A 216,511-nucleotide genomic window follows, 5' to 3' on the forward strand; every position below is an offset into this window, starting at 1 on the left:
TGTCTCATTAAGGACAACAGCAGAGTAGATGCATAAATAACTATCAAGTTACTTTGAAAAATAAAAAGTAACTAGCAAGTTACTTTGTTATAAGTTTGTGTTTGATAAGCACTTAATTCAGAAGTGTATGGGAGAGGGAGTCATTGCAAGAAAATTCTTTGAAATATAAAAAGTAACTAGCAATTCACTTTGCTATATAAAAAGTAACTAGTAAGTTACTTTGATGTATACAAGCATTAAAAGATCTGTGGCCTATACTAAATAAGCACTAAATTCAGAAGTGTATGGGAGAGGGAGTCATTGCAAAAAAATTCTTTACTTTGTTTAAAAAATAAAAAGTAACTAGTGAGCTACTTCGAAAAATAACAAGTAACTATTAAGTTACTTAAAAAAAATAAAAAGTAACTACTGAGTTACTTTGAAAATAAAAAGTAATTAGTGAGTTACTTTGAAAAATAAAAAGTAACTATCAAGTTACTTAGACATTTAAAACGTAACTAACAAGTTACTTTGATGTATATTAGCATTAAAATAACTTTGGCCAATGTTAAATAAGCACCAAATTCAGAAGTGTATGGGAGAGGGAGTCATTGCAAAAAAATACTTTGTTTGAAATATAAAAAGTAACTAGCAATTTACTTTTCTATATAAAAAGTAACTAGCAAATGCTTATTTCTGTTGTTATTTTAGCTTTTTATTTGCTTTGCTAATTTGGTTGTGGTGTGCACTTCTCGTCACAGCACCTTTGATATATAAAAAGTACCTAACAAGGTACTAACAATTTACTTTGATATATTAAGTATATCTAACAATTTACTTTGCTAATTTTACTTTGCTCTCCAGGTTCGGACTCAGTAATACAGGGCTGATGAACACGTGTCTTTTCCTTTTTCCTGTAGTGCTTCACATTTGATTTAAAGATGGCCTTGCATGACTTCATGATGTGTTTTGTGATGGTTAATCCCAGCTCTTCAGACTTGCTACACTATATTTACGTCTCAAGCTAATTTGAACAGGCATAGAACTCTCGCAATGTCTCATTAAGGACAACAGCAGAGTAGACGCATAAATAACTATGAAGTTACTTTGAAAAATAAAAAGTAACTAGCAAGTTACTTTGTTGTAAATTTGTGTTTGATAAGCACTTAATTCAGAAGTGTATGGGAGAGGAGTCATTGCAAGAAAATTCTTTACTTTGTTTGAAAAATAAAAAGTAACTAGTGAGTTACTTCGAAAAATAAATAGTAACTAGCAAGTTACTTGGACATTTAAAAAGTAACTACCAAGTTACTTTGGAAAATAACAAGTAACTATTACGTTACTTTGAAAATAAAAAGTAACTAGCAAGTTACTTTGTTTTAAGTTTGTGTTTGATAAGCACTTAATTCAGAAGTGTGTGGGAGAGGGAGTCATTGCAAGAAAATTCTTTACTTTGAAATATAAAAAGTAACTAGCAATTCACTTTGCTATATAAAAAGTAACTAGTAAGTTACTTTGCTTTATTCAAAGTAACTAACAAGTTACTTTGATGTATACAAGCATATACTAAATAAGCACTAAATTCAGAAGTGTATGGGAGAGGGAGTCATTGCAAGAAAATTCTTTACTTTGTTTAAAAAATAAAAGTAACTAGTGAGCTACTTCGAAAAATAAAAAGTAACTAGCAAGTTACTTGGACATTTAAAAAGTAACTAAGAAGTTACTTTGCTGTATAAAAAGTAACTAGTAAGTTACTTTGCTTTATTAAAAGTAACTAACAAGTTACTTTGATGTATACAAGCATTAAAAGATCTTGGCCTATACTAAATAAGCACTAAATTCAGAAGTGTATGGGAGAGGGAGTCATTGCAAGAAAATTCTTTACTTTGTTTAAAAAATAAAAAGTAACTCGTAAGTTACTTTGGAAAATAAAAAGTAACTACTGAGTTACTTTGAAAAATAAAAAGTAACTAGTGAGTTACTTCGAAAAATAACAAGTAACTATTAAGTTACTTTGGAAAATAAAAAGTAACTATTAAGTTACTTTGAAAAATAAAATTAACTAGTGAGTTACTTTGGAAAATAAGTAACTATTAAGTTACTTTGAAAAATAAAAAGTAACTATCAAGTTACTTAGACATTTAAAACATAACTAACAAGTTACTTTGATGTATACTAGTATTAAAATAACTTTGGCCAATGTTAAATAAGCACCAAATTCAGAAGTGTATGGGAGAGGGAGTCATTGCAAAAAAATACTTTGTTTGAAATATAAAAAGTAACTAGCAATTTACTTTGCTATATAAAAAGTAACTAGCATGTGCTTATTTCTGTTGTTATTTTAGTTTTTTATTTGCTTTGCTAATTTGGTTGTGGTGTGCACTTCTCGTCACAGCACCTTTGATATATAAAAAGTACCTAACAAGGTACTAACAATTTACTTTGATATATTAAGTATAACTATCAATTTATTTTGCTAATTTTACTTTGCTCTCCAGGTTCGGACTCAGTAATACAGGGCTGATGAACACTGGTGTCTTTTCCGTTTTTCCTGTAGTGCTTCACATTTGATTTAAAGATGGCCTTGCATGACTTCATGATGTGTTTTGTGATGGTTAATCCCAGCTCTTCAGACTTGCTACACTATATTTGCGTCTCAAGCTAATTTGAACAGGCATAGAACTCTCGCAATGTCTCATTAAGGACAACAGCAGAGTAGATGCATAAACATCAAACAGTTAATAAAACTGACTGGAACTACCTGTGCATTAAATGGTTTTAACACTTACATTCCAGCCAATCAGAATTGAGTATTAAAAAATGTTGATGTACACTATCAAGTTACTTTGATATATAAAAACTAAGAAGTTACTATTTTCTTTGATATATAAAATAAACTAACAAGTTACTTTGATGTATACTGGTAAGTTACTTTGATATGTAAAAATAAACTAGAAAATTACTTTGATATTAAAAAATAAAATAACAAGTTACTAACAATGTACTTTGATATATTAAAAGTAACCATTTGCTTTGTGTGTGTGTGTGTATATATATATATATATATATTTATATACACACACACAGTAACTAACAAGATACTTTGATATAAAAAAGTAACTAACAAGAACCATCTGACGCAAAACAAAGTTCATTCAAATCATTTAACACACAACTCGCCATGGATTATCTTGCTTATACCATGGTCTTTAGCCAACATTGATTAGTTAAAGCTGCCATTGATTTTTGCAGTGCAAATTTAAACTGGAACAATAAAATGGTTAATAAAATGGTTAACTTTATCTATGGGTCGTTAGAACTAGAGTTCTACCTGTTCTAAATCAAACGCAAAGATCAAGTAGTAACATAAGATTACTTTTATTTGACTGAATTAAACATCCCCATTTCCGTTGGGAAAGTATGGAAAACGCTAATAAAAACAAAAAGCAGTGCTTTATAAATTCTATTCACCATGTGCTATATTGAAAGCACTACAACAACACATTATCTGATGTTTTACACAATTGTTTTATTTTTGAAAATATACAATATAAACTAATTTCTAATCAGATGATTGCAACACACTCCCAAAGAAACTGGGACAGTCGAGTGCTTACCACTGTGTATCACCATTTCTTCTAATAACACTTAAGCATTTGGGCACTGAAGACACAAGTTTAAGTTTTGCAAGCGGATTTTCCACCATTATGCAGGCCAGAAGCACGATTGTATGGGGCTTTCAGTGTCATATATTGCACTTCATAATGTGGCACACATTCTCAATTGGAGACAGGTCAGAACTGCATGCAGGTCAATCAAGCACCCGCACTCTCTGCAGGCGTTGTCCTGCTGGAAAATGCAGGGAAGTCCCCAGTAAAGACAGCGTCTGAATGGCAGTATATGTTGCTCCAACATTTTTACATATCTTTCTGCATTAATGGTGCCCTAATAGATGCGCAAGTTATCAATGCCATGGACACTGACACACCCCCATACCATGACAGACACTGGCTTTTGGACCTGAAGCTGAAAACAGCTTGGATGGTCCTTTTCCTCTTTGGTCTAGAGAACACAAAAGATAATGATATCCTCATTATCACCACCCACCACACTGGCCCATACCAAAAAAAAAAACAAAAAAAAAAACTGCCACAAATAATATACATTCTTTTTAATGTCATTCATTTCAGATCATGAGGCATAATTAAGAAATTACATTTACAATGTATCCAAATCCAGTAAACAGTGTTATATCCAAAGGACAAAGTGGAACAGAACAGCAAAATACTGTTTGAACAATTCAGTTCATAATTAAGCCTCATATGACAGCGGCATAATGCATAGCTCAAAACATGTACAAACACATCTCCAATATGACTTTTCGCAACATGATATTAAACTCTCCATATATTCCTGTAAACCTTGTTGATTTGATTATCGTAAACCTGCTAATATCACACTATTAAGATTCAGTCCTTTCAAATTTACAAAAAGACCTGAGAAAAGTGTGACCGAGCTGTAACCCTCCATTACGATAAACCTCATAAGAGGCAGTTTCATTGAGTACGAATTTAAAAAATATATATGCCAAGGGTGGAAACACCTGTTGGAGAAACATGTAAACATGTTAACATGCTGGTGATACAAGTAGTGAGGGAATATTCAAAACACGTAAGTGCTGCTGTTCGTCAACTTGTTCAACAAAAATGCGAACAGAAAATAGGTAAAGACTATGGAGACACTTTCAAAATAAAAGCTTGCAGACATGGCAACACAGTGGGCTGAAGAAAATATTAGTGTAAAAAACACCTCTGAGGTTTAGCATTTTGTTGCTACACCTCCTTGGTACAGGTGTGAAGAACAGAGAAACTATACTGGAGTGGAGCTTGAGGAGAGAGAGAGAGAAAGAGAGAGAGCAGCCAATTATACTGCAAAGACTCTCTCCAATACTGCTGCTGTTTGGACAGCATCTAAAAATACAAGGATGACAAAAGAAATTGAGAGATAAATGTTTAGGTAAATACAGAGATAAACACGGTTTACTACAGTTTAGGATATTCCCTATTGCACATGTCTAATAAGCAGAATGTTCCAATCACACAAAAAAAGGACATTTGAGCCATTGGCCAGTGTTGAGTGGGCGGGGCTCTTGGAACGTCCCTTGTGAGAGAAGCAGTTATTCCTACCAGATATAATAAAAAAGCACAGCTGTACTCGTTATTCACAAACCTTATTCATCTGCTGCAGACATTCCTTTTACTGGATCCTTCTCTCGCATCTATTGATATAACAAAGGAAAGAAGTTTAAATCACCTTTATTCATACAATCAACACCATTGATTTTCAAACATTTTAAATCCTCATAAAAAAATCTGCAATAATAACGGCACATCAAGTGTAACGTTAAAATAAAAAACATACTACATACACTTTTATTCGTAATCTTAAAAATATAAATGATAAATTAAACATTTAAAATAAGCTCTTCTTCATAAATACAACATAATACTTCTCCAAAACCTCAATTTTCTTAAAATGTTGTCAAATCTCCAACCAATTCATAATTCAATTCTCAGTCTATTTGCAAAGAATCCCCTCAACATAGTCTCTGCATCTACTCCACCCGTTCCCAGTTCTTTTTCTCTTAGTTTTCCAGGTTGCTAGTTTAGGTGTACCCAAAAAATAATTCAGCAGACAAAGTATAGCCTTTTTTGAAGCTCTATATTTTTCCCCTCCAATAAAAATACTTTCAGAAAACTCTTCACTGAGACCCTCAAACCACCTTGTCAATAACTTAAAAAGCTCTTCTAATCATGCACATTCCACTGTCTCCTCCTGGTCTCATTTATGAAACACGAACACAATGAATTTTGTTAATCCTTCATAAAACAAAGCAAAAATCAATGTAAGAATATATATTGTACACAAATTCGTTCTGCATGCCTGTGAATCGGTCTCCATCATGGGATTTCAAAGTGTCTAAAAGGACTTGTTTCTTGTTTTACTCACCCATTTTCAATATTTAATGGGGTTTTATTGTGCAAATGTTATCCGTCCTATTTATTGTATCTATTGGTGTTTTAACTCTCTCATTTTAACTCATTCTTTTGGATTTATTCAAAGATTTTCTATTTAAGAATGGGTTAATTTGATTTAAATAATGGTATGTTCCTATCAAAAAAGGCGGGAAAATTTCCCTATTTAACCCAGCCGCCACTAGGGGAGAGGAAGAAAAGTTAGACAATGAATGTTTGGAGCACATGGACAAGGTTGCTAGCACTGCTTGAGCCCACTATACTCCGGCCTCCATAGTTTAGGGAGGGGAGTTGGTACTGCTCTTAGTACCAAAAACAGGGCTAGTTTTTAGAGTAGTTTCTTTTTTTTCATGTAACCTTGTTTTTATGATTGCTTTTAAACACTATTTATTTGCCCATTTTGCACCTCTAATGGATTAAACATCTTTTTGGAATGCCAATGCTTCTCTCTGGTGTGATTCTCCTTGTGACTGTCTTGGTCCCCATCACAATGCCTTTCATGAATGAGGCCCATTGAACGAACTGTACCTCCGTCCCTTACAGCCTCATTTTTGTTCATCAAATTAAAAAACGGTACTCTGACTAAAATCTAATAGTATCATTAACAAGGATTTGTATATACTGTACTGCATAAACCTGATCATAAATGATTGTGGTGAACACTAGAGGTCTACCGATGTGGATTTTGCAGATACAGTTAATTAAGATGGTGGAAAAGACAGGCGGTTTTAAAAATCGATTTTTTATAGAATGTTAAATAAATGTCTCAGTCTTTCTTTACTATACCGGGCACAGACATAGACGCTACAAGCGGCCAAATGAATAAAATCCCAGATGCAGTTTATTGTTCAACCAAAATCCCAATAAACCAGAAACAATTCAGATTTGGTGCATATTACAGGACTTTTAACTATAAACGAGCCCGAAACACACTGAGGACTCTTGGCTCAATAACCATGATCTATTTAGTTAGGCTATTTACCAAATTAAGCTTTTTGCAGCCTATATATTCACCAGATGAAGGGTTTTGTATATGAACGGGGTAAAACAAAAAAAAAAAAAACAGGGCCACTATGTTTGATTGCTCATATCTTAAAAAATGCATAAAGGTGTTTTTGGCGTACTTCTATGACTTTTTGTAAACAACAAATTATGTCACTGTGACGTTATCGTGAGCAACCACTTACTACAAATAAATAAGCAAATCATTTAGCCAAGTTTTCAATGGCAGCAAATTTAGATGCTCTTTCGCCATGTGGCCCCATTTTTTGGGGGGAGCCAAACGATTTATTTATTTGAACAAGTTGTTACTCACAATGACGTCATTACACTGTTGACAAAAATTTGTAGAAGTATGGCAAAAATCGTGCAAATGCCTTTATACATTTTTAAGATATGAGCAATCAAACATAGTGGCCCTGGTTTTTTTTGGGGCCAACCTGTATATGTACACTATATATATATATATATATATATACACTGGTGGCCAAAAGTTTGGAATAATGTACAGATTATGCTGTTTTGGAAGGAAATTGGTACTTTAATTCACCAAAGTGGCATTCAACTGATCACAAAGTATAGTCAGGACATTACTGATGTAAAAAACAGCACCATCACTATTTGAAAAGTCATTTTTGACCAAATCTAGACAGACCCCATTTCCAGCAGCCATCACTCCAAGAAAATCGGTACTAGAAAATCACTTGCCATTATATCAAACACAGTTGAAAGCTATTTGGTTCGTTAAATGAAGCTTAACATTGTCTTTGTGTTTATATTTGAGTTGCCACAGTATGCAATAGACTGGCATGTCTTAAGGTCAATATTAGGTCAAAAATGGCAAAAAAGAAACAGCTTTCTCTAGAAACTCGTCAGTCAATCATTGTTTAGGAATGAAGGATATACAATGCTTGAAATTGCCAAAAAACTGAAGATGTCATACAAAGGTGTACACTACAGTCTTCAAAGGACAACTGTCTCTAACAAGGACAGAAAGAGATGTGGAAGGCCAGATGTACAACTAAACAAGAGGATGAGTACATCAGAGTCTCTAGTTTGAGAAATAGCTCACATGTCCTCACCTGACAGCTTCATTGAATTCTACCTGCTCAACACCAGTTTCATGTGCAAGAGTAAAGAGAAGACTCAGGGGTGCAGGCCTTATGGGAAGAATTGCAAAGAAAAAGCCACTTTTGAAACAGAAAAACAAAAAGAAAATGTTAGAGTGGGCAAAGAAACACAGACATTGGACAACAGATAATTGGAAAAGAGTGTAATGGATCTTAACCCCATTGAGCTTTTGCGGGATCAGCTAGACTGTAAGGTGCATGAGAAGTGCCTGACAAGACAGCCACATCTATGGCAAGTGCTACAGCAAGCGTGGGGTGAAATGTCACCTGAGTATCTGGACAAACTGACAGCTAGAATGCCAAGGATCTGCAAAGCTGTCATTGCTGCTCGTGGATGATTTTTTTATGAGAACTCTTTGAAGTAGTTGAAATTGTTTTTCAAATTGTAATAGTAATTTTTCATGTTATTAATGTCCTGACTATATATTGTGATCAATTGAATGCCACTTTGATGAAAAAGTACCAATTTCTTTCCATAAGAGCAAAATCTGTACATTATTCGAAACTTTTGGCCACCAGTGTATATATATATATATATAAAAAACAAATGGTTTAATGGGATATAAGTTTTATTATCATCCACAAGATATGAAGTTAAGACACAATGTGTGGTGATTAGTCACTTTTTTTCTTTTTTTTTTTTTTGCGCATGCCCTCGCTTCAATTAAGAACACTTGATTATCTAATCGAAATAACAAATACGCATTGAAGGGAGTATAAAAACATATATGAATATTGTCAATCGCCAGCCACTTAGGAACACAGAGAAATAATAATAATTTAAAAAAAACATATCAGCAACTATTAGTGTCAATGTTTGCTAACCATTAGCTCCAAAAAGCAACTATCAGCACTGATTAATCTGTAAAACCAATATTTCAGTCTACCTCTAGTAAACAATGCTGGCATTACTACATGTAACAATTTAAAAAACAATGAGTATTAAAAAAGTATTTCAATGACTTAAGTACCAAAAGTGCTAAAATAACTCACATTATCAAGTTCTTTCTGTGTCTCCTCCTCCATACGACGAATGTCCTCCATTGTCAGACCTATCCATTTGTCTAACCAGCAGAAGAGTTGCCTGTGGAAGTTGGTGAACAGTCGCTTCTCTTGCTGAAGTAAAAACCAAAACAAACAATGTTTCAGGAGTCACATGGACGTCTTTTTTAAACCAACATTACAAATAGAACCATTAATGGAGCGCCACTGAAACAGCTGCACAAAAGCCACGCCCTGCAATAAAATGAACAAACACTAACTGTTTATCTTTCTACACTACTCCTCTGTGCAATATCACAGACACTCTGTTGACACAAAATTGAGTCAAACTAAACACAGCATTGAATACATCACATAGTTTTATACCTTCTGGATGAATCCTTCCACCTTGTTCTGCAAGCCAAACCATTTGAATTTGACAGTGACTAGTTTATAGGCACACATATGAGGGCAATCTGTCTTCTGAGGAAGCTCTTTCTGCAATACAGACACAAAACAGTCAACAATCATCTCCAAGACTACAGAAATGTAGCTATAAATCTAGAAGAACAAACAGTAAAACAAACCATATACACACCTTCCAGTCAGATCCTAATGGCCCTCTTCCAGTCTTCTGTGATTTAAACGTGGCTGGATCTTCATCTGGTTTGTAGTCCTGTTAAGGTAGTTCAAAAGTGGGTCAAAAGTGTCAGTGGGTCTCAAAGTAGAACAAAAACATAAATCTGTTTCCTAAATGTCTTTTTGTGATGCATCTAAAGTAAAAACTCTATATTTCTTACTTTAGTCTCCACCTGAGACCTGTCGGCAATGTCAATGTGTACTACCTCCACCTTCTTCCACTGCTCTGGGTCAAGTTTATGAACCTTCGAAACAAACAAATCAAAGAGAAAGAATAAGCACTAAGTAATCAAAACATATTGTTTTTTTGCATATGACAATGCAGTGTAGTGTAATTGTTTCCTACATTATCATGGTTAAAGGGATTGTTCACCCAAAAATGAAAATTCTCTCACCATTTACTCACCCTCACGCCATCCCAGATGTGTATGGCTTTCTTTCTTCAGTAGCACACAAGCGAAGATTTTTAGAAAAATATCTCCGCTTTGTTGGTCCATACAATGCAAATGAATGGTGATCACATAAAGGAAACATAAAAAGTAATCCATATGACTCCCGTGTTTAAATCCATATTTTTAGAAGCAATATAACAGGTGTAGGTTAGAAAATTAATATTTAAGTGATTTTTTACTCTAAATCTCCACTTTAACTTCACTTTCAGATGTGAAAGTGAAAATAAACAGGCACCACATGTGACTCTTAAATGTAAAAGTGAAAGTGGAGATTTACAGTAAAAAAAAAAAAAAAGGACTTAAATTTGTATCTGTTTCTTACCTACACCTATTATATCACTTCTGAAGATATGGATTTAACTATTGGAGCCTTATGGATTACTTTTATGTTTCATTTATGTGACTTTTGGAGCTGCAAAGGTCTGGTCACAATTCACTTGCATTGTGAGAACATACAGAGCTGAAATATTCTTCTAAAAATCTTTGTTCTGCTGAAGAAAGAAAGTCATACACATCTGGGATGACATGAGGGTGAGTAAATGGTGAATTTTCATTTTTGGGTGAACTATCCCTTTATTCAGAGTTTAATGACATTATGTCTGCTGGATACTCACATTTTCCTGTTCACCGAGGTCAGGCTTGTGCCACGTCTCAATCATGACTAGAAAATTGTCCTTCATGTACTCATTCTACAAGCAAGACACACACACACAATGTATGTTACTTGTACAGTTACTTGTAACTTCTACAGTACAAATTCACACAATTCTGGGATTTTTCATAATGAACTCCCACTAGATTGCAGGGCCATTCACACTCTGTGCTGTGTTTCTAATTGATTTTCTATGTAAACATGCGCTAGAAGGACACCTTTGACTGTTGTGCGGCATCTTGTTTTGATTTTCAGTGCCTTGGACACTGTGTCAAGTTAAAAGAACATCCTGCATTCTGTTCCATTTGTTGCGCTGCATCTAACTTTTTGTAGCATAATAATGCGTTTGGTCTGGATGGCCCCTAAAACAACAACATCTGCAACTAGCACACTGTCCTCAACAAGCCCCATACCACAAACAATCCCTAACCTCAAGAATGAATAATAGTAAGGGTGATGCTGATGATTAACTAGTGACTTACAGTAAGTCTCATATACTGTAGTTACACATAATAGTCACATAGACTCACCGTAAGAACTGGAATGATGAATGATGACGTATGACGTTGACAACACATGGAAAAGACAAAATACATAGTTTTGAGTTTTAGCTTATCTATGAGTTCTGTATTTAACAGACAGTTTGTGCTTAATACATGTGACAGTGAAGCGTGTCAATGTGTGTTACTTTCAGGTAAACAGTACTACTGTGGCCAGTACCTGTGCGACAGTAAGGGTAAGCATTCCAGGCTTTCTCATGGATTCTCATGGCAGATGATGGGGCCAACAACCGTACAAAAGTTGGAACTTTACTGCATGAGACAGAGACAGAGAATGTCAGAAGCACAGACAGAAACGGTATTTGAAATGAAAGATCATCATCTCTATTAAGCAAAATGCATGTATGTATGTGTATTAAAGGGATAATTCACCCAAAAATAAAATTGTCTCATTTACGCACCGTCATGCCATCCCAGATGTGTGACTTTTTTTCTTCTGCAGAACCCAAATTAAGATTTTTAGAAGGATATCTCAGCTCTGTAGGTTCATACAATGCATGTGAATGGTGACCAAAACTTTAAATCTCCAAAAATCACAAAATCAGCATAAAAATAATCCATAAGACTCCAGTGGTTTAATCCATGTCTTCAGAAGTGATATCTTAGTAGTAGATGAGAAACAGATCAATATTTAAGTCATTTTTTTACTATAAATCTCCATTTTCTCTTTCACATTCTTTTTGTTTTTTGGCTATTCGCATTCTTCCTGCATATCGCCACCTACTTGTTGGGGCGGGTCAAAGGTGGAGATTTAAAGTAAAAAAGGACTTAAATATTGATCTGTTTCTCACCCACACCTATGATATCTCTTCTGAAGACATGGATTTAAGCGCTGCCGTCGTTTGGATTACTTTAATGCTGCCTTTATGTGCTTTTTGTAGCTTCAAAGTTCTGACCATCATTCACCTGCATTGTACAGAACTGAAACATTTTCTAAAGCTCTTTGATGGTGTTCTACAGAAGACAACACACACATCTGGGATGACATGAGGGTGAGAAAATGATGAGAGAATTTTCATTTTTGGGTGAACTATCCCTTTAATAATGTTGCTTGAGATGAAAAGTTTCTCATACCTCTGCAAGTGGTAGATTTTATGCGTATACTGTCCCTTCTCGCCATCCTCTTTCTCATAGGGCTCATTTTTCAGGACCTCCACCCCTTCTCCACCTCCTGTCTCATTCTTACTGGCTTCTGCTACTGAGTACAGCTGGCCAACCTGATACTGTGGATGAAAGAACACACAGTAATGTTGACTTTACATGGCCATATGCACATTTACAGCCTAACAATCTAGAATAAAGACAGAAACAAAAACATAATGACAGTAAATGTATTATCTCATTGCATTTGCATTCCACGGCTGAGTGTAGTGCTGGTAGAAAATACAAAAACTCCATAGATCAATAGCTATATATAGGATGGCCTGTCATAAATAAACAACCACAATTATAAAGGAAGTACTCAAACCCTATAATCTGGAGACAGACAAGAGAAGGAAACTGGGTTTGTGTCTAATGTTTTAAGCAGATACATGTGCTCCCAGCACCTCTAGCAGTGACATGCTTCTGCCTGGGGCTCTAACTGAAAGGGTGCCATGACTTTGCCGGTTTTGAGAGGATATGAAAGAAACAAATGTCAAATATCTGGCCACTGAATGCCTGACCCAGAGCCTTTCTAAAAATTGTTTTAGAAAGTAACTTAAAAGTAATTAGTAATGTGATTACTTTTTCAATGAAGTAATCAGTAGTCAGTATCTGATAACAATTTTAGAGAAGATTACTAATTTGCAGTGAATTATTTATTTTGAGTAACTTACCCAACACTGTCACGAAGACATGTGATGTACTTTCACGACTAGAAAATAGCCAGCTTACAAGGATGATGACCAAGTGAACAGACTTGCTTCAAAAAGACTGTGATATTTCATTTTTATTTGGAAGTAGACATGGTTCGGGAACCATGGATCTTGGTTCCGGAAGTAAATTTCCCATTTATTTATTTTTTATAGGGATTTATAACAATTAAATCTGTTATAAAAGAGTTCTTAAGCCATGAACCAAACCAGCCAGCTCTGAGGTGATTCACATAACAAACTTTGATTTGAAGCAAAAACACATTTTAAAAAATTGGATGAAAAGACAATGGTAAAAGACCGTGTTTTTCATGAGGCAATGAACTACAATCCCATGAAGCATTGCAAATAACAATGAAACACTGCAATAAATAAATAAATAAAACTACTGATTTAAACTTGTTGATTACCATAGAAACACATTTTAAGTTTTTTGCAAAATATTCAGAAATATTCAAATATAGGCCTAGAAGCTGTTTGAGTGTGTTGGGAAAATGACTAATTGTGTCATTCACAGTGCATCATGGGAGTGAGCGTTAGAGGTCTGCAACCCGACCTGGGCCCGATGGGACCAGAGAAGATGTCGGGTTCAGGTCAGTAATTAATGAAAAAATAAACATGACAATAAATATATATGACAATATTTATGCGCTCTCTTTCACAGACATGCATTAACGGACGAGTTAGGGTCCGTTCAAACCTCTACTCTGTTTTTCCAAACATGTGCTGGACAGACTTCTTTGACTGTTGCACCACATCTCACTGTTTCGTCATTCTGGCTGCAAAGGGGATTTCAAGTGACTGTTATACTTGTAACACATGATTCCAGATTGTTCTGCAACAAGCAAAGTTTCAGTGCATGATAAACATTAAACCAATGTCTTTCTCCCTTCTGCTCTAGTGTGCTGAGGGTCCGCCATGCCTTGTTAAAGGATAGTTAACCCAAAAAATGAAAATTCTCTTATCACTTATCATCCTCATGCCATCCCAGATGTGTATGACTTTCTTTTTTCAGCAGAACACAAATGAAGATTTTTAGAAAAATATCTCAGCTCTGTAGGTCCATACAATGCAAGTGAATGGTGATCAAACCTTTGTAGCTCCAAAAATCACATAAATTCCACATAAAAGTAATTCATATGACTCCAGTGTTTATATTCATATCTTCAGAAGCAATATAATAGGTGTAGGTGAGAAACAGAACAATATTTAAGTCCTTTTTTACTCTAAATCTCCACTTTAACTTTTACTTTCAGATGTGAAAGTGAAACTAAACAGGGACCACTTGTGACTTTCAGTGGAGATTTAGGGTATGTTTACACGACAACGATGTACTAAAACGGAAACGTTTTTCCTTTGCGTTTTTGAAAAGTTTCGCGTACAGACGACAACGTTGTCAAAATGATCCGTGTTCACGGATTCGCGAAAACGACTAAAAGCGCTGTATTATGCATGCCAGGCCAGTAGTTGGCGATGTCACTTTGTAAAGAAACACTATGCGCCTGCGCACATAAGCATTCTTCCATAGAGCGGTAAATACAAAAAATGAAGATGGCGAAAGCAGAGCAATTTTGTCTGGACAAAATCTTAAGCAGCACAGACACAGTCCTGTAGTCCTCCATTGTAGTATTGAATGTCTCGCGCGTTGTTTTGAAGTACTCGCGAGCATGCTTATAGACTGAAGACGTAATATGCGTGCGCATGACGTCGTCATTTTCACAAATTCGCATTTTTTGTATGTTTACACGGAGACGAAAACGGCATCGTTTTCAAAAACTTGCACTTTGAAACCCGTTTTCAAAAGTTTGCGTTTTCAGGCCCAAAAACGCTGTTGTCGTGTAAACGAACAGCCAAAACGCATAAAAAGTTTTCCATTTTTAGTTGAAAACATTGTCGTGTAGACGGCCCCTTAGATTACAAAAAGGACTTACATTTTTATCCGTTTCTCACCCGCACCTATCATATAGCTTCTGAAGATATGGATTTAACCACTGGAGTCTTATGACTTACTTCAATGTTTCTTTTATGTGATTTTTGGAGCTACAAATGTCTGATCACCATTTACTTGCATTGTATGGACCTACAGAGCTGAGAAATTCTTCTAAAAATCTTAATTTGTGTTCTGCACATCTGGGATGACATGACGGTGAGTAAATGATGAGAGAATTTTCATTTTTGGGTGAACTATCCCTTTGAAACTGTGTATGTTTACTGTTACAATACTGTTACGAATGTTGCCTACGATGCTTCCATAAAATACATCCTATTGCAACAATACTTGCTTGGAAAAGAAATTCTAAAGACAGTGAGCGATTTTGGGTTCGGGTCAGGTTCAGGGTTAAAATATGACAGGTTACACGGTCTCGGGTATGGGCTGGGTTTGAGTTTCATTTAAGGCCTGTGCAGACCTCTAATGGGCGGTGACTACAGAGCCCGTTTAGCACGCCTTGTTGGCTGCAATTATTAATGTGCATTATAAGATGAAGATCTGCTGTAACAGAGGTGGACAATGATAGGAGTTACATGTCCATTATGTTCTTTTCTTATTTGGTGTGGCATTAAAACTTGCTTGTCGTCTTGTCCCCTAAAAGGCTAAATATAAATAGATAAAGCCCTGTCTTTACAGTGAAGAGTGTGAGGCCTTTCCAATGTGTTCTATGTTTAAAAAATATACAGTATTAAAAACTTCCCATTAAAAGTTAAAGCACAATGTACACAATTTGTTCACTTTTGAATGCAAATCTGCGGTGTGTTAGACTGGAAATGCCAGAGTAATAAGATTTGTGAGGTAAAGTTAAGATTGCAGTTTACCATAATATTGCTTTAAAAGTACAATATTGTGCATAATGTGAACTTCCACGCACACTGTCACCTCTGAAACATACCGACATCTACCTGAAATAAACTTACTCCGAAGCAGGTTATGTTCAGAGAGTAAGTTGCCATGGCTACTAACATACCCTGAAAGTTACCTCAGTTTTTGGAACCAAAAGCTTATCCACTTACTCGGTGTAAACGTACCCAGGTAAATCGCTTAACCTGCTTTGCGTATTTGCATAATACCCCTCAGGAGTAAAGAAGCTCTCTCATTCATATAGATGGGATCATCACATACGTTTTTAAAACTGTGACTAAATTATACCAGAAAACAACAAAAAAACATTGTACTGATGTACTGGTGGGCGTGTGTAGGCTACTCGTCGGTCACACATCAGACTCGCTGGCATATGGAGATGAATCATAAATAAAATATCTTTAAATGTCCGCGAAAGTTCAATTTGCCAATATTTGTGCTGTCTTCGGACCTGTATGAACTTTTCCAGCGTAACGTATGCCTGCAAAATCAACTTCCACAATATAGCATCCCCTGCAAGTTTCCTTTTTCAGTTGGCAGGGTTGAGTAGATGAATTTGTCATCAATCTTGTGAATATTACACAGCCATTTGTGTAGGTGAATAGAATGGAATGGAACTGCACATGCAAAACTTGTATGCGTTCTCACTGCTGTTTAGACAAGAGCATCTTCATTGATTTCTTTTACAAACACCATGGTTACAACAAAGATGGTGGCAAGTCATTAAGGTATCCAGGGTTGGGACATACTTGCCTATACCAACAAATACTACAACCAGATATGACAAAGCTAAGTCAAATTCAACCTTTGCTTGGTAAGCTGTAGCAGAGAAGGTACACTTGATAAAGTCTGATAAGCTCAGTATCGGGTTACAAATAGTTGTGCTCTGCCCATACACAGGCATGCTGCTGAGTAAAGCTAGGCTGCTTTCTAACAAACCTCAGATTGTTTGTTTCAATTCATCATTCTGAATGCCTAAATACGCATGTGCACAAAAAAACTAGGCGTAGCCTGGAAAACTGGAGTTTATTCAAAGTTTGACCGGTTAGAAGTAGTAAACAAATGCAAAACTGAATTAGAAGCAGATTTTAAAGAACATAAAAGAAGCACTTGTGAGAGCTGAAGACAAAAGACAAAAAAACAGTGCATACCTCTTCAACAGAAATGGGCAGGACGATTCGGCTGAAAGACAGAAGAGAGAGGCCAAATATTAATCATGGAGTCAGCAAACATGTGTGGTGACCTTTAAACTGTTCTGATTCAGTCAACCACATTTTTAAATTGCTTTGACACCTTCGTATTCTGGGAGTGACAACAAGACCTTTCAATACTGTTGAAAACAAGGCGATCCATGTATAATATCCTATAAATAAGAGCATTCATGCTAATAAGCATTGTTACTTGATGCAGCGACTTGACCCCTCTCATGCCACTAACAGCCAGGTTCTGATAAAGTAGTTTCTAAGACAGTGAGTTTTACTGCATGAGGTGGTTATGAATGAGTTTTATATGGCTGAGATATCAGGTTCATAAACAAATGCTAACCTATAGGCCTACACAGTGCATTAGGATTATAGTTTAACACTCTTGAATAAGTGCATACTAATTATTTAGAATTAAAATAGATCTTAACGTAAGAGTATATTCAGTTTAAACGAATAAAGGTATCATAAAGTCATCCTGACAGCAATGGCATCACAATGTCATTATGACGTCACCGTAATGACGTCATTGTGACTAATGTCTTTTCACAGACATTTTATAGGAATTTTACAGAGCAGTGTGCGTGTTATGTGAACCCTATTGATAAAGTATAGTTAGAGGACATTATAATGCATACATATGCCATTTATACACTGTACAATTACTTTATGGTCTATATTTGGTCTGGAAGTTTCAAAGTGCACTATGACCTGTAAACCGGTGCATTATGACGCGTGACCGGCATGTGATAATCACATTCATATTACCTAGTTTTTAAAAAGTAAAAAAAAAAAATAAATAAAAAAAAGAAAGAGAGAGTTGAGCACTTTTTACTTCTTTGCAAAGCAAAACAGTGAAATCTTTGGGACTCTAATCTGACAGCACTATTTATTACTAAAGACCACTTGGTAAAACGTATAACTGCTGTGTGATAGTAAACTGATTCGCGCCGAATTAACACATAACATTGAAACAATCATAAAACAACATCAATACTTTATTCATTTATTAAAATCTATTTAAATCCAATTCATTAGTCAGCAGCCGGCGAAAGTTACCAAATACGCTTTCCAGATTCAAGTTCAAGCCATTTCACTCCTCTGCGGTCACAAAAGTTTATACTATTATACAATATTACTTACAATTCCTTTATTAACATGTTATCTCCTTCGTGTCCGCGTGAACAACATTCAAAAAGTTTATTGGCAGTTGATTCTCTTCGGTCCTGCCCGCCGCGACTCGTTTCTGTTCGAGTTCCTGGATTTCTCGTTTATTTAAATTCATTTCCTGAAAGATGTCGCCAGCCACACCCACTGGCATGGAAACCGGGGCTGGAGCGAATCTGATTGGTCAAGAGGGAGACACATAGAACTCTGTTTTTTGGCGCCACACCCTGTCTTGATATTTAACTCACGCAAACACTTCACTGGACTAGAGAACGTTAACTCAGGTGCAGTGGTGAAAAAAACTTGTGCGGGTGACAATGTGCCCATGTGGATGCCAGCTTGATGTTCTTGTTCCGCTGGTTTAAAATTTAGGAGCTTAACAGAAGAGTTTTGGGCGTGAGTGTGTTTTTGGATTTGAATCTAAAGCCGGTCCTGAACCAGACCTGACTTTCCAGTCAATCATTGACTAAGTAGTATTTCTCCATTCCACATGAATTTGGGTTCAGCACTTGTTCTACAGCACAATTCTGTGTAGGATACAACAGGACTAAAGGCACACCTTTAGCTTTTTCTTGTCACAAAATGTATCAAGATCGAAAAAAATAGAGTATTTTTGTTGAATATTGATCGAGCAAGATAATTTGTGTGAAAGGAAATAATAACAGAAGGTTGTTTTGATTCAAATTATTTAAATATATATATGTGTGTGTGTGTGTGTGTGTATGTGTGTATATATATATATATATATATATATATAAGATGGAGAGTGGGCCCTTTACAACACACTTGGGGTAAAAAGCCCCTTGGGGGTTTATAATGATATTGTGTAAAATGTAGGTGCAATAGTTGCAAAATATGTCAACTTAGGCAAATAATTTTGAGACAGAAGATGCTTTTTTGAGCAATAAATTAAGATAATGCGTATTCAAAATAATTTAAGAAAAGTATTAAAGGAACCCTTATGGAAAATCCAGTTTAAGCTGGTAGCTGTGTTTTGGAACATAATAGCTAGCTTCTAGCTGGTCCAAGCTTAGACCAGCTACCAGCTTATCATGCCAGCTAAAGGTGGTCAAGCTGGTTTTTGGAACATGGTAGCAGGTCGACCAGTTACCATGTTCCAAAACACAGCTACCAGCTTAAGCTGTATTTTCCAGCAGTGAATAGTAACCAAAAAAGTTAAATTCTCTTATCATTTACTCACCCTCATGCCATCCCAGATGTGTATGACTTTCTTTCATCTGCTGAACTCAAATGAAGATTTTTAGAAGAATTTCTCAACTCTTTTGGTCCATACAATCCAAGTGAATGGATGCCAACATTTTGAAGCCCCAAAAATCACATAAATCAGCATTAAAGTAATCCATACAACTCTAGTGGTTAAATCAATGTCCTCAGAAGCGATATATTACATGTTGGTGAGAAACAGATTCATATTTAAGTCCTTTTTTTACAATAAATTCCCCTCCCTGCTCAGTCAGTCTACACTTTAACTTTCACATTCTTCTTCTTGTGTTTTTGGTGATTCACATTCTTCATGCATATCGTCCCCTACTGGGCAGGGAGGAGAATTTCTATCAAAAAAAGGACTTAAATATTGGTTTTTCTCACCCACACCTATCAAATCACATCTGAAGATATGGAATGAAATAGTGGAGTCGTTTGGATTTATTTTATACTCCCATCATGTGCTTTTTAAAGTGTCAAATTGTAATTTTAATTTTTACCCCAAATACTATAGTTTCACTTATTTGTCAGTTGTTGAAAAACCTTTGATTTAATTGAACAAAACTGAAAATAATAAATAAGTATTTTGTCTCAAAATAACTGTGATTATTTTAGGGATTTTCATTAGCTACATACATTTGCAACATATTAAAATTGTTAAGTATTAGATCAAATGACCTAATATTAAATTATTGCAGTGTATAGTGACAAACAGGTGTTTAGGAAAGTCCTTTGGTAGTTGTTGTTGCTATTTAGGGTTTTGGGGGAAAATCAAATCAAATGTGCCTTTTACCCTGGGGGGCCTTTATCTCAGGAATGTCGTTCTTTTACTACTATTATTTCATTTTATTTATATCAATTTAGTTCTAGATTATAGTTTTTATTTGTTTTTATCGAATGCATATCTCCTGACTTTTGTTCACTTAAAACCTTTATCCGCAGATGAAGTCAACCCAGTGATTTGAGTCTTTTGATCTGTATAATTCTATTTAGGTTTTCACACGGAATCCTCCCTGCAATGTTCTGGGAAAATTTGTTTATATTTATAATAAATAAATAAAATAGAACCTAAAGAGAACATACTGTACCTAGAACATTAGGAACTGGTTCCCAAAAATAACCAAATGAAAACCAGGTGCTCACATTAGGGGAACGTTCTGTTTGCTGAGGAATCCATTCACCTAAAAGATTCATTCTGATTCGTTCAGTGACCATTTCTGCAAATCACACATTTAAAGCTATTTATTTTTTTATTTTTTTATTTTTTAGTCATTTAATGTGTTTTGTTCCTGAATGAATCCTTTAAGTAAACAAACAATTTTCATTCACTTCCATCATAGACTATTTAGCAATGAGGCAGAGCCTTGGCATTAAAATGAATGGGAGAACTTTGGAAAGGCCAATATGACGGATGTAGAAAAGGAAGTCCCGCCTTACAGGTAAAAGAGCCATCCACCTTTTAGATACAGACATCGCCTTTCAGTTGTGTCGACAACACGCAGGCGTAATAGCTGGACCAGCCTGAAAAATAACATTTTTATTCAGGACGAACAGGTGCAGCATTTTATGTCCCAGAATTTAAGATTGGAAACTTTGGGAGATTAACGGATGGGACATCAGTGTACACTGCAGAGTTAGTCGCTATTCAGATGGCACTTGGTTGGGTTGAGGAAGTGTTGCCAGATAAGGTTGTAATCTGCTTGGATTCAATGGCATCATTCTTAGGCCTTCAAACATTTCAATCATGTCGAAGTGATATCTTGACAGAAATATTGGTTATTTTATATAGATTAAGGTAGATTGGAAATTTGGTACACTTCATGTGGGTGCCAGCACATGTGGGACTACAAGGAAACGAAAAAGCAGATAAAATGGCCAAGGAAGCACTTAAATTGTATAACATAAATGTAAAAGTCAATTTAAGCAGGGCAGAAGGAGAACATTTGATTCAAGAAACTTGCTATAATAAATGGCAAAAGTATTGGGACACATGTCAGAATGGCAGACATTTCCATAAAATACAATGTAAGACAAAGTAAAATCAACCATAACTTAAATAGAGAGGATCATATTATATTCACAAGATTAAGAATGGTTCATACTAAACTTAATGCAACAATTCACATCATGGGCAAACAAAACACAGGTCTATGTGAAATGTGTCAGGTAATGGAAACTGTGGAACATGTTTTAAGTATACCAAGTATGAACAGGACAGAATAGAATTTATAAGAGAATTACAAGCTTCAGGATGCACAGAATTAACTTTATGCAATATCTGAAATATCAGATTAGAAACTGGCAGAATAATAAAAGCGATAAGATTCTTGAGAAACAATAGTCTGAAACATAGAATATAGGTAATCTTCTCCCCCCCCCCCCCATCTTCGTCACACTCCAGCGGTATGCATCTTTGTAGTTGGTTTGCAATCCGCCAGAAAATCCAAAGAAGAAGAAAATGGCATTTCTCTGAGTGATGTGAGCTACAGACGCACAATTATAACACCGTTGTTGTCAGATTTTACTGCTGATTTGAAATGTGATCTCTAATCGTAATCTTGACCAACCAATTTGGAGATTTCTGTTTTTCCCCATTCAAGTAGATAGGAGCTGGAGGACTTTTATGCCACTTGTATCCATAAAAATAGCCGCTCAGGAGCGTTCCAAAAATGGCCGCTGAGTGGACGGACTTGTCTTAAAAAAAACTTTGCTTCAATGCACTGTCTCATATTTCTCGTTCACTGAAGTCTCCTTTTTGAAGTCAATGCGCTCTAGTTTGAAGCTTGTGAAGACTGACAACAGCTGATTTTATGTTTTGTATAGTACTACTAGTGCATTTTGTATAGCTGGAACAAAAAAAGGTTCGCTCTTGAACAGCTGGTTCCAATTACTCACTCAAAACAGATAATACATGTTAATTTGTCGCTAACTATTGGTGTAAAGAGTAATTTGCTGAAATGGTCAGTGAAGGAATCGTTTTGGTGAACGGATTCAAGAGACTCAAGACACTGGGATAAATCCAAATGAAATCAGTCCCACCAATTAAAGTCACACTGCCATCTGCTGTAAAGTTTATACTGTAATAATCCATCTTAAAAATTCTACATTCAAAGCAGGCGAAATTTTGCAACAGAAATGAACAATTTCATTACGCGTTATCAGGAAAACAGTCATCTTGATTTCTAAAGCATATTGCCATTTGCCAGCACGACTAATTTTCACAAACCAGAAATGAGCAAACATTTGTTACAAATTAAACTCAGTTCTATTTATTTTTCACATATCTGATATTTTGTTTGGACAATTATTCAAAAAAGTCATCATTTGCCATATAGCGATAGAATGAAGTGACCCAAAACCCAAATACAGTACATAAACACCCACACAAAAGTAGAAAAACAGTGTACACTTACTGTACATAAAACAGAAATCATCAACAAAGAAGAAAATTAAAATAATGAACAACTGAATCCTTTAAAAGATAAAATACAATACAGGGAGAAAACATAGGCTTTCCAGCCAATCTATTCCGCTTTTCACCTTTAAGATCTCCGTGTATGGGCAGCTTGCTCACTCATACATGTACAATGGAATGAAAAATATATATAATAAATCAATATATAAAACCAAAGAAACATTTGACTCTAACTGTATTGGGAAAAGAATGAAAATTTAAGGTATGGCAGTGAAAAAAGTGCTACTTCTTTCGTTCTGAGAGCAAATGCTTTTCCTCTCACATTCATTATGCTTAGTACAGTACTGCATTAGAGTGGTATTCACTTGCACTATTTAGGCATGTTCAAGCCAAATGCAGTCCATCCAGGACACACTTCTAGCCTCGATCATGTTGAATATTCATATGAAGTGTGACAGACAAAAAGTGGATGGATTTGGGTGGATCTGACCCATTTTTACTGACAGTAACATAAGGGGCCGGCCATAAAAATCAGGTCACATTTACAGACAACCCATTCAATCCATGATTAAAATGACCCTGGAAATGTTAACAACTTGAAACTATGGGCATATGAAACAGGTTAGATTAAAAGGTGCCAGCGTGGTCTTTTCAGATACTCTAAGGTTATATATTATGAAAATACTGTTTAAAAAGAACTTCAACATCTTCCAATCAGTCTTTGCAGATCAATATTTTAGTGATCTATACAATACTGGCTTGCAAATACCCATTAGTAGCTACAAGAATGAGGGTTTTCCAAAGGACCTGTTGTCAAGCATGTCTCAAAAATATCCCTTTTTATGGTTGTGAGTTAAAGGGATAGTTGACCCAAAAATGAAAATTCTCTCAACATTTATTCACCCTCATCCCAGATGTGTATGGCTCTCTTTGTTCTGCAGAACACAAATGAAGACTTTTAAAAGAATATCTCAGCACTTTAGGTCCATACAATGCAAGTGGATGGTGACCAAAACTTTGAAGCTCTAAAAAGCACATAAAGGCAGCATAAAAGTAATCCATACTCCAGTGGTTTAATCAATGTCAATAACAGACCAATATATAACTCCTTTTTCACTTTAAATCTTGACATAAGCAGTCTCCTTGGTAATCATGATTAGAAGCTCGATTACACTTCCTAGTGCCATCTAGCACTCAATGGCAAGATGTACAGTAAAAGAGGAGTTACATTTTGGTTTGTTCGCACCCAAAACTGACTGGATCACTTCAGATTGCATGGATTAAAGCACTGGAGGATGGATTAATTTTATGCTGCCTATATGTGCTTTTTGGAACTTCAAAGTTTTGGTCACCATTTACTTGCTTTGTATGAACCTACAAAGCTGAGATATTCTTCTAAAAATCTTTGTGTTCTGCAGAAGAAAGAAAGTCATACACATCTGGAATAGCCATAGAAGGTGAGTAAATTATGAACTATCCCTTTAAATTCAAGTTCTTGTCACCACAAGGTGTGTGTGTGTGTGTGTGTGTGTGTGTGTGTGTGTGTGTGTGTGTGTGTGTGTGTGTAGAAGTAACTAAACAGCCACTACTTGACCAATATAGAAAACAGTTCTATTCTCTCTCTCTCTCTCTCAAGCACTTTGTTAAATGATAATCAGACCAGAACATCAATCTTGTATCTTGAATGGCTAACATGTTTACGGGTATGTATCTGAGAATGGAACAGCATGCATATACTCTGTAATGGCTAAAATAAGCACCTTTGTATTTATGAGACCTTTGTTTACTGTAGTGCAAGATATTCAATATCATGACATCTTTTATTTACCCTAATCTACCCTAGTACACTGTGTATACTTTATACCATGTCTCGATTTGTACCCTTCAAAGCACCTTAATCAAGTGACTGAGCAAAGCTTGAAGGGATCATATTGCAGGTAGATAAATCTGATATGAATTATTATTATTACTTGAAATGCGAAACACCCTGAATAATTTTTTACATTTAAGTCAAAACAAACAAGTAATACGAGGAAAAAACACACTTTTTTGTGCTAACAAGTGAAGACCAACCAGTAATGCTGTATGGGTAAGTAGTATAGAGAACAGACCTTCAGATTAACTGTAAGATAAGTGTGGGATAGTATTGCTTGTGAAGATCAGTCACTCTTGAACTGAATGTGAAGCTAGTCCATAATTATCCAGTCCTCAGCCAAAACATTGTTTTAGATTTAGGCCTCTGCAACCTTCTGCATGGACTGATATGTACAAAATGAATCTAAGTTTGTGAATTGGCTTAGATGTTTTGAATGTGCATGCCAAAGCAAATTTTTCTTCAAAATTGTGCACAGATTACATTAGTCTCAATTGCTATGGTAGGAAAGTCCTTTAATATCAGCCCAGTCCAGAAAAAGCTGCAGTTTCATGCTCATGCTGTCCATAACATACTGGTACCATACTGAATAATAGCCCAGAGGAGACAATGAAAGCCACTTGTCTCTAATTGCAGAGGGTAGAACTGGGACAGATAATGTGCAGTATCTTTCTGTTTTAAAGTGGTTTTAACAACCCAGGCCATCATGGAGTTAACGACTGGGAACGTTGTCCCACTAAGGTCCTCTATGGTATAGCCATTTTCAAATTGCAATGGAGGGTTCAGGTCTTTTCTCATTCGGCTTGTCTGACTGATAAAAAAACAACAAACTGAAATAAAAATGAAAAGAGTTCTTGCATTTCAGGAGCTTTGTGGGCTTGAAAATGTAAAGTCTTCATACTGATTTAAAATCCACCATCTGAGTTTGTAAGAACTGCCTAACTAACAATGAGGAAAGTGTTTTGGCTGAGTTTGCATATGAAACGAGCTTGATTACTGGTTAAACACTAGTGAGTGATACACATTTACTGCTCTGTTGAGGAAGCATCGTAAGGACTTCTCAAATCTGAGAGAATTTCACTGACTTTGAACGGTTCGGCTTTCGTATCGCCATTGTGTGAAATGCTAAAATAAAACGATAAACACAGGAAAAGAGGGAAGGGCAGAGCGTGCCTTTCTCTTCTTTATTGTCAGGCGGCAATACATAATGTCTAGATGTTGCCCGTGTCTATTTCCAGAACAAGTGCATCATTTTTTGGGTGTATGGCCTTCTGTATTAAAGAAGAGAAGGTGAGAGCAGAGGACATGGCCTTTAGCTCTGAGACTTGCCTTTCACAGTGTTCGTTCAGTCCACTTGTTTAGGGAGTATGTAAACGTGTTTGTGTGGCACATGGTGAAACACTCTTGCTTTGGCTGTAATTGTGCCTGTTAGTGTGTCACATATGTGTTTGTGTGTGTGTGTGGTAATGCATCAATGTTTGAGTGTAGGTGCAGACTGATGGAGGGATCAGGGAGGTATTATCACTCGTCTTGTGACCTGCAATCCTCTCTCCCATTTTCTCTCCTTCCTCCTGCTCTCTCTCTCTCTCTCTTTCTGGCTGCTGTCATATGTGTGTTAACAGTTAGACAAAGGCTTCAGGGTTGGTGCTGTTGTTAATCTGAACGTAGATCTTGGGGTCTTCCTCGTGCTCCTGTTTCTGTGTGCGCAGCTGCCTGCCGTAGCACAGAAGATAGCTGGGCAGGCAGAAACCCAGCATGCTCAGGACCAGTAACCCCACGTTTACCTGCACAGGAGATGAGAATAACGACCTCGGTTTTAGTCTGTTTCTCGCATAAAGTGATCAAATGGCTTTAGAGGACTTCAAATATAGTACATGAGTTGTAATGACTAATATCATGCATGGATTAACCAAATATTGAAGACTGAGTGGACAACATTTACTTATTCCAAACCCTTATTTTTACCATGGAACACAAAAGGCAGACGGTTAGGGGCTGACAACCTCAGTCACCATTCAATTTCATTCATTAAAAAAAAATTATGCATTGAAAAAGAAAGGTGACTTCTGCCTTTTGTGTTCCACAGAATAAAGAAAGGTTTGACAAAAGTTACTGAGTGCACCTTTAACTAATGTTAATGAATGGAACCTTATTGTAAAGTGTAATCGATTAATGTTGCTTTCATAGGCCCAGTGTGTGTGTTGTGTACTCACCCAAAGTGGATCCCCCTCCAGTGGGCCCATCATGGCCATGAAGAGGGGCTGCTGCAGCAATGCAAAGAGTGCGCTAATAAGAGACTGCATTCCTGTAAGACTACCAAATTGAGAGGACGGGTACCTGCGTATGAGAGACAGAGATACACCTTTCTGTTTTTTAAGCATGGTAGACAAACAACACCATGAAATAGTCAAAACATGATAATAAAAACCACAAATGGAGAAATTATACTCACACAGCAGCATACAAACCACCAACTGCAGAGTGGATGAAGCCTCTTACAATGGTATGCAACACAAAGGACAAAATCTAGGAGGAAAACATGAAATTAGTTTGAGTTTACAGTATTCTGCAAAGTTTCCTAAAGGCATAACATACTCTTTTTATAGTAGATATTCTTTGTAATTAATAAATAATTACTAGCTAGGGTGATGTTAAAGGGATAGTTCACCCAAAAATGAAAATCCTGTCATCATTTACTCACCCCAATGTTGTTCCAAAACCATATGACTTTCTTTCTTCCATAAAATACAAAAGGAGATTTTAAGCAGAATGTGAGATCTCATTCATCATTCATTTTAATTCCACGGTTTTTCCATACACTGAAAGTCAATGGTGACCGAGGCTACTATTCTGTCTAAAATTTCCTTTTGTGTTCCATGGAGAAAAATATTTTTTATTTATTTTATTATTATTTATTATTAAATGTTTTGCAATGAACTGTCTCCCTTTAATCCTGCCTTAAAATAAGGTCGTAATCAATGCTGCCACTAAGGGGCACTGCCACGCTATTGCACGACTACACAACATTCTGCTGCAACTGCTGCAGTAACATGTGAATGGCTCTGCACCATATAGTCCCCCATTGGGTAGATAATCATTCTGCAGTGGGACAGATAGTTTTGCTCTCAGTTACCTGTAGAGGAAGGTTTGGCACCAAGCAGGTCATCCCAAAGCCGACCAGCAGCAAGTTAGTGAAGATGAATGCACGGGTGGCGTTGCTAATCTTCTGGATCTGCCTGTCACGTTTCTTTGGTTGGGCAGGATCCCTAAGAAACAGCCAAGAGTTCATTACGCAGGTGTAATGGCACATTAAGCTGGTAATCAAATAATAATTACAGGATGGGTTGTTTGGCGGTACATGCCAAAATGATGGATTAGTCCTCATGTTCGTTTGAGGTCGGAGAGACCTCAAGGCCATTTTATTAGCTTGACAAAAATACTTAAACAGTGAAGTTAGCTAAAAAATGAAAATTCTTTCATCACTTACTCACCCTAATGTTGTTCAAACCCCGTATGACTATCTCCCGTGGAACAAAAAACATTCTAACAAGCAGAATGTTAGTCTCAGTTTGACTACATTCATTCCTTACAATGAAAGTGAATGGTGATTGAGTCTGTCAATCCGTAACAAGAAAGTCATTCGGGTTTGGAACGACGTGAGGGTGAATAAAAGATGACATAATTTTCCGTCCCTTAAATTTCAAAATTAATTTTATTATTTTTTGGGTCTCTGGAACCCAAAACATTAAACAGCCTATATCAGTTATATAATATACCGTTAAGGGGTTAAGAAGCAGAAAGCTCATCACAAAACTCACTTTGCAACTTGTTTCTCATTCTCATCCTCACACTCTTTGAGCTTCCAGTCCATGATGTAACCAATCACGGGGGCCGTCAGGAGACAGAGCAACTGCAGAACCCCGAAGACAGATGTGTACATGCTCACTGAGAAAGAGATAAGTTGAGTTTTAACATTGTTTTGACAAGTTCCCAAACAGAGTAGGTGGACGGATGAATGATTAGATGGATATGATGCTGTTTACTGGCTTTACTGAGCCAATCTCTAAGCACCAAGGGTTCGCTTCATGCTTTTAAATGACAACATGAATCAATGTCAAATGAAGGTGGAAGAGGAGGTGGTGGACAGGGAAGAGGGGAATAAATGGTGGGGGTGAATCAAGGAAGCATTTCATTTTGCCTGCAGTCTTACCCATTTCCATCCTCTCCACTGAAAAAGACACCAAAGCAGCACGAAAGAGTGCAAACAAAGGACAGGAGACAGACAGCAAGGAATTAGCAAGGTGAACCTGCTGTGCCTATCCGAGTAGATATTAAACAAGTATGATTATTAGGCAGCCATTATGAAGGAAGCTGTCTGAGGAATACAGCACAATGGTGACTGGCCACTTTTTCAGCTACCTTGGTTTCTGAAAGTATTTTTCACATTCATTTTCTCTATAGGGATTTTAAAATATTCTTCAATAAAGAGTTCTGAGCCATGAACAAGTCCAACAAGCTGCGAGATGAGCTAAAACTTTGATTTCATGCAAAAAAGGTATTTGAAAATCATATAAACTGTAGAGCTCGTTGTCCATGGTTTCCGTTTCTTTGGTATCAACGATTTCTCTGATTGGTTGATCTCTGGATTATGGGTAGAGTAGTTCTTAACCAGAAATTTGACTACCGGTAATTAACTTTTTTTTATTTTTCTCCCAAAATCACACTGGCTTGTGGCTTAAATTCCTTAAAGGAATAGTTCACCCAAAAATTACAATTCTCCCATCATTTACTCACCCTCATGCCATCCCAAATGTGTAGGACTTTCTTCTGCAGAACACAAATAAAGATTTTTAGAAGAATATGTCAGCTCTGTAGGTCCATACAGTGCATGTGAATGGTGACAAACTCTACGCATGCGTCAAGCACTAGGAAGTGTAATCGAGCTTAAAATCATGATCGTGCCTAGAGACTGCAATGGCAAGATTTACAGAGAAAACAGAGTTATATTTTGGTCTGTTCTCACCCAAACCGATTGGATCACTTCAGAAGACATGGATTAAAACACTGGAGTCTTTTGGATTACTTTTATGATGCCTTTAAGTGCTTTTGGAGCTTCAAAGTTTTGGTCACCAATCACTTGCATTGTATGGACCTACAGAGCTGAGATTTTCTTCTAAAAATCTTAATTTTTGTTCTACAGAAAAAAGAAAGCCAAACACATCTGGGATGGCATGAGGGTGAGTCAATGATGGGAGAATTTTCATTTTTGGGTGAAATATTTCTTTAATCTCTAAACTCATACAGTTCTCTATGAAAAAAATAATAGGATGATTAGTTCTGGAAACCTACTGTTGCGCTCTATTCTATACAGTGGGTGACAAGTAGCATCAGAGCAACAGACACCATGCAGTATATGTTTAAGGTATTAGCATGTAGAATTAGGCTTCCTGTTTGGTAGCATTTTGCAAATATTTTCAACATACAAGATGTGTACACCATACTACACACCCACATAAACAGTCAATACACACACCTTTGTTTAGGTCTCCTTCAGCAAGGGACTCCAGTATGTTGTTCATGGCTCCCATGTAGAAGATGAGTCTGAGCTGAGTCACACACATTGTGATGAGGCTGAGCATGAATATGGGGCTGAAGATGCTCCGCATGAAGGACTGGGCTGCAGACACATAAAAAACAAAAAACACACACATTTATTACATGTGTATAAGAAAATGATCTAGATCATGGGTGTAGAACGGATTTGCAATTTGGGTGGGGTTTTGAAAAATTAGGGTGGACCTATAGGTGCATTTAATTGGCTTCTTAGTTATATTTCAAAAATATGCTCTGTGATTGGATGGGTGTGAGTGCCAACACCTTTAGTTACACAACTGTTTTGAATCCTCTTACATTATTGTGCATTGTTGCAGTGATTTAAAGGTGAAGTGTGTAATTTTTTTAGAATGTTTGCTCCTATCCCAGCTCAGTATGCAAAGATAACTTTTAATAAGCAATCTTTTTAGTCTAAGAAAGTGTAAAAACCATGGTTCTGTGGTGTTATCAAAACATTCCTCTGTTTGTTTGACCATCCCAACTGTGAAAACCACTGTGAACAAAGGTCATCTCAATCTAAAGTTAAATCCACACTGTTAAAATGTGCATGTGAGGCAATGCAACAACACATAATAGGGTCTTGTTCGAATAGAAAATTATCCTACAGGTGCTTCAGTGACCAGGCAATGTGTCAATGTCTAGCATAGTAACTCGAGGGGGGTCTGGATTTGTTAATGATCCACTAATTCTGGTGCAGTTTAATGCAAACTGCTGTCCACCGACCAGCACTGGAAGGCCTTTATGGTGGCCATCACAGCTGTGCTCTATGTTTATTACTTGGTACTTCGGAAATCTGACATAAATGCATCTGATCTGCTCTGAAATACATGCACACACACAAACAAACTACCTCATTATTCCTCCAAAAGCCATAGGCATTGCTTGACATTAAAATTAGACTGCACAAACACATACAGTACACACACACACTTTCCAGTGTGGCAGCATTGAGGCTGACATTAATTGATCGCAGTAATGGAAACATGGGGTGGTGAAGGCATTAGCGCTCTATGAATGACAGTTACAAAGGATCAGCATCAGTCTCTCTTTCTCAAACTTACCAAAACCAACAGCTTCATATCCCGCTGTGTCTCTAAAACTGGCCCTCTGTGCTATCTGCCCTCTCCCTTGCCACCTTCCCCAGCCAGTTTTAACCCCGGATATATGCCAGTGCTTCCAGGAGTGCAGTCTGAATCGATTGCACGGTCCGTTTATTTCAAAAGAGCCCAATCAAGATCCCCGCAGAGGGTTACGGAACCCTAAAGAGGGCCAGTGGGGAGCGAGGGCCCTGACATGTTATTCTGACATGTTTGAGTTGAATTTGGAATAATTGCATGGCACAGATTTGGGTTAGTAGAAGCAAAGTGCAAACAGCATGTGTGAGCTACCACACAGAGCAGGCATGGACTCCAACAGCTTCTATTGGACAAGCACAAAACCAGTGTGGTTTGGCAAACTCCAGATGTCAGAAAATGGGCATCCCTGCTGATGAAGGAATCCCCATGCACATTAACTCGTTCATTAACACACTCCCTGTCTGATTGCATATTCCTCGCATGTCCAGACGCTTAGGGTGCGCAATGAGGGGGAAGAAGTTGTGCACTGGCTAGAGTCAAGTTTCTCTTTGTTCTGTCCAGTTTGTTCTAAAATATGCATGAGTGCAGGATTATTTAAATCATTCGAATTTGAAGAGCAATGACTCTGCACAAAAACAATGTTAGTTATAAATGACTTTTGGTAATCCAATAACCACCATCCTTCCATCATAATAAACAATCAGTTAATCATCATAACAGATTACTTTAAACTACTCTGCCCTTACTTGACCAGCTCATTAAAATAGAACCTGATTGGCAATTATATAATCAAAGTCCAGCAAAATCTGGTCCTCCAGAAGAAATACAGTGTTACACAACAGCTTCTAATACAGGTATTATTCTGATTATCTTTACAACGTCAACAACTGTCTGATATAGTAACTCTGACCATACATGCAAAAATAAACTGGAATGGATCTTAAACAGAGCATATCATCATCAAAAGGAAGCCAAAAATAATTTCTGGCCTGGAGTAAAAGGGTAAATGTTTATGCAATTTGGAGATTAATTATGGTAAACTGCAATATTTACTGCAGGATCTCCCATTATTTTGCAAACAATATGAATCTATAAAAATAGCAATTTGGAGATTAATTTGGAGATCTGCAATAATGGACTACAACTCATGACGTACTTCCGCTTATTTCCACTGTAAATAATGCGACCCGCTAGTTTCCGGTTTAATGTGCCATAGTTGCCTAGTTCCCGAAACGACACTTAAAATAAATGTTTAGAAGAAGATTTTAAAGTACATTTATTTTTAGAGACAGGAGAAGAAATATTTTGAACATTACTGTGTACAGATTCTTCAAAATTCAGTGGAAGAACAGTTTTCATAGCTTCAATTCAGCCCAAGCCGATCTGAGAAAGCAATGGCTGGTATACTGTACATTCCAAGCACATTTCATCGGTTCTCCTCACATGGTGGCCTGTAGAAGACATTTAACCACAGATCAGCTTGAACCGCATATGACAGAAGGTTGAAGGAGACTTGTAAAGGGTGTCAGCACCAGCGATCTTTAAGTAAAACAACTATTCGGTTCAAACACTGCATTGCTCCATGTGTGAGGTAGGAGAGAGACCTGATGAACACATGTATCAACCATTTTTTATGAAATGTATGTTTTAATCTTTATTTTGTGTCACAGTTTTATTAATAAGTATATCGATATACGTTGAAATGTAAATGCATAAGTAGAAGAGCTGCCAAAGATAATGAGTTATAACGTTTGAAATAGATTAAATATATTGAATTTCGTTAAACATATTTTAATGTAGTTATTTATTTAATTTGAAACATTTTCTCATCATTTACTCACCCTCATGATATCCCAGGTGTGTATGACTTTCTTTCTTCACCAGAATACATTTGAAGAAAATTTGAAAAATAGCTCCCCTCAGTAGGTCCTTAAAATGCAAATGGATGGTGATCCAATTTTTGAAGCTCCAAAAATCACACACAGTCAGCATAAACGTCATCTATACGTCATCCAGCTGGAGTCCAGCTGTTAAATTAATGTCTTCTAAAGTGACACAATCGCTTTTGGTGCAAAAAAGATCAATATGCTAGTACTTTTTTAACTCTACTAATAATTGCTTCCGGTCATCAGCGGTATGCGCGTGTGACGTAATTGTGTTGGCACATGAAACGTGCGAGAACTGAGGCACGTGAGACACACATGGAAGAGCAGCTCTGTTTACAAGTGAGTAGGAGGAAAGCTGTACAGAAGCTTTGTTGGTTTTGGCTTAGATCTGTATTGATCTGTTTCTTAACTCACAATGGTGCGTTTGTGTGCTTATCCTGGATGTCTTAATCGAGAAGAGAAGGTGAGATTACATTCATAACATGGCAACGCAAATACATCACACAAGAGATCACATGATCTCCACCCTCTCGTGAAGCTTAACGGAAGCGTTGGATTATAGTTAAAAAGTACTTAAATAACCTTTTTTTGCACCAAAAGCAATTGTGTCACTTTAGAAGACATTAATTGAACCGCTTGAGTTGTATCGATGATGTTTATGCTGACTATCTGTGAATTTTGGAGCTTCAAAAGTCTAATTACCATCCACTTGCATTTTGAGGACCTAATGAGCTGAGATATTTTTCTGTTTGTCTTCAAATATGTCCTGGTAAAGAAAGAAAGTCATACACACTTGGGATATTATGGGGGTGAGTAAATAATGAGAGAATTTTCATTTTTGGGTGAACTATCCCTTTAACCAAAGAAAAGCCATTTGCAATCGTTGTAAGGTGGAATTTATCATTGAAGCTCAACAGATATGAAATATCATCAATGAATGAAACACATGTTAATAAGATGGCCAGACTGCTGCAGATTATATACGTTTCATATAATTTATTATTCAGGAGCTGAGTGTAGCTACACTGGCAGCCAAAAGATTGGAGTAATGTACAGATTTTGCGGAAATCGGAAGGAAATTGATACTTTAATTCACCAAACTTGCATTCAACTGATAAAGTATAGTCAGGACATTACTGATGTAAAATACAGCACCATCACTATTTGAAAAAAGTCATTTTTGATCAAATCTAGACAGGCCCCATTTCCAGCAGCCATCACTCCAACACCTTGAGTAATCATGCTAAATTACTAATTTGGTACTAGAAAATCACTTGCCATTATAGCAACCACAGTAGAAAGCTGTTTGGTTCATTAAATGAAGCTTAACATTGTCTTTGTGTTTGTTTTTGAGTTGCCACAGTATGCAATAGACTGGCATGTCTTAAGGTCAATATTAGGTCAAAAATGGCAAAAAAGAAACAGCAAACATCCCCAGTCTCCTGAATGACCCTTCTTCAAAGGTCGCCACCCTCCCGAGCACCACTCCTGAAATGAGGGCACTCCAGCCGACCTCCATCCCCTTAAAAGTATCTGTCTGGCGATCATGATACTGGTTAGGACCCAACTCTTTATGTGTCTATTCTCAACATCAATGACCACCCCATCACCCAAAATACAGAGACTGAGAAAAAATGATACCCGGGTGCTCAATACATCACACACAAACTCTGAACCTTCAACCAAAACTCCTAGATTTTAACACACCCCCAAAAGACATGGGTTATGTCTCCATCCTCTGATTGGCATCGCCAGCAGGTGGGTGTGTCTTTAAGACCAAGCCTATACAATCTATAGGGGGTCCAACAGAATCGATGTAAAATCTTGAATTGCATAAGGTGCACTCTTGCGTCTCTAGATGCAGACTTGATGTTTTTAGAATTCTTGCCCATACTCCCTCCTCCAATTCCAAGAGAAGATCCCAAGGGGATCCCAAAATGTTTAACCAAATTTTCAAACGATCTTAACTCTCCACTCTCATATGGGTCACCGAGTGTAGTAACCCCCCTCACAATAAACTGTGACCAGCAGAAAGTTATTATTTATATACAGAATAGTTATTAATGCATAATTTGGAGTTCAGTCATAAGCTCGTGGCAACATTTAAATAAATGTTCGAATTAAACTCTCTGGACACTTTTGTCCATACCGAGTGCAAATGTGAGATAACAAGGTGTAATTTAACTTCTCCGATTAGTTTGATAGAAAGGCTTTGCAATGTCAAAATAGGGGCAAGATCTTCATCAATACAAAACCAGGGAGGGGCTCTTTCAGGTGGAAGCGACCAATGAGCCAAATGTCTGAGACCGAATGCATAATAATAAAACAAAATCTTGGGTAGGCCTAGCCCACCTTTGTCAATCGGCCTATGCAGTTTACTGAAATGTAATCTGGGACATTTTCCATTCCAAATGAAGGACTTCGCTATGCTATCAAATTGCTTGAAATAAGAGAGGGGGAAATCTACAGGGAGAGACTGTAGCAGGTAGTTGAATTTTGGAATACAATTAATTTTAATAACATTAACCTTCCCAATCATCGCTAAATGTAATGAAGCCCACCTGCCCACATCACTCGAAAACCTTTTTATTAAAGGGTCAAAATTAACTCTAACTAAATCAGACAAATTTGCTGGGAAAAAAATACCCAAATACTTAATGCCCTGTTTGGGCTACTGAAAGGCACCCGGCTGAAAAGCCGTTATTGGGCAGCACACTGTCAGAGCCAAAGCTTCGGATTTAGACCAATTGACTCTGTATCCTGAGAATTTAGAAAAGGAATTAATAATCCTGTGGACGCAAGGCATAGATCTAGTAGGGTCGGAGACGAATAATAAAATATCATCTGCATAAACCAGAAGCTTATGTGCCATACCTCCCGCCATCACCCCTGGAAAATCATCTTATTGCGGCTGCTAATGGTTCCAGGGCAAGACAGAACAATAATGGGGAAAGAGGGCAACCCTGCCTGGTGCCCCTATCCAGAGTAAAATAATCTGAAATTAATCCATTTGTTTGTACTGCCACTACTGGGTGTCTATAAAGAACTTAATCCATCCAATGAACATACTCCCAAACCCATACATTTCCAAAATCTTAAAAAGATAATCCCATTCTACCATATCAAACGCCTTTTCGGCGTCAAGTGAGATGGCAATGACCGAGTCTGATCATTAGCCACTGACCACATGATATTGATGAAACGCTTAATGTTATCAGAAGAGCTGCGGCCCCAAATAAACCCCACCTGATCTGTATGTATAAGAAATGTCATAACTTAATCGATTAGCCAAAATCTTTGACAATATTTTAACATCCAGCTGGATCAGGGAAATTGGAGGGTAACTTTTACACTCGCTTGGATCTCTATCCTTTTTAAGTACCAGACTGATCCGGGCTTGCGTCATGGTTTGCGGAAGCTTTCCATTTTTTAATGATTCCATATAAACTTCTAACAAAATTGGAGCCAGTTCTGTAGCATACGATCTAAAAAACTCCACGGCAAAGCCATCTGGCCCCGGAGCCTTGCCTGTATGCAAGGCCTTAATTACCTAGCCAAGCTCCTCCAAGGTTATCTCAGAATCAAGATAATTTTTTTGCTCAGTCGTCAGTTTAGGGAGTACTAATATAATAAATAAATTAGAGTTCTAATAAAATTTCTAACATCTTCATCAGTAGACGAAGATGTGGAACTATAGAGATCAAGATAGAATTCTTTAAAAGCATTATTAATAATTTTTCATGTTATTAATGTCCTGACTATACATTGTGATCAGTTGAATGCCACTTTGGTGAATAAAAGTACCAATTTTGTTCCATAAGATCAAAATCTGTACATTATTCCAAACTTTTGGCTGCCAGTGTACATTTGGAAAGGAGAAAATATATTTAGAGGCAAATTTCAGAAAATTATACATTGAGATGTCACGTAAGCACCAAACGTGACATTGTTTTAATCAACTGACAGCCCTAAAAAAAAAAAAAAATTCTGCCTTCCCATGAATAAATCTCTGCATGTAGGCATGCTGAACACTGTAACCAGAAAAGCTACGTAGAACACGGAAGCAGTTGCAGTCTATTGTTGCAGGATCTTCCATTTATTTTGCACATATTTTGTCTACAATATAAATATGTGAATTCATATTGTATGAAATCAATCTATAAGGTCCATGATAGTATATGTACAGTGTAGAAAAGACACTCACATTCCTCTTCAGGCTTGCATTGGACCTCTAGATCGAGGGTGGAAAGGCAGAGTTTATTGCCATCCTGGGTGGCCAGCTGTTTTGGAGGGTTTTTCATGGAATTGCCTACACTCAGTCTCCGACCAACTGTGGTCACCTGCCTGTAGAACTGTTTGCCTGTGATCTTATGGTCAAAGCCCAGCCAGCTGAACTTGATCTTTACACTGGTGGAGAGAATTAGTGAAGATTGAGGTGCATCATAACAGAACCTTCAATAAATGGACAAAGCAAACCAAATAAATGGAATTCTACTATTATACATATTTATGACTATGATGCAAGTTCTTACTACCGGTAGTTAGGGACCAATAGATGTCAGGGCAACACATCATCTTTGGTCTCACTGACCAAAAGGTCTCAATGAACCCGGTATACAGACTGAATTACATACGTGTAATCCATGTCCTCAGGTCCTGGGAAGGGCTCGAGTGGCCAGTTGAAGAAGCAGTTGATGAAGACCAGGCCGGCACAGCTAGCCCACACCAGCAGGATGGTGATGAAGGCAACACCGAGGTCGTAGATCACCTGAACAACAGTCAACAGTCATCATTATCCAATGATTTAAGCTCGGCCTAAAAATAAGTCCAACCTGGGGTTGAGCTTTACCTTTATCCCTGGGAATGTGACAGCAGATGAGGCGTACGAGCCAATCATGAGTGCAATGAATGTAGAACGAAGATCACCAAACATGTTGGGAAGCTGAGAAAGAGATGGACAGGGGGTATCAAAAACTCACCACTTTTCAAGTGCATATTATCAAAAATATTACTGTTTACAGGGTTTCAAATGAATTGCTATACTTTTCCATGACCTATTCCAGTCATTCATGTTTACTGGAAAAGGATTTTCAAGCCAAGATGAGCATAACTAGAACATTTATATTCACTGTAGAAATTTCATTTACTTTTATAGATTTCATTAATGTTCATGCATTTTTCAGGCCTGGAAAGCACAATTTTAAAATTCCCTGCAGGTTTTCCATGACCCTGTTTATTGAGGGTCAAATTTGTGGCATTAAGCTTAAGAAGCCCACCGGCCACATTTCATGACTATAAAAAGCTAAATATTCATCCATATTTTAATCGAGATGTATGTCATACGCATCCCGTATCAGGACAACAGGTTTTAATTGAGACAAAACATGTCAGATATAGAAAAGGGTATGAATGTAAACATTACTCCAGAGTAACAGTGATATTCTCTGGAGGGAGCAACATGTAAGTGGGGTTAAATCATTTGAAAAGGCAACTGCATGCCATGAATGTTTTTAGCAGCGAGAGAAAGTGTGAGGGGCACTGGAGAAAGCTTGCATAATGCTGTTTCCTTTTAGCGAGGCAGAGGAGTTGAGTACAGGCTGTGCTTAACTGCACTGTCAGGGTAAACAATGGTCAGGAGCCACAAAGAAAACACAATGGAGGGAAGGGAACACCACGATTAGAACAGTGGAGATTATTAGAAAGACAGACAATTAGGAAAGCAAGAGATTGAGTATTCCTTATGTTCCATAGAATACAACAGATGTTTATTCACTTTTTTTAAACACTTTACAATAAGGTTCTATTCATAACTAATGCATTATGAACAAAGAATGAACATTTATTAGATATTAGATATTTAACAGCATTTTTTTAATATTAGTAAATGTTAATTTATAAATAAAGTATTGTTCTTTTTTATTTCATGTTAGTTCATAATCCATTAACTTATGTTAACATCAGCAACTTTTAATGTTAAAAATGTATAAGTATATGTTGAAATAAACATGAACCAAGATTAATAAATGCTCTACAATACTGGTCCTTGTTAGTTCATGTTAAATAATGTAGTTAAAGGAATAGTTCACCCAAAAATGAAAATTCTCTTGTCATTTACTCACCCTCATGCCATCCCAGATGTGTGTGACTTTCTTTATTTTGTAGAACACAAACAAAGATTTTTAGAATAATATCTCAGCTCTGCAGGTCATTTCAAAGCAAGTGAATGGTGGACAGATGAGCTCCAAAAAGCAGATCAAGGAATCCATGTCTTGACTCAATGTCTTCTGAAGTGATCCAGTCGGTTTTGGGTAAGAACAGACCAAAATATAACTACTTTTTCACTGTACCATTGCAATCTTTGGGCATTATCATGATTTTAAGCTCGCTTCAGAATACATTAAATAAACCACTGGAGTCATATGGATTACTTTAATGCTGCCTTTATCTGCCTTTTTGAGCTTTAAAGGTCTGGACACCATTCACTTGCATTGTATAGATCAACAGAGTTGAGATATTCTCCTAAAAATGTTCGTTTGTGTTCTGCAGAAGAGAGTCATACACATCTGAGATGGCAAGAGGGTGAGTAAATGATAGAGAGAATTTTCATTTTTGGATGAACTAACCCTTTATAAGTCTCTGAGGCAAGTGAAATTGTCTGGACAAAATCCACATCTTTGACAATATTTGGGTCAAAAAGATCAGGGGAATCCACAGAGACAAAACAGTCCTAAACTCACGGCCACTGGAACAGAGAGAACACACTATCACTCTCTATAGATATGGAAAATCATATGACGGTATTAAAACATTAACAGATACAGGCAGAGATTATCTGCGGTTAAACCTATCAGATATATAATTTTAAACAAGATCAGATCTGGCCTTTTTTTTCTTTTTTTACATTTTATCCCCTTTGTCTCCCAATTGGAATGCCCAATCTTATCTTTTGAAAAGAGGCCTTGGATCAATACTGGGAAAAGTGCTTTACAGTTGAACTGAACTGAATTGAAATGAATAGAATTGAAAAACCCTTTAGTCTTATCTGATGGCATCCATGAAGCAAATACTGTAAATAAAAGTAAGTTGAGCAAATTTGAATATTTTGGCCATTGTATCTCCCTTTATGGCGTGTTTGAGCTGCATAGAAACTTGAGATTTCGTTCTGGATCAATGTCCACTAAAGTTACTGGCTGTAAATTAATACTTGATTGATTTTTTTCAATACAAAGAAAATTTAGCTGCTGTGCACAACACTGTATGTATGTGTGGGGTTTTATGGGAAAACAAATAAATGAAGGCTTTAATGAAGAATCATAACCATAATCAATATGAATTTGTTGCTTACTCATCCCTGTTTGTGCAACATATGACCACAGAAAGCTGTCAAATCCTTTTTCCAGCTGTCTTGGTGAGGAAGGAGGGTGAGTCATTGTAAATGGGGTGGCGGAAGGGGGGATGAAGTGGCAAATTCATAGATGTTACCACAAGAGAATGACAAAGATAGAGAGGAAATTAACATAGGGAGAGAGAGAGAAGTGAAAGACAAACTATTCAAAGCAAGACTGTGAAAGCTAGTAATGGCTGGCCAGATCCTGACAAAGAGAGTCGTGGTAATGACAGGGACAAGGATAGCTGTTGCCAGTATATTCATGCTATTTAACACCCACACTATCATTATTAATTACAATTTAACTGTGTATTTCTGGGGTGCTTGGATGTTTAGTTATAAAATAAAAAGAATTACACCTCTTTGAGCCAGACTCAAACGGAATAAACCAAAATGACCTTCAAAACATACATCACAATTTCTTGGTGTGAATGGCAGGAAAAGCATATCTCTGACAATCATGGCATGTCCGCTCACAGAGTTATTTTAGGCTGGTAATGTTTTCTTAAAGGAATATTCCGGGTTCAGTTCAAGTTAAGCTCAGTCGACAGCATTTGTGGCATAATGTTGATTACTACAAAAATAAATTTAGACTCGTCCCTCCTTTTCTATAAAGTAAACAAAAATCGAGGTAACAGTGAGGCACTTATACAATGGAAGTGAATGGGGCCCATTTTTGGAGGGTTTAAAGGGTTTAGGGTGTTACGTCGTCATGAAAGGAAAGTTGTAAAATTGGATATAACTTTACGCAGACAAGATTGGTACGTGATTTTATCACACTAAAATCATGTTAACATGCATATTGTTTATAACTTGTGTGCTTTTTTGAAGGAGGGACAAGTCGAAATGATTTTTTGTGGTAATCAACATTATGGTACTAATGATAGGAATTAACATGCATTTAACTTGCAATATCCCTTTATGTCCAAACTCCATATCTGCAATAATCATCTGATTTTCTTTTTTTTCTTTTTTTTTTTAAATCGCATGACTCAGCATCCTGAAGAAATGGATTACAAATGGGTTGAAAGCACTAATGGACCAAAAAAATAGCATTAGTACTTCAATGTGCATAACTCGGAGAGTTTGAGAAATGTCTGAGTTCATTTTGAAATCACTGACTTGATTGCAGACTTTGGAATGTTTGAAAATCAGAGCTTTGAGACATTGTTGAGATCTCTTCTGAAACTCTTGAGGAGACACGTGTGGTCTTTATCTCGGGATAAAAATATGAGAATCAGTAGACATGAGTCTCCAATTCTCTCCACTTAATCTCATCACTGTCAATAAGAAACTATTAAAATATTAAAGAGATATAATTTGTCCTCCATGGCAGTGCTTGTGTACAGGTATGAGCTTAATGTTTGCTGGTATTTGTGAGAAATTTCGAGGGATGGGGTTGCGTTCGGAAAGACTTATGGAGATGATTACTTGACACAGAACCAGTAGGATGACATATATAGAGAGAGCGAGACAGAACTAAAAAAGAGAAAGGAAAAGAGCAGGAGGAATGGACAGATGAAGGATTGAGGTCAGACAATGAATCAGAGACTGGGAGGCTGGTGAAGGAGGAAGTTGGGGACAGTCCAGCCATTAGCCAGAGAGCTGAGTCAGAGTCAGTTTACTGGGAAAATATTAGAGCTGTGTTCAGAGGAAACACAAGCTCTGAAGCTCTCGCTTATTGCAGCACGTCCATAAACTGCTGAGTGCGCAGACAAAGAGAGAGAACGAGAGACAGAAAGAAGTGAGGAAAACTAACAGGTAGAATCTTGCGGCAATTTGCCAGCTTCAATGCCACATCAGTAACCCCTAGGGTATATTGTCTGTGCAAAACTTGCCGCCCCAATGCTAGAGAGTTGAGGGTGGTTGCAAGGGTATTACTATGCAGTTGCTAGTGTGTTCTGGGTGGTTGCTAGGGCATAGCTAGGGTGTTCTGGGTTGTTACTAGGCTTATTGCTTACTGGACAAAGTTAAAAAGAGTCCACCCCTAAATCTCTACAGTGACATCCCAAATCACATACATTTGGCACTATTCCATGGCATTTAGTAGTGTAAGTAGTGCAAGAAGTATGTTCAGACTAAAATCGCAATGAGAAGAAGAGTACTATGAGTACCCATATGATGTACTTCTTCAACCGAAATAAAAGAGTGTGGAACGTTGGACACTTTATGCACTCAACGGACACGGCTAGTCCTATGTAGTGAAATGGACAGGGTTAGCTGGCTGCAACGTTGGCCTGACAAAGCAATTGTAATTAATGGTTAATATGGCAACTAGAGAAACTTCCGTAAAGACAGCACCTTGCAAATGTGAATTCAATGCTTTACCATCACCCCACGCTGTGCAAATATGTACATAGGATTGGGGAGTAACGGAATACATGTAACGGGAATACGTATTTAAAATACAAAATATAAGTAACTGTATTCCACTACAGTTACAATTGAAATCATTGGTAATTAGAATACAGTTACATTCAAAAAGTATTTTAATTACCGAAGAGATTACTTTGCATTTTATTGTCATTTGTTTCATTTAATATTTAGTCCTTTCAGGTGGAAAACATTTATACACATAAATGATGCGATCCAAAGTGCATTTGAACAGCGGTGAAACACTTTCTTATGATGTGTTACATTCATACGAGCAGACAGAGAAATAGATGGAAGAAATAGAAATAATCCTTGTGTAAATTGTCAGCTTTACACTAAGCTAAAATGCTATTTTTAGCAATTTTACATGCATATTACCAGTCACGATCATATTTTTTTAATAAAAAAATTCACGTTGGATCATAATTTCTTTTTTTCTAGTAAAACCTTTGATATTTGGGCAAAAATCATATTCTTGATAATAATTTTTGTATTGTTTTCCTGTAAAAAATACCTAAAAATCCTTAAAACAACACTGCATAAGATATTTAGGTTTTTCAGAGAATGTATTTTTAACATGTGTATTTTGTCTTACTGTACTGGCAGAGTTTTTATAGTCAAAACAAGTGAAAAAAATCTACCAGTGCTGAAGAAGTAATCCAAAGTATTTAGAATACGTTACTGACCTTGAGTAATCTAACGGAATATGTTACAAATTACATTTTACAGCATGTATTCTGTAGTCTGTAGTGGAATACATTTCAAATGTAACCCTCCCAGCCCTGTATGTATGTTATTTGTGATTTAAGTATTGGACTGAAGTTGGCTAACACTAGCAGCAACACAATACATGCATTTGAAATGTCACTTCTGTCCGTTAAAAACAGCGAATGCTTCTATGTAATAAAAAGGGTAGAGATCTATTAGGGACAATATGACACTTCCTACACTAGATGGCTGAGAGGATAGTGTGTAGTGCGTCATTTGGGACACAGCTTACAGGTTTCTAGTCAAGTCTGATCATTTTGAAAAGTAATATCAGACATCTCCTCAACAAGCTGCATGATTAAAGGTATTTGAGGTATTATTTACTGTATGTCCGTAGCCAAACGATTTAGGGCGAGTTACACGCTGAAGTTGAGGATTAGTGGGGGTCTGTTCAAATGAGCAATGTTCAAATGCCCAAGCAAGAAACAATAAATCTAATAACATGTAATCTAACATCTAATAAAGCTGTTGAGTGATGCACCCAAAAAACAGATGCCAGACAGAAATAACTAAACTATGAACCCCAAGTTCAAACCTCTCACAGCAGTGTAAAACACACAGTTACAGAGAACAGCTGGGAAAAGGTTATAAGAACACAACAGCTGAGATAACAGTTCCGTACTGTTCCGCAGTGCACTTATGCATGCCAGTTCTCTCTCTCACACACTCTCTCTCTCTCTTTTTCTTAGTGTGTTTAACATATGGAGCTAGTAAACCCAGGGTTGCATTGACATGCTGAGGCATGTTGCAAAGGTAGTACATGAACCAGAGATAGATAACAACAACACAAGTTGAGGAACTGGTTGTATTAATGGCTGTGCCGGAAGCAGTGAGGTTTTGTGTGACCTCAGAGCGGCGTGCAGAAATAAGAGACAACCACCCTTCAGCTGGCAATGAGCACAGCTTCCTGTTTACTTCAATCAAGCCTGTCTAATCTCTTTTGTCTACAGTTGAAGATGTTTCACAATATGAACCCAATGAACTCCTTTCATGAACGCCTTTATCACTAATATTGTAATAATATGCAGACATAACAATTACAAACGCTCTGTACTAAAACCTAGTGAGCTGCCTGCAGATTACTGCCTAGATAGGCAGCCTTCCATGGTAGCATCCTTACTGAAATGGAACCTCATAAGTGACTGATTTGGAATGCTCTACATATGCAGCAACTCTGCACATTACAAAAACTGAGCTCCTCACGTGAGGCGCACAGGAGACTTGACTCCAATAGAGTTTGAGGTTAGCATGTTGCAAAGCTAACAAAGCAACACTCTAATAAATAATAAATATTAAAATGTATAGCACACACAAATGAAGAGTAAAACAGTAAATGTACAAACAATTCAACACTGTTTGCTAACCGTCACAACAGGAAAAAGAGCAGAAGAGACCATCTATGCACCAACCCAAAACAAAAATGGCTTCTCCTAATGCACAAGTTTTATTTTTCATTATTCCATTTATTTTGTACTTTTATAACACAAGAGATGCTTTTCAGTTTGTAGCTGATTGTGACCAAATACCTTTTGTTTTTTATCAACCCTACAAAAAACATATGGCCTATGCAAGAGTGCATTCTGTTTACTGCTTAGTGCTTAATACACTAAAGGAGGCTGTACTGTACCAACTACCTCAAGGGGGAACTAAATGCCGCTAGGTGGAACAAACTGCAATTTGCACTACTGTCTGTTCAAAATAAATGAAAAGAAACCTAGCATTTGGGATTTGTTGCCTTTTCCTGTTGTACCGAACTCTTGTCTAACCGTGACCCCAAAAACGAGGTACGTACCGAACCATGACTTCTGTGTACCGTTAAACCCCTAATATACACTAAATGTAAACCAATGATTTCAGGTTTTTTTTTACATTTTACACACTGTACTCACTTTTTTAGAAGAGGTATGTATAATTAGAATTTGAATAAATGCTTATATTGATGAATATATACTTTATTAAATGTAAAGTTAATTTGTTAAAATATAAATTATCTTGTTTTTGCACATGTTTTCAAACAATTACAGCTCAAAAAGAATTTGTTAATTTTTTGTTCTGCACACTATCTTTTTTGGAATCGAGGTTTGTATCATTAGAATTTGTATCAATAATTATATTAATTAATATAAGTATATTTTATAAAGTTAATTCGTTAAAACATTAATTATCTTGTCTTTGCAAGGTTTCCAAATAAATACATACAGGTAAAAGGTATTTAAAAATCATCAATTTCTGTTTTGAAATATACTGTAAGCATATTTTATACTAATATTATTTTATTATAATATCTTTCAATTAATATAATATTTTTCAATGAATGTGCTCAATGAGGACAAAGACATTTAAGACATTACAGACATTCCAGCATAAATGTCTGTAAAGCTGCTTTGAAACAATGTGTATTGTGAAAAGTGCTATACAAATATAAATGACTATCTGAATTAAATATATATATATATAGTTGTGCTCAAAAGTTTGCATACCCTGGCAGAAATTGTGACATTTTGGCATTGATTTTGAAAATATGACTGATCATGCAAAAAAAAACAACTGTCTTTTATTTAAGGATAGTGGTCATATGAAGCCATTTATTATCACATAGTTGTTTGGCTCCTTTTTAAATCATAATGATAACAGAAATCACCCAAATGGCCCTGATCAAAAGTTTACATACCCTTGAATGTTTGGCCTTGTTACAGACACACAAGGTGACACACACAGGTTTAAATGGCAATTAAAGGTTAATTTCCCACACCTATGACTTTTTAAATGGCAATTAGTGTCTGTGTATAAATAGTCAATGAGTTTGTTAGCTCTCAAGTAGATTCACTGAGCAGGCTAGATACTGAGCCATGGAGAGCAGAAAAGAACTGTCAAAAGACCTGCGTAACAAGGTAATGGAACTTATATAGAATAAAGATGGAAAAGGATATAAAAAGATACGCAAAGCCTTGAAAATGCCAGTCAGTACTGTTGTGGAAAATTCGGGGATCTCTTGATACCAAGCCAAGGTCAGGTAGACCAAGAAAGATTTCAGCCACAACTGCCAGAAGAATTGCTCGGGATACAAAGAAAAACCCACAGGTAACCTCAGGAGAAATACAGGCTGCTCTGGAAAAAGACGGTGTGGTTGTTTCAAGGAGCACAATACGACGATACTTTGGCGTGAAGCCTCCACACGCGCTATGTCTCCGTGGCAACGCACTCAACAAGCCACGTGATAAGATGCGTGGGTTGACGATCTCAGATGTGGAGGCAGCTGGGATTCGTCCTCCGCCACCCGGACTGAGGCGAATCACTACGTGACCACGAGGACTTAAAAGCACATTGGGAATTGGGCATTCCAAATTGGGAGAAAAAAAAAGGGGGGAAAAAAGGAACCCCACCCGACCCCAAACGAACATCCCAGTGGTCTTACCTAAGTACACACTCATACAGAGAATAAAATAATAATAATAATGAATAAAAATAAATAAATAAATAAAAATATATACACACACACACACACACACACACACACACACACACACACACACACACACACATATATATATATATATATATATATGTGTGTGTGTGTGTGTGTGTGTGTGTGTACATACACACACACATATACATATAAATACATACATACACACCCATACACATATATACATACACATAAAATAAACATACAACTATATTCCTCTCTCCACAGACCTACTCCGAGAGCCCCCCAAAAACATCAGATATTTACCCCATTTCCCATTAAAAGCATCCCATATCCCCAGCCTTCTACATACCCTTCCCATCCCCTCGGACCACTCCTGAATTGAGGGTGCTCCCACCGACTTCCAACCCCTTAAAATAATCTGCCTGCCTATCATCACACTGGTGAGGACCCAATCTTTTATGGATTTATTGCCTATGTTGATGACCGCCCCATCACCCAAGACACAGAGTCTGGGGCAAAATGAAATCCGAATGCCCAACATGTCACATATAAAAACTCTGTACCTTCAACCAAAATTCCTGAATCTCAGCGCACCACCAAAAAACATGGGCCATGTCTCCATCCTCCGATTGGCAATGCCAGAAGGTGGGTTTGTCTTTAAGACCAAGCCTATACAGTCTAGAGGGGGTCCAATAGAATCTATGTAGAATCTTGAATTGTATAAGTTGCACCCTTGCATCTCTAGATGCAGTCTTTATGTTTTTTAGAATCCCAGCCCACATTCCATCCTCCAATATCAAATTAAAATCTTTCACCCATAATCTCTTGACAGAGGTTAAAGCTCCGTCCCCCAGACTCTGAACTAGCAGGGAGTAATACACTGATGCCTCATGACCTTTTCCAAAAGCAGTAATCACCTCTCCCAAAGTATCTGCCACTTTAGGGGGATGTATGCTACTCCCAAAAATAGAACAGAGCAGGTGGCGCAACTGTAAATACCTAAAAAACTGAGATCTGGGAATCCCAAAATGTTGAGCCAAATTACCAAAGGATCACAACACTCCACTCTCATATACATCACCAAGTGTATTAACCCCTCTCGCAATCCACTTTGACCAGCAGAAAGGGGACTTATAAATACATAATTTTGGGTTCAGCCATATGCTCGAGGCAGCATTCAAATAAATGTCTGAATTAAACACTCCGAACACTTTTGTCCATACTGTGTGCAAATGCAAAATAACGGGGTGCAACTTAGCTTCTCAGGTTTGTTTGATAGAAAGGCTTTGTAATGGCGAAATAGGGGCAAGGACTTCTTGTTCAATACGAAACCAGGGAGAGGCTCTCTCAGGTGGAAGCGACCAATGAGCCAAATGCCTGAGACCGAACGCATAATAATAAAACAAAATCATGGGTTGGCCTAGCCCACCTTTCTCAGTCTGCCTATGTAACTTATTGAAATGTAACCTGGGACATTTACCATTCTAAATGAAGAACTTCGCTATGCTATCAAATTCCTTGAAATAAGAGAGGGGGACATCTACAGGGAGAGACTGTAGCAGGTAGTTGAATTTTGGAATACAATTAATTTTAATAACATTAACCTTCCCAATCATCACTAAATGTAATGAAGCCCACCTGCCCACATCGCTCGAAAACCTTTTTATTAAAGGGTCAAAATTAACTCTAACTAAATCAGACAAATTTGCTGGGAATAAAATTCCCAAATACTTGATGCCCTGTTTGGGCCACTGGAAGGCGCCCGGCTGGAAGGCCGCTACTGGACAGTACACTGTCAGAGCCAAAGTTTCGGATTAAGACCAATTAACTCTGTATCCTGAGAATTTGGAAAATGAATTAATAATTCTGTGGAGGCTAGGCATAGATCTAGTAGGGTCAGAGACAAATAATAAAATATAATCTGAGTAAAGCAGAAGTTTATGTGCCATACCTCCCACAATCACCCTTGGAAAATCATCCTCCTTTCTTATCGCGTCTGCTAATGGTTCCAGGGCAAGACAGAACAATAATGGGGAAAGAGGGCAACCCTGCCGCGTGCCCCTATTCAGAGTAAAATAATCTGAAATTAATCCATTTGTTTGTACCGCTGCTACAGGGTGTCTATAAAGTAACTTAATCCAGCCAATAAATGTACTCCCGAACCCATATATTTCCAAAATCTTAAAAAGATAATCCCATTCTACCATATCAAACGCCTTTTCGGCATCAAGTGAGATGGCAGCGACTGGAGTCTGATCATTCGCTACTGACCACATGATATCAATGAAACGCCTAATATAAACCCAATATAAACCCCTGAATAAACCCCACTTGATCAATATGTATAAGAGATGTCATAACTTTACTTAATCGGTTAGCCGATTAGCTGGATCAGGGAAATTGGACGGTAACTTTTACACTCACTTGGATCTTTGTCCTTTTTAAGAATCAGACTGATCCGGGCTTGTTTCATGGTTGGGGGAAGCTTTCCATTCTTTAATGATTCTTTATAAACTTCTAACAAAAGTGGAGCCAATTCTGTAGCATAAGATCTAAAAAATTCAGCAGCAAAGCCATCTGGCCCCGGAGCCTTGCCTGTAGGTAAGGCCATAATTACTTCGCTAAGCTCCTCCAAGGTTATCTCAGAATCAAGAGAATTTTTTTGCTCAGTCGTCAATTTAGGGAGTTCTAATGGTTCCACAAAGTTTCTAATATCTTCATCAGTAGACGAAGATGTGGAACTATAGAGATCAAGATAGAATTCTTTAAAAGCATTATTAATATCAATGGCTGAGGTAAAAATTTCACCACCAGCAGATTTTGAAAAAGACTCTCTGTTTTATATACCTAGCCAAAAGCTTCCCTGCTTTGTCCCCCAACTCAAAGTATGACTGTCTTGCCCTGAATAGCCAAAACTCCACTTTCCGTGATAAAATAGTATTATATCTGTATTTCAGTCGGGTAAATTCTCTGAGGCCATCAGACGACATATTGCGCTTCAGCACGATTCATATTCCCTTCCAACTCCACGAGTTCTCGTGCTTTAGATTTTTTGGAGAATTAAGCATACTGTATGATCCGACCCCTGAGAACTGCCTTAAGTGCCTCCCAAGCCACGCCCACAGAGGATACTGAGGACCAGTTGGTCTCCATATAAACATTGATTTCAGTCTTTGACATTTGTTGAAAATCAGGATTTTGCAAAAGGGATACATTAAAGCGCCAACTATATGATTACTTTTTCTCTCTATGTGGCAACACCTCTAAACTCACCAGGGTGTGATCTGAGACTAAAATGTTTCCAATTGAGTAATCAACAACAGATGAAATGAGGGACTTAGATATCATTTAAAAAAATCTATTCTAGAATAAATCTTATGGACTGATGAAAAAAATGTATAGTCCCTATCAGATGGGTTCAAAAGTCGCCAAATATCTGCAAGACCAAGATTTTTACACATCCTGTGAAGCGTCGATGTTGCTCTAGGGGGCTTACACACTTTTGCTTCACTATGATCAAGGACTGAGTCCATCAAAAGATTAAAGTCTCCTCCCAATATTATATCATGAGGGGTGCCAGCGGCTTGCAACATCCCTTCAAGATCTATAAAAAAGCCCTGATAATCAGCGTTAGGTGCGTAAATATTAGCCAAAATCAACCTTAGCCCTTGAATTTCTCCTAAAACAATAATGGCTCTTCCTAATTTATCTTTAGTCTGTTTGAGAAATTTTAATTGTACATGTTTATTTATCACTATAATGACTCCCCTGCTCTTACTTGGGCCAGCACTACAGAAAACATGTCTACCCCATATCTTCCCAAATTTTTCAGCTTCCTGTGGGGAGAGATGCTTTTCTTGAAGAAACAGTATATCTTATTTCTTACGTTCAAGAAAAAAAAATAACCTTCCTTCTTTTTACGGGGTGCCCCAACCCATTTACATTCCATGTGGAGAGAGATAACCTACTCATAATAACATCTGACATATTGATATAATAGAAAAAATAAACTGTGTATCAAAAATAAGATTATACAGACCACATTCCCCATTAGTGCAACAATAAAACCCAGAACAAAACAAACAGAAAAAAGAAAAACGTGCACATTAACCCCGCGCATGACAGCGCCAACCGGCGTCAATCCCTCTAAACTCAAAGAGTCCATGTACGCCTACGAGAGCCCCCATGACAACTTTGCCATCGGATTTCTCAAGTCCGGTGCTTCTGCACAGATTTTGTGAGGCACGATTACATAACAGAAAATACTTTGTAAAACAGACCCCAGCCAACAGGCAGAATAAACAGAAAGAACATGTAGATTAATTCACAGAATTGTCTTGAAGGTGTGTTCCTCCACAAAACAACTTCCAGCTGATATAAAGCCGTTCAGTTTCCTCGGACAGACAAACAATGTTCAGTGAGCCAGCTGTTATGAGTGCAGCAGATGACGTAATCATTCTAATGTCCCTTAAAAATATTCCACAAAAACAAACTCCAGCCACTAGGCGGAACAGCACGAAAAGAAACAAAATAGGCATCCCGGTTCCTCGGATGATCAAGAGTCAAATTCACTCGGAGGCCACGTAGAAAAAAACACTATGACTTACTCAGTCCGTCAACTTTATAAAGGATGTCCTTTATGTGAGCATATAGATATTTTGTGGTCCTCCATAGTGACCATTCTCAATCTTCTGTCAATACAAAGGTTTCTCGAAGGAGTCATGCCACAAATCAAACTCCAGCTGCTAGGCGGAGCCAACGCAAAAAGAAACAAAAACGGCACCCAGCTTCCTTATATAGTCGAGTCACTGAACAGCGAGTCAGTTCACTCACATAAGAAATGGCCAATGGTTTTACTCGCCCATAGATTCTATGTAGGCCAGTGCATTTTTGGGGCATAAAAATACTTTGCTTCCGTCCTTGGTGTCTATTCTCAGTTTGGCCGGAAACATCAGTGCAAAAGCGATCTTCCGTTGATGTAAGAGTTTCTTACATCCCTCAGCAGATCTGCAAGCCGGGACTCTGTGAGCTTGCTCGATTTCCAGTTTATGGCCTGTTATGTCGAGCAGACTCGGGAAGAGCTCGTCCATGAATTTCACCTTATCTCTGCCTTCTTCATGCTCAGGAATTCCAACAATCTGTATGTTATTCCTTCTGCTCATATTTTCGAGATATTCCAGTTTTTCCAAAATGTGTTGTAGGTCTATTTTGGACGCGTGCGGATTAGCGGATAATTCCCTTTCCGATGATTCCAAATAATCGATCCGTTTTTCAACATCTGTCACTCTTGTAACCAACTCAGAGAATTTTGTTTCGATCGCCATAATCGATCAATGTATTATAGCGAGATCCTCCAAATCAGCAACAACCTTCATCAGCATCACTGAGATGTTGGACAGTTGACGCTGAATATCTTCTCCTGACGTGCTGTCCAAATCGAGTCCCCGGCTTGGAGGCCCGTCAGAGGTTTCAGCTAGAGCACGTAAGTGATTTTAATGTCTCCAGAGTCTGAGGGTTTTGACTTCTTTGCCATGTTTACCTCAAAGACCAAATATGTAACTGGGTGTATCGAATCTCACTGGATTATAACATGAAAATAATTAAAAAACTAGTGAGCTTGTCACTCACACATTTGCCTCTCGCATGGCGTCATGTGACCTCAATACGACGATACTTGAACAAAATGAGCTGCATGGTCGTGTTGCCAGAAAGAAGCCTTTACTGTGCCAATGCCACAAAAAAACGGTTACAATATGCCCAACAACACCTTGACACGCCTCACAGCTTCTGGCACACTGTAATTTGGAGTGACGAGACCAAAATAGAGCTTTATAGTCACAACCATAAGCGCTATGTTTGGAAAGGGGTCAACAAGGCCTATAGGGAAAAGAATACCATCCCCACTGTGAAGCATGGTGGTGGCTCACTGATGTTTTGGGGGTGTGTGAGCTCTAAAGGCACGGGGAATCTTGTGAAAATTGATTGCAATATGAATGCAGCATGTTATCAGAAAATACTGGCAGACAGTTTGCATTCTTCTGCACAAAAGCTGCACATGGGACGCTCTTGGACTTTCCAGCATGACAATGACCCTAAGCACAAGGCCAAGTTGACCATCCAGTGGTCAGTGGTGGAAGGTTCTGGAATGGTCATCACAGTCTCCTGACCTTAATATCATCGAGCCACTCTGGGGAGATCTCAAATGTGCGGTTCATGCAAGATGACCAAAGACTTTGCATGACCTGGAAGCATTTTGCCAAGACGAATGGGCAGCTATACCACCTGCAAGAATTTGGTGCCTCATAGACAACTATTACAAAAGACTGCACGCTGTCATTGATGCTAAAGGGGGCAATACACAGTATTAAGAACTAAGGGTATGCAGACTTTTGAGCAGGGGTCATTTCATTTTTTTCTTTGTTGCCATGTTTTGTTTTATGATTGTGCCATTCTGTTATAACCTACAGTTGAATATGAATCCCATAAGAAATAAAAAAAAATTTGTTTTGCCTGCTCACTCATGTTTTCTTTAAAAATGGTTCATATATTACCAATTCTCCAAGGGTATGCAAACTTTTGAGCACAACTGTATATTTAAATACATTTAATCAAAAAAAGATATCTTATAATTATGCTGCCAACCTTTTGGTACAGCTTTTGTATTGGGCGTGTGTCTAAGATGTCTTAAAATGTTGTCTAGGTTGAAAACCACTATGTTTTGGTACAAAACTATTATTTAAATTATTGGCAAAAAAAATAAATATCTATGTCAGTATTCCTAGTATGGGCTGCTAGCACCCTTGGGAATCCAGATTAGAAAAAAATTATATTTGACAATGAATAAATGATTATGAAGCCTATTTTGGAGCAGAATTCCACTGCAAAATTCAGCTACATTGAGTTCAGTGGCAGGTGAGATTGTGCCATTGCCTTTGTGCAAAATATTGTCCTCATCCATGGAGCCTTTAACCACAGCAAATCTGATATCAGGCCTGTGATGTGAGTAAGACTTCAGCACTTACTGTGAGCGAGGTGAAGGTCATGCACATGCCTCCAAACCCATTCAGCGCCAGGGCAAAGAAGATCAGGATGGAGAGATCTGCGAAACAAACAAACATTAAAGTCAATCAAAGCAAGCTAAGGTCAGTATTAACAGCAATGGTGGACTAGGGTGAATGTGTATATATACTTCTAGGGTCACTGGCTCCATATGCAATCAGGATGCAGGAGAGGGCAAAGGAGGCACTATGAAGAGATTATTTTATTTTACTGTTATTATGCATCATGTATTGTACATTGTAACTTGTAAACAATACTATGGAACACTGGAATACATTTTGTATGCAGTGTATTCAAAAAACATCCTTCCTCCTACCTTCCAAGCAGTCGTAATTTGCGTGGGCCGTACTTGTCCATTATGATACCGAGGGGTAGTGTGATGGCACTGAGGAGGAAGGAGCCGATAGTGAAGGCCAGGTTCAGCATCTCATCTTGCGCTTTACAGATGGTCCAGCCGTTCATCTGAAGGAACTCCTCCTCACCTGAAGGGTTCGTTGTCGTACCATTGCCATTCTCTGACACATTCTGCCCTGTACTGTTACCTGGAGGAATAAAGAGAGTAGAACCCCAAATATAATCATCCACTGACCAGGTTTACAGACATGATCTAGGCCACGAATAATCAAAAGCAAATATGCTGCAAGGTACAATGACAACAGAAGAAAGTCAAAGACCTTTGAAAGTGTTTTCTTTAAAAGGCTCCACTTATCATTTTAGGTTATTTAGGGATTTTTATGAACTGTAGAATAATATGTACACAGATAATATTGAAGATTGCTAATATGAACTTGTCAACATAATTTATATGAACATTGCTGGATGTCACACTTTCACATGTAAAACCTTATGAACCAATTTGGGATCTGACTTCAAGGAAAAAAGTTATGACACTCTGGGCAGTGAAACGTTAATGGCTTTGTGAGATAGACTGACCTCCACCAGTTCTTTCTCCCAGGGTCAAATAAACAGGCAGAAAGAGACAGTAAACAACTAGCAGAAATAGCCAGTCTAATAGAGTCTATCTGACCCCCAAAAGTTCGGCCTCCTAAAACCAGCGCCTTCCTACAACCACCATCGTGAGCTGCTGAAAATAAAAGTAGCTTAAAGGTGCACTCAGTCATATTTTCCTCATCAAAAAGTTGTACTTCTTAAGAAATGAACAATAATTTTGAAACATAAGTATAAATGTCAGTAACCTTAAAAAAGCTATTTTATTCTACATGGAGAGGGTCCCCTCATGGAGGCTGCCATGTTATGAAATGACCAGCTGAATATTACCAAAGTCTCTTTCAAGGTAAGTCAGTTCACTCGATGGCCATCTTTGGAACACTCGGGCAGGCTAGGTAGCTATTTTTAAGCAAGCGGCATACAAATACAGCTCCTATCTTCTTGAATGGGGAAAGACCGAAATCTCCAAAATGGTTCGTTAATATTACGATCAAAGAATATATTTAAAATCAGCTGTAAAATCTTCTTTTCTACATCTATTGGCCATTCCAGTTTCTCTCATTTATCTTAACAGAAGTGGCCTGTCTCTGCTACATAGTCTCTGATATTACTCACTTAAACTCATTAACTGCCCTCTTATTGGATGCTTTTTCTCATGGATTAAATTAACCATGGCTGACTGTAGATAGTGAATTTCACAGAATGGAATTGGGAACTAAAAACTTTTGCATTTGAATGAGACTGCATCCACGCCACTAGGTGTCAGTGCAAGTCCAAGACGACGAACATAAAAATTTCCTACCAACCAACCTACACTGGTTTAATGGTCTTAGTTGGTCTCCAAGCCTGGTCTGGTTTGCTGGTTTTAGAGGGGGATTGGGGCACTTGTCAGCTGGCCAGGTTTGGAGACTTTGTAGACCAGCTTAAACCAGCTTTGCAAGTCTGCGAGACCAATTAAACCAGCTAAGACCAGCAACCAAGCTTAAATTGGTTTAAGATGTTTGTTTGTTTGTTTGTTTTTCTGCAGGGCAGCTAACATTTCACCCAGGGCCCCCTGGTCATTTTGATCAGGGATAATCACGCTTTGGCCGAGTAACAAGTTTCCTTCTTGATCCTTGAAAATTCAAGAAAGTTGTTTTCCGAGAGTTCCTTTGAAACCAGAAACATTTCAGTCAACAGCCTTGAAACTTGTTCTGAGCTGGTGAGATGGGGAATGGGGCTGCTTAAGGCACATGGACGAAGCAGTTAAGATGGTAACAGGGTGGGCAAGAGACAGATAGCTTTTTGTGTGAGGTTTTTGTTTTTATTTAAATGTGATCAGTAAACAAACAAATGAGTTGTGTTTGTGGAGCAGACCTGAGCAGGTGATTGAAGATGAGAAGAAATGGATTAGAGCCCATCAATAGATTATTAGAAGCCAGGTGGCTGCTGGGCTTTAGATGTTTTGAGTAATGAAGGAGGAACTGCCAATAAAGTGAACATACAGACCAGTTTCAAGGACTGCTCCAGTTAAGTCACAGACTGACACCAAATGAAGGTTTATCCTATTTTTCATACAACTAGATTTTTACATTTTCTAAAGAGTTTTGCCCATGCAAACCATGATGACAGGTTGTTGTGGGTACTCGTAAGGGTGTTGCTACACAGATGGTGTTCTGAGTGGATTTTTAACGTGTTGCTATGCAGTTGCAAGGGTGTTCTAGGTGGTTGCTTTGGTATTACTAAGTTGTTTCTAGGGTTTCCTGGGTTACTAAGTGGTCACTTACTTGCCCAAGTAAAAAGAGCCCACCACCAAGTTTCTGTTATATTCTGAGGCCGGATTCACAAAAACCATCTTAAGAAAAAAAATAAAAATAAGAATTAATAAATACAAAATTCATATGAATAAATGAGAAGTTCATAGAAAGATCCAAGTGTAGAACATTCTTCAGAATTTTTTTTAGATATACAAAGTATTGTTAACTTTGTTTCTTAAGTTATAAAAATAAAAAAGAAGATTGTAGTTAAAAAGAAATGTATTCTTAAGAATGTTTCATGAATGGCTTGGTTCCCTCCTTTAATCAATGCAAGTTTAATGATTTTTCTTACCCACCTAATATTTAGACAATCCCCTAACCCTAAGAATGTGCAATAATAAGAATGCGCAATAATAATACTGATGCTTGCCTTAGCAGCATTAATGAATGGTTGCAGAAGGTAGTTTTCTATTGAATCCAAATTTTCACAAATATCCCTGTGTCTCTTGAGATAAGAAAGGAGCTCAGAAAGGAGCTCTGTTTCAGAACCCATTGTTCCACTAGATCTAATCAGCCACAGCAACAAAACAGATACAGAAAAAGCCAGGTTTCCCATTTGCTCTGAAATATGGAGAAGTGAGAGCAGAATGGAAAGACAATTCAATATGAGACTGATGATGCACAGAAACGTCATTAACTCAGACTGTCAGATGTGCTGAGCTGAAATATTTAGCCAGACAAGCATGTTCTTGGTTGATGTTTCCTCATGCCTGCTGATTACAGAGAACCAGCCAACTGATAACGTGAGGTTGAAAGCTGAGTCCAGGGGAAATAAGTAGGACAAGAGGTGAGGAAATGGTACTCTAATCTCATATTTGCACTGAGCAAACTCTTGAGCCACATTTACATCCTCTCATCATCAGAAATGTGAAGCCCGGTGTCTAGAAACTAGAAAACAGACTATGAACGAGATGCTGACAACAGCTGAAATGAGAGAGAGAGAGAGAGAGAGAGAGAAGGGAAGTGTGAATGCACAGGATTGCTGGAGCACTTGAGTGGAAACTTTTATGACTAACTCCACTCAAAAGTAGGATAGATCTGTGTAAGGAACACATTATAAAACGTATCAACTTAATTCATGAATATTAATATAATATTATTTAATACATTTAATACATTACATACAGTATGTAAGGCTACATTTTTTTTTTTCACTGTGGCCAAGTAAAATTCAACTATAATTATTATAATGATTGTTCCAAGGAGAAGAGGACCATGCTGCTGTGTTTGGAATTGGTTTGGAATTTGGACTTCACACTTCACACCATTACGTGAACCACGAAGTCTCAAACAGCAAAAAAGTGAAGAACATCTGACGTGCCCTTTAGATCGTAGTGATACTGATTGCTTGTGGCCACTGTGCCAATATCAGATGGGTCATCTATTGCATAACTCCAAGCAAATTTGATGTATGGCCCATAGGCACACATGATTTCTATGTTTTGCTTAATGCCTAATATGTCCTATGGAAATTTCTATGGACCCGTATGGATAACATACTGACAAAAAAACAACAACAACAAAAAAACATGTGCCTTCTTCATACATGACCAGTTATCAATGTATCTGCATGACTATGATTTATGCACATCAGTACATAATTATGTTCGTTATGGATAATGGATACAGGCTGCATTAATAAATAGAGTTAAACTTTTTCTAAACAAGCTTGTAGATGCTGTTTGTTATCGTTAATGGCAACACAAGGCAAGCAGGCTTCCAAATAAGGTGCACTAACCCTCCACTAGGCTTGTGATGGGTGCCAGACTCCAAAGATGTAATGTGTATTATTTTACACTCACCAATGCAACAGCTAATTGATGAAGTGATTATAACATCTAACAACTCTGACACTTTTTAAGGTAAAAGTGCAGCCTCTATTGGGAAAGAAGTGCTGGTTTGATTAGGGCAAGGAGAGAGGGAACTGCATTCCAAGGTTCATTCAGGGCATGTTTAATCATGATTTAATTTAAAATCGAGCTGCCAAACATCTCACTTTTAAAAGCTGGGTTCTATATGAACAAAGTGAAAACAAAATTGTATTAGTTGTATGAGCAACTGGGAGCACTTTCAATACCTAAATTTAATCAAATGCTGCCTGTATAAGATTTTCTTTGATGTTCTCAAGTAATTATTTGCGGCGTACAATCTGGCTGCGATATATAGTGCATTTATTTCCTTTATAGAGATTCAAAAACCAACCTGTGTACCCATTTGCCTCCCTCTTTACCTGGCTCTCTGCAGAGGAAAGAGTAAAAGCCCTCTGATTTCAGCATAATCAGCAGTGAGCCCCATCCGAGCAGCACAGCAGAGAACAGTAGGCTTTCAATCACCGCAGTAATTGCCATCCACCAGCGCCTGGAGAATGCTGTGGCCAGTGAGGGAGCCATGGCTGAAGGGGAGGATACAGTTGCAACTGGGAATTCAGAGGAAATCCCCTTAAACTTTGGTCAGTCCTGAAAAAATTGCCATAGAGAAGATAATGGAGGGGGACGACTGTTATTTAACGTTGAATATTTAATAATAGTATTACATTATTAAAAAACATTACATATACACATATTCATGCATATACAATATTGCATTTTATATATTAGATTTTTTTATAATGCCAGTCATTACACACAACATATAAACGTATAACGTTTATTTGTTGACAGTTTGTTTTTATCCACAACCCTTGCCCAACATAATTTTAATCCAGTTCCTTTGTCTCACTAAGCTACAAAACAGCTCATAAACACAAAACAGCTGAGTTCCAAAAGAAGCATGTTGTTGACTGAAACCCCGCCCATTTATCCACCGCTAACCCCGCCTCACTATCGTCCGATTGGCTATTGAACGTTTTCGTCTCCCCTCATTGGGTGCCCGAAAAAAACAGATTCAGAGCGCAGCTCCACGTGAGACCAAGATCCAGCCGGTTCGAACCAGTGCGGCGCGAGTCGATGCTTTGTGCTATATCTTTGTGTACTATCTGACTCACCACAGACATGAGAAGTGACATTACGTCACAAAATACGATTAGATTATGTTTGTTTTCCATAAACGTTATATATTATAAATTACGCATATAGAAATATTAAAAACATATGGTTTAATACATCATATTGAATGCAGTAGCTCACAAGCGCTTCATAAAATATTTTAATCATTGTGAGAAAAAAAATGCACTCTGGTTTTACTCGTTGAATGAACTGTCCTGATTTGCACGCGCTTGTCTAATGTTAATTATCCTGGATCCTGCGGAAAACGAGCTGCCCTAAAACTGGTCTAAACTGGACATGCATCATCAGTGCCTCCGCCTGTGTGTGTGTGTGTGTGTGTGTGATATATATATATATATATATATATATATATATATATATATATATATATATATATATATGTATATGTATATATATATATATATATATATATATATATATATGTATGCCCCTCATACCCGTAGCTCCTTCCTCATGCATACAGAGCTCAGCTGTTTACAAGAGAAGCTGTATAACAGACGCGTTTACTGCACTTCCTGGTTATACGCTCCACAATATTGTTTCTACATTAGGCCATATAAATGCTCGCAGTGAAAATGCGCTCATAGTAAATAATGCCTTATATAAAGAGAGCTGAAGTACACGCAGTTCTGTCCCACCATGCATCACATAATACTGCCAAAACACACATTCTGGTGGCAATTGTAAAAAAAAAAACATAACTATGGTCCGATCAAACGTTATATTTTATGCGATAACCGTTAAATTAGATATATTTTCTTCGCTGTCGAAGCTCATCTTGTAAGTTGAATGTCATTTTGTTACAGCTCTGTTCACGGTACAGACACGGAACAAAGTTGCGGCATAAAGCTCATCCTCAGCATAATTATGCATTTCAACAAAATCTCAGTTCATATCTCCAAAAGCATGCACTGAAATGATTAAATACATTTTATTAGAATGCTGATGGAAATATGGTATAGAATTATATATAATTTTTAGTACAAAATTAAACCAACAGCCCAATCATATATATATATATATATATATATATATATATATATATATATATATATATATATATATATATATATATATATATATCCTCATATGTCAAAATGCTAAAAAAATAAAAAATAAAAAATGATTGCTTACATGAAGTAATACAAGATCAACAACCATAACACGTAAACTTACAGCAGAGCATCCTTATAATGACTCATACTTACAGTTCCAGAGACCTTCAACAAATCTTCACTTCGGCTCTCTCGAAGTACAAAAATGTATAAAACACCTTCTGATGCCAATTTCCCTCTTTGGCTTGTATGTTCATCAATGTAGTTTCCAACATCTCTTATTGCCGATTTTATATTTGAACCGCTTTGCTTCACACAAACAAGCAAACTTCCCCATTGGCTGCTTTCTGAGCTAGAGATGAGAATAGCCAATCAGAAGGCTGCTCGGAGAATTTATATAAATAATTTGACATTATATTTTCCTCCATGCAAAGACAACTCACTTGCAGAGAAGAGGTTTGAAACCTCATCGTCAGTTTACCAGGTCGTATGCTGTTATGGGTCACGCTACTAATACCATTTTACCATTTCATTCCTTTCCCGACTTATTCGAAACAAAGGAAACTTTCCTCATAGGCTACTTCATGATTTCAACATCTTTGATAGTAATGGTCAAGCTGAGAAACACCACTGGCACTAATGCAAAAACACAGACAGACTAGTGTACTAAACATGTAACATATGGTAAATGTAATTGCCAAGAATGTCTTATATCATATGACTGTATTAATGGGGGAAAAACAACAACAGTCATTTGGTGTCTGAGTATCACATTAACGCTCTTTCCAAGCTTCTGAAGTCAACTGTAACTATCAGTTTATCAAAGGTCATTCGCAATGTAGAAACAATAAAATAGTAAATATAAAAGGTAGTAGCCTGTTATTTAATAGAAAGTGAGCAAATGGACAAAGCTCTTTGTTCAGTTGTTTCTCGTCTACTCGTTACAAAGTACTCAACTGAACAGAGGAGCCGTGTCACAAAATATCGCGTCGGCATCTGGTGGTTTATATGAGTAACTGCAACTCAATTACACCGAGGGAAGTAGCCTGCTATATGGAGGTTTATTGTGATCAGATATTCCCCAGTTGCCTAGTGAAAATGTCTTGTGCTTTTCAGCACCTTTTATGTCATGCTTTCCATCCACTGTTCACATAATAGGGTGTATGATGCTTCATTATTGAGCTATTATATGCAGCAGTACAAAGTAGGCTACATACTAAATATACAGTATGTAAGCAATTTTAAAAATTCTAGTTAAACATGGCAGAATGACAGACACACACTTGAGAATAAACATGTACAGCTGGCTTTTCATATCAAGGCAGTAGGTGTGGAATCAGACGCCTGCAGCAATGCAACTTACTGTAGGAGAAATGACATATCACAGACTCCGTTGCATAACATAATGGAATCTGGAGAATACATTAAACGCAAGGGCATAGATTCCCCCCAGTATTTATACCATGATCAATGGAAACATGGGTAAATGCTTCACGCTTCACTTAAATGAGTTTACTGAACACTCATTTGTTCATTCAATTTTAGTTTAAATGATTGCTTAAAAACACTTGTACTGTGCATTGTTAGTATTGTTAAAATTAAAAAATGATAAATGATAAAACAACGCATGACTTATTTTGTTCTTTGAGCATTTTGTTACTAAACCTTTGAGCTTGCTGCAAATACAGTATCATTGCAGTTACTTCTTACTCTGGTGCTATATTTTGACATGTATAAGAAGTTATACAATAAAGACAGACGTATGTTTTGAACACTATTCTTATAGTACTATTGCCGTACAAAGCAACAACATAATAATGAATAAAGGAAATCTGTGTTCATAATGAAACGTTTTCTTTTGTTTAAACAGTCACAACACTTCATGTGATTTTAGAGAGGTTAATCACTGATATTATAGTGATTTAGTTGATTACCTTTTAAAATGTCAGCTTAAAAAGCATTGACTAACCAAAGTACAACATATGACCCTCTCTCTTTTTGTGTATTTTACACGTACATTTTTACTTCTGTTTAAGAAGCATGCAAAGTCTAGATGCAAAGTGGAGCCCTGAGGTCTGCCTGTAAACGAGCCCACAAAAATGGGCACTAAACCATAGCAGAGATTGATTGTGGCACTATAACTGGAAAACTGGAAAGAAACACTAGAGCAGAATAGATAAAGAAGTAAAAATAAATATAAAAAAAGGTAACATACATTATGTAAGCTTCAGTCAAAACCTGTAACAGATTTGCTAATGAAAAGAAAGCAATTCATCTTTTACAAAATAAATTATAGCAATCCAGTCTTTTTGGGAAGTGGTCTAAATAGTCTAAAAGGTATAAAGTGCAGGAAATACCATTGCCTGAATTATCGCAGACAGTTCTTAGTACATTACTGTTGATAAATTCCAGTGGTATGAATTCAATGTACCATTCAAAAGCGTAGCGAATTCTCCATTAAAATCCAGTAGAGGGCAGTAGTAGCCTGAGTGGTTCTGTCAAACCTGGAGAGTCTGGCTAAGTTCGGACATACCATATAAATAAGGCATAAATAGTAAAAGTAGTATGGTAGTATGCCATTCCGAACTCAGCTTCTGATTGCGTCCATTAAACATATGCATTCAAAGTAATATATCAGGACAAAGGAGCAACTGTATGAGTAGTGTATGAGTGACAGCTGTACCAGTCAACTGATGAATTGCAAGAAAAGCATGATCCTTAATATTCCTCCCTGGTTTGTTGGTTGTGAATCAGTCACAAACTTTAATGTCAAGATTAGGTCTGCTCTTTGCAAATTCTCTCAGCTTCTTGACACCCTCTTTGGAAAACTTGTTGTCAGTCATCCTGTGATGAATAAAAACAACAATTGGCACACAATCACTACTGTATACAATCATGTATAGATTAACTGAAATAAATGAGATCTAAATGGATCATACCACAGGTATTGTAATGTAGTGTTCTCTTTTAGGGCCACCATGAGGAGTTCAGCTCCTTTGTCTGTCACATGGTTGTCACGAAGTCTATAGAATGCACAATGATAAAACACAATGAATGGGCACAAATACATTGCTAGCTTCAGTGATTAATAAGAACCAATAGGAAATGTATTATATGGTTCTCTGGAATACTTGATTCTTATTGGTCAATCACTGCTGTCAAAATTTTGTATAAAGACCTCTACTGTAGCCAATTGACCATTGTCTCTGGCGACCAATGTCCTATACAGCTATGCTAGTATCACTTCTCTCTGAAAACTTTGTGGTCTCTTTGTTTCTCATATAATACAATAATTTAAAACTTGAATATTTTTATATGCAGTATAACTAGCCTGATCACCCTGTCAGGGTTTATTTTGTGATATTGCCAGCTGATTGTTAATTTTCCCCACTCCAACATCAGAGACATTAAAGCTTAATACAAGTCTCCTTCACCTGATATCTGTCAAAGTGCGATTTGTCCTCAACAATTCTGCAAGAGAGCCAGCTCCAACATCTCCAATTTTATTGATGGCCATTCTACTGAGACAATGACATTGTAGGTTACAGAAAACAACATGACATGGCCAATTATTTGTGGACATACTGTTTTACATCTGTTTTCTCATTGGTCACCTGAGGTCAGTCACAGTACGATTTTCTTTCAGTGCTTCTGCAAGAATCTTAACGCCCTCACAGCCAAGCCCTGTCGCGACCACCCTGTGTTAAACATATTGTACATAGTCAAAAGTTCACACTTTCAGCATGATTTTTCATTGGAACGTTTCTTTTAGCAATTTGTTATGGCAACTTACCACAGCCTCTGAATGCAACAGTCTGGATTTTGCAGAGCAAGGGATAGCACAGCCGCCCCCTCTGGGCCAAGAGGATTCTGTTCCACACTTTAAACAAAGACAACACAGTTAATATCACAAAGCACAATTATTCAAAGGGATAGTTCACCCAAAATTACAATTCTACTATTATTTACTTCTCATGTGGTTCAAAACTCTTATGACTTTCTTTCTTCTGGAGGAGATGTTAGGCAGAATGTTAGCCTCAGTTACCATTCACTTTCATTATATGGAAGACAAAAATTCTGCTAGTGGCAACTGTTTAGACTACAGGGGAAGCACAGCTTCCCTTAAAATGTCATTAAAATTGTGCAACAACATGTTTATCAAATTGCATATAATCTCTCTATAATTTAGACTATTGTCACAGTTCAATATTTTAAGTAACAAAACTGCAATAGCATACAACACTTTCATGATGTTTGTTCCGTTGATGTTATCTGCACCATTATGTCCGTTGGAGTTAGTGGACGCACGGCCCATAGAGCCCCACTGAAGCTGTCTAAGACAGATACGCATCCCACTGAGTTCAAGGGAGCAAAAGATCGATGTTCATTAGAAAAGAGGCTCTAAACGCATCATTTTGGGTCCTGCCTGGATGTCGTGCGTCTCTAGAAGTTTATGGGAGTTTCATGAGGGCTATTTGAATAAGGTAAATTATCTGATTTTTGATTGGACAGTGGGATTTTTAATCAGTGTATTTTTATCCCGCCTGGAAGCCTATCTCAAACATTCTGCATTCTGCCTAACATAAGTCAAATTGGTTTGGAACTACATGAGGGTGAGCAAATGATGACAGAAATTTCATTGTGGGTTGACTGTCCCTTTAAGAGTGCCATAGCAGATTTTGACCAATTATATCTTATGTTTACAGTACCTGAGTGTTGAAAAGAGAGGAAGAACTGGTAAGAGCCTGCGGAGCCCATCAGCATTGAGTGCTTGTGCATCTAGTTTTAGAAACTGCAGGTCTGGGCTCAGCTGTAACAGGAAAGCCAGCTCGCTCCAGTCTCTGTTCACAGAGCCAGACTGATTTGAGGCCTGCTCTGAAAGGACTTTCATCCAGCCTTGTAGCCGTTGTGACAAATCAGGGTCTTGAGCCTCGTAAAGACAGTGACACACATTGACCTGCCTTTCTGGGCTGAGGGTGGAGCTCTGGAGCTGGGAGTGTAACAGATGGAGGAGGAAAGGAGGAGTTGGATCTGGAGAGGGTGTGCATAAGAGAAGATGTGTCCGTGGTCCATCAGGGAAAAATCCATTTAAGATTAGGCGCGTTCTAGGGACCAACAGGCCGCATACAAACCTGTGTATGAGCGCACATTACAGGTGAGTTATGAAATGAGAAAACACAAAAACCTTAAATTATTGATAGAATCAAGCATTAAAGAAATGTTCTGGGTTTAATTAAAGTTAAAGGAATGTTCCAGGTTCAATACAAGTAAAGCTCAATCGTCAGCATTTGTGGCACAATGTCGATTACCACAAAAATGAATTTTGATTAGTCTCTCCTTTTCTGTAAAAATAAAAAAGCAAACATGGAGGTTACAGTGAGGCACTTACAATGGAAGTGAATGGTGCCAGTTTTTGGAGGGTTTAAAGGCAGAAATTTGAGGCTTATAATTTTATGAAAGCACTTACATTAATTCTTCTTTTAAAACTCGTGTTATCTGAACTGTAAAGTTGTATTAATTGTCATTTTTACAGTCATTTTAGGGTTTGTTAACATTACATCGTCATGGTAACAAAGTTGTAAAATTGGTAATAACTTTACAAAGAAAAGGTTAGTAAGTGATTTTATCACACTACAATCATGTTTACATGCATATTGTTTATGTCTTGTGGCTATTCTAACATTTAAAATATTTTAAATTTGCCCCCATTTTTGCTTTTTTTTTTTAAGAAAAGGAGGGGCAAGTCAAAATGTATTTTTGTAGTAGTGAACATTATGCCACAAATGCTGTCGATTGAGCTTAACTTGTATTGAACCCGGAATATTCCTTTAAGCTCAATCAACACATAATAATGTTAACTTGTAAATCTTTATTTAAAAAAAGAGCATCAAATTGCAGGTACAGTAAGGCACTTACAATGGATGTGTAAGGGGCGAAGTCCATAAACATTCAAATATACATTGTTTCAAAAGTATAGTCCCAAGACATATTCGCTTACTATCATTGTCTGTGTAAGATTATATTCAAAAATACAACTTTGTTGCCATGACGCCATAACGCTGGTAAACCCTGTAAGCGATTTTTTCACACTAAAATCATTTGTAACAGATTTTATCACACCAAAATAATCTTAGCATGTATAATGTTTATGTCTTGAGGCTATACTTTTAAAACAGTGTGTATTTTAATTTTTATGGACTGGCCCCATTCACTTCCACTGCAAGTGCCTAATTGCAACTGTGATTTTTGCTTTTTTATTTGAATAAACGAGGGACGAGTTGAAAATACTGTATTTTCTGTGGTAATCAACATTATGCTACATTTGCTGTCGACTGAGCTTGACTTGCACTGAACCCGGAATATTCCTTTAAAAACTGACATAGCAGGAAATGGGTGAATCTCATTAGAACATGTCCAGGTTTTTACTCTAACATCAAAAGAAAATATATTTTGCATAAAGAACCTTAAGCCTATTTTCAGGACCATTATTATTATTATTATTATTATGATTTTGCATTGTGACATCATTTTCATGACAATTAAGCACATTAAATTGTACTGTACTGTTACTGTAATGTGCACATATCTTTTACTTGTGATTTTTTTGTGTGTAATCTCCATTATTCTCATTGGTGATTATCATTACTGTAATATAGTGTTTTTACTTTATTACATAAATTAAAGGCAGTACAATCCTACCAAAACACTAACAAATTCTAATAAATAAATACTTAAAGGTGCACTAAGTGATTTTTTCAATATGTCATCTTCGACACCTAGTGTTGTGGATGCTGCATCTTTCAAAATTAATAGCTAACAGAGTAGTATTCGACTGGTCATGTGATTCTAACATGGCTGCCCCCACTGAGGGGACCCTCTCCATGTAGTATAAAACAGCTTTTTATAAGGTTACTGACATGACATATGTTTGAAAATTCATTCATTTATTTAAGAATAAAACTTTTTTAATTGAGGAGAAATTACTGAGTGCACCTTTAGCATTTTTTTTTTTTTTTTTTTTCATATTACAATAACAAGAATGGTTTGAATATGGTTAAATGTCATGAAAATAATTTCACAATGCAAAAATATTAATTGTCCTAATTAACAGACTGCATTTTCAAGCAAAATATACTTTCAATTTCTTCCTGTTGATTTTGGGGTGATATGAGACCCGGACATGTACTGTATGTACCTGCAGAACAGATCCATGTGTCCAGACTGATGTTGTTCCCCACAACGAAAAGCCTTCTTTATGCGTCTGCGGAAGAGACGGTATGGTCTGCCAAACTTATGAACAGCTGACACAATTTGCTTACACACAGACCGGAAATAGCGGCCTGTGGTTGATTTGAGGCCTGAAAATGGATCTGATCCTGAGATAGACTGAAAAACATAATACAGGGCAGCCAAGAACTCTTGCACACTGGTGTGGATGAAATGGAAGCCCTTTTCAAATGTAAGGGAGGCTCGATCCTCTTTAAGAATCTCTATGAGGAATACCTGTGAGAGCTTAGAGCTACCCAAATTAAAAGCGTTCAAATCAGAGCTGTCAAAGATGAACCGTCTCTCCAGCAGACCTTTGAAGGCCATGGCTCCCAGGCTTTTTAGAAAAGGCTGCATTTCGCCAAGGACGTGAGGGGCATGTTGGAGCCTGGTGAGATGGGAACCCTCTGTACGCCCTTGCACATGGAACAGCAAGATGGATTTGACGAAGCAACAGTAGATCTCAGTGATAGTGACTGGTTTTGAGGTCTCCTGGTACAATTTGGTGTTTGTTAACTCCTTAGGTCCCAATGAAGAGTTTCGTCGGTTTGCTTCCTCATTGCGTAATCCTCTTTTTCCTGGACTGGCACTTACAGTGTCAAGACAAAGACAGGAGCCACCATCTTGCAAAGCAGCAGACACAATCCAGCAGAATGCAGGAATGTGACACATAAGGAGAAGGGGTTTATGGGACGATACCGAGGCCCACACTGAAGCAGCAGCTTCGTGAGAACCACAGTTCTGCTCAAAGTATTGCTTCTGCTGACCTGCGGAGAAGCCCAGCAGACTGTAAAACTGACTGACCAGCACAGGAGGCACTTTGGAGACCGCGTGAGGCCGGGAGGTGAGGAATATGGACACACCTGGAAGCAGATTCCCCTTGATCAAATTCACCACAATGGCTTGTATAGGCTGCACCCGCTCAGGATCTGAGCACTTGGGAGTATGTTCGAAATTAAGATGGTAACAGAATTCGTCAAGTCCATCTAAGATGAGTAAAAACTGTGCTGGGTTTGAGGTCAGTAAATCTGTCAGAATGGGTTTCAAATGGCTGTAGTGATCTGTCAAAAGCTCCTGCAAGCTTTGCTCCTGAGTTATAAGGTTTAACTCACTAAATGACAGAGATAGGACAATCTTGGTCGAGTTGCTTTCGGCAGCCCACTCTCGCACCAGCCGTCTCACAACCGTGGTTTTCCCACTCCCAGCAATTCCGGACAGCATATTCACCCCACTTGCTATGTTAGAAAGCAAATTCTCATACACGTCCCTGAAAACACATATCTCATCTTGTCTACCAGCCTCATCCCCCTGTGTCCTGAAAGCATCACCCACTCCAGAGGCCTCATGCCGGCACTGCAAGGGTGATGCATGGCCAGTCTGTCTTGAGAATGTAATATCAGTCAAGCATCCAGTCTCAGTCTGCTCTGAATTCAGACCTCTGATGCTTAGATAGTCCACTGAACAGTGCTGTCTAGCCAGGATGTCTTTGTGCTTTTTCAGGTGGTCTTGCTTGCTGGTCTGTCCTGGTTTTGTTGCTGAGGCTGTTTCTTCCTGAACGCTTGGTAGCAAGTAGAGGAACGCCCTGCATGATTCTTCACCTCTTCCATTGAGCACATCCAGAAGAACTCGCATACACTCTCTCTCACCTTTGAGAGATGAACCTCTAATGAGGCTTAGGTCTTCCTCGGTCACTGCACCCACGTTGAACAGCACGTCCAGAAGGCGCGTCAAGTGTTCGCTGTGGTTCTCCACGAGCTCCAAGCGCCGTTGTTGAATCTCTGCGCTACATGGCCCAACAGCCATCACTGCGAACACGCTGAGAACTTACTTTACAACGCTTCTTCTATATCTAATATGTTATCGGGGATAATCAAGGACCGGAATAGTCGTTCCATAAATAATAAGGTAATAATAAACTAACTTACAGAGTCACACCCATCATTCTCAGGGGACGAACGCGTTCGCGCTGTTTTTCGATCTCAACAATGTAAGCACTTGCCTTAACCCGCATCTCGCGCAGAACACCTTGTCAGGTTAAAAGAAACGCGTCTCGAGACACCTGAGTTCTGTTATATTCGTTGCGCTGTATCTTGCTTTTTTTTTTTTTAGCGCAAAAACGCGTTCGGTCTGAACGGCCCCCGTATACCTCTGTGGAGTCTCAATTGATAGTAGTTGTTACCAACGAATGTGGAACTAGCCTTTGCGATATAGTACGCCTACTGTATCATAAACATAATGGATATCTTAGATATCACATATTGAGTATGTGTACAAACTATAGTACATTAATATACCATTAAACTAATACAAAGTGTGTTTTAAAACACGACGAAAACCGATATTCTATGCGTTCATTGCGTTGTCTTCTGTCACCTGACATTGTTAGGCAATAGTAGAATTTAAGTATCTCCGCCCAGTGATCGCACTTCTCTGAATTTACTTCTTTATTGTAATCTCGGTTGGTTTCGGTTTGTTTCTCTCTAGGCTACTCATTACTTTAAAGCCCGCATGCTCATTTTCATACACGTTTCTGCAATTATTTCAGCTCTAACCTTAAAATAGAAATAATAATAATAATAATAATAATTATATATATATATAATTTTTTTTTGTGTACAAAACTTTACATTAAAGTTCTAAACTTTCCCATTGACTTAAAAATTCAAATTGATAAAAAAAATCTAACTGCATCAATATCATAATTTATTATTATTTGTTTTTGCCAAGAAATTTAACAGTAGGCAATAGGCATATTATTTTGCTGCCATGCAAGAGCAGGTATTGCATTTATGAAGTGCCAGTATAGTTTTAATTTCTGCCCTGCTGAAAAATAAACAGTTTAAAGGAATATTCCGGGTTCAATACAATTTAAGCTCAATCGACAGCATTTGTGGCACAAAGCTGATTACCACAAAAATGTATTTAGACTCATCCATCCTTTAATTAAAAATAAATAAAAATCGAGGTTACAGTGACGCAATTACAATTAAATTAAATGGGGTCAATTTTTGGAAGGTTTAAAGGCAGATAGGTGAAGCTTATAATTTTATAAAAAAGCTCTTCTGTAACACTTGTGTATTATTTGAGCTGTGAAGTTGTTTGCGGGATTACAGTGTTTACAACGTTGTCATGGCAACACAATTTTAAAATTGAATATAACAACGGATTGGACCCATTCACTTCCATTTTAAGTGCCTCACTGTAACCCAGATTTTTGCTTCTTTTAAAAAAGAAAAAGAAAATGAGGGACGAGTCGTAATTATTGTTTGTAATAATCAACATTATGCCACAAATGCTGACGATTTAGTTTAAACTGTACAGAACCAGTTATTTTCCTTTAAACCAGCCTAAGTTGGTTTTAACTGGTCTCTCAGGCAGGCCTAGTAACATGAACAGCATAAACCAGCAAAACATCTCAGGCTGGTTTTATTTATCTTTTTATTCCAGCGAGGCACTATAGAGATAAATAATAAAGAAAAATAAGATACCAAAGAAGAGATACCAAAAGTAATGCACAGATGCCTATTATCAACAGTATGCAAGAAAAACAGAGAGCTGAGAAGTCCATGTTTTTAATCAGCTTTAATATGCTCAGATACATTGTCAGTTTGCTTCCATCCAAATGACAGATTTCTTCCAGGTACTTACATTACACAAATAGTATAAAACAAAAATCACAAAGTGTGAATTACATCTAAATGCATTAAGAAACTTGTGGGCCAACAGTTTGTGTGGAGAGTATTGGGATACTTTTTATAAATGTCAAAAAAATATTTTATTTCTAAATACATTACATGCGGCACTTATCCTTACAACAGCATTTAAATAGTATTCTTACAGGTTTTTTGTTGTTGTTTTGTTTAAAGCATATTTCCTCAGCTATGACACTAGCTATGGTAGGCACATGCTCAATATTTCACTGATGACTTAAAGGCTGATCGCTTGACATCAAGGCAACATCAAATAGTTGAGCTATGAATGGATTTTAGGTGCCTGAATAATCCTATAGTGCAAGAAGAGGGTGTGGCAAATTGTAACTTTTGCTTCAAAAAAGTACATCTCTATTTTGTTTGTGAACAGTAATATAGAAGTGCTTTGTTACATTTTATCTACATATACACAAACCTGCCTCAGTGACATAAACATACTGTAGATAACATACAACTTCCCCTATAATTAAGGCTATCAACACCTCCCAATAGTTGACTGATTTTGAAAGCCTTTCTGCTTTGCCACGAGGTTAAAGCAGTGCTAATGCAAGACATTGGCACTAATAGGAGATTATTGTGTCCAGTGTATTAGGAGGACAAAGCCTGAGTAATTCACCTCTAGTGTATGAGGAAAGACCATTCTCAAAATCAAACCTTTTGTCCATCACTGGATTTCTTCCCATTTCTACAGGAATTGCTAACACTTTTCTCATCACAGAACATCAGAGATACTCCCAAATGTGATCTACTTAAATAGTACATTTTGAGGCACAGTTTTGGGGCTTGGCAAAGAGATTTTTGCTGATCTATGTATCTCCAGTCCTGCTTGCTGCCCCTATTTAACTCTCTGTATTGGTTTATCAAATTGCAGCATTATACAGGGTAATAAATGATGAATGAATCACAATGTAAATAGATGGGGTTGGTTCACAAGCATATCTACTGTAACTGGATGCCGAGTGATCACTTTTTTCCATCTAGATCTCTTTAAGATCTCTTCAAGGAACCTACTTGTACATGACACGCTCCCTCAATGCACATGGTGTACACTCTCTAAAACTCAAACCAACTTTTACTTTCCTCTTGAACACACCAACCTATATTAATAACTTATTAGGCCTGTAAGCAATATTGTACGGAACAGATTCATACATCTTTTTGAAGTCATCTTCTCCATAGCAACAAAAAGTAAATAATACCTTTCCTATGAACTTTATTATTACACAAGTAAAAGTGTATTGGAAGTTCTGAGTAGGTTTGTATAACTTTATTCCTAGAAAAGTAATCATGGGTGAACGAAAATATAACCATAACTAATAACTACTCATTATGGACCCTGGTTTTCCTTGTAAATGTGGCTGAGGTCACCTTCTCTAATGACAAATCTATATTCTACAAATAATCTAGATAGAGACAGAGTGCAGGAAATATGCACATATATATTGTTATTTCTTGGCTTCAAAAATCTAAAAATCATAATATTCATATAACAGTATTATTCCCCAAAAACATAAATAAGTTTGCTAGACTTTCACAACTGAAAGTAGAGGCCTTTGGTGCAGCTGGCTGGCATCTGATTGGCAGAGAGAAGCTTTGCCTGTAGTCATGTGATTAATGAACTAAGGAACATATCAGAAAGATCTTGTGAGAACACAGGAAGTTCTTGGGCATGACTCGTCCATCATCTTGTGTTAAGGCGAGGGGCAGTCTGAAAAATATGATACTCTGTAAGTACACCTGTTGTTTGTGTTCTGGAACTCTAATTTGTTTCCTCCTTGAAATAATTTTAATAAATATAGTCTTTAATGTACTTCCTCAGCATGCAATATATATACAAAACTACCAACAAAAACATGCAATACTAAATAAAGACAGATAGATGGCCAGACAGACAGATAAGATAGAGAGACAGACAGACAGATATTAGGACAGACATATAGTCTGATAGACAGACAGACAGACATAGACAGTAGTTAAGTAAGATAGACTGATAGAGACATATAGACAGAAAAGGTAGAAAGATAGACAAACAGATGGTCTGACAGACAGATAGATAAAAGACAGACAGACAGAGTCTGACAGACAGATAGATAAAGATAGACAGACAGATAGATAAAGATAGACAAACACATAGTCTGACAGACAGATAGATAAAGATAGACAGACAGACTGACTGACAGATAGACTGACTGACAGACAGACATAGATAAGGTAGAAAGATAGACAGATAGTCTGACACAGACAGACAGATGGATAGACAGATAGTCTGACACAGACAGACAGATAGATAAGACAGACAGCCAAATAGTCAGTCAGTTTGACAGACAGTCAGTCAGACCGACAGACAGAAAGCGACTCACCACAGAAAGGTGTCCATTCTTAGCCTTGGCTACCACCAGATCTGAACCAGATGTAAAATCTATGATCCCTTCTTTGCCTTGTGCCACACTGAACTTTATGCTGTCCATGATACAGAGAATAAAAGTTATCTATTAGTGCATCTGTATAATGTCCAAATTGTGTTATTATTCTAATAATTGAATAAACTGCATTCTGAGATTTAGAAAAAAAAATAACGTGTTATTTTTACGGGGGTTCACAGGTACAAGCTCATATACTATATGTACCTAGTACAACTTTAGTGGCAAATGGGTAATTTTGCACCTGCAACTCACCTTCCCTGGTTAATGTTAATGCTGTTGATCTTGTCAGCACAGATAGCCACTTTGGTTAACGTCTCGATGACATGATCATTCTGAAGCACCACATCACCCTGTGAAACCAATAAAATTCACATATTCACTTTAAATCTATAATGCATGTGGGTAAAAAAATGACATGACCATCAACTTTTTATTATAATTTTACATGAAGTGGTCTTTTGATCTGACACACCAGATATTCTTCAGTTAAGGTGTCTTTGACCATGTGAACTTACCTACCTTTTATAAACGTAGTTAAATATCTTTCAAATTATAAGAGAGTTTGCATCAGTAACTCTAGAATGCATACGTGGTTCCTCTAAGACCCATATGTTTATTATGGTATACAATGCATTTAGCACTAGCATTACATTTGTAATACATTGACTGTTTTCATTTTCCATTTGTTATGTAATGTATGTTTAAAAAATTTCATGTTCATATTTATGTGTTGTATGCAAGTATAACAAGTTGTTATGTGTCAAGTGCATGACACAATACTATAACGGGGACAGTCCCCATGGAGCATCCCCATGGAGGTTAGATGCCTAGTTCACAGCACGGACACAATGGTAATAGCTCCTGGACCACTTTTTAGTGTATGTGAACATGCAACTTTTCTTTATTTAGTACGCCTCACCTCTGAACAACAAATATAGCTACATTGAGTCATATAGCAATATAGAGTACTTAAGGTTAATTTTCCTTGAAAAAACAAGTAGTTTTATAAAGAATAAGCATCTAGGTTTCACCTCAGTCTCTTCTGACCCACATACCTGTATGCATTCTAGGGGTTAAAAGCAGTCAGTTAAGTGCTTAGGGAAAGACTCTGCCCTTGAAAATGTGACAAAGTTTAGACAATAATTCAACTGATCTTTAGACTCACTTTCTGCTTATTGTCTTCAGACGCAACATGGAGAACAAATATCCCATCACTCAGAGAGCTGACAGAAATCCCTACAGATAAAGCAGAAGTGGTTATTGTGTCACTTTTTTTTTTTTTTTTTTAAGAGTCAGTGGCTCTTTCCATCCTTCCACCTCACCTTTCAGTGCGCTGTAGTCAATTTGCTGTTTCAGCTTGGCCTCTTCCACAATGATTGCACTGTTGGCCGTGAGCAAGAGCTGTCGGTTGCGAGCTTTGTATCCGTTCCTGTCATACTTTGTCACTGGAACAGCATACTGTGAGGAGGAATGGAGGATGTTTAGATTACACTAACACATAATAACACATATGTTAGTATGAAACTGCTACATTCACCATAAGGCTAATTTAAGAAATGTAACATATACATATACTGTAGAATCTTCTTTAAAGGGATAGTTCACACAAAAATGAAAATTCTCTCATCATTTACTCACCCTCATGCCATCCCAAATTTGTATGACATTCTTTTTTCTGCAGAACACAAATTATGATTTTAAGAAGAATATTTCAGCTCTGTAGGTCCATACAATTCAAGTGAATGGGTGCCAAAATTTGGATACTCCAAAAAGCACATAAAGACATCATAAAAGTAATCCATCCGACTCCAGTGTTTGAATCCATATCTTCAGAAGTGATATGATAGTTGTGGGTGAAAAACATCAATATTTAAGTCCTTTTTGCTAGAAATTCTTCTCCCTGCCCAGTAGGGGGCGATATGCACGGACAATGTGAATCACCAAAAACACAATGAAAGTGATCTGTTTCTCACCAACACCTATCATATCACTTCTGAAGACATTAATTTAACCACTGGAGTCTTATGTAATTCTTAGAACTTCAAAATTTTGGCACCCATTCACTTGCATTGTATGGACCAGATCTTCATTTGAGTTCAGCAGATGAAAAAGTCATACACAGCTGGGATGGCATAAGGGTGAGTAAATGATGAGAACATTTTCATTTTTGGGTGAACTATTTCTTTAATAATTCATGACATTTTAAACTATCTATAATAAATGTACTTAATGATCTGATAAACCTTACATAATGTAATAATGCTAGTTAAAAATTTTAAAGACAGGCATAATTAAAATGTTACAGTGTTACTTAAAATGAGGGGCCCTAGGTCAGAAAAATATTGAAAACACATTCTAGACTAAAGTTAGTTCCAGACTCATCTATACTGCTAAGCAGAATTTGATGAAGAACCCCAAATTAGAGATCTAAAAAAAGCAATTTCTTAAAGCAGCACAAAATTCAACACACCTTCATCTTCTCATTCCCCAGAGCCTGAATCACTTTGGGGTTGATGTCCTCCCCATCTTTTGAACACACACACAGAAAACAATCAGAATATACAAGGCAACAGAAAGTCAGTCTACTTACAGGAACTGAAAAAGAGACTGAAAACTCACTGAGCCTTGTGCCAACAAACAGCTTTGGCACACTTTGTGGGTAGTTATCCTTCTTGTCCTTAAAGACTTCACTTGCAACCATTTTCTGCTCCAACTGCAATAACAGACAATAAATAATTTCCAAAAACCAATCAATTAAGTGAACAGTGATTGTAAAAAGACTGTACTGGTGAGTTTCATTTAAAGGTGCAGTGTGCAATTTTTGCACCACTATTCACAGCACACTAATTGCAATCTTGTTGAGCGGCCCGACAATGCTGTTTGTTTTAGAAACCTGTTTGAAATAATCATTATTTTTGCAATTTCGTTTGGTGCCGCTAAAATTTAAAACTACACACTGCATCTATAACTGTGTTGATCATAAATATGACACCTGGTGCTTCCATTCTGGGTTGATATTCTTGCAGTACTTCCACACCATGTTCTGCATGCACAACTTGCGGAGCTGCTCTGAAGCCTGTATGTAAAAGGCAGAATTTCTTAATTCAAGTCTAACAGTATGCTTGAATGCATGACTATTCATGAATGATGTCTTACCTCAGTGAGGGCAGGAGGGGGTGTTGGCCAACTCTTATCCAGGACTGTTTTGGGCAGGCTCCTGTGCAACTTCATTAGGAACGAGTAACGAACATAGTCCAGGAAGTACTCGTTCTCTGGGCAACGAGGCTGGTGACGGTAGATGAAGCCTTTAATGAACCTGTAATGGTCGTCACAAGTGTTGTTATCATTAACAAAAACTAAATGAAAAAATAAAAAAGTAAATAACTGAAACTAAACTGACTCCAAAACTAAAACTGACAATGAATTATTTTTTTGTTTTAGATACACGGTATGCTCTAACATGCGAAACCTTTACAACATGCATTTATTAATCCTTAAAATATCATTAGATGCCACTAGCGATAACATTAGACGAACCTGAGGAATTTAACAACACTAGACATACAGTACTTAAATGATACCGGTTAAAACAAATGTTGGCAGCCCTAAAATACTGAAACTAAAATAAAAGAATTAATACACAGTAAAACTAAAACAATAAAACACTGAAAAAAAAAACCTAAAGCTAAACTTTAACAGTCATAGAGTGAAAATGAATGAAAACAAAATTAAATTGACAAATTGAAAATTACAGAGAAATCAAAGCTAAATTTAAAACTATAATAATACCACCACAGACTGCCCCAAAAACAAAAGCTACAATGAGCATAGTGTCTCTTTTACTCTAGATTTAGATCACATATTTTACTGCACTGCTTTTTATACTAGTCATGTCATGCAAACAGACCTGCGGATGGTGTCGGCAGCCTCTCTCCTGCGCTTTGCTTGCCTGCGGGCCAGAATACCTTTCCACCAGGCTTGAATCAGGATAGCTGTGGAAAAATGACAGGAACAAAAATTTCAAGCATCAATTTTTAAGATTTTTTTTTTTAGAAAAACAAAAGCACCTTTTTTTTTAAACCTTACCCGATTGTCGCATTTTAGAATATTTCGTTTTTTGACAGTAGCCCTTCCAAGATGACTGCAGTTTGGTAGCTACAAGGGCAGGAAGAAGAGTTTGAGGTGGAAGTTAGACCATCCAGTATGCCAAAATATGTAGGCTATCAAAATATGTACCAATATGTACTCGTACCAAGACTGTGTTTTCTGACTTCAAGAGCATCTTCGGTAGCAAACAAGGTTTTGGGGAAACGGATGAAGATTTTGGTCCTTAAAAAAAAAAAAAAAAAAAAAACAAACAAAAAAAAAAAAAAGACATGAAAAGTCATCTCCATCTTTTCTGGTAGCACAGAAATTAAAACTTAAACACTAAATTTAAATTGGCATTTAAAAACGGATTTTTTAACCAACCGGCCGAGTTTGTACTCCTCAGGTTTATAGCCGAGGTGCTTGACGAGCATGGACACTCCATCGACAAGACGACCATCCCAGTTTGGCCAGGTTTCTGGACACAGGGATTTATACCTGAAACAAAAGAAAATACAGTGTAACAATTAACCACATTTCAAGTTGAAGAAACAATTACTGTTTTTTTTTTCACATATAGCTTGTATCCTTTGACCTTGTTTATCACTGAAATTCACAGGAAGTGCTAAGCTTTCAAAAGAGGATTAGAAAGTACAAAATACACCAGAGTTTACAAAAATAAGCACATTTGTGCGAGAGCCCTGCTAAAACAGCTGGCGACCATCTTATATGACCAGTTCAAATCAGTTAAAAAAGTATTTCTGTTTAATAGTATTAGGTATGTTTTAGGCACTTTCATGCTGGTTGTGGAGCATGGCTTCACTGGCCAAGCTAGGTATACTTGCAACAATACCAACTTGTGCCAGTAACAGACCAGAATTGCCCATCGGAAACCAGTTAAGATCATCTTGGAATTTAAGCTGGCCCAGATGCAGTGATAGGGCTGGGCGATATGACGATAAACTGTATATCGTGGGGATGATATAAAGTGTAAAATCGATAGAGATTTTGCTATATCTTGTATATTGCGACATATAAATATCCATGTGTGCAGCACGAGCATATCTATCAGAGGGCATGCTTCACGTCAGACTGAAACCAGGCTTGAGTGGGGAATGTGGCTGGTAAAATTGGTGCGCGCTGGTTTAACACCAGATTCTCTTAAGGAATTATGCAGATCAGGCAACGACACAAACGCGCCCACAAAATTGTTGCCGATTCTTTGTAATTCTAATTTTGTGGGCCAATTCTTAGTGCTCCACCTCATGCAGCAGTCCACCATGATCTGACACACTCTGCAGGGACAGTGTCACTCAGTGATCCAGACACCTGAATCATCTCTTTAACATGACGAGGTGCGCTTGACTACATCGCACATCTGTAGTTCCCTTACGACTCAGCACACTTGACACTGCGTTTGCTAACGCATATGGGGAGTGTCCTTCCACACAACCTTGTTGAAACCTCTCTACAATAACGGCAATATTCTAATATCGGCTATGGTGTTTGAGCCCTTTTAGGCGCGAAGCTGTCCGCTATAAAAGCAGGCACGCAAACACCATTCCTCAGAATTTTCTTCCTTCAAGACAGCAATTAATCTCTCATCTAGAGGCCCTCTACTGTGTCGCAGTCGACTACACGAGTCAGCGGGTGGAATCTTTACAGCAACGAGAAGACTCTCCGCTCCCCTGCAGTGCTCCAGCAAACATCACTCCACCTTGCCGCTTCACTGGTGAACGGGCCGCTCCAGCATCCTGATTCCCCGCAGCACTTCGGCAGGAGTTGTTTCCTTATAAGCATTGAATATTGTTGCTTGTGTGTGTGTGTGTGTGTGTGTGTGTGTGTGATATATATATATATATATATATATATATATATATATATATATACACACACACACACACACACACACACACACACACACACACACACACACACACACAATAAAAGAGTTGCTTACGTGTTTGCGTCTTTTTAAAGATGTTGTTCCGTAAGTGTTGCTTGTGCAAGAAGCACATCCCGCCGTTAGATCAGCATGAGAGCTGCATTCACTGTCTGGGCTGCTCTCATGGAGACAGACTGCCCTCACTGCGAAGGCATGAGTCTCAAGACGCTTCACTCGCGAATCGCCCTCATTCTGAGAGACAATTCAGCCTCCCGCACCCTTCCACCCACTTCTTCTATGACACCCCAGGGATCACACGAGGAGGCATGGCAGTGCTGCGAGGTTGAGCAGGATGTATTTGAGGTGGACCTCGTGCTGGCACACTCCCCGAGAGCCCCTCAATCTCCACATAACATGTCTATGCCAATACAATATGTGCATGATGAGCTCCGGTCCTCTGCATGAGCGCACTGCCTCATTTGGCGGTTCTGAAGCTGGGGATGATGACGATGTCATGTCTCTTGCTGCATCAGGCGAGTGGTACCTGCTACCACCCCTTCCCCCAGCGAGGAGCGTGTACACGCCACTGACAAGGAGATGCTTCGCGTCCTTTCAAGGGCAGTCGAAGAGCTCGATATCGAGTGGTCTCCTCCAGAGGAACCTACACGATCTCGCCTTGATCAATGGTTCCTGCAGTCCGGACGCCGTCAAGCAACCGCGTCTTGTAGTTCTGCCCCGTTCTTCCCTGAAGCTCATAACAAATTGTCAAAATCCTGGCATGCACCCTATTCAGCTCGCCCGTGCAGCGATTACATCCTCTCTACTGTGGATCATGGGGAAGAAAAGGGTTATGCCCAACAACCCCCTGTAGAAATCACGCCCCATTCATCCTTCAAAGCCCTGTTGACTGATGTCCGCACTGGCTGGAAGAGCATACTCAGCAGCTGTCTGGAGTTTGGCCCTGGTCTTTCAAAAGCCACTGTCAAATCCAGAAAAGGCTATGTTCTAACCACACCCTTTAGAGCGCAGGTGGTTCACCTTCAAGCCTTCTTCCCTCCTCCATTTAATTTGGATGAGGAACAATCCTTGCATTTGTTATGCCCTGTGCGGGCGCTACACGCATACGTTGATTGCACCCGCCAGGTCAGACTGTCTGATCAGCTCTTTGTGTGCTATGGAGGACACACGAAAGGAATGTCTGTCTCCAAGCAAAGACTTTATCACTGGATCGTTGATGCGATTGCCCTGGCTTACGCAGGGTAACCCAATTGGTGTTAAAGCACACTCAACTATAGGCATGGTCTCCTCATGGGCATGGATGAACGGTGTGTCTTTATAAGACATATGTTTTTCAGCAGGATGGTTTTCTCAAAACATATTCGCAAGGTTTTACAACCTAGACGTAACGTCTTTCTCTTCACAAGTCCTCTCTGTTTAGAGCGCTTGCTATTTCAATTGCCAAACATATACTTATGCCCCACCATTTGAGTACGGGCTCCCCATCATTTTACACATTCGCCTGCATCCAGGCCGTTGTAATTTACCATAAAGTCACAACCACTTTCATTATAAATAAACTCCCTTCCTGACTGGGTTCATGAAGGGGTTAATTCATACTATATGACTATTGTTCATATATTCATTCTGAGTGTTCCCATCCTGGCCCAACATGATGGTCACTCACTTGCGGAATAATCATGTCGGTCACCGTCCCGCAGGACTGCTCTCTGGTTATGTTGTTTAGTGTGGTGTGATGGGATTCTGTTCCCCATATGCGTTAGCAAACGCAATGTCATGTGTACCGAGTCATAAGGGAACATCTCGGTTACGTACGCTGGCCGCACTTCAAGACTCAGAGTTCTTTTGAGGTGCGAGTGATGTGCTCCTTGTCCCTCAGTCAGAAAATTCTGAGGAATGGTGTATAGCAGACAGCTTCACGCCTAAATGGGCGGGGCTCAAACACCATAGCCATTATTAGAATATTGCCGTTATTGTGGAGAGGTTTCGACTAGGTCGTGTGGAAGGACACTCCTCATATGCATTAGCAAACACACTGTCTCATTCCCTTCGTCTCAGGGAACCGAGGTTACGTATGTAACCGAGACGTTCTCCATCACTTGATGAATTATTGCTGATATGATCAATAGAAAATTCAAGGGGGAGCTTGTTGTTAAAACAGGTGTGACATCTGTGGTGTAGTTTCACAAAAGCCCATGCAGATTAGAAAAATTTAATCTGCGAACTGTCGCGTGACGATAGTCACTTCTGGTTATACAAACTATCTGTTTTACCATCTCAAAATGAAGTACGCTAAAGAATATTATGAAAGCCAAAAGATGTGTTCTGCAGTAATTCAGTCCTTTTTTTTTTTTTTGCAAGATTTGTTTATAAATATATCTGAAATTTATTTCCTGCAAGACATGTTATTTTTTCCTTGTTACTTCTCTCTTGAAACTCAAGATCTTTTCAAAGCAAAGTTTATAATAATATTAGTCAACAACATATCAGACCGAAATGTAGCATATTGTGAAATTTAGTATTATGCTAAGCTTGATTTAAAACAGAGTGTTTATTTTATTTTTTAACTTTGACTGTTTGTCAAGTTCTAAATAAGCAGAAAATTATATATTATTATATTAAGAGGAAGTAGTTTTCATTTATTAAGTATTTATTTCACTGACTAGATTTTCCAAAAATAGGCATTATAATATGGTTATTTATTATGTTAATTTTTATTTGTTTTCCAGAAGAAGAAAAAAATACTACATTGCGATATATATCATTATCGTGATATAACATTTTGGTCATATCGCCCACCCCTAGAGTGATATACTAACCTCTGCAGAAATGTCTCGTAGCGACGGCGGTATGCAAAGCCAGCTCTCCTCACTCGAAGGTTCTCCATCAGACCAAGATATTTCACTTGGTGCCTGATGAGGACCTCATCAAAACGTCCTGTGGAGAGAGGTATAGATATAGTGAGTGTGACAAAGGTTACAGGGGTTAAATTGGGGCGTAACGGACCGGAACAGCGTTCTGGCACTCTCTAGGTCGGAGGAGGGAAAAAACTAAATAGAACGTGATTTGACCACCCATCTTCTGCTTAGTTTTACTTGCAGCCTGACCATATTTGCTGTCGCTGTTAATTTAAGAGCCAATCATGTTTCATCTTTGTTAGAGGGCATCCCAGTCATTACACGCCGGTAGTACCGGAGGAAGCTCAGTGTGAATCGCGAGCGTCAATGAATGCGAGAAGAAGAGCATGCATGCACAAACTCACAAATTTAAAATCTACTCAGTTAATTTTACCTCGCAAGCAAGGTAAGTTTACTGTCCACCTAACCACACTTTTTATAATAAATGCGATAATCTTATGTATGATTTACCCCCTAATGTCCAATGTCAAATTATGTTCAAATGGAGCTAGCTAGCTAGTTGGTTTGCATTGCGTAACATTAGCTTGTGTCTTGGTGATTAAGTACATTGCTGTAGCCTACGTAAGCTAGTGAATTTAATTCAGACATTTGAACAGAACATTTTAATAATAAATAAAATAATCCTATCTTTAACTTGCAAACAGTGTTATATCACACTAGCTAATTCAGACCAACTAATTGATCATTCCAACTTACTGTATCTTACAGAGATGGACAGAAGAGGAGCCAAGCGGAATTTGCTGACAGATTATTTTCAAGGGTATTTCGTCTTGATTTTTACTATACAATAACAGTGTACACAAATTAAATAAATTAATAAAAACCAAGAACGTAAAACATGTTTAAGAGATATATCAAATATACAGTATAGGCAGTGCCACAGGTCAGAGCAGCAGCAGCAGTTGTTCTTCAGCCCAGAACAGCAACAGTGCCACAGGTCAGAGAAGCAGCGCCACAGCCCAGAACAGCAACAGGTCAGAGAAGCAGCGCCACAGCCCAGAAGAGCAACAGTGCACACAGGTCAGAACTGCAGCGCTACAGCCCAGAACAGTAGCCAAAGCTCCAAAGCCACAGAGAACGGTTTGCCCAGTTGTTGGAGCATTTCTCAATATTATTACTTTAAGAAAACCTATCCTGAAATGACAGTCTGCTGATTATTTGTTATGTAGAGAAAGGAGTTACTCTGTCCAAAGCTCTTCCCATGCACCACTCTGGGAGCTGTTTTGAGGTAAGCTGTTGAACCTCCGCCCCCATTTTAGGTCAATATATATATATATATATATATATATATATATATATATATATATATATATATATATATATATATATATATATACACACACACACACATACATACACTACCGGTCAAAAGTTTTGAAACACTTGACTGAAATGTTTCTCATGATCTTACAAATCTTTTGATCTGAAGGCGTATGCTTAAATATTTTAAATTAGTTTTGTAGACAAAAATATAATTGTGCCACCATATTAATTTATTTAATTACAAAACTAAAATTGTATTTAAAAAAAAAAAAGTTTGAAATGTATGACTTGGACCAAATAATAAAGAAAAGCAGCCAATAAGTGCCCAACATAGATGGGAACTCCTTCAATACTGTTTAAAAAGCATCCCAGGGTGATACCTCAAGAAGTTGGTTGAGAAAATGTCAAGAGTATATGTCTGCAAATTCTAGGCAAAGGGTGACTACTTTGAAAGATGCTAAAATATAACACAGTTTTGATTTATTTTGGATTTTTAGTCACAACATAATTCCCATAGTTCCATTTATGTTATTCCATAGTTTTGATGACTTAACTATAATTCTAAAATGTGAAAAAAAAATAAAAATAATAAAGAATGAGTAAGTGTTTCAAAACTTTTGACTGGTAGTGTGTGTATATATATATATATATATATATATATATATATATATATATATATATATATATATATATATATATATATATATATATAAATTAATCATACTTTCTTTTTATTCCAATCCATTTATTTTTATTTTTAATTTGATCTTTTCAGTTATTTCTACTATTGGTTATAATTGAGTTTCCCTACAGTTCTAGTCTTATACAGAACTTTGGGTCACTTTATGTTGTTGTTTTTTTAATGCATTTTATAAATAACTTGAAAACAGTGCCAAAAAGTATCATGGCATTACCATGTTTTTGTGGGCATGGTAACAGGTAACATGGTAATAATACCATAAATTGTTATGTACCTTGGAGAACTAAAATACCATGGTATATGAATATGGTAATCATTTAATGCTATGATATTACCATATTATAACTTGACTGTACCATGAAAATGGTTGAAAGGAATGGGCTCACACTATAATAAAAATCCTTTCTAAGGTTAAGTTAAACACAACAAGTAATGACAAGAGCTCACAAACCTGCTTGCTTGGCATCATTAGGTTTGATGCAGCGCACGTAAGACGGCTCCTTAGACATCAGGATTTCCATCAACTTCGCCAGGCTGTTCTTGAACTGCGTCGCTGTCTGGTCACAGTGAGTCAACGGAGTGAGGAATAAGAAAGAGACAGGCAGTGAGAAATCAGCGAGAACACAAGTCCCAGTGTTCAGGTCTGGCCAGGCAGTGACAATGTGGGAGAAGGTAGCAGTCAACAATGCAAGCAAACAACTAAACAACAGCAGCCCACCCACTCTCAGCCAATGGGGTTCTGCAGAGTGGGTGTCAGGGCATTCCTCACAGTGTGGGTGACAAGCAGATTCTCAATCTCATGGACAGAGGCCAAGTTTCTTAGGTTTATGTAGAAGTACTGCTATGAATGTGGATTTGAGGTGCCTGATTCACAAAAAATCATTCTTTTGAATTGGATATGAATTGGATGATTAGGTCAAAACGATTCACAATGTTTGTAAATCACTAAACTGTAAGAGAGAACTTTGTATGAGAGTAAAAATGTGTGGTGAATGACATGTAGGGACCATAAAAAAGCACAACTGTCTGTACAGTATATCTGCTTGTCTGACCAATGGGAGAGTGCTTGGGAAACCTGTTTGAAAACAGTGACGCAGAAAATACACACGTCACCATCAACTAAAAATGTATGTTACTAGGGCAGGGTGATATCGATGATAAACTTTTGAGTCGTTTTTGATATTTAGCCTATGTTCTACATCTAGACGATCGGATCAGGTACGTGTCGCTAAAAACACAAGCAGTTCAGCAAAGTTACTATATACAGACAATTAGCTTCCTGAATCACAGTCATTAATTCAGCCGGTTAGGAAGTATTAGCTGGCTAGCCGCTACCTAGCCCTGCTGTCATGTAAACCAGTAATGAGGCTAGGTAGCTGCTAGCTAGCTAGTAAGCTATCTGGCTAATATGAAATCATTGTGCACTGAACAAGACAGTACTGACAATACAATACAGCTACCAACTGAACACAACAGCAACCCTGACATCAACACCACTGCTGTTTATTTATGTACTATTATTTAGTTAAAACATTTTTCATGATCCATAGCTTTGTCACGTTTGCTAATTTTTTGACACAGGCAAGAAAGTCTCTCAGTGGGTGTAATGACTTTTTAGGCTACAGCAATTATGTCATGTACGTGCGGGTTAATTAGCTGACACACGTCGGGCCAAAACCAGGATGAAAAACATTGTCAGAAACTTAAAAACTAAATGTATATCATGTATAACTGACTGGAAGAACCAGTTCACTAAAATGAATCAGATTTCCCAACACTAATGTGGATTGTGGTTATATATTGCAAAACATTGAGAATAAAAACACAACAGGGCTTTACCGTTTCAGGGCGCTTCTTGTCTGTAAGCTCTTCCCGGTCAAAACACTGAGTGAGGATTTTATTTTCGGAGATACACATGACCTGTACATACAGACACATATATACATATCCATTCAGGCAAACAGATTCAGGCTACTATAATAAAAGTTTGAAATTCTAACAAAGAGGAGGTGTTTATCTTATTGTATATTATTTTGTTATGGGCCTACTCCCTCACCTCCTTCAGGTTTCTGAAAAGGAGATCATTGTTCTTGTCCAGGAAGCCTAGAAGTTGGAAAATACACATTGACGTCAGTCAGCGCTCAGACTGGGAAAATGTTGTGGGCATAAGAGCCCGCTCTTGTTTAACGACTGCTTCACTCTCTCCATTTCATAATTTTTCCCCTGCCCTCTATCCAATAACTCACCGTTCACATTGTAGTTGACTTCTCCTGCGTAGTGAAGCAGCCTGAACTCTTCGCGACCCATCACTTTGCGGGTTTTTCCATCAGCCAGCTTGTGACTGTAATATAGTGCAGATACAGGTGCATAAATATCATACGTATAGCTTCTAATGTGCTCACGATATGATTAACATATAATAATAATTAGTCTGAATCATAAATACACATCTTTTCTAAAGGGATAAAGGCTTTATTCACACAAATCTGATTTGGTTTTCAAATCCGATCTTTAGCACTGACTTTCTGCAAATTGTCATTTTGCAAATTACTATAGTAATGGTGTCAGAAAAGAGGATGGAAAACTTTTATCATGACATATTGTATCTAAAACCATTGATTCATTCACTCATTTACTATTCATAAAGTGAATGTCACAAAGTCTGCTATATGCTCCGGACAATATATAGTACACTTTATATGATGTTACATATGCGTTGCAACCCTAATTATGAAAATAAACTACTTCCAATACATCCTACATCCAATCGGACCATATATGCTGTGTTCCATTGAAGTCGGATATGGGATATTCCTACTTGATATCTCAGATTTCCAACCATAAAGGCATTCCATTGCCAGATGCTTGGAAGATGACGTTTAAGGAAACAAAACTGCAACGCTCTCATTATCTTAGCAGGGGTTTGACTGTCACCAGAGACGTCTCTTAGTAACCCAATTGATAAACAATGCTGCAACCCTAGCATTTGTGCTACAGATGTATGATTAATCTACCATGTTTTATACACCTGTCTCTGCAGATGTTTGTTAAACAAGCTTTAATATCACGTAATGTAGGAGCTTTGACTCACTGATCGAATAATAAAATACAATTATTAAAAGTGAATGTTTATCAATTACTTTGTATATCTCCCTGGTGCGGACATGTTTGTGTAACGTAATGCACATGCATCTCGGCGAAATCAGAGTTGAAGATTTCCGCACAAGTTTATAAGTTGGAAATCTGACTACAAGAGGTGTTCCAATTTTCCTAGTAGGAAGATGGAAATTACGACTTTCCGAGTTGAATGGAATGAAGCATTAGACTGAGACAGATTGGATTGGATTAACACATTGATTTTAAACCACATACAGTTGGATCTAGTTTGTATTTCATGTGTTTTTTTGCTGTTCGGACTACAAAGTGGATTAGATTTGTATAAAAAAAAAAATCAGATTTTTTCTGCCTGTCTGAATAAAACCAAAGGGAAAGTGTTGTGACTGACGTTAGGAAGTGGGCGTGACCACCGACAGAATTCTCCAGCTTCTCCAGGAAGGTGATGTCACTGGCATCTCCAGGTCGCAAACACTCCTCATCCTGCAGAGAGAGAGGAGCAATTTTAAGCCTAAGACGTTTAAACTGAACTATGATGTCACTGATGAAAGTTCTAAGATAGCATTCTCACCAAGATGGAAATGATTCCTTTGAACTTCTCCTCCACAAGATCACAAATGATCTTGTTGTTAAAATATTGCACAGGCTCCCACTAGAGAACAAAAAAAACTGTGAGAATTAACATTATTGCATCTGCAATAAGTGGAAAACATTCAAGATTTGTGGTGGTATTTTTGCCATAAACATTTAAGGAATCCAAAATCAAGTGCATTCCCAGCTCACCCACATATCAAGGCCACAAACAGGCTTTAACAGTGTCAGTGTCATAATGTTTTGTTGGCACTGTCAGAAGTCAGCATTACCATATTAACTGCATAAAACAAAGCCCACAACACATGTTTGCCTATAATGTGCCCTTTGAGCTGTGGGTAAGACCCCATTCCACCACCCCGCACATGAGTCACAAATGATGAGCTGTATGTACAAGTGTGCGTGAGGGGGAATTCTTACCGTGATTCCCTCTGCTTCATACTCATCCTGCTCTGACTTCAGAGTCAGCTCAATGAAGAGCTGCTGCAGCTTCTCATTACAATAGTTGATACAAAACTGCTCGAAACTAGATAGATAGACAGATAGATAGATAGATGAAAAAAATATCAAATGTGATGTTTTTCAGATTCAAAGTTAAACAAGATGAAGACAAACACTGTAGATGCAATATTATACTGCCAACTAAATTATATGATCTGTGTATAACCAAAAACCCAAACAAAAGAAAAAAACATTCACTCTACCTGTTGTTCTGAAAGACCTCAAAACCATAGATGTCCAACAGACCGATTACTGAGGCATTTTTACTGTTGAATGAATCATCCTGTGAGAAATTAAAACCACAGAAATGTTCAACAACATGTTGTTTAGACTAAACACACACAGACTGTAACATCATATGGTGAGAATGTACTCCAATAACACCCTTTGAAAACTTAAGTAATCAGTGGTGTACCATTTGTAAGGCTTCTCCACGAGGAGGCGCCAAATATTTACATTTAGCAGTTGGCTTCTGTCAAGAGTTTTTATAAAGCCATTGGCCTGATAGTGCATCAAACAACGGAATAAGTCTGCGGCCATACCTTCAAGGCTAGCGAGTCGTTAATTTTGTTGACCAGCCAAGAAAAAGTACGTCCATATATGGCTTTAGATAAGGCATCTCGTGCTGAGGCGGCCTGCTCTTGATTCAAGGGGCTCATTAGCTGCAACACAAACAGTGGAATAGTGGGAAACATTCCAAAAAACTTGATAGATACTGTACATATTTAAAACTTTTCTACGAACCCTCTGATAGACTGACAAAATATTCAGCCTACCTAAATAACTGAGAAAAAAAAAACTTTTCTGAAGAAAATTTGAAGTCTTGCCTGAGCAAAACTCAATATCATGATGTAAAGGTGTTGTAGGTGGTTACCAAGGTATTGGTGTTCCGAGTGGCTTTTAGCATGTTGCTATGTTGTTGCCAGGGCCACTTACTGGTCCAAGTTAAAGGAATCGTTTACTCAGATATGAAAATTCTCTCATCATTTACTCACCCTCATGCCATCCCAGATGTGTCTTTCTTCTGCAGAACACAAATGAAGATTTTAAGAAGAATATCTCAGCTCTGTAGGTCCATACAATGCAAGTGAGTGGTCACAAGAACTCTGAAGCTCCAAAACGCACGTACAGGCAGCATAATAGTAATCCACATGACCCTAGTGGTTAAATCCATGTATTCAGAAGTTATATGACAGGTGTGGGTGAGAAACAGATCAATGTTTAAGTCCTTTTTTTTTTTTTTTTTTTTTAACTATAAATCACTACCGTAGACCAGCCCCGACCAGTAGGTGGCGATATGCATGAAGACCACGAATCGCCAAAAAACTAAATAAGAATGAGGAAATGAAAGTGAAAGTGGAGATTTATAGTAGAAAAGAACTTAAATACTGATCTGTTCCTCACCCACACCTATTATATCACTTCTGAAGACATTGATTTAACCACTGAAATTGTATGGATTATTTTTATGCTGCCTTTATGTGCTTTTTGGAGCTTCAAATTTCTGACCACCATTCACTTGCATTGCATGGACCTACAGAGCTGAAATATTCTTCTAAAAATCAGTTGCTTGTTTTCTGCAGAAAAAAGAAATTCATACACTTCTGACATGGCATAAGGGTGAGTAAATGAGGAATTTTTATTTTTGGGTGAACTTTCCCTTCAAAAGAGCCCACTTCCAAACTTCTGTTATAGTCTGGTCCCTAGATATAGGTTGTTTGTTTGCTTTTTAATGCTATGCCAGCTTCTATGGTTATTTTCATGGCAAAATGAAGGTAAAATATTATAATAGCTATGTTTTAAAAATCAATTTTAAAATCTCATTTTGGACTGACTTAGTTAAAAACATTTTCAAGTGTGTCATCGAAAGATATCGCTTGAGTCCCTCCTTCAATATAAGACTATGGGATATTTTTTCACTCCTTGTATAGTTCCCCAGACAAAAATCTAGTCTAATCGCTTTGAATGGTAATTGCACTCCTCTTCTTATAAAAGCCACAGGATTTAACTAAAGAAAAGAAACTAAAAACATTTTTATACTAGGGTTAGGGGTTTGTTAAAAAGGAATATTAATAGCAATGCTTGCCTTAGCGAACAATACTAATAAATATGTATTAATAATAAAGAGGAACATACCTCTTCTCCTTTGGCACTGATCTTTTTATGTGTTAGAGCCTCTTTCAGAACACTGCCATCCACACCTAACAACTGCAATATTACAAATACACACAAAAAACGCGCATAAAATAACATCACAAAAATGTCTCCAACAAATTTAAGGAAAAGGTAACAAAGTTTCATTATAGGTTTAAACACAGAGGTTTTGCACATGTTGCCATAAACCCATGATTTAAATAAACTGGCCTCATACCCTGGCTAAGTATTTAATCTGTGTTTCTGTAGTAATGTAAGAACTGCCACTGTCCTCTCCTCCATACTGGACATTTCCCAAGTGTAGTACACTGGCAATAATGTTCAAAAGCTCCTGCAGAAAAAGAAAAAAGGAAGGGCTGTAACTGAGAGTAAAGAAAATAAGTATACTGTATTTAATACAACTTGCATATTAAACTTTGTAATTCTGAAGATAAAGTGTATATTTTGTGCCACTAGTGTCACTAAATGAAAAAATAATTGTTTCAAATCACTCCCCCTGACTCCCATTGGTCATCCTAACAGATAGTCCCACCTATGCCATTGGTTGAGCCAGTTTTGCAGTGTTGGGCTGGTTGGGATGCTCTAACAAACAGAGCAATACTTCGCACCGCAGAGCCACACTGTTTACACTTTTCAGGAATATCCACCTACAAATAGCTTACTTATAGTTCATGACAACTCACTAAAAAAATTTACCTTTTTAATGTGGGTATGACATATTTATAGGATATTGGTCTTGGTGGAATAGATCTGCTATGCTGCTGCAGAGCAAGTACAGAGAGAGACTTGCTACTGCTAGAACATACACAGACATTTAATTATGTGGACTAGAAGTCGACAGATCGTGGATTTTGCCAATAGCGATTACTAAGGTAGTGGGAAAGCCCGATAACTGATTAATCGGTCGATAGTTATTAAAACTGGTTTATAGAATGTAAAAACATTTTTTTTTTTTATTATTCCTTAATACGACAGGCACAGACAAAGAGTCCTAAATAAATCATATCCCAGATGCATTTTATTGTTCAACCAAAATCCCCAAAATAACCAGAAAAATATAAGATTTGGTGCATAATGCAAGACTTTTAAATATAAATAAGCCCGAAACACACCGGGGACTCTTATTCTGAAATGATGAACTGATGAAAAAACTATCGGGAACTATCGTCATAGATTTTTGCCAATAATGAGAGTTCCAAAAAGCAACTATCGGCACCGATTAATTGGTAAAACCGATATATCGGCCGTCTTCTAATGCGGACATGCTGCTGCTGCACAACTAAACAAACACAAGACATGCTGCATCAGACATGTATGACATGCTGCTGCACAATTAGACATAAATACAATCCTCATGTAACATATCTAGACAAGTGAAGCTGGGGAGGAGGACGGTTTTAGAGAAAACTCTAACAGCGCGCAGCATTGAAACCGACTTATTTGCAAACGAAGCAAATTTAAATGTTAGGCAAAGAGAGAGTACACAAGTTGATTGGCTACCTGATTACACATCAAAGGGCCTATCAGCTTACACTATGTGGGTCGACTGGCTTGACATATTGCATGTGAGCGAGCTGCTTGGCTAGCAGATAAGTTCAAAGAACCTTTCAGCTTGCACCATGTTGAGTTTCATGCCTGAACTTTGTCATTTTTCTGGGATAGTAGAAAATATTTTAACATTGAAAAACAGACTCCACACAAGAGTTAGCAATCAGCATCTCTTTTGTGTTGTCAAGAAAAATTATCTGTCTTTCAGATAACACCATGCAAACAAACACAGTTGGATGCACATATACAGTACACACAGAAGGGCTCTGGCTCTGTGGCCAGATATAGAGGAAAAACTTTTGCTTTCTGTTAATTACAGAAGAACGTTGATTCATTCTATATAGTGTTTGTATTTGGCGATTGGTTGGTTGCTCATACCTCCACTTCATCATCAGTGAAGCCAATGATGCTCAAGGCTTTCCTCACCAACTTCCAGTCATTGCGGTCGTTTATGGAGCTCACTTTGGGACAGTTACCCTGAAAAACACACAAACAAGCTCACTCAGCAAAAGAGAGGAAACTGGGGGAGGAGGGACTCCTACTGACTTCCTCTATTAAACACCAGGGGAGCGTGAGGAAGGAACAGAGGGAGATTCCTGCATGTCTGTGGACAAGTGTACATCACAAATGGTCTACTATGAATGCATGTGCTGAACTTAACTACAAAACTACTTAATGCACATTCCTGGTCTTCTTGTTCATGTTATTCCAAGTAAAAAAAAAAAAGAAAAAAGTTTGTTTTCGTAACCTGTCATCAAAATGTAATTACTTGCTCTGCCTCTGAAACGAATTTCCTTTTCAGCCTGATCTCACAAATCACTCTTACTTTTCAACCCCTCCCCTCCAACCACTTGACTGACTTTTTATGATCCAATCATTTACTGTTGGATAAAATAAATACGTTTTTTCTTGATGAATATCGTTATACTTTGAAATAAGGTGAGTTGAAAAAAAAAGTTTCATATTGAATTTAATTAACAATTAACAATAGCTTTCATTTCATTTCTTTTTAGACATCTGCTCTTGTCATAACAAGTGTATGAGGTCTGTCTCTGACCTTCACCAGATACTGGTACTGTTGGGCATTCCTCTCCAGGCCCAGTCTCCTCAGCAGGTCTTCCTCTCCCCCCTCAATCAGCTGATAGAAGATGTGGAAGTTCCTCTCGCCGTGGCTCTGGTGCACCACACGAGACTTCTCCAGCAGGTAGTTCAGGATGTGACCGCCCACAGGAGCACCCTGCCAACGGGGACACCCGGAGCGAGAAGCAGAGGGGATAACAACGGGTTTCTGACAAGCACGTGCAAGCATGCATATTTTTCACACACACACACACACACACACGCACGCACATGCAGGTGGATGCGGCCAAATACCCAACCCAAGGAGAACATTGTAGGGGTAAAGGTGTATCAACAAAAACACATTATTGCTGGTGAACCACAACAATTGAGGCATGTGCTTTGCTTGATGCTTGATAAATTGGGTAGCTACTTGTGTAGCTGATGCATAACAGTGTACCACCATTTTTTAATCAACATCAAGATTATAAAATAACATTTACATTAACGTATAGGGGGAAGTGTATATTTTAGGTCCTGTAACTAGTCCGTTTTTTCCACCATTTTTAATCATATTTTTGCCTTCATATTAAAAGCTCCTGCAGTGTGATTTAAAAGTACATATAATAATATTCTATTCAGTCTCTCAATTAATATCATAAAAGCTGTATGCATTACAATAATATTAATTAAAATAATAATAATAATAATAAAAAGAATTAGCAAAATGCTCTTTAAAATTATAATGAAGTTTTAGATGGAGTAAAGCATGTCACACCACAGAACTTCCCAAAGTATTTCATGTCAACTACCAACTTTACCTGAGTTAAAACTCACCTTGAAATCAAACTGAACGTCCATGTATTTCCCAAAGCGGCTGGAATTGTCATTTCGTAAAGTTTTCGCATTTCCAAAGGCCTGAGAGAAGAATTGGTGAAAGGAAAGGAGAGAAAGATGGGGAAAAGGAGAAGAGAAAATGTTGGCATACAGAAAACAAGCGTTATCATGTACACAAATGTTGATTACACACACTACTAGTTACAGAAAAGCAAAACATCTGGCCGTCTGTACTGCTTCCGCTGGTCATTCTGTTTTTAGAGGCCTTCATATATGCCCCAATCTTATCACACAGATAATAACCATGCTGTACAATTACTTGAGAGGTTTTTACTGAAACCAGAACACACACTGCTCAGAATAACCTCTGTTCTTTTCCTTGGCATTGCTGACAGTAATCTGGAGTGTTTTTTGTTGTGACAGCAGTCCAGGGAAACAATTACAGCCCACAGTAGGTTGACATTTGAAGGATAGGAAGAAGACATGTTGTATTAGGTTTGTTGTGTATATGTTTACCTCCAGCACTGGGTTGGATTGTAGCAGGCGATCTTTTATGCTCTGCACATGCTCATTGGCGGGGCAGGTGAAGGCGTAGTACTGCAGAACCTTCTTGGAGGCCTCTGTCTTGCCAGCACCACTCTCACCTGAGATCAGGATACATTGGTCCCGCCTCTCAGTACGCATGGAGCGGTATGCATTATCAGCCACAGCATAACTGAACAGAGAATATATACATACCATTAATGCATAATCGTGTATTTTAACAATGTACAATAAACAAATTATTTTAACAATTTTAACAAAGCAAGATTATGTATTGTAAGTAAAGTCATTAACAAATAAAATAAATATTTGAACAGATTAAATATAAATAGATCTTAATTATTTATTTTGTATTTTAAGTACATTACTTCAAATTGCATGTATTTAAAATACATTAATCATGTGATTAATCACAATAAATCACATACTTATAGTTAATAATTGCAATAATTGAAATATATCAATCAAGCAATAAAATAATTAAAATATTTATTATTATTATTATTATTAATAGTAGTAGTAGTAGTTTTAGTAATATTAGAAGTTTTCTTATTATTGTTTAGTTATTAACAATTTTTTTATTGATTCCAATCATAAAACATACAAACACAACATAGAATATGGAATCAATTACATTTTCTTCTTCTTCTTATTATTATTCATTCACTGTAATAATTTACTCATTTTAACAAAACAAAATTATATAAAGGAAATAGTTATTAAATAATAAAAAAATAAAAACATTTATAATTTTTACATATGAAATACTAATTACATATATTAAGCAATTACTGTAATACATTTGTAATATTTAGCTATTTAATTTCATAAACTCAAATTGCAGGTATTTAATAAAAACTAAAATGAATAATATCATATTAATAATCATATTAATATTATATTATATTAAATAACAATATTATTTTAATTAATAATTTTTATAATTTAAATACATTAATTAAATAAGCAGTATAACACAAACAATTAAATATTTGAAGTAATTCATTATATTTATTATTATAATAATTTATTTCTTGTTAAAATATAGATATTTTAATTAATTAAAATAAAACCTTTTCTTCATTTCTGATAATATATCTTTGTCTTATAAAAAATTATTTTAAGATTCTTCTTCTCACAATTTTAAAATAACACATTCCTTTGGCGGAGCTTAACCTTTTCATGAGTAGGGTCTAAATTCCCCTGCAGTACCCCCTGGAGTGACTAAATTCCCCTGCAGTAGCCCCTGGAGTGACTAAATTCCCCTGCAGTAGCCCCTGGAGTGACTAAATTCCCCTGCAGTACCCCCTGGAGTGACTAAATTCCCCTGCAGTAGCCCCTGGAGTGACTAAATTCCTCTGCAGTACCCCCTGGAGTGAGTTATTGCTGCATGTGTAGAGGAGTATTTATTTTATTTTATTTTAATTTTTGATTTCTTGTCATAAAAAAATTAAATACTGTATATAATATAGCAAACATGTGAACAAATGGGTTATGTCTGCTGTACTGTATTTGTTTTATTTCATATTTATAGATGTAAAAAAACAAATTAACAAAATAATATCAGCAGCCCGGTTTGCCTATTTGCACTGTTTGACTTTTCAGACATTGTGTGTGTGTGTAGCGTTACTAATCTAAACAATTGGCAGCACGCATCGGAGGAAGATCGCGTTTGACGTACTGACTGTGCGTATTAGAGCTGTAAACTTTTTATCATGGTACTTTGGTGATGAGTTGGGCATATAAAATAAACTTATTCTGTGGTTTAAAAGACTGTATGAGTAACTGAGCGAATATAAATTACAGGCGCTTGGACCAGCGCAGCCTGTGTCAGCACGAAAGCCGATTTGAATCTGGCAGCTTGTAACGTAACTGGCTGTTGCAGAAACACATATGTGTGACGCTACTCTGTGGGGCCCAGTTATTAACCGTCACTAAAGCCCAACCGGTATGGGATTTATGAGACCGATACCGATTTTAGAGAGGGGACAATTCACAGATTACCGATATGGTGGCCAATATATTTAATTTTTGAGCTGGAATGAAAACAGACCTTTTCAATGTGGATTTTTCACCGATTTTGCACCGATATGACTATGCAGTTCTTAAACAAATATTTTTATCAAAGAATATTTGACATTATTATTATACATTGTCAACAAATTCTAGAAATGTACACTGAGAAAATAAAGAATAAATAAAAATACAATAAATAGCTTAATAAACATTAGTACTGTATGTTTAGTATAAGTCAATTGCTGACCATTTAAATAAAAAATAAATAAAAATACAATAAATAGCTAAATAAACATCAGTACTGTATGTTTAGTATCAGTCAAATGCTGACCATTAAAATAAAGAATAAATAATATAAAATATCTAAATAAACATCAGTACTGTTTAGTATCAGTCAAATGCTGACCATTAAAATAAAGAATAATTAAAAATAACAAATAGCTAAATAAACATACTAAACAGTACTGATGTTTATTTAGCTATTTGTTATTTTTAATTATTCTTTATTTTAATGGTCAGCATTTGACTGATACAAAACAGTACTGATCAGTCAAATGCTGACCATTAAAATAAAGAATAAAAATAAAATAAATAGCTAAATAAACATCAGTACTGTATGTTTAGTATCAGTCAAATGCTGTCCATTTAAATAAATAAATAAAAATAAAATAAATAGCTAAATAAACATCAGTACTGTATGTTTAGTATCAGTCAAATGCTGACCATTAAAATAAAGAATAAATAAAAATAAAACAAATAGTTAAATAAACATCAATACTGTTTAGTATCAGTCAAATGCTGACCATTAAAATAAAGAATAAAAATAAAACATATAGTTAAATAAACATCAGTACTGTTTAGTATCAGTCAAATGATGACCATTTAAATAAAGTATAAATACAAATAAATATCTAAATAAACATCAGTACTGTATGTTTAGTATCAGTCAAATGCTGACCATTAAAATAAAGAATAAAAATAAAATAAATAGCTAAATAAACATCAGTACTGTTTAGTATCAGTCAAATGCTGACCATTTAAATAAAGTTTAAATAAAAATAAAAATAAAACAAATAGTTAAATAAACATCAGTACTGTTTAGTATCAGTCAAATGCTGACCATTAAAATAAATAAAAATAAAATAAATAGCTAAATAAACATCAGTACTGTTTAGTATCAGTCAAATGCTGACCATTAAAATAAATAAAAATAAAATAAATAGCTAAATAAACATCAGTACTGTTTAGTATCAGTCAAATGCTGACTATATTAATACTGCCGAATCAAGATAAACGGCAGCAGCCGTGTTACACCGTATTCTGCTATACAAGTTCATGGGAAACTTTCAACAGTGGAAAACCAGACTTTTAAATATTACATTTTATAAATTACATGACTGGAATTGTTCGATTGAAGGGGGTACCAAACTGTGAATCCTAAACAAAACAGTTTGGTGAATACATGTTTACACATTAGCTTCACTCAGCTGACAACAATGAAAGTAGCTACGTGATTAACTAGTTAGCTATAAGCTCGTTGTCACAGAGAGTAAAAAACGGACATTGTTTATTTTACTTTCCAGCATTGTGTCTCACCAACTAGGCAATAACATAGTGTGAAATCAACACTCAGACAAAATCCACCACCGCACCATTGTCTGCTGAGCTGCAAAAAGATGCTCTTATGTTTACCTTTCAATCTGCTACATTACTGACTGCACTGCAGCAGTCATAAACAGTAAACAGACATAAGTGACATGGTTGTCAGGGACAAGGTTAACGTTATATTAGTTATATTGAAAAGGGGAAATTATGGGGTCATTGTTTATTAAGTTTCCAGTATGTATTTAACAGACTAGTTAACAACTTACCGTGATGACACCGCTGAACTCCGCCCTGTCTGCAGAGCCACCGTCAGTTCAGAGTCAGCTCTGTAAACAGTGGAGTCGGAGCGCGCTCTGCTGGACAAATTACACTATGACACCAATTCTAAAGCATTGTTTTCTGCATTATATGTTCTGAAAAAAGTTTTCATATCGGCGCATATCGGTAAAATATACGGCGATACCGATATATCGTGAAAGGCTAATATCGGCCGACTGATATATCGGTACGTATGAAAGGGTTAAATGGACTATTAGGTGTTGCACAAACAGTGGAAATGCCCAGAGCGAGGATGGAGTTGCCAATCATTTTCATGAGGAAAGAGCAGGGTGACACCAGAGAGGCCCATTATTTTTTCAGCCTGTATAAGAGCTGAGATAATGCTTTCATCACGTTTACAAGTCTGCTATCAGTGTGAGATGAGAACCGTGGTAAAGCAATGTATAGCCATCTGCCTTAAAGTTCACATCACCTCTACTTCTCTGCCTTTCCATTCCAGCAGACCGAAAAGCTCCCTCACACACACAGACAAGATTCACTGAATGTTACAACAGCAGAACTTCAGTTCATTTCACTCAACATTCTCACAGTGATTCTGAGGGAATTCCTTTCTTATTTAGCAGCTAATAATGAGAGGGCAAACGGTAAACTGCTGAGACAAGCCCCACCAGTTCCATAGAACAGTGGCCCCAAAACACATTTGGATACTTAAACCACACTTAAAAATGAATTAATTTTTTTAACATTTTTGTGATTACTTTCAACCAACTGGTCCCAAGATCACTTGAAGTCGATGTTTGTTTATCACATTAACTATGGATATGTTCCAACCAGTTAGATAACCAGAAAGAGCTGTTTTTTTCATTTCTTTTAGTGAAATGTTTAGCTTGAGAAGTGCGCTTGTGTTATCTTTCTTTAAAATAAATGGCACTTTTTTGTATCATACTTCATTATCTAATGCAATGACATTCATACAAGTGTGGCTCAGGTTTCCAAAATACTGTATTTCACAGCACATGAGACAGTGTTTTGTAGAATGGTTTTCTGACTTCTGATACACAATAGTGGATTATTATGACTTGGTGGTTGCTTACATGTGAGGTGAGACTTCATAGAAATTTACACCCCTGTATCGCTCCATGTGCTGCTTAGTGTAGATCTCCAAATCTTTGTAGGGGTTCACAGACACCAGCACTGAACCAATGTATGTCTGTGAGAGAGAAAAAGAGACACATAGGGATCATATCGATGTTAAGGTGACAAACAGAACAAAAACAGTTATTAACCCTTTTTTGCATGCATTGTACAAGCAATGTTAAAAACATGTTTGATTAAGGTTGTTTTTTGTTTTTTATAAACTTAAAAAACAGCTAAAATTAGTGGTCTAAATGAAAGATTATGTTAAATAAAAGATAATTTAATTATTTAGAAATTTTATGTACATGTAATTTACTATCAAATTAAATTGTGCGATGGCCATTTAGAAATCCAAATCGGACGATCACTACCTAAAAAAAACAAAAATTGTGAAAAATAAAATTTTGGGGGTACCTTTTATGTATTTTGCCTGTAGGCAACACTATGCCCCAAATTCGAATAAAATTAAAGACTTTCCTTGTCACAATATTTCACAATACTAAAAACTAACTGCTAGATGACAAAAACTAATAAAATGTGCTTAATTTAAGAAATGGATAATAATAATAATAATAATAATTAAAAAAATCCATTATAACAGCAATATTCTCAAAAGGGGCTGCATTCATTGCATCTATATTCACACAATGTTGCCTTCAGGCAGCCAACACATTCAAGAAATTCCTTAAAACACATAATTTATATGACTAACTGTTTTAAAATAAAGTTGATTCACTAACAAATTTGAACAACTTTACCCATCAAATAATAATAATAATAATTTTGAGGGCAGTTCTCAGGATGTAGTGTGTACTTAAAATGAGTTTGCTACGCAGAGGCAACATTGTGTAGGCTAACAGGATTCAAAACATCTTTAAAACATAAGATCAACAGCTCTTACATAAATGAGGTTCTCCTTGAAGCGTTTGCGGAGGTTTTCGATGAACGCCACCTCGCTGGTGTGGTTCTCCAGCAGGACAAAGTCCTGCACACCCACCCGGTCCCTGGCAGTCAGGGCGCTTTCCATCGTCACCCGGATTCCGTCACTGCCCACAGTCTGTAAGAAAACCAGAAGTGAGATATAGACTCGCACCTACAGCCTCCAGACACATAGCAGTGTAAGGTGATATCACCACTGCAACACACACAGAATGTCAAGGCCCTCTGAGAGACTTAAGAATAAACTCTCAACAACACTCCATCACTGCCCCTCCCATTTCATATCTGCACTGAGTTCAGCTCATTTTAAACTCATTTCATGTTTCATAAGGACTGCTTGCTCTGTGATTTTCACACCGGCAAGTCGACCACCATAGTACCATGGCAAGACACCATCTTATAATTGATCAGTGTCAAACAAATAAACTAAGTACCAAAAAGTACCTTAATATTACATTATTCCAATGTTTTTGGTGATCTAAAATGGTAATACCACATTTTTGGACATGTACCATGGTTATACCATCGTATAAGGATATGGTTATCATATAGAACCATAAATCAAAGTACCAACGTATTACCATCTAATACCATCACACCACCACAATACATTTTAATAGTGGTTCAGACTTGTGTTTTCTGTCATTAGAGAGATTGCATCACTTTTACAAGAAAACAAGAAGTTATTATCTATCAGTTTTCACACCAAAACCACATCTCTAAATACATCAATGAAAACCTATCAAGATCTCCACCCAAATTAAAACAAAAACACCATCTTACTTACATCCTTCCCTGCATCATTTTTAAAGATCAAACCCTTCTCCACGATGAAGACTTGGGTTTTCCGCATTAGATCCCCAATGTTAGACAAATCCATGGTTTTAAAACAACCTCAGCAACTGGTCCTTATCCAGAGATGCTCTATATGCATAAACAAGTAGGGCCCGCTTGTCACTTGTAAGTAAGTCAATTGTCATCTGATGTGCCTGTAATCTTGACCAGGACTATGGGTGATGCGTCCTTGCTTGAACAGAAATATCTAGATATGCTCTCACACCCACTCACTCACACACAAACACACTCTGACGAACAAATGTGTGATTATGCATTGAAATAAACACAGACACATTGTGTGAATGCACCAGCTGCCACGGCTGTTGTTTTGCTATTGACACAGCAGTTCCCGTCCCCTGGAGGGTAAGAGACAGGGAGAGGGAGAGATACAGCACACCTGAGTAAGCTCTTTATTAAGGTGATGTACAACAAGTACAACCGAGATGCAACCCAGATGCAGAGCTGAGAAGGAGGGAGACTAACGGCGGGAAAAACAAGGAGAAAGGAAAACATAACGGGCGAGTGGGAACAGTCTGCAAGTGCAGGGCCAGGAAGTGACTTCATTCCCAATCCGTCAGCCCGCTGACTGCACCAACAGATTTGCAAAGACAACTCTGCACATCTAACACAGAGTCTGTTTGCCTTTCTTGTTATTAGACTCTTCTACTTTTTGCATATCAATTTCATATTGCATTGCTGTTATGCAATCTGAACAGCAAACAACAACATGGAACAACACAGTTTTCACAAATGAGATCCAAATCACATTTGAATGCATTGTGTTATGTTTCAATCTGATCATAATTCTAATATTTATTTATTTTTCATTCTGGACCTTACGCATATTTGAAGTCATGCACAGATGGTTGCAGACGGAATGCAGTTAAAAACTAAAAAACAATGAGAATGGTTCTAAGGTGTTCAGAGTGGTTGTTAATGCATTGCTATGTGGTTGCTAGGGCATGTTAGGTGGTCCGTAGTCTTTATTATATTCTGGTCCCTAGATGTGACTTGGGTCCCTCCTTCAATTTAGGTCTAAAGGGATTTTTTTTTTTTTTTTTACCTGTTTTATCATTAGCCAAACGAAAATGTTAAGTCTGATCGCTTGGAAAAGCAGTAGCACACCACCGCTTAACAAGTCACAAGATTTGAGATATCAGCTCTACACAGAAACATTTGAACAGTTATGCTTAGTGGTTTGTACAAATCCTTAAAGGAACAGTTCACCCACAAATGAAAATTCTCTCATCATTTACTCACCCTCAGGCCATTCCAGATATGTATGACTTTTTCTTCTGCAGAACACAAATGAAGATTTTTCTTATTTTTTTTTATGCCTTTTTCCCACTACTTAGTAGGTCCTCGTGGTGATGCGGTTACTCACCTCAGTCTGGGTGGTGCCTCCACTTCTGAGACAGTCAATCTGCGCATCTTATCATGTAGCTTGCTGTGCATGACACCACGGAGACTCACAGCATGTGGAGTCTCATGCTACTCTCCGCGATCCATACACAACTTACCAAGTGCCCCACTGAGAGCGAGAACCACTAATCGCGACCACGAGGAGGTTACCCCATGTGACTCTACCCTCCCTAGCAACCAGGCCAATTTGGTTGCTTAGGAGACCTGGCTGGATTCATTCAGCACACCCTGGATTCGAACTCACGACTCCAGGGGTGGTAGTCAGCATCAATACTCGCTGAGCTACCCAGGCCCCACACAAATTAAGATTTTTAAAAGAATACCTCAGCTCTGTAGGTCCATACAATGCACTTGAATGGTGGCCATAACTTTGAAGTTCAAAAAAGCACATAAAGGCAGCATAAAAAGTAATCCATATGACTCCAGTGGATAAATCCATGTCTTTAGGAGTGATATAATAGGTGTAGGTGAGAAACAGATCAATATTTAAGTCCTTTTTACTATAAATTTCAACTTTCACTTCCACATTCTTCTTTTGTTTTATAGCAATTCACATTCTTCATGCATATCGCTACCTACTGTTTGAGGCTGGTCAAAAGTGGAGACTTATAGTAATAAAGGTCACTTCAGAAGATTTGGATTTAACCACTGCCGTTTTATAGATTACTTTTATGATGCCTTAATTGCCTTTATGTGCTTTTTGGAACTTCAAAGTTCTGGGATAGCATGAGGGTGAGTAAATTATGATTGAATTTTCATTTTTGGGTGAACTATTCCTTTAACCCTGACCCTATGTATAAGCAATAGTAATAGTGATTCTTGCCTTAGCAAGTACAACTAAATTGTTCCCACCAAATGTTTGGTTTTCAGGAACTGCATGCGACCACCAATTCCATGCCCTGGGCTGCTCCAATAACGAGACCCACAACCCCCCCCCACCCCCCAGATTTGGTCACTTGAACATAAGAGTGCGGTCAGTCAGTCCCACATTCCGTGAGAGTATTCTATAGCAGTGACACAAAACTGACAGTAAACACCAGTGATGGTGTCATATTCAAAACAAAACCTGCAAACCAGACAGACCATGACATCATTTGTTGGCCAACTCAATTATAGTGTTTGTCCGACCCTTGACAGAGCATTTCCACTGAAGCCACTAACATTAAGTCAGAGTTTTTGCAATACAGATTTGTTTTTCCTTTGTTGACATATCTGTGTATAAATACTCATTAATACCATGACATTCAGTACGGTTTGTCAATCTATGATGTTTTTGGAACTACAGAGAGTTATTGATGAGTACAGTTTGAGATAGAATAGCACTCTAATTAATAAACTGATAGTCTTTATTACACACAGGTAATCTGATGTCAAGAGACTAAATCAAAACTAATTTGGTCAATAAAACTCATGAATACCTGTACATCTGAATGTTACCTGCTTGTTGTATTCAGACCTACAAGGAACAGTTTGGTCTCTCAGAGACCTTGACTCATTTTCAACAGGCCTGTTTCAATTACATAATTATCTGCTCACTATTGTCAGTGGCAGTGGATAGCGTGCATTGTCACAATCCTCCAGGTTCAATTATTTTTCCATTTGCATAAGTCTTTATATTTTGGCCATTGCAGATTAACATACAGAGCTAATATAAAGGCATAGATTAAAACACTGATCATGAGATTTTAAGAATCGATATAGGATCAATCAAATTAAGATCATGATTAGTAGGGATGCACCGATCTGATTCCTAAAACGATATCGGCGCTGATATACTGATGTTTTTAATGGATCAGTAACGGTCTGATGAGCCCGATCCAAATCCGATATTGTGTGTTGATCGCAGTCGTTTCAGTCAAGCTCTGAAAACGGCATAAAAGAACCATAAAAGCACCATTAAAGTAGTCCATATGACTCGTGCATTTTCTTTAAAGTCTCTTGAAGACTGAAGAAAATGTTTTTTGTAATAATAAAATAATGTGTAGTTAGAGGTTTGTTTTTATTTCCATTTAAAAGAGCACCCCTAAATCAGTTCAACACAGTGAGGTATAGATATTCTAAACAGATTAAGAAAAAACAACTGTGGTTTCGGATCGGGATCGGCCGATACTGAGAGTTCAGGTACTGGAATCAGATCGGGAGAGAAAAAAATAGTATCACTGCATCCCTAGTGACTAGTCTCAGCCCACAGAGCCCAAGGTAACGCCATAGTAGATGACATGAACGAAAATGAGACTGCAAGGGATGTCTTTCAGAACTTTTTGTCCAATAAAAACAGCAGAAAGACATTTTGTTAATATTTCTGCTGAATTAAAGGGATAGTTCACCTAAAAATTTAAATTCTCTCATAATTTACTCACCCTTGTGCCATCCCAGATGTGTATGACTTTCTGTCTGCTGCAGAACACAAATTAAGATTTTTAAACGAATATCTCAGCTCTGTAGGTCCATACAATGCAAGTGAACGGTGACCAGAAATTTGAATATGCAAAAATCACATAAAGGCACTTAAGGCAGCATAAAAGTATACTGAAGCGATATGATAGGTGTGGGTGAGAAACCCAAATCAATATTTAAGTTCTTTTTTTACTATACATGTTTCGCTGCAGTTTCCTGATGAAATGAACACTAGAGACACTACAACAACTGTGTGGTTTAATCAGTCACACAAATCTCGAGTACAATTGCTGATTCTGATCTCATAAAAACGTATTTTACACTCTATTACTCACCCCCTGCTATGTTATGATATCAAAACACTTTTACTTTAACACATTATTTGAAAACAAAACATTTTAACTCTTGTATTACATACCCACCTACATATACACACTTATTCCTATATCGTTAGCTTGCTTGGTAGCTCACCTGATAGAGCGTTGGACTTTGGGCTTGACGGCCACGATTCGAGTCCAGCCATAGACATTGGAAAGTGAAAGTGGCATAGAAGTGACACGAAATTATGTTTTTTTATTTATTTATTTTTATTTTGCATTTTAAAACACTATCAGTTAGGGTTAGGTGTTGGTTAAGGTAAGGATGATTGTTTTGTAAAACTATCATTTATCTTTTCAGACACTATTGGTTAGGTTTAGGGTAAAGTTTTAGGTTAGGGAGGTACATTTTACTTATTAAAACCTCCATCTAAAATTAACCTTAAAAACCTTGTCTGATTACAACCTCATTTCACTCAGTTTTGGTGCCCCCCGCTGGACACTTCACTTTAAAACTGCAACCAAATGTGTAATGAAGCACAATTTCAGTTTTGCAAAAACCGTTGCAATGCTCACGTAAATTTCATGAGATCACGCTGCATTCTTCATGCATATTGCCACCTACTGGTCTGGGATGGTCAAAGGTGGAGATTTTTGGTAAAAAAAATTTAAAATGTTGATCCGTTTCTCACCCACACTTTTGCATATCCCTTCCAAATCATTGATTTACCCACTGAATTCCTAAAAATAATTTTTATGCTGACTTTGTGATTTTTGCAGATTCAAAGTTTTGGTCACCATTCACTTGCATTACATTAAGTATTTTAATGTTTATGGATATACCCCATTCTCTTCCATTCCATTGTAAGTGCCTCATTTTAACATTATTATTATTATTGTTATTATTTTAAATGATTGAGCTTAAATTGTCTTGAACCCAGAATATTATTGTAATTTTTCTAAGGACGGGAATAATAATACAGCCATGAGTGTAACTTTTTCGCAAAACTACTATATAACAGTAGAATGTTGTACATTTTTCCATAATTAATGAAGGCAGTGTATAAAGGGCACATTCCTAGAAATCTGTGAAGTTCCTCCCCTCCTCGTCAGAAATGAGAATGGTGGAAAAGTAAACCAAATATTGACTGCTTGCTTATGATTGAGCTTTTTGAGGTTACCAACTATTTCCATCTAGATTGAGTCATCTGGCTCACTTGTTACCTTTCCCTTCTCTTCTGTTCTTGAGAAGGAAAGTACAAGGGGTGGAGACACGTTCAGAGTATAGCCATGGCTAGATTAAAACTGAGGATAGAAGCATAAATCATAGAGGCTTCCCACAACATTAAACAGTAATGATGACACGTGTAATGAGGAACATGGGGTTGCTCTGGCTTTCTTCATTTTTTTTTTTTTTTTGTAAAGAAAAGTGAAAAAAGGTCAAATGCCTTCAGTTTATGTTTCGGCAGCTGGTCGGGGAGTAGGGGGTGGGGGGTGGTTGGTCATTTTAGCACTTTTCCAAAGCATGCTTTTTAGAGCATGTTCTTAATTTTAAACATACCATTAAGCAACTTTTACACTGTTTTGCATTTCAACAATTTAGAGCTTATTGATGGTCATGAAATTGACATTGTAGTGGGCATTTAGACTGTTTTTCTTTTTTTTCCGCAAAAAATGCTAGACAACACAACCAATAGAATAGAATGCAGGTGTCTCAAGACATTTTTTTGACACGCCATCTAAAAAACAACTGCAGACAAAAATGTCTGTCTATAACATGTTTACATAAAAAAAGGTGCAAACGTATTCAGTGTGAACAGCCCCTTAAAGGTGCAGAAAACAATGTTGAGCCATACAAAGTCAAGGAAAAAAGTCATTTCCAAGTCAAAACACTGGCATAGGCCTTAGTGCATGCTTTCCACATAAGACAAAATCTAAAATAAGATAAATCTTCCTAAGAAGATGCCTTACAATGCTCCTTTAATTACTGCTTCTCAGATGGTGAGAAATTCCATGGGTGGCATTGTAATTCACACTGGACTGCTGAGTCGATGGCTGTCCTTGTTCAAAGGGCTGTGTGTTGGTTTGGAAAGTCAGCTGGTGGGTTTCAAGCTCCAGGGGGAAAGCTGACAGACAGGTGTGACTGGCTCTGCCTAAACAGGTGAAGAGTCTTACATCATATGCTCCGGAGTACCCACCCATCCACATGCTAAACTCTTAAACTCACTTTCAAACACACTCTTTGACTTGGAGAAGATATGAAGTGACCGACTATCCTTCATTCCAGCCTGCCAGACAATGCAAGGCATTCATAACCAGAGGGCATTTGAAGAGCACAAGTCAGGACAACTGTAAACTGCTTACTGGACTCAGCAGGGCTCTCTTATACAGTTGCATTCTTACAGTATTTTCTGTCCAGTCATCACAGTCCCTAAAGGTCACAAAGTTGGGATGCTTTTTAAACAGCATTGAAAGAGTTATATGTTGGACATTTGTTGGCTGTTCTTGTTGCCGTCACTTTCCAGTCCAACTCAAAAACAACAGCTTTGTAAAGAAAGTTAAACATAGGTACAATTTATATTCATCTGCAAAACTAATTTTAAACTTTAAGCATAAGCCTTTAGGTCAAAAGGTTTTTAAGATCATGACAAACAAAATTCAGTCAAGTGTGTCCAAACTTGCCTAGCAGTGTAAAGTTAGAGCTGTCCTTATCTCCTCAGCCGTTCAGAGCAGCGTGCCACTGTGTAAACTTAATTTCCTCTGCCTGAGATCTGCATCTTCCTGCGAGGAGTGCTCTATAGCTACTTATTGGAAATTCGGGTGAAACTGCACAGAGTAACACAAAGGCATGCTGCAATCCCTCCTTACCTAATACCTGAAATCTGATGTCACACATTCATCAAACCTCAGAAGTTATTTGCTTATGAGCAAATGTTTCCCAAAGTTGATATGAAACATGATCACGACTAAACTACTACTGACCACGAGGTGTGTTGATTTGAATGTGAAATGATGCTCGACAAATGACAGCCGTAGTTTATCACAGTATGACAGCATTGAGTTAGTGAAAGGTAAAAGGCCTGAGACAACACCGGCAAAACTCAAAACTCATACACTGAGGTTCTTGTCCTGTGTAATGATTGTTGAAGTTACTGTTGACTATCAGAAGAAGGCCGAGGATGACAGAGACAGGAAGAAATGTAGATGGGCGGAATGGCTGATGACAGATGGCAGTTTCATAATTTCTCTCACTCACTCTCCAACTAGTCTGGAATTCAACAGTGACTGCTGGTTCTAATACAGAGATTGCTAAACTGTTAAACAGCACTATTGCAGAAACATAGATACTAACAGTCAGTATATTCGGGCCTGACAGGGGCTGATAAGATCAACAAACTCCCAATCCACTAATATATATTTTAATATGGAATTTACAATAACATCACTGAGGCGCTTCACTGTTTATAGCAGCTTGTCTGTTACATTTCAGAAAAGCTGCCAATGTTTGATCCTGTTTTGGCTTTGTTTGAAACTATTTTTGGTGGCAGCACACAACTAGACGAAATAATTGGCTATATTGGGTCTACAATGTAAGTGACTCAATATTAAAGGAACAGCTCACTCTAAATTAAAATTCTGTCATAATTTACTCACCCTCATGTCTTTCTAAAGCCCTTTACTCAAAACCCCTTTTTACACAATAGGTGTTAAAAACAATGCAAGTTCTCGCATGGACAAGCAAGCCACTGTAAATGAGCTTCTCTCATAGCGCTCAGAAACGTGCAAAGGACGTCAAGATTTTCACTGAAACATTACTTACTTTTCAGGTTGTTTGTCACAAGAACCTATTGTATATGCATTCAGAAGACTTGGAATATGACGCATGAGTTGCATAGACTACTGTTATGATACTTTTGGGTCCTTTTAAAACTTTATAGTAAGGCACTTTCCACTGCCTAGTCAATGGATAATGCTGATACATTTCTGCTTTTACATATAGCAACTGGTCACCACACTCTCTAGTTATTGGTATCTGTAGTTATTGGTCAACCACTAATGTATATATTCCATGTGATGTGTTCACTTGCATTCAATTCATGTTAGCCAATCATTACATAATCTAAATGCAAAAATAAATAGACAAACAGACCCCTCCCGCTCTCCCCTCTATGACTTTGCACTACAACCACATATTTCACTTACCGTAAGCCCCATACTGACACTGTAGAAATGTCCCAGCTGGTTTTGTTTAGAATGTATTGTGCTTTGGTTCTTACCATGGCTCGATACTTCATCTTTGTGTTCTTCCAAGACTGTTGCTGTAACTGTATAAATGATTTAAATTTCCAAAACAACGCCCCTCATTTGAAAAAATGTGCCACATTTGTTATTTTAACTTCTTCTGCTCCATGTGTGGGAGCGTCCCAGCTGCCATTTCTTCAGCTTTCACTTTCCTCCCTTTCTTTACCTCTCTCTCTCCTCTCTCTTCCCCCTCACTGCCTACAGAGGCACGAGTCAGTCCTCAGTACTTCTGAAAAGTGACACACTCCCCCTTCTTTGCCTCCCTCGGCTGGTTTGCAGGAGGACGGAGCAATGGGATTTACAGTGAAAGCTAAAACTCGGGCCCCCTGTAGTAGCCCTTTATGCGCCTGCCCTTAAAAACCAGCCTGTGAAAATACTAAAGGGAAAGTTCACCAAAAAAAATGTACATTTTTCCATGGAACACAAAAGACGTTTGACATAATGTTAGTTTCAGTCACTGTTCACTTTCATTGTATGGAAAAAAGATGCAGTGAATGTAAAGGGTGACTGAGACTAACACACTTCTTTTGTGTTTCACAGAAATTACGGCTTACATGTTTGGAAAAACATGAAGGTGAGTATTTTCATGAACTATCCCTTTAATGACAAAATACATACACACATTTAGACACGAGTCACACACGACCATCAAAACGAGAGGAAAAAAGTATGAAAACATGCCATCTTATGCTGACAGACTCCGGGATTCAAGGATTTGTTATTCAGATCTTTGGAAAGCTACATAATAGCGTTAAGAGTTGGATGAAATTATGAAATGCACCTAGCGATTATGCCAAGTGAATTTTCCTTCTCTTCCTGCCTTGGCCCACTACTTCTTCCCCCCACCAACCAGAGTGCAAGCTGAAGCAGATGTGAGGCAGATCTCAGATAGGGAACAGTCAAGGAGGCAAGATTGATGTGCTCTGTCTTGGCTCAGTTGCAAGAAAAAGAAAAATGGGCCATGTGCACTTCGCAGTGCACAGGTCACATTCACTTGTAATTATGGTGGTATACTTCATGAGTTTATAGCCTGATGTCATGGACATATAACTTTAACATACAGCTTTATCAATAGGTCTGATTTATAGCTATTTGCTTTGTTTGATAAACACCAATAGAAAGAGACAGAACAGATAAACAGAACAGTAAGACCAAGACTGCTGTATTTATACAGCTGAGAAGTTTCAGAGGGGCAAGAGTCTTATGAAAGATCTCTACTAATCATCAACAAGACGCTTTGAAAAACTGGCTTCTAATGCCTACTTAGAGAGAGAGAGAGAGAGAGAGAGAGAGAGAGAGAGAGCACGTCAGCAGAAAGTCATGCAGGTTTGGAACAACAAGAGGGTGAGAAACTAATGCCAGAACTTTCATTTTTGGCCGAACTATACCTTTAACCAAGGTACCTGTAGCCCACTGGTGCTAACAGCAATGCCAAGGTAATTGGTTCGATTCCAAGGGAACATGCATAGTAATAATGTAAACCTTGAATGCACTTTAAGTCACTTTGAATAAAACTGTCCTGCAATTGATGATGTAAAATGGAAACGTACAATGCAAGGTCACTACAAATGCTCATACAGAGCAGTGCCCTCTACTGGACACTCCAAATTACATAATTTTGCATAGAGATCTATGAAATGGACTACTCTCTTACAACCAGGTTTGTTAAGGCTTTCTATAATATCTGAGAACAGCAGTATGTCATGTTAAAGTTGCAGTATAGACACGGTGTTAGTCTGTTGCAACAATGAATGCTAATAAATCCTCCTATTTTCTGTCTCTACTATCAATCTCTCATTTCCGCATGCTCCTTCTCCCACTTACGTATGCCAGTTGAATCAGAGACCCCAACTGCTGGAATCGGAGTAATATTTTCCAGACAGTGTGAGCTGCTCTCTCTCTCTCTCTCTCTCTCTCTCTCTCTCTTATCTGGGAACACTGATTTTACAGTGTAACAGAAGCAGGGAACAGCTATGTCACTGAGCACTATACACTACCAGTCAAATGTTTGGATGCGCCTTTTCATTCCTTACTATTACATTTTGGATGGATGTATGGGAATTATGTAGTTACCAAAAATGTTAAACATATCAAAATATTTGAACTTCTTCCAAGTAGCCACCCTTTGCCTAAATTACAACTGTTTACACTCTGGCTTTAGCATGTTTTCTCGTCATTGAAAAAAAAAAAAAGCAGCTTTGTAAAGAAATAAATACGTTGGGACAATTTATATTTGTCTACAAAACTAATTTCAATTTTGTACATGCCCTGCTATCATTACAGTATGTGTACAATAAAACTTTATGAATTTATGATGAGCAGCTGCGGTCAATGGATTACAATGGTTGTCAGCGAAACAAGATAAACAAACAACAGTTCCAAATCATCCCATTTTTTGATCTCTCAGGTCACTTTGATCATGTCCATCTTTCAAAACATGACATATTGCATTCCTTTGATCTCTGGCAATAATGACATTTAACAGTGCTCCACCTTACTGTACATTGCTACAGAACTGAGCGAAATATGACAGTGCAAAGCTCTACTGAAAAAAAGAAGAAAAACAAAGAAACAGAACACAGACAGGAATTGTTCAGGAATCATTTAGGCCTACTCACCCAAAACCAATCTTTTATGGGCATTCTGCAAAATCTCCTTTTGTGTTCCATGGAAGAAATCATACAGGTTTGGAACAACATGAGGGTGAGTACAATGATAGAATTTTCATTTTTGAAAACTTACGGCAGTCAGACAGAGTGTCCCAGACTCTGTGGGCTCAAAGTCACCCTACAGGTCACTGGAAGAGTACATCGCACATCCTCACATGGCCTTCTTGCAGATAAACTAACACTCAGAGGTTTTGTTTGTTACGTGAGGGGTTCTGGTCTTTAGAATGGTCAAATTACATCCGTGGGAAATCACTAATGGAACTGTGGCTTATTTTCCCAGCACGCATGCCTGTCGTGTTCTCACCCTATTTGTTCTCATGTTGGCCACTTTTAGGCCTCTTTCCTTTACTTACTCTCAATAACTCAATCTGCAGAATACATACTTCTGTGTGCAGAATCTTCTTATTTGCTGCCTCCCAATTCACATACGTATACTATGCACTAAAAAGGGCTTTTCACACTACATGTAACCCCGGGTTATCTTCATTCTAAACCCCGCTTTTAACACAGGGTAAAGCAACATTTCATACTCGTAATTTCAAAAGGGGGTTAGCACCACTTTTTACCCAGTGTTAAACCCTGGTCCAGAGCAGGGTTAGCACCGCTTTGAGGGGTTAACCCCATGTTGCGATGCCAAAGGTATACAGTGTGAAACGATGCAGTGTTAGAATGTTTCAGAAAGTTTCAGACAACCAATCATATAAAGCCTCGGTACTTACCTCATTAAATATTAATGCGCTTTGTACCATCGCTGAAACTTTCAGGAGCTGTTTACGTTCTGCGTCTGAGGGAAACCGGTAAAGTGTCGAACAGTGGTAGCAAACGCGATAACTGGCGAGATGAAGAGACAGTATTCCGTGTTTTCGTGGCATATTTCAGAAGACGAAAGACACACAGAGCAGATTTGCTTGGAATTTTGGATTTCCACAGAAGAGCAGAGCATCTCCATTGACAGATGGCATGTCTGTCGCGAGCTATTTTCCTCCAATCATTGTTATTGACACCGCAAATATGCAAATAAGCACGTTACCGTTATGCTTGTTATGTGGGGAAAAAAAATCCAACAGTCAAACAGTTCAAATGTAATGTAAATTCAAGTGCTTTATAAGTCTGTAAAAATTCTCTAGCAACCACCTAGAAGTTCAGAACAGCTTAGCAGCTGTTTAGCAATTGCCAAGCAACCACTTTGAAAATCTTAGCAACTGCCCAGCAACTGCCTAGAAACCACACAGAACAGCTTATCAAGCTTCTAGCAACTGCCTAAGTGCAACATATTAGCAACCACATAGTAATGCCAACCACTCAGAATACCTTAGCAACAGATAAGCAAATGTCTAGCAACTCCCTAGCAACCACCATGAACATGCTTGTGATGTTAACCTCCAACTGTCAAACAGATCAAATGTAAACATAAAGCCTTTATCAATCTGTATCTATCAATTCTCTAGCAACCACCAGAACAGCTTAGCAACCATCTAAAACTGCCTAGCAACCACTTAGCAACACCCTAGCAGCCATCCAAATCATCTTAGAAACCGTTAAGCAATGCCCTAGAAACCATTCAGAACACCTTAGCAACTGATTAGCAACAGCCTAGCAATTACCAAGAACACCTTAGCAACAGCCTAGCAGCCCCCTGGCAACCACCCAGAACACCTTAGCAAATACATGGCTTTCAAATTTGAAATCACTCTTCAAATTGTGTTTACTAATGTAAATACTCAAGATCTAAATAACCTTTACACCTGTTGGCTTTTAAAAAAAAATAATTTATTTTTTTTACTTTCAGGCAAGGCTTTGTCGAACCAATATCAAAGTTTTTCTTCATCAACGTCACAAAAAATAATTTAGTTTTTAAAGCCCCTATTGGGGACGTCAGTGCATGCTGCTCAGCACATGCTCTCCATGCTTAACTTTTCTACTCTCCTCCTTCTGACGGCCACACAGTGGTGAGTCATAGTTCAGACACTGGACACCTCTATGTCTGCCTCCGATCTCTCATAAATGCTCTGGAAATTCAATCAAGCCAAGCACAAACAAATCAAAACAAATTTTCAATCCCTTTTGTTCCTGACCACAACCATTTTTATCTGTCCACGTGAGTTTATTTGGAATTGGATCCTCGTGAATGCCTAACAATGTGGGTGAGAGGCATTTTAATTCAAATTGTGTGTTATGAGAATTATGAAAATGTTTGGTCTTTGTACATACTCAAACCCTCCCCTTCTCTCCTTCTTTCTTCTCTATTTCTGCCCCTCCCTCCTTCTCTCCGCCTACTCTGTCACAAGCCTATTTATACTCTCACACCAGGACAGGTCTATTTGTAGAAATTGTTGTGTCGCACTGAGAATCCTACACTGAGGCAGAAGATCAAAGCTATAAACTGCCATAAGCAGCGAGTCACTCTAACAGCACAATGGATCCACTGGCCAGGGATGAGGATTAAAAGGAATAGAAAGGGAGGAGATCCAAAGTTTGATGAATGAACTTGAAACCTTGGTTCCGGCTGGGTCTAACTGGAGGAGTTCAGAGCTTGCAATACACTTCCTCTCTGTTGACCACTAACTCAATACTTCTAACAGCAGAAAAAAAATCATAAACTCTGCATCTCTAACAACATAAAGCAGGTTCTTTCACTATTGCTGTGTTTTTTTCTTTCACTTTCTTCCTTTAGTTTTTAAAGAAACAGTTGACCCTAAAATAATAATAATAAAAAAAATTAAAAAAAGGAATGATTTATTCCCTGCTTGTTTAAAGCAATTATAATGAATGTGGCAAGCAACATAAAAGTATAATAAAAGTAGTCGTATGTCTTTTGAAGCATAGAATAGAATTTGTGTGATAAACTGACCGGAATTTAAGTTATTCAGTGGCTGACTCGTATGGATACTTTTATGGTGCTTTTGCATTCTATTTAAGGCTTGAAAGCGTCAGTCCAGATTTACTGTAATTGCATGGAACAAAGTATTCCTCCTTTTGTCTTCCACGGAAAAAATAAAGTCATACAGATTTGGAACACATGAAAATGAGTAAACAATGCCTGAATTTTCATTTGGTGAACTATTCCTTTAAGACTCTCCCTGGGAATTTGGTCGCAAAGAAAATGCACAATTCATCTTTCTTTGTTTACTAATGTGTCAGGGCCTTGAGCAATGGAAGTAGTGAGAAAAGCCTGATACTGGAAAAAGCCCACAGGCATCATAGGATGGGAGTAAACGTAAGAAAAAAAAATGGAGAACGGAACAGTTTTGCAAAACAAACTGCAATGATTACATTTATAAGACCTGTGGAGGGAGGTAGTGAGGGGACTTATGGGACACCCATGAGACATGTTTGAAAGGGAGTACATGAGGGAGGGAGCGAGGGAAGTATATGATGGAGAGAAAAAAAATACAAAGGGAAAGATGAGAATGTGGAAGTGCTGTGATGTCAAAAAAGAAGAATGCAATACATGTGGGTGTTAAACAGTCAGCACAGAACTGGGACAGCAAGGATGAGAATGAGTGATTTAAAGAGTCACTGCTATGTAGTAATCAGAAGATATAACGCTTTGTTGTGATATAACTAAACAAGGTCACTGTGCTACATGCAATTCAGGAAGTTATTTGTTGACTAAGAAAGTAAAGCACACTCAGACTTGGATCATAGTTTCACATTGATTCTTTCTTCTCTCTATCTCGTTTCCTCTCATCTCTGGGCTTTTTGAGCTATCATACATCACCTCACATGGTAGTGTGAGTGTCGGTTTTACCCCACTGAACCGAACATATTTTCAGAGGACTTTGGCCAGAAACATACTTAACAAAAGACCGCAAATGCTGACACGAATGCTCGACCAATGCACGGTCCTGCTGAACATACTTCATATGACTTCTTGCAATACTGTGGTGGTATCAAACCTCAGTGCTCTAGGGGGTGATAGAATTGCCATAAAATTTTTGCACCATTAAAATGGATGGACTGTTATTCAGGTAGTTAACAAAAAATGTGTTTCTATGGCTGGGTACCGATTTGAATCGATTCCGATTCACAAGCTATAAATTTGATTCGATTATGATTCCGATTCGATATCGATTCATATGGGTATATTTCAGTTATAATGTCACTTTTTCTTACATATGAAATAAATTCTCTCCCAGCTAATTACGTGAATTATACAGGGGACTTTCTAACTAGGTACAATTTGAAAATATTATTTTTACAAATTATATTTTATTAGTTTTTCATCATTTTGATTTTAGCTTTTTAAAAATGAACAAATCAATGTATTTAATCAATAAATATATTATATAGCATATATTTTGTTACATTTCTATTGTTTAATTGCATAATTTGTACTATTTACAGGTATTTACATTTATTTGTTGAACACGTGTTAAAAACCGGTACTGTCTCTTTAAGGGAACCCTGTATTTCTGTAAACAGCGTCTTTACATAAGCACATGTTAACTAGAGAGACTCGAATGGCTTTATCTCATCTGTACTATGCCTAATTAGAATTAAATGCTTCATTTTTGTTGTTTATGATCAACAACCGACTGTAAAGAATTAAAAAGGGTATTAAAAGATACATTATTCAGAGACAAATGGGTTGAGTGAATCTCGTCTTTGGACACACAATGAACGGAACAACTTTTACTCTCAACACGCAGTGAAAGGATCTCTCTGCTGAATACTCCACCACTATATTTCACAATTAATTCACTGGTGAGTGAAATCTAAACATTTACCAGCCAATTGCCAAATATATATATATATATATATATATATATATATAAAAAATTATCATTTTTATTTTTTATTTTCTCCCCTTCTTCTCCCCAATTTGGAATGCCCAATTCCCAAAGTCCTTGTGGTGGTGTAGTGACTCGCCTCAATCCGGGTGGCGGAGGACGAATCTCAGTTGCCTCCACGTCTGAGACCGTAAATCTGCACATCTTATCACATGGCTTGTTGAGCACGTTACCACGGAGACATAGCGCGTGTGGAGGCTTCACGCTATTCTTCGCGGCATCCACGCACAACTCACCACAAGCCCCACCAAGCGCGAACCACATTATAGCGACCACAAGGAGATTACCCCATGTGACTCTACCCTCCCTAGCAACCGGGCCAATTTGGTTGCTTAGGAGACCTGGCTGGAGTCACTCAGTACGACCTGGATTCAAACTCACGACTACAGGGGTGGTAGTCAGCATCTTTACTCGCTGAGCTACCCATGCCCCCAACATATACATTTTTAGTCGCATAGCGCGAAATTTGGTTGCAAATGCAAGTGATTTCCTCTCATTGTAGTGGAGGGCTGCGCATAGAGTAAAAGATCGATCTTGGGATTTAAGAATCGATATCGAGATAGTTCAAATGAAGATCGTGATGCATCTGATATTTTTACCCACCCTTAGTAGTTTCACAAACTTTAACTTTGCTCCAAACTGTTGCTCCGCCATGACAGTAGTTGACCTGAAAAAGAAAATTGTCTGTAGAAGAAGACAGTTTACTCAAAAGCTATTGTGCCCCTTGTGGCAACACTGAGAATGCAACACCTACTTGTGTTTTGAATTGTCATCAGACACAAAAAGATTAAAATCGAGCTTGAGTACCAAAAAGTGTTTGCGTTGTACTTGCATAGAGTATGTTTCAGGTCTTAAGGCCTACTTTGGTTTTCCATGTGCTGGTACATCCTGCATGGAACCAGAGATGATCTAAACAGGCATACACATTTTCCATAAAGGTAGTTTTCCCTTTTTTTTTTTTTTTTTCTCCAAAGGCAGTGCTGTGGTCAGTTTCCTTAAAAGTTCCAAGAAGGAATACTCCTTTTCACTTCTCCAACAGAAGTGGGTTGATGTATGAGGGAAGAAATCTACAGTGAAAGAACATTAATCATACTATTCCAGCTCTCTTTTCAAGCTCTAGTGGATGGAAATGAGTTGGGTCACACCCACTTTGGCAACAGCCAATAGGTGAAGAGGGAGGTGTGGATTGAAAGGACCAGCATTACATTATTGCAGTGCCCAATTTTTTCTCACCTCTGTTGAAAAAAAGTTGCACTGAAGTATAAGCAGGCAAAACTGTACTCGTTGCAAAGGAACTCCAAATATCCTACTTACCCAGAAGCCTGGGTCCAACCCACAACCAGCCCTCCTTTTTCCAGGACTGGTCTAGGAGCACGGTACAGTACTGTGCCTCAGCAATGGGAGATCCATTAAGCGTTCATATACAGCAGCTGGGTTGGCAATGCTGAGGCCTTAGTCTCCTCCTCCATGAGTTTAGAATACCCACAATCCCTTATAAGGGCAAGTTATTTCTTTGAGCGTGGGAATTCTCTATCCAATGCTGAGCAGATGGAGGCTGGAACACTGATGACACTGCTATATCCTCCCTCCCTCTCTCCTTCTCAGACCTCTAACAAACTGTGTTTATGACTTCGGGCACCTACACACTAGAGAAATCTCTGATGGAGCGTTTGACGGATTGGAATGCGTAAGATGCGTTTTGATGGTGTGGAAAGTGCCGGGTCAGTTTGAAACCAAGCGGGAATGCAGCCAATTGGATTTCCAAAAGATAACTGTACCAGCCTCTCTGAAATTTTCATTGGTCAGCGAATGCCTACGTCAGAGTGTGTTGCAACAAAAGGCGGTGAATTACTTTTACAAACCCTTATGTTTTTCCTTGCGACACACACTCACCATTGAAATCAATGGATTTTCAGCATTCTACAAGTACTTTTTCATCAACAGGCCCAACGGGTCTGAGCATGGTGACTAATGGTTCCAGTAATATTTCCACTTGATCACGATTTGGTACAGTACAACTAAAAACCACTCCCGACCTGGATTTTTTAGCATGGTTAGCTAACCATCCACAGGACAGAGAACCATGCTGGTAGAAGGCTTGTAGTGACGTAGCAAATCATGATTGGTCACTGGCTCAATCAGTCCTTTCTAATCTCGATTTCACTGCACCATAATGTAAAAAGAAACCATAAACATGCCAACAGGCCCTGGATCTGTACAGAATGGCATGGCTCCACCACAAGAATTGTTCAGCCCGATGGTGGAAAAGTAGCTTATGACTAAGGATGTGCGCTACGACTAATTTGACTGTCGTTTAAACGGAAGTTTTGTAACCAACTAGTCGACTAGTCTAAAGAGAAACCAACCTTCAGAAAACAATTTAAAAAATTTTTATGTGACCCATTTAAAATACTTAATCTATTCCAAATCCGATGCTAAATTCCACTGAAAAGGAGCATTTATCTGCGACGTGCTCGCCTTGAATTATGATCATTGTACTTTAAATATAGAACATGACACGCATTCACTGAAACAACGTTAGCGAATATTTAACAGGCATATTTATTGAAAACAATTGAATAGTGCAGGATCAATGGAACAACCCTAAAAGCCTGTTCTAAACGAAAATCACCAAGTAAAAGTTACTTAACATATTAAAACAGTCAGGACATTGTTGAAAATAATTAACAGGTAGACTAAGCCAAACCAATGAGAGAGCAAAAAATGCGCTGAAAAGTTGCACGTATTTCTTCGGTAAAGAACGTCAACCAATAACAGTTAAAAAAAGTAGCTATAGGATAGAAAAAAATAGGCCTGTGATGTAGCCTACAATAAACCTAATGTATTCTAAACATGACGTGCACACAGAATAAAATATAGTTTAACCCGTTAAGCAGTCCGCACCTCATTGAAAATAGCCTTCTTAATCAGCAGATTAAAAAAAAAAGAAAATGGCATACCTAGCCTAAAACAGTTATTTTCTAGGCTACTTACTCAAAAGAATACATTTTTGGATGAGCAAAATTAATACGTCAACATGGTCCGGTGAAATACGGGACTTGACTCACCTGAGGCGTCTATCCTGCACTTGAAAAGCCTGCTCAGCGGAAAAATAACATCCAAGCATGCACAGATATAAAGAAGACTCAAATGTGAAAACATCCATAGGGACTTTCAAACATTTGGAAAGCCAATTCCCGCACCACCGAATTGATTTTATAACTACTTTGCTGAGTTTTCTTGTCTAGTGAGAGGACATTTTCCTGCACGCGCCGCGAGTGAGAGAGGGAAGACGCACGCGCAGCCTGAGGTGAAATTAAACTCTGTATCTGCTCCAGAAATTCTCTTTTTTAAATAATATTTGTATTATTAATTCTATTTAAAATATGTAACATTAATATGACAGTAATTTAAATGCAGCCTATGTAAAAATATAAAGCCAAACGTAAATGTGTAAAAATGATGATCAGTTTAATGGGGGGGAAATATTAACCGACTAGTAAGTCCAGTGTCGACTAGCAGCATCAGAACCGTTTAGTCGACTAGTCTCGCACATCCCTACTCATGACACAGTGCAAACTTTAGTGCGTAGGCCGCCACAGTCTTGAGTATGAGTTAATGAAGCACAAATATCCGAGATCTCTTTCTCAGGTCAAATCAAGGCTGTAGAGCTGTCAGTGTTAAATTAGAGATTTTGATATTTAACTTTCAACAACACATCCACTGGAAATGGACTGCATAACAATCCTTGAAGATGCTGCCAAAATACCCATGATGGACCATTCTGTTTGCATTGTTTTCCGCTTTTTCGGGGGTCTGCGATCATCAACAATTGGACCGTTTCTCAAAAACAAAGAACATTTGCAGATAAAGGTGACATTACTTATTTCTTATAATTTTATAATTGTGTGTAATTGTTAAGTAATTACAAAAATAGTTAACCATAGTTTTGCCATGGTTAATTGTGTGGTAACTATGGTTTAACTAAATCCCATGGTTAAACTATAGTTACTGTAGTGAAACCATGGTTACATTTTGTAAGGGTAAACAAAACAGAAGTTTAATAATTTTCTGTTTAGGCTCACAATTGTAAAAAAAAATAAATACATAAATAATAATAATAATAAATGAAGAATTATTTTAAATTATATTTTAAAATACCCATTTTATCCCAAGAACTCACAAAAAATCAATTTAATAGAAGTACCTGTATTGGTATCGTTATAGATGATATTGGACTTGAAATTATTGGTATTGGATCTAAAAGATAATAAGTGGTCCTATTCCTAGTCAACAGTCCCCTAAGAAAGTGTGACTTAAGACAATCAATCACTGCAACCAGAATTAAACAACTTTATGCATATGATGTACTGGGTCCATTTGAGCATGTAGAAATGCAGCTCTATTAATCTGTGGGATAAAATGCTTCTTGAGAGCCAACCTCTGACGAAGGGAACCAAAGCCAGGATGAAGCAAACTGCTTGGAATCACATTGTGAGAATCTTTCCCTCCCTAAGGACAACAATGAAAGGTCAAGACAATCTATTGCAACATCTCAGCTATGATAGAGAATGACACCATTATTTCAGTATCCAGCATGGCTCAAATGCAAGTCATGCGGTGAGGGTATCACTACACACAGAGACAATTTGGCATGACCAAATGCTGTGGCAACCACAACAATATCATTAACAAGGGCCAAAAAGCCACCACGCCCATTCATTCCACACATTTCAGACATAATTATGAGATACCAGCAAGTCCCTTAGGGAAAAGCAAAAGGACAAACGCCCTTCAGCCATGTAAATGCTGACATAATGGGAGCATGCATAGACACACTCAACAGAACATAGTATATAGCAGAACAATTACATCTGCTTAGTTCTTTAGACTATTATCTATTACAACAAATCAAGTTATAAAAGGCATCATAACTTCCCATCCTCTCTAATGAAATAAAATGCATATAAAGATTCTTTATTGTCTGGGAGAGCTTATGACTACATGTCTTTTAAGACACTCCAAGTCTGAAAACAACTGCCATGTCTAGGAAATGAACTGCTTTAATGAGGTGTTGTAAGTATATTAAATCTAATCGCACTTAAACATGCCAGGACTCAGTTTTGCACATACTTTCCTAATATCTGCTGCTATATTACCCACATCAATGTACAACAGCATTCCTAATATATATAAAAAATTATTATTTTTTTTATTTATTTTTTTTACAAAGGCCTTCTTTTGACCTGTGCGAAGGTTAACTATGCCAATATGCTTTCACTTTACATCAGTGCGAAACATTATGATGGCCAACTTCTATGGCCATTATAGCTGACATTTAGTGTCAAGACAACAAATAATTAGTGGACACTCTTAATGAAGAATCTGATTTATGTTAACCTAATTCTAAGATACAATTATGATACTAATACGATACCTTATTATACCTTATTGATACCAATTCTATGCCACAGCAAAATCTAGTATGAGCCAGAGCATGTGAGCAGAGCGGAGCGTTGAGCGGAGTGGTGGAATTATCACCTGAGTGGAGAGCGCCTTTTTGAAGACTCCGCTCCGCTCGCTCAGGCCGCTCAGTGCTGCTTGCTCAACCCAGAACGCGCTTCGTGATATGCTGGTTTGGAAATCTGCGAAATAAGCAATAGGCCTGAGGTTATGGAGCTCAAACATTGTTTTAGTGAAGTTGCAAACCTTATAACCTAAATAAATGCAAAGTATAAATCAAAGCTAAGAATGAGGAAATCGAAAGGGAGTGTGGACTGTGGAGAGACCATGAGAATTAGCAAATATTCCTTTTGGAATCATACGAGTCACATTGCCAGAGTGCACGAGGATGGTGTCCTTGCTAATAAGGACACATGGTGAAGGCTAAAATGTTAATTTTTGGACGTATTTGCAGTCTGTAAACCATTCACACCTGTGACACATTGATGTGCCTCTAATTACTTTTCTTTTGTCTAGTGACTAATGCTCCTATCTGTCTGCCATAGTAACACTCATATTATATATGTAAATGTATCCACCCAACACCAATCTTTGCAGTAGCAATAAATGCCTTTCTTTAATAAAACAGGTATAAAAAAAGTTTTATTTTTTTACACTATTTTTACACATTCCATCATAAAGAATGTGGACTCAAGATGGCGCCAAGTATGGCTGTTGTGTTGCGAGCACCGACACAACATTGCAGTTTTTTGTTTGTTTTGTTTACAATTCTTATGTTTTTTGTCTTGGATGTTGTCTGCCTTATTGTCTACGACAGACAAACACTTTTGGACATTGGTTCTGCAACTGCACACCATAAACCGGACTTCAAATTCATCAATGCCAAGCCGCTGTTTACAAACACGCCAGCGAAGCCCTTTGTCTGGGCAGCCCGGCCGTGGAAACGCAGAAGGATAAGGGGAAGGAGAGCCAGCGTTCTCATCAGAGTAAGACGTCGCACAAATAAACCCCCGCTACCCAGTATTCTACTGGCAAATGTTCAGTCTCTGGACAACAAGCTCTGCAAGCTGAGAGCGCGGATCTCTTTCCAATGAGAGACGAGGGACTGCTGCATTATCTGCCTTACAGAAACATGGAAGTCTGCTGAGATTCCAGATTCAGCCATCGAACCCGCAGGGTTGTCCGTGCACCGGGCGGACAGAGCGAAAGACCTCTCAGGTAAAAGCAGAGGTGGTGGTGTATGTTTTATGATCAAAGAATCCTGGTGTGATCAGAGGAACGTACAGTCTTTCTGCTCTCCTGATCTGGAATTTCTCATGCTTCTGTGTCGACCATTCTGGCTACTGAGGGAATTCACAGCGGTCATTATCACTGCTGTGAACATCCCGCCAGAAGCCGACCGATCATTGTGACCGGGGACTTTAACAAAGTCAATTTAAAATCAAATCGCACCAAAATACCACCAACACATCAGTTTAAACACATGAGGGGACCGGGTTTTGGACCACTGCTACTCTCCCTTCCGGGATGGCTACAAATCCCTCCCCCACCCCACCATTTGGCAAATCGGACTACTCTTCCATTCTGCTTCTGCCCGCTTACAGGCAGAAACTGAAACAGGAAGCACCCACTCTCAGAACGATCCAGTGCTGGACGGACCAATCAGATTCTATGCTACAAGACTGTTTTGATCACGCGGACTGGGATATGTTCCGGTCCGCCTCTGATGACGACATCAAGGTTTACGCTGATAACGTAACGTGTTTCATCAGAAAGTGCGTAGAGGATGTTATTCTGACCAAAACAATACGGATCTACCCCAACCAGAAGCCATGGATAAATAGCGATGTTCACGCGGCACTTGATGCGCGGACCTCCGCTTTTAATTCCGGGAACGCAGAGGAGCATAAACAAGCCAGTTATACCCTCCACAAAACTATCAGAGCAGCAAAAAGCCAGTACAGGGACAAGATTGAAGGACAGTTTAACACCACCAACTCTAGAAGCATGTGGCAGGGAATTAATATCATCATGGACTTTAAAGGGAATAAAAACTCCACCGTGAACACCGCTGCCTCTCTCCCGGATGAGCTAAATACTTTTTATGCTCGTTTCGAGGGAAATAACACCGCCCTCACAGAGACAGCTCTCGCGGCCGAAGCTACAGAGGTTAGTTCACTCTCCGTCTCTGTAGCGGATGTAAACCGATCCTTCCGACGGGTGAATATCTGTAAAGCCGCGGGTCCAGACGGCATTCCGGGCCGTGTCATCAGAGTGTGCACGAACCAACTGGCTGGTGTTTTTATGGACATTTTTAACCTTTCCCTCTCCTTATCAGTGGTCCCCACATGCTTTAAAACGTCCACCATTGTGCCTGTACCAAAGCAATCCAAAATCACTTGCTTAAATGACTGGCGTCCTGTTGCTCTGACCCCCATCATCAGCGAATGCTTTGAGAGACTAATCAGAGATTACATCTGCTCTGTGTTGCCTCCCTCACTGGACCCACTGCAGTTTGCTTACCGCAACAACTGCTCCACTGATAATGCCATTGCATCTACACTGCACACTGCTCTCTCCCACCTGGAAAAAAGGAACACTTATGTGAGAATGCAGTTTGTAGACTACAGCTCAGCATTCAACACCATTGTGCCCTCCAAGCTTGATGTGAAACTCCGGGCTTTGGGCTTAAACAGATCACTGTGCAGCTGGATCCTGGACTTTCTGTCAAGTGACACCAGGTGGTTAGAATGGGCAGCAACATCTCCTCATCACTGACCCTCAACACTGAAGCCCCACAGGGCTGTGTTCTCAGCCCACTCCTGTATTCCCTGTACACACATGACTGTGTGGCAACACACAGCTCCAATGCCATCATTACGTTTGCTGTTGATACGACGGTGGTAGGTCTGATCACTGACATTGATGAAACAGCCTACAGAGAGGAGGTGCACACTCTGACACGCTGGTGTAACCTCTCCCTCAACGTCAGCATGACAAAGGAGCATGTGATGGACTTCAGGAGAAAAGACAGAGAACACAGCCCCATCACCATCAATGGAGCACTGGTGGAGAGAGTCAGCAGCTTCAAGTTTCTCAGTGTCCACATCACTGAGGAACTCACATGGTCCGTCCACACTGAGGCCATTGTGAAGAAGGCTCATCAGCGCCTCTTCTTCCTGAGACGGCTGAGGAAGTTTGGAATGAACTGCCACATCCTCACACAGTTCTACACCAGCACTGTAGAGAGCATCCTGACTGGCTGCATCACTGCCTGGTACGGCAATAGCACCGCCCACAACCGCAAAGCACTGCAAAGGGTGGTGCGAACTGCCACACACATCATCAGAGGTGAGCTTCCATCCCTCCAGGACATATATACCAGGCGGTGTGTGAAAAAAGCTCGGAGGATCAGAGACTCCAGCCACCCGAGCCATGGGCTGCTCTCACTGCTACCATCAGGCAGGTGGTATCGCAGCATCAGGACCCACACCAGCCGACTCCATGACAGCTTCTTCCCCCAAGCAATCAGACTTTTGAACTCTTGATCTCTCACGATCAAAATACATCAGCACTGCACTTTATTAATCTTACACCGGACTGTCATAAATGATATTCTCTCTTAACAACACACTGGCAACTGACTATCAACCCGACAGCCTGAATGTCAATACAGTACAAAACAACCTACTGTATATTTTATATACTATATATACTATTTTTATTGTATAATGTGTATTCTATGTTGTGTATTGTATACTGTACATTGTATATTATTATATGTATATTGTGTTGTGTGTAATTATGTGTATATTAGATATGTAAATTGTGTTGTGTAAATCTGATGTTTATTGTAAATTGGTATATGTCTCATCACTATCATGAATGCTATGTTGCTCGGAACTGCACCCAAGACTTTCACCCACTATTGCACTTGTGTATATGGTTGTGTGACAATAAAAGTGATTTAATTTGATTTGAAATACAATAAAAGAGAGTAACAGATGCATACTATGGCCAAAGTCAGCATGCTAGCATTAGCGCTCTGAATGCAGGACGTAAATTATTATTATTATTTTTTATTTCTTCCAATTTGGAATGCCCAATTCCCAATGTGCTTTTAAGTCCTCATGGTCGCGTAGTGATTCACCTCAATCCAGGTGGTGGAGGACGAATCTCAGTTGCCTCCACGTCTGAGACCGTCAATCTGCGCATCTTATCACGTGGCTTTTTGAGCGCGTTACCACAGAGACATAGCGCATGTGGAGGCTTCACGCCATCCACGCTCAACTCACCACGTGCCCCACCGAGAACGAACCACATTATAGCGACCACGAGGAGGTTACCCCATATGACTCTACCCTCCCTAGCAACCGGGCCAATTTGGTTGCTTAGGAGACCTGGCTGGAGTCACTCAGCACGTCCTGGGATTCAAACTAGCGAACTCCAGGGGTGGTAGCCAGCGTCTTTTACCACTGAGCTACCCAGGCCCCCGCAGGACGTAAACTTTAAAAATTACACATTATCTAGTGCACACACAGTATCTTACCTGTAGACAACCCTTATATTTTCTTTATCATCCTTTTATTCACAACATCGTTATTATTCTCTGCACCAAAATCAATGCTTAAAGAATGTAAGAAATGCACGTGGCTGTAAAGTTTCTCATGTTGTTATGCCTATTATGTGCAGGCTTCGTGGTTCTGTGGCACACAGTGCCAAGCATTACCCAGCAATATACAGCATTTGAAGCAGGTACTGCCCAATGCTTGAGCAAAGATAACAAGAGTAAGGTCAACTACTTGTGAGCAGCAAAACTGGATATATGCTGCCATCTATTCCTTCATAATCATGTTAACATTGCTGTCCTCTATACTTCTTTATGTATCAATTATCATTGATTTTCCATTCACCTCCGCTATGACAATACATTTATCAATGGTCAACAACTCTGAAACTTTCAGGTATGATATGCATATTCCTCCCTCCCCGTTTCATTTCTGTGGTCTGGGTGCAAGGCCACACTTATCTAAATGCCAGAGAGAGCTTAGTTAAAAGTTAACCCATGCCTTCCAGACTTCAATAAGTGGTTGTAAGAAGTGAAGGGTTTGTAAATGTCAGCTCACTTCAAAGGTTTTTGATAAAGAACATTAAACTCGGTCTTGATTTATCCTGACCATTTAACAGGTTGTCTACATGTGAAGGATGGTACCATGACCATGTAGGTACAAATCTGCAGTATACATGGGTTCAGAACAAGGGTAACACCTAGACTGGCTTCCAGTCTCGTGCTTTAAAGGGCACTGTGGTTCTGTGCACAGTGTGCACAGGTCACAAAGGTCACCAGGTCTCAGAATGGAACACCAGGAAATAATGTGACTCTATGTGACACACACATTGATCATACCTGTGAAGCAGATAAGCTGGAACACAATGAATTAGAATAAATAATAAACCACTTTTCTGCACTTACAAGTATCACTAGTTATGGATGTCTTATTTAGTGATTAATCTGCCAACATTTGGTTATTTTGAGAGCCATCGGCCAATAACTGTGCCCGCTTGGCCACCTAACAGAAGTCATTTTGCTTAAGTGTCAGTTTCAAAATCTACAAGCAGCCTTCTCAATATTTATAAAAAATAAATAAATAAATAAAACATCTGTTTTCAAGTATTTTTTGTGAATTTTGAGTAAATATTGTGTATATCCAACATGATCACACAGGAAGTCGGCATGATGTATACGGGAGTTCCGGTACCCTAGGATCGGCCACATTATGCAGACTCACCAACAAGCGCCATCTCCTATCAGACATTTTTGCATCAGCTACAGTGGGTTTCCCTTCCGCTGTGGCACTATCGGAACCACAGTGCATTAGCAGCGCCGGAGACCCCGGTACGGATCCTGAGTTGAAACCAGGAAGTAATCACTTTTGCGAAATCATTGATGAGCGTGAATATTAGGTTGGATTATTCCATCTAACATAAAATTTTTACTCCATTTTAGATTACTAGTTTCAGTTTTGGGGTTTGGGTTTGGGGGTAGAGTTATTTTATAAAATATGCATTCCTCATCACTGTATTACAGCCTGTACAGCAGAAAACAGCTCACTTCACAACTCGCTTTTGGCACCCCTCCGTGGACATTTCAGGAAATGGAGCTCACACGAGCTCATATGCTCAACAATAGTTACCGCTTTGGATATTTGGGGCAGTGTTTTACATTTCGGTAAGCACAGACCGATTTCAGCTAAAGAAAAGTCAACCTACTGTTTCTGATTTCATTGTGGGATCAGACTGGTACATCTTATTTGCTAGCATTAAACTGTATCATGCAAATATGTGCATTAGCCTACATAAGTCACCCTGCTTTCTAGTTATCGGTTTCGCCATTGGAAAACCCAAATTGGTTGACAGTTAATCTAATTAGACCAACCTATTTTGCTAGTGTTTTTTTTTAATACAAAAACACACATATCCAAACCATTACATTCCATTTAATGTAAAGCCATTATAGATCTACCAATGACTCTAGGAAGTCAGAACAAAGTAAACATTAAGTTTTATCAGTCAAACAAGCATTAACAAACCAATGTGAAATATCATGAGGGCTGTTATTTCTGAGTGAAAAGATATAATCACCACTGTAATCTCATCTCTGTGCATTCCAAAAGGAATCTCTGGAAAAAGGCACGTAACCACAGCCTCAAGTTTTAATCCGTCAACTCCAGCCCAAGTGTCCACCCTTGTCAATCAGGACAAAGTATGAGCCTGGGTGAAAGGATTCCAGATGGATTAAAGAATGTCTAACACCATCAGGTTAACCAGTAGTCTGTGTATGTGTGTGAGTGTGTCAGTGAGCAAACTGAGGATCTTAAGCTTCAAAAACAACACAGTCAGCACAAAACGAGTAATGCGAGCTGGTAAACACAACCGGCAATATCAAAAGACTCAATCTATGAGAATGAGAGAAAATGTTTGACGCTGAACAAACGTGTGACTTTTCCATTCTAGTGCTAACAAAAAAGTACCCAAAAAAAAAAAAAAAAAAAAAAAAAACATGCAACTGCCTTGTTTTTTGGACAGAGCGCTATGGGAACACAATGATATTCTTTGAAGTGCCTTGGAGTACCATGTAAACACCACATTACATGAATATGGTAACTGATCAGTACCATGGTACACATGAAAGTACAGTGGTTTTACCATCTCTATTATCACCAATGGTACCAACACTTTTTGAAAGGGAGATTAAAATCAAGAATCTTGAAATTATATCTCGAAAACAAGCCATAAAGTTTAACAGCTGTAGCTAAAATTCTTCAGCCTGGCTTTGCAGTTTTTCCCTGATATGGAGCAGAATGGAGTCCAAGGGCCGGGCCCTCTATGGGAAATTTTAAGTAGAAAAGGCACAGCTAAATTAAGAAGAACAGCAGATCCTACAATGAGCTCATGACTCACCACAGGGCATGAAGACATTTACTCAAACAAGTCCACATTCTGAGAGTCTCTTATCCTCTGTAACCCTCCAGATTATAGCAAAAAATGCTTTGCTGTTCATACTGTAAACAAATATCAAGGCTAACACCACTCGTATAACCCACTGATCTCTCTGTTCCTCTGTATGCAAACATTCCAAACCCAAAAATTTAATTAAGTGATGTATCTAACTCAGTAACGTTGAGTTGAAAGGGCTGAAAAATTAGTATTTGGTAACATCAGCTGAAAAATACATTGTGAATCATTCACAATAAGACCAGGAATGTGTATTAAGTTAAGTAACATATGTAAATAGTGTCAATTTTGATTTCATGTCGACTTTAAATTAATATACTGTAATATCTTCCGCTCCAATACATTAATCCGTAGTTAATTTCTACGCCTAAAGCAGCTATGAGACCCATTTATTTTAGTGGTTTGTTAGCCCTGAGAACTTCCTGTTCTGAATATTACAGACACAGGTGTATCCCCTCTCTGGGACACATTGACAGCTGGCTGGTTGACAGCCCAGCATTGAGGGCTGGGTTTACACAGCCACAAATCCCAACAGCCCTCCCACCCTGAGCCCTAAAACCAAATATTCAGCAGCAATCTCATATCTCAACACCATAAACAGATGACGAACATAGAGTAATTGGACAATAAAGAAACAGACTAGACAAGAAGTCATAGCAGTTGATACTGCAATGGTTATTTAGTCTAAAACTGTGTACATTTCCATGCTTGGGAGTCCCATTGCTCTCAAAATATGCTCTTTTCTAAGCTCTATCCCAAGTATTTGCCTTTGACACAGCTAAAGCATTGTCATCATGTATCAGTTACAAGCCTGAGTTAATCAGTTTTGCAAACCGGATAGATCTTTGTAACCATGTAATGGCAACAGCATTTTAAAATATGAAATAATTCTTGGAAACATATACAGCACAAACAACTCTAAGTTTGACTGTTTATAGCATCATTCGCAGAGAAAGATCTGCCTTGTATAGAATCCTAATCAACTGTCAGCTCCTAATTGTTGTCAGTTGTAGTGGTTACACCACAACTCCATGTACTGTTGCACAATAAAATAGATTTGCAGCCTCCACTTGCCAGCAATCCATTTCATTTGACAAGCACATTTTCGTTAAGTTTGCAACATATGGAAACATGACAGGCACGTCAAAAACATGGGGGGAATCATGGGATGTATGGAAGGACACCTGAGGACATGACCTATCAATAACCTTAAGATGTCACCAGTGCTGTGCAGTTCAACCATATACAGGTGAAAGCAACATCCTCTTACATGCATCTTGACACATATAGTAAAGCAAACAAATGTTCTTAATGGTAGAAGCTCTGCATCTAAGGGTCATGCAGATAGCATACACCCAGTGGAATCTCTATTATGGTAGAAACAGACAGGGAGGTTAGTTTGGCATGACAGATAATTAACAGCTGGTCTCCTTCCATTCTTGCCATTCTATCTGAGTGGACAGTAAAAAATGTAGACGCCCAAATCACTCCCTAACAAATGGAGCTCAATGCAGTTTTATAAGCTTTGGAGATGGGGGTTTGTTTGTATCACCCTCATGCATTTTGAGTCAAGCCATGAAGCGGTCAGGGCAGTTTTATCTGTGAATAACCAGCAGTACAATAATAGAGGTGATATCTTTCTGAGTGCAAGTGAAAAGTAGTTTATCATATATGCACAACAGTGACTGTATCAAACAGTGAGCTTCAACGCGCCACTAATGCCCAAAAAGCTATCTAGGTAGGTAGCTCACTAGGTAGGTTCTGTGAGACAGCCACTGCCCCAAGAACAACTCAAATCAGAAAACGAAACCAATCTTAAAGTACCATTTCCGAAGAGACATTCAGCACGCTGACACACACGTGTGCATTCTAAGCTCATACGTCATGCAACGTTGTGGTTTAATTTTAAAATGGAATGAATGACGCGACAAACACTTACCTTGATCAAAGCAAGTCGACCACAACTCCCGCAATGTACGAAAAGAAAAAGTGAATTCTCGCCGGTCGGTCACTGTAATACTGCATGCACTCAAGAGAAACTCTGTAATCGTTCTCAAACGTCTGTCTCGAGCTGTAATCTGGATCTTTACCTTGTGTCTTGACCACACCGCCCCCTTATAACACTGAAAAATCTTTAAGTGTTCGCACTTACAGTAGCACACACCACTTCATTCTAAGTAGACGCAGAGAAAGTAAATACTCATGCTCATGCTCTAGTCTAGGCTGAGTAGTACCATGAGACATGTACTCAGTAATGGGTTGAAGCAAATCTCTCTCTCTCTCTCTCTCTCTCTCTCTCTCTCTCTCTCTCTCTCTCTCTCTCTCTCTCTCACACACACACACACACACACACGACAGACATTGTACCAGGAAGTTCACGACCAATAAAATGTATTTCTTGAACTTTGGCTTCATTTCAATGAAAATATGAGCGGTTTCTGTTTTTGAAAATGAAGCGGTCATTAAGCTAAATATTAGCCTGCATTTTTCATTCAGTAATGTTAACAATGTTCATAATAAAGTTTACCTTCCTCACAGAAAGAAGCAAGTGCTTTTTAAAAAACAATAACACTCGATTACGCGCGCGCGTTACTCGTATGTTGGCGTTATACCGCCCTCTACTGTCAGTATAGTTGGTATTGCACTTCAGCCCCTCTTGTCAGCACACAGCAGCACCATGAATGAATGTAGTACAATGAAATGCAAATTATCAGTCATTGCAAAATCTAATATAGATCTGCTATGATTTACTACTGAGGTTTACTGCTGGCATTATTTTGGCCTTATAAACCAGATTCACTCAGATTTGACTGCATTAATCTTGATTTTATTAACATTAAAGGGATAGTTCAGCCAATATATATATATATATATGTCATTATATACTCAACCTTGTGAACTGTAAGGGGTAATACTTTACAATAAGGCTGTATCTATTAACATTAGTTAACTACATTAGTTAACACGAGCTAACAATGAACAACACCTTTACAGCTCTTCTTAATCTTAATTTCTACATAAACTAACAAAAAAATGTAAATGTTGCAAATGATAACATTACTCTGCAAAAAATTATTTTTCTTGTTTTCCAGTAAAAAATATATAAATGTTCTTAAAACATTATTTACTTGACAAGCAAAATAACATACGATTTTAAGTCTTTTTTTCATAGAGAGAGAGAGAGAGAGAGAGAGAGAGAGAGACAGAGAAATCTAACCAAATTTATTTAGGTTTATGCTAAAACAAGAAAAAACTGTTTTCCATTGGGTTTAGAAAATAAACTTAATTCGAAGGGAAAACAAGTTTATTTTTCTTACCCCATTGGCAAACAGATTTTTCTTGTTTTAAGCCTAAAGTTCACTCAGTTTTGTCAGATTTCTCAGAAATTAAAACTTAATATCTTATGCCATTTTGCTTGTCAAGTAAATACATCTTGTTTTAAGATATTTTTACTGGAAAACAAGACAAAATACAAATTAAGAAACTTATTTTATGCAGTGCAGTTATAGTTCTGAACATTATGAACCAACATGAACTAACAATTAACAATTGTAAATTTATAGATTAACATTAACTGGGGAATGCTGGGGAAAAAATATTTTCCTTTGCTATTTCATGATATGCAATGCATTAACTAATGTTAATGAACACAACCTTACTGTAAAGTGTATTACTTTTTTCCTTCTGTGCATGGAACACAAATCTGGCAGGCAAAATTGTATCCTCAGTCACCATTCACTTTCACTGTATGGAAAAAAAGGGAACAGTGGCTGTGGCTAACATTCAGCGTAATGCCTCCTCTTGTGTTCCACAGAAGAGAGAAAGTCATAGGCGTGTGGAACAACATGAGGATTAGTAGATGATGAAAGAATTTTCATTTTTAGATGAACTATACCTTTATGTAGACAGTTAAAATAGTTAGTTAAATGTGATTTTAATGGGCATTCACTTATTCTGAAAAGGTTTTCAGTCTGCACACTTTGAACTGCATGTCCTGTGAAAAGACAGCCATGCCTAAACATTCCATTGTATCAATAAATTGCTGAAACTAAATCCCCCATGTCAATTTGACCTCGGTGCTTGATAATCCATGTGAAGTGCAGTGTGGTACTGTAGCCAGAGGGTGGAGTGATCGATTCTGCTCTTGTGCTCTTGTATGCTTTGGACCAGCCAACCCCGGACTAACATTAAGCACATTAGTACCGACCAGCTGAACAGGGAGGAAAGGTTGTTTCCTGTTGACAAAGCAATGCTGGACAGACAGGCTGTACTAAAGGGTGTGTCTATGTCATCTGTTACCGGTTGGGTGGAAATGGGCATTACGGCTATTGTTATTGATTTTATCAGTGACTTAAGAATAGTACAGTGCTAACTACTTCTTATTAAAGGAATGGTTCACCCAAAAATGAAAATTCTCTTATCATTTACTCACCCTCATGTCATCGCAAATGTGTATGATTTTCTTTCTTCTGCAGAACACAAACCAAAACTTTGAAGCTCCACAAAAAAGCACATAAAGGCAGCATAAAAGTAATGTATAATAAACTAGTGGTTTAATTCATGTCTTCTGAATCGATCTAATCGATTTTGGGTGAGAACAGACCAAAACTAATTTTTCACTATAAATCTTGACATCAGCAGTCTTGCATGCATCAAGAACTAGGAAGTATGGGGCCTGGGTAGCTCAGCGTGTATTGACAATGACTACCACCCCTGGAATCACGGGTTTGAATCCAGGGTGTGCTGGGTGACTCCAGCCAGGTCTCCTAAGCAACCAAATTGGCCCGGTTGCTAGGGAGGGTAGAGTCACATGGGTAACCTCCTCGTGGTTGCAATTAGGGGTTCTCGCTCTCAATGGGGCGCGTAGTAAGTTGTGCATGGATCGCGGAGAGTAGCATGAGCCTCCACATGTAGAGTCTCCGCGGTGTCGTGCACAGCGAGCCACGTGATAAGATGCGCGGACTGACTGTCTCAGAAGCGGAGGCAACTGAGACTTGTCCTCCGCCACCCAGATTGAGGTGAGTAACCGCGCCACGATGAGGACCTACTAAGTAGTGGGAATTGGGCATTCCAAATTGGGAGAAAAGGGGGATAAAATTAAATAAAAAATAACTAGATAGTAATAGATAGTGCTTATGTTGGCTTGACAAAGCCTTGTCTGAAAGTTTCAAATAGTTTGAAGTTTGAAGGTCTTACAGTCAGACAGACAGAAGGAGCATCATACAGATAAACAGCCAGCTGCAAAAAGTCCTATGCAACCCTACCCCTTGCTTGTTTTTCTGAATGGCAAATTGGTTGCTAGGGTAACCCCATTTGGTTGCTAGGCAGTTACAAAAGTGACACTGAAAATGCTCAAATGAATGAAACCAGAAGTCTCTATGATGTTCTAGTGCAGAGATATGTGATTTGTTACATGGTTGCTTGGCTAACCCCATCTGGTTGCTAGGCAGTTACCAAGGTGATACTCAAAAGGCTCCTTGCTACCCTGAGTCAAATGAACAAAACCAGAAGTCTCTACAATGTTCTGGTGCAGAGATATGTGATTTTTTACTTGGTTTCTAGGGTAACCCCATCTGGTTGCTAGGCAGTTACCAAGGTGATACTCAAAAGTCTCCTTGCTACCCTGAGCCAAATGAAAGAAACCCAAAGTCTCTATGATGTTCGGGTTCAGAGATATGTCATTTGTTACTTGGTATCTAGGGTAACCTATCTGGTTGCTAGGCAGTTACCAAGATGATACTCAAAAGGCTCCTTGCTAGCCTGAGTCAAATGAACAAAACCAGAAGTTTCTACGATGTTCTGGTGCAGAGATATGTGACTTGTTACTTGGTTGCTAGGGTAACCCCATATGGTTGCTAGGCAGTTACCAAGGTGATACTCAAAAGGCTCCTTGCTACCCTGAGTCAAATGATAGAAACCCAAAGTCTCTATGATGTTCTGGTGCAGAGATATGTCATTTGTTACTTGGTTGCTAGGGTAACCCCATCTGGTTGCTAGGCAGTTACCAAGGTGATATTCAAAAGGCTCTTTGCTACCCTGAGTCCAATGAACGAAACTGGAAGTGTCTACAATGTTCTGGTGCAGGGATATATGTTTTGATACTTGGTTGCTAGGGTGAGCTCATTTGGTTGCTAGGCAGTTTCCAGGGTAATACCAATAAGGCTGCTTGCTGGCCTGAGTCATTTGAGCCAACAATGAAGTCTCAATGATATTCTGATCCGGAGATATCCATCTAAGCTCATTTTAATGGAAGTCAATGGGTTTTGGTTGCTAGGGTGCACTAAATGGTTGCTAGGGTGTGGCTAAGTATTGTCCAGCATGATATTTAAAGGCTCCTTGCTGGTCTGAATCAAATAAGCCAAAGTTGAAGTCTCTACGATGTTGTGGTGCAGAGATATCTGTTTTGCAATACGGTTGCTAGGGTAAGTCCATCTGGTTGATAGGGAGCTGTCAGGGTGATCCTAAAAAGGCTGCTTGCTGGACTGAGTGTATTGAGTCAAACCTGAAGACTCTATGACATTCTGATCAGGAGATATCCATCTAAGCCATTTTGAATGGCAGTCAATGGGTTTGGTTGCTAGGGTGCACTAAATGGTTGCTAGGTTGTATGCAGTTGCTAGGGTGTTAAAGTGATGGAGTGAAAGAAAGAATAAAAAGAGTGGAGTGATAGAAAGATAGAAAAGAGAGTGATGGAGTGATAGATAGAAAGTATCAGTGGTGGAGTGATAGGAAGTAGATTGAATCCTCTAAAAGAGTTATTACAGGGAAAAGTTTTCACACCTTGAATGGGAGTCAATTTAAAATCAGTCCTGTTCGGAAGTCCGATACGGGAATACCGGAAGTCCGATCAGTTAGAAAAGAGAGAGCAACCCAAGTCAGACCAGTCTGAAGGTCTGTGGTGAGTTTGGTGTTTGTAGCTTGAAAGCTCTAGGAGGAGATACTGTTTAAATTTTGGCTCAGAAGAAGAAGAAGCTTAAATAGTAGATCAGTATGTTGGCTTTGTCAAGTGTAATCCAGTTTGAAATCATGATCGTGGCTAGAGACTGCAATGGCAAGAAGTACAGTTATAAAGGAGATACATTTTGGTCTGTTCTCACTTAAAATCGATTAGATCCCTTCAGAAGACATGGATTAAATCACTGGAGTCTTATAGATTGCTTTTATGCTGCCTTTATGTGCTTTTTGGAGCTTCAAAGTTTTGTTCACAATTCACTTGCATTGTATGGACCTACAGAGCTGAGATATTCTTTTAAAAATCTTTGTTTTTGTTCTGTAGAAGAACGAATGTCATACATATCTGGGATGGCATGAGGGTGAGTAAATGAACTATTCCTTCAACGTAAGAGTAACATCCCTCTATATTTTCCTCTTACTCTCTCTCTCTCTCTCTCTCTCTCTCACACACACACACACACAGACTCACACACACACACACACACACACACACACAGTCGTCAAGGGTGAAATGACCTTGGCAGAAAGTCAGGAAGAGTGTGCTGTTCTGGAATTCTGTGTCATTTCCTTATCCAAGTAGCATTTCATTCCATCTGCTATTAGATGGATACTAAACTCTAACTCTAACTAGCATCCCAAATTAATGTGTGATGATACATGTGCTCTTTTTCAGCAACAGCAACCAGTCAAACTATTGATTGATTTACATGACCACATGATAGTTTGAAGTGATAGTTTACCCCAAAATTTACTGTGGTGCTTCAAATACTTATAACGTCCTTTCTCCTCTGATGAGATTTTAAAGAGAATGTTATAAGGACTAAAACCTCAGTTACCATTCATTTTCATTGCATTGGGTTTGGAATGACACGATGACATTATTTATTTATTTATTTATTTATTGTGAACTAACCCTTATATTGGGCATTAATAGAACTACTCCCTGTCTTTAAAAATATGATCTTTGGTTAACAACGTATTCGCAAAACAGATTCTTACCTTATCCAGCATTACACTTGTTAAGACTATGTGAACCATGAAGTGGCAGAGTTCTTCAAACAAAAAAACTAATCATGGACAACTGGTTTCAAACACGAAAATAAAGAAAGACAGCAGCACAGAGCATGGCTGAGTTATAGGGGTGTAACACTGATAGTCTGCCAACCAGACTAGAAACATTTATGTCATCCATAAGAAACATTCAAACTACTGTTAGAGTAAATGCGAAGTTTTAGTGAACACCCCACATTCCTTGGATTGTTTCACTGTTATTTCACAGAGTAATGCAGATCCATCCCTTAAAATCTGTTTGATCACAAGCCTTAACAATGAGATAGAAATTGTTTTTATATTTTATATTTTCTATTTATTACATCACAATAATTATGCATTATGACTTCTTTATCATTTCTGAGTTCTGATATTTATGTATTCATTCAACAGGCATAAGCTTATTGTCATTAAAGAATTTGCTCCTTTTGATGTAAATACCCTACATCCTCATTACACAATCAATTGCATTGGTTGCTTATTTTATTTTTATTACGAACAACCATGTGCAATCAAGATATTGCTTACAACATGGAAAATTCGAATGAGCCTTAGTAACAGGGCATGCAAAACAGCGGCATGCTTGGTTAAGCACCACATATCGTGACAGCTGTCACAATACGAAATCTGTTAAGACAAGACCTATTGGTTCATTTGATTGCTAGTTTGTTGTTCTACTCTACTGATACTCTGAAAAAGTAGCAGAGATTCAAAACATGGTCTGTTCTTACCTTGTTGCAACTTTGGCAGTGAAACTCTCCATTTTTCCCCGGAGGCAGTATGATTTCTCCTGTAGGTACCAGCTGGATCTTCAGCTCCATCATGTTGCCTGTGTGTCCCAATGTCTCTTTGACTGTGTATGAGTGACCCTCCTCACAAGCAGCCACTATGCATGAAGCGTGCTTCAGCCCTCACCAGTGCTTCTGCTCTTTTAGATACACAGAGATGTAAATAGAGAAAGCTAAAACAAGACAGGCAGAGTGTTGTAGAATTACCTGTTGTGGGACAGAGAGTCAATGCAATTTGTTAAAAATATGTAAGATGTGTCCAGGAATCTTCCAACAGCCAGACATGCACTATAATTGATGTTTTTTGTTGCTGTGCTGCTTCCTCCAGGCTTCTAGCATCCTGTCCTTGACATTCCCGTGGTAAACACCGGAGGAGCCTACTCCATTTCCCCTGAATGTACAAGAAGCAGATGCACGTTTTTACCACATACTCTCACACTTCTATAAAAAGAATGAATTTCCTTTGAAATTTGCTGATGGCAAGTTAAAGGAAGGATAATTTTTTGTGGGGTGTGTATGCATACAGCATAAAATGATTGTGTTTGACAGACAGAAGTGAACGTCATGATATATAAAATCTACTTTATCTTTGAAATCCTTTGACATCAACATTCCTTTAGGGTCCTATACATCAGTCCTGATACTTACAGCCAATCTCTTTTTCCTTGTGTTGAGTATAGTTCTTATGAATGTGAAAAAGAAGAAAATATTAAACATTAAATGGCATTATTACATTAAAAAATATATATTTAATGGCATTGTTACATCAAGTCTTTATTGATTTTTGTACACACCCTTGAGGTCTCCCAATACCACTTAGACTCTTTAGAAGTTGTGTGTTTCTTTTATGAACAGATCTGTTTACACAATTACACATAAGGCATTGTGTGTCTTGAGACTGAGCATTGCCAGTGCTTTGAAATAGCATTGTGTGATTGTCAGTGCTGGATATGTCTGAAAAGTGCTTGTAAGAGGGGAAATGACACAGCCACACATCCTCTGACCTGTGACATTAACTGAGACATTCGTGATTTCTGGGCATCAACAGGAAAAAGTGGCCTTGGCATCTCATTGCACAACATGGTGTAAATTTGGGTAAAGAAAGACACAGCTCTCTGTCAGCACATAGTTACATTAAAGTTACATAAAACTGACTTTACCTGATGACAATTTTATGATTTTAGTTCACATGGTCTTGCCTGCATAATGTATGCTGTGATCACAATAAACAACAGATGGCTAGTAGAAAAGCAAAGGGAAATGACAGATTGAATAAAGAATCACCTATCAAACAGATAGTGTATCTTTACAGGATGTGTGATGCTGGGTGTATTTCCTCCCTGTTTCTTGCTTCTAGATATGTCTCTGAATAGCCTGTGTATTAGAATATGCATGGGATACAAGCAAACATTCTTGAAAATAGCACTTCTACAAACGAAGTGATACTAAAAGCTGTACAAAATCAAAGATATAATGTGAGTATCAAAACTGCAGTCCCAGAAAGGTTTGTTGATATGGTTTGTAGTGTAAGGCTTTCATACAGTGAAGTGATGACATCCTGTTTGTGAGGGAGGGATATCAGGGAGACGGTAAGCTTTGGGGTGTGGTACTGTAGGTGAGACTGGGTGAAGGGTAGAGCAAAGATAATGGGACAAATCAGAAGCGTTCATGACATGATAAACAGTACCGCAATAGTTATGTAAGAGGCTGTTTTTAAAAATAGCTCTCTTGATATAAATGAAGTGGCAACAACTATTTTAGTGGAAAAGAGGAATCATCAAATATGTCAGTGACATCCTACATCCTCTGCTTCACTGTGTATTCTTATCAGCTTCTTGTGTAAGTTGCACTGCTGTATTCCCACAAATGAATCACTCTGTACAATGAATAAATACAACTCTTGTTGTATTTTTCCCCTCTCCATTTTTTCCCCTTTAAACGGCTTTGTTTAAGTGCAAAAGCATGATTAAAACACATTCATTTGGGCCTTTTAACTCACACAGAGATGTGTTGTATGGTAAAAAAGATATAAAAGAGGAACGTTCCGATTTCTCCCATACATTTTAATACCAGTGGTCTGTCTCATGCTAAATAGTATCTGAGAGTGCTTAGGAGGGCTGTTTGAAAGTGGAGATTTATAGTAAAAACAAAAAGGACTTAAAAATGTATCTGTTTCTCATCCACACCAATCTTATCGCTTTTGAAGACATGGATTTAACACTGGAGTTGCATGGATTACTTTTATGCTGTATTTATGTGCTTTTTGGAGCTTCAAAGATCTGGTCACCATTCACTTACATTGAATGGACCTACAGAGCTGAAATATTCTACTAAAACTCTTGTGTTCTGCAGAAGAAAGAAAGTCATACATATCTGGGATGGGATGAGGGTGAGTAAAGATAGGCGAGCACTTGCTTTAATGTTAATGTATTGGACTACAGCACCACCTGCTGGGCAGATTGTTTTTTGAGTCAAGTGCTAATATGCAAATAATAATAATAATAATAATAATAATAATAATAATAATACAGCATTGTTAAATAAATTCATAATACTAGAAGTAAAGTGAATAAAATTGTTAGGCATGATTGATCTTATAGTTCTAGAAATGTTGCATTAAATGTATCTCATTTTTATTTTGTACATATGTGTGAATGGAACTTAGTTAGGCCCATTTGGCCTTTACAGAACTTAATTATTTAAAGTAGTTTCAGATCAGTCCTTTGTACTCGTCATATGTCATGAATTTAGAACTATATTTAAAATATATTTTTTCCTGCATTGTAGAGTATACATTAATATGATTTAAAGCAACATAAAACGGTGCAATATTTTGTTTAAACAAAACTGCAACACATTCAAACTGTTTTACCATTTGAATACATAATTTAAAAAGGAAATAACTAAAAAGTAACTAAAACAATTATCTTAAAGCATAAAATATATTATTGTATTTTATAATGTTCAATTCTATAGCCATGGAAGAGTATAAAACACACCAGAAGTTGGAAAAGTATAAAAACGTGAATTCGAAATAGGAAGAAAGCTAGCTATTAAAAAGAGAGCACCAGACAATTTAATGGTGTTTACGGTTGAGTTGGTGGCAATATATTTGGCTCTCCAGTGGGTGGAAGAAGTAAGACTTGACAAAGTAGTCATTTGCACAGACTCTCTAGCAGCCCTGAAAAGTCTGCATTTTGCACATTCTGACTGTAGACAAGACATAATACAGGTGCATCTCAATAAATTAGAATGTCGTGGAAAAGTTCATTTATTTCAGTAATTCAACTCAAATTGTGAAACTTGTGTATTAAATAAATTCAATGCACACAGACTGAAGTAGTTTAAGTCTTTGGTTCTTTTAATTGTGATGATTTTGGCTCACATTTAACAAAAACCCACCAATTCACTATCTCAAAAAATTAGAATATGGTGACATGCCAATCAGCTAATCAACTCAAAACACCTGCAAAGGTTTCCTGAGCCTTCAAAATGGTCTCTCAGTTTGGTTCACTAGGCTACACAATCTGCTGATCTGACAGTTGTGCAGAAGACAATCACTGACACCCTTCACAAGGAGGGTAAGCCACAAACATTCATTGCCAAAGAAGCTGGCTGTTCACAGAGTGCTGTTTCCAAGCATGTTAACAGAAAGTTGAGTGGAAGTGAAAAGTGTGGAAGAAAAAGATGCACAACCAACCGAGAGAACCGCAGCCTTATGATTGTCCAGCAAAATCGATTCAAGAATTTGGGTGAACTTCACAAGGAATGGACTGAGGCTGGGGTCAAGGCATCAAGAGCCACCACACACAGACGTGTCAAGGAATTTGGCTACAGTTGTCGTATTCCTCTTGTTAAGCCACTCCTGAACCACAGACAACGTCAGAAGCGTCTTACCTGGGCTAAGGAGAAGAACTGGACTGTTGCCCAGTGGTCCAAAGTCCTCTTTTCAGATGAGAGCAAGTTTTGTATTTCACTTGGAATCCAAGGTCCTAGAGTCTGGAGGAAGAGTGGAGAAGCTCATAGCCCAAGTTGCTTGAAGTCCAGTGTTAAGTTTCCACAGTCTGTGATGATTTGGGGTGCAATGTCATCTGCTGGTGTTGGTCCATTGTGTTTTTTGAAAAGCAAAGTCACTGCACCCATTTACCAAGAAATTTTGGAGCACTTCATGCTTCCTTCTGCTGACCAGCTTTTTAAAGATGCTGATTTCATTTTCCAGCAGGATTTGGCACCTGCCCACACTGCCAAAAGCACCAAAAGTTGGTTAAATGACCATGGTGTTGGTGTGCTTGACTGGCCAGCAAACTCACCAGACCTGAACCCCATAGAGAATCTATGGGGTATTGTCAAGAGGAAAATGAGAAACAAGAGACCAAAAAATGCAGATAAGCTTAAGGCCACTGTCAAAGAAACCTGGGCTTCCATACCACCTCAGCAGTGCCACAAACTGATCACCTCCATGCCACGCCGAATTGAGGCAGTAATTAAAGCAAAAGGAGCCCCTACCAAGTATTGAGTACATATACAGTAAATGAACATACTTTCCAGAAGGCCAACAATTCACTAAAAATGTTTTTTTTTTATTGGTCTTATGATGTATTCTAATTTTGAGATAGTGAATTGGTGGGTTTTTGTTAAATGTGAGCTAAAATCATCACAATTAAAAGAACCAAAGACTTAAACTACTTCAGTCTGTGTGCATTGAATTTATTTAATACACGAGTTTCACAATTTGAGTTGAATTACTGAAATAAATGAACTTTTCCACGACATTCTAATTTATTGAGATGCACCTGTATATGAAATTTTACAACTCTTGTACACACTGCACAATCAGGGAAACATCATTAGTTTTCTCTGGGTTCCTGCACACGTAGGAGTAGAAGGAAATGAGACTGTGGACAAACTAACAAAAAACTAATTAAATTGTAATAATGTCAAACTCATAATTCACATGAGCAAATTGGAAGCCAAGGCACTTATTCGTAAAGCTGCAAATAATATCTGGCAGAAACTTTGGGATGGAGAAATAAAGGGGAGACACTTATATAAGATACAGGAAAATGTGGGTACAGGAGGAGGAACCACAGCTTTTTTAAGAAGAAGAGAAGAATCAGTAATAACAAGAATATGCATAGGTCACACTGGATTAAATGGACATTTTTATAAAATAAAAAAGCACCATAATGGGTTCTGCAGTCATTATGATGAAGTAGAGACAGTTGAACATGTTATTCTACATTGCACAGCCTACAACAATGAAAGGCAAGTATTACACTCAAAATTGCAGGCAAAGGGAATCCAAGGCATGTCAATAAAAAGTCTTTTGGTGGAAAAACAAGGGAAATTAGATATGACAGATGATGTTTTGAGGTATATGAAAGCAACAAGATTATATTTGAGAATATAAGTTTATATACAGTTGTGCTCAAAAGTTTGCATACCCTTGGAGAATTGGTAATATATACTGAACAAAAATATAAACGCAACATGCAACAATTTCAAAGATTTTACTGAGTTACAGTTCATTTAAGGAAATCAGTCAATTGAAATAAATTAATTAGGCCCTAATCTAATCTAATCAATGTGTATGGAAAATTTCTGGGATCTTGTATTTCAGCTCATGAGACAAGGGACCAACACTTTACATGTTGCATTTATATTTTTGTTCAGTGTATGTACCATTTTTAAAGAAAACATGAGTGAGCAGGCAAAACACATTTCTTATGGGATTCATATTCAACTGTAGGTTATAACAGAATGGCACAATCATAAAACAAAACTTGGCAACAAAGAAAAAAATGAAATGACCCCTGTTCAAAAGTCTGCATACCCTTAGTTCTTAATACTGTGTATTGCCCCCTTTAGCATCAATGACAGCGTGCAGTCTTTTGTAATAGTTGTCTATGAGGCCCCAAATTGTTGCAGGTGGTATAGCTGCCCATTCGTCTTGGCAAAATGCCTCCAGGTCATGCAAAGTCTTTGGTCGTCTTGCATGATCTGCATGTTTGAGATCTCGCCAGAGTGGCTTGATGATATTAAGGTCAGGAGACTGTGATGGCCACTCCAGAACCTTCACCTTTTTCTGCTGTAACCACTGGAGGGTCAACTTGGCCTTGTGCTTAGGGTCATTGTCATTCTAGAAAGTCCAAGAGTGTCCCATGCGCAGCTTTTGTGCAGAAGAATGTGAATTGTCTGCCAGTATTTTCTGATAACATGCTGCATTCATCTTGCCAGCAATTTTCACAAGATTCCCCGTGCCTTTAGAGCTCACACACCCCCAAAACATCAGTGAGCCACCACCATGCTTCACAGTGGGGATGGTATTCTTTTCACTATAGGCCTTGTTGACCCCTCTCCAAACAAAGGTCTATTTTGGTCTCGTCACTCCAAATTACAGTATGCCAGAAGCTGTGAGGCGTGTCAAGATGTTGTCGGGCATATTGTAACCGGGCTTTTTTGTGGCATTGGCGCAGTAAAGGCTTCTTTCTGGCAACTGGACCATGCAGCTCTTTTTTGTTCAAGTATCGTCGTATTGTGCTCCTTGAAACAACTACACCGTCTTTTTCCAGAGCAGCCTGTATTTCTCTGGAGGTTACCTGTGAATTTTTTTGTATACCGAACAATTCTTCTGGCAGTTGTGGCTGAAATCTTTCTTGGTCTACCTGACCTTGGCTTGGTATCAAGAGATCCCTGAATTTTCCACTTCTTAATAAGTGATTGAACAGTACTGACTGGCATTTTCAAGGCTTTGGATATCTTTTTATATCCTTTTCCATCTTTGTAAAGTTCCATTACCTTGTTACGCAGGTCTTTTGACAGTTCTTTTCTGCTCCCCATGGCTCAGTATCTAGCCTGCTCAGTGCATCCACATGAGAGCGAACAAACTCATTGACTATATATACACAGACACTAATTGCAATTTAAAAAGCCACAGGTGTGGGAAATTAACCTTTAATTGCCATTTAAACCTGTGTGTGTCACCTTGTGTGTCTGTAACAAGGCCAAACATTCAAGGGTATGTAAACTTTTGATCAGGGCCATTTGGGTGATTTCTGTTATCATTATGATTTAAAACGGAGCCAAACAACTATGTGATGATAAATGGCTTCATATGATCACTATCCTTAAATAAAAGACACTTTATTTGCATGATCAGTCATATTTTCAAAATCAATGCCAAAATTTCACAATTTCTGCCAGTGTATGCAAACTTTTGAGCACAACTGTGTGTGTGTGTGTGTGTGTGTGTGTGTGTGTGTGTGTGTGTGTGTGTGTGTGTGTGTGTGTGTGTGTGTATATACTCCAGTTCAGTCGGTGGCGGTAATGCACCAAAAGCTGGTTTGCCAACCGCCAATAAACAAGAGAAGAAGAAGAAGGAAGATTTCCATATCCTGTGTCATTTCCGGAAGATACGTAAAACTCATCTGTGAATCGATAGGTTGTAAGCACAACGTGCACGGTGCGCCATTCCGCGGACACAAATCCAACAGAGAACTACATTCACTGGAGAGAAACTGCTTTCAAATACAGTAAGATATATTTCTGCCATGCTAACGCTTTCAGGTTTCACTTGCTCTATAAAAGTCACTATTTTATCTCTGGTAATGTTTGTTTACGGAAAAAAATTGCTAGTTGTGTAATACGAGCTATGCTATGCTAACGTGCTAAATGCTGCTTTGATGAAACTAAAGAAACAAAATGTGGTCTGCAAATCTACAAAGTTCATATTCATGATTATTTGCTTACCTAGGTTGCTGGTTATATAAAAACGTATCTGATGGGCTTTTCGGGTTTATGCGTGTTCTTTTCTGAATAAACAGCGGCTGGATAGTTTCCGTACGATGAGGAAAACAATTCAGGCGCCATAGCCAAGTTAAAATCAGCAAAGCGTCTTGATTATATTTGGATATTACATTTGTCCAAACTTTTTGTATTCTAGATAAGTTGATCGTTTATTAGCCACAAATTTTAGCTTTTGTTTGTGAAATTTCATTTAAATTCCTCAATTAAAGTAGTAGCTAGTGTGGATCTTATGAGTTTGCATGTATTAATCAGCTCGGTGTATTGTGAGCAACTACAGTTTCTGATCATCTATGACATGGTTTTTAAGTTTATAGTTTGTTGGTTGATCTCACTCAATTTTTGTGTTTCATTGTTATTCCTTTCCAGTAGACGCTGCCATGGCAGCTGCATTCTCCTACAGAGGTGTTCCTGGAACAATGCCTCCAGGTGTTCCTCCACCTCCTCCTGTTGCTGCTCCGATACCAGATTACATGACGGAGGAAAAGCTGCAAGAGAAAGGTTTGTTCATATGACTTTTCATTGTTGCATTGTGCAGATGTTTTGCGTTTGCTTGGGTAACAATGCCTTGCCGTTACAGCTCGGAAATGGCAGCAGCTGCAGGCAAAACGCTACTCTGAGAAGAGGAAATTTGGCTTTGTGGATGCTCAGAAAGAGGACATGCCACCTGAGCATGTTCGCAAAATCATCAGGGATCATGGTGACATGACCAACAGGAAGTTTCGTCATGACAAGAGGGTCTACCTTGGGTAAGCACCTTCGCAATCACATTACCATGGCAGTCTGTTCATTTGTTTTGTGCTTTTGCAATTGATTTTTATATGCAAGTTACATGAGTATCTGTTACTCTTTGTTTGCAGAGCCCTGAAATATATGCCACATGCAGTGCTCAAACTGCTTGAGAACATGCCCATGCCCTGGGAGCAGATCAGGGACGTTCCTGTACTCTACCACATCACAGGCGCCATTTCTTTCGTAAACGAAATCCCATGGGTTATTGAGCCAGTATACATTGCACAGTGGGGGTAAATTATGATATTCAATCAGCTGGCCTTGAAAAGTACAAATAATATAATCTGGTGTCCTTTGCGTGTTTCCGGCAGAGATTTAAAGAATTGTTCTTTTTTGACCAGCACAATGTGGATCATGATGCGTCGGGAGAAGAGAGACAGACGGCACTTCAAACGCATGCGTTTCCCCCCATTTGATGACGAAGAGCCTCCGTTGGATTATGCAGACAACATTCTGGATGTGGAGCCCTTGGAGGCAATCCAGATGGAGCTGGATCCAGAGGAAGACTCCTCCGTGGCTGACTGGTTTTATGAGCATCAGCCCCTGAAGGACACCACCAAGTGAGTGCCGGTGAAAGTTATAAAAACTCAAGGATAAGTCTATATCTATCCCCTCGCTCATAAATGATCTTTTCCTTCCACAGATATGTGAATGGCACCACATACAGACGCTGGCAATTCACTTTGCCAATGATGTCCACACTATATCGACTGGCCAACCAGCTGCTGACTGATTTGGTGGATGGCAACTACTTCTACTTGTTTGACCTGAAGGCTTTCTTCACCTCCAAGGCTTTGAACATGGCCATTCCTGGAGGGCCCAAATTTGAACCCCTTGTCAGAGATATTAACCTACAGTATGTGCCGTCTCCCTTATTTCAGAAGTTCATCTTGTAGCATAATTGGTCGCAGCTTTTTCTGTACTGCAGAAGTATAACTGATGTGTCTCTTTTTCAGGGATGAAGACTGGAATGAGTTCAATGACATCAACAAGATCATCATCAGACAGCCAGTCAGGACAGAATACAAAATTGCATTCCCTTACCTGTACAATAACCTGCCGCATCATGTGCACCTCAACTGGTACAGAACGCTATTATGCCTTGGTGTATATAATTGTGCAGAATACTTCTTGTGTTAAGCCACTTATGTGATTTCTGTGCAGGTACCACACACCTAATGTGGTGTTCATCAAGACTGAGGATCCGGATCTACCTGCCTTTTACTTCGACCCCCTAATCAACCCCATCTCTCACAGGCACTCTGTTAAAGTCAGTAACAGAAGTGTATTCTACTTATAATGTGGCTGTAAATTGATTAGTCTTATTTCCATCTCACAAATTTATTCCCGCTCATGTTAATTTTGAGTTTGTTTTTTTCACAGAGCCAGGAGCCATTGCCAGATGATGATGAAGAATTTGAACTGCCTGATTATGTGGAGCCATTCTTAAAGGAGACGCCCCTCTACACTGACAACACCGCGAATGGTATTGCATTGTTGTGGGCACCTCGTCCATTTAATCTCCGTTCAGGAAGGACCAGACGAGCCATTGATGTCCCTCTCATCAAAAACTGGTTAGCATAGAACAGTATACTTGTCATTTGACCACATCATTCATGTGGGATCCTTTTATTTATATATTTTTTTTTATTATTTCTCTCCTAATGTCCTCAGGTACCGTGAGCACTGTCCTGCAGGCCAGCCTGTGAAGGTGCGTGTATCTTACCAGAAGCTCCTGAAGTACTATGTACTGAACGCTCTGAAACACAGACCACCAAAAGCACAGAAAAAGAGGTGAGCAGAAATGACGTATTTGAGAACATGTTATTCATGAATACTTTGTCTGATGTGTCTAACATTGGCTGAATTTTCTTTTTCCTCTCATCTTTAGATACCTTTTCCGCTCCTTCAAGGCCACCAAATTCTTCCAGTCTACAAAGCTGGACTGGGTGGAGGTCGGCCTCCAGGTGTGCCGGCAGGGCTACAACATGCTGAACCTGCTAATTCACAGAAAGAACCTCAACTATCTCCACTTGGACTACAACTTCAACTTGAAGCCCGTCAAGACCCTCACAACTAAGGAGCGTAAAAAGTCCCGATTCGGGAATGCGTTCCATTTGTGCCGTGAGGTTCTGCGTTTGAGCAAGCTTGTGGTGGACAGTCATGTGCAGTACAGGCTTGGAAATGTTGATGCGTTCCAGGTACATTATACAAAACAAGTAGAGCACATGTTGACTACAATCTGCATATGTATGAGGAGCAAACGTCTTATTGTCATCTAAAGCTCGCTTTCTTTTGTCTCTGTGCTGTAGCTGTCAGATGGGTTGCAGTACATCTTTGCCCATGTGGGTCAACTGACTGGCATGTACCGCTACAAGTACAAGCTCATGAGGCAGATCAGAATGTGCAAAGACCTGAAGCATCTCATCTACTACCGCTTCAACACAGTGAGTTATACTTAGTGCAACCAAACTTGTCACTCTGTCAAGTGTATTGGTGTTGCCTGTAACTGTGTTAGGATTGGCGCTATTCCTTGAATCTAAGATTGCTGGCATTTTTATAGGGCCCAGTTGGAAAAGGACCAGGCTGTGGTTTCTGGGCTCCAGGATGGAGAGTCTGGCTGTTCTTCATGAGAGGCATCACCCCTCTTCTTGAGCGGTGGCTCGGCAACCTTCTGGCTAGGCAGTTTGAGGGTAAAATGTGGTTTTCTTCTTCTTTTTAAAGCGGTAATGCATATATTAATTTAAAGTTTAACGTGTGACATTCATCTCCGTGTGAGTTCTAAACACTGGTTGGAAAAGGGTGGATCCTTTGCAATGTGTCTGCCTGGTGTCATTACCCAGACACACACACAACAGCGATTCCGTGTCAAGTGATGGAGAAAGGACCTTTTAATGCTATTGTGCAAAACAAGCCCAGATGGGACTTGTGACATATCAAGTTCTTTGCAGCCTCTGTAAGGCGCAATTTGATTACCACAGAAGCAGGTCAAGTCTTAACTATAACAAACACAGAATGAGACGTCGTTTGCTTGCGCTTTTCATGTGGAGATCAAAAGGGCACTTGACACTGGTGCAGCTTCACGACAGCTGTAGCAAAGCGGATTGCCACAGACTGCTGGCCGTTTGATATTGTGAAGGATGAGAGTTTAAGAGATTTAATGCGCATTGCAATATATACAACCTATGGGGACTAGTTCTTTCAATTAATCAACCTCCCACTTGTGTTTAATAGAGAAACATTTAATGTTACTTAAATTGGTGCTATTTTAGTGATTTGTTTTTATACTTTGGAAGGCTTTGCTTGGAAAATTTTAATAAAGCGTTATTGTTAATTATTGTTTTTTTTTTTCCCTAAGAAGGAAATACATTCATTTTGACAGGAAAAGTGTATATAGAGTAAAATTTCAGCACTTTCAAAATCTGTGATTAACCGCGATTAACTATGAATAATTGTGATTAATCGTGTTGAGAAAATTAATCAATTGACAGCATTCGTTTATTAAAATTGTCTTTTTTTGTCAAATGTTAAGATTTCATGTTGTAAAATCAATGTAATGTCCTTTAGGTCGACACTCTAAGGGTGTTGCCAAGACTGTGACCAAACAGCGTGTGGAATCTCACTTTGATCTGGAGCTGAGAGCTGCTGTGATGCACGACATCCTGGACATGATGCCTGAGGGTATCAAGCAGAACAAGGCCAGAACCATCCTGCAGCACCTCAGTGAGTCATGGAGGTGCTGGAAGGCCAACATCCCTTGGAAGGTACAGCTTTCTTGCATGGATTGCTGCCCATCAATGTTATATTATGGTTTACTTTTAGTTAGCATGTGCCTCACAAGTTTATCATTATTAAGGGAAAACATGATTTTTCAGGTTCCAGGACTTCCAACCCCTATTGAGAACATGATCCTCCGCTATGTGAAGGCGAAAGCTGACTGGTGGACCAACACAGCTCACTACAACCGTGAGAGAATCAGGCGAGGAGCCACTGTGGATAAGACTGTGTGCAAGAAGAACTTGGGACGTCTCACTCGACTCTACCTCAAGGCAGAGCAGGAGAGGCAGCACAATTACCTGAAGGTGCATTTTTTGGGAACATAACATGACATTATTGGCCAAGAAAACATTAATGTTTCTGTGAAAGAATACAGTTAAGGCTGATGTTTGCTTTTATCTTGTAGGATGGGCCTTACATCACCGCTGAAGAGGCTGTGGCCATCTACACCACCACCGTGCACTGGCTGGAGAGTCGTCGCTTCTCTCCAATTCCATTCCCTCCTCTCTCATACAAACATGACACTAAACTGCTCATCTTGGCTCTTGAGAGACTCAAGGAGGCTTACAGGTTAGACCAGCACCTCCTACTTCTGAGATCATTATAATATCACTATATTGTAGAGTACTTGTTTCATTTATGTTTGTTGAAATTGTCATCTTTCATGACTTTGCTTTTTGAATTCTAGTGTGAAGTCGAGGCTGAACCAGTCACAGCGTGAGGAGTTGGGTCTGATTGAGCAGGCCTATGATAACCCTCATGAGGCTCTGTCCAGAATCAAACGTCACCTCCTCACTCAGAGAGCCTTCAAAGAGGTTAGCGCTCATGCAACATTTCAGTGCACTTCATAGAACCACAAGGGCCTTCTTAGCCTGTTGCTGGTCCTAGCTTGTGTTTACAGATGTGCTTTCCACTGTAGGTGGGCATTGAGTTCATGGACCTCTACAGTCATCTGGTGCCAGTTTATGATGTTGAACCTCTGGAGAAGATTACAGATGCCTACCTGGATCAGTACCTGTGGTATGAGGCAGACAAGCGCAGACTTTTTCCACCCTGGATCAAACCAGCTGACACAGAGCCGCCGCCTCTGCTGGTGTACAAATGGTGCCAAGGTGAGATGGGAACTCGTACTGCCTTCTGTTGGTTGGCATGATAAGGACTTTAAACCCTAATAATATAATTATGGTACTCTGAAAATAGTTAATGAACTATTGAACATTGCTGTTTAGTGATGTGTGTTCAGGAAACTGATTAGCAATAGCCATTGCTTTGTGATAATACTTCTTAAAATGTCTTTTTACAAGCATTTAATTGTTCCCTCCAGGAATCAACAACCTGCAGGATGTGTGGGAAACAGCAGAAGGCGAGTGTAATGTCATGCTGGAGTCTCGCTATGAGAAGATGTATGAGAAGATTGACTTGACGCTGCTGAACAGACTTCTGCGTCTCATTGTGGATCACAACATTGCTGATTACATGACAGCCAAAAACAACGTTGTCATCAATTATAAGGTCTGCACACACAAGAGTCCCTTGCAAACTTTATTTCCCTCTCTGAGGGTTTGAAAATGTCAAATCTTGCTTAATTGAAATTTTCTTTGACTTCTCTGATTTTAGCTTTCTTTGTTGTCTCCTAACAGGACATGAACCACACCAACTCGTACGGTATTATCCGTGGGTTGCAGTTTGCCTCTTTCATCGTGCAGTACTATGGGCTGGTGATGGACCTGCTGGTGCTAGGTCTGCAAAGAGCCAGTGAGATGGCTGGACCTCCTCAGATGCCCAATGACTTCCTCAGCTTCCAGGACACGGTCACTGAGAGTGCCCATCCCATCCGCCTGTACTGCAGATACATAGACCGTATTCACATTTTCTTCAGGTCAGATAAGCAGCCAGAGTGCAACTTTCATGTCCGGTGGTGCAACATTTTAATGTTCTGACTACAGTAGCATAAGTTTTATCTTCTGGTTTCCCCTTTATCCACAGGTTCTCGGCTGATGAGGCTAGAGATCTAATCCAAAGGTATCTGACTGAGCACCCTGACCCCAACAACGAAAACATTGTGGGCTACAACAATAAGAAATGCTGGCCCAGAGATGCTAGGATGAGACTGATGAAACATGATGTGAACTTGTAAGCCCTCTATACATTTATACTTAATGAAAAATAGACTGAGATGTACTTTGTGTAACTGAGATTCCTTTAAATCTCCCAGGGGCCGTGCTGTGTTCTGGGACATCAAGAATCGCCTCCCTCGTTCTGTAACCACAGTTCAGTGGGAGAACAGCTTTGTGTCAGTCTACAGCAAGGACAACCCCAATTTGCTCTTCAACATGTGTGGCTTTGAGTGTCGCATCCTGCCCAAGTGCCGCACCAGCTATGAGGAATTTACACACAAAGATGGCGTCTGGAATTTGCAGAATGAGGTAACGAATGTTGTCACGATACCAGAATTCTAGTAGTTGTTACCGATACCAGTGAAATTTCATGTTTCTCGGTACCAATTTCGATACCACAGCAAAAATATGCTAATATAGTAATGTGCTATTGAACACACTCCTTTAGCCTATTTAAAGTTAAATTTCAATGTAAATACATGAAAAAAAACTTGTTTCTTTCAAGTGTTTCTCAATTGAATATGCACTAAAATCTGTTCTATTTTTTCACAATTTAAATCCTTTTTTATTTTTCTAGAATTCCATGTATTAAAGTTTAATTTAGTTTAATCATCAAAATGGTGTCTAAATCAAATTAATTCTTAAAACTTAAACAAGTAAAAAATAGAACAGTTACTTTTCAACATGCCATTGCATTTTTTTTAGATAGTTATTCAGAACAACAGCACTCTTACTTGATATATTGCTTAATTATTATTAATTAATCATTATTATTAATATTACTGTAGTGAATATTATATTTTATTTTTCTGTTGCAATTTCTTCAATTTCAGGCGTCTAGCTTTTATTTTGACGTGAGCTTATATTTTGACATGCGGTTTGACGAAAGCTTCACTTCTGGCGGATAAACAGTTTCGCTACTTGGCCAAGTGTGATCATTAAAGCGCAAATGCTGTGATTGAATGATATAAATACAGGTATATGGTCCACATGTGCTGCGCACTTCATAGTGGATTAGTGCTCTGCTCTGTTATCTCATACAACACAAATGTCTGCTTCACACATTCATTTAAAGCAGGCAGCTCATGATTACTAAGATTGCAGCCTTTTGCTTGGACAGATCACGATTTTAATTTGATTAATTATGCATTTCAGTCTAAAATGAGTAACCGAGCACACACTCAAGTAAGTGAAAGCTTACTTTTTTTTGAAAACAGCTTTTGAAAGCTGTCATGTGTCAGTCAGACAGCTTGCGGGTACCGAATCAAGTCGGTGTTCAGCACTACCGGTACTGCAGAAACACTGGTATCGGGACATTTTATTTATTTATTTTAGTACTGACTTGGTACCGGAGTACAAGTACTTTAATACTGTTTGCAAATCTGTAAATCAGGAATGGCTAGTGGATAATTGCCTATTAATATTGTTTTTCAGGTAACAAAGGAAAGAACAGCTCAGTGTTTCCTGCGTGTAGATGATGAGTCCATGCAGAGGTTCCACAACCGAGTACGACAGATTCTGATGGCCTCTGGCTCAACCACCTTCACAAAGGTATGAGCCTGGAATCTCATCCCTTCCAAAACTAAATAGAAATAATAAGCACTGCTATATTTAGTTTGACAGTTTTTATTGATTTTTAAGAAATGTAGTACTGTCAGGTAATATCTGCAGTGCTCAACGTTATATCTAACTCCTTACCCTGATTTGTGTTCAAACATTCTCAGATTGTGAACAAGTGGAACACTGCTCTGATTGGTCTGATGACCTACTTCCGTGAAGCTGTGGTCAACACGCAGGAGCTGCTGGATCTGCTGGTGAAATGTGAGAATAAGATCCAAACCCGTATCAAGATTGGCCTGAACTCCAAAATGCCCAGCCGTTTTCCTCCTGTTGTGTTTTATACCCCCAAGGAGTTGGGAGGGCTGGGGATGCTTTCCATGGGACATGTACTGATCCCACAGTCTGACCTGAGGTAAATTATTTGCACAATAAGGCTTTGAAATGTTCAATGTTGAATCTGTCAATTCCAACCCAACATGATGAAAATTGCATTAGATTTAGATTATTTTGTGGATCCCTCTTAAAGTTCCTCTGTGTCATCTTAGATGGTCCAAACAGACTGATGTGGGCATCACACATTTCCGTTCTGGTATGAGTCATGAGGAGGATCAGCTCATTCCTAATCTGTACCGTTACATTCAGCCTTGGGAGAGCGAGTTTATTGACTCCCAGAGAGTTTGGGCCGAATATGCTCTCAAGAGACAGGAGGCCATTGCCCAGAACAGGTACTTTTCACACAGTCAAACCTACATCTTTTGTTCATATGTTCAGTCTTATTAATGAGAATTTGATTGTACTCAGGCGTTTGACACTTGAGGATCTGGAAGACTCCTGGGACAGAGGTATTCCACGTATCAACACTCTCTTCCAGAAAGACAGACACACTCTTGCTTATGACAAGGGCTGGAGAGTCAGAACAGACTTCAAGCAATATCAGGTAAAGGTCATTCCCTCTGGGACATGAATGGGCTGCTAAAGCAATGCCATGGATTTTTCAGATGTGTTTGTGTTTAAAGCTTCGGAGTGTGTTTTCAGGTGTTGAAGCAAAATCCATTCTGGTGGACCCACCAAAGGCATGATGGAAAACTATGGAATCTGAACAATTACCGTACAGACATGATCCAGGCTCTTGGAGGAGTGGAGGGCATTCTAGAGCATACACTGTTCAAGGGAACCTACTTCCCCACCTGGGAGGGTCTTTTCTGGTAAACCCTTTCAGTGCTGATCAGTGTAGTGAAGTTATGCCTAAATTTTGATTGCAGAGCCTTAATAAAACTTAAACTTGAATTATGAAGTTCAGTGAAGCTTGGCTGTTCTTTTATCTTCATACCTTTTGTGGTTTTCTGTTCTGGATTCTCAATGTTTTCATTTTCCATAGGGAGAAGGCCAGTGGTTTTGAGGAGTCCATGAAATGGAAGAAACTCACCAATGCTCAGAGATCTGGTCTGAACCAGATTCCTAACCGACGATTCACTTTGTGGTGGTCTCCTACAATCAACAGAGCCAATGTATGTCTGAATCCCTTAAGCAATTTACTGGGTTTCCATCCAACTATTTTAATGTGAATTTTAAATTTCTGCTTAAGCAAACCTGAATGGAAATGCTTGATGTGCGCATAAACACGCAAAATTCGCTTAAGTTTATGCACTAGACAGAGGTGGATTTTCTATATTTTTGCTTAAGTCAAAATGCAAATTAAGGTTGGGGGGCCTGGGTAGCTCAGTGGTAAAAGACGCTGGCTACAACCCCTGGAGTTCGCTAGTTTGAATCCCAGGGTGTGCTGAGTGACTCCAGTCAGGTCTCATAAGCAACCAAATTGGACCGGTTGCTAGGGAGGGTAGAGTCACATGGGGTAATCTCCTCGTGGTCGCTATAACGTGGTTCGTTCTCGGTGGGGCGCATGGTGAGTTGAGCGTGGATGCCACGGTTGATGGCATGAAGCCTCCACACGCACTATGTCTCCGTTGCAACGTGCTCAACAAGCCACGTGATAAGATGCGCGGGTTGATGGTTTCGGATGCGGAGGCAGCTGGGATTTATCCTCCGCCACCCGGTTTGAGGCGAATCACTATGCGACCACAAGGACTTAAAGCGCATTGGGAACTGGGCATTCCAAATTGGGTGAAAAGCCCCCAAAATGCAAATTAAGGTTGATGTTAATAGATAGATTGTGACAACGAAAGGTCTGACCGTGGCACACAATTCTTCTAACATAGCCCTTGGCTTTCGGAAGCGTTTCCTCACATTCTGCCTGAACAGGTGGTGCTCCTAGTTATACAGTGGCTGGCAGCGTATGGCCATCGCAACCATTTCAGCCCTCATTATATGAGATATTACACTCGCTCTTCTTTGTCTTATGGCAGCTTTTAATAAAACAATGTACAATTGCTCCAGTACAGCAAAACCAACTTTCCTCGAAGCAAGGAGGTCATTCAGCTGATCCGTCTTGACAAAGCAGGCTTCCTTGTGATAATGCGCATTACCTAGTATTTGGAAAAGCACAGTGATTCACATTTTCTTTTGTTTAATTTTTAGAAATTGCTCTAAAATATGTTAAACGTTTGGATGGAAACGCAGCTAGTGTTTTAGACAGAGCATTTAAATTTTGTGTTTTCTTTAACTCTTACTCTGACTTTTTAGGTCTATGTGGGTTTCCAAGTGCAGTTAGACCTCACTGGAATCTTCATGCATGGTAAAATTCCAACCCTCAAGATCTCTCTGATCCAAATCTTCAGAGCTCACTTGTGGCAAAAGATTCATGAGAGCGTTGTCATGGATCTCTGTCAGGTAAGAACATATGTATTATGGCTTTTGATGTACGTGTCTGATATTCAATAGAAACTTGATACTGTACGGTTGTGTTCCACACTGAAACATTACTGTGGTTTTACACATTAGTCTGAACTGTTAGACAATTGATCTATTCACAGTTATGCTTGTGGGTGCCATTGGTAAGCTTCTGTTTGTTCTATGCAGGTGTTTGATCAAGAGTTGGATGCTCTGGAGATCGAGACAGTCCAGAAAGAGACAATCCATCCCAGGAAGTCATACAAGATGAATTCCTCCTGTGCTGACATACTGTTGTTTGCATCCTACAAGTGGAACGTCTCGCGCCCCTCGCTTCTAGCAGACTCCAAGTATGTGTGACTTGCTTAACAAGCACATATTTAAAATATCAAGAAGCTAAAGTCTCTTAATTTATATCATGTTTATTGGCATGTCTTCACATCTGACAAAAATGGAAAATGCAAATGTTTATGAATGTTGTATTTTAAATATTTCTTCTTTTGGCACCCTTCTACAGGGATGTTATGGACAGCACCACAACACAGAAGTACTGGATTGACATTCAGCTCAGATGGGGTGACTATGACTCCCATGACATTGAGAGATATGCAAGGGCCAAGTTCTTGGATTACACCACTGACAACATGAGTATTTACCCATCACCCACTGGGGTCCTGATTGCTATTGATTTGGCATACAACCTGCACAGGTCAGTGTTTTATATCATGTTATGCAAGTGACTATTACTCAAATCTGGTTTTAACTTTTAATATCACATAGTTATGTACAATCTTGTTTACACATCCAAAAAAAATGGTGAGAATGTTGCTCTGCACATTGTTGTTGTCAGCTGTTTGATATTGTCTGTTCGTTCTTTGTAGTGCCTATGGAAACTGGTTCCCTGGAGCCAAGCCCTTGATCCAGCAGGCCATGGCGAAGATAATGAAGGCCAACCCTGCTCTGTATGTGTTGAGAGAGCGAATCCGCAAGGGTCTGCAGCTCTACTCTTCAGAGCCCACTGAGCCTTACCTCTCTTCTCAGAACTATGGAGAGCTCTTCTCCAATCAAATCATCTGGTTTGTGGATGACACCAATGTGTACAGAGTCACCATCCACAAGGCAAGTGAATGCAACATCTTTCACATGTCCCTCTGGGACTTCATATCACCATCTTCAAAGTTTTAGGCAAAAAAAAAAAAGTTTAATTTTTATATTGGTTAATCTCTCCTGTGCCTTTTTTAGACCTTTGAAGGCAACTTGACCACCAAACCAATCAACGGAGCCATTTTCATCTTCAACCCCAGAACTGGACAGCTTTTCCTGAAGATCATTCACACATCTGTATGGGCAGGACAAAAGCGTCTCGGACAGGTCAGACTGTCACTCTATATATGTCTTGTATATCTTTCCATTTCCTTTTTTATTTCAGACAGTGATCTGCTGTCTGGCCATGGGTGTTGCTCATTTTCTGTTTGTGTTTTTGTAGCTGGCTAAGTGGAAGACAGCTGAAGAAGTGGCTGCCCTTATCCGATCACTGCCTGTTGAAGAGCAGCCCAAGCAGATTATTGTGACCAGGAAGGGCATGTTGGATCCACTTGAGGTTAGAAAAACTCACTAAAACCGTTAAAGGCAAAGTGTGGAGTGGTGTTGTCAAAAGTACCGGTACTTTGGTACCAAGTCGATACTAAAATAAAAAAGATCTAACGATACTAGTGTTTCTACAGTACCGGTAGTACAGAGCACCGACTCTATCCGGCACCAGCGCTAGCGTGAATGAGGTATATGACTGACACAACAGCTTTAAAATGCTCAGAGGCTTATTTTTTGCTCTGTTACTCCATTTACAGTGAAATGAAACATTTATCAAATTAAAATTGTGATATACCCTAGTGTGACTAATTAAACCGCTAAAGGCTACAACCTTAGTGTGGATGAGCATGTACTTTAAATGAATGTATAAATCTGACCGCTCATACACTGGAAACTTCATAGAAATTGAGAGTCATTCACTTTGTATGAGATGACAAGGCAGAGCACTAATCCACGGTGAATCGTGTATTACATACTATATATTTATATAATTAAAATCACAGCATTTGCACTTTAATCTCACCTCAACTTTATTTAGAGTTGACCAAAGTGCTTTTCAGTAATAACATTTAAAACATAATTCACATTGAATTGTTTCAAAATTACCACATACACAAACACCAGTAATCTAAAATACAAACACTTCAAAACTGTCCTACATTTCATTTGTCAGACTCAAAGGCCAGTTTAAAGAGATGAGATTTCAGACATGACTTTAAAGTCTTCAATGATCACACTGTCGCGAGCTGTTTATCAATCAAGCATCTTGTGTGCGCACTGTTCTGATGAGCAAGAGACCATCAGTGTGCAACAGCCAAAAACAATAGAGGGCGCAAGAGGAGAGAAAGTCATTGGGAAGCAGGAGACAAAAATTATTAGAAAATTAAAAACATCACCCACGTCTCCTGAACCAGTCTGATCAATTCTGCAATGTGCGCTTGGCTTTAGAATATGCCCGTTTTACCATTTGTTTCTAGCATCTCCCTCTGTCTTTGGCGCGCACATAAGCACCACTGCGCTGCTGCTGTTTAAATTGAACTCAGAATCGCGATGCGTAGAATTAAAAAAAAAAAAAAAAATTCTCCCACCCCTAATTGGGAGATTATTTATATCATGGATGTGCTGACTAATTGTTACCCTATTTTCTCAGGTGCACTTGTTGGACTTCCCGAACATTGTCATCAAGGGCTCTGAACTACAGCTGCCCTTCCAGGCATGTCTGAAGGTGGAGAAGTTTGGAGACCTCATTCTGAAAGCCACAGAGCCTCAGATGGTTCTGTTCAATCTGTATGATGATTGGCTGAAGACCATCTCTTCTTACACTGTAAATACAGCTCTTTTGCTATAATTTTGACCATCTATCAAAATTAAACCAACAGATTTCTCTCAGCCCATTTCCACTGAAATGGCGATGGTTCGCGTGCCAAACCTGTGCTCCCCTGGTTCAGGGCCGGGGCAATCTGGAGCCTTTCGTAAGCCAACCATGCTTTTCCACTGATTTCAGAACCAAACGATGATGTAAAGGGTTACTCGACTACCTGCCCATAAACAAACATGGCACGTCACAATAGTGTTTGTGTACAGCTTTTACTCTTGTTTTTGAGGAAATATTTAAATATACGGAGTAATGCAATCCAACGTTATTACATTGCTTAACAAGATTGTCAGAGACATCTACGCTAAAGACAACAGGTAATGTAATTACATTATTTTGTATGACCTATGGCTTAACTTGCTAAATTCTTTAAACCGTAACCGTGGAATCATTATTTACATTGGTGTAGCAGATGGTTATATTTGGAGTTTTGCCATAACATGTTTACGTGTTGATTGAGAATCCCTAAGTTTACTTAACAGATAGCCGCGATCTTCCGAAGTTAGAGTAGCTGGTCAAAAATCCCCTTACTGAGCAAAACAATGTACGAAATAAGAGGACAACAGTGTGAGTTGACAAATATAATAACTTGCAGAACAGTTCAAGAATTCGCACCGGCCCAGGAACCCGCCCCCGAACCATGTCGGTGGAAAAGCGCTATCTTAGGGTTACACTTATTGTTTCTACAAAGTCCTAAAACAGTATATATATTTTTGCCTAGGCATTCTCTCGTTTGATCCTAATCCTGAGAGCACTTCATGTCAACAATGACCGTGCCAAAGTTATTCTGAAGCCTGACAAGACCACCATCACCGAGCCCCACCACATCTGGCCCACTCTGACCGACGAGGAGTGGATCAAAGTGGAGGTGCAGCTCAAAGATCTCATCCTGGCTGACTATGGCAAGAAGAACAAGTGAGTGCTGAACAAATGCTGACTTCAAGTGCATATCGAAAAGATATAATGGTGTTATACATCGATCAGCCACAACATTAAAACCACCTGCCTAATATTGTGTAGGTCCCCCTTGTGCCGCCAAAACAGCGCCAACCCGCATCTCAGAATAGCATTCTGAGATGCTATTCTTCTCACTTCAGTTGTACAGAGTGGTTATGAGTTACTGTAGACTTTGTCAGTTCAAACCAGTCTGGCCATTCTCTGTTGACCTCTCATCAACAAGACAGTTACATCCACAGAATTGCCGCTCACTGGATGTTTTTTGTTTTTGCCACCATACGGAGTAAATTCTAGAGACTGTTGTGCGTGAAAATCCCAGGAGATCAGCAGTTACAGAAATACTCAAAATGGCCCGTCTCGCACCAACAATCATCCATGCAATTATCTAGGCAGCCAATCTTGTGGTATCAGTGCAGTGCATAATATCACACAGATACAGGTCAGGAGCTTCAGTTAATGTTCACATCAACCATCAGAATGGGGTAAAAATGTGATCTCAGTGATTTGGACCATGGCATGATTGTTGGTACCAGATGAGCTGGTTTGAGTATTTCTGTAACTTCTGATCTCCTGGGATTTTCACACACAACAGTAGAATTTTCTCAGAATGGTGCCAAAAACAAACAAACATCCAGTGAGCAGCAGCTCTGTGGAAGGAAATGCCTTTTTGATGAGAGAGGTCAACAGAGAATGGCCAGACTGGTCTGAACTGACAGTCTACGGTAACTCAGATAACCACTCTGTACAATTGTGGTGAGAATAGCATCTCAGAATGCTATTCTGAGATGCAAGTTGGTGCTGTTTAGGTGGCATGAGGGGGACCTACACAATATTAGGCAGGTGGTTTTAATGTTGTGGCTGATCGGTATATGTGTGCAAACACAAACTGTGCTCCAGTTCGAGGATCATGACTTTTTCCTCCTCCACAGTGTGAATGTTGCATCTTTGACCCAGTCTGAGATCAGGGACATCATCTTGGGTATGGAAATCTCTGCTCCGTCCCAGCAGAGGCAGCAGATAGCTGAGATTGAGAAGCAGACCAAGGAACAGTCTCAGCTAACGGCCACACAGACTCGCACGGTCAACAAGCATGGAGATGAGATTATCACCTCGACCACCAGCAATTACGAGACGCAGACCTTCTCCTCCAAAACTGAATGGAGAGTTAGGTATGGAACACTATCCAATATTTTCCTACAGATACCTTCCATGTTGCTCATATCTTTTGAGGAAAAAAAATAAAAATCTGGACTTTGGTTAAACTGTTATCCTGATCTGACAGGGCAATCTCTGCTGCCAACTTGCACTTACGTACCAACCATATCTATGTGTCATCGGATGACATCAAAGAAACTGGTTATACTTACATCCTGCCCAAAAATGTTCTGAAGAAGTTCATCTGCATCTCAGATCTCCGTGCCCAGGTGACATTTTAACTCTATGAATTTTGTCTTTTGTGGACCTTTTCTCCTTGTGTATTATCGCATGTTTTGTTCACGTCTATATTTTTTCCTTACTGTAGATTGCAGGGTATCTCTATGGAACCAGCCCTCCAGATAACCCTCAGGTAAAGGAGATTCGCTGCATAGTGATGGTGCCACAGTGGGGTACACATCAAACCGTTCACCTGCCCAACCAGCTGCCTCAACATGAGTACTTGAAGGTCAGTATTTTTTTTAACAATTTTATACAATCAGGGCTTGTGTTATACATAAGGCTGTTAATTTAATGTATTAATTTTTTACCATTAATTATATTAATTAACCCCGACCCGTACAGAAATTCCATAAAACTATGTCAACCCCCTGACCCGTACAGAAATTCCATAATAAAACTACATGTTTTCCTACCACCAAAGCAATTCAAGCTTGAAATAGATGTAATGTTTTACAAGCCTTGTCAGCACGGGATAGGCAAAGCGCCTCAAACTTCACAGGCAGTGACTGAATGTCACACAGGACCTATTTTTAATCTTCTTGCACAGAACAGAAGCATTCCTGACAGCTTGACGAAACAACAGAATACAGGGGTCTCGAGACGTGATTTTTACATTTTCAACTACTTTAAACGAGAGGTAGACCGACATATCGGTTTTACCGATTAATCGTTGCCGATAGTTGCTTTTCAAACTATTGGATATTGTAAAATGTCTGCTGATAGTTGTCAATAGTTTTTTATTCCTCCGTGTTCCTCTGTTGCTGGCCGTGGAGGATTCTACAGTTAGAACGGCTCATTCTACAGTGTAACAGCAACCTCTAGAGGTAACAAAAAAACAATCATGGACACCTCCTGGTGATTTGATGTATCTAAATCTTCATTAACAATATTCATTCATATTTTTATCCTCACTTGAAAACATATTTTATTTTTGATTAGATAATTGTTACTATATAAAAACGTGCCCCGTCAGCGCACACATTGTGTCTCTTCATATCTTGTGAATAAGAATTAACCTTTTTCTTTATAAATCCTCATCTAGGCTGTTTACCAAATTAGGCTTTTATAGTCTATATAAACTATAGAGCATTTTAACAGAGCCAAGTCCAAACTCTGGCCATTTAAAATAAGTGTCCCCGCTGTGTTTTAGGCTTGTTTATAGTTAAAAGTCTCAGGTTATGCATTTTTTTTCTGGTTATTATTGGGATTTTGGTTGAACAGTAAATGGTATCTGGTATTTTTTTGATGACTGTGCCCAGCATAGTAAGGAAAGGCTAAAATATGTTTTCAACGTTTGTGTCCTACAAATGTGGCATTTACACTAAAAGCAGTACGACGCTCTAAGCGTCTGATATGCACATTTACCGACAATTAAAAATAGCGCTGACGGAATGTAAGTGCATCATTTGTTAACTGGACAGATTAATGAACTCTATTAAAAATGTATTGCTGTGGACTGTAGGCCAGTGTTAGGCATATGTTCTATTAAATGGAAATAAAACAAACAATATATTGACTTTTAAAGCCTCTTTTTGGATTGTCTAATCAATGCTTTTCTCATCTGACACACAAATGCAATATTTCAATATGAATATCTAAATTACTGTTATCTATTTGAATTGTGTTATATTTATTTTGATACTTTATAAGTAAATATTAATGTATGTTTTAACTGCAGTTAATTTGATAAATTTTTATTTGATTGAATTTGATTTGATCATGTAATCTAATTTATTCAATGAAAATTAATTGATTTGATAGCCCTAGTTATATACTTCATTTTTTTTGTTTTTTTGTCATCAATCTCCATCTTCCCATCTGTAAACAGTTTGTATCCCTTCTTTATCTTGTTTAGGAAATGGAGCCTCTTGGATGGATTCATACACAGCCTAATGAGTCACCCCAGCTGTCTCCGCAGGATGTCACCACCCACGCAAAGGTCATGGCAGACAACCCATCCTGGGATGGCGAGAAGACTATCATTATTACTTGCAGGTATAAATCAAACACTAACATGTTTCTCTTTGCATTTGTTATTTACTCTGTGGCCTCATTCAAACATCCTAGCATTTCCTAGGGTCCAGTTTTAAGTTTTGCACATTATATGACATGGGCTTTTTGATTGCTCGTCTAGTTTCACTCCTGGTTCCTGCACACTGACTGCTTACAAGCTAACACCCAGTGGATATGAGTGGGGCAGGCAAAACACAGATAAGGGTAATAACCCCAAGGGTTACTTGCCCTCTCACTATGAGAGAGTCCAGATGCTCTTGTCCGACCGTTTCCTGGGATTCTTCATGGTGCCTGGCCAGGTCTCCTGGAACTACAACTTCATGGGTGAGCGCAGCTTAATTATTCAATTTAATACTACACCTCAAATGATTTACGTCTTTTGGTTGAGTTGATCCTACCAGTTGACATTCTTGTTTGTTTGACAAAAGTGCTTTTCTTACACTTTCCATGTCATTCTAGGTGTCCGTCATGATCCCAACATGAAGTACGATCTACAGTTGTCCAACCCGAAAGAGTTCTACCATGAAGTTCACAGACCATCTCACTTCCTCAACTTTGCTTCTCTGCAAGAGGGTGAAATCTACAATGCTGATCGTGAGGATATGTACGCATAATAGCACAGACTGAGACTATTAATATTTGTATAAGCACCCAACAGGCTAAAGCTTCATGTTTTTGTACTGTGCTCTTTCACCAAAAACATAGTTTATTCATCCGGTTTGCAGTAAACACTCTGAGTATGTCAACCCTCTTGTTTATTGCTTTAATGTACTTGCTTGGCATTGAGTTGGATAATGCGTATTTTGTGCTTCTTTGTCTAGATGTGAGAAACTTGAAATTCTCATCTAAATATGTTCCATTTTTCGTAATCATCATTTGTAGTTTTTTTTTTTTTTATTAATCTGGAGTAATTTGTCTGTACCCTGTAGCTATGTTGTGCATCTGATATGTACACTGTAGTTTGGGTTTAAATAAAGCTTACCACTTTTATAAGAATTTGCTCTTCATCTCATCGTCATTTGTTGCTTTCACAAAATAAAATTGGCAGTGTTACAAACTTAAAAAAATATTCCAGGGTCAGTTCAAGTTAAGCTAAATAATGTTGCATAATGTTGTTTACCACAAAAATTTATTTCAACTTGTCCCTCCTTTATAAAAAAAGAAAAAGAAAAAATCTGTTACAGTGAGGCACTCACAATGGAAATAAATGTGGCCTATTTTTGGAGGGTTTAAAGGCAGAAATGTGAAGCTTATTTTATAAAAAATAAAAACACGCATTAATTCTATTAAAACTTATGTATTTGAGCTGTAGTCATTTTTACAGTCATTCAAGTTGTAAAATTGGCTATAACTTTACACAGAAATGGTTAGTAAGTGATTTTATCACACTAAAATCATGTTTACACACACATTGTTTGTCTTGTGGCTATACTTTTGAAAAAGTGTGTATTTTAATGTTCATAAATTGGCCCCCGTTCACCTCCATTGTAAGTGCCTCGCTTTTACCCAGATTTTTTAAAAAAAATTAAAGGAGGGACAAGTCGAAATTATTTGCACAATTAACATTGTGCCACAAATACTGTCGATTGAGGTTTACTTGTACCGGGAATATTCTTTTTAAACAGATTGTTCAACCAAAGTTATTGTATTTTTTGTCTTCATTTGCTCACTCATGCTGTTCCACTTCCAACCCATATGACTTCTATCAATGGAACACAAAAGGAGATATTTAGCAGACAGTCCTTCTGCTGTCCCTGCTCACCAATGAGTTTCATTGTCATTCTTTTCCACCCAACAAAAGTGAATGGTGGTCATGGACAGTTCATTTTTATGTGGACCATCCCTTAAGGAACAGTAGCTGCTCTATCTAAAAGGTAAGGACACTGTATGCCTTTAGAGCAAAGCCAGTCTGCATGCATATGTTCCAGTCCACTGAGCAGCTGAGCTCTGAACACGTGCTGCGTTAAAGCTCTCGGGTTGCATTGGTCAGAAAAGGAGGAGGGAAGAACCATGGCAAACATCCACTGGGCTGCAATACATGTACCTGTATTCCGCTACTTTGTGTAAAAACGCTATGCAAACCTATCCGGGCATAACTCTTCCACATGTTGGTGCTGTGGGTGTGAACTTCAAGTTAGGACTTGCAACGTTTAACACTGGATAGATATGTCAGCTTTATAACTCTGGTGTTTTTTATCTCGTCTGTTCTGGATGCAGTTATACAATAGTCGGCAGTGAAAATGCATGTGTTTAAAAGCGAAACGAAAAAATATACGCGTTTACGCTGAGTCACAACGGGACGAAAATAGACATTGCTTAACAACAGGACTTTCGATTGTCACCGTTTTAATACAAGTTCATTTCTAGTGCAATATGGAAACTTGTGAGATAGCGGTCGATCAAGATCAAAACCAAAACGATACAATCAAGACAAAATCATGTTTCGACAGGGCGTTTTCATCTATGACAGTGGACGATGTGTATGACATCGCTAAAGTGGTCGGATCAGAAGTGGAGAAACTCATCGACAGCTACGGAAAGGCGAGTGTGGAGGGTTTGGTGTCTCACATAGTGAAGGTGTTGGAGCTCTTGGAGAGTTTCGCGGCAAGAAATCAAGCTCATAAATGTAAAGAAGAGGAACTATTAAAGGCCTTTGAAACGCTACAGGTACAACAGCAGAAGAAACGACATGTGAAGAACTGCGATGAGACCAGAGTCAACGCGGAGAGTCATGTAAGAGCATGAAAACATGTCGCCATGTCAAACGTGTTAGGGGCCGTTCACACAGAGCGCGTTTTGCGTCCGTCCGCCCGCACTGCTTTTCAATTGTTATCCTATGTAAACAAGCTAGACGGAAGTCTTTGACGACGTGCCAATTAAAGAAGTACATTAACTGTTAAAAACGGCAAAACATGCGAACTGTCATATAGTGGCGTAGCGACATTATGAAGAACAGAAAATAACATTGTAACTGTTTTATTTAAATAAATATGTATGTTACATAATATGTTAAACTCTTAAATGCATGGGTGTTTCGCCAAACATTATTATATAGCGATCTGGCATGTACACCTATCACAAATGGATTAACAAAATGCCCAGATAGTCAAATTTTCAAGACTATTAGAAAATAATATTATATATTCCTAAATTATATTAGTCATATTATACTGCTCATGTGTTGCACTTGCTATGTAGTTTACTTCGATGTTGCTTTTTCAAATAGCAACTGCTTATGTGTTACACTTGCTATAGTTTACTTCCACGTTGGTTCTTCGTCAAATAGCAGTGCCAAATGTAAATCAAGCCGATCACTGAAACATCAGCGCCACCTTGAGGAAGAAATAGCATAATAGGTATGTTGACAAGCATATGGAATACTGATAACTCTCCATTGCCACACAGAAAATCAATGTGAGATACAGTAGTAGTCATTTGTATGAATATAGTACTCATTTGTATTGTAAACAAATATATGTATATCATGTGATGGTAAACTTATATAGAAATGAAATAATCATAATAATATGATTTATGGAAGCGCAAAAAAAAGATACACTGTTACATATCTTGGGTCTTTGATGACCCTAAACACTTTTGGTAACTAAGCAGTTATAAAATAAAAAAAATAATTGTTACACTATTCTGAAGAGAGAGGTTGAGGAAATACTAAAGAGGTGTGGGCATAACTCCAAAACATTTATGAGGTCCAGGAGGTGGAATGAGGTCCCGGGTCACTAAAGACCCGAGGTTTGCATTAAAGGGTTACATTTCTTCGTTCCAATAAGCGTGGCCATTCAGGTTTTTTTACGTTATGGAAAACTACAGTGTTTAATGTTAACACACGGTTGGTGTGTCGCAGGTTATGATAAAGCCTTTAATCCAACTAGACTTAAACTAGACTCGTTTTTTATTTATTCGAGGAACTGCCAGGAAGGAGTTAATTTCTGGTCTGACCCTCAATTTTTAATGTCATGTAGAGAACATCATGTTCCGTTCATTTAAATAGAACCCACTCTCAACTAAGTTGTATGGTGGAGCCACTTATAAAAGTATATAGGGCATTTACCTTTGTAGTACATAAATTACTTCAGAGCCATTGTGTTCTCATGTGTTTTGTAAATTATCTGCTTTTGAAGCTGGTGTAATGTCAGGGTGACAGGGGTCAGTGTCACTCCATCTGTTTGTCCGTGGTTTGGGTCGATATTTGTGATGACTCTATTTTGTTTGCTGCAGGACTGGCATCAGAAAGAGCAGAGACTGAAGCAGACTGTAGATGGGTTGCAGGCTCAGGTTCTTCAGCTCAAGGAAGAGAACCAGGAGCTTCTAAACCACTTGCAATGTACACACTCCAAAGAAGGTAAAATCACCTTGGCAGTACAGCAATGCCTCCTTAATTACAGAGTAATTACATTGATATATGACTTGCACTCTTGGAACAGAAACCAAAATAATAAGTTCACTTGTTTTGGGAAGCAACCATGCTAGTATTTTATTTATATTGTAACTATGACATATTTTGCAATTATGCTGTTAAAACAAGCTATTAATTACATTACAAGTGCTATGACATAAGTTTAGTATGTAAAGATATTACACAGTTGGTTAGAAATAACAATTGCAGTACACGATTTATCTTTTAAGACTTGTGTTTTAGAAGTTTTGTAGTACATCACTGTCTGCTTGCAGTGTTTTGTAATGTGCCCATATTTTTCTCTCTATCTCTCTCCTAGATCGGACACAGCGTCAGGAAAGAGAGGTGATGCTCAAGCTGAAGGAAGTGGTAGATAAGCAGCGCGATGAGATACGAGCGAAAGTTCAGGAGATTTCCACCATGTCCAAAGAAGTTGAAGCGGTATGAATCTTTCTTTACATTTCAAGGATCATGATTGGGGATACAAGTACCTCTCCAGTTCATGAACCACCCTCTTCAGGGTTCCTGGGAGTGGGATGTGGAGAGTTACATGTCACTGAGTGGTTTACCAGATTGCAAAGCAGTTTTATACTTCACTCAATCATTTCAATGATAAGGATTAGTGCAGTCAAAGACTACATCTTTTCACTGAAAGAAATCTGTTTTGGATGATTTGCCGGTTTGGAAGTGCAAAAAACACTCAACTTTAAGAAGGGTTTAAAAATAAATAAAAAATAGCCAAATCTATTGAATATTTCCGGCCATATCTCATGAACATTATGTGACCATGGCAACAATTTTGCAAAATGAAATTACGTGCCTTATTACACGTTTGCTGCAGTTACACAGTGATATGTCCAGCGGGGGGTGCCAAAAGCGAGTGAAAAGTTAATATTAAATGTTAGAGATTTTAACGAGTAAAACGTACCTCCCTAACCTAAAACTTTAACCTAACCAATAGTGTTCGTAAACTAAATGATAGGTAGACACAAAACAGACATCCTTACCCTTTAACCAATGCCTAAACTTAACCGACTGTGTTCTAAAAGCACCTGTGTGCTACACTGGTCTCGTGTTCCATTGAGTGACGGTGGGAGTATTTGAGGAGAGGAGATAGCGGCAGACAGGAGAGAGAGATGAACAAAGCTGTCTCCTCTCCTTAAATACTCCTGCCGCCCCTCAATAGAACGCAAGACCGGTGTGGCACACAGGTGGACCTCATTCACCACTTATCTTCCCGGCCTCACTCTGCCCAGACGCCACTCTGCCCCAACCTGTTCGCCACAATATCATAACATAACAGTGTGTGAGTAATAGAGCGAAAACTAAGTGTTTATAAAGTCATAAGCCATTTTAGTTTTGATTTGTGTGAAAGTGAATAAAAAGTGTTAATTTCACCAGGAAACTACGACGAAACGTAGAATGTGACACATAAAACTTATTTTGAAAAATGTAGTTATGGTTACGTTCATTCTACTGAGACTAGATTGAATAGGCCTATTTCTCTTCATTTTCCCCATAGAAATGCCATATGTTACCTGTAACTGTTTTCCTCAATGCAAAACCACAACCCCAGTATATGAGAAATTTCAGAATTAATATAATCTTCCCTCCATCAGTTTGTAGATTTAGCTTTTTGCAACATCAAGGTTTCCTTTGTTGAATTTAAAACACAGTGTCAACAGTTTGTCTCTCACACTGCACCTGTGGCAAAACAAACAAGTGACAGTCCAAAGACATGCCAGCGCTTGCTGCCAACAATATGTCCCTCATGAATTGCAGTGCACTCGATGCTTATCACTTTGGTTTTTAGCTACTGCAAAATTTAAGCTTGACAGTAGTACTACATACTTTCCCTTTTTGATGTTTTATGTTTGCCTTAACTTGATGATGAAACTGGTCAGACCAGTAACACACAGTGGCCCATTTCATTAAAAAAAACAGAACCCCCCCTAGCAAAATCATTATTTACCTCAAAGGGATAGTTTCAAACTTGTAAAACTTTCTTCTATGGAACACTAAAGGAGATGTTTACCAGAATGTTCACGCTGTTTTTAGCTGTACAGTGAAAGTGAAAGATCATTCCTATGCGAGTAGAACATGTTTACGTTTTGTTGTGCAGCTCCAGGAGCAGCAGGACCGGCTAATGAAGATAAACACAGAGCTCAGACACAAGCAGAACATCTTACAGACTCAGATGAAGAGCGCAGTGGAGAGGAGGGCCGACCTGGAGACTGACGTTTGTGAGAAACAGAAGGAGATAGAGCGCCTGACCTTACAGCTGGAGAAAGCCAGCGTGCTTACTGCTGCTAACGTAGTTAGTCATATTAATGTTACTTCTGTGCATGTGTGCTTATGTATTAGTCTTACTGACAACAGTTTGCCTGGCTTTGACTCTATCTGTGGTTATGTTTTTTATGCAATTTGCATGTGTATGTGCACTTCCTAAAGACATAATTAGAAAGAGGCTAGAATGTTCTTCTTGTGTGGAATTGGTATGTAGCACAGGGCCTCATTTCTTCATTGTTTGGTTAGATAATGCAAATATGGGTCATTTATGTCCTCGCTGTAGTAGAAAGTACATGATTGTACCCAGCACACTTACAGGTTAGAAACATTTGGGACGCTTTTTTAATTAAATTCTGACATTTTGAACCCATTAGACTTTTGATGAATGTTCAGTTTTATTTGCCTTAATTAAGAAAAATAATTTGAATGCAGCAGTAAATAAAATAAGCTTTTAGGACTGAAGAATAAAAAGAGGGGGTATTCAGGCCGAATGCGTTCTTGCGCTAAAAATCTAGATGCGTAAAGATTAGAACAGAACACAGATGTCTTGAGACACTTGTTGAGCGCGTTACCGCGGAGACGTAGCGCTTGTGGAGGCTTCACGCCATCCACGCACAACTCACCACGCGCCCCACTGAGAGAGAACCACATTATAGCGACCATGAGGAGGTTACCCCATGTGCCTCTACCTTCGCTAGCAACCGGGCCAATTTGGTTGCTTAGGAGACCTGGCTGGAGTCACTCAACACACCCTAGGATTCGAACTCGCGAACTCCAGGGGTGGTAGTGAGCTACCCAGGCCCCCCTCGAGACACTTTCTTAAAAAGATCAAGTACTTTTACCTTGGCATGCTGTCTAAAAATGGTTAGATGCTGAAAAAACAGTGAGAAGCAGAAGGTCCAAGACATCTAGCACATGTTTACATAAAAAAACAGCATAGATGGATCCAAAAACGCAATCGGGTATTTTTAATGCATTAAACTAGATCACATCACTTCTCAATTATTTTAATTTTTCAAATGATAAAATGCAATATAATCACTTTGGAGGGGAATGGGAAACAATGGGGAAATTTTTCATATGTGATTGTGAAATAGCAGATCATCAACTGTGCTCAGAAAACTGAGTCAGACATTTATGGTATTTGACTCACAAACTCCTATAATTCCACCTTTGCCTCCTTCAGAATAGTTCAGCCATTGACCTCACAGATAAGATGATCATTGACTTGAAGGATCCAAATCGACCGTGTTTTACCAAGCAGGAAGTACGGGATATGCTTTATGAGAGGAATGAGTTGAAAGCCAATCTCTTCCTGGTGAAAGAGGAGCTTGCTTATTACCAAAGGTGAGATGGACTATACAGATGTTTCTGAAGCACTCTAATCATTTATATCATCAAGACTTCATCTCTCAATCTGAACTTTTTACATTTCTTTGTGTTCCTTAGGGAAATCCTGAATGACGAGAGATGCCCAGGTTTCTTACTTGACGCTGTACGCTCTGCCATAAAGAAACAGAGGACCGTCATCAAGTCTAAAATGCTTGGCATACCTGTTAGCGAATGCAGCACGTGAGTTGCAGCTGTCTGCTGTGGTAGTTCACTGTCTTCGTGATCACCGTTGTGTTTAACTGTGTGTTTGTTGTGTTACAGAGATGAGACAGATGGTCCACTGTTTGAAAGGAGCGTAAATGAAGACAATGACACCGACAGCACTGACGACAGGCCCCAAGAGTCACGCATCAGAAACCTGTGAGTGCTGCATTCATGCTACTTCAGTACAGACATATAGCAATAATTTACTTCAGTACAGCAACCTACTTAATTACAACTAACCTACTTCAATAAAATGGATTTCAGCTAAATTGGACTTATAGGGTAAGCCACTAATCCTAGGTACAGTAAATACATTATGAGTGTTAAAGATTTTGTGCGAAAGTTGTTTTTTGGCAACTATAAGTAAGCCATATTGAAAATGGTAAATGCTGTGGTTCTGAGGAGTTTTTTCATTCTTGTTTCGTTGAACAGCCTGACATAGCAACAGTGTCTTTACCAATGGCTTGAGTTTAGGGTGGGGCTTCCCGTTTGCCAACCAATTGCAGACGGGTGTGTTTGGGAAACTTGTTTGAAAAAAGTCATTTTTGCAATTCTTTTTGGTGCCGTTAACGATACAGGAATTACACACTTCACCTTTAAGGAGCACATTCTACCTGATCTGAAAAACTGCTTTCATTTGTGTAACTTGATTAGGTTAACTTGGTATTAAATAATAGTTTTGTCTTGAACAAAGCCAGTTAACCATTTAGATGTTACCACATGTAGCACTTTTTAGGTTACCTGAATATTTATTTTTTTTGCAGTTTTTCTTGTGGTGCAGGTTGGGCTGTATAGTCTTCTTAAAGGGGACATGACATGCCTTTTTTTTATTATTTTAATATGTTCCTTGAGGTTCAATTATAATATTAGTAGTTTTTTGCACAAAAACAGTCATTTATTTGTAAAACATGATCTTTTTCCATCCTCATTCTGACCCTCTGTCAGACACACTTGGTTTTGGTGCTGCTTCTCCTTTAAGACTTGACAGTAAATGCCCACTGTTGTGATCGGCTCTTTGTTCTTGACTGACCTGCTCTCTGCTTGTCATCTCACTGCTCACCACTACTGGGCAGGGCTACGGAAGTAATAAGGTAAAGTAGGCGTTGATGTGTTGTTGTGGAGGTGGTCGGATGCAAATGTCTACCACAGTGTGGCATAACAATGTGGAGGAAGCAGAGAACGAGTCGTTTTGGCAGCTTGGTTTAAACAAATGCTCTTTTTGCAGTGAGGAGGAAGTTTTGAGTTCTGAAACTTACAGTATGTTTTTATAGTACAATGACCTCTTATATTTTAAAAGATCAAGGAAAATGTAATTCCTCATGTCATGACCCTTTAAACTACACCTGTTCACTGTATATTAGTTATACATTGTATGTTTTATGTGCATTTAACCAATCTACTCCGCAAGAAAAACATAAAATACCCCTAATATTTAATAGAGAAACTTTTATAAAGAGAATCTCTGATGTTCTATATGTGTGTTTGTGTAGTCATAAGTCTGATACACAGGTATAATGGCTGTATATTCTGGCCTTTAGCAGCTTTCATACTATATGTTCTTGGGAAAACATAAATCCTCTTAATTCAATTAAGCTCTGCAGCTTAATAACCTTGCCCTCTGTTTGTTTACTGTTTTTGGTGAATAACCTCATTTCTTATCAACTAGAGCTGCTGACAGTAAAAACTTTTCAGCTCTAAACTCTACTTATGCTCAAAGGAATGCCCCTCTTTCATTCTTCTATAAGTGATTTCAGAGCGGTCTTATCTTCTCTGCCTCTACCCTTTAGATTTGGCTTCCTGACACTCTCCAGTATTACTAGGAGCTCTGGTTCCCAGACCTCCGGCCTTCCCATATCCAGCTCCACATGGGAAATCATCAATCCAGATGAGCAGGAAGATGAGGAGACACAATCCCTCCACTCCTCGTGAGAACAAGCCCACATACTGTATCACTCAATCTCACCCACCAGAGACTGCTTGTCTAGATTGTAGGCAGCATCAGAAATTAACTTGAGCCCCCTAGAGTTGATTTTCTGGGGCATCAGTCCTGATTCATTTTTAACCTTTGTTGGAAAAAGAGAATGGAGATTTTTTTTTATTAAATGTTGTTGATCTTATTTAGGTTTTAAACAAGGAAATGGGCTGAAGATTGTATTGAGAGAAAATGATTAACAGTGTAATGGGTTACAAACACGGTATTGTAATAGTTGTAATAGTTGTTGCCTGTGCAGTCAAAAAAAAAAATGTTTTTTTTTAAATAAGTTAACTTTTGTTAACTTACCCGATAGAGTAGTGACTGATGGTCATTCAAGTGCCGGCCTGAAGATTGGACTGTCAGTCACAGAATACTTGTTACTTTGGTGAAGTGTTCATTTTTTATGTTAAATATGTTTTACTATACCAGTTTAATATGCAGAGACAACTATAAGTAAGCCATTTGTATAGGTTGTCTGCCCCAAAGAATGGTTTTGTTCGTTTTTAAAAAATTGCTCTGTTTTTTGTAGTTTTTTTTTGAGCAGGCCTAACAACTTCTGCCTCATCCAGTGGTGTGCATTTGGGGCAGGACTATCTGTAATAAGATGTTAGCGGAGAAGGATATAGCTAAAGGCTGAGCTCCAAAAAGGCGCAGGAGCGGCAAATTGCCAGAAAAGAAATACAGAGCCCCTAACCTAACCCTGTCCCTAACCCTAACCGGATGTGGAAGTGTTGCCCTCTCTTGTAGCTGGCCCAACCCCCTTCTGAAGTAACCCCGTCCCCATCTGGAGTTACCCCACCGTCTTTTGGAGATTCCGCTTCTATTCGGAGATCTCTGGTCTGCAGCTGTACCTACTTGGTTTTAATTGACTAGTTTTCTGCGATGGGCGAAAGATGCCATCCGTTGTTCCTGGCAGGCTACTCTGCCTTACAGACTCCATATGGTTAGGTTTAAGGTGAGGGCAGGGGCGGGATTAGGGTGTCTGCTTCCTGCCAGGAACAGACTGTGGCCCCTAGGTACAATGGGCCTAGTTTTCTGAATAATGGAAGATGGGCAGGGTGGTAGAAGTGTTTGGGAAACCTGTCTGGAAACAATCCTTATTTTTGCAATTCTGTTTCGAGCAACTAGTGGCACAGAAATGACATATATCACCTTGAAAGACTGCATACTGGGAGAACTTAAAAACAATTGGAGCGATGTGCAGTGTTTTAATAATCATAATGCACCTGGCACTAGTGCATTATTGACCACAGATGTCAAGGTAGACTCGTTTCTAATTTGCTCTTAAGGTACAGAGAATTTTAGCAGTTATTTTTTTATAGAGTATATTTAATATTGATTTTAACCAAAGATACTGGTATGTATTTCCGTCACTATCAGTGATAATCACAGTGACCCTTTTATGTCACAAGGGGGCATTAGAGTATTTTTCCACTATTTTTTTCTTAGAAAACATTTGCTGTCCCTAATTAAGTGTCAGTTTTGTATCTTTTTAAAGGATGCTTTTAGCATGCCCATGTGTATAATTCTGATTTTAAATATTTTAATTAATTAGTAGGTGACTAAATAATTTGCATCCAACATTTGGTTACATTAATCAATGTCAGCACTGTGGAGCTCTGAGTCCATTTGTTCATGTAAACTCATGTTGACCTGATGTTAAAAAGCAATAAAAACTGTGTAAGAAGAAAAGAATGCAATGCCTAAAGAGTAAATGAAGTGTTTATTGTCTGCTCTAACATTTTAATGAGCCAGCACTTTGCCCTCAGTTATTTGTCTGGGTTTCAGCTATTGTGCCAGTGCACTTAGTGTAAAGTATGTTATGATTTGAGTGGTCCACAGAGATGGATTTACTGTGTGTTTGGACATACAGTATGTGTGCATGTCTTTATGCTTTAGGTCCACTTGGATTACATGTATGATTCTTTAGGTGTTCCCTGATAGAGAGGAAGTCTGTGTTTCCTCCAGAGGAAATGAGAGATAATGGGTGCCCGTATGTTTCTTACCGCATGTAAGGCCTGTCAGTGAAAAGTAATTCCATACTTGTTTGCTGTCTGTGACTCATCCATAAAGTTAATCTTTGGACCTTTGGAACCTGCCCTGCAAAACTGAATTAAAACTGAATGACTCTATAGACTTTTTTTAATAGTGTATTTTATTTTTGTAAGAATGATTGTTACTAAAAAGTTCTTTAAAACTAAATAAAGCCTTGAGATGTTTTTGTCAAGTTTGCAAATGTGATTTTTGACCTGTGAATATTAAAGTAATTATTTTTGCTTCCTATTTTACTTTGTATTATAAAAAAAAACAGACCACTTAAAGATGACATATATGCAATTATTTTTAAATTCATGTTAGTTTGTCTGTGTATTAAGGAGAAAGAGAGAGAGAGTGAATAATTGGTGTGGATTGGCAGACACACAAACACACACTCACAATTAAAAATACCCTACTCCTCCCCCAGAATTCTGGGCCTTGATTTTGCTTTAAACAACCAGTGGCTTATTGAATTAGAGGAAGCTGACTTTTCTTCCTCAGGAAACTTGCAGAGGAAACAAAGGGATTTGGAGAGCCCATTTTTCGACAGACTTCCAAAGTAAGACAGAGTAGAACTCGGTCTGTTCTGCTCCAGAAGTACTGTACTGGTGCTGTGGTGGACGATAAGGTCTGGTTTTGGTTGGTGGTCCGGTTCCTCCCTTGATCCTGAGACGAAAGGGGATGGATACCTTTCTGACCTCATTTGGACTGATGCTCATGTGTGGTCTGTGCACAGCCCAGAAACTCTCTCCAACAGGGAAGAATGTCTGCCTCAATACCAGGTACTCTTTTCTCATGTTAAAAATGTTTGTCTAGGTCTTCTTCAGTCTTATCTACACTCTTTTTGTATTTATATCTTTAGTCAATTCAATATATAATATTCATTATGTAATATGTATATGTACAATTTACATACAAATAATTTAAACAGGGCTGTAGCAAGGTAGTCTGGGGCCCCTGACTGTATATTGCTCTGGGCCCTTTTCCTATTAAAACTTACAGTTTAGAATTTGTTGTGGGGCCCCCTGGACCTTTGGGCCCCTAGAATTGTTACCACTTTCACCCCACTTGCTATGGCCCTGAATTTGAATATTGTACATGAAATATTATATTTAACATGTAATATGTCTATAACTTTTCAATCAAATTGTTAAGCTGATAATACAATTTGTTACGATTATTTTACAAAATACAACTTACAATCACTGGTGGTCTCAGACTTTTGGACCCCACAGTATACGTATATTTAATGAAATACAGTAAATTCTTAACAGGAATTCTCCCACATGTTGTTCTGGATGGGGCCAGCATGGTGATGAATGCACTGTTCGTGAGTATCAATGTAATTTTTGTTGATGTAGTTTTAACACTAACATCTTCCATGTTTATTTTATTGATGACACAGGACACAAGTGGTTTGTTTCCTGTAGGTCTGTAGCTGTCAGCGGTTTTTTGTAGTTTTTGCTATGCTTTTATTTGTGATTTCAGGTTTCATTTAATATGATGTAGTCTCTTGACTGTTTTCTCAGCGCTCTGTGAGGGGGATAGGGCCTGTCTGCAGGATGAAGTGTGTGTTTATCCTGGACTTTGTAGATGCAAAGCTGGATTTTATGGGTACCAGTGCAAAACTCGTAAGTAATATCATTGGGAAAATAGGTTTCTAGTTTAAGGCCTCTACTTTAGCAATTTTGTGCTCTTGTGACTTCAAGATCTAAGTTGTATTGGTAACACATTACAATAATGTTCTATTCTTTAATATTAGTTAATGTATTAGATATCATGAACTAACAATATTGAGGCAATTTCATGTGCCAGGGGTTGATTTGTATGAAAACTAAAGATTTAAAAATGTTTATTTTGTGTTAAATGCCACATTAAAACAGACTTAGAAACTTTTTAATAATGCCTTCATTATTTATTTTTGGTACTTTTCAAAGATTTCTTTTTTTTACAATTTTTTTTTAATTAAATTTTTTTTAAAGGTTAGTCTGAGATTCAGACTTTCAATGTTAAACTATTAAAAAACATTACAAAATAAAAATTCTTTAATGTTTTACACTGATAATCTAAACAAAGAGTGAAATAAACACTAACCATTTCAGAATTAACTGTGTAAAAATTATTTCTAATAATCACAGTCGTGCCGTCATTTCAACCATACCAAACAATTTTGCCCCTAATAAAGGTTTTTGTTTTTTTTGGTCAAAATGTCAGAGAAGAGCATACTTGAGATGAAATATTAGACAAGTGATGTTTGAAGAAAACAAAGAAAATTTAAGGTAAATATCACTTGTGTGTAGATTTTCTATTGGGCATCATTTCCAGTCAAGCTGTAATTTTGCTAAATTATGCAATAAGTGTAAAAAATATTAATATTTATGTTTATTTAGGATACAGAAAATGTTTGCTATGTAATCATCATTTGTCAAAGCCAATCAAAGCCATTTTATTTAAAAATGTCATTTCCATCACTCACAACGAAATTCTATTAAACAATACAAAATTTGAGATGTGAAAATTTTCATGACTTTCAGAAAAAAATTACAACAATTACATGTACATACACTGTTAGACATTGTTAGTGCACAAAAATAATTTAAATAAAAAAATTAAAAAAACATTTATACATATTTTTCTTGAAGTCCACAGTGCTAAATGTGCTGGAAGTTGAAGAAACACCTAACAATGACATTTTACAGCCTTCATTAAACTTTTCATGAGTAGGGTCTAAATTCCTCTGCAGTGTCCCCTGGAGTGAGTTATTTTTGCAAGTGACACTGTACAGGGGGGCAGAGTGTAGAAGAGTATTTTTGTATTATTATTTTATTAAATGTTTTGATTTCTTGTCATAAAAAATACTGTATATAATAAACGTGTACAAATGGGTTATGTCTGCTGTACTGTTTTTGTTTTATTTATTTAGTTTTTGTAACTGTAAAAACTAAATTAACAAATAATATCAGCAGTCCGGTTTGCCTATGCACTGTTTGACATTTCAGACATTATGTGTGTGTGTGTGTGTGTGTGTGACAAGCGCTAATGTGTACAGACTTGGCTGCGGGCATATATAATCGCACTTGATCAGCATCTGTGAGTATATGAGTTTTAAACTGTTCTCGTGGTGCTTTTATGATAGTTTGGCTGTCTCTTTCAGAAAACAAACGTATTATATGTCTGAAAAGACTGTTTGTGTGAATGAACCGCATCTGCACGTAATAAGTAGACATGGCTGTGTGCATGGGAAGATCGCGTTTAGATATGATGGCTGTGACAAGCTGTGAACTTTTATTGCAGTACTTTGGTGACAATTTGGCTGTTTGTTACATAAAATAAACATTATGTGTTTGAAAAGACTCTTTGAGTAGCTGTTTGTTTGACGAATGACAACCGCTACTAATGTAAACACATGGCAGCATGCATCAGAGGCAGATTGCGTTTGATGTATTGACTGCATATAAGAGCTGTAAACTTTTTATCGTGATACTTTGGTGACGAGTTGGATGTACACTACTGGTCAAAAGTTTTGAAACACTTGACTGAAATGTTTCTCATGATCTTAAAAATCTTTTGATCTGAAGGCGTATGCTTAAATGTTTGAAATTAGTTTTGTAGACAAAAATAGAATTGTGCCACCATATTAATTTATTTCATTATAAAACAAAAATTTAATTACAAATAAAAAAAGTTGATGACTTGGACCAAATAATAAAGAAAAGCAGCCAATAAGTGCCCAACATAGATGGGAACTCCTTCAATACTGTTTAAAAAGCATCCCAGGGTGATACCTCAAGAAGTTGGTTGAGAAAATGTCAAGAGTACATGTCTGCAAATTCTAGGCAAAGAGTGACTACTTTGAAGATGCTAAAATTTAACACAGTTTTGATTTATTTTGGATTTTTTTTAGTCACAACATAATTCCCATAGTTCCATTTATGTTATTCCATAGTTTTGATGACTTTACTATTATTCTAAAATGTGAAAAAATATTATAATAAAGAATGAGTAAGTGTTTCAAAACTTTTGACCGGTAGTGTATGTATATAAAATAAACGTATTCTGTGGTATGCACTCCTGTATGAGTAACTGTTTGAGCAAATATAAATAACAGATGCTTGACCAGTGCAGCCTGTGTCTGCGTGAAAGCCGATTTGAATCTGGCAGCTTTTAACGTAACTGGCTGTTGCAGAAACACATATGTGTGACGGTACATATGAAAGGGTTAATCTTGGTTAATTTATCAAATTACTATTGTTCAGTGTTCATGGTCATTAACATCGCATTAACAAATGCCAATGTATACAACTTTTAATGTAAGAAAAAATGTATTAGTGTATAGAGAAATTAACAATAACCAAGGTTAATAAATGCTGTAAAAGTGTTCATTGTGAGTTCATGTTAACTATTGCGTTAACTTATGTTAATGAATGCAACCTTATTGTAAAGTGTTGTATCTTTTAGCTAGACATAAATGTACACCAAATCTCTGTCAAAGCAAAACTGAATGTGTTTTTTTTTTTTTTTTCAGGTTGCCCTCCTGAATTTTGGGGGCCCGATTGCCATGAGCTCTGCCCCTGCCACCCTGGTGGTGTTTGTGACCCAGCCACGGGCAAGTGCTCATGTCTGCCTAGCCACTGGGGCAACCTTTGCCAAAACAGCTGCAAATGTGGACGTCATGGCAAATGTGACCCGGTCTATGGCAACTGCACTTGTGAGGAGGGATGGTGGACATCCACATGTTCCAAGGCCTGTCAGTGCTATCCTGGCACATCTACCTGTGATCAAGCCACCGGACGCTGCTTTTGTAATAAGGGCTTCTGGGGCCAAAAGTGCAGCTTACGTTGCAGCTGCTATTTGTCCCCTTGCCAGCAGCACACAGGGGCCTGTCAGTGCCTGCATGGCTGGTGGGGTCCGTCCTGCGACCGCCGTTGCAACTGTAATTTGAGCCATGCCGAATGTGACCCATTAACTGGAGTCTGTTTGTGCCACCCGGGTTACAAGTGGCCTTTATGCCACGAGCCCTGCAGCAGTGGAAATTACGGGAGCGGCTGTAAGAAGAGGTGAGGATTTTGGGGAAGGCTGTGGTGCATTCCCATCATGTCGGAATAATTGTAATTATGAGATTCCAACATATAAAAAGTGTCGTAGAAGTCATAATTACATTTCGTGAACCCGGAGTTCTATGAAAGCACCAATTTGACAGTCGTGACGTCATGTAAGAGAACCAAAATATCAGTGACCTCAACCATTACCCTGAAATAATATTATGTAGGCTATGTAAAATACATTCATATGTTCATATGCACGTCTTTTTGCATTTCTGTTACAGCTGAAGGGTGTGCTACAATTAACAAGGAGGAAACATATACACTATTTTAAATGTAATGATGAAATATTTTACTCTTCAATAAAAAGCCACACATGCATGGATACGTTTTGGTGTTGTGAGCCAAATTATTTCTAGGTGTGATGACGTGAACAGTTCCAAATAGAATCTATGAGCTGTCCTCTCATAATTATAGTTATTCCAACATGATGTGAATGCACCACTACTCTGAATACATTTGTTTAGATTTCAAGGTGCACCAAGTATTTGTGTTCATATTTTGCAGTTTTTCAAGTCAGAATACAGCAATGGACTAAGACTGTATATTGGCACCTGCTGATGTGAATGCATCACACAAAAGTTTTCGGTTATTGCATAAATATCTGAATTTATTACACAAACGAAAGGGTGTGATAATATGAGGGTTACTGAGATAAAAATTCAGTAGTATTTAGATTGTCATATTATGGTCAAGGATTCACCCTTATGGACAGTAAAATAACTTTTTCTAGGCCACTAATATGACTAGTCTTCTGCTCATCTGAGAATAAATCATTTTAAACATACAGTTTTTGTGAAAAGTATTACTTATTTCTTTAGATGTAAAACTTTCTATTTACTAAGTGCAACTTTAACACTGATTTGAAAGTGTTAGGAAACTATGATTTGTGTAATTCCAATCTTTTGCACATCAGTAGTATGATTTTGACATTAAGTATTTGATTTTTATGTGGAGCTTTAATGATTGAGTGTATGACATTCTTTTTTTAGCTCATCCTTAATTTCTGTGTTTTCAAATGTACATGGGTGTGTACACTTGTGTGAGTGTAGATGTGGACACTGTCAGAGTGGCAGACCTTGCTCTATACAGGACGGCCTGTGTGATGCCTGTGCACCAGGGTGGAATGGCACTCACTGTGACCAGCGCTGTCAAGAAGGTTTTTATGGTCATCATTGCCAGGAGGTCTGCCCACGCTGCAGAAACAAGGACCCGTGTGACCTTGAAACTGGAGCGTGCTTACATTGTGATCCTGGCTGGACAGGACCAAGGTACAGATCTTTTGGGATCCAGCTAGTGGTTGTCATTGTCATTGCATGAAAGTATCATCCTAATGTCTTATATATTGTGGCAAACTATAGTGGCACCAGAAAGTATTTGGATGCTTAAGCCACACTTAAAACATTTATGAATTTCATTGCATTAGATAATAAAATAAGCAATTTTTGCAATCACTTTTAACTAAATAGATAATTTATAGTGGATGTATGGATGTAAGTTCCCCTTGAAGTTCTTCTCTTGCAGAGTAACCACAGTTGTAATTTATCATGTTAAAGGGATAGTTCATAAAAAATGAAATTTTTTGTTTTTTTTGTTTACTCACCCTCATGCCATCCCAGATGTGTATGACTTTCTTTCTTATGCAGAACACGAACAAAGATTTTTGGAAGAATATCTGAGCTCTGTAGGTCCATACAATGCAAGTGAATGGTGACCAGAACTCAGAAAGTCGAAAAAAGCTCATAAAAGGCAGTGTAAAAGGAATCCTTGCAACTCTAGTGGTTAAATCCATATCTTCAGAAGCGATATGATAGGTGAGGGTGAGAAACAGATCAATATTTAAGACCTTTTTTTTAACCATAAACCTCCACTTTAATTTTCACATTCGGAAAGTGAAAGTGGGGATTTATAGAGTTGTATGGATTACTTTTATGCTGCCTTTATGCAATTTTTGGAGATTCATAGATCTGGCCACTATTCACTTACATTGTAAGGACCTACAGAGCTGAGATATTCTTCTAAAATGTATGTTTGTGTTTTGCAGAAGCAAGTCATGCACATCTGTGATGGCATGATGGTGAGTAAATGCTCAGAGAATTTAAAATTGTTTGGATAAACTATCCCAAATATATATTTTTTCTTGAGCAGATAATTTAATAATCTAACTACTAAGAAGACGTCACTCTCTTAGATTTGCAGATGTGGGTACCTTTTAAAATAAGGTGTCATCTTTTAGTGAAGTCCCATTATTTTTACTCAAATTAACAATTTATTTTGGGCCTCTCCCTCCCTGCAGATGTGACAAACCCTGTACAGATGGCACTTATGGAGATGGCTGTCGCTTCCTGTGTAAAACCTGCTATCACGGCCACTGTGATCATGTGACAGGAAGTTGTATTTGTCTCCCTGGCTTCCAGGGTGAGAGGTGAGGGTACAGTGTTATTTATAGCTTATTTATGACTTTATGTAGGATTAAAATGAGTGCCTTTCTAGCCTTTTATTTGAATGAGTGCTAATCATAATTCAATCTCTGTTGTAGCTGTAACAGCTCATGTCCTGTTCAGTTGTATGGTGTTAACTGCTCTTCTATATGTGACTGTGGGAATCACGCCTGCCATCCCACCACAGGGGCTTGCCCAAACAGTATGTGCAGAAATGACATTTTGTTTATAGAGTTGTTATCCACATTCTCCATATTAATCTTTCTGTATGTGTGTTTGTCTACTAGGTAGCAGGGCAGGTCTCTTAGTAGGGCTTTTGATTCCCCTGTTGATTTTAATACTTGCCCTGTTGTTCTGCTGCTGCTGTTGCGGAGGTCCAGTTGAAGGAAAGGAAGGGTATGTGTTCCTCTTTTAAAGGTGCACTCAGTAATTTTTTGGTTTTGTTATGCTATCAGATATGGCAGCAGAGGACTTATACTGACACCTAGTGGTGTGGATGAAGCATATCCCAAAAGCAAAAGCTTTCAGTTACTGATGCGATTGTAGAAATTTGCAGTCAGCTGTGATTCATTTATTGAGTAAAAGTATACCATTATAAGTGGTTAAGTATTATTTGGCTGGTCATGTGATCTCTCAAATTTGTCCTTTAGAGTGGCGGTTGTGGATGGAAGCCCTGTAGTCCGCATGAAGCATCATGTTTATACCGTGCTGGCCAACATGGGTTCAGCCATGCCATGTATTACTCTTTGGTCATCTGGTCTGCCCAGAGTTACAGGTGACATGTCTATTTATTCTGTATGCATAACACTTCAGCATCTCTTCTGAATGGAGCTGTCACTCAGAAACACATTAAAGTGATATTGTGTTTTGTTGAATGGATTAAAAGAAATAGGCTGACAATGTTCGCTACTGTGTCTTCAGTCTCTCATCATGATCCTGAGCTCACATTTAACCACAGCTTCATTGAACAGCCTTCCTCTGGTTGGGTGACTGATTCATTTGAAACAGATGATGAAGGAGAAGCAATCTATTGTGAGCCTCCTAGGGAAGGTAAATGAGTTTGGCTCCATACTTCGCCTGCCTCTTTATCTTTCTAATTTTCTCTCTCTCCTCTTTTCTCTCTCCTCTTCCTCAATTGCCTATCTTGTGTAGCCACTGTTGTAATTAGGATTTTGCCTTGGTTATTCTACTAACCCTAACATTTCTCATCAATTTCTTCAAAGACCAACCTAGATCAACCTCTGAGCAATACATTTTCCTTTTTACGAGTTGTGATCCTTGTGATCCATGTTTGAATGTTCTTCTCTGCTTCTCCTCTCACAGATGTCCTCACTGTGGCTGGTGGAGAGCTCCAGGAGCTGAACTCTAAGTGTAACTTCTTCCTTGACCCATCAAATTTCAGCAGTGAGGACATGTCACAAGCTTTTGGTATCCCCCGTACCTCCAGCATTGCCAAATCCAAGCGCCCTTCTGTCTCCTTTGCCGAGGGCACAAAGTTTAGCCCTAAAGAACGCAGATGCTCAATCCAAGATCTGCCCGGCTCTACCCGAAAACCCAAAGCCTGGGGTATGCTGATGCTCTCTGCCTTGCAAGGAGGACAGGGGAACCATAGCGAGGTAGAATCAAAAAATGAAGAGAAGAACGAAGTGGAGAATGCTTCCTCTGAGAATCAAGGAGCTACCACTTCAACACCACAAGCCTCAGACTCAGAAAAATATAGTTCTGGTTCAAAAAGAACTCACCTCACTGTTCCAGTTGGGAGACGACGTACCCTTTCCAACACCAGAAAGAATGCGCAGCTACAGAGCTCCTCTGATGGGGACCAAGACACAGATTCAAATGCAAAGAAACTGACAACTGTATATGTGACTGTGGGTAAGACCCCAAACATAGTTAAACAAGAGTCCAGCTCAGAGGGACCTGTGCAGGCAATGCTGCGGAGGCTGGGCAGCCTCCAGAGACAGGAGGCCACCCAGCCCAAAGGCAGGGGGCAGGTGATTGTCAAGCCCCCAAGGAGGAAATTAGGAGCACGGGCCAGTGTGTGGGAGCAAGCTGCTGGGTCAGGCCATGCAGAAGTGGTCATGAGGAAACCTAGTCGCAGAAAACACAACTCTCTCAGCTCTCCCTGTACAGTGGGGCCAACAGACTTTTCCCTGGACAATAGCACCCTCAAAAGGCCCCTGTCTTCCATTTTAATGAGTGTTCCAGAGAGCGAAGTGCACAGATCATTGGTGGAACAAGACGCAGAAACTATTAGTCAGCCAGGTTGTCCAACAGAGCATGCATATGAGACAGTGGCTCCATCAGAAGGGATCTCCACCTCCTCAGAGATTATTATCAATGAGACAGTTGTGGAACAAGTGGAAAATGAGGCAAATTATGAGAATGTTTATGTAAAAGATGTTTATGTACATTCATAATCCCTGAATCTCAGAGTTAAGAATTACAGAGAGATCAACAGTGGGAACCAAAAGTCATAAATCTGGAATTCAAAATGTTATGGGATATAGCCAACTCCTATATTGCAGATATGCTGTCTGAAGCAGACCTGTTAAACGATTCATAGTATCCAATATCAGAAACCCAATCAAATTCTCAAAGAATGGATGGTGAAAAAATAACACACTTGTGCTTTCATCTTTACATTGGCAGATCAACCACCCACACGAAGGACAGAATGAGCCAGTGATGGCTCCAGGACATCCAATCTATAAAATAAAATAAAAATGTGAGGCGACGGCCAACTTACCAGTGCACAAATGACGTGGACTGAAACGCCCCTAAACAGCACTTACAGTATGGGGTAGCCATGCCACAATGAAAATCTGGAATTCAAAATTTTAAACAAAGTAATGGCATAAAATGAATAAAAATATTTCAAATTTTGCAAAAATTCTAGGTCGCTAATCAAATAAGAAAATTTGTGACACTGACTGTTAACGTCTTTGTACGAAAGGTCAGATTTCCTTGCTTCCATTGAAGCACACAGGAATCATGACATAAAATGGTTCATCAGGTTTTGCACAAAATTGTTGAGTCCATGTCAGCTCTAGTGCTTGAAGTCATTAAAGTCGAAAGAGGACATACCAAATAATACTCAAATTCGTGTCAATTTTAGCATTCAACTTTTCATCCAAATTGTTAAGTGGATATTTGTATAAAAATAGTATATGCAAAATAGAAGTATTTTCACTAGTGGTCTCAGATTTTTCAACTCTACTTAATTTCCCTTTTAGGTTGTACTGAGTCTAAGTTTTGCAACTGCATGAACAGAAAATGGACAAGCATTTTAGGGATACATTTATTTATATATTCCCATTATGGTTTCCATTAAATTGTTACTTTTTCATTTAATAAAGAAATTACTTATTAGTTTAATGTTTTCTTTTAAAAGCATTACATTTGAAACTTTTCTCTAAATGTTTTCAAGTAGATCTAGCTGCAGGCCGGGGAACTCCAAATGGAGGAGGAATCTCCAAAATGGAATGGAGTTACTCCAGAAGGGGGCGTTGTTACTCCAAAAGGGGGTTGGACCAACCCCAAAAGGGGGTGTCACTTTACTCATAGTGGAGGTTAGGGAAAGGGTTAGGTAAGGGGCTCCCTATATCTCTCGTGGCGGTTTGGATCTTCCACCCCTTTTTGGAGCAATGCCTGCAGCTACAGTATATCCTTCTCAATATTTTAGCTAAATGTTGCACTAAAACCCCAAAAGTAAGCAAAGGATAAAATCTGACCAAGAACATGAACTCCACAATGATGAAATTACGCAAATAACACAAAATGTATCCTAAAAGTAACCTGATGGACAGATACTTACTGCTTCTCCTAGAAGAGTCTTTTCGCTGAAGATTAATTTGTTCCTGTGTAATTGCATATCTTGGTGTTTGACATCTATTTATCTTGGATTAGTCCTTACATGCATCATTACAGTGCAGTTCTTTGCAGCTTGACATTGATTACTTGTAATATGGGGACATGTGGATATATTCAATTACCTGCCATTGGTAGTAGGTACCAAGCTTTTTGGAGAGAACACAACCACAATGAACATATGAATCGTGCCAAAACACAGACTGGAAATGTATTAGGACATTGGTTATTGGCAGCAAAGTATACTGTGTAATCAACTGGCAGCGATTATAAAGTGATAAGTGATATCTCTGTTGCTTACAAGCGATACCTGCCATTGAATTAGAAACACCCCCTCTTTCCAAAACACTCACTGTAAAAAAATTGCTGTAAATTTACGGTCAAATTCCTACAGCAATCTACTGTGATTCTTAAATATACACTATATTGCCAAAAGTATTCGCTCACCCATCCAAATAATTGAATTCAGGTGTTCCAATCACTTCCATGGCCACAGGTGTATAAAATGAAGCACCTAGGCATGCAGACTGCTTCTACAAACATTTGTGAAAGAATGGGCCACTCTCAGGAGCTCAGTGAATTCCAGCATGGTACTGTGATAGGATGCCACCTGTGCAACAAATCCAGTCGTGAAATGTCCTCGCTACTAAATATTCCACAGTCAACTGTCAGTGGTATTATAACAAAGTGGAAGCGACTGGAAATGACAGCAACTCAGCCACGAAGTGGTAGGCCACGTAAAATGACAGAGCGGGGTCAGCGGATGCTGAGGCACATAGTGCGCAGAGGTCGCCAACTTTCTGCAGAGTCAATCGCTACAGACCTCCAAAGTTCATGTGGCCTTCAGATTAGCTCAAGAACAGTGCGTAGAGAGCTTCATGGAATGGGTTTCCATGGCCGAGCAGCTGCATCCAAGCCATACATCACCAAGTGCAATGCAAAGCGTCGGATGCAGTGGTGTAAAGCACGCCGCCACTGGACTCTAGAGCAGTGGAGACGCGTTCTCTGGAGTGACGAATAACGCTTCTCCATCTGGCAATCTGATGGACGAGTCTGAGTTTGGCGGTTGCCAGGAGAACGGTACTTGTCTGACTGCATTGTGCCAACTGTGAAGTTTGGTGGAGGGGGGATTATGATGTGGGTTTGTTTTTCAGGAGCTGGGCTTGGCCCCTTAGTTCCAGTGAAAGGAACTCTGAATGCTTCAGCATACCAAGAGATTTTGGACAATTCCATGCTCCCAACTTTGTGGGAACAGTTTGGGGATGGCCCCTTCCTGTTCCAACATGACTGCGCACCAGTGCACAAAGCAAGGTCCATAAAGACATGGATGAGCGAGTTTGGTGTGGAAGAACTTGACTGGCCTGCACAGTGTCCTGACCTCAACCCGATAGAGCACCTTTGGGATGAATTAGAGCGAAGACTGCGAGCCAGGCCTTCTCGTCCAACATCAGTGTCTGACCTCACAAATGCGCTTCTGGAAGAATGGTCAAAAATTCCCATAAACACACTCCTAAACCTTGTGGAAAGCCTTCCCAGAAGAGTTGAAGCTGTTATAGCTGCAAAGGGTGGGCTGACGTCATATTAAACCCTATGGATTAAGAATGGGATGTCACTTAAGTTCATATGCGTTTAAAGGCAGATGAGCGAATACTTTTGGCAAAATAGTGTAGTAGTTTGCTGTTAAACATTTTGCATTCTGGGAGATCAAGAGCAGGCTCACTGTGAAGTGACTAGTTTACAGTAAATAGCTGTTCTGTGCAAGGCATTAGGGGAAAATGAACATTTAAAATCATGATATCATCTTGGTGAAAGCTATAGTGACATTTTGAAACATATGTTTTAACCACCCCCGCCCCCGGACAATTTTTGTTTGTGGCACATGGTTAGTGTTCATGATGTTTCTGACCAACACCTCTGTTTTTTTATCATCTCACATCAGCCTTCACTTGTCCGTCTAATGAGAAGTCAAATAAATAAAAAAAAATCAACCTTAGAAGCAATGTACATATTAAATGTACAATTTTGCCAGGATTGAACAGTGTATTTTTTATGAAAAAAACAAAACAAAAAAACAACAACAATCTGTACACAGTAAAATAACAGTATAGCACTGCATTGTGTGTTATAATGGTGAAATACCCATAAGCCTTTGCGCTTGAATAAGTATGTGTGCTTTGGCAATGCATTGGGGCTTCAAAAAAAAAAAAAAAAATCAAATAATAAAAACACATACAAAATTTTTTCAGACTCAGTAGAGTCTTTGTTTAATTGGTGTTGTTGTTTTGTTATCAATATTTGTGTTTTGATTGAAGCACCTTGGACCTTCTTTATTATTATATTATGTTCTTCCAACCAGTCAATTTATGTTTAAGGTAAACACAAGTTATTGCACTGTGCTACTTGGAAGACAAAATCTAAGGTCAGCTTGAATGTCTGATCATACCTGCCTTCGACACGCTAGATCATGACATTCTCTTGAATAGGCTTGAGAATTATGTTGGCATTTGTGGACTTGCATTAGCAAGGTTTAGGTCCTATTTAGCAGACCGCTACCACTTTGTCTATGTAAATGAGGAATTGTCAAACCAAATAAAAGTAAATTATGGAGTGCCATTGGGATCAGTTTTAAGGCATCTGCTTTTCTCCTTGTATATGCTTCCCCTGGGAGATATTATCAGGATTCATGGAATAAGTTTCCACTTTTATGCCGATGATACCCAACTTTATATTTCTTCAAAACCTGACAAAATTTCAGAGTGTATCAATGAAATCAAAGATTGGATGGCCAGAAATGTCCTTCTACTCAATTCCGACAAAACAGAGGTACTAATTATTAGACCAAAAATCTTTAAAAACAAGCCGCTAAAATATAATTTGACTCAATGAATGTACTGTTACATTGTCTTCAACAGCGAAGAACAGCATTCTTCCACCTAAGAAATATTGCTAAATTATGACACATGCCCTCTGTTGCTGATACCGAAAAATGAATTCATGCGTTCATGACCTGAAGACTAGATTATTGTAATGCATTACTGGGAGGATGTCCAGCATGATCAATAAATAAACTTCAATTGGTTCAAAATGCAGCAGCCAGAGTGCTGACTAGAACCAAGAAATATGATCATATTAGCCCCATTTTATCGTCGTTACATTGGCTACCTGTTCAATTCCGTATTAATTTTAAAATTCTGTTAACTCGTACAAAGCTTTGAATGGTCTAGATCCACAGTAATTAAGTGACCTTCTACCACATTATATTCCATCACGTTCATTACGATCGCAAAATTCTGGCCTGTTAATAGTTCCTAGAATATCAAAATCCATAAAAGGAGGTAGTTCCTTTTCATATTTGGTTCCTTAACTATGGAATTGTCTCCCTAACACTGCTTGAGATGCAGACACACTCACTCAGTTTAAGTCTAGACTAAAGACTCGTCTATTTAGCCAGACATACACCTAATTTATCCTTCAATTCACAATGAGGCTGCTTTAGTTAGGTCTCCCGGAACCAGAAACCAAAAAAACAGATTATGATCTATAACTCTACAATAAATTGAATGGCATCTATGCTAATATTACTCTATTTGTTTCTCTGTCTCAACCTTGGGACTCCTATCCTGAGGTCACCAGAACCAGCTGGATCCAGCTCCATTCCTGCTTCATGTTGTACTCTACTGCTACGTGTCTCTGAGTAATGATGACTAATAGCAGCCAGTGCCAGCCAAACATCACTTCAGTCTATTATGATGGACTTCAGAGGATGAACTGATGCCAACTCCAACCATAAGACATGGGATACTTCATATGCCACTACCTGAACCTTGGATTTAGGATCGACCTCACCAAAATGACCTGCCGGTTGAACTGCGATGCACTTCACTGATCTCTGCTTGCATCACCGCGGTCTAATGATGGACTACACACTTATAATGGAATACATAGACTATCAATTAATTTCCAACAAAACCCTTCATAGGCCAACTAACAAGGACAATGCATCTATGTGAACTTCTGCAGTTAATCCAGGATGGACTTCAAAGACTTTAATCATTAATCTTACAGTTATTACAAAATATTTATTTAAACACTGACCCTTAACACTTACTTAGTTTAATAATTTTAAACCATGACTTGCACTATACATAAGTAATATTGGCATTATATTCATGATGTTAACCAGAGGGGAACTGGCCCCACAGTGAGCCTGGTTTCTCCCAAGGTTATTTTCTCCATTAACCAACATCTTATGGAGTTTTGTGTTCCTTGCCACAGTCGCCTTTGGCTTGCTCACTGGGGTTATAAATATAATAATTATTTAATTACTTATTTTTAAACACAATTCACAATCGTATTTAATCAAACTACACAATGATGACTCTAAGACAGCATAGATATTTCAGCTTCATTTTCTGTTAATGCATGATTTTCTGTAAAGCTGCTTTGAAATGATGTGTGTTGTGAAAGGCACTATACAAATAAAAATGACTTGACTTACTATAAAGTTAAAGCAATCCCTAATTTCACCAATCATGTTGTATTGCACATGTGGGTGATCAATGTATATGTAATAAACAACACATAATGCTTTATGTGTTTAAGGTTATATGTCAAATACATAATATATTATAATGCAATCTAATATATTAATTAATTACATTTTATCACAGTTTCTCACTGGTGGCTATTACAAAATTAAAGGGATATTTCACCCAATAATTTACATTCTCTCATCATTTACTCACCCTCATGCCATCCCAGATGTGTATGACTTTCTTCAACTAAACAAAAACAAAGATTTTTAGAAACAGTTAAATAGAAACAGATCAATATGTAAGTCCTTTTTTACTATAAATTCTCCTCCCTGCCCAATAGGTGGCGATATGTGCGAAGAATGTGAATAATCAAAAACAAAAGAAGAAGAATGTTAAAGTGAAAGTGGAGACCTATGGTAAACAAGGACTTAAATATTGATCTGTTTCTCACTCACACCTATTATATTACTTTTGAAGACATAATTTAACCACTGGTGTTTTAAGGATTAATTGTAATGCTGCCTTTATATGCTTTTTGGACCGTTAAAGTTCTGGCCACCATTCACTTGCATTGTATGGACCTTCTGAGCTGAGATATTCTTCTAAAAATCTTTGTTTGTGTTCTGCAGAAGAAATAAAGTCACACATATCTGGGATGGAATGAAGGTGAGTAAATGATAAGAGAATTTTCATATTTGGGTGAACTATCCTTTTAAGATCCCGTTTATTGTAGAATCTACATAGGCCGACTGTTATTTGTTTATTTACTGCCACCAGAGGGAGCTCAGCAATACACTAAAGTACCACTGTGATGCTGATGGTGAGTCTCCACAGCCAAGTGTCAGAACTGGGCGGGTCTACAAACTGACGCCGGGGATGCTTGAGAATGTGATCCATTTATCAGGAAACTTGACTTTATTTACAAACATAACGGCATCATATATATATATATTTTTTGCTTAAGTACAAATATCGCTTTACCGGCGCTTGCGCGGAATTCACGCACAGATTGTACGAGGGTGACAAAAGGAAACTGGAAATGTTTGTCTTTTGTCTGCTAACACCAAATTAACAGACGGCGGTGCACAGCTATACAACCGGTTAATGTAATTTTACCGTACAACTTCCGTTTTGTGCCTCATTTGCTTCTAGGGCAATTCATTTGAGCGAACTCACTGACAGCTTCAACTTGTTATTTCTCACGACGAGATTTAAACACACGCTTATGGGCCTTTTCTGAGACATGGGCCCGAACTGTGGATTCTGAAGGAGCCGTTCAGACCGAACGCGGTGTTTTGCTAAAAAAAAAAAAAAAAAGAAGAAGAAGAAGAAGAAGAAAGAAAAGAAATATAGATACAGCGCAACAAAACACAGGTGTTTCGAGACGGCGTGTAAAAACAGCAAAACGTCCGTCTAGCGCATGTTTACATAAGATAACAATAGAAAACATCGCGTGCGGACGTAAAAACGCATTCGGTGTGAACGGCCCCTTAAAACGCCTTTGGTGGTCGAACGACTACTTTATTAGGGCGCAAATGAGACAATAATGATTTGCTTGTGAATGAGTTAGACAAGTTTGTATCCAGTTAAATGTTGGCCAGTTAAACAATTTCTTTGTAACAGTTATAATAAGAAACAACAATATAAGGAAACAACAGGCCTAGAACTGTGTTTTTGTAATATTCGAAGCAAAATAATAATAATAATAATAATAATAATAATAATAATAATAATAATAATAATAATAATAAAAAACGCGAGAACTGTTGCTGTGTAAAATAACGGAATCCTCACAAGGACAGTGCAGCTGTCTTTAAGAAACAGCTGGTAGATGATTTTGTCCCTCGTCGTTTACCTTAGCAAGATCTGCCATTATTTCTCCATGTTTAGTTTAAACAGACTCTCAGTTCCAGAATATGTCAGTCGACTGCACCCCCGGAGGACGGTCTCTGACCCCAAGGCCATCTCTCCGGGCATCAGCACCAACGTCCAGATCGTGTTGGACGGCTCTCTCCCTTTGCTGCGCTCCGCAATCAAAACACTAAAGTCTTCCAAAGATACTGGAGATCTGGAGGAGACCCGCCGGGCCATTGCCGAAACTTTCCAGCTGGTTAAAGAGGCCTGGGTGCTGCCCACAGTGGGTCGACAGGTTGCAGAGGAGATCTGTAACAGAATCAGGTTGGATGGAGGTCTGGATTTGCTCTTGCAGTTGCTGCAGACACCTGCTGTAGAAATCACCTATGAATCTGCCAAGCTTCTTGAGCAGATACTGGTCTCAGAAAACAGGTAAGGGAATAGATTATGCTGAATAAAGTGTGCTATTTATATACAGTGACAAGATATTTTGAAACTTTTAAATGTACAGTATGAATGTCATTGCACTAGAAAACAAAATATCAAACCCAGTGATAATTCACATAAATATTGCACAGGTACATTTTTCAAGCAAAACATTGAACAAAATTAGGTCTGAAATAATAACACATATACTGTTCAGAATGAAATAAGTAGTAAGACACTTTCTCGTTGGTTGTCAAACATGAGTGCAATATGTCCATATTGTCATAAACCACTCCTGTGGTTTCTCTGCTAGGTTACCTGTGTCAGCCTGGGCACTGACGTCCACGTTTGTACGTCCACTAAAAATGTCAAAAGTAAATGTCAAAGAAAATTAGTTAGTTTTGAGCAAAGGTCATCAATCATTTACTGGTTCCACTAGTTTGATATTTTGTTTTCTAATTAAAATGTAATTCATACATTTAAACCCTCCTATAGGATTCATAAATGAGCCCTACCTTTGGTCCTCCAAGTCAGTCAAATAAAGGTGTAACTTTTTTTGATGATGACCATTTCTTCTTCCCTAAAGTTATAGCAATAAAAATATGCACTTCTTTTGGGATTTTATGCTATTTTGATCTTATTTACATGTAAATGTATTAATTTTACCATTAAGTTTCATATGCAAATAAGCACATTTGTGAAACATTAGTACATTAAAAGTTGAAATATGACAAAAATATGAGAATGTGACATATATTGGAGGCAGATTGCTGCCATCTGGTGAACAAAATATAAATAACATGACATGATCATGTCATGACAATAATAGCCAGTAGGTGGCTGCAGGGTTTTCTTGAGCAGTAAAGCGTTTCGCCATGGTGCTGCTACAGAATTAACTGTGAGAAAGGCTCGACAAGGCCACGTTTATAACTTAGAGCTGTGGGAAAATGTCTTTGTTTCCATAACAGATAGATGCAGTGTTTTGTCTGGAAGGTGAGGCACCTGCATCTAAGCGTAAACTTTCTCACAGTGGAAAAGGAATACTTTGGGGTCACTCAGAAGTTGTTCTTTGATTTTTGTTCTCTGTGTGCATGAGTGTGTGTGATATGTGTGTGTTCTGTCTCAAGGCTGTTTTAAGGCAGGCATACACAGTGCGATTTTTGGCTGTCGTGCGAGCTGGAAATCGCTGGTGCTCATGTGGTCGTGGCTCACATCGTGTGAGAGGAATTACGAGCGGAGCCGAGGGGCTAACGAGCAGCTCAACCTCCCGATAATTTTTTTTAAATGTCTAAAAAATGTGGGTGCTATCAGCTTGAATTTGTGAGGTGTGTGCAGTTGAATGAGCCTATTTGGCTTGAGTGTTCATGAAGCTTTTACACTTGTTGGAGAAAATGGTCATGTTTTCCCATATTATTCACGAACACATCACTGGGAAGGATTCTACAGAAATGCCATGCTGCTCTCTGCTCTCCGAACAAATCATTTGCCATACGGGTTGCGTTAGAAAACAATCTCTATCACTCTGACGGACAGAGGTTTAAAATTTCCATCATAGTCTATTTTTATTTGTCATACTTGCATTCGTTTCAGTTCTAGAGCTACATTTAGGGGGATATATAGCATCTGTTATAATTGTGTATGCACACGATAGTGGATATGTGAAAGATATTTTTTTTTAACTCCCCAAGCGCGTGTCTGGTGAAACCAAAGACTTATAGGCTGAAAGTTCTAACTGTCAATCAACCGCTGTGCTAAAACAAGATTTTTAAACTTTGCTACGTGCGGCTTTAAAGTGCATTCACATGGAAAGACCTCACAAATCTTCTTCAGAATATCTGCTGTCAACATGCAAGCAGTGACACAGAGTAGAAGGACGTAGCCTACATCTAAAGCTGAATAATACAGGTAGCCTACTCCACTAAAATGACTCAGAATTCTGCACTAAACGTCATGTTTGCGCTTAAATAAAATGCAAGTATAACCGACAGAAACGGTGCGCAAATTTTCCGCACTTTCTTTTTAATCTTGTACATTTTGTGCACTTTATTATCATGCAGAAACTGGCAGCAGCAACACACTGACGTTATGATTGTTGTATGCAGTCATGAAATCACACAGCCTCCCTTTGAATTCTGAATCTGTCAAATGTTGGACAGCATTTGTAATAATTATCCATATTTTGTTTATTTGTTTTTTTTAATTGTCAGATGAGTTTTCAGCTAATTCAGCCCCTGGCCATGCCAGTCTTCTTTTTTTATTTCTAAATCGCAAGCTACAAGGAATTAAAGCAATGTCCTCCCCTGGCTAAATGTCTTATAATGATAAATAGTGCGAAAATTAATGTGATTCCTCCAGAATTCATCAGTTCGTAAAGTCGTGTCATGTACGATTGCACCTGTACGATTTTCAGATAAACTGACTCGTAACGTGTGCAGGGCCTCATGACCTCCCGAGTGTCAGAACTCGCCAGTGGTGGACAAAGTACACTAATCCTGTAGTTGAGTAAAAGTACAGATACCCTGATGAAATATTACTCCAGTAGAAGTGAAATTACTCCTTTTACATTTCCACTTGAGTACAATTACAAAAGTATTTGCTTTTAAATGTACTTAAGTATCAAAAGTAAAAAGTACTGGTCTATTAAAGGGATAGTTACCCCCAAAATAAAAATTCTCTCATCATTTAATCACCCTCACACCATCCCAGATGTGTATGACTTTCTTTCTTCTGCAGAAAACAAAGATTTTTAGATGAATATTTCAGCTCTGTATAGGTCCATACAAGTAAGTGAATGGTGGCCAGAACTTTGAGGCTCCAAGAGCACATTAAGGCAGCATAAAGTAATCTATATGACTTCAGTGGTTAAATCCATTTCTTCAGAAGAGATATGATAAGTGTGAGTGAGAAACAGATCAATATTTAACTCCATTTTTACAATAAAGCTCCACTTTAAGTGGTTTTTGGAGCTTCAAAGTTCTGGCCACTGTTTACTTGCATTGTATGGATCTACATATTCTTCTAAAAATCTTTGTTTGTGTTCTGCAGAAGAAAGAAAGTCATACACATCTGGGATGGCATGAGGGTGAGTAAATTATGAGAGAATTCACTTTTTTGGGTGATCTATCCCTTTAAGGCTTTTGTTTAATATTTTTTTGCAGTTCAGTATGCTGTATCATCCTGCTCGTACACATTTAAGGAGAGAGTTATCTAATGTCATAAGCACACAGATAGTTTAGAGCTTTTTATTAAGAAAAACTGCCATACACAATAACACTGTGTGTTTGTGTGGTACTTTCCTGACTGTATGTGTGTTTCAAGTCCTTTTCATCAGAAGTGTTGGAGGTATCATCTGGTGACTGGGACATGATCTCTTCTCGCAAATGGTGTCTGAAGTAGTCCTGACCTGAAATTGAATGATCTTTAATTGCTACTAAACATACAATGCATTTTGCAAATTTAAATTGTAAAAGGACAGCAACGTACTAAACAATAAAACAGTAGTACGGTTAAGCATGGTAAAACTAATGCAATGATACAGTATGGTTATTTGAGTTATATGATTATTCAATTATTATTAAACCATACTGCCATACATTAAAGTAAGGGTCACCAATAATGAAGACATTAACCAAAAGGTTCACCTGTGTTCGCAGGACGAGTATTCTTCATAAATGTCAGGTCAGTGCAGAATGTGTGTTTTAAATTTTTACAATTTATTTATTACGATATCTGTTGGCCACACAAAGTTTTTTTGTCTTTGTAAATTGCCAGTTAGTACACCTTTGCTATTTTATCAATCATTTTGTGCTTCATAATTGTTTAACTGTTTAAATAATTGTAGGACAACATACCCCGCTAGGTCAACGTGTGTTTAATAATCTGAATCGCTGTAATGACTGAAGATGCTAAACAGATGAGATCGTAGATTGCAATAAAGCTAGACAAATCTGGTTTAATGCTTTAGCCATGCTTTTCATTTAATGATTTCATAGTTCCTTAAACAGAGATTAATATATTTTCTTTGACATATAAACAGAAATAGGCCTAATAAACTGTTCCTGGCTCTTTATATAGCTCTCTGTATAAATCCTGTATTACCCTGCAACCTAATTTGCATTGGCCAGAGTGCATTTATAAGATTACTGCTAGCAAGCAAGTACATTCATGGCAGTTTTATTAATATAATATTAAATTACTTACCATGATGTGTTTTTCAAGTTTGATGGCGAGTTCTTGACAGCCGATACCGTCATCGTGTATTTTGCTAGGCAGGCACAGAAGACATTTAAAAATGGCCTTTGGTACTCAAATGCATTGGGCAATGATATATCCAAACGGTAACCCTCATTCTACGGAAACTCTCATGAGACTGCATTTGTTGCTGGGTTATGGTTATAGTCTCGTGGGAACAAGACCCACTAGTCTATTTTAATTTAACACTGTTTATTCATTTCAAAGTAGCAAGGAATGGCAAATGTTTTTTTTTTTTTTGTTTGTTTTTTTCACCCAATTCGGAATGCCCAATTCCCAGTGCGCTTTAGTCCTCGTGATCGTGTCGTGACTCGCCTCAATCCAGGTGGCGGAGGATGAATTCCAACTGCCTCTGTGTCTGAGACCATCAACCTGCGCATCTTATCACGTGGCTTGTTGAGCACACTGTGGAGGCTTCACGCCATCCACCGCAGTATCCGTGCTCGTCTTACCACGCGCCCCACCGACAGCGAACCACATTATAGCGACCACAAGGAGGTTACCCCATGTGACTCTACCCTCCCTAGCAACCGGGCCAATTTGGTTGATTAGGAGACCTGGCTGGAGTCACACAGCACACCCTGGGATTCGAACTAGCGAACTAGTGAAGTCCAGGGGTGGTAGTCAGCATCTTTTACCACTGAGCTACCCAGGCCCCCGGAATGGCACAGTTTTTAAAAATGTAGTGGAGTAAAAAGTAAGATATTATGCTTTGAATGTAGTGAAGTAAAAGTTTCCTAAAAATAAAAATACTCTGATAAAGTACAAATACCTGAAAAATGTATGTAAGTACAGTAACAAAGTAAAAATACTTCATTACTGTCCAACACTAGAACTCGCTCTGTGTTCGCCCGGCCTTAGTCTCACCTGTTTATTTCTGTGTGTGTGTGTGTGTTCTGCATTATGGCTGACTTATTGGTTTTATTTTACAAATAAAAAAAAAATGCTCTGTGTTATAGTCTCACCTGTTCATTTGTGCGTGTGAGTGGGTGTGTAATGTTTTTCACTCTGGATGTTTTGTAGTCTCACCCTTTAATTTCTATGTGTGTTTTTTCAGAATTGTGGCTGATTTATTAGTTGCATTTGACCGTTTAAAAAAATTGCTCAGTGTTATGGTCTTTCCTATTTAATTTTGCCCGCGAAGATAAAAGGTTTAACTTTTTTTAACGATCACTTAGACTTACCAAATCATGCCCAATTTATTTTGAATGTTATGATGGCAACTGAAGGAAAAGTCACCACGTCTTGTACCGCTCAGGTAAAAGACACCCTTTTTATTAAATTGGCAAAATTATTCCAGACAAAAGTGAACGAAGACCATAGGAGGGTTAAGTGTGACTCTTTTTGGCTGCCTTTTCAAAACCCTTTTTTTTTTTTTTTTTTTTTTTTTTTTTGCAAAATAAAGACGATGCATCAGCAAGAGGATAATTTCAAACATGGATACTTGACACCTCAGTTTCTTCACTAAAAATTTTGTAGTTGTGTCTATATGACCTGTTTCCAAAACCTATGCATTTTCATTACCACAGCTGATGCTAAATTGGTAAGACAATGGATTTAATGATCAATTTTGCACACTAGGTTCATTTTTTAAGTACCTCTGTAAGATGAAGCAATCATTTTTGCTTACTTGTAATGGGTGCCCCTATTATAGTGTTTTTGTTTTAGGTCACGTCATTACCGCAACACGCTTTATCATTACTGCAACATTTGTGCAGCCTAATTGTTTTGGTAATGAGAAAATATGCTGTGGTGAAGATGTTTTGTTTCTCAGTATTTCAACTTAAAAATATCTTTTTAGTTTTAATATGAATGCATTAAAATATTATGATGCTTAATGTTATCTAGGTTGAAAGATAGAGAGCTGAAAAACAAAAAATAGTATGAAATTGTGTGTTTCAGTAATGAGATAAATTGTTTAAAAAAAAAAATCAAATTAGGTGAGGAACGATGCTATGTTTAGAGCCTCTGCTAATTATCGACATGCAAAGTTCAAATACATTTTTGTTCTCTTTCAGACTAATCAGCTTCTCAGATTTTTGGGCAAATTATTTTTGTTGCAGTAATGACAATTCATCTGTACATACATGCTCCAGAAAGTGTTTTAAAAAATGTGGGAAAATGTTTAAATATTCACTGTTTACAATGATTTCAGACTTCCCTTTTCATGTTCCAAAAGAAAATAAACAAAATCTGTAACTTCAAAAAAAAATCTGTAACCTGAATGAAATCAGTTTTTCATGAGAATTTCCCCTAAAGGCATCAGAATTTCTATTTTAAAAGTTTTCCTTTGTAATTCTCTTCAGGGATTATGTGGCACGCATGGGGCTCGGTGTCATACTGAACCTCACCCGTGAGCAGGAGGATGCTCAGCTGGCACGAAGCGTGTCGGGCATCCTCGAGCACATGTTTAAACACACAGAGGAGACATCTGCCCAGCTCATCACTCACAGAGCCCTGGACACCCTGCTGTACTGGTGCCGTGGAACAGACCCAACTGTACTGCGCCACTGCGCTGTGGCCCTGGCTAACTGCGCCATGTATGGTGGGCATCGGTGCCAGAGGATGATGATCGAAAAACAGGCGGCCGATTGGCTGTTCCCTCTAGCTTTCTCTAAAGAGGATGAGCTGATCCGTTTCTATGCCTGTCTAGCTGTGGCCGTGCTGGCAGCTAACAGGGAGATTGAGAAAGAGGTGGTGAAGTCTGGCACGCTAGAACTGGTGGAGCCCTTCATTGCCTCGTTAGACCCTGATGAGTTTGCATGCAACCTCTTGGACAGCGCAGACAGCATGCAGGGCCGCACAGCTGCAGACCTGCAACACTTGCTGCCTCTGCTGGATGGCACACGGCTGGAGGGGAAATGCATAGCAGCATTCTACCTTTGCGTGGAGACTAGTATTAAGTCCCGTCAACGTAATACCAAGGTCAGGCAGACACTACTGTATATTCTCAGCTCCAGCACTTCATTAAGTACTGTGTTATTGATGAGTGAGAACATGACACTAGTACAGATCTTAGGACCATATACTGTATACTCATATATTAAAGGAACAGTTAACCAAAACATGAAAATTCTGTCATCACATATTCACTCTCATGTTGTTCCAAACCTGTATGACTTTATTTCTTCTGTTAATTAAAAGGAGAAACAGGGCTGCCAACTTTTGAGTTCAGCTCGGCATGAGAGTTGACGCTGTGCTGCTGCTTTCCCCCTAATTGGTCTGAATAACTCGCTGCTGCACGGTGCTGCCTACTCTGTCTTGCTGTCTGTGCGCTGTCAGTGCCCTCTTTGCTCCGCGACGTTATCACTGCATGAGAAAAGGGACATGTGGCGTGAGAGCATGAGGACAGTGTCAATTGCGTGATTCACATGCTCAATGCGTGAGAGTTGACAGCCCTGAGAAATGTTAAAGTTGCTCTCAGTAACTTTTTACTCTTGTCATCTTGGACTTACAGTGACACCTAGTGGTGTGGATGCAGCATAATTCAAAATTAATACTTTTCAGTTACAGATGTCATTGTAGAAATTCACTACTTACAATCAGCCATGATTAATTTAATCCAAGAGTGAAAGTGTCCAATAACAAGACCATTACTGAGATGAAGCAAGTAGTACTCAGCTGGTCATGTGATCTAAAATGGCAACCCCCATGAAGGCACCCCTCCCCCATGTAGAATAAAACAGCTTTTATAAGGTTACTGATATGAGTCCTTATCCCATGTGAGTGGTCATGATTTTATACATATGTTTCAAAATTACAATTAATTTCTTTAGGAAAACCTTTGTGCACCTTTAAAGAAATGTTGCCCAATCTTTTCCATATAAATGAGGTATTGATTTAAATTTAGTCTGTTCCTCACAAAAAGCTATGGTGTCAGGAGATTTAGAATATAGTGCACAAGTTGTGTAGACTAATTTTACAAATCTTTTCTGGCGCTGTTTTTGTAATTTTGGTGCTCAACAGCATGGGTCCCCATACACTTTCATTATATGAAAAAAAAGAGTGGCCAGTACTTTCCTCAACATTTCTCCTTTTGTGTTCCATGGAAGAAAGAAAGTCAAAGGGGTTTTGTAATGATATGAGGGTGAGTAACTGCTACTGAATTTGTATTTTTGGGTGAACTATTAACTTACATAAAATGAACGTTCTCTCAAATTTCAAGTTTATATTCAGTCTGTTTATTTTTTTCCTTTCTTCTCAGATATTTCAGGAGATTGGAGCTGTTCAGAGTCTAAAGAGAATTGTCATGTACTCCAGTAATGCCACAGTCTGCACTTTGGCTAAGCGGGCCCTTACGATGATGGGCGAGGATGTCCCGCGTCGTATCCTGTCATCTGTACCCAACTGGAAGAGAGGAGAGGTGCAGACCTGGCTGCAGCAGATTGGCTTCAGTGCATTCAGTGATCGGTTTCAGGTTTGTACACAGCTCCCATTTCCTGCTGAACAAGATAAAGATACAATATAATATTTCTGTTGCTCAGTTCCACTGCCGCTGTCTTCTACTTCAGTACTAAAAATAATGGTGAATATTGGTTGAAGCTAGTGATCGACCAATATGAGTATTTTAGTGGCAGTAGACCTTATTCACAGTAGCGCCATCTTTGATTTTTGACGTGAATGAAAACGAGGCTTACAGTCTCTTCAATAAAATCTGCTGTGTAAAGCTCCTCGATCAAATCAAATTTTCCACAACTCATGTTTTCTGGAGTTTTTTGTCTACTGAAATCTTTGGGAAAGATTTTTTTTCAATGTTTCGTCAGTGGAGCGATCCAAAACACTTTAAATAACAGTACAGTCTATTGAGGAGACTGTAAGTCTATCCCTCACAGCCTTGTTTTCATTCACATTAAATTAAATATGGTGTCTACCATGACTGAGGTCTATTGAAAACAGTTAAACGTCGAGGCCTATATATAATGGTCGCTAGATGAAACTGTCGTGTTTGTTGATGAAAAGCAGTAGTAGTCTTGTGGGCAGATGTGTAGTTTTTAAGTGTAGCTCTTGAGTACAGTCTTGATCATGTTTTTTGTACATTGTGTGTCTCAGGAGCTGCTGGTGGATGGAGATCTACTGCTTAATATCACAGAACAGGATCTGATCCATGATCTGGGAATGAATTCTGGGCTCACTCGCAAGAGGCCAGTAAAACTAATTGTTTAAAAACATCTTTGTTTTAAGCTATAGTTCACCATTTACTCACCTTTGTGTCGTTTTTAACTCATATGACTTTCTTTTTTTCTGTGGAACACAAATAGAGATGTTAGGCAGAATGTTAGCCTCAGTCACCATTCACTTTCATTGTGCAGAATAAAGAGATACAAAAGTGAGAGAAAGCTAGATACGTTTCCTTTTGTGTCCCACAGAAGGAAGTCATACAGGTTTGGAATAACATAAGGGTGAGTAAATGATGACAGAATTTCTGTTTTTGGGTGAATTGTCCCTTTAAATGTTTAAAAAACTTTAAATGTTAAACAAATGTTTAAACATGTCACGTTTACATAAAAGTGATTTTTGTTACTCCAGTTTTCCAATTTCACTGGGCAATATATTGTTGTAACCTGTAGCAATTATTTGATACTCACTGTGTAGGTTTCTAAGAGACCTGCGTGTACTGAAGACCTATGCCAACTACTCAACATGTGACCCTAGTAACCTGGCAGACTTGCTGGCCGACATAGACCCACGATTACGTCAGTACATCTATGGTCTGGTTCAGTCGGGGGTTGATCGAAACAATATTGTCCACATTACAGAACAACAGCTGCAGTCTGACTGCCACATAGAAAATGGCATCCATCGTGCCAAGATTCTCTCTGCCACCCGCCGTCCTGCTAAACCCTGCTTAACTGACTCCCAGCCTGCGGGTCCTGATGTATTCATCAGCTACCGTCGCACCACTGGGTCACAGCTTGCCAGGTTAGGCTACACATGGGATGGCTTTCATCTTGATATTATATCAATCTTTACAATAATACATGTACTGGGTTGCCCATGTCTCATTTTAATGTCAGTGTAACGATTTGCACAGTCTGAAATGACTGTATTTGAAGTCTGCATCTGTGTCTATGTGCAGACAACAAACCTTTCTAACAGACAGGAGATTATTTCTAATATTATTACATGGCTCTCTGGAATATTTGGTTCTGATTGGTCAATTGCGGCATTCTGTGGTCAAATATTTTTGTATAATGACCGCTAAACTGTGTATTGACTGTTGTCGCTGGCAAACAAGCTCCTATATTGTGATGGTCTGTAGCACACCTCAGTCTCTTGCTTCTCACATAATAAAATAATTTCAACACAAATCTATGTTTCATGTCCATTTATTTTCTTATTAGTAGGCCATGTAATAAGCGGGATAATGTACAGTTTGCCTGATTAATCTGTCAGGGTGTATTTTGTGATAACGATGGGCTGATGGGTACATTATCCCTTACTAAATTAAAATGAAAGATGTAAGTTTGAGTGCTAATTCCTAACTCACTGTTATCTGTTCTCTTTCTCTGCAGCCTGCTAAAGGTACATCTACAATTACGTGGTTTCAGTGTCTTCATCGATGTGGAGAAGCTGGAGGCTGGCAGGTTTGGGGAGAAGCTGATCACGAGTTTGCAACGAGCACGCAACTTTATCTTAGTGCTGTCAGCCAATGCACTGGACAAATGCATGGGGGATGTTGCCATGAAGGACTGGGTACATAAGGTTAGCTGCAGAAATCCTCTCTTTAGTCTCTTTATTATGATTAAGGTTTAGATCATTGTACAAATGCTGCACTTTGATTGGACAACGCACTGTCATGGGATTCAGGCATCAGTTATTACCTGCTGAATCTCTTTAACAAAATCCATAAATCTGTTCTCAAAACAAGCCAAAACATCCATCTGCCAACACTTTTATTGATGTAATTATGTATTAATATTGTCAATCTGCCATGTGAAGCTAAACATTTTGATTTGTGGTATCCACAGGAGATTGTCACTGCTCTAAATGGAAAGAAGAACATCGTCCCTGTAACTGATAACTTCATGTGGCCTGATCCAGCCTCTCTGCCGGAGGATATGAGCGGCATTCTCAAATTTAATGGCATTAAGTGAGTCAACCCTCTGCCTCACTAAACATGTTGGTGCCAAGTCAGCAGCACTATGCTATATGCAGTTACTCTATGACATACAATATACAGCATTTTTTTACTAATCTAGTTTATGCTTGCTCAGGAACCTGCTGTATATAAAACTGTAGGCCTACACCAGATCCAGATCCAATGGTTTTAATAATAATAATAAGTTTTATTTATCAAGCACCTTTCCCACAGCTCAAGGTTGCTTTACAATAGAATGAAACAAAACAACAAAACAGAAACATAGCAACAGAGTGACAACTTGAAAAACAACCATAGAGAGATGATCTCAAACAAAACAAAACATTAAAGGGATAGTTTACCCAAAAATTATAATTCATCATTTGCTCACCCTCATGCCATCCCAGATGTGTGACTTTCTTTCTTCTGCAGAACACAAGTGAAGATTTTTAGAAGAATATCTCAGCTCTGTTGGTCCATACAATGCAAGTGAATGGCAAATTTTGAAACTCCAAAAAGCACATAAATGCAGCATAAAAGTAATCCATAATTAATAATCAAGTAATCCGTAATCCATTGGATGAATCCATGTCTTCAGAAGTGATATGACAGGTGTTGGTGAGAAACAGGTCAACATTTAAGTGCTTTTTTACTATAAATCTCCACCTTTGACCAGCCCAACCAGTAGGTGGTGATATGCACAAAGAATGCGAATCACCAAAAAACAAAAGAAAAAGAATGTGGAAGTGAAAGTGAGGATTTATTAGTAAAAAAGCACTTAAATGTTGATCTGTTTCTCACCCACACATCATATTGCTTCAGACGATATAGATTTAACCACTGGAGTCGTATGGATTATTTTTATGCTGCCTTTATATGATTTTTGGAGATTCAAATTTCTGGCCACCATTCACATGCATTGTATGGACCTACAGAGCTGAGATACACTTTTACAAAATCTTCATTTGTGTTCTGCAGAAGAAAGAAAATCACACATCTGGGATGGCATGAAGGTGAGTAAATGATGAGATCATTTTTATTTTGGGGGGAACTATCCCTTTAAAAGTACTGTGAAAATAGTTTAGTTTTAATTGGGATTTGAAAGCAGAAATTGAGGACATGCTATGGAGATTCAAAAGGAGTGAAATCCAGAGTTTCGCTGCCTTTACACTAAAGGATCTGCACTCATAGACGAAAGACGGAATCTAGGGACAGCAAGAAGTTGAGAATCAGAGGACCTGAGATTATGCACAGGTGAGTAAGGCTGCAGAAGCTCAGAGGGATAGCGAGGTGAAAGGCCATTGAAGTGTCTTTGAAGGTTAGAAGAAGAATCTTGTAGTGGATGTGAGAAGAGACCGGCAATTAATGTAAATTACAGAGAATGGGAGTAATGTGGGCAGATCGTTTGATGTGGTTGATTACTCTTGCTGCAGAATTTTGAACATAATGCAGTCTGGCAATGATTTAAGGGGGTAAGCCAAATCAAGACGAGATGATATAAATACATGGACCAGGGCTTCAGTGTCTTTCTGGTTTAACAGTGGGCAGACACGTGCAATGTGTAGTTTTACTTCTATAATTGCACATATTTCCAAGTGAAACAGTATATTCAGCAAAATGTTATTGTATTTATTGGGAATGGAATGGATCATGAGAAGTTGGCAATACATATTAGAATTGAGCCAGCTGGTTGGAGGGGTTGAGTAAGAGAAATCTGTGACGTCAGCCACAGGTTATTATAATTTAATAAGAGATTACAAAATACAAATATTTTCTTATTTGGGATTACGTGAGCCAATGAATTGTGCACAAAAAGACCATAAGTGTGCTTTAATAAAGGAAATAGGGTCAATTTGTATTTCGTTTAATTTAAGTTGTCAAATTTGACTTGAATTTCATGTTGACTAATGTTTAACTGATCAAAATCTCTTCTCTCAATAATACAGGTGGTCCCATGAGTATCAGGAAGCCACTATTGAAAAGATTCTGCGTTTCCTCCAGGGATGCCCCAGCAAAGAGCAGACAGACACAGCCAAAACAGACAAAAAAGATTCACAAACAAAATAAGATATTTGTCCTATTTAATAACTTACATAATGCCTGATATGTATGGACCTTTCCAAGAACGTGCTCCCGTGATTGTATGGGCCATATCTATAACTCAGGAAGTTGAATAGATTTCTGCATTATCAATCGCATTAATGACATCATCATAAGCATTAGCATGGTTACTCTCTAACTTTTACATACTAGACAACATCTTTACTTTAAGTAAATTACTACATCATGAACTGGGTTTGCATCATCCACGAGGCATAGAACTAATCTTTCACATGTGCAGAGATTCCATACTGTATATCACACCAGTTCATAAAACTTAAATTAAAATTATTAATCATAATGGTCACTAATCACCTCAAAACAGTATTAGAAGTATTAGGATTATCCTATTATATAGTAACATGAATTCAAATATGGCTTTAGTGGCTTTCTTAGGATTTGCCAAAATAATACTGTATGAATTAATTCACTGGTATATTTTCCACTGTGAATAAGGTATACCCGATCACACAAGGAAAGATCCTTATGAACATTTACTAACACCTTATCCTGCTTTTGGGCTCCCTACAGTTGCCTTATAATATCTGTTATAATATCTGCCTTATAAGGTCTCTTTTATGTGAAATAACACTCTGTTTAGGAATTGGTCCTGAATTTTGAAATTTGAATTGGTCAAGTGCTTATGTACAAAATCTGTACAATGACAATGTTCTTATTCAAAAATAAACAGCAATACAATGTGTTTTGTAAAATATCCTTTTATTTTCCCAGTTAGATTCACAAAAAGTTGCCTATTCTAGTAAATGCAAGTATTCTTGTTTAAAAAACACTTTTAGACAGAGGAAGCATTCAATTTTATTTTCACTTCCCGTTAGCATACTGACAAACCACAGAAAGAAGCTATAATTGCAAGAGTCTTCTCTCACATCCACATAATTCTTACCTGCTTGGCAGATTTTTTCATATCTGAAACACAACTCAAATGAGGAAGACTTTACATTTAACATAACTGTGGGACAGATTTTCTCTGGTATACCAGTGAGATATGATCTATGTGGGTTAAGGCTGTGATGAAGTGTCCTGAGCTCGCAATATGGCTGTTAAGTTAACACATAGGAGTCACATAGGACTTACACACAGGGAACCATATTACTCTTCAGTCTTTAGTCAATACAGCTAATGAGTTTGACAAGGTATAAATCATCAATTCAACACCATTATAATCAAAAAGTAGGATTAAACTGCCCTTCAACATAAGAAGGAAATCCTAACTGCACACTTAGGTCATATGTTTATGTGCCATAACATTCAATTAAAAACTGATGGCATAAGCGAGTAAAAAATGAAATAACAGATCATAATTTGAAGGACTGAACATGATATAACTCTTGTCACTCTTTCAAAGCCCAATTTATTCCTGTAAAGCTGCTTTGGAAGAGTGAGTATTGTGAAAAGCTGAACACCAAAAAAAAAAAATAAAAAAAGAAAAGGACCAGACTTAAAAAAACAGAAAAAAAAAAAGTTCAATATAAATTTCTACCATGCGCACCTTATCATAGATTGCACATAGACTCCAGTCTGTGTACTATAATGGCAGTCAACTTTATTCTTTTTAAATCCCAACTGTGCTGAAAATCCTCCCGGGGTCTTACAGATACTAGATCTCTACTGGTAGCACAGCTCAAGCCACTGTCAGGATATCTCAGAGCCTGCTCTGTTTATCCTCATCTCCTGACAACCCAAGCCCCTGTATACATTATATGACAAAAATGTAGATTAACAGGCATATCCTGATGGATGGACACACAAGCAACTGATGTAAGTTCACCTCCTTAATGCATATTTTTCTACTGCTGCCACTAGAGGATAGTAAGGATTTGCAACCTTGCTGCATGTTTTACATACAGTATATCAGGTGGCCCGACATAGTGCACTGACTTTTATCCTGTTATATAGACCTATTCTAAATGGTAGAACATTAAAATATTATCTCATGGTCATGTTCTGGACAAGTGTGTCAGCAAATTGCTTCCAATTATATGCACACTGTTACTTTTAAATACACATAACCTTCATAAATTAAAGGGACAGTTCGCTCAAAATTGAAACTTCTGTTATAATTTATCCAAACCTGTATGACTTTCTTTCTTCTATAGAAAACAAAAGGAGATGGAACACAAAAGCAGATGTTTGGCAGAAGGTTAGCCTCAGTTATCATTCACTTTCATTGTTTGGCACAAAGGTGCAATGAATGTGAATTATGTTCTGTGGAAGAAAGTCATACAGGTTTGGAACAACTAGAGGATGATTGAACAATGACAGCATTTTCATTTTGGGGTGAACTAACCCTTTTAGAATATTTGCAATGGGCTCAACCTTCAGAAATGTATTCACAGTTTAATAACCCCACACAGCAATACAACATATATAAATGAACATGGTAGACTTTACCTGTGAACATCCTAAAGAATAGTACTGTATCTGAATCAGCCATGATTTAACTCTTTTTGAGAATCCCAATACACAATTACACACACGATAAAGCTGTACGCTGAAGAACTGTCACCATCATATATTACTAACCGTAAACAGCTGAGCTGACAGAATGCTACACAGAAAAGCAACTCCGATGTGTAGTTGGTGCTCCCTGTCGAAACACATATAAAACTGCATAAGAGTTTGAACAAAATATCCTGCAAAAAATTATCCTTTTTTTTATGTTTTTTTTTTTTTAAATTCACGTATATTCATTTTGCATAATTATATTATATTATATTATATTACTAATAATATATTAGCCTACATTATTACCCAAAAGCCTTTCACTTCTGAACATTTGAAGGACATAGCTTTTACATTTTTAGTGCAAGCAGGTGAATGGATAAATAAGTTAATAAATTATTATTAAGTGAATGCATAAAATGAATACATTTTAACATTTTTTCAAGTGAAATAGGTAGAACTGCTCTTTACCATTTACTGTAATGGTAAAACAAGTCTGTAATACTGGCAGAGATATTTCACATGTTTGAATAGTAACATTACATTTTTAATGTTTACACCAGATCATGACTAAAATACTAATGGGATTCAAAAAGCGTTTGAGCAGGAAATCATTTTGAAGAGGAATGCACCTGGTTTAACCTCTTAAATATGATTCCTTTCCTACTGTACAGGCTGAATATGATATATCAATTACACTTGCTCTTGGGAATTTGGAAAGATAAAGTACTCTTCATGCAATCTAGTTTCAAAGCAATTCAGTATGTACTTTGGTTGTCTTTAACTATAATGATTAGGGTAACATAGAATAATAACCAGTTATGCAGACTATTATTTATTTATTTATTGAAAGTGGGTGCTTATCTGAATATGCAGTTAAATAGGCTTTTGATTCTGAGTAAAGTTTTATGAAAGTGACTATATATAGCAATAGGTTTTTTAAGATACGTTTAAGAACGAAGATATTACTTTGACTTAGTATTAAAGATGTGAAAAGGGTGAAATCGATAGTAAATTTAACACAGGTTACACTACTCATAAGTATTATCTACATGCATACGTTCCCTAGGCACATGGCACTTAGAAAGTAATTTCAGAATATCCTATGGTGTTGAGTCATTAAAATGTAAGATGTAAAATTTATGTCACATTGTCCGAACATGGGAGTGCATGAGAAAAACTTTTTTTTTTCTTTATCTGTGGGACTAGATCCCCTTCATTTTGCTTATCGAGCAAACAGGTCTGTGGATGTTGCAGTCAACATGGGATTGCATCATGTCCTGCAACATCTGGACAGACCAGGGACATATGCAAGGATCTTTTTTGTGGACTTCAGTTCGGCTTTCAACACCATCATTTTCCGGACTAAATTACACCAACTCTCTGTTCCCAAGTCTGTCTGCCAGTGGATCACCAGCTTTCTGACAGATAGGCAGCAGTTAATGAGACTGGGGAAATTCACTTCCAGAGTGAGGCAAAGGGCTGGAAAAAATCACACTGGACCCCACTCACCCAGCCCACTACCTTTTTTGAACTGTTGCCTTCTGGCCTGCGCTACAGAGCTCTGAGCACCAGAACCGTCAGGCACAAGAACAGTTTTTTCCCCTCAGGCTATCCATCTCATGAACAGTTAAAACTGCCCCATTGAGCAATAATTATGTGCAATACACAACTTAGTCTATTTATATTTATCCAACATTCCTTACCTCTTCTGCCATAAATTCCTTTGCATCTGTAAATAACAAATTTGTATTTGTACACACACACACACACACACACACACACACACACACACACACACACACACACATATATATATATATATATACTTTGTCTTATTGTGTATTTCTATATATTCTTATATTTTCTATCCACTTTTTTATTTTTATTCTATTTGTTGTTGTATTGTTTGTGCACTGGAAGCTTGTCACCAAGACAAATTCCTTGTATGTGTAAGCATAGTTGGCAATAAATCTCATTCTGATTCAGATTCTGACTTTCAGCTCCTTTGATGTTATCGGAGATAATGTTGCAGAGAAACAGAGAAGGGGGATACAAAGATTAATTTTCCTAAATTTAGCACTGCTAAATACACTTTCGCATGTGATGTAACCAAGTTAATGATGGCAGTTTAGTTCAGCTCCTCCTTTTGTAGTGACAGATAACAGATATTGACAGATTTATGGTTCTTAGAATACAAATTTTTACAATTCCCACTGTAATGGGTAAAAAATGGGCAAGCAGGAGTCAGGAACCAGCTGAACAGTAACATAAACTTTATGAAAGAACATAACTCAAACACAACATAAATGTGCTTGGCAGCAAACAAAACGTGCGTCTCTTTCTCTCTCGAACTGGCGTCCCGTCCCCTCCTTATATCTCTCACACTGATTAGACACGTCATCACGGCCCGGCCACGCCCTCCTTCTCATCACACTTACCTTTGAGTATGTTTCTCACAGTGATTGCATCACACAATGACTTTCTCAATATAATAATATATTTTAAACTTTGTGCAAAAATTTACTTTTTGTTCAGTGTCTGAGCAAAAAGTATAAAAATAGCCTTGTAGTTAATTTGCCTTGTAAAAAGCCTAGTATTTGAAGGTTTGTAATTTAAAAAATAGTAGCATTTTTGAATTATTTATTTATGTATTTGAACAATCAGGGGAAAAATTCCTGTAAAAACAGAAACATCTTAAATAGTTGCCATTAAACATCTTAACTGAGGATTAGAAACAACAAAATGTTTTTAAAATGTTATAGGAGTAACTAAAATTACCACAACACAACAACCTGCAATCTTTGATTGACACACTACACTTTGAAACAAACTAAACTAGTTTGAGTAAATTAAACAAATTGATGATCACATTATAGTATGTCCTCCTAACCTACCGTTGAATCTTCAGAAGTGTATTTTTCTGAACAGCTACTGCGTTACGTTAAACTGAACTGAAGAATCAAGGAATATCAATGGAAAATAACAAAATAATTTTTCCAGCACAGGGTTAATTCCTGAATAATTCTGTCCATCTGTCAAATAGTGTAATCAATAGTGTGAACTCCCATGCTGTCAGTTTGTAACAGTGGAAACAGAGCACTGTAAGTTAGTTTGACTGAGGCATTCTCAATTTAGTTACTTTTACCTTCAATGTAAGCATTGTTTTGACTAAAAATGGTAGTGTTTGGCTGTGCACAAGATTTTTGCGTGGTTTCCTCATATGTTCAACACTATAACGAAAGATTCCTGTTCAGTTTATATAATGAGTATTGAAAACTATTTGCTAGATGTTAAAGCCAAACTCTGCAAAACAAAGTGATAAACATATAGCAACAGTATAGGTTTCGTATAAGTTATGG

General features: G+C 38.2%; 8 protein-coding genes across 16 annotated transcripts; 4 read left to right on the forward strand and 4 right to left on the reverse strand.

Annotated features, from left to right (window-relative positions):
• Window positions 1–4,135: 4,135 nt before the first annotated feature.
• On the reverse strand, window positions 4,136–18,599 carry LOC127430156 (phosphatidylinositol transfer protein alpha isoform-like). The gene is made up of 12 exons (XM_051679692.1): window positions 18,480–18,599; window positions 17,286–17,316; window positions 12,502–12,650; window positions 11,588–11,679; window positions 11,398–11,405; window positions 10,830–10,904; window positions 9,925–10,008; window positions 9,723–9,800; window positions 9,512–9,622; window positions 9,137–9,259; window positions 5,209–5,257; window positions 4,136–4,949 (listed from the first exon to the last, which is right to left on the reverse strand). The coding sequence occupies exons 1-11, from the start codon at window positions 18,494–18,496 to the stop codon at window positions 5,210–5,212; spliced, it is 816 nt and encodes a 271-aa protein (XP_051535652.1). The 5' UTR covers window positions 18,497–18,599; the 3' UTR covers window positions 4,136–4,949; window position 5,209.
• Window positions 18,600–24,673: 6,074 nt separating this feature from the next.
• LOC127430007 (large neutral amino acids transporter small subunit 4-like) lies at window positions 24,674–61,775 on the reverse strand. Of its 2 annotated transcripts, XM_051679400.1 has the most exons (15): window positions 61,565–61,775; window positions 59,582–59,807; window positions 54,924–55,149; window positions 54,738–54,793; window positions 54,571–54,647; window positions 38,440–38,532; window positions 38,225–38,358; window positions 37,795–37,997; window positions 30,549–30,692; window positions 29,226–29,243; window positions 28,834–28,960; window positions 28,149–28,281; window positions 27,468–27,541; window positions 27,229–27,352; window positions 24,674–26,799 (listed from the first exon to the last, which is right to left on the reverse strand). In XM_051679400.1, the coding sequence occupies exons 2-15, from the start codon at window positions 59,739–59,741 to the stop codon at window positions 26,638–26,640; spliced, it is 1,731 nt and encodes a 576-aa protein (XP_051535360.1). In that variant the 5' UTR covers window positions 59,742–59,807; window positions 61,565–61,775; the 3' UTR covers window positions 24,674–26,637. The 2 variants fall into 2 exon arrangements, with proteins under 2 accessions (XP_051535360.1, XP_051535361.1); XM_051679401.1 differs by lacking the exon at window positions 29,226–29,243 and having other exon boundaries at window positions 61,565–61,763.
• A 665-nt stretch (window positions 61,776–62,440) lies between these two features.
• On the reverse strand, window positions 62,441–71,056 carry LOC127430006 (NLR family CARD domain-containing protein 3-like). 2 transcript variants are annotated; one of them, XM_051679397.1, is made up of 7 exons: window positions 68,607–71,056; window positions 66,121–66,543; window positions 65,205–65,291; window positions 65,026–65,109; window positions 64,846–64,932; window positions 64,351–64,434; window positions 62,441–64,255 (listed from the first exon to the last, which is right to left on the reverse strand). In XM_051679397.1, the coding sequence occupies exons 1-7, from the start codon at window positions 70,478–70,480 to the stop codon at window positions 64,162–64,164; spliced, it is 2,733 nt and encodes a 910-aa protein (XP_051535357.1). In that variant the 5' UTR covers window positions 70,481–71,056; the 3' UTR covers window positions 62,441–64,161. The 2 variants fall into 2 exon arrangements, with proteins under 2 accessions (XP_051535357.1, XP_051535359.1); XM_051679399.1 differs by having other exon boundaries at window positions 62,446–64,255; window positions 64,846–64,929.
• Window positions 71,057–72,233: 1,177 nt separating this feature from the next.
• LOC127429875 (unconventional myosin-Ic-like) lies at window positions 72,234–140,871 on the reverse strand. 4 transcript variants are annotated; one of them, XM_051679189.1, is made up of 33 exons: window positions 140,718–140,871; window positions 140,454–140,645; window positions 101,966–102,121; window positions 101,022–101,137; window positions 96,001–96,199; window positions 95,485–95,565; window positions 94,646–94,825; window positions 93,967–94,065; window positions 92,258–92,371; window positions 92,023–92,094; window positions 90,429–90,548; window positions 90,090–90,169; window positions 89,806–89,911; window positions 89,366–89,446; window positions 89,186–89,277; window positions 87,927–88,021; window positions 87,737–87,783; window positions 87,520–87,600; window positions 86,132–86,237; window positions 83,619–83,736; window positions 79,281–79,394; window positions 79,063–79,139; window positions 78,897–78,965; window positions 78,718–78,802; window positions 77,967–78,126; window positions 77,803–77,886; window positions 77,430–77,523; window positions 77,281–77,336; window positions 76,133–76,268; window positions 75,976–76,046; window positions 75,063–75,160; window positions 74,748–74,847; window positions 72,234–74,095 (listed from the first exon to the last, which is right to left on the reverse strand). In XM_051679189.1, exons 2-33 carry the CDS (start codon window positions 140,544–140,546, stop codon window positions 74,069–74,071), a joined length of 3,207 nt encoding a protein of 1,068 aa, XP_051535149.1. In that variant the 5' UTR covers window positions 140,547–140,645; window positions 140,718–140,871; the 3' UTR covers window positions 72,234–74,068. The 4 variants fall into 4 exon arrangements, with proteins under 4 accessions (XP_051535149.1, XP_051535148.1, XP_051535152.1 ...); XM_051679188.1 differs by having other exon boundaries at window positions 140,454–140,650; XM_051679192.1 differs by lacking the exons at window positions 140,454–140,645; window positions 140,718–140,871 and adding an exon at window positions 133,658–133,980.
• Window positions 140,872–147,917: 7,046 nt separating this feature from the next.
• Window positions 147,918–167,722, forward strand: LOC127429951 (pre-mRNA-processing-splicing factor 8). 2 transcript variants are annotated; one of them, XM_051679346.1, is made up of 42 exons: window positions 147,918–148,042; window positions 148,683–148,814; window positions 148,894–149,062; window positions 149,174–149,338; window positions 149,447–149,665; window positions 149,749–149,961; window positions 150,062–150,187; window positions 150,270–150,375; window positions 150,489–150,679; window positions 150,780–150,899; window positions 150,997–151,306; window positions 151,418–151,552; window positions 151,669–151,798; window positions 152,673–152,869; window positions 152,981–153,187; window positions 153,289–153,452; window positions 153,571–153,697; window positions 153,802–153,994; window positions 154,207–154,394; window positions 154,523–154,761; window positions 154,869–155,015; window positions 155,098–155,308; window positions 156,434–156,550; window positions 156,724–156,971; window positions 157,105–157,284; window positions 157,361–157,496; window positions 157,595–157,764; window positions 157,938–158,067; window positions 159,200–159,346; window positions 159,536–159,696; window positions 159,864–160,055; window positions 160,228–160,465; window positions 160,589–160,717; window positions 160,833–160,946; window positions 162,087–162,260; window positions 163,033–163,226; window positions 164,198–164,437; window positions 164,551–164,692; window positions 164,791–164,931; window positions 166,561–166,700; window positions 166,840–167,042; window positions 167,178–167,722. In XM_051679346.1, exons 2-42 carry the CDS (start codon window positions 148,694–148,696, stop codon window positions 167,330–167,332), a joined length of 7,029 nt encoding a protein of 2,342 aa, XP_051535306.1. In that variant the 5' UTR covers window positions 147,918–148,042; window positions 148,683–148,693; the 3' UTR covers window positions 167,333–167,722. The 2 variants fall into 2 exon arrangements, with proteins under 2 accessions (XP_051535306.1, XP_051535307.1); XM_051679347.1 differs by having other exon boundaries at window positions 147,924–148,042; window positions 148,686–148,814.
• A 977-nt stretch (window positions 167,723–168,699) lies between these two features.
• Window positions 168,700–178,700, forward strand: LOC127430146 (RILP-like protein 1). Of its 2 annotated transcripts, none has more exons than XM_051679670.1 (8): window positions 168,700–169,451; window positions 170,955–171,078; window positions 171,452–171,573; window positions 173,255–173,446; window positions 174,608–174,768; window positions 174,871–174,993; window positions 175,075–175,173; window positions 176,805–178,700. In XM_051679670.1, exons 1-8 carry the CDS (start codon window positions 169,092–169,094, stop codon window positions 176,944–176,946), a joined length of 1,323 nt encoding a protein of 440 aa, XP_051535630.1. In that variant the 5' UTR covers window positions 168,700–169,091; the 3' UTR covers window positions 176,947–178,700. The 2 variants fall into 2 exon arrangements, with proteins under 2 accessions (XP_051535630.1, XP_051535628.1); XM_051679668.1 differs by having other exon boundaries at window positions 168,703–169,451; window positions 173,255–173,449.
• A 714-nt stretch (window positions 178,701–179,414) lies between these two features.
• LOC127430089 (scavenger receptor class F member 1-like) lies at window positions 179,415–194,964 on the forward strand. Of its 2 annotated transcripts, none has more exons than XM_051679553.1 (11): window positions 179,415–179,811; window positions 180,304–180,371; window positions 180,559–180,660; window positions 183,555–184,086; window positions 185,184–185,402; window positions 186,428–186,556; window positions 186,671–186,774; window positions 186,860–186,968; window positions 187,223–187,347; window positions 187,494–187,622; window positions 187,896–194,964. In XM_051679553.1, the coding sequence occupies exons 1-11, from the start codon at window positions 179,711–179,713 to the stop codon at window positions 188,990–188,992; spliced, it is 2,715 nt and encodes a 904-aa protein (XP_051535513.1). In that variant the 5' UTR covers window positions 179,415–179,710; the 3' UTR covers window positions 188,993–194,964. The 2 variants fall into 2 exon arrangements, with proteins under 2 accessions (XP_051535513.1, XP_051535514.1); XM_051679554.1 differs by having other exon boundaries at window positions 179,416–179,811; window positions 180,304–180,359.
• Window positions 194,965–195,825: 861 nt separating this feature from the next.
• On the forward strand, window positions 195,826–211,378 carry LOC127429879 (NAD(+) hydrolase SARM1-like). Its single transcript, XM_051679200.1, has 8 exons — window positions 195,826–197,263; window positions 203,815–204,433; window positions 205,713–205,925; window positions 206,558–206,649; window positions 207,101–207,427; window positions 208,021–208,210; window positions 208,477–208,598; window positions 210,533–211,378. The coding sequence occupies exons 1-8, from the start codon at window positions 196,809–196,811 to the stop codon at window positions 210,651–210,653; spliced, it is 2,139 nt and encodes a 712-aa protein (XP_051535160.1). The 5' UTR covers window positions 195,826–196,808; the 3' UTR covers window positions 210,654–211,378.
• The last annotated feature ends 5,133 nt before the right edge of the window (window positions 211,379–216,511 follow it).

This window comes from Myxocyprinus asiaticus, chromosome 39 (assembly GCF_019703515.2).
Source record: "Myxocyprinus asiaticus isolate MX2 ecotype Aquarium Trade chromosome 39, UBuf_Myxa_2, whole genome shotgun sequence".
Taxonomy (NCBI): domain Eukaryota; kingdom Metazoa; phylum Chordata; class Actinopteri; order Cypriniformes; family Catostomidae; genus Myxocyprinus; species Myxocyprinus asiaticus.

Bases quoted from the DNA above. Each gene is read 5' to 3' on its own strand.
- LOC127430156 (XM_051679692.1), bottom strand. The intron at 12,651-17,285 runs GTATGCACTGTT...TTTCATCCACAG, and splicing joins TGCCCATTTCTGTTGAAGAG to TATCAGGTTGGCCAGCTGTA. The intron at 10,009-10,829 runs GTGAGTATCCAG...TTTGTTTCGAAG, and splicing joins ACCTCGGTGAACAGGAAAAT to GTTCATAAACTTGACCCAGA.
- LOC127430007 (XM_051679400.1), bottom strand. From the start codon at position 59,741: ATGGCTCCCTCACTGGCCACAGCATTCTCCAGGCGCTGGTGGATGGCA. The intron at 55,150-59,581 runs GTAAAGAGGGAG...TTATTCCTCCAG, and splicing joins TTTCCTCTGCAGAGAGCCAG to GTAACAGTACAGGGCAGAAT. The intron at 28,282-28,833 runs GTGAGTTTTGTG...GCTGTTTCTTAG, and splicing joins AATGAGAAACAAGTTGCAAA to GGATCCTGCCCAACCAAAGA.
- LOC127430006 (XM_051679397.1), bottom strand. From the start codon at position 70,480: ATGGCTGTTGGGCCATGTAGCGCAGAGATTCAACAACGGCGCTTGGAG. The intron at 66,544-68,606 runs GTACATACAGTA...GCTCATACACAG, and splicing joins CACATGGATCTGTTCTGCAG to GTTTGTATGCGGCCTGTTGG. The intron at 64,933-65,025 runs GTGACCAATGAG...TCATTGTCTCAG, and splicing joins CGTACTGTGACTGACCTCAG to TAGAATGGCCATCAATAAAA.
- LOC127429875 (XM_051679189.1), bottom strand. From the start codon at position 140,546: ATGATGGAGCTGAAGATCCAGCTGGTACCTACAGGAGAAATCATACTG. The intron at 83,737-86,131 runs GTTTGTGAGCTC...CTCTCTCCACAG, and splicing joins TAATGATGCCAAGCAAGCAG to GACGTTTTGATGAGGTCCTC. The intron at 76,047-76,132 runs GTGAGGTGGAAG...CTTTATCTGTAG, and splicing joins TGACTACAGCGCACTGAAAG to GGATTTCTGTCAGCTCTCTG.
- LOC127429951 (XM_051679346.1), top strand. From the start codon at position 148,694: ATGGCAGCTGCATTCTCCTACAGAGGTGTTCCTGGAACAATGCCTCCA. The intron at 149,962-150,061 runs GTATGTGCCGTC...TCTCTTTTTCAG, and splicing joins GTCAGAGATATTAACCTACA to GGATGAAGACTGGAATGAGT. The intron at 154,395-154,522 runs GTCTGCACACAC...GTCTCCTAACAG, and splicing joins ACGTTGTCATCAATTATAAG to GACATGAACCACACCAACTC.
- LOC127430146 (XM_051679668.1), top strand. From the start codon at position 169,092: ATGGAAACTTGTGAGATAGCGGTCGATCAAGATCAAAACCAAAACGAT. The intron at 173,450-174,607 runs GTTAGTCATATT...TGCCTCCTTCAG, and splicing joins TGCTTACTGCTGCTAACGTA to AATAGTTCAGCCATTGACCT. The intron at 175,174-176,804 runs GTGAGTGCTGCA...TCTACCCTTTAG, and splicing joins GAGTCACGCATCAGAAACCT to ATTTGGCTTCCTGACACTCT.
- LOC127430089 (XM_051679553.1), top strand. From the start codon at position 179,711: ATGGATACCTTTCTGACCTCATTTGGACTGATGCTCATGTGTGGTCTG. The intron at 187,348-187,493 runs GTGACATGTCTA...CTGTGTCTTCAG, and splicing joins TGGTCTGCCCAGAGTTACAG to TCTCTCATCATGATCCTGAG. The intron at 187,623-187,895 runs GTAAATGAGTTT...CTCCTCTCACAG, and splicing joins TTGTGAGCCTCCTAGGGAAG to ATGTCCTCACTGTGGCTGGT.
- LOC127429879 (XM_051679200.1), top strand. From the start codon at position 196,809: ATGATTTTGTCCCTCGTCGTTTACCTTAGCAAGATCTGCCATTATTTC. The intron at 207,428-208,020 runs GTTAGGCTACAC...CTTTCTCTGCAG, and splicing joins ACTGGGTCACAGCTTGCCAG to CCTGCTAAAGGTACATCTAC. The intron at 208,599-210,532 runs GTGAGTCAACCC...TCAATAATACAG, and splicing joins CTCAAATTTAATGGCATTAA to GTGGTCCCATGAGTATCAGG.